This window comes from Pseudophryne corroboree, chromosome 1 (genome assembly GCF_028390025.1).
Source record: "Pseudophryne corroboree isolate aPseCor3 chromosome 1, aPseCor3.hap2, whole genome shotgun sequence".
NCBI lineage: Eukaryota > Metazoa > Chordata > Amphibia > Anura > Myobatrachidae > Pseudophryne > Pseudophryne corroboree.
The window spans coordinates 504,476,983-504,729,973 of record NC_086444.1 but is presented as its reverse complement, the minus strand read 5'-3'; the positions used below and the strand labels follow the sequence as shown (position 1 = coordinate 504,729,973).

Genomic DNA, 252,991 nt, shown 5'->3' with positions numbered 1-252,991 from the left:
CAATGCACAGTTATATTTAAAAAATCATAGGAAATTCCTTAATAGTATATCAGCATGTCATTCATTCTCTGGGGAAAAAAATTAAATAGTTATAGATGGAACGTTTTTATCTAAACATATTTTCTTTGAAGAAAGAATTGCATTGGATGACGTAGATAAGTCAGCTAAGCAGGAGAAAACACAATAAATCTGTAATCAACAGTAAACATTTTCAGTAATAGTATTGCTTCTGGCCATTACGGTCCAATGAAAAAAGATACATGAAAAAAAAATTCAACTGTTTGTATATCAGCTTAGCTGGTTAGAAATATAATATATCCATATGTTCATATCTTCAAAATACAAAACACCAAGATGGGTTACACTTACTTCCAACCTCACAATAGTCCAGTCATATGTTCATATTATAACTGGCATTGGCAAAAATTGCAGTATCCAGGAGATAGTGTAAAGGAGCCATGCCATGCACAGTCGTCCGTACCGCAGGGTGATGCTGCTGTACATGGAGGGGGATTGTGGTGTGTCCCCTTATCTGGGGGGGGGGGTTAGTATTGTTCCCATTGATGACCATCTCCCAAAGACCCTCTCTACCATGGTCACCCTACTCTCCCCTGTGATCCCCCTCAAGCACAGCGGGAGCGTGCAACATGCTATACCATAAATTGTGTGATACAATGCATTTGTATCGCAGCCACAACAGAGAAGGACACATCTATATCTGACATGGCCATCTCTGGGTACATTTATTTTGTTTTATTTTCTTGCTTCAGGAGCTTGCACTCACATTCAACCCTCTAACACTGAGCACAGATCACCTCAGTAATACTTGAACCATATTATCTAACATCTACAATGTTAAGCATTTCATTTCTTTCTTGGTAATCTGAATTAGCGAATTAGCCTTGAATGCCAGAATATATATATATGTGTGTGTGTGTGTGTGTGTGTGTGTGTGTGTGTGTGTGTGTGTGTGTGTGTATCACATCTGTCCCGGCATCTGTTCATAATGCAGGGAGAGCTTTAAGCTGGGTACACACTAGAAGATATTTTGAATGACTTGCCCAGTTCCAGCAGATTGGAAAGACATATCATTCAAATTGTCCAGTGTGTAGACACTATGTGCGCTCCTGTGTCGTTGCCCGTCGCATCTCCAGGTGGACCCTACATGCTGCACAATCTGAAAATGTGGCTGATGACCCCATGCTTTCAGATGCAGTGGGAAGCGGTGGGGGAATGATACATTATGCGGCCTTAACCAGATAGTGCAGTGTGTACGGACCGATATTGTTGCATCGCATTGCTGTTGGCTGGGTACACAGGTCATCTAATGTGTACCAAGCTATAGCGCTGACCAGCATCTTCATGAGGGAACACCCCCTTTTGAGTGGCCATGCTCCCTTTTGTGGCATGGATGCGCCGATAGTACACACTGGGGTGAACACTAAATCCCTTTCAATCTTCCATACTCCCACTTCAACCACTGGCTATAACTCCATATATATAAACCTCTGCTCTGAGTTATGTCTCTCCTTCTTAGACAGAGGTTTGAAGCTGTAATATTTTAAAATTTTGTCTTCAACTTAATGTATGTAGATCACTAGTAGTGACATGTTCCGCCCCACCTCTCTCTATTTAGTAGTCTCCAGAACGTTTATTAGAGGGGGTTTAGAATGGAGAGCTGTAATCGTCCTGTAAGAATTATTACTGAGGGGACTTTCTTTTCTAAAATCCAGGCACCTAATAATGTATTATAAGGTAACTAGTGACTGCTTCCTTTGCTGCCTGTCAATATCTAAGTCTGATCACTCTCTGCTCCCTGTCCTCCTGTGAATGAGGTATTTTACTGTTACCTACAGAGTCCCACTTCTCCAGCAGGCTCACTATCGCCAATCCCCATGACTGCAAGTCATCCACCCCCTCCTGCTGTGACACTCTGGGTGGTGTTTCTCTCCTTCAGGACTGGCCCCCCTCTGCTTAGTAGATCTGCAGACACACTCTGACAACATTCAGGGGCGGACCGGAATATGGAGTCCTGCTGTAGGATCCACCCACTTGGCTGCACTTGTCACCTTCCATCAGCGGAAATTCCTCTCACAAGGGGCGGGATGTACTAATGTACATCGCCGCCCATCGCCACCCTGCGCCACGATGTTGATTGCATATGTACTAACATATGCGATCAGCATTGCGGAGGACAGCTCTTCCGATAAGAGCTGTCCTCCGCGATGCACAGCGGCAGCCTGACTTCCGGGATTCGGCCCCAGGAGACAGTCTGCGCATGCGCGGGGTGACGGGTGCGGCCGCAGGGCATGCTGGGAGGGGCGGGATGTACTAAGCGGAAAATGCGGTAAACCCCCTGTTTACCGCATTTTCCTGATGTACTAACCCACGTCCGGCAGTTCAGCGCCGCGGCGGGGTTCGCCAGCTTTAGCTGGCGATAGTCCATAGAAGCCTATGGGCTTCTTTCCGCGGCGCTGGGTGAGGGATCCGATCGGATCCCTCCCAGCATGCCCTGCGACTGCCCCCGTCACCCCGCGCATGCACAGACTGACTCCTGGGGCCGAATCCCGGAAGTCAGGCTGCCGCTGTGCATCGCGGAGGACAGCTCTTATCGGAAGAGCTGTCCTGCGCAATGCTGATCGCATATGTTAGTACATATGCGATCAGCATCGTGGCGCAGGGTGGTGATGGGCGGCGATGTACATTAGTACATCCCGCCCAAGATGCTGCATGGAAACACCGCCCAGCCATGATGCAAGGCATAGCATCAGCATTCTCCTCAGAGGTTTCTACTACTGACCTGTTACTGCTCCCTACACATGTCTCCTCACACTGGAGACCGAACTGGCACAACACCTCACTCCTGAGCCTCAAATGTGTTCTACTCTAAACTCACACTCCCCCTTCCACACAGTAATCCCCTCTCATATGACACTCCATTGCATTATTATACTGTACACAAATAAATGAAGACAACTTTCAAATTAAGGGGCACATTTACTAAGCAGTGATAAGAGTGGAGAAGTGAGCCAGTGGAGAAATTTCCACATCAACCAATCAGCAGCTCTGTATCATTTTATAGTATGCAAATTATAGATGTTTCTTCAGTGCTGATTGGTTGATGGGGAAATTTCTCCACTGGCTCACTTCTCCACTCTTATCACTGCTTAGTAAATGTACCCCTTAGTACTAACACTGCCAAGCCTACACTACAGTATATCAGTGATATCCCTACTCTGTCAGATGCTTTCTCTATGCTATTGTAGGATATAAATATGCACACTTGTTCCTCCTCACATAAACCTGGTGATTATGGGGTCTGTTTACTAAACCTTGGATGGAGATAAAGTGGACGAAGATAAATGACCATCCAGTCAGCTCCTAACTGCCATGCCACAGGCTGGGCTTGAAAAATGACAGTTAGGAGCCGATTGGCTGCATTGGCGTTTCTATAATGGGTGCAATGGGTGCGGTGCACACGGGCCCCTGGGTCCAGTGGGGCCCACACCGCACCCATTGCACCCATTTTAATACTTACCCTTCCGGAGTCCAGCGGCAGGAGCTGCAATCGTGGTGGAAATCGCCAAGAAAATGGCCGCCGCGCATGCGCGGTAGCCAAATTGGTCTCCGGATCATGGTAGACTCCGGCACATTACCGGAGTCTAAAGCGCCATGCAGAGGAGGGGGCCCACCCGGAGGTGCACACGGGCCCCCTCCTCTGTAGAAATGCCCCTGATTGGCTGGTACTTTATCTTCATCCACTTTATCTCCATCCATGGCTTAGTAAATAGACCCCTATGTTACTAAACATATACATGTTAATGCATTTTGTATGTGTGTCTTAGGCATAGGAATAAAAAAAATAGCATCTTCTGATGGAAGGAGCTACAGTAGATGGATCATGGACCATTGCTTGCTGAGTGTGGGATGGGTGCATGAATGCACATACTGTAGTTATGTGCTTATATGCAAGAGTACAATTTAATTTTGTCAGATGAGACTATTTAAATATAATTTTGTGGGCATTCCCCGTTTAGAGCTTTTTTGTCTTGCAAAATAACTTTTTTCCATCACCATTTGTCTTGACCTTTTCTTTCAATGAAATATGTTTTGCTCATTCTAAGCAAACATTATAAGCACAATACCTCAAGCATTTTAATCAAAGTATTACAAACATTCAAATACACAAAAGTGACAAGTAATAAAAGTCCTGATGTCTGTTCACTGTCTTGAAAGGCTGAAGGGATCCTCCTACATGGCTGTAAGTTTTACTTTGAATTGATGAATATGGATCTTAATGATAAATCGTTTGTCAAAGTGCAAATCGTTCAGTGTTCCGGAACGATAACGATCCGATGCGCAGTGCCACTCCTGCAGGGAAGATACTGTATGGTGTATGGTGTCATATCGATCTTTTTTGACAAAATCGTTTGTGGTTTTTCAAATCTGATGCATCTAACTATACATAGTCCGATCAGCATATGATCGGGTGTACTATGTTATACCGATGCTCGGGATCCTGGCGCCCAGCATACCGGTGCCGGTATTCAGACCACCGGAATACCGGCAGCGGGGCGAGTGCAAGAGACCTTGCGATGCAGAAAGCCAGGATCCCAACAGCCGGTATACCAATTGCCCCCCATCAGATTAGTTACCGATAAGTTTTTCTAGTGTGTGGGCACCTTTAGGCATACCTCCCAAATGTCCCGATTTCAATGGGACAGTCCTACTATTTGGACACTGTCCCGCTGTCCTAACCACAGACAGCAGTGTCCGCAGGTGGGGGGAGGGGGGCAGTTGGGGGAGGCTTTGATCACCCGCTGCTCTGCGGGTGATCAGTGAATAGATTCTGTGTGTACGTACATAGCATCTATTCAGTGCTTGGAAGGGAGCAGAGGGTTACTCAGCTGCTCGCCCCCAAAATGCCGAAAACCAGGTCTTTGTCATGCGGCCATGACCACCCGGCCGAGGCTACGCCCCTGCTACCAGAGGCATGCCTCCTTTTCGGGTTGCGTCCCATGCCTGCTAAATTAAAAGTTGGGAGGTATGCTTTAGGGTTCATGAAGAGCTTATAAAGGTGCTGTTTCCTGTTGGAGGAGCAATCGATGTTGGATAAGTTGGCCAAACTAATAGAGAGGAACACCCTCCTAGGGATAGGGATCCCCAAAAAGAAGGAAGACAGAAGGCATTTAAACTACTAGGCTGAGACAGAATACATTAAGGAGAAAGGGATAAAAAAAATTCTGGTCTGATTTGTGTAGTTCTATAATAGTTAAGGGGTGAAGTTTTGGAGCCGCTTTGCTGGTTTATAATAGCATACCTCCCAACTGTCCCAAATACAGCAGGACAGTCCCGCTAATGGGACACTTTCCCGCTGCCCCACCTGTGGGCCACAGTGTCCAGCGGGTGGGGTGGGACAGTTGGGAGAGCCAGTGATCACTGCTGCTCTGCTCTGCAAAGCAGCCGGTGATCACTTAATAGGTGCCGTACACATGCACGGCATCTATCAGTGCAGGGAGTGGAGCCGGTGCTACCCAGCTGCTCAAGGAGGCACGCTCCACAAATGACGAAAATGGGGGTCATGGTGCTAGGCATCGCCCTTCCACTTGAGGCCATGCCCCCTTTCCAGCCACGCCTCCGGCGTCACTTGTCCCGACCCCCAACATTAAAACCTTGGGAGGTATGTATTATCATTATCCTTTATTTATATGGCGCCACAAGGGTCCTGCAGCGCCCAATTACCGAGTACATAAATTATCAAACAGGAAAACAGCAACTTACAGTTGACAATATAGGACAAGTACAGAGTAAATAAATATACCTACATCAGCAGGTGACCCTGAAATAAGTATCAGGTGGCAGAAGACTGCTGGATTTGGTGCAGTTGAAGATTATTAAAGTAAGAAAAAGGATAAGCACATGAGGGAAGAGGGCCCTGCTTGTGAGAGCTTACATTCTAAAGGGGAGGGGTAGACAGTCAGTGGTGACACAGATGGGGTACATAGAGAGCGTGGAACAGAGGGTTAGGATGAGATTTGGCTGGGTTTGGTGAAGAAGTGGGTCTTGAGAGCCCGTTTGAAGTTTTGTAGAGAGGTGGAGAGTCTGAGGGGGAGAAGTAGGGAATTTTAGAGAAGTGGTGCAGCACGTGAAAAATCTTGGAGGTAGGAGTGGGAGGAAGTAATCCGTAGGCAGGGTAGTCGGCGTGCACATGCCGAGCGAAGGGGACGGGTGCGAATGTAAAGGGAGATAAGGTCAGAGATGTAGATGGGAGAGGAGTGGGTGAGTGCTTTGTAAGTGAGTGTGAGAAGCTTGAAATGGATTCTGAAAGGGAAGGGAAGCCAGTGAAGGTCTTGTAGGAGGGGAGAGGTGGACGTAGTGCGTTTGGTGAGGAAAATGAGCCGGGCAGCAACATTGAGAATAGACTGGAGTGGAGAGAGGTATTTGTCAGGAATGCCAGTCAGGAGGAGATTACAGTAGTCCAGTCTGGAGATGCCCAGTGAGTGGATAAGGGTCTTAGTAGCGTCCTGAGTCAGAAAGGGTCTGATCCTGGAAATATTTTTTAGATGAAAACGGCAGGTTTGTGAGAGGTGCTGAATGTGTGGTTTGAAGGAGAGGGAGGAGTCAAGGATTACTCCAAGACAGCGCACTTGGGGGCTAGAGGAGATAGTAGTGCCATCAATAGATAATGAGATTGTAGGAGGTAAGGTTATGCGGGAGGGAGGGAAGATGATCAGCTCGGTCTTAGACATGTTAAGTTTAAGAAAGCGCTGGGACATCCAAACAGAGATAGCAGAGAGACAGTTGGAGATACGAGTGAGGAGAGGTCTTTAGAGGAAAGATAGATTTGAGTGTCATCAGCATAGAGATGATATTGGAAACCAAAAGAACTAAGGAGCTTACCTAGTGAGGACGTATAAAGAGAGAAAAGAAGAGGACCAAGGACAGAACCTTGGGGTACACCTACAGTTAGTGGAAGTGAGGGTGAGGTGGAGGAGACAGAGAATGAGAGGAGCCAGAGAATGAGCGGTCAGAGAGGTAGGAAGACAGCCAAGAGAGGGCAGTATCACGCAGACCAATGGAGTGAAGGATTTGCAGTAGGAGAGGATGGTCCACAGTGTCAAAAGCAGCAGAAAGATCAAGAAGAATAAGTAGTGAGTAGTGGCCCTTAAATTTGGCAGCATGGAGGTCATTGCATACTTTTGTAAGGGCAGTTTCAGTGGAGTGGAGAGGACGGAAGACAGACTGGAATGGGTCAAGCAGTGAGTGTGAGGAAAGAAAGGATGTAAGGCGGTTGTAGACAATACGCTCAAGGAGTTTGGAGGCAAAAGGGAGGAGAGAGATGGGTCGGTAGTTTGAGAGAGTGTTTGGATCAAGGGTAGGTTTTTTAAGAATAGGAGAGATGAGTGCATGCTTGAAGGCAGAGGGGACAGTGCCTGATGAGAGGGAGAGATTGAGAAGGTGTGCAAGATGGGAACAGGCAGAAGGAGAGAGGTAGCGGAGGAGGTGGGAGGGGACAGGGTCAAGTGGGGAGGTGGTGAGGGGACAGGAACGAATGAGGGCCATGACTTCCTCTCCAGATGCATGGGAGAAAGATGTCAGAGTTGGTGGGAGGGGTGGTAAGGGATGGGAGGAGGCTGGTTACTGATGGTCTGGTGTGATGTGATATCCTGACGTATGGAGTCAATTTTGGATGTGAAGTAAGTGGCAAAGTCAAGAGCAGAGAGTGAGGAGGGGAGACGAGGTGGAGGTGGGCAATAATGATTTCCTGGTTTGGGAAGTCCATTGCCTCTTCCCACCGCCAACCTGCTTATTGTGATTATTGTTTTTATGTTTTTGCATGAAAGAATGGTAACAGTGGCTTTCATCCTGTAGGGGCCACTATATAGTGTAGGGGTGAACCGCTTAGCACATATATACATACATGTTATCATGTATGTAAAATATGTGCTGGCTAGTTCCCCAGCACCGGGGATTAGCATAAGGTTTCACACAGAGCTGGCCCTAGCCAATTTTATCAAACTTACTTTTGCTTGCTGGTGTGCTTGTAGTCAGTGTGTGCGCCCATGCAGCTCCCTAGATCCGTGACTGCGTTTTGTGAGATAGGGGTGGCAGGATGGGTGAGTGCTTGCTCTCGCATGCGTTTAAGGGGCACCTGTACAAGGGATGTGACCTCACATGGTATGCCGTCCTTTTGAAAGCCTCATCCTTTATTTTAGCTTGCTGGTTGGACACATTTGGCAGTAAAGTCCAGATACTGCCAAACTTGCTGGTTATACAAAAAGACCAGTATCAAACATGTAGCAACTGTCCATTCTCTTCACTGTTCAGTGTGCTTGCTGGTGTCTGTTACTCCCGGCAACTGCATACCCTTTATTTTATACTGCGGGAGTAATTTGCTCTGCTGTCCAGTCTGACGTGTCTTAAAGTCAGGCTGCACTGACGTTTCATTTAGAAATAGCGTAACGCAACTTACTGACCATGTTACAGTGCTGGATGGCAGGGGAATTTTACGGCATGGACTGACTGAGAAATAAAGTGTGTGGAGAACACTGCCCATGTTATATCCCTGCAGACACCAGGGATTTGCACAGGGATAAGGGACACAGGATAGCAGGGTCCCCCTCCCCCCATGTGCACAAGCAGTATAGGTGATGTCAGATTTATGTGGAGCGTTCTTCCAAAATACACATGTGGTATCATAAGGAGCCATCCAGTAATAACCTTATATAGTCAGTGAAAATGTCGCAGGGACATGCTTGGATGCTCATAGACATGCTTGGATGCCCTAGGCAAATGCCTAGCCTGCCTATAGCTAAGACCGGCTCTGGTTTCACACACTCCTAAACTAGCCCCCAGACTCCTGTGATACTAGCCAATTGGAGTCTGGGGGCAGGCTTAGTATAAGTGGGTGAAGCTTAATGCTGACTCCCGGGTGCCGCACAACACTCAGTACATCCAATCCCCGGGGGGAGCCAGCCAGTGCATATATTACATACACAATAACATGTATGTTTATTAGAGATGAGCGCCTGAAATTTTTCGGGTTTTGTGTTTTGGTTTTGGGTTCGGTTCCGCGGCCGTGTTTTGGGTTCGACCACGTTTTGGCAAAACCTCACCGAATTTTTTTTGTCGGATTCGGGTGTGTTTTGGATTCGGGTGTTTTTTTCAAAAAACCCTAAAAAACAGCTTAAATCATAGAATTTGGGGGTCATTTTGATCCCATATTATTATTAACCTCAAAAACCATAATTTCCACTCATTTTCAGTCTATTCTGAATACCTCACACCTCACAATATTATTTTTAGTCCTAAAATTTGCACCGAGGTCGCTGGATGACTAAGCTAAGCGACCCTAGTGGCCGACACAAACACCTGGCCCATCTAGGAGTGGCACTGCAGTGTCACGCAGGATGTCCCTTCCAAAAAACCCTCCCCAATCAGCACATGACGCAAAGAAAAAAAGAGGCGCAATGAGGTAGCTGTGTGAGTAAGATTAGCGACCCTAGTGGCCGACACAAACACCGGGCCCATTTAGGAGTGGCACTGCAGTGTCACGCAGGATGTCCCTTCCAAAAAACCCTCCCCAATCAGCACATGACGCAAAGAAAAAAAGAGGCGCAATGAGGTAGCTGTGTGAGTAAGATTAGCGACCCTAGTGGCCGACACAAACACCGGGCCCATTTAGGAGTGGCACTGCAGTGTCACGCAGGATGTCCCTTCCAAAAAACCCTCCCCAATCAGCACATATAGACATATAGCTAATATAGACTGGTTGATAAAGAGATGTCGTAGTATGTATGTATAAAGAAGAAAGAAAAAAAAACCACGGTTAGGTGGTATACAATTATGGACGGACTGCCGAGTGCCGACACAGAGGTAGCCACAGCCGTGAACTACCGTACTGTACTGTGTCTGCTGCTAATATAGACTGGTTGATAAAGAGATGTCGTAGTATGTACGTATAAAGAAGAAAGAAAAAAAAAAACACGGGTAGGTGGTATACAATTATGGACGGACTGCCGAGTGCCGACACAGAGGTAGCCACAGCCGTGAACTACCGTACTGTACTGTGTCTGCTGCTAATATAGACTGGTTGATAAAGAGATGTCGTAGTATGTACGTATAAAGAAGAAAGAAAAAAAAACCACGGTTAGGTGGTATACAATTATGGACGGACTGCCGAGTGCCGACACAGAGGTAGCCACAGCTGTGAACTACCGTACTGTACTGTGTCTGCTGCTAATATAGACTGGTTGATAAAGAGATGTCGTAGTATGTACGTATAAAGAAGAAAGAAAAAAAAACCACGGTTAGGTGGTATACAATTATGGACGGACTGCCGAGTGCCGACACAGAGGTAGCCACAGCCGTGAACTACCGTACTGTACTGTGTCTGCTGCTAATATAGACTGGTTGATAAAGAGATGTCGTAGTATGTACGTATAAAGAAGAAAGAAAAAAAAACCACGGTTAGGTGGTATACAATTATGGACGGACTGCCGAGTGCCGACACAGAGGTAGCCACAGCCGTGAACTACCGTACTGTACTGTGTCTGCTGCTAATATAGACTGGTTGATAAAGAGATGTCGTAGTATGTATGTATAAAGAAGAAAGAAAAAAAAACCACGGTTAGGTGGTATACAATTATGGACGGACTGCCGAGTGCCGACACAGAGGTAGCCACAGCCGTGAACTACCGTACTGTACTGTGTCTGCTGCTAATATAGACTGGTTGATAAAGAGATGTCGTAGTATGTATGTATAAAGAAGAAAGAAAAAAAAACCACGGTTAGGTGGTATACAATTATGGACGGACTGCCGAGTGCCGACACAGAGGTAGCCACAGCCGTGAACTACCGTACTGTACTGTGTCTGCTGCTAATATAGACTGGTTGATAAAGAGATGTCGTAGTATGTATGTATAAAGAGGAAAGAAAAAAAAACCACGGTTAGGTGGTATACAATTATGGACGGACTGCCGAGTGCCGACACAGAGGTAGCTACAGCCGTGAACTACCGTACTGTGTCTGCTGCGACTGGATGATAAATAATGATATAAAAAATATATATATATCACTACTGCAGCCGGACAGGTATATATATTATATAATGACGGACCTGCTGGACACTGTCTGTCAGCAGAATTAGTTTTTTATAGAATAAAAAAAAAAACACCACACAAGTGAAGTCACACGACGAGTGTTTAACTTTTTCAGGCAATCACAATATAGTATACTACTAACTATACTGGTGGTCAGTGTGGTAAGGTCACTGGTCAGTCACACTGGCAGTGGCACTCCTGCAGCAAAAGTGTGCACTGTTTAATTAATTTTTTATATAATATGTACTCCTGGCTCCTGCTATAACCTATAACTGGCACTGCAGTGCTCCCCAGTCTCCCCCACAATTATAAGCTGTGTGAGCTGAGCACAGTCAGATATATAATATATACATAGATGATGCAGCACACTGGGCTGAGCAGTGCACACAGATATGGTATGTGACTGAGTCACTGTGTGTATCGTTTTTTTCAGGCAGAGAACGGATATATTAAATAAAACTGCACTGTCTGGTGGTCACTGTGGTCAGTCACTAGTAAACTCTGCACTCTCTTCTACAGTACTCCTAAGCTCCAGTAAATCAGGTCAATCTCTCTCTCTCTCTCTCTCCTAATCTAAATCACTGTACTCCCTAACAGCTGCTCCCCGTCCCCAATCCTCCCCACAATTATAACTAAGTCACTCAGTCTTTACTCTTTTCTACTATAACGGAGAGGACGCCAGCCACGTCCTCTCCCTATCAATCTCAATGCACGTGTGAAAATGGCGGCGACGCGCGGCTCCTTATATAGAATCCGAGTCTCGCGAGAATCCGACAGCGTCATGATGACGTTCGGGCGCGCTCGGGTTAACCGAGCAAGGCGGGAAGATCCGAGTCGCTCGGACCCGTGAAAAAAAACATGAAGTTCGTGCGGGTTCGGATTCAGAGAAACCGAACCCGCTCATCTCTAATGTTTATATGTGCTAAGCGCAGGGGCGGATTGGCCCACCAGGACACCATGACAGATTCCGATGGGCCGGTCCCATATCCTCCTCAGCCAGGCTTATTCACACTCAGGCTGGGCTGGCTCACACTGCTTCCAGTACTAGCGGTTCATTGGAATGCAATCCAGAAGTTAGACTAGCGGCACTTCCAGGTGCCGCTAGCCATGAAAAGTGGCGAAGCTGTTCTACCAACAGGGGACCTGGAGAAAGGTAACCAGCCCAGTAGCCCTCTCTCTGGCCCTGGCCAAAGGTCTCTTCAATGAGCCCGGCCTGGGAGCAGCAGCATAGCGATGGTCGGAGCCGGATTCACTACACCCACTGCCACCCGAGCTCCCGCACTCTCCCTGAACTGGCCAGAGCAGCAACTGAGCACTGAAGGGGACCCGGCAGAGAGGTTATTTTTAATTACATTATTTGCATTATCATGTTGGTGTAAGTGTTAGGGTGTCCCCAGTCACAGTGTGTGGGTTGGGGACTGGACAGGAGCACGGTGTACCTTGTTCTCAGGATGCCAGCTGATCAGGCTGCACTCACAGCCAGCCCTGGCCCAATCTTTAATGCAAAGTCCTTCAGCCATATAGCTGCCCAATGTCTGTCCATGATGATGGGCCTATTTATGTAATGCGGTGGCTAAGTATATAGGCCTTCATTCTGAGTTGTTCGCTCGCTAGCTGTTTTTAGCAGCATTGCACACGCTAGGCCGCCGCCCTCTGGGAGTGTATCTTAGCTTAGCAGAAAAGTGAACGAAAGATTAGCAGAGCTGCTACTAAATATTTTCTTGCAGTTTCTGAGTAGCTCCAGACCTACTCCTAGATTGCGATCAGCTCAGTCCATTTAGTTCCTGGTTTGACGTCACAAACACGCCCTGCGTTCGGCCAGCCACTCCCCCGTTTCTCCAGACACTCCCACGGGTTTCCCTGACACGCCTACGTTTTTTAGCACACTCCCGGAAAACGCTCAGTTACCACCCAGAAACGCCCCTTTCCTGTCAATCATTTACCGATCAGCAGTGCGACTGAAAAGCGTCGCACGAACACCAGCAAATCTACTAAGTTTTGTGTTAAATACCTTAGCGCATGCGCTCTGTGTACCATGCGCATGCGCATTTAGCAACAAATCGCAGCATAGCGAAAATCGGCACCGAGCGAACAACTCGGAATGACGACCATAATGCGGTGGCTATGTATGTAATGTGGTGCTATGTGTTATGTGGTGCTATTTGTGTAATGCAGTGATATATGTGTAATGTGGTGCTATTCATGTAATAATGTGGTGGCAATGTATGTAATCAGGGGTGAATTGACCACTGGGACAGATTCCGATGCGCTGGTCCTGTGTCTATGTTTCACTATTTGTGTGTGCACCCTCCCTGTACTGCGCTGTATGTAGTGTGTGCTCCCTCCCTGTACTGTGCTGTATGTAGTGTGTGCTCCGCCTTCCTGTACTGTGCTGTATGTAGTGTGTGCTCCCTCCCTGTACTGTGCTGTATGTAGTGTGTGCTCCCTCCCTGTACTGTGCTGTATGTAGTGTGTGCTCCCTCCCTGTACTGTGCTGTATGCAGTGTGTGCTCCCTCCCTGTACTGTGCTGTATGTAGTGTGTGCTCCCTCCCTGTACTGTGCTGTATGCAGTGTGTGCACCCCTTCCCTGTACTGTGCTGTATGTAGTGTGTGCTCCCTCCCTGTACTGTACTGTATGTAGTGTGTGCTCCCTCCCTGTACTGTGCTGTATGTAGTGTGTGCTCCCCCTCCCTGTACTGTGCTGTATGTAGTGCGTGCTCCCTCCCTGTACTGTATGTAGTGTGTGCTCCCTCCCTGTTCTGTGCTGTATGTAGTGTGTGCTCCCTCCCTGTACTGTGCTGTATGTAGTGTGTGCTCCCCCTCCCTCCTTGTACTGTGCTGTATGTAGTGTGTGCTCCCTCCCTGTACTGTGTTGTATGTAGTGTGTGCTCCCCCTCCCTCCCTGTACTGTGCTGTATGTAGTGTGTGTCCCTCCCTGTACTGTGCTGTATGTAGTGTGTGCTACCCCTCCCTGTACTGTGCTGTATGTAGTGTGTGCTTCCCCTACCTGTACTGTGCTGTATGTATTGTGTGCTCCCTCCCTGTACTGTGCTGTATGTAGTATGTGCTCCCTCCCTGTACTGTGCTGTATGTAGTATGTAGTGATGAGCGGGTTTGGTTCGTCGGAATCCGAACCCCCCCCGAACTTCACCCATTTTAAACGGGTCCGAGGTAGACTCGGATCCTCCCTCCTTGCTCGGTTGACCCGAGCGCGCCCGAACATCATCATCCCGCTGTCGGATTCTCGCGAGATTCGGATTCTATATAAGGAGCCACGCGTCGCCGCCATTTTTCACTCGTGCATTGGAAATGATCGTGAGAGGACGTGGCTGGCGTCCTCTCAGTTTCTATGTTCAGGGTGCTGCAAATATTTGTGCTCAGTGTGCTGCAAATATCTACGTTCTCTGCCTGAAAAACGCTCCATATCTGTGCTCAGTGTGCTGCAAATATCTGTGCTCACACTGCTTTATTGTGGGGACTGGGGACCACCAGTATTATATAGGAGGAGTACAGTGCAGAGTTTTGCTGACCAGTGACCACCAGTATTATACGTTCTCTGCCTGAAAAATGCTCCATATCTGTGCTGAGTGTGCTGCAAATATCTGTGCTCACACTGCTTTATTGTGGGGACTGGGGACCAGCAGTATTATATAGGAGGAGTACAGTGCAGAGTTTTGCTGACCAGTGACCACCAGTATTATACGTTCTCTGCATGAAAAACGCTCCATATCTGTGCTCAGTGTGCTGCAAATATCTGTGCTCACACTGTTTTATTGTGGGGACTGGGGACCACCAATATTATATAGAAGGAGTACAGTGCAGAGTTTTGGTGACCAGTGACCACCAGTATTATACGTTCTCTGCATGAAAAACGCTCCATATCTGTGCTCAGTGTGCTGCAAATATCTGTGCTCACACTGCTTTATTGTGGGGACTGGGGACCACCAGTATTATATAGGAGGTGTACAGTGCAGAGTTTTGGTGACCAGTGACCACCAGTATTATACGTTCTCTGCCTGAAAAACGCTCCATATCTGTGCTGCATTGTAGTATATAGTAGGAGTACAGTGCATAATTTTTCTGACCACCAGTATATAATATATAGCAGTACGGTACAGTAGACCACTGCTCTACCTACCTCTGTGTCGTCAAGTATACTACCCATCCATACCTGTGGTGCATTTTAGTTTTGCACAGTTTGCTGACCACCAGTATATAATATATAGCATTACGGTACAGAAGGCCACTGCTCTACCTACCTCTGTGTCGTCAAGTATACTATCCATCCATACCTGTGGTGCATTTCAGTTTTGCACAGTTTGCTGACCACCAGTATATAATATATAGCAGTACGGTACAGTAGACCACTGCTCTACCTACCTCTGTGTCGTCAAGTATACTACCCATCCATACCTGTGGTGCATTTTAGTTTTGCACAGTTTGCTGACCACCAGTATATAATATATAGCAGTACGGTACAGAAGGCCACTGCTCTACCTACCTCTGTGTCGTCAAGTATACTATCCATCCATACCTGTGGTGCATTTCAGTTGTGCACAGTATATATAGTAATAGGCCATTGCTAATGATACTGGCATATAATTCCACACATTAAAAAATGGAGAAAAAAAATGTGGAGGGTAAAATAGGGAAAGAACAAGATCCACTTCCACCTCGTGCTGAAGCTGCTGCCACTAGTCATGGCAGAGACGATGAAATGCCATCAACGTAGTCTGCCAAGGCCGATGCACAATGTCATAGTAGAGAGCATGTAAAATCCAAAAAACAAAAGTTCAGTAAAATGACCCAAAAATCAAAATTAAAAGCGTCTGAGGAGAAGCGTAAACTTGCCAATATGCCATTTACGACACGGAGTGGCAAAGAGCGGCTGAGGCCCTGGCCTATGTTCATGGCTAGTGGTTCAGCTTCACATGAGGATGGAAGCACTCATCCTCTCGCTAGAAAAATGAAAAGACTTAAGCTGGCAAAAGCACAGCAAAGAACTGTGCGTTCTTCTAAATCACAAATCCCCAAGGAGAGTACAATTGTGTCGGCTGCGATGCCTGACCTTCCCAACACTGGACGGGAAGAAGTGGCGCCTTCCACAATTTGCACGCCCCCTGCAAGTGCTGGAAGGAGCACCCGCAGTCCTGTTCCTGATAGTCAAATTGAAGATGTCACTGTTGAAGTACACCAGGATGAGGATATGGGTGTTGCTGGCGCTGAGGAGGAAATTGACAAGGAGGATTCTGATGGTGAGGTGGTTTGTTTAAGTCAGGCACCCGGGGAGACACCTGTTGTTCGTGGGACGAATATGGCCATTGACACGCCTGGTCAAATTACAAAAAAAAATCACCTCTTCGGTGTGGAATTATTTTAACACAAATGCGGACAACAGGTGTCAAGCCCTGTGTCGCCTTTGTCAAGCTGTAATAAGTAGGGTTAAGGACGTTAACCACCTCGGAACATCCTCCCTTATACGTCACCTGGAGCGCATTCATCAGAAGTCATTGACAAGTTCAAAAACTTTAGGTGACAGCGGAAGCAGTCCACTGACAACTAAATCCCTTCTTCTTGTAACCAAGCTCCTGCAAACCACACCACCAACTCCCTCAGTGTCAATTTCCTCCTTACACAGGAAAGCCAATAGTCCTGCAGGCCATGTCACTGTCAAGTCTGACGAGTCCTCTCTTGCCTGGGATTCCTCCGATGCATCCTTGAGTGTAACGCCTACTGCTGCTGGCGCTGCTGGGAGTCGATCGTCATCCCAGAGGGGAAGTCGGAAGACCACTTGTACTACTTCCAGTAAGCAATTGACTGTCCAACAGTCCTTTGCGAGGAAGATGAAATATCACAGCAGTCATCCTACTGCAAAGCGGATAACTCAGGCCTTGGCAGCCTGGGTGGTGTCAACCGTGTTTCCGGTATCCACCATTAATTCACAGGAAACTAGAGACTTGCTTGAGGTACTGTGTCCCCGGTACCAAATACCATCTAGGTTCCATTTCTCTAGGCAGGCGATACCGAGAATGTACACAGACCTCAGAAAAAGAGTCACCAGTGTCCTAAAAAATGCAGTTGTACCCAATGTCCACTTAACCACGGACATGTGGACAAGTGGAGCAGGGCAGACTCAGGACTATATGACTGTGACAGCCCACTGGGTAGATGTATTGCCTCCCGCAGCAAGAACAGCAGCGGCGGCACCAGAAGCAGCATATTGCAAACGCCAACTCGTTCCTAGGCAGGCTACGCTTTGTATCACCACTTTCCAGAAGAGGCACACAGCTGACAACCTCTTACGGAAACTGAGGAACATCATCGCAGAAAGGCTTACCCCAATTGGACTCTCCTGGGGATTTGTGACATCAAACAACGCCACCAATATTGTGCGTGCATTACATGTGGGCAAATTCCAGCACGTCCCATGTTTTGCACATACATTGAATTTGGTGGTGCAGAATTTTTTTAAAAACGACAGGGGCGTGCAAGAGATGCTGTCGGTGTCCCGAAGAATTGTGGGCCACTTTCGGCATTCAGCCACCGCGTGCCGAAGACTGGAGCACCAGCAAACACTCCTGAACCTGCCCTGTCATCATCTGAAGCAAGAGGTGGTAACGAGGTGGAATTCAACCCTCTATATGCTTCAGAGGATGGAGGAGCAGCAAAAGGCCATTCAAGCCTATACAGCTACCTACGATATAGGCAAAGGAGGGGGAATGCACCTGACTCAAGCGCAGTGGAGAATGATTTCAATGTTGAGCAAGGTTCTGCAACCCTTTGAACTTGCCACACGTGAAGTCAGTTCAGACACTGCCAGCCTGAGTCAGGTCATTCCCCTCATCAGGATTTTGCTGAAGAAGGTGGAGAGATTGAAGGAGGAGCTAAAACAGAGCGATTCTGCTAGGCATGTGGGACTTGTGGATGGAGCCCTTAATTCACTTAACCAGGATTCACGGGTGGTCAATCTGTTGAAATCAGAGCACTACATTTTGGCCACCGTGCTCGATCCTAGATTTAAAACCTACGTTGTATCTCTCTTTCCGGCAGACACAAGTCTGCAGAGGTTCAAAGACCTGCTGGTGAGAAAATTGTCAAGTCAAGCGGAACGTGACCAGTCAACAGCTCCTCCTTCACATTCTCCCGCAACTCTGGCTGCGAGGAAAAGGCTAAGAATTCCGAGGCCACACGCTGGCGGTGATGCAGGGCAGTCTGGAGCGAGTGCTGACATCTGGTCCGGACTGAAGGACCTTAGAGATGTGCACTTGAAATTTTTCGGGTTTTGGTTTTGGGTTCGGTTCCGCGGCCGTGTTTTGGGTTCGACCGCGTTTTGGCAAAACCTCACCGAATTTTTTTTGTCGGATTCGGGTGTGTTTTGGATTCAGGTGTTTTTTTCAAAAAACACTAAAAAACAGCTTAAATCATAGAATTTGGGGGTCATTTTGATCCCAAAGTATTATTAACCTCAAAAGCCATAATTTCCACTCATTTTCAGTCTATTCTGAACACCTCACACCTCACAATATTATTTTTAGTCCTAAAATTTGCACCGAGGTCGCTGGATGACTAAGCTAAGCGACCCTAGTGGCCGACACAAACACCTGGCCCATCTAGGAGTGGCACTGCAGTGTCACGCAGGATGGCCCTTCCAAAAAACACTCCCCAAACAGCACATGACGCAAAGAAAAAAAGAGGCGCAATGAGGTAGCTGTGTGAGTAAGATAAGCGACCCTAGTGGCCGACACAAACACCTGGCCCATCTAGGAGTGGCACTGCAGTGTCACGCAGGATGGTCCTTCCAAAAAACACTCCCCAAACAGCACATGACGCAAAGAAAAAAAGAGGCGCAATGTGGTAGCTGTGTGAGTAAGATAAGCGACCCTAGTGGCCGACACAAACACCTGGCCCATCTAGGAGTGGCACTGCAGTGTCACGCAGGATGGCCCTTCCAAAAAACACTCCCCAAACAGCACATGACGCAAAGAAAAAAAGAGGCGCAATGAGGTAGCTGTGTGAGTAAGCTAAGCGACCCTAGTGGCCGACACAAACACCTGGCCCATCTAGGAGTGGCACTGCAGTGTCACGCAGGATGGCCCTTCCAAAAAACACTCCCCAAACAGCACATGACGCAAAGAAAAAAAGAGGCGCAATGAGGTAGCTGTGTGAGTAAGCTAAGCGACCCTAGTGGCCGACACAAACACCTGGCCCATCTAGGAGTGGCACTGCAGTGTCACGCAGGATGGCCCTTCCAAAAAACACTCCCCAAACAGCACATGACGCAAAGAAAAAAAGAGGCGCAATGAGGTAGCTGTGTGAGTAAGCTAAGCGACCCTAGTGGCCGACACAAACACCTGGCCCATCTAGGAGTGGCACTGCAGTGTCACGCAGGATGGCCCTTCCAAAAAACACTCCCCAAACAGCACATGACGCAAAGAAAAAAAGAGGCGCAATGAGGTAGCTGTGTGAGTAAGCTAAGCGACCCTAGTGGCCGACACAAACACCTGGCCCATCTAGGAGTGGCACTGCAGTGTCACGCAGGATGGCTCTTCCAAAAAACACTCCCCAAACAGCACATGACGCAAAGAAAAATGAAAGAAAAAAGAGGTGCAAGATGGAATTGTCCTTGGGCCCTCCCACCCACCCTTATGTTGTATAAACAGGACATGCACACTTTAACCAACCCATCATTTCAGTGACAGGGTCTGCCACACGACTGTGACTGAAATGACGGGTTGGTTTGGACCCCCACCGAAAAAGAAGCAATTAATCTCTCCTTGCACAAACTGACTCTACAGAGGCAAGATGTCCACCTCATCATCATCCTCCGATATATCACCGTGTACATCCCGCTCCTCACAGATTATCAATTCGTCCCCACTGGAATCCACCATCTCAGCTCCCTGTGTACTTTGTGGAGGCAATTGCTGCTGGTCAATGTCTACACGGAGGAATTGATTATAATTCATTTTAATGAACATCATCTTCTCCACATTTTCTGGAAGTAACCTCGTACACCGATTGCTGACAAGGTGAGCGGCGGCACTAAACACTCTTTCGGAGTACACACTTGTGGGAGGGCAACTTAGGTAGAATAAAGCCAGTTTGTGCAAGGGCCTCCAAATTGCCTCTTTTTCCTGCCAGTATAAGTACGGACTGTCTGACGTGCCTACTTGGATGCGGTCACTCATATAATCCTCCACCATTCTTTCAATGGGGAAAGAATCATATGCAGTGCCAGTAGACGACATGTCCGTATCCGTAATCGTTGGCAGGTCCTTCAGTCCGGACCAGATGTCAGCATCAGCAGTCGCTCCAGACTGCCCTGCATCACCGCCAGCGGGTGGGCTCGGAATTCTGAGCCTTTTCCTCGCACCCCCAGTTGCGGGAGAATGTGAAGGAGGAGATGTTGACAGGTCGCGTTCCGCTTGACTTGACAATTTTCTCACCAGCAGGTCTTTGAACCCCAGCAGACTTGTGTCTGCCGGAAAGAGAGATCCAAGGTAGGTTTTAAATCTAGGATCGAGCACGGTGGCCAAAATGTAGTGCTCTGATTTCAACAGATTGACCACCCGTGAATCCTTGTTAAGCGAATTAAGGGCTCCATCCACAAGTCCCACATGCCTAGCGGAATCGCTCTGTGTTAGCTCCTCCTTCAATGTCTCCAGCTTCTTCTGCAAAAGCCTGATGAGGGGAATGACCTGACTCAGGCTGGCAGTGTCTGAACTGACTTCACGTGTGGCAAGTTCAAAGGGCAGCAGAACCTTGCACAACGTTGAAATCATTCTCCACTGCGCTTGAGACAGGTGCATTCCACCTCCTATATCGTGCTCAATTGTATAGGCTTGAATGGCCTTTTGCTGCTCCTCCAACCTCTGAAGCATATATAGGGTTGAATTCCACCTCGTTACCACTTCTTGCTTCAGATGATTGCAGGGCAGGTTCAGGCGTTTTTGGTGGTGCTCCAGTCTTCTGTACGTGGTGCCTGTACGCCGAAAGTGTCCCACAATTCTTCTGGCCACCGACAGCATCTCTTGCACGCCCCTCTCGTTTTTTAAATAATTCTGCACCACCAAATTCAAGGTATGTGCAAAACATGGGACGTGCTGGAATTTGCCCATATTTAATGCACACACAATATTGCTGGCATTGTCCGATGCCACAAATCCACAGGAGAGTCCAATTGGGGTAAGCCATTCCGCGATGATCTTCCTCAGTTGCCGTAAGAGGTTTTCAGCTGTGTGCGTATTCTGGAAACCGGTGATACAAAGCGTAGCCTGCCTAGGAAAGAGTTGGCGTTTGCGAGATGCTGCTACTGGTGCCGCCGCTGCTGTTCTTGCGGCGGGAGTCCATACATCTACCCAGTGGGCTGTCACAGTCATATAGTCCTGACCCTGCCCTGCTCCACTTGTCCACATGTCCGTGGTTAAGTGGACATTGGGTACAACTGCATTTTTTAGGACACTGGTGACTCTTTTTCTGAGGTCTGTGTACATTCTCGGTATCGCCTGCCTAGAGAAATGGAACCTAGATGGTATTTGGTACCGGGGACACAGTACCTCAAGCAAGTCTCTAGTTTCCTGTGAATTAATGGTGGATACCGGAAACACGGTTGACACCACCCAGGCTGCCAAGGCCTGAGTTATCCGCTTTGCAGTAGGATGACTGCTGTGATATTTCATCTTCCTCGCAAAGGACTGTTGGACAGTCAATTGCTTACTGGAAGTAGTACAAGTGGTCTTCCGACTTCCCCTCTGGGATGACGATCGACTCCCAGCAGCGCCAGCAGCAGTAGGCGTTACACTCAAGGATGCATCGGAGGAATCCCAGGCAAGAGAGGACTCGTCAGACTTGACAGTGACATGGCCTGCAGGACTATTGGCTTTCCTGTGTAAGGAGGAAATTGACACTGAGGGAGTTGGTGGTGTGGTTTGCAGGAGCTTGGTTACAAGAAGAAGGGATTTAGTTGTCAGTGGACTGCTTCCGCTGTCACCTAAAGTTTTTGAACTTGTCAATGACTTCTGATGAATGCGCTCCAGGTGACGTATAAGGGAGGATGTTCCGAGGTGGTTAACGTCCTTAACCCTACTTATTACAGCTTGACAAAGGCGACACAGGGCTTGACACCTGTTGTCCGCATTTGTGTTAAAATAATTCCACACCGAAGAGGTGATTTTTTTTGTAATTTGACCAGGCGTGTCAATGGCCATATTCGTCCCACGAACAACAGGTGTCTCCCCGGGTGCCTGACTTAAACAAACCACCTCACCATCAGAATCCTCCTTGTCAATTTCCTCCTCAGCGCCAGCAACACCCATATCCTCATCCTGGTGTACTTCAACAGTGACATCTTCAATTTGACTATCAGGAACAGGACTGCGGGTGCTCCTTCCAGCACTTGCAGGGGGCGTGCAAATGGTGGAAGGCGCATGCTCTTCACGTCCAGTGTTGGGAAGGTCAGGCATCGCAACCGACACAATTGGACTCTCCTTGTGGATTTGGGATTTCGAAGAACGCACAGTTCTTTGCTGTGCTTTTGCCAGCTTGAGTCTTTTCATTTTTCTAGCGAGAGGCTGAGTGCTTCCATCCTCATGTGAAGCTGAACCACTAGCCATGAACATAGGCCAGGGCCTCAGCCGTTCCTTGCCACTCCGTGTGGTAAATGGCATATTGGCAAGTTTACGCTTCTCCTCCGACGATTTTATTTTAGATTTTTGAGTCCTTTTTTTACTGATATTTGGTGTTTTGGATTTTACATGCTCTGTACTATGACATTGGGCATCGGCCTTGGCAGACGACGTTGCTGGCATTTCATCGTCTCGGCCATGACTAGTGGCAGCAGCTTCAGCACGAGGTGGAAGTCGATCTTGATCTTTCCCTATTTTTGGAACCTCAACATTTTTGTTCTCCATATTTTAATAGGCACAACTAAAAGGCACCTCAGGTAAACAATGGAGATGGATGGATACTAGTATACTTATGGATGACGAGCGACTGCCGACACAGAGGTAGCTACAGCCGTGGACTACCGTACTGTGTCTGCTGCTAATATAGACTGGATGATAATGAGATAAAATTAAAATATATATATATATCACACTAGTACTGCAGCCGGACAGGTATATATTATGTAATGACGGACCTGCTGGACACTGTCTGTCAGCACTGCAGACTCCTAAAGTAAGCTACTAGTATCAAGAAGATAGGAAAAAAAAAAAACCACGGGTAGGTGGTATACAATTATGGATGGACGAGCGACTGCCGACACAGAGGTAGCTACAGCCGTGGACTACCGTACTGTGTCTGCTGCTAATATAGACTGGATGATAATGAGATAAAATTAATATATATATATATATCACACTAGTACTGCAGCCGGACAGGTATATATTATGTAATGACGGACCTGCTGGACACTGTCTGTCAGCACTGCAGACTCCTAAAGTAAGCTACTAGTATCAAGAAGATAAGAAAAAAAAAAACCACGGGTAGGTGGTATACAATTATGGATGGACGAGCGACTGCCGACACAGAGGTACCTACAGCCGTGGACTACCGTACTGTGTCTGCTGCTAATATAGACTGGATGATAATGAGATAAAATTAAAATATATGTATATATCACACTAGTACTGCAGCTGGACAGGTATATATTATGTAATGACGGACCTGCTGGACACTGTCTGTCAGCACTGCAGACTCCTAAAGTAAGCTACTAGTATCAAGAAGATAGAAAAAAAAAAAAAACCACGGGTAGGTGGTATACAATTATGGATGGACGAGCGACTGCCGACACAGAGGTAGCTACAGCCGCGGACTACCGTACTGTGTCTGCTGCTAATATAGACTGGATGATAATGAGATAAAATTAAAATATATATATATATCACACTAGTACTGCAGCCGGACAGGTATATATTATGTAATGACGGACCTGCTGGACACTGTCTGTCAGCACTGCAGACTCCTAAAGTAAGCTACTAGTATCAAGAAGATAGGGAAAAAAAAACCACGGGTAGGTGGTATACAATTATGGATGGACGAGCGACTGCCGACACAGAGGTAGCTACAGCCGTGGACTACCGTACTGTGTCTGCTGCTAATATAGACTGGATGATAATGAGATAAAATTAAAATATATATATATATCACACTAGTACTGCAGCCGGACAGGTATATATTATGTAATGACGGACCTGCTGGACACTGTCTGCAGAATGCGTTTATAAAAACACCACACGACGAGTGTTTAACTTTTTCAGGCAGACAATCACAATTATACTGGTGGTCAGCAGACAATCACAATACTGGTGGTCAGTGGTCACTGGTCAGTCACACTGGCAGTGGCACTCTGGCAGCAAAAGTGTGCACTGTACTTAAAATATGTACTCCTGCTATAACTGCTCCCCAGTCTCCCCCACAATTAAGCTGTGTGAGCAGTGAGCACTCAGCACAGTCAGATAATGATATACAGTATTACATAAGATGCAGCACACTGGGCTGAGCACAGATATGGTATGTGACTGTGTCACACTGTGTATCGTTTTTTATCAGGCAGAGAACGGATTAATTAAACTGGTGGTCAGTCACTGGTCACACTATCAGCAGCAAGTAGTACTCCTCCTAATATGCTCCCCAAAATTTGTGTCTCTCTCTAGTACTCTAAACGGAGAGGACGCCAGCCACGTCCTCTCCCTATCAATCTCAATGCACGTGTGAAAATGGCGGCGACGCGCGGCTCCTTATATAGAATCCGAGTCTCGCGATAGAATCCGAGCCTCGCGAGAATCCGACAGCGGGATGATGACGTTCGGGCGCGCTCGGGTTAACCGAGCAAGGCGGGAAGATCCGAGCCGCTCGGCCCCGTGTAAAAAAACCTGAAGTTCGGGCGGGTTCGGATTCCGAGGAACCGAACCCGCTCATCTCTAAAGGACCTGCCAACGATTACTGACATGTCGTCTACTGTCACTGCATATGATTCTGTCACCATTGAAAGAATGGTGGAGGATTATATGAGTGACTGCATCCAAGTAGGCACGTCAGATAGTCCGTACGTATACTGGCAGGAAAAAGAGGCAATTTGTTTTGTTTTATGTAAATTGTCTTCTATACTGATAAATTACAGAGGCTTTAGTTTTAAGAGCTTTACTTTGCGAAGATCTGGTGTAATTCAGACCGGATTACTGCTGTGCTTTTTCGCACAGCAGGCGATCAGATCTGAACTGCGCATGAGTAAGCATCACAATGCGCCAGCGCGTCACACAACTGCATCGAGCATCGATGCCTAGCAATGGGATGGTGCGAAAAAAAAGGGCAATCGCAAGGTGATTGACAGGAAGTGGCAATTTGTGGGTGGCAACTGACCATTTTGCAGGAGTGTCCAGAAAAACACAGGCGGGCTCAGGTGTTTGAAGGGAGGGTGTTTGACGTCAGCTGCGGCCCCAATCATCAGGAATACATTGCAGCGGCTGAGTAAGTCCTGGGCTGCGCAGAGTCTGCACAAACTGATGTTGTGCAGCTCTTCTAAAGTAGCAATCGCACACTTGCACAGGCTTTACCCCTCCCCCTGTAGGCGGCGACTATCTGATCGCAGGGCTGCAAAAAATGCACCCTAGTGATCAGGGCCGTTTCTAGCCAATTTGGCTCCCAGTGTGATGCACCACTCCCCCCCCCCCATTCACATTAAAAAATGCGCCCCCCATAAATATAAAGAGTAAAAGCATGCGCGCGCCAAAGGCGCGCGCGCTCCCGGCAAGGGTGTGTGGCCTTCTTAAGATGGGCGTGACTTTGTTAAGGTGGGCGTGGCCTCATCTGATCTCATCATCACGGCCACTACAGGATGAAAACAAAAAGTCCTCATTTTACACATTACAGCAGGCACGCGACCCCATTTTACACAGCACGGCAGGCAAGTGTCCCCATTTTACACAGCACGGTAGGCAAGTGTCCCCATTTTACACATTGTGGCAGGAAAGTGTCCCCATTTTACACATTGCGGCAGGCACGTGTCCCCATTTTACACACTGCGACAGGCACGTGCTCCATTTTACACAGTACAACAGGCAAGTGTCCCCATTTTACACATTGCGGCAGGCACGTGCCTCCATTTTACACAGCACGACAGGCAAGTGTCCCCATTTTACACAGCACGGCAGGCAAGTGTCCCCATTTTACACAGCACGGCAGGCAAGTGTCCCCATTTTACACAGCATGGTAGGCAAGTGTCCCCATTTTACACATTGCGGCAGGAAAGTGTCCCCATTTTACACATTGCGGCAGGAACGTGCCCCCATTTTACACATTGCAGCTGGAAAGTGTCCCAATTTTACACATTGCGGCAGGCACGTGCCTCCATTTTACACAGTACAACAGGCAAGTGTCCCCATTTTACACATTGCGGCAGGCACATGCCCCCATTTTACACATTGCGGCAGGAAAGTGTCCCCATTTTACACATTGCGGCAGGCACGTGCCCCCATTTTACACAGTACGGCAGGAAAGTGTCCCCATTTTCTACATTGCGGCAGGCACGTGCCCCCATTTTACACATTGTGGCAGGAAAGTGTCCCCATTTTACACAGTACGGCAGGCACGTGCCCCCATTTTACACAGTACGGCAGGCACGTGCCCCCATTTTACACAGTACAGCAGGCAAGTGTCCCCATTTTCCACATTACGGCAGGCAAGTGTCCCCATTTTCCACATTCCGGCAGGCAAGTGTCCCCATTTTACTCATTCCGGCAGACAGGTTTCCCTATTTTACACAGCACGGCAGGCAAGAGTCCCCATTTTACACATTCCAGCAGACTGCCTCCACATTTTACACATTCCGGCAGGCAAGAGTCCCCATTTTACACATTCCGGCAGACAGGTGTCCCCATTTTACACATTCCGGCAGGCAAGTGTCCCCATTGTACACATTCCGGCAGACAGGTGTCCCTATTTTACACATTAAGTCAGGCAAGAGTCCCCATTTTACACATTCCGGCAGACTGCGTCCCCATTTTACACATTCCGGCAGGCAAGAGTCCCCATTTTACACATTCCGGCAGACAGGTGTCACCATTTTACACAGTACGGCAGGTGGTGGTGGTGGTGGGGGAGGGAGAAAGAGAGAGGGAGAGTGGCTGACTTACATTTGAAGCGGTTCTTCCTGCTCTTCAGCTGCCTCTCCCTCGTCTGCGCGGCGCCGCCGCCGGCCGGCTTGGCTCCCCCTTCTCCTTCCTCCCGAGTGCCCAGCTCGGGGGGCGGGGTTTTACGGAATGACGCGATTGCGCCCCGAGCTGGGCACTCGGGAGGAGAGGGGAGGGTCCTCAAGAAGTGCAAGGCTTGCCCGCCGCAAGAAACGGCACTGCTAGCGATCAGGTCTGTATTAACCCCATCATCCTGAAGTTGTCAGTGTAACAGGATTTATCAATAGGCATACCTCCCAACTGTCCCGATTCCAGCGGGACAGTCCCGCTATTCGGAAACTGTCCCGTTGTCCCACCAGTGGGTTGAAGTGTCCCACGGGTGGGGGGGCAGTTGGAAGATCCTGTGATCACCGCTGCTCTGCAAAGCAGCCGGTGATCACTGAATTAGATGCCGTGCGCATGCGCACGGCATCGAAACAGTGCAGGGAGAGAGGCGGGGGCTGCCCAGCTGCTCAGGGAGCGCTGGGCACGCCCCCAAAATGACGTAAAATGGGGGTCGTGCAGCGAGGTCCTGCCCCTTCCATTGAATCCCCTTCCAGTGAAGCCCTTCCCCCTTTTTGAGCGTGGCCGCGCCTTTGGCGCAGCATGTCCCTTCTCACCTGATTCCAAGGTTGGGAGGTATGCAATAGGCGTTACCCATCTAGAGGTATATTCGGTTGAAGTTTAAAGCTGCCGTCTGTCGAAAAGACGGCAGTTTTCGACTTTTCTAGGTCAGAAGGGGTACCGACCTATTCAATCTAACCCCAAATTTTTCGACAAGTCGAGGCATTCAACGTGTCGAAAAGCACGTGGAATAGCTGCCGATCCGCGTGCTTGTGTCGAAAAACGACAGGTTTTGGCCCCCTTTTCGACCATCTCAATTAGACTTTAAAAAAAGTCGAAGTGAGATGCGAGAGCAGAGACGGGGAGAGCCGCGGGCAGACGGAGAGCAGTGCCAGAGGATGTCACAGCCGCTGCTCACAGCAGCGTCCACCCGGCTTCAGCAAGCGAGACCTCGCTTGCTGGAGCCGGGTGGACGCTGCCGTGAGTGGCGGCAGTGATGTGGGGACGACAGGGAGAGGTAGATGCGGGGATGGGGAGAGGCAGAGACGGGGGTGGGGAGGGAGAGCTGTGGGCAGACAGGGGAGAGCAGCACTACAGCAGCGGCTATATAGCCATTGCTGTAGCGCTGCTCTCCCCCGTCTGCCCGCGGCTCTCCCCTGTCTCAGCCCTGCATCTCAATTCGACTTTTTTTAAAGTCGAATTGAGATTGCATTGAATAGCCCAGGTCGGATCCATTCCGACAAATGAATGTCGGAATGGATCCGACTTCAATTGAATATACCCCCTAGTGCGATAGAGGGCCCTCGATAATGCCAGCCCCTTAAAGAAAAAGTGTAACAAGTTTTTCTTGGTCATTAGGATTTCTTTGTTACAGTTCGTTACTCCTTCTTATGGTGCCCATACACTTGTGCGATTCCCAGCGACGCAACATCGCGGGGCATCGCACCGGCAGTTCAGGTGCGATTATGCGATAGATCGCATGGTAATCACGTGAAGGGCACGTCACCGCCGAGTGGGAGCGGCCTCTACCCGCTCCCAGCGGGTGCCCATCGCACATCGCAGTGAGATATATAGCATGTGTTTTTAAAAACACATGTGATCGCACTGCGATTCGATAAATATTAAGTGCAGCACATACTATCTTGAGACATAGCGTCAAAAGGTACCTAAAATGTGCATACAATCCTTTGATTTCTCTCACAGGTGCGATCGAAATCAAAGGTTAGCACCGATTAGCTCACAAGTGTATGGGCACCATTACAGTGATGGTGAGAATGTGAGACTTAAGGGCCCTACACACTGGCAGACGATACTGCACGATATGAACGTTCTCGTTCATTAATGAACGAGAACTCGTTCATATCGTGCAGTGTGGAGGCACCAGCGATGAACGATGCGCGGCCTCGCGCTCGTTCATTGCTGGTGCCCCGTCGCTTGTGCGTGCAGGCCAATATGGATGAGATTGTCCATATTTGCCTGCACTGCTATGGAGCCAGGTGACGGGGGGAGGGAAGAAACTTCCCCCCCGATGCCGGGTCGCCCGTCAGCCGTATCTGCCGTCGGGCAGCTCGGCGGCGGATCTATCAGTGTGTAGGGCCCATTACTAAATAAAAAAAAACCCTGACATATGCAAATATGAATGAGTGTAAACTCTAATGGTTACACCTGTAAGTGCTGTAGAGATCAACAGATTTCAAATCACACACAGATTTTATAATAGAGAAATGTACGTTGTGAATGTGTTGTTGCAGAACTTGTAACAGTCAAAGGGCAGAGTCACATGGTGTGAAAAGGAGATAGCTGATATTGTTGTAACTACAGTACACTGCAAGGAAAGGGTGGGACAAGAATGCTTTCTCACACAGGAAGGCTTACCAAGCTGTGCAAAACACCACATATTGAATAAAGAAGAGGGGGGTGGAACATAACCTGGAAAATTACTTGCTTCAGTGACTACAGTGTAATGTGAGCTTTTAAGGAAACAAGTCAAGCAAGTCTGGGAGAAGGAATCCTGAACACAAAGCTGGTATCTGCATTCCACTTAGTACAGTATTTGCTGATTTGTTTGACTATGGCATCAGGTAAATGATACAGTACATTGATTTATATTTTGCTTTCAAGACAAAAATGCCTTGTCCCTGTTTTTGCAGGTAGTGTTTTTTGCTCACTGAGTAAAACTGGTTTCTGAACAGAAGCATAACTAGCATGGTTCTTCTGATTGATGTTTTCTTCCCATATTATGTGACCGTAATGTTACTTATTAATATCAGATGATCTTTGTGCAATGTGAGTCACTGCCGTTACTGTAAGATGGTCTGGACTGGGCTTGATTTGGTGTACAACCGTGTGTCCGAAGTGAAATGGCAGAGATGCCCACTTGGAGAGTCTGCAGTCGCAGCCAACCCACTTTGTATGCCTTTAGTTGCAACCATCGGATGACCATCAGAACTTGGACCAGCCCCATGCTACTGTACAGTAGGTGAAGATTCTTCATTCTAGTATGACCTCCAATGTGAGAGATTTAGCATCTCAGCGCCTGATTCATTACCATTTGCAAATGTGAGTTTGCATGCAGAGAGCGATTATCGGCATACTGCACATGCGCTGTGAACACATTGGGGTAAATTTACTAAGATGGAAGTTCTATTTAAGATGGGATTTTGCCCATAGCAACCAATCAGATTCCAGGTATTATCTTCTACAAGGTGCTAGATAAATGAGAAGTAGAATCTGATTGGTTGCTATGGGCAACATCCCATCTTAAATAGAACTCCCATCTTAGTAAATTTACCCCATTGTGCGTGTGCAAAGGGTAACATGCGATCGCACTCTGTATGCAGCCTAATTGTAAAGAGAACGCATTTTGATTGACAAGAAGTGACCATTTGTGGCTGGTAACATGGCGTTTGTGGGGAGTGGTTGGGAAAACACAGGCGTGTCATGGCCGTTTGTAGGGCGTGTATCTGATATCATCTGTGAATGCTGCTTTCAAAAACATGTCGCCCGGTGCGACTGCATTCTAATTGATTTAAGTATGCTAGGGTCAGCCGCAACTGTCTATGGTGCTCATTTTATGCGTATGCATTGCAATTCCGCTAATGCCTACGCAGATATGCAGATGCATCGGTGGGGGTCTTTTATTCTTTCTGAGCGGCTCTTCGCATGCCAATTTTAGCAATAGCAGATTTGTGAACATCACTATCTCAGGCTCAATATTGATACATTAAAAAAAGGCATTTGGTTCCCCCAGCACCCTGAATGATAACAGTAACCAGATATAAATCCCACATAATAATAGAATTCAGAGATCTTCGTTACACATATTTGCGCAAATGTGTGGTTAAGCCCCAAAGCCGCATCAAGGCGTCTCTGTATATTTGGGGTCCCTAGCGCTATATCTAGGTGCAGGGTGTGGCACCCCAAAACACCAGCATAAGCCAGAAAGCCCAGCGTTGCATACCAGTGAAAAAACTATAGTGTTAATAAATTAGTATTTAGGAAGCCGAAGCTATAGAGCAGAGGTTCTCAAACTCGATCCTCGGCGGCCCACACAGTGCATGTTTTGCAGGTAACCCAGCAGGTGCACAGGTGTATTAATTACTCACTGACACATTTTAAAAGGTCCACAGGTGGAGCTAATTATTTAACTTACGATTCTGTGAGGAGACCTGCAAAACATGCACTGTGTGGGCCCCCGAGGACCGAGTTTGAGAACCTCTGCTATAGAGAGAGTGATACAAACATGAAATGTAATTAAAATAGAGAAAGTGTTAAAAAATTAATAAGGGAAAAGTGTTAATAGAATGTAAAGGTATACCACACTAAAGCCATCCAGCTCAGCCAGTCCAGAGGCACCACACCTCACACCTCCATTACCCCAATCTGGGTCTAATATTAACCAGCAAGGAGCCACATGATAATGGCTCCTTACTACAATATGGCCCTCATTCTGAGTTGTTTGCTCGTTCTTTTTCATCGCATCGCAGCGATTTTCCGCAAACTGCGCATGCGCAATGTTCGCACTGCGACTGCGCCAAGTAAATTTGCTAAGAAGTTTGGTATTTTACTCACGGCATTACGAGGTTTTTTCTTCGTTCTGGTGATCGTAGTGTGATTGACAGGAAGTGGGTGTTTCTGGGCGGAAACTGGCCGTTTTATGGGAGTGTGTGAAAAAACGCTGCCGTTTCTGGGAAAAACGTGGGAGTGGCTGGAGAAACGGGGGAGTGTCTGGGCGAACGCTGGGTGTGTTTGTGACGTCAAACCAGGAACGAAACTGACTGAACTGATCGCAGTGGCAGAGTAAGTGTCGAGCTACTCAGAAACTGCTTAGAAATTTCTATTCGCAATTTTGAGAATCTTTCGTTCGCAATTTTGCTAAGCTAAGATTCACTCCCAGTAGGCGGCGGCTTAGCGTGTGCAATGCTGCTAAAAGCAGCTTGCGAGCGAACAACTCGGAATGAGGGCCTATGTCTAAGCTAAGAGCTACCTACCTTGAAGCAACCCCATAACATACCTCCCAACTGTCCTGATTTTCGCGGGACAGTCCCGTTTTTTGGGGACTGTCCCGCTGGCCCACCCGCGGGCCGCAGTGTCCCGCGGTGGGGGGGGGGCAGTTGGGAGCCTGTGTCTCGCTGCCCTGCTTAGCAGGGCAGCGGTGAATAGACGCTGTGCGCATGCGCACAGCGTCTGTTCACTGGATTCAGAGGGAGAGGGGGCATGCCAGCGGCTCACAGAGCGCCAGGCATGCCCCCTCAGTGATGAAAACGGGGGCGTGGCTCGCGATCGCGGGTCCCCCACGAAGCCACGCCCCCTTTTCTTAGGTCACACCCCTTTTTGGGAGCACGCGCGCGTGTGTCCCTCTTTAGGTAACTGTAAAGTTGGGAGGTATGCCATAATGCTCCATGTGGCATGTCGGGGCCTGCACCTCCTCCTAATGCAGGAACCTCTCTGACTCTCACAACAGACATATATATTGGTAGATGCTCAATTAGTTTAGTGATATCATTCAGGTGCTCGAAAGGGAGGGGTATTTCTGAGCAAGAAAAAAGGCATTTGGTTTCCCCCAGCACCCTGAATGATAACAGTAACCAGATATAAATCCCACATAATAATAGAATTCAGAGATCTTCGTTACACATATTTGCGCAAATGTGTGTTAGTCAGGCTCTCAGTTTGCAACCACTTCAGCAAACACACCCACGACACTCCCAGAACATGCCCTAATGAAGGTACATCTCCATGAGTCTGAATAGCAGCCTTCCAGTCACTGTCCAATACGCTGGACACTGTGGCCTCAATTTGTTCTGCTCCATGGAATGCAAGCGTCTTGTGAGTTTTTAGTGATCTTTGCTCAGCAAAAAATAATTTACGGGAATATAGGCATTGCATGTGACGGTACCTTATGTCATGTGTCACATTTGCATATTTAAATGTTTTTATTATATTGCTCTCTGTGCACAAATAAATGTGCTTCTCTATATAAAATGTATCTAGATAGCAGAATTAAAGGAATTCCATTACAATTTTTTGCTTGTCACCTGCTAATCGGTGTATTCCTTTCTTAATGCAGTTTCAGCTGCATAAAGTTTAATGGTTAGCATTACTGCCTCACAGCACTGAGGTCATGGGTTCGATTCCTACCATGGCGCTAACTGTGTGAAGTTTGTATATTCTCCCCGAACTTGCTTGGGTTTCCTCCGGGTTCTCCGGTTTCCTCCCACAATCCAAAAATATACTGGAAGGTTAATTGGCTCCCAACAAAATTAACCCTAATGTGTTTGTGTGTACATGTGGTAGGGAATCTAGATTGTACACTCCACTGGGGCAGGGACTGATGTTAATGGGCAAATATTCTCTGTAAAGCGCTGCGGAATATGTGTGCGCTATGTAAATAACTGGAAATAAATAAATAAAGTTTCTGTAAATGCAATATTACCTTTTACCACACAAATTCTTTTTTTCACTTGTACATACAGTAGAACTTGCCCTTTGCTGGGCGTCCCCCCGCATGTCAAAGTTTTTGGACGTAGATGTGTGTTTTTTCACACATCTACGATCGGGTCTGAATTAGGCCCGTAGACACTGCTATTTTCATATACCATCCCATATCTAGTGCAATACTGCAAACATGTCCTAATTTTACTTCAGGGAAAAGGAAAGATCTGTACTTGGAGCCGCAATAGGTCATTTGTTAAGGCCCATATTCACGGGCAGATCTGGGGAGAGATGTGTGTTGAGAATGTTTTGACTCCAACAATAAAAGGTAAAAGTTTGGCAACTACCGCCATGTGAGCATCATCTGAGAGCTGCCTGTGTCACACGTGGTATCAAAGATTCCAGCTGCTACAAGTCCTAGTAAAGTCAGTCTCACACCAGTGTTAATTAGCTTCTAAAGGGTGTAGTTCAGTGGTGGGATTCAAATAAATTAACAACAAGTTCTATGTCCTAATGACCATTTTAAGTATACCGAAAGGTAGTTTAATAATTCATGCATTTAATACTCAAATAACACCCAGAGATGTACTAAGCCTGAAAAGTGATAAATATCACTGTGATAAAGCACCAGCCAATCGGCTCCTAACTGCCATGTTACAGGCTGTGTTTGAAAAATGACAGTTAGGAGCCGATTGGCTGGTGCTTTATCACAGTGATATTTATCACTTTTCAGGCTTAGTACATCTGGCCCACTATGCCACACACTGTAACGCCAATTACATATTATGATACACACAGTTATGGCCTGACACCATTTTATGCCCACACACAATAATGCCACTAACATTGCTAGGGGTCTCCTGTGCGTTGCCATGGGTTACATGTGCGTTGCTAGGGGTCTCCTGTGCATTGCCAGGGGTTTCATGCGCGATGCTAGGGGTCTCCTGTGCGTTGCCAGGGGTTTCATACGTGTTGCTAGGGGGTCTCCTGTGCGTTGCCAGGGCTTTCCTGTGTATTGCCAGGTATCTCCTGGCCGCTGCATCAGTAAAGTTAGGGAGGGTGGGTGCGGGCATCAGTGGTTACTGCTAGCGCCCTAAGCCCCCGCAGTAGATTAAGACGCGCTGAGGGCTGTGGAAGCGCTTCTGTACCATAGTAGTGTAAAAAAAACCACCCTCTTAAAATGCCCGCCGCCGAGGAGACAGGCACTAGAGGTCAAATGTGACCTCTAGCGTCTGTCTCCTCCTTGGCATTGGCCATTTTTTGTTGTTTTTTTTATTCATTGCTATGGTACAGAAGCGCTTCTGCAGCCCCCAGCGCATCTCAATCTACTGCGGTAACGGAATCGGCGCCTATGCTGGTGGTGCTCATTAGCAAACGGTTCTCAGAACCATACCTAAGATTAGGTATCGGTTCTGAAGAACTGGTGCGAACCGGCTAAATCCCACCACTGGTGTAGTTACATTATTCAGCGTCACCAATAATTTTTTCCTTTTTCAGCCTAAAGTCCTAGATAATGTCATGCAACAGCAAGGTGTTGCAACTCTGAGGCAAGGAGCAGAACACTAGGCTGTTATGTGAAGACCTAGCCTGTGTAAGAAGCGACAAGGAGAAAACTGACATAGAGGAGTTGCAGGCAGTAAAGTATGCATTTTGCCCTCATTGGCAATACTGGCTGCTGCAGAGCCCTGGGGTTTCATGACTGACAGTTTGTGAAGGAATAACTGACCCGCTAATCGTTATCAGACATAGTAAAATATTTTAAAAAATGATTGCAGCCACAGGTAAACTCTCCTGTCGGAGATCTTGACAATAGGACCACTGTGTCCAAATTCGTAATCAGATTTGGCAGAGATGGGCAGAGTCATGGTAGCTAACTCCTCAGACCTGTGAGGAGTTAGCTACCATGACTGATACTGTAGGTTCGTAGTACTACAATGAATGTGCAATGGTGAATCCAAGACAGCTTCCAAGACAAAAGCCCAGTGTGATATTCCATAGCACAGAGTCAACCATTTGATCCCAAGTTTTTTAAAAGCAGAAAGCCAGGGAACTTCCAGGCTGAGTGCCCATCATTGTAGGAGCCCATAAATTGTTTAGTTATTTTTGTCAGTCTGACTTATCCAAGTTACTGTACAATAAGTCCTTCTGGTGGAAATCTGTGTATATTTCGGGTGACTACTTGAGCAGAATGTATTTCTGGTCTAAGTGGACTACCATGTGGCATAACGTGATTAAGAGGCACTACAGTGTATCATAATGTGAATAAGGGGCACCACTGTATAGCATAATGTGAATTTTGGGTATTACTGTGTGACATATTTTTGCACCTGGGCCCACACTCGCTAGTTCCACCACTGTCAAGTTGCTAAACATACAGTAGATAATTTAGTTTTGGCTGGACTGAGGGCAGAGAATTACTGTAAATCACTGAATTAAATGAATATTCAGACTGCTAAGGCTTCCTGTGTATATGTAAACAAGATTAGTCTGATGATTACACAATTAAATGCAGCCCTATAACGAATTTAACTATGCTGTTTTCCCTTTCAGCAAGGCCGGGAACCACTGGACCATGGGGATTGTAGGTTGGGGCAGGAGCTGGCACCTAAAGGAAACTGTAGCTTTAAAAGTACTTCTTTAAATAGTTAGGAAAGGAGAAGCAGTTACCCAGTGAAACAAGTACAGCACAGGGGCAGCAAGTGTCAGGGCAGCACACTGTTGACAGCTCATACAGCAGGAAGCCTTTCCATGTGGAAAAAAAGTATTAACAAGTAATACCTATGGCGCTATCAATGGGTTGCTTTTCTTATAGCAGCTAAATATAAGGGGTTAGTTAGGCCCCACAACTAAATCGACAACAAACAAATTATTAGCGCTTGGAAACTGGATTAGAGATTTTATAATCACAAATTTAATAAATTGATTAAAAATAATAATATTGTTGCAATAATCAATTAAAACACAGTGTGTAGTATTAAATTTTTGGCATAGATTAGCACTGCAAGACCTTAAAAAGTTCCATATATTAGGATATGGTTTGTTTGCCGGTACTCAAATAAGCCAGTTTAGCCTCAATCGCAATTGCCACAGTCCAGGAACAGTTTGCAAGCAAATGGAAATGATCAACTGCTGTTGGAACAAAACTTTGTAAAATCTTTCATATAATGGTTGCTTCAACCAGTCAATATTATACTAGTGAAATAAACATTTTACTACGTGTTCATTATCCCATATTTAGTCACATGTATAATTAATCCAGTCACGTGACCGGACTATATCCCTCTGTATAGTACGTCTCCTGGCAACAGGATGCTAGAGTAAACGATGTTATTGGCTAGTTCTGGTCACGTGACCGGTTACCAAACAACGAGGACGGAGCAGTATCTCCATTATAGAATGTTCATCTTGCAAGTATGTTTTTGGCTAGTCCGACCAATCACTTCATAAAAGTTCCTCAAGAAATTCACTGTGATTTATTCTACTCTGTTTTGATTCCGGTCACGTGGCCGGAGCGGGTCTCTCTCTTCAGGCCGTCGCCTGGCAACAGTGCGCCGGGCTGATGGGAGATCTGACGTGTTTCCGGTCATGAGACTAATCATCATCCAATCAGTGGAGGGTTGCGTTCCATTCACAGGAAGCCGGCCCCGTAACCATGTGATCAGGAACAGGTGTTCCTGAACAATGTGATAAATAAAATAGGTTTCTAATAATCGAAATCCAAAAGTTTGTTATTATATAAGTCTATATGTCTGTCACTATATAGGGAAACTGGTTAGATTTTTATTCTAATGTTTATTTTTTCTTTAGTAATTTGTTACACCTGTTTTACATGGGCTATTAGCACTGCTATATAAAGGGCAATCAGTCACTGCAAACACATCACCTTGAAAAAGCTGTGCTAAACAGCGAAACGCGTCGTGGGACAGCTGGACTCTATTTCCTCAATTCCTTATAACAGCCTAGAAGTCGGATATAGGAACTACCATCATCAGCAAATTGGATATCTGCAGTATTGGACCCGAGCAAACCAATTGGACCAAGTATCATCTTGAACCAGCTATGTAAGGTCTATTCCAACAGCAGTTGATCATTTCCATTTGCTTGCAAACTGTTCCTGGACTGTGGCAATTGCGATTGAGGCTAAATTGGCTTATTTGAGTACCGGCAAACAAACCATATCCTAATATATGGAACTTTTTAAGGTCTTGCAGTGCTAATCTATGCCCAAAATTTAATACTACACACTGTGTTTTAATTGATTGTTGCAACATTATTATTATTTTTAATCAATTTATTAAATTTGTGATTATAAAATCTCTAATCCAGTTTCCAAGCGCTAATAATTTGTTTGTTGTCGAGGAAGCCTTTCCAGTTTACTGGCGCTGGCCTTGCGTATTTATTTTCCTACTACTTGTGGTGCTATGGCATAGTCTAAACTACCTAGGTCTAGTCAGGCTACTACCTGTCTCTTTGCAAGTCATTGTTCACCCTGACAATGCACACTCACTGTCACTGGCCGTGCTGTTGAAGGCCACGCTATGGCGGCCTGTGTCTACAGCAGCGTCCGGTTGGCAGACGACCGGGACAATTGCGTACTTCCGTCCCTGGCCGTTGGCCCCATGGAGAGGATGCCCTGCTGCCAGTGGCCGGTGAGAACTTCCGACTGGCGCTCAGAGGACCTGCTATTGTTTATTATAATAAGGTGAGAATGGTTCTTACTCTGCTTGCTGACTGGTCCATCTTTCTGGTCTGCCTCTCACTTGGTGCTGGTCATAGTTCGGGCTGCAGCGGGAGCCTTTGTTTCTTTGAACAATCTCAGCTTGTGATTCTTGCCTGATTTTCTGCTAAAGCCTGTTGCAGCAATTCTGTGTCCAGTTCCATGTCAGCTGGGCTGTCTGTTATGAGTAGTGATGAGCGGGTTCGGTTCGTCGGAATCCGAACCCACCCGAACTTCACCTTTTTTTGCACGGGTCTGAGCGACTCGGATCCTCCCGCCTTGCTCGGTTAACCCGAGCGCGCCCGACCGTCATCATCCCGCGGTCGGATTCTCGCGAGATTCGGATTCTATATAAAGCCACGCGTCGCCGCCATTTTTCACTCGTGCATTAGAGATGATCGTGAGAGGACGTGGCTGGCGTCCTCTCAATTTCTATGTTCAGTGGGCTGCAAATTGTGCTGCAAATATCTGTGCTCAGTGTGCTGCAAATATCTGTGCTCAGTGTGCTGCAAGTGCAAATATCTACGTTTTCTGCCTGAAAAACGCTCCATATCTGACTGTGCTCAGTGTGCTGCAAATATCTGTGCTCAGTGTGCTAATTGCTTTATTGTGGGGACTGGGGACCAGCAGTATTATATAGGAGGAGGACAGTGCAGAGTTTTGCTGACCAGTGACCAGTGACCACCAGTATTATACGTTCTCTGCCTGAAAAATGCTCCATATCTGTGCTGAGTGTGCTGCAAATATCTGTGCTCACACTGCTTTATTGTGGGGACTAGGGACCACCAGTATTATATAGGAGGAGTACAGTGCAGAATTTTGCTGACCAGTGACCAGTGACCACCAGTATTATACGTTCTCTGCCTGAAAAACGCTCCATATCTGTGCTCTGTGTGCTGCAAATATCTGTGCTCACACTGCTTTATTGTGGGGACTGGGGACCACCAGTATTATATAGGAGGAGTACAGTGCAGAGTTTTGCTGACCAGTGACCACCAGTATTATACGTTCTCTGCCTGAAAAACCCTCCATATCTGTGCTCAGTGTGCTGCAAATATCTGTGCTCACACTGCTTTATTGTGGGGACTGGGGACCAGCAGTATTATATAGGAGGAGTACAGTGCAGAGTTTTGCTGACCAGTGACCACCAGTATTATACGTTCTCTGCATGAAAAACGCTCCATATCTGTGCTCAGTGTGCTGCAAATATCTGTGCTCACAGATTGTGGGGACTAGGGACCACCAGTATTATATAGAAGGAGTACAGTGCAGAGTTTTGCTGACCAGTGACCACCAGTATTATACGTTCTCTGCCTGAAAAACGCTCCATATCTGTGCTGCATTGTAGTATATATAGTAGGAGTACAGTGCATAATTTTGCTGACCACCAGTATATAATATATAGCAGTACGGTACAGTAGGCCACTGCTCTACCTACCTCTGTGTCGTCAAGTATACTATCCATCCATACCTGTGGTGCATTTCAGTTGTGCGCAGTATATATAGTAGTAGGCCATTGCTATTGATATATTACTGGCATATAATTCCACACATTAAAAAATGGAGAACAAAAATGTGGAGGGTAAAATAGAGAAAGATCAAGATCCACTTCCACTTCGTGCTGAAGCTGCTGCCACTAGTCATGGCCGAGACGATGAAATGCCATCAACGTCGTCTGCCAAGGCCGATGCACAATGTCATAGTAGAGAGCATGTAAACTCCAAAAAAATAAAGCTCAGTAAAATGACCCAAAAATCTAAATCAAAATCGTCTGAGGAGAAGCGTAAACTTGCCAATGTGCCATTTACGACACGGAGTGGCAAGGAACGGCTGAGGCCCTGGCCTATGTTCAAGGCTAGTGGTTCAGCTTCACCTGAGGATGGAAGCACTCATCCTCCTGCTAGAACACTTAAGAGTTAAGACTGCAAAAGCACAGCAAAGAACTGTGTGTTCTTCTAAATCACAAATCCCCAAGGTGAGTCCAATTGTGTCGGTTGCGATGCCTGACCTTTCCAACACTGGACGGGAAGAGGTTGCGCCTTCCACCATTTGCACGCCCCCTGCAATTGCTGGAAGGAGCACCCGCAGTCCAGTTCCTGATAGTCAAATTGAAGTTGTCACTGTTGAAGTACACCAGGATGAGGATATGGGTGTTGCTGGCGCTGGGGAGGAAATTGACAAGGAGGATTGTGATGGTGAGGTGGTTTGTTTAAGTCAGGCACCCGGGGAGACATCTGTTGTCCGTGGGACAAATATGGCCATTGACATGCCTGGTCAAAATACAAAAAAAATCACCTCTTCGGTGTGGAATTATTTCAACAGAACTGCGGACAACTGGTGTCAAGCCGTGTGTTGCCTTTGTCAAGCTGTAATAAGTAGGGGTAAGGACGTTAACCACCTAGGAACATCCTCCCTTATACGTCACCTGGACCGCATTCATCAGAAGTCAGTGACAAGTTCAAAAACTTTGGATGACAGCGGAAGCAGTCCACTGACCACTAAATCCCTTCCTCTTGTAACCAAGCTCCTGCAAACCACACCACCAACTCCCTCAGTGTCAATTTCCTCCTTACACAGGAAAGCCAATAGTCCTGCAGGCCAAGTCACTGTCAAGTCTGACGAGTCCTCTCCTGCCTGGGATTCCTCTGATGCATCCTTGAGTGTAACGCCTACTGCTGCTGGCGCTGCTGTTGTTGCTGCTGGGAGTCGATCGTCATCCCAGAGGGGAAGTCGGAAGACCACTTGTATTACTTCCAGTAAGCAATTGACTGTCCAACAGTCCTTTGCGAGGAAGATGAAATATCACAGCAGTCATCCTGCTGCAAAGCAGATAACTCAGTCCTTGGCAGCCTGGGTGGTGAAAATTGTGTTTCCGGTATCCATCGTTAATTCACAGGGAACTAGAGAATTTCTTGAGGTACTGTGTCCCCGGTACCAAATACCATCTAGGTTCCATTTCTCTAGGCAGGCGATACCGAAAATGTACACAGACGTCAGAAAAAGAGTCACCAGTGTCCTAAAAAATGCAGTTGTACCCAATGTCCACTTAACCACGGACATGTGGACAAGTGGAGCAGGGCAGACTCAGGACTATATGACTGTGACAGCCCACTGGGTAGATGTATTGCCTCCCGCAGCAAGAACAGCAGCGGTGGCACCAGTAGCAGCATCTCGCAAACGACAACTCGTTCCTAGGCAGGCTATGCTTTGTATCACCGCTTTCCATAAGAGGCACACAGCTGACAACCTCTTACGGAAACTGAGGAACATCATCGCAGAATGGCTTACCCCAATTGGACTCTCCTGGGGATTTGTGACATCGGACAACGCCACCAATATTTGGTGGTGCAGAATTATTTAAAAAACGACAGGGGCGTGCAAGAGATGCTGTCGGTGGCCCGAAGAATTGCGGGCCACTTTCGGCATTCAGCCACTGCGTGCCGAAGACTGGAGCACCAGCAAACAGTCCTGAACCTGCCCTGCCATCATCTGAAGCAAGAGGTGGTAACGAGGTGGAATTCAACCCTCTATATGCTTCAGAGGATGGAGGAGCAGCAAAAGGCCATTCAAGCCTATACATCTGCCGACGATATAGGCAAAGGAGGGGGAATGCACCTGACTCAAGCGCAGTGGAGAATGATTTCAACGTTGTGCAAGGTTCTGCAACCCTTTGAACTTGCCACACGTGAAGTCAATTCAGACACTGCCAGCCTTAGTCAGGTCATTCCCCTCATCAGGCTTTTGCAGAAGAAACTGGAGACATTGAAGGAGGAGCTAAAACAGAGCGATTCCGCTAGGCATGTGGGACTTGTGATTGGAGCCCTTCGCTTAACCAGGATTCACGGGTGGTCAATCTGTTGAAATCAGAGCACTACATTTTGCCCACCGTGCTCGATCCTAGATTTAAAACCTACGTTGTATCTCTCTTTCCGGCAGACACAAGTCTGCAGAGGTTCAAAGACCTGCTGGTGAGAAAATTGTCAAGTCAAGCGGAACGTGACCCGTCAACAGCTCCTCCTTCACATTCTCCCGCAACTGGGGGTGCGAGGAAAAGGCTAAGAATTCCGAGCCCACACGCTGGCGGTGATGCAGGGCAGTCTGGATTGAGTGCTGACATCTGGTCCGGACTGGAGGACCTGCCAACGATTACTAACATGTCGTCTACTGTCACTGAATATGATTCTGTCACCATTGAAAGAATGGTGGAGGATTATATGAGTGACCGCATCCAAGTAGGCACGTCAGACAGTCCGTACGTATACTGGCAGGAAAAAGAGGCAATTTGGAGGCCCTTGCAGAAACTGGCTTTATTTTACCTAAGTTGCCCTCCCTCCAGTGTGTACTCCGAAAGAGTGATTAGTGCAGCCGCTCACCTTGTCAGCAATCTGCGTACGAGGTTACTTCCAGAAAATGTGGAGAAGATGATGTTCATCAAAATGAATTATAATCAATTCCTCCGTGGAGACATTCACCAGCAATTGCCTCCAGAAAGTACACAGGGACCTGAGATGGTGGATTCCAGTGGGGACGAATTAATAATCTGTGAGGAGAGGGATGTACACAGTGAAAGGGGTGAGGAATCGGACGATGAAGAGGAGGTGGACATCTTGCCTCTGTAGAGCCAGTTTGTGCAAGGAGAGATGATTGCTTCTTTTTTTGTGGGGGCCCAAACCAACCAGTCATTTCAGTCACAGTCGTGTGGCAGACCCTGTCGCTGAAATGATTGGTTCGTTAAAGTGTGCATGTCCTGTTTATACAACATAAGGGTGGGTGGGAGGGCCCAAGGACAATTCCATCTTGCACCTCTTTTTTCTTTTATTTTTCTTTGCATCATGTGCTGTTTGGGGACTATTTTTTTGAAGTGCCATCCTGCCTGACACTGCAGTGCCACTCCTAGATGGGCCAGGTGTTTGTGTCGGCCACTTGTGTCGCTTAGCTTAGCCATCCAGCGACCTTGGTGCACCTCTTTTTTTCTTTGCATCATGTGCTGTTTGGGGACTATTTTTTTGAAGTGCCATCCTGTCTGACACTGCAGTGCCACTCCTAGATGGGCCAGGTGTTTGTGTCAGCCACTTGGGTCGCTTAGCTTAGCCATCCAGCGACCTCGGTGCAAATGTTAGGACTAAAAATAATATTGTGAGGTGTTCAGAATAGACTGAAAATGAGTGAAAATTATGGTTATTGAGGTTAATAATACTATGGGATCAAAATGACCCCCAAATTCTATGATTTAAGCTGTTTTTGAGGGTTTTTGTAAAAAAACACCCGAATCCAAAACACACCCGAATCCGACAAAAAATTTTCAGGGAGGTTTTGCCAAAATGCGTCCGAATCCAAAACACGGCCGCGGAACCGAATCCAAAACCAAAACACAAAACCTGAAAGATTTCCGGTGCACATCACTAGTTATGAGTATTGTTTTTACTTTTGTTAATTTTTTGTCCGTCAGTCTGTTGTGTTGTTATGTTTCTCCTCTGTGTATTTGCCCTCCTGAAATCCTTCTGTACCTCTCTAATCTATAGCTCCATCAGTAGATTTAGAGTCCCCTGTGTTTGCTTGCTCCCTGTCTTCCTAAACTCTCAAGCTCTAGTCTTCACTTGCCTTGTCCTTGCCTGGGACCTACTGGTGTTACTTCTTTGGCTCCTTCTTTAATCTTTTGCATCATAGTGTTCTTCTATATCTTTTCCTGGTGCCTTCTCTTGCTCCTTTTCGGGTACACCTCCAGGTTGAGCTCGTACTACCACCAGTGGCGTAAGTCCTGGTGGCATCCCAGTACCAGTAGACACATCACGCCTTAAGGGAAAAGCTGCTATTATAGGCTAGAAGATCTGCTGGTGAGTTCTACGAGTCTCAACTCGTGGTGTACAGGGATCATTGCCCAGAAGACCATCAGAGAACTCAGACTCTTAAGAAGAAGAACCTTCAGTTATAACACTCACCTACTGTATATTGGTGTCACTCTCACTTATGAGTATTTATGTATGCCATATAGTATGGCTGTGTCTCACATTCACCTATGGGTGTTCATCAGTATATATTGCTGTGTCATGCTCACTGATGCTTACCTAGGTGCACTATATATTACTGTGTCTCACACTCACTTATGTGTATTCATCAGTATATATTGCTGTGTCACTGTCACTTAGCTGTATCTATGTATGCTATATATTGTTGTGTCTCACTCTTACCTATGTGTCATTATCAGTATATATTGCTGTGTCACTCTCACCTATGATTATCTACACTATATACTGCACTAGTTATGGCCGAACAGGGCACGGTGTGTGTTTTTCTTTCATAAGTACAATATTTTTAACAGGTATAGCCCGCTACTAGGGCTTAGTCTGCAGTCATACTGTTTCATGGGTAGTACAGGGGAGGTGTGGTCAGCATTACTGCCTCACAGCACATTAGTTGTGGGTTTGGTTACCATTGTGGTCCTGTCTGTGTAAATTTCTTACCGTACTTGCAAAGGGGTACTCTGGTTTACTATATATGGCCGGTTACCTTACTGGGGGTACTCTAATTACAATGTGTAGGGGTTCTCGTTCTGCAGAACTGTCACATTAGTATATGCCATCTAACCGTGATCTTCTGCCTGATATTCAATTGCCTACTATAACATGGTATCAAGGGTCCTTTGGTAATCCTTACTGTTAAGGTTGATATTATTTTTTATGACCCCTGTTAGACAGGGTTTTTCTCAGGGCATGGCAGACCTCATAAACATGGATAACCTAGTTGATGGTTGTTGGTCCATTCAGTCAGCGCAGTCTGTGGAACTATTCCATCTTGTTCCTCGTTTGAAAGGCTGGCCAGTTTGTTATATCCAAACTTAACTATTCGCCAGGTGAAACCAAGTAATAGGGAGTTCATTTCAAATGGAATCTCTGATTGGTGATCCATGACATGGGGGCCACCAATGTATGGCATGAGGATGGGATGTGATAAAATCGACCCAATCCGCACTGCGATAATTGATTACATCACATGGATGTATCAATTATCGCATGCAGGGACGGAGATTGTGAGCAAGCTCTGTCCCTGCGATGCCACTCCGCAGCATTATCGGGGTATTTTTCATCAAAAATACCCAGATGTCCTGCTGTGCATATGCTGCCACCTCTGATATCACAAACTTAGGTGCCATCAAACTACGTTTTCAGCTTCAGGACCTTTAGGACATCGTTGCTGATGGCGTTACACATAAATGTGCTCAAGCACCATGCCAGTTTTCTAGCTCCCTTACGAGCCCAGTTGGTCTGGCTGGACAGCCTGTCCTCTTTTCATCAGAATCCAATGGTTAGTTTACATCATGGTGGTGTCATATGTAAGTTATTGCGAAAGCACAATGGGGGTCATTCCGAGTTGATCATAGCTGTGCTAAATTTAGCACAGCTACGATCATTCACACTGCGGCGATGCCTTTGCACTTCAAGAGTAGCTCCCGACCAGCGCAGCTTTAGCGTGCTGTCCGGAAGCTACTCGTCGCTCCCTGGGCCGCAGCGGCTGCATGTGATGTCACGCAGCCGCCGCGGCCCGCCCCCCGCAATGGTCCGGCCATGCCTGCGTTGACCGGACCACGCCCCTAAATGGCGGCTTAAGGCTGCCGTCCAGCCCCTTCCCGCCCAGCGACAGCCTCTGCCTCAGAGGCGATCGCTAGGCAAGGGCGGCTGCCATGCGCCAGCGCACTGTGGCGCCGGCACATGCAATGTTCCGACCCAATCGCTGCACTGTGACAACCTGCAGCGAGCGATCGGGTCGGAATGACCCCCAATGAGCGCAGCTACAATGGCAAAGGAAACCAGTATCTTTTCCTAAGTACAACCCCAAAAAACAAAACAAAACACATTTCTCCTGGAGGAGGAGTCTCTCTTAATCCAGTGGTCCTCCATCCATTAATTCACAAGTGCAGTCTTCAGCGAGAGGATCCCATAACCTCTCGACACACCTTCAAGGTTCCACAGCTTTGCACGGGATCCAGCTATCACATAGCTTACGCTCTGGATGCCATGCCTAGTCTGTTGAATTTTCATCTAGCGCATCTGTTTTCACTGATCCCAAGGTTACCTCGAGTTTTCATGTGCATCAGGGATTTACAGATGTTTATAATCCTAGTGATTCCAGACTGGCCAGCAGGTCATGATCCGCCTTGATTCCCAGAAGGTCGGTTAGTCCCAAGTGTCGTCTTTCACTTAGACCAGTCCTGCTGCAACAAGAACCGTTTTCTATATGAAGTCCTGCCTCGGTTGGCTTTAAGTAAACAGCTTTGTTTTTGTAACAAGTCTTTGGAAACGGGTCTGCCAATTAGTGCACCGCGTCCCCTCGCATGGCTCGCTTCGCTCGCCATGCTTCGGGCATGGTGCCTTCGCTCCACTACCGCTTCGCTCGGCAAACTTTACCGTTCCAATCGTAGTCCACGTGGATCGTTAAGTATGAAAAGGTTCAAAAAAAGAAAAAAATCGTGAAAAACTCATGTCGACCTTTTCCATGTCGACCTTGTCCCTGTCGACCTTTTGTCCATGTCGACCTTTTGTCCATGTCGACCTAAGGTGTGTCGACCTTTGTGCTGTCGACCTGGAGTCAGGATACCTTTGGAAACTTAAAGTTTTTCACTCTCGGTTATCGGACCTATTGTATGAGGCAAGCATAGACACAGGTTTTCCTATTATTATTATTATTATTATTATTATTATTATCTCAGAGTTTAGATACTCTGTATCTTGAGGTGTGAACAGAAGAGATCATATTTCCAAATTTCGTCTCTCATTTCTTGGACTCCCTTCAAGGGGGTTTGGCATCCCATTTACAGTTTAATTGTATAAGGATACAAATTTTGGCCCTGTCAGTTTATTTTTAGTGCCATTTGGCTTTCTATTCCAAAAGTCCAAACCTTTTTACAGGGTGTAGTAGTTATTCAGTCACCATTTCATCTGCCAATGGCACCGTGAAAGCTACATCTGGTCCTCTCACACAGACTCTACTTCAGCTCTTACATTCAGAGGATCTTCCATTCATTACTTGGAAGCTGATTTTCCTTCTGAACAGTGCCTCGACTCAGCGTGTTTCTAATTTAGGAGTTTTGTATTCCAAACAAGCACATTTTCTAGTATTCTAGCACAACAAAGTGGTTCTCCATACGGTTCCTATGTACCAGACGAAACGTGGTTCGCCCTTACACTTAACCAGGAACTTGTCTTTCCTTTTTTTTCCCATTGTAGACTTCCCAAAACCGAAGTAGTCTGTCTCTGCTGTTTTTAGCCGAGCTCTGCTGATTTACTTGTACAAGAATTCTTTTGTTTACCGCACAGATTCTCTGCTGTTTCTTTGAATGCATAGGATGGTGCTTCAACAGCTACTATGCAGGTCATTGCGTGTTTCTCCACTCAGTTATCACTCGAGCCTATTCTAGTGTTGAGTAATCGACAGCACATCAGAGGTTGGCGTATTCTGCTAGGGTGGTAGCTACATCCTAGACAGCATGACCAGAGGCTCTTCAGCAGAACAAGCCTGTTGTGCAGCCATCTTGTACTCTGTCCATACGTTTCAGGTTTTTGTCTCCAGTGGCACCCACTTTGGGCATACAGTTCTACGGTAAGGCAGTCTGAGCATTTCCTCCCCTGGAAGCAGCTTTTGAATGTCCCATGGTGCAGTGTTCTCCAGCCTGAAGCAGTCTGGGGAACACTGCATTCCTTCCCTCATGCTCAGTCGTGCGAGGTTTGGTTCTTGACCGTCTTTTCCCTTCTGGTTTGTTTGATGGTTAGAACAGTTTCACTGGGTTACTGCTTTTCCTTTCCAAACTATTTTAAAGACATACTGTCATTAAGTGGTTGCAGGAGGGAAGAGCGCAAACTTTTAAAGCTACAGTTTTATTAAGGTACCAGCTCCAGCCCCAACCTGCAATCCCCATGGTCCAGAGTTCCCACGGTCCAGTGTTGCCCAGCCTGCTTCAGAGAAAAAACTGAACAATAAGTGACCAAAAAGCCTCTTTCCTAATACAAATGATACATTTGACATTGTAGCTACATAAACAATATCTGCTCTGCAGAATATGATATTAAAGCATGCACATTGTAAAAAAAGGTTGTTAACATTGTATATCGTAATATCATAGGAATGATACCTGATGACTGAATAACTTTAACTATGGCAAGCAAAATACACATGACATTAATTTAGGCCAGATAGGGGGGTTTGACAGGGGCCCAGTGGTACCACTTCCCAGATGCATTCTGCTAGCACACAGACTGCATGCATGCAGAGCAACTCCGGAGTCCCGTCATCAGCGTCAAGTGACGCATCACCGCCAGCTGCTGATTTGGGGACTCATAAGCCGTTGCTCTGCTCTGTAAGCTTGCTGTGTGGTGACTACTCGGGGGCTAGGGGAGGGGCCACCAGGGGGTGCACTGCGTGGCATTCAGGGGGAGGGACACTGTGGCCATAATATTTGGGGGTTATGGGGCCATTTTGTTGGAGGGGGCACCCACATTTAATTTGCCCTGAGGACCCCCTAGCCTTAATCCGGGCCTGACATTAATAACAATAATGACTAGGGGGAAAAAAACTGCTTCTGAAATGCAATAGCTTATTATTTTATCAGTCAAAATGGCGTTATAAAAGTATCTTCACATTGGGCCTAATTCAAGGTTGATTGCAAAACAACATTTTCCTCTAATGGGCAAAACCTTGGGCCTAATTCAGACCTAATCGCAGCAGCAAATTTGTTAGCTAATGGGCAAAACCATGGGGGTCATTCCGAGTTGTTCGCTCGCAAGCTGCTTTTAGCAGCTTTGCACACGCTAAGCCGCCGCCTACTGGGAGTGAATCTTAGCTTATCAAAATTGCGAATGAAAGATTAGCAGAATTGCGAATAGACACTTCTTAGCAGTTTCTGAGTAGCTCCAGACTTACTCGGCATCTGCGATCAGTTCAGTCAGTTTCGTTCCTGGTTTGACGTCACAAAAACACCCAGCGTTCGCCCAGACACTCCTCCGTTTCTCCAGCCACTCCCGCGTTTTTCCCAGAAACTGTAGCGTGTTTTCACACACTCCCATAAAACGGCAAGTTTCCGCCCAGAAACACCCACTTCCTGTCAATCACATTACGATCACCAGAACGAAGAAAAAACCTCGTAACGCCGTGAGTAAAATACCTAACTGCATAGCAAATTTACTTGGCGCAGTCGCACTGCGGACATTGCGCATGCGCATTAGCGACTAATCGCTCCGTTGCGAGAAAAAAATAACGAGCGAACAACTCGGAATGACCCCCCATGTGCACTGCAAGGGGGGCAGATATATCATGTGCAGAGAGAGTTAGATTTGGGTGGGGTGTGTTCAAACTGAAATCTAAATTGCAGTGTAAAAATAAAGCGGCCAATATTTACCCTGCACAGAAACAATATAACCCTCCCAAATCTAACTCTCTCTGCACCTGTTATATCTGCCCAACCTGCAGTGCACATGGTTTTGCCCATTAGAGGAAAATGTTGTTTTGCAATTAACCTTGAATTAGGCCAATTGGCCCTTAATACTGTGAGACACAAGGTGGAGTGTAACTCCTCATTTGTTTCTAATCTGCATTTGAATATCCATAAGAGTACTATTGTAGTACTTTATATTAGAATATTTCAGTTTTTTACTTCCATTTTAGATTCAAATTTAGATTTATTTATTTTCAGCTCAACTTTAATTGTTACTTTTAACACTGAATTTCATTGACATTCAAAATTTGGCATCTTGCTTTTTTTTCTGTTTTTGAAGTAATGCTATTGATACTTTGGGGGAGATCAATCAAATATTGGAGAGAGATAAAGTGGAGAAAGATAAAGTACCAACCAATCAGCTTCTAACTGTCATTTTTCAAACACAGCCTGTAACATGGAAGTTAGAAGCTCTCTCCATACATCGCCCCTTTTAAGTGAGATGTTTATCCATTGAAATTGTTTTTTGTTTTTTTTCAAGAAAAATGTGTATTGTTTAGCAAGACTACCTTTAATTTAATAATAAAGCTAGAACCTTGTATAATTGTAATGTTATCTTCACTTAGCACAATGTAAGATAAATTATTATACTGTGTGTATTATATTTTGCAGCTCAGAATTCTTTGGGAGATCTTCTTTCATTTGAAGTGACTGCTGTTCTAATTATCATTACCACCATTTTACTTCTGTTGAGATTGCACAGAAGAAGCAGATTTTCCCTGCCAGGTCCTTGGGCTTTGCCTATTGTAGGAAACTTTTTCCAATTTGGAGATCAAGCCCACATATCGCTTACCGACATGAGGAAAACATATGGAGATGTCTTCCTGATCCAGTTAGGAATGCTGCCTGTGGTTGTCGTCAGTGGTTCTGACACAGTGAGAAAGGTTCTAGGTAAACAAGGAGAGCATTTTGCAGACAGGCCATATTTGTATTCATTTTCCCTGTTGGCCAATGGAAATAGTATGACATTTTCAGAAAAGTATGGTGATGCCTGGAAAATTCATAAAAAGATTATGACAAATGCTTTGAGGACTTTTTGCAAAGCAGAAGCAAATTCATCTAACTGCTCATGTCTTCTTGAAGAATACATATCTACCGAAGCATCAGACCTAGTCAATGCAATGCAACAAATGTCAGTGGAGCATGGAAGTTTTAACCCGTTCCCTCTTATAACTCTGACTGTTGCCAATGTTGTGTGTGCCTTGTGTTTTGGAAAGCGTTATAACCATCATGATAAAGAGTTTCTCCGCATCATTGAGGTCAATGAGGACATCGTAAGGCTGTCAGGAGCAGGACTTCTAGCAGATTTTATCCCAATTTTACGATATTTTCCTTCATCAGCTGTGAAAGAAATAAAAAAATTCACAAGATCTTTAAATAATTTTATATCCAAATCAGTACAAGACCATTGTGGCTTACACAGTGAGGTAAGGAGTTACTGTATTAATGATAGACTTATGGACTGTGTATTTGAAATTAATATATTGTTTACAATGATTATTTATGTGATCCTCATATTTAGCTATATCTTCAGTGGTTAGACAAACATGTCACGTGTGAAGTTAGAGACCTTTGCTTGCAAACACATGCCTTAGTTAAAAATTTTGTGGCACTCTTGTGATATGTCCAAGAACTAATGGTTTTCTGTATGAATTAATCCTAGAAAGTTCCTACTAAAAATATTTCAGTGAGGTTACAGATGTGTCCTCATACATCTATCCTTGATATGCCAGGCAGCGGGAGATACATGGGGCGAGTGAACTGACAGGTACCATGCAACTCCGCTATTGTAGGGTGTCTTTTCTGTCGAAAATGCATCTTAGTCATCACTACTCTAGGATGCACCAGGAGACTATGCTGATTCATTTGATATGCTTACTGCTCCATACTAGTCATTTCGGATTGCAACTAAGACATATTTTTGGCAAAAAAGACGCTCGATGCTAACAGTGTCTCATGGGACCTGGCACTCCGAGAGGGTCTGTTTGGTGCGACTGGAGCAATGATGTATCAGGACACATCTTAGGTATCTTAGGTGTTAATAGAATACAGTCAAATTATATTTATTTTATAAAAGAATTAAACAATATATGGGAGATTGTGGAGATAGAGGAAAATATTAGATCTTAATTATTGTACTATTCATGTTGATATTTGTGGGTCTATTTATTAACCTGTATCTGCAGTCGGAACTCCCAGGGACATTTACTATGAGGTGTACCTCTGCTGCGGATTGCAAAAGCAGTTCCCATATCTCTCTAAGGGGGTATCCTATTAGCTGCAGTAAATTACTGTGGCTAGTGGATCCCCCGGGGGCCATCCAATTAGCCTTAAATGGGGATTATACTTAATGTGCTCAAAGCATGCAAAGCAGAATCCCCGATAAGCAGCCCTATCAGCCCCATTTTCCCAGATCCCATGTGTTATCACCCGAAAAATTGGTAATTTACTTTACGGTAAAAATGGGCTATAATGGGAGAGCCCGATAATACCATCGGGATAAAATTGTGATATTAGCCCATTTTTGCTGTGCGGTAAAATATTGCTGGCAATAGGCTACTGCCCTAAGTTCAATGTGATAATGGGCAATTTGCCAAGCTCAGAAAAGCTTATTGTTTAGGAGATGGCAACCCGTTGTAGCTTATTGGTTACAATTCTGCCTTTTATCTTTTTGGAGAGGGATCATTTGGATCCATCCCAGTCAGCCCATACTTCTTGATTAGTCATGCATATTAGCCATGCACAGTCTAAGCTATCACTTTACTTCTTACTCTCCACTGGGATGAATACTATCTTATTGTCACAGTATGTGGTGATAAGCAATGATGATTACAGGGGTAACTTTTATAATATTAATAAATTGGCCTCATAGGGAAATGTATACATTCTTTGGCAGTGTTCACCAATTCACTCTCAGAGCAGACTGCATTAACAGTGTAAACAATTTCACACCCTGGGGGATAGTAATAAGGCACTGCGTTTTCTGCTATGGTCTGATCTATTATATGTAATCATTACTGTATGTCAACAATCACAGTGTTGACAGTACATGTCATTGTAAGGTTTAGGGTAAGGGTTAGGTTGGGGTTAGGGTTGAGTTATTTATTATTAGCACTAAAATAAGAAGCATATTTAATAAACCTCTAATGCAGGAGATATCTGCTGCATTAATAAAAGTATTGGAGCACTCCGATAATATAATGTATGGGGATGTTGCAGCTGAGCTATTTATCATATTTAGCTTTGACTCTGGCAGCTAATTGCATCTTCAGATAACAATGTCTCCTACTTATTAGAAGAAAGTCTGCTGTGCGAAGAGGAATCTTTTTGGATCCCTATGCCTCCTCTGGCCCTTACTGTGCGCATGCGGGATCTAGGATCAGTGCTTAAAGTGGTCCTAGAGAGGTGGTGGAACTCACCCCCCTTCCCACGGCGCCCATGGAATAAAGGTATTTTGCGCACCCTAGGCGCAGCAAAAAGGAGGTGTGGTCTCAAAAAGAAAGGGGCGTGGCCATACAATAGTAATAATGCCAACAGTAGTAGCACCCAAATGGAAATTTTGAAGTGGGGATATGGAAAAGTGAAGGATGTAATTATGTGTGTGCCGAAGGCACGCGCACTCCTGAAAAGGGGGCGTGGCCACTCAAAAGGGGGAATATCATTCAGTGTAGTTTACCACACCATATACCCCTTATACACATTATGCACCACAATAGTAGGACCCGTCACTAGTGCCCCTTTCACATTATACCACACAGTATGAGCCGAAATTCACATTATACCCAACTGTATGAGCCGAAATTCACATTATAGCACACGGTATGAGCCGAAATTCACATTATAGCACACAGAATCAGCCGAAATTCACATTATAGCACACAGAATGAGCCGAAATTCACATTATAGCACATGGTATGAGCCAAAATTCACATTATAGAGTGACAGAGGGACAGGGAGAGTGACAGCAGGGACAGGGAGAGAGTGAAAGCAGGGACAGGGGGAGTAACAGCAGGGACAGGGGGAGTGACAGCAGGGACAGGGGGAGGGACAGCAAGGGCATACAGTAGGGACTAGGGAGAGAGAAAGGCAGCAGGGTAAGATTACCTGTTTAGCAGCGGTGGTGGTCTGCGGTGCAGTGGATGAGTAGGCTGTGGTAGGCGTGGGGTGGAGGAGGCTGTGGGCATGGGAGATAGTGCGGAGGAGGAGGCTGTGGGCATGCAGAGGTCCGAGGGTGGGGCAGCAGAGGAGGCTGAGGGCAGCTGCAGCGGATCTGGGAACAGGCTGGCTCTATTATCCCTGCCGCCGCATCGAGCTCCTGTGACCACGGCGCTAATATTTCAAAACTGCCGCGGACTGGCAGCCAATCAGCAACAGATTTTAACTAGTAGCACCGCGGTCACTAGAGCTCGATGCGGTGTCAGGAATAATAAAGCTGGCCTGGTCCCAGATCCGCTGCAGCTGGGTGTCTGGAACCAGGGCTTCCAGTGCGTCGGCGATGGTAGGGGCGGAGGCATGGAGGGCGGACCGGGAGCTCAGCTTCTTTGTCGGCCTTGCAGTGCTTGAAGAAGTGCCGGTATACCATACCATTGTATACCGGCCCACTTCGAGCACTGGTAAGACGCCGTAATACATATACAGTAATGCCCAAAGCTGCAGCACCCTTTATACAATGCCCACAGTAGTGGTGCCCCTTATGTCCCCAGGAGTGGTGCCTCTTATGAAGTGCCCTCTTTACAATGCCCTCATTAGTAGTGCACCCCATCAGTAATGCCCTTAATGGTAATGCCCCTGTGTAGTATTGCCCCCAGTAGTAATGTTGCCTGTAGTAATGCCCCCAGTCATTTAGCCCCCTGTAGTTTAGCCCCAGTAGTTATGCCCCCACTGGTAGTGCCCCTGCAGTTATGACCCCAGTAGTTTACTCCCCCTTTAGTTTAGCCTCGCAGTGGTAATACCCCAGTAGTTTAGCCCTCGTGCAGTTTTCCCCATGTAGTTTTGCCCCGCCCCCTGTAGTTTAGCCCCCAGTGGGTTGCCCTCAGTAGCTTGCCCCCCAGTAGAAGCGCCGCAAGTACACATATGGGAGGGACACCATACTTACCAAGCCCAACTCCCGATACAGTCCTCTCGGTTTACGCTCCTCGGCACTATGGGAGAGATGTCATGACGTCTCTCCCATAGCGCGCACTGACAGAGCCAAAAGCTGGAGCTCAATAGTGAGCTCATCCCTCTGGCTTCCGCTGCGGAGAGGGAACTGGGCGCCCGCTAGTAACGCAATCTCAGCGGGCGCCCGGCATCTCCCTGCAGCGCCAGGACATCGGGTTAGGTGAGCCGGAGGAGGCGGAACTGCGTTCCGTCTCCAAGAGAAACTGACGGAACGCAGTTCCGCCACGTTCTAGCTCACTTTAACCCCTCTCTAGGATCATGTATGAACAGTAACTCTGCATGAATGGAACCCATCAGTGTAAACCTGCTGCTATTAGTGGCAAAAGTGTAGCCTTTAGGCTTCATGGGGACAGCTTTTAATGATGGGAGCAATTATAAACTGCGTCAAACATATTCTAAAATTGTGACAATAACTAAATGCTTTGGGGCATTTAATACTATTTTGATAAATAGGCCCCACAGTAGTTATGTTTTTAAAATGGTCATTCCCATTTACATCAGTTTCTTCTATCTTGTAAAGTCATTGGGTGCACATCGAGGGTCAATTATGCTAAAAATGCTGGGTTACTGTATGTATATTTCAGCAAGTCCTGGTATTGCACTACAGGATGACAGATAAGGTAAGCATAGTCCCATTCCACAGAGACCATACAGTAACAAAAGAGTACTGGCTGGGAGTATAGTGTGTTTTTTTTAAAAACTAAAAAAAAATCAAATAAAACTTTATCATGTCAAACCTTTAGGGATCTCTGCTAGAGTCTATGAAGAGTAAACCTTCATATTTTTAGTAAACTAGTTTTGCAATCTGTTACTGTGTGTCATTAAGTATCTTCTGTGTACATAATTGCATTGTGACTAGGGAGGCCAATCCCGGGATCGGGATCGGCGGGATCCCGGGATTTGGGCCCCAAAATGCCGGGATTTGAATCCCAGGATCGGAGCCTCCAATCCCGGGATTAGGGTGCGCATGCGCAGTTTTGCCGGGCAGCGCCGAGCACTATAGTACAGCACTGCCCGGCTATGCGGCCCGGCTGTCAGCGAGGTATTACTTACATCTCGGGCAGCCATGAACACACAGTGACCGCGACGGCGGCATTTCAAATGTAGCGCCGGCCGCCAGCCAATCGAAGCTGGCGAACCGGCAGCCAATCAGGACAGCAGTAGCGGCTCCTGATTGGCTGCCGGACTGCCAGTTCTGACTGGCTGGCAGCCGGCGCTACATTTGAAATGCCGCGGCGTGGTCACTGTGTGTCCATGGTTACTGCCAGCGTGAGAGGAGACCGGCAACTGCCCAGCCAGCCGCAGAACTGAGCAGATTTAAGGGACCAGTGGGTGACGTCATCGACATCTGCCGATCGCGGCTAGATGCACCCAAGGACACCGCACTAATGGAAAGCGGAGGAAAAGGTACCAGTTAGGGTAAGATAGGGACATGTAACCTGTCCCATTATCAAACTCCAGCACACCAGTTTTACTTATCACACTAAAAGGGCTGTAAAGTAAACATTTATTGAACAAACCCTTTCTTTTCACAGATGCCACTGACATTATTATTATTATTATTATTATTATTATTTATTTTTAATACTATTTCTTTAGTTCCTTTTTTACTTTTTCACTGGCGCCCATAACAATTGTTATTATTATTTTTATTATTATCCTTTATTTATATGGCGCCACAAGGGTTCCGCAGCGCCCAATTACAGAGTACATAAACAAATAATCAAACAAGAAAACAGCAACTTACAGTTGATGACAGTATAGGACAAGTACAGGGTAAATACACATAGTTACATCAGCAGATGACACTGGAATAAGTATCAGGTGGCAGAAGACTGCTGGATTTGGTGCAGTTGAAGATTATTAAAGTAAGAAAAGGGTAAGCACATGAGGGAAGAGGGCCCTGCTCGTGAGAGCTTACATTCTAACGGGGAGGGGTAGACAGACAGGGGTGAGACAGATGGGGTACATAGAGAGCGTGGGACAGAGGTTTAGGATGAGATTTGGCTGGGTTTGGTGTAGAAGTGGGTCTTGAGAGCCCGTTTGAAGTTTTGTAGAGAGGTGGAGAGTCTGAGGGGGGGAGGTAGGGAATTCCAGAGAAGTGGTGCAGCGCGTGAAAAATCTTGGAGGTAGGAGTGGGAGGAAGTAATCCGTAGGCAGGAGAGTCAGCGAGCATTAGCAGAGCGAAGAGGACGGGTGGGAGTGTAAAGCGAGATAAGATCAGAGATGTAGATGGGAGAGGAGTGGGTGAGGGCTTTGTAAGCAAGTGTGAGAAGCTTGAAATGGATTCTGAAAGGGAAGGGGAGCCAGTGAAGGTCTAGTAAGAGAGGAGAGGTGGACGTAGTGCGTTTGGTGAGGAAAATGAGCCGGGCAGCAGCATTGAGGATAGATTGGAGTGGAGAGAGGTATTTGTCAGGAATGCCAGTCAGGAGGAGATTACAGTAGTCCAGTCTGGAGATGACCAGTGAGTGGATAAGAGTCTTAGTAGCATCCTGGGTCAGAAAGGGTCTGATCCTGGAAATATTTTTTAGATGAAAACGGCAGGTTTGTGAGAGGTGCTGAATGTGAGATTTGAAGGAGAGGGAGAAGTCAAGGATTACTCCAAGACAGCGCACTTGGGGGGTAGAGGAGATAGTAGTGCCATCAATAGATAATGAGATTGTAGGAGGTGAGGTTATGCGGGAGGGAGGGAAGATGATCAGCTCGGTCTTAGACATGTTAAGTTTAAGAAAGCGCTGGGACATCCAGGAAGAGATAGCAGAGAGACAGTTGGAGATACGAGTGAGGAGAGTAGGGGAGAGGTCTGGAGAGGAAAGATAGATTTGAGTGTCATCAGCATAAAGATGATATTGGAAACCAAAAGAACTAATGAGCTTATCTAGTGAGGACGTATAGAGAGAGAAGAGAAGAGGACCAAGGACAGAACCTTGGGGTACCCCTACAGTTAGTGGAAGTGAGGGGGAGGTGGAGTCATGAGAGGAGACAGAGAATGAACGGTTAGAAAGGTAGGACGACAACCAAGAGAGGGCAGTGTCACGCAGACCAATGGAGTGAAGGATTTGCAGTAGGAGAGGATGGTCCACAGTGTCAAAAGCAGCAGAGAGATCAAGTAGAATAAGTAGAGAGTAGTGTCCCTTAGATTTAGCAGCATGGAGGTCATTGCATACTTTTGTAAGGGCAGTTTCAGTGGAGTGGAGAGGACGGAAGCCAGATTGGAATGGGTCAAGCAGTGAGTGTGAGGAAAGAAAGGAAGTAAGGCGGTTGTAAACAATACGCTCAAGGAGTTTGGAGGCAAAAGGGAGGAGAGAGATGGGTCGGTAGTTGGAGAGAGTGTTTGGATCAAGGGTAGGTTTTTTAAGAATAGGAGAGATGAGTGCATGCTTGAAGGCAGAGGGGACAGTGCCTGATGATAGGGAGAGATTGAGAAGGTGGGAAAGATGGGAACAAGCAGAAGAAGAGAGGTAGCGGAGGAGGCGGGAGGGGATAGGGTCAAGTTGGGAGGTGGTGAGGGGACAGGAACGAATGAGGGCCATGACTTCCTCTCCAGATGCATGGGAGAAAGATGACAGAGTTGGTGCGAGGGATGGGGAGGGTTGGTAAGGGATGGGAGAAGGCTGGTTACTGATGGTCTGGTGTGATGTGATGTCCTGACGTATGGAGTCAATTTTGGATGTGAAGTAAGTGGCAAAGTCAAGAGCAGAGAGTGAGGAAGGGAGACGAGGTGGAGGTGGGCAGAGGAGTGAGTTGAGAGTGGCAAAGAGGCGCCGGGGGTTGGAAGACTGGGAGGAGATGAGGTTCTTGAAGTATGACTGTTTAGCAAGAGAAAGGGCAGCACTGAAGGATGAAAGCATAAGTTTGAAATGGAGGAAGTCTGCCTTAGAGCGTGATTTCCTCCAGTGTCGCTCAGCAGTACGTGAGCATTTTTGCAGATATCTGGTGCATTTGGTGTGCCAGGATTGAGGTGATAATTTGCGAGGGTGAATAGTGGTTGGTGGAGCAACAGAGTCAAGAGCAGAAGTAAGGGAAGCATTGTATGTGGAAGTGGCTTGTTCAGGGCATGAGAGAGAGAGAATAGGAGAGAGAAGTGAGTCAAACAGGGAGGAAAGGAATGTGGTGTCAATAGCTTCAATGTTACGCTTAGTGATGGTAGCCTTAGGAGGTAGAGATGGGGAAGTCGAGAGAGATAGGTTAAAGGAGAGCAGGTGGTGGTCAGAGAGGGGAAATGGGGAGTTGGAAAAATCAGAAATATCACAGCGGTGAGTGAAGACCAGATCCAGTGAGCTCCCATTCACATGGGAGGGTGAGGAGGTCCACTGGGAGAGACCAAGTGAAGAGGTGAGGTTAAGGAGTTTAGAGGCAGGGGATTGTGTGGGGATGTCAATAGGGATGTTGAAATTGCCTAGAATAATGGTGGGAATGTCAGAAGAGAGGAAGTGAGGAAGCCAGGAAGCAAAGTTGTCGATGAATTTGGAAGCAGTGCCAGGGGGGCGGTAAATGACAGCTACTCTAAGATGGACTGGTTGGAAGAGGCGTATGGCGTGGACCTCAAATGTAGAGAATATAAGGGATGGTTCTGGTGGTATGAGTTGGTAGGAGTAACTAGAAGGTAAAAGGACCCCAACACCACCCCCATGGCAACCCCCAGGTCGGGGTGTGTGTGTGAATGTGAGGCCCCCAGCAGAGAGAGCAGCAGCAGAAGTAGTGTCAGAGGGTGTAATCCAAGTTTCAGTAATGGCTAGTAGGTGTAGGGAGTTGGAAATGAAGAGGTCATGAGTGGGGACCAGTTTGTTACAAACAGATCTGGCATTCCAGAGTGCACAGGATAGGGGGTATGAGTTTGTGGGAGAGATGTGAATGAGATTTTCAGGGTTGCTGTAGCGATGAGGTGGGATTAACTTTGAGGGCAGGGATGATGAGAGAGTAGTGATGGTACGGGTGCCTGAGCTAGGAGGGGAAACTGCAGGAGGTGGGCAGGGAAGGAGGTCAGTGTGATGTGGATGGGGGTGTGGGCAGGTGACAGGGAAGGGAGAGAGGGAGCAGGGCTGAGTAGTGGGGTAGCAGGACCATCGGGCAGAGGTGAATGAAAGTGGGGTAACAGGAAAGGTGGGGGTAGGAAACAGAGGGATGGAGGGGAGACAGAGGAGGGGAGAGAGGAGGAGGTGTAGGAGACTAGGGGGGAAGGATAAAGATACATTATTAGGTAGACACTGAGTGATGTGGGGAGTATAGGAAAGCCTTGACATAGTGTTAAGTAGGTAAATAGGTTGAGGGAAAGTGGAAGTAGGAGAGGAGACTGCAAGTGAATCCAAGCAGAAGATTTGCTGAAATGCAGGTGAGAAAAGCAGTGTAGGCTCAAGGGGTGTAGATTTAGTATGAAAAGAGTCAAAAGCGTAGATAAAGTGGTTGCAGAAATGTATTTGGAGTGTAAGAAATGAAAGGATTGTGAGAGGTTTAAGAAGCAATGGTAATTATGTTAGTTTTTTTTAAGTGTTTGCAGGTTAAATTGCATTGGTGCAGCTGTGCTTAAAAAACAAAATTACAATGCAGATACAAGCATTTGTAGGTGAAATGGACGGTTTTTGAAATGTCCAAGTAAGGTATTTCCGTGCTATTTAATCAGATGCAACAATCAGGAGGTAAGTGATCTGAGGAGTAAGTGACTCACATTTGTTATTAGTTCTTCAGTTTTTTTTGGTTTTGTTTGATTGCTGTGCTTCTGTGTTCCTTCTTTTTCACTTCGATTGAACGCTGATTGAACGCTGCTGTTATGTGTCAATTTTATCACGCTTTGATAAAATGCACGCTTCGATACTAAATGCACAGCCAAACGGCTTTGCACAGCCTACACCAGTGGACTTAAGTAGAAGACTATTACAAGTGAAACCAATAATTGAAATCTGTAACCACACCCCACCCCCTCAAATGCAAGGCAATAAATTACCTTAAAAACAACAACCAGGCATTCCACAAAGATTAAACTGGGTCTATATCATTCAAAACTTAAAAAAGTACTTCAAAATCACATACTATGCAATAATTTTACAATTGTAATTACCCAGCAGAATTAGCTTTGCATGTATAGATCTAATGCAGCAGAATATGATGGTAGCTGTAGTCAATTGTAATTACCCAGCAGAATTAGCTTTGCATGTATAGATCTAATGCAGCAGAATATGATGGTAGCTGTAGTCAATTGTAATTACCTGTAGGTGACAAGAAAAGAAGAAACGTCAATTCACAATCGATATCAGCTGAGGATAAATTAACGCTGATTGAACGCTGCTATTATGTGTCAATTTTATCACGCTTTGATAAAATGCACGCTTCGATACTAAATGCACAGCCAAACGGCTTTGCACAGCCTACACCAGTGGACTTAAGTAGAAGACTATTACAAGTGAAACCAATAATTGAAATCTGTAACCACACCCCACCCCCTCAAATGCAAGGCAATAAATTACCTTAAAAACAACAACCAGGCATTCCACAAAGATTAAACTGGGTCTATATCATTCAAAACTTAAAAAAGTACTTCAAAATCACATACTATGCAATAATTTTACAATTGTAATTACCCAGCAGAATTAGCTTTGCATGTATAGATCTAATGCAGCAGAATATGATGGTAGCTGTAGTCAATTGTAATTACCCAGCAGAATTAGCTTTGCATGTATAGATCTAATGCAGCAGAATATGATGGTAGCTGTAGTCAATTGTAATTACCCAGCAGAATTAGCTTTGCATGTATAGATCTAATGCAACAGAATATGATGGTAGCTGTAGTCAATTGTAATTACCCAGCAGAATTAGCTTTGCATGTATAGATCTAATGCAGCAGAATATGATGGTAGCTGTAGTCAATTGTAATTACCTGTAGGTGACAAGAAAAGAAGAAACGTCAATTCACAATCGATATCAGCTGAGGATAAATTAACGCTGATTGAACGCTGCTGTTATGTGTCAATTTTATCACGCTTTGATAAAATGCACGCTTCGATACTAAATGCACAGCCAAACGGCTTTGCACAGCCTACACCAGTGGACTTAAGTAGAAGACTATTACAAGTGAAACCAATAATTGAAATCTGTAACCACACCCCACCCCCTCAAATGCAAGGCAATAAATTACCTTAAAAACAACAACCAGGCATTCCACAAAGATTAAACTGGGTCTATATCATTCAAAACTTAAAAAAGTACTTCAAAATCACATACTATGCAATAATTTTACAATTGTAATTACCCAGCGGAATTAGCTTTGCATGTATAGATCTAATGCAGCAGAATATGATGGTAGCTGTAGTCAATTGTAATTACCCAGCAGAATTAGCTTTGCATGTATAGATCTAATGCAGCAGAATATGATGGTAGCTGTAGTCAATTGTAATTACCCAGCAGAATTAGCTTTGCATGTATAGATCTAATGCAGCAGAATATGATGGTAGCTGTAGTCAATTGTAATTACCTGTAGGTGACAAGAAAAGAAGAAACGTCAATTCACAATCGATATCAGCTGAGGATAAATTAACGCTGATTGAACGCTGCTATGTGTCAATTTTATCACGCTTTGATAAAATGCACGCTTCGATACTAAATGCACAGCCAAACGGCTTTGCACAGCCTACACCAGTGGACTTAAGTAGAAGACTATTACAAGTGAAACCAATAATTGAAATCTGTAACCACACCCCACCCCCTCAAATGCAAGGCAATAAATTACCTTAAAAACAACAACCAGGCATTCCACAAAGATTAAACTGGGTCTATATCATTCAAAACTTAAAAAAGTACTTCAAAATCACATACTATGCAATAATTTTACAATTGTAATTACCCAGCAGAATTAGCTTTGCATGTATAGATCTAATGCAGCAGAATATGATGGTAGCTGTAGTCAATTGTAATTACATAGCAGAATTAGCTTTGCATGTATAGATCTAATGCAGCAGAATATGATGGTAGCTGTAGTCAATTGTAATTACCCAGCAGAATTAGCTTTGCATGTATAGATCTAATGCAGCAGAATATGATGGTAGCTGTAGTCAATTGTAATTACCTGTAGGTGACAAGAAAAGAAGAAACGTCAATTCACAATCGATATCAGCTGAGGATAAATTAACGCTGATTGAACGCTGCTGTTATGTGTCAATTTTATCACGCTTTGATAAAATGCACGCTTCGATACTAAATGCACAGCCAAACGGCTTTGCACAGCCTACACCAGTGGACTTAAGTAGAAGACTATTACAAGTGAAACCAATAATTGAAATCTGTAACCACACCCCACCCCCTCAAATGCAAGGCAATAAATTACCTTAAAAACAACAACCAGGCATTCCACAAAGATTAAACTGGGTCTATATCATTCAAAACTTAAAAAAGTACTTCAAAATCACATACTATGCAATAATTTTACAATTGTAATTACCCAGCAGAATTAGCTTTGCATGTATAGATCTAATGCAGCAGAATATGATGGTAGCTGTAGTCAATTGTAATTACCCAGCAGAATTAGCTTTGCATGTATAGATCTAATGCAGCAGAATATGATGGTAGCTGTAGTCAATTGTAATTACCCAGCAGAATTAGCTTTGCATGTATAGATCTAATGCAACAGAATATGATGGTAGCTGTAGTCAATTGTAATTACCCAGCAGAATTAGCTTTGCATGTATAGATCTAATGCAGCAGAATATGATGGTAGCTGTAGTCAATTGTAATTACCTGTAGGTGACAAGAAAAGAAGAAACGTCAATTCACAATCGATATCAGCTGAGGATAAATTAACGCTGATTGAACGCTGCTGTTATGTGTCAATTTTATCACGCTTTGATAAAATGCACGCTTCAATACTAAATGCACAGCCAAACGGCTTTGCACAGCCTACACCAGTGGACTTAAGTAGAAGACTATTACAAGTGAAACCAATAATTGAAATCTGTAACCACACCCCACCCCCTCAAATGCAAGGCAATAAATTACCTAAAAAACAACAACCAGGCATTCCACAAAGATTAAACTGGGTCTATATCATTCAAAACTTAAAAAAGTACTTCAAAATCACATACTATGCAATAATTTTACAATTGTAATTACCCAGCAGAATTAGCTTTGCATGTATAGATCTAATGCAGCAGAATATGATGGTAGCTGTAGTCAATTGTAATTACCCAGCAGAATTAGCTTTGCATGTATAGATCTAATGCAGCAGAATATGATGGTAGCTGTAGTCAATTGTAATTACCCAGCAGAATTAGCTTTGCATGTATAGATCTAATGCAGCAGAATATGATGGTAGCTGTAGTCAATTGTAATTACCTGTAGGTGACAAGAAAAGAAGAAACGTCAATTCACAATCGATATCAGCTGAGGATAAATTAACGCTGATTGAACGCTGCTGTTATGTGTCAATTTTATCACGCTTTGATAAAATGCACGCTTCGATACTAAATGCACAGCCAAACGGCTTTGCACAGCCTACACCAGTGGACTTAAGTAGAAGACTATTACAAGTGAAACCAATAATTGAAATCTGTAACCACACCCCACCCCCTCAAATGCAAGGCAATAAATTACCTTAAAAACAACAACCAGGCATTCCACAAAGATTAAACTGGGTCTATATCATTCAAAACTTAAAAAAGTACTTCAAAATCACATACTATGCAATAATTTTACAATTGTAATTACCCAGCAGAATTAGCTTTGCATGTATAGATCTAATGCAGCAGAATATGATGGTAGCTGTAGTCAATTGTAATTACATAGCAGAATTAGCTTTGCATGTATAGATCTAATGCAGCAGAATATGATGGTAGCTGTAGTCAATTGTAATTACCCAGCAGAATTAGCTTTGCATTTATAGATCTAATGCAGCAGAATATGATGGTAGCTGTAGTCAATTGTAATTACCTGTAGGTGACAAGAAAAGAAGAAACGTCAATTCACAATCGATATCAGCTGAGGATAAATTAACGCTGATTGAACGCTGCTGTTATGTGTCAATTTTATCACGCTTTGATAAAATGCACGCTTCGATACTAAATGCACAGCCAAACGGCTTTGCACAGCCTACACCAGTGGACTTAAGTAGAAGACTATTACAAGTGAAACCAATAATTGAAATCTGTAACCACACCCCACCCCCTCAAATGCAAGGCAATAAATTACCTTAAAAACAACAACCAGGCATTCCACAAAGATTAAACTGGGTCTATATCATTCAAAACTTAAAAAAGTACTTCAAAATCACATACTATGCAATAATTTTACAATTGTAATTACCCAGCAGAATTAGCTTTGCATGTATAGATCTAATGCAGCAGAATATGATGGTAGCTGTAGTCAATTGTAATTACCCAGCAGAATTAGCTTTGCATGTATAGATCTAATGCAGCAGAATATGATGGTAGCTGTAGTCAATTGTAATTACCCAGCAGAATTAGCTTTGCATGTATAGATCTAATGCAGCAGAATATGATGGTAGCTGTAGTCAATTGTAATTACCTGTAGGTGACAAGAAAAGAAGAAACGTCAATTCACAATCGATATCAGCTGAGGATAAATTAACGCTGATTGAACGCTGCTGTTATGTGTCAATTTTATCACGCTTTGATAAAATGCACGCTTCGATACTAAATGCACAGCCAAACGGCTTTGCACAGCCTACACCAGTGGACTTAAGTAGAAGACTATTACAAGTGAAACCAATAATTGAAATCTGTAACCACACCCCACCCCCTCAAATGCAAGGCAATAAATTACCTTAAAAACAACAACCAGGCATTCCACAAAGATTAAACTGGGTCTATATCATTCAAAACTTAAAAAAGTACTTCAAAATCACATACTATGCAATAATTTTACAATTGTAATTACCCAGCAGAATTAGCTTTGCATGTATAGATCTAATGCAGCAGAATATGATGGTAGCTGTAGTCAATTGTAATTACCCAGCAGAATTAGCTTTGCATGTATAGATCTAATGCAGCAGAATATGATGGTAGCTGTAGTCAATTGTAATTACCCAGCAGAATTAGCTTTGCATGTATAGATCTAATGCAGCAGAATATGATGGTAGCTGTAGTCAATTGTAATTACCTGTAGGTGACAAGAAAAGAAGAAACGTCAATTCACAATCGATATCAGCTGAGGATAAATTAACGCTGATTGAACGCTGCTGTTATGTGTCAATTTTATCACGCTTTGATAAAATGCACGCTTCGATACTAAATGCACAGCCAAACGGCTTTGCACAGCCTACACCAGTGGACTTAAGTAGAAGACTATTACAAGTGAAACCAATAATTGAAATCTGTAACCACACCCCACCCCCTCAAATGCGAGGTAATAAATTACCTTAAAAACAACAACCAGGCATTCCACAAAGATTAAACTGGGTCTATATCATTCAAAACTTAAAAAAGTACTTCAAAATCACATACTATGCAATAATTTTACAATTGTAATTACCCAGCAGAATTAGCTTTGCATGTATAGATCTAATGCAGCAGAATATGATGGTAGCTGTAGTCAATTGTAATTACCCAGCAGAATTAGATTTGCATGTATAGATCTAATGCAGCAGAATATGATGGTAGCTGTAGTCAATTGTAATTACCCAGCAGAATTAGCTTTGCATGTATAGATCTAATGCAGCAGAATATGATGGTAGCTGTAGTCGATTGTAATTACCTGTAGGTGACAAGAAAAGAAGAAACGTCAATTCACAATCGATATCAGCTGAGGATAAATTAACGCTGATTGAACGCTGCTGTTATGTGTCAATTTTATCACGCTTTGATAAAATGCACGCTTCGATACTAAATGCACAGCCAAACGGCTTTACACAGCCTACACCAGTGGACTTAAGTAGAAGACTATTACAAGTGAAACCAATAATTGAAATCTGTAACCACACCCCACCCCCTCAAATGCAAGGCAATAAATTACCTTAAAAACAACAACCAGGCATTCCACAAAGATTAAACTGGGTCTATATCAATCAAAACTTAAAAAAGTACTTCAAAATCACATACTATGCAATCATTTTACAATTGTAATTACCCAGCAGAATTAGCTTTGCATGTATAGATCTAATGCAGCAGAATATGATGGTAGCTGTAGTCAATTGTAATTACCCAGCAGAATTAGCTTTGCATGTATAGATCTAATGCAGCAGAATATGATGGTAGCTGTAGTTAATTGTAATTACCCAGCAGAATTAGCTTTGCATGTATAGATCTAATGCAGCAGAATATGATGGTAGCTGTAGTCAATTGTAATTACCTGTAGGTGACAAGAAAAGAAGAAACGTCAATTCACAATCGATATCAGCTGAGGATAAATTAACGCTGATTGAACGCTGCTGTTATGTGTCAATTTTATCACGCTTTGATAAAATGCACGCTTCGATACTAAATGCACAGCCAAACGGCTTTGCACAGCCTACACCAGTGGACTTAAGTAGAAGACTATTACAAGTGAAACCAATAATTGAAATCTGTAACCACACCCCACCCCCTCAAATGCAAGGCAATAAATTACCTTAAAAACAACAACCAGGCATTCCACAAAGATTAAACTGGGTCTATATCATTCAAAACTTAAAAAAGTACTTCAAAATCACATACTATGCAATAATTTTACAATTGTAATTACCCAGCAGAATTAGCTTTGCATGTATAGATCTAATGCAGCAGAATATGATGGTAGCTGTAGTCAATTGTAATTACCCAGCAGAATTAGCTTTGCATGTATAGATCTAATGCAGCAGAATATGATGGTAGCTGTAGTCAATTGTAATTACCCAGCAGAATTAGATTTGCATGTATAGATCTAATGCAGCAGAATATGATGGTAGCTGTAGTCAATTGTAATTACCCAGCAGAATTAGCTTTGCATGTATAGATCTAATGCAGCAGAATATGATGGTAGCTGTAGTCAATTGTAATTACCTGTAGGTGACAAGAAAAGAAGAAACGTCAATTCACAATCGATATCAGCTGAGGATAAATTAACGCTGATTGAACGCTGCTGTTATGTGTCAATTTTATCACGCTTTGATAAAATGCACGCTTCGATACTAAATGCACAGCCAAACGGCTTTGCACAGCCTACACCAGTGGACTTAAGTAGAAGACTATTACAAGTGAAACCAATAATTGAAATCTGTAACCACACCCCACCCCCTCAAATGCAAGGCAATAAATTACCTTAAAAACAACAACCAGGCATTCCACAAAGATTAAACTGGGTCTATATCATTCAAAACTTAAAAAAGTACTTCAAAATCACATACTATGCAATAATTTTACAATTGTAATTACCCAGCAGAATTAGCTTTGCATGTATAGATCTAATGCAGCAGAATATGATGGTAGCTGTAGTCAATTGTAATTACCCAGCAGAATTAGCTTTGCATGTATAGATCTAATGCAGCAGAATATGATGGTAGCTGTAGTCAATTGTAATTACCCAGCAGAATTAGATTTGCATGTATAGATCTAATGCAGCAGAATATGATGGTAGCTGTAGTCAATTGTAATTACCCAGCAGAATTAGCTTTGCATGTATAGATCTAATGCAGCAGAATATGATGGTAGCTGTAGTCAATTGTAATTACCTGTAGGTGACAAGAAAAGAAGAAACGTCAATTCACAATCGATATCAGCTGAGGATAAATTAACGCTGATTGAACGCTGCTGTTATGTGTCAATTTTATCACGCTTTGATAAAATGCACGCTTCGATACTAAATGCACAGCCAAACGGCTCAGCCAAACGGCTTTGCACAGCCTACACCAGTGGACTTAAGTAGAAGACTATTACAAGTGAAACCAATAATTGAAATCTGTAACCACACCCCACCCCCTCAAATGCAAGGCAATAAATTACCTTAAAAACAACAACCAGGCATTCCACAAAGATTAAACTGGGTCTATATCATTCAAAACTTAAAAAAGTACTTCAAAATCACATACTATGCAATAATTTTACAATTGTAATTACCCAGCAGAATTAGCTTTGCATGTATAGATCTAATGCAGCAGAATATGATGGTAGCTGTAGTCAATTGTAATTACCCAGCAGAATTAGCTTTGCATGTATAGATCTAATGCAGCAGAATATGATGGTAGCTGTAGTCAATTGTAATTACCCAGCATAATTAGATTTGCATGTATAGATCTAATGCAGCAGAATATGATGGTAGCTGTAGTCAATTGTAATTACCCAGCAGAATTAGCTTTGCATGTATAGATCTAATGCAGCAGAATATGATGGTAGCTGTAGTCAATTGTAATTACCTGTAGGTGACAAGAAAAGAAGAAACGTCAATTCACAATCGATATCAGCTGAGGATAAATTAACGCTGATTGAACGCTGCTGTTATGTGTCAATTTTATCACGCTTTGATAAAATGCACGCTTCGATACTAAATGCACAGCCAAACGGCTTTGCACAGCCTACACCAGTGGACTTAAGTAGAAGACTATTACAAGTGAAACCAATAATTGAAATCTGTAACCACACCCCACCCCCTCAAATGCAAGGCAATAAATTACCTTAAAAACAACAACCAGGCATTCCACAAAGATTAAACTGGGTCTATATCATTCAAAACTTAAAAAAGTACTTCAAAATCACATACTATGCAATAATTTTACAATTGTAATTACCCAGCAGAATTAGCTTTGCATGTATAGATCTAATGCAGCAGAATATGATGGTAGCTGTAGTCAATTGTAATTACCCAGCAGAATTAGCTTTGCATGTATAGATCTAATGCAGCAGAATATGATGGTAGCTGTAGTCAATTGTAATTACCCAGCAGAATTAGCTTTGCATGTATAGATCTAATGCAGCAGAATATGATGGTAGCTGTAGTCAATTGTAATTACCCAGCAGAATTAGCTTTGCATGTATAGATCTAATGCAGCAGAATATGATGGTAGCTGTAGTCAATTGTAATTACCTGTAGGTGACAAGAAAAGAAGAAACGTCAATTCACAATCGATATCAGCTGAGGATAAATTAACGCTGATTGAACGCTGCTGTTATGTGTCAATTTTATCACGCTTTGATAAAATGCACGCTTCGATACTAAATGCACAGCCAAATGGCTTTGCACAGCCTACACCAGTGGACTTAAGTAGAAGACTATTACAAGTGAAACCAATAATTGAAATCTGTAACCACACCCCACCCCCTCAAATGCAAGGCAATAAATTACCTTAAAAACAACAACCAGGCATTCCACAAAGATTAAACTGGGTCTATACCATTCAAAACTTAAAAAAGTACTTCAAAATCACATACTATGCAATAATTTTACAATTGTAATTACCCAGCAGAATTAGCTTTGCATGTATAGATCTAATGCAGCAGAATATGATGGTAGCTGTAGTCAATTGTAATTACCCAGCAGAATTAGCTTTGCATGTATAGATCTAATGCAGCAGAATATGATGGTAGCTGTAGTCAATTGTAATTACCCAGCATAATTAGATTTGCATGTATAGATCTAATGCAGCAGAATATGATGGTAGCTGTAGTCAATTGTAATTACCCAGCAGAATTAGCTTTGCATGTATAGATCTAATGCAGCAGAATATGATGGTAGCTGTAGTCAATTGTAATTACCTGTAGGTGACAAGAAAAGAAGAAACGTCAATTCACAATCGATATCAGCTGAGGATAAATTAACGCTGATTGAACGCTGCTGTTATGTGTCAATTTTATCACGCTTTGATAAAATGCACGCTTCGATACTAAATGCACAGCCAAACGGCTTTGCACAGCCTACACCAGTGGACTTAAGTAGAAGACTATTACAAGTGAAACCAATAATTGAAATCTGTAACCACACCCCACCCCCTCAAATGCAAGGCAATAAATTACCTTAAAAACAACAACCAGGCATTCCACAAAGATTAAACTGGGTCTATATCATTCAAAACTTAAAAAAGTACTTCAAAATCACATACTATGCAATAATTTTACAATTGTAATTACCCAGCAGAATTAGCTTTGCATGTATAGATCTAATGCAGCAGAATGTGATGGTAGCTGTAGTCAATTGTAATTACCCAGCAGAATTAGCTTTGCATGTATAGATCTAATGCAGCAGAATATGATGGTAGCTGTAGTCAATTGTAATTACCCAGCAGAATTAGATTTGCATGTATAGATCTAATGCAGCAGAATATGATGGTAGCTGTAGTCAATTGTAATTACCCAGCAGAATTAGCTTTGCATGTATAGATCTAATGCAGCAGAATATGATGGTAGCTGTAGTCAATTGTAATTACCTGTAGGTGACAAGAAAAGAAGAAACGTCAATTCACAATCGATATCAGCTGAGGATAAATTAACGCTGATTGAACGCTGCTGTTATGTGTCAATTTTATCACGCTTTGATAAAATGCACGCTTCGATACTAAATGCACAGCCAAACGGCTTTGCACAGCCTACACCAGTGGACTTAAGTAGAAGACTATTACAAGTGAAACCAATAATTGAAATCTGTAACCACACCCCACCCCCTCAAATGCAAGGCAATAAATTACCTTAAAAACAACAACCAGGCATTCCACAAAGATTAAACTGGGTCTATATCATTCAAAACTTAAAAAAGTACTTCAAAATCACATACTATGCAATAATTTTACAATTGTAATTACCCAGCAGAATTAGCTTTGCATGTATAGATCTAATGCAGCAGAATGTGATGGTAGCTGTAGTCAATTGTAATTACCCAGCAGAATTAGCTTTGCATGTATAGATCTAATGCAGCAGAATATGATGGTAGCTGTAGTCAATTGTAATTACCCAGCAGAATTAGCTTTGCATGTATAGATCTAATGCACCAGAATATGATGGTAGCTGTAGTCAATTGTAATTACCCAGCAGAATTAGCTTTGCATGTATAGATCTAATGCAGCAGAATATGATGGTAGCTGTAGTCAATTGTAATTACCTGTAGGTGACAAGAAAAGAAGAAACGTCAATTCACAATCGATATCAGCTGAGGATAAATTAACGCTGATTGAACGCTGCTGTTATGTGTCAATTTTATCACGCTTTGATAAAATGCACGCTTCGATACTAAATGCACAGCCAAATGGCTTTGCACAGCCTACACCAGTGGACTTAAGTAGAAGATTATTACAAGTGAAACCAATAATTGAAATCTGTAACCACACCCCACCCCCTCAAATGCAAGGCAATAAATTACCTTAAAAACAACAACCAGGCATTCCACAAAGATTAAACTGGGTCTATATCATTCAAAACTTAAAAAAGTACTTCAAAATCACATAATATGCAATAATTTTACAATTGTAATTACCCAGCAGAATTAGCTTTGCATGTATAGATCTAATGCAGCAGAATATGATGGTAGCTGTAGTCAATTGTAATTACCCAGCAGAATTAGCTTTGCATGTATAGATCTAATGCAGCAGAATATGATGGTAGCTGTAGTCAATTGTAATTACCCAGCAGAATTAGCTTTGCATGTATAGATCTAATGCAGCAGAATATGATGGTAGCTGTAGTCAATTGTAATTACCCAGCAGAATTAGCTTTGCATGTATAGATCTAATGCAGCAGAATATGATGGTAGCTGTAGTCAATTGTAATTACCTGTAGGTGACAAGAAAAGAAGAAACGTCAATTCACAATCGATATCAGCTGAGGATAAATTAACGCTGATTGAACGCTGCTGTTATGTGTCAATTTTATCACGCTTTGATAAAATGCACGCTTCGATACTAAATGCACAGCCAAACGGCTTTGCACAGCCTACACCAGTGGACTTAAGTAGAAGACTATTACAAGTGAAACCAATAATTGAAATCTGTAACCACACCCCACCCCCTCAAATGCAAGGCAATAAATTACCTTAAAAACAACAACCAGGCATTCCACAAAGATTAAACTGGGTCTATATCATTCAAAACTTAAAAAAGTACTTCAAAATCACATACTATGCAATAATTTTACAATTGTAATTACCCAGCAGAATTAGCTTTGCATGTATAGATCTAATGCAGCAGAATATGATGGTAGCTGTAGTCAATTGTAATTACCCAGCAGAATTAGCTTTGCATGTATAGATCTAATGCAGCAGAATATGATGGTAGCTGTAGTCAATTGTAATTACCCAGCAGAATTAGCTTTGCATGTATAGATCTAATGCAGCAGAATATGATGGTAGCTGTAGTCAATTGTAATTACCTGTAGGTGACAAGAAAAGAAGAAACGTCAATTCACAATCGATATCAGCTGAGGATAAATTAACGCTGATTGAACGCTGCTGTTATGTGTCAATTTTATCACGCTTTGATAAAATGCACGCTTCGATACTAAATGCACAGCCAAACGGCTTTGCACAGCCTACACCAGTGGACTTAAGTAGAAGACTATTACAAGTGAAACCAATAATTGAAATCTGTAACCACACCCCACCCCCTCAAATGCAAGGCAATAAATTACCTTAAAAACAACAACCAGGCATTCCACAAAGATTAAACTGGGTCTATATCATTCAAAACTTAAAAAAGTACTTCAAAATCACATACTATGCAATAATTTTACAATTGTAATTACCCAGCAGAATTAGCTTTGCATGTATAGATCTAATGCAGCAGAATATGATGGTAGCTGTAGTCAATTGTAATTACCCAGCAGAATTAGCTTTGCATGTATAGATCTAATGCAGCAGAATATGATGGTAGCTGTAGTCAATTGTAATTACCCAGCAGAATTAGCTTTGCATGTATAGATCTAATGCAGCAGAATATGATGGTAGCTGTAGTCAATTGTAATTACCTGTAGGTGACAAGAAAAGAAGAAACGTCAATTCACAATCGATATCAGCTGAGGATAAATTAACGCTGATTGAACGCTGCTGTTATGTGTCAATTTTATCACGCTTTGATAAAATGCACGCTTCGATACTAAATGCACAGCCAAACGGCTTTGCACAGCCTACACCAGTGGACTTAAGTAGAAGACTATTACAAGTGAAACCAATAATTGAAATCTGTAACCACACCCCACCCCCTCAAATGCAAGGCAATAAATTACCTTAAAAACAACAACCAGGCATTCCACAAAGATTAAACTGGGTCTATATCATTCAAAACTTAAAAAAGTACTTCAAAATCACATACTATGCAATCATTTTACAATTGTAATTACCCAGCAGAATTAGCTTTGCATGTATAGATCTAATGCAGCAGAATATGATGGTAGCTGTAGTCAATTGTAATTACCCAGCAGAATTAGCTTTGCATGTATAGATCTAATGCAGCAGAATATGATGGTAGCTGTAGTCAATTGTAATTACCCAGCAGAATTAGCTTTGCATGTATAGATCTAATGCAGCAGAATATGATGGTAGCTGTAGTCAATTGTAATTACCTGTAGGTGACAAGAAAAGAAGAAACGTCAATTCACAATCGATATCAGCTGAGGATAAATTAACGCTGATTGAACGCTGCTGTTATGTGTCAATTTTATCACGCTTTGATAAAATGCACGCTTCGATACTAAATGCACAGCCAAACGGCTTTGCACAGCCTACACCAGTGGACTTAAGTAGAAGACTATTACAAGTGAAACCAATAATTGAAATCTGTAACCACACCCCACCCCCTCAAATGCAAGGCAATAAATTACCTTAAAAACAACAACCAGGCATTCCACAAAGATTAAACTGGGTCTATATCATTCAAAACTTAAAAAAGTACTTCAAAATCACATACTATGCAATAATTTTACAATTGTAATTACCCAGCAGAATTAGCTTTGCATGTATAGATCTAATGCAGCAGAATATGATGGTAGCTGTAGTCAATTGTAATTACCCAGCAGAATTAGCTTTGCATGTATAGATCTAATGCAGCAGAATATGATGGTAGCTGTAGTCAATTGTAATTACCCAGCAGAATTAGATTTGCATGTATAGATCTAATGCAGCAGAATATGATGGTAGCTGTAGTCAATTGTAATTACCCAGCAGAATTAGCTTTGCATGTATAGATCTAATGCAGCAGAATATGATGGTAGCTGTAGTCAATTGTAATTACCTGTAGGTGACAAGAAAAGAAGAAACGTCAATTCACAATCGATATCAGCTGAGGATAAATTAACGCTGATTGAACGCTGCTGTTATGTGTCAATTTTATCACGCTTTGATAAAATGCACGCTTCGATACTAAATGCACAGCCAAACGGCTTTGCACAGCCTACACCAGTGGACTTAAGTAGAAGACTATTACAAGTGAAACCAATAATTGAAATCTGTAACCACACCCCACCCCCTCAAATGCAAGGCAATAAATTACCTTAAAAACAACAACCAGGCATTCCACAAAGATTAAACTGGGTCTATATCATTCAAAACTTAAAAAAGTACTTCAAAATCACATACTATGCAATAATTTTACAATTGTAATTACCCAGCAGAATTAGCTTTGCATGTATAGATCTAATGCAGCAGAATATGATGGTAGCTGTAGTCAATTGTAATTACCCAGCAGAATTAGCTTTGCATGTATAGATCTAATGCAGCAGAATATGATGGTAGCTGTAGTCAATTGTAATTACCCAGCAGAATTAGATTTGCATGTATAGATCTAATGCAGCAGAATATGATGGTAGCTGTAGTCAATTGTAATTACCCAGCAGAATTAGCTTTGCATGTATAGATCTAATGCAGCAGAATATGATGGTAGCTGTAGTCAATTGTAATTACCTGTAGGTGACAAGAAAAGAAGAAACGTCAATTCACAATCGATATCAGCTGAGGATAAATTAACGCTGATTGAACGCTGCTGTTATGTGTCAATTTTATCACGCTTTGATAAAATGCACGCTTCGATACTAAATGCACAGCCAAACGGCTTTGCACAGCCTACACCAGTGGACTTAAGTAGAAGACTATTACAAGTGAAACCAATAATTGAAATCTGTAACCACACCCCACCCCCTCAAATGCAAGGCAATAAATTACCTTAAAAACAACAACCAGGCATTCCACAAAGATTAAACTGGGTCTATATCATTCAAAACTTAAAAAAGTACTTCAAAATCACATACTATGCAATCATTTTACAATTGTAATTACCCAGCAGAATTAGCTTTGCATGTATAGATCTAATGCAGCAGAATATGATGGTAGCTGTAGTCAATTGTAATTACCCAGCAGAATTAGCTTTGCATGTATAGATCTAATGCAGCAGAATATGATGGTAGCTGTAGTCAATTGTAATTACCCAGCAGAATTAGCTTTGCATGTATAGATCTAATGCACCAGAATATGATGGTAGCTGTAGTCAATTGTAATTACCCAGCAGAATTAGCTTTGCATGTATAGATCTAATGCAGCAGAATATGATGGTAGCTGTAGTCAATTGTAATTACCTGTAGGTGACAAGAAAAGAAGAAACGTCAATTCACAATCGATATCAGCTGAGGATAAATTAACGCTGATTGAACGCTGCTGTTATGTGTCAATTTTATCACGCTTTGATAAAATGCACGCTTCGATACTAAATGCACAGCCAAACGGCTTTGCACAGCCTACACCAGTGGACTTAAGTAGAAGACTATTACAAGTGAAACCAATAATTGAAATCTGTAACCACACCCCACCCCCTCAAATGCAAGGCAATAAATGACCTTAAAAACAACAACCAGGCATTCCACAAAGATTAAACTGGGTCTATATCATTCAAAACTTAAAAAAGTACTTCAAAATCACATACTATGCAATAATTTTACAATTGTAATTACCCAGCAGAATTAGCTTTGCATGTATAGATCTAATGCAGCAGAATATGATGGTAGCTGTAGTCAATTGTAATTACCCAGCAGAATTAGCTTTGCATGTATAGATCTAATGCAGCAGAATATGATGGTAGCTGTAGTCAATTGTAATTACCCAGCAGAATTAGCTTTGCATGTATAGATCTAATGCAGCAGAATATGATGGTAGCTGTAGTCAATTGTAATTACCCAGCAGAATTAGCTTTGCATGTATAGATCTAATGCAGCAGAATATGATGGTAGCTGTAGTCAATTGTAATTACCTGTAGGTGACAAGAAAAGAAGAAATGTCAATTCACAATCGATATCAGCTGAGGATAAATTAACGCTGATTGAACGCTGCTGTTATGTGTCAATTTTATCACGCTTTGAAAAAATGCACGTTGTTACACACCTAATAGTAATACTTTAGTATCGCTACCTACTACACCCTCCCTCACTGCTCCCTATATCCTCCCTGCTCCCTACACCCACCCTCCCTTCCTACTCCTTGCATCCATTCTACTGTGCTGCTCCCTACATCCTCCCTACACCCACCCTCCCTTGCTACCCTCCAAATCCACTCTCCCTGCTCCTTACACTGATCCCTACTACAATCCCGGGATCCCGGAAATCCCGGGATTGAGCATTTTTCAATCCCGAATCCCGGGATTGAAAAAATGGCCCGGGATTGGCCTCCCTAATTGTGACTTCTGTTTTGGTTTCCAGCATAACATCAGAGATATCACCGATGCCCTCATGCACTTGTGCAATGAAAGAAATGCTGATGATAAAAATCACAAACTAAGCGATGAGCAGATTATATCCACGGTGAATGACATCTTTGGCGCAGGTGAACATTTTATATGCAGAATTGTTTTGCTTTTCTGTTTTTTTTCTGTCTGCTTAACTACAGCATTAACAAAATATTTCTCTTACTGTATACCCCTTTCACAAATAAGACCTGGGAAATACACGGCTACGAACCACATACACACTACACCAAAAACCTGGGAAATTCCCTGGTCAGATGCGTTCACACAGAACCCAGGTGTTCCCTGGAATTTTGTGTGTCATTTGAAGGGGAATCTTTATTTTGGATAACAGTAATGACATCACTGAAAATTTAGCATTTTTAGATTCCTTTTTCTGACCACTGGTGCTTCTGCTGCCCACTGTACCTCCTGCTGCATCAGAGCTTTGGTGCTGCTGCCTCAATGTGTCTCCTGCAATCATGCAGTGGCGCCTTGGGTGCGGATGCCACTCTGCTCTGAGTGCTCCACAGTCATGTGGTCTGGGCACCTGCAGGAAAACCAAACATCCAATGTGATGCTTATCTTACAACCTGGGTCTAAAAACCTGGGTTGGGTGTATTCACATTACAGGCGTCCCAGGTCGCTCCTGGGAAAAACCTTAGGATCGAGTAAGATCTTGGACACGGGACTCTGACCCAGATTATTTCTGTTTACACAAAACAAAAACCAGGGTCAAGTTGTATATTCATAGAGACAAAACAGGGTTTTTGTTGAATTTGTTCGTTCAACTTAAAAGGGGTATTACTCGCATTACTCTGTTTTCTTTCATAGTAGAGTTCAGAGTACTTATTGATAAATGAGCCCATAATGTTCCAATTTTGTTGGTATGTAATCTTCATCTGGGCGTGGACAAATTTATCATAGAACATTGGACAAGTCATCCTCCCCCCTGTCCTCTACACGTTCTCTCTTCTACTCACGTCCCACCACAACATTGGATAAGTCATCCTCCTCCCTATCCTGTACATGATCTCTCTGCTACTCTCGTCCCACCACAACATTGGACAAGTCATCCTCCTCCCTGTCCTCTGCATGTTCTCTCTGTTACTCACGTCCCAGCACAACATTGGATAAGTCATCCTCCTCCCTGTCCTCTACACGTTCTCTCTTCTACTCACGTCCCAGCATAACATTGGACAAGTCATCCTCCTCCCTGTCCTGTACATGTTCTCTCTGCTACTCTCGTCCCACCACAACATTGGACAAGTCATCCTCCTCCCTGTCCTCTGCATGTTCTCTCTGTTACTCACGTCCCAGCACAACATTGGACAAGTCATCCTCCTCCCTGTCCTCTGCATGTTCTCTCTGCTATCTCGTCCCAGCACAACATTGGACAAGTCATCCTCCTCCCTGTCCTCTGCATGTTCTCTCTGCTACTCACGGCCCAGCAAACATTGGACAAGTCATCCTCCTCCCTGTCCTCTGCATGTTCTCTCTGCTACTCTCGTCCCAGCACAACATTGGACAAGTCATCCTCCTCCCTGTCCTCTACACGTTCTCTCTGCTATCTCATCCCAGCACAACATTGGACAAGTCATCCTCCTACCTGTCCTCTACACGTTCTCTCTGCTACTCTCGTCCCAGCACAACATTGGACAAGTCATCCTCCTCCCTGTCCTGTACATGTTCTCTCTGCTACTCTCGTCCCAGCACAACATTGGACAAGTCATCCTCCTCCCTGTCCCCTGCACGTTCTCTCTGCTACTCACGGCCAGCACAACATTGGTCAAGTCATTCTCCTCCCTGTCCTCTGCATGTTCTCTCTGCTACTCTCGTCCCAGCACAACATTGGACAAGTCATCCTCCTCCGTGTCCTCTGCATGTTCTCTCTGCTACTCTCGTCCCACCACAACATTGGACAAATCATCCTCCTCCCTGTCCTCTGCATGTTCTCTCTGTTACTCACGGCCAGCACAACATTGGACAAGTCATCCTCCTCCCTGTCCTCTGCATGTTCTCTCTGTTATTCACGTCCCAGCACAACATTGGACAAGTTATCCTCCTCCCTGTCCTCTGCATGTTCTCTCTGCTATCTCGTCCCAGCACAACCTTGGACAAGTCATCCTCCTCCCTGTCCTCTGCATGTTCTCTCTGCTACTCATGTCCCAGCATAACATTGGACAAGTCATCCTCCTCCCTGTCCTGTACATGTTCTCTCTGCTACTCTCGTCCCACCACAACATTGGACAAGTCATCCTCCTTCCTATCCTCTGCATGTTCTCTCTGTCACTCACGTCCCAGCACAACATTGGACAAGTCATCCTCCTCTCTGTCCTCTGCATGTTCTCTCTGTTACTCACGTCCCAGCACAACATTGGACAAGTCATCCTCCTCCCTGTCCTCTGCATGTTCTCTCTGCTATCTCGTCCCAGCACAACATTGGACAAGTCATCCTCCTCCCTGTCCTCTGCATGTTCTCTCTGCTACTCTCGTCCCAGCACAACATTGGACAAGTCATCCTCCTCCCTGTCCTCTGCATGTTCTCTCTGCTACTCACGGGCCAGCACAACATTGGACAAGTCATCCTCCTCCCTGTCCTCTGCATGTTCTCTCTGCTACTCTCGTCCCAGCACAACATTAGACAAGTCATCCTCCTCCCTGTCCTCTGCATGTTCTCTCTGCTACTCACGGCCCAGCACAACATTGGACAAGTCATCCTCCTCCCTGTCCTCTGCATGTTCTCTCTGCTACTCTCGTCCCAGCACAACATTGGACAAGTCATCCTCATCCCTGTCCTCTGCACGTTCTCACTGCTACTCTCGGCCAGCACAACATTGGTCAAGTCATCCTCCTCCCTGTCCTCTACACGTTCTCTCTGCTACTCACGTCCCAGCATAACATTGGACAAGTCATCCTCCTCCCTGTCCTGTACATGTTCTCTCTGCTACTCTCGTCCCACCACAACATTGGACAAATCATCCTCCTCCCTGTCCTCTGCATGTTCTCTCTGTTACTCACGGCCAGCACAACATTGGACAAGTCATCCTCCTCCCTGTCCTCTGCATGTTCTCTCTGTTACTCACGTCCCAGCACAACATTGGACAAGTCATCCTCCTCCCTGTCCTCTGCATGTTCTCTCTGCTACTCTCGTCCCAGCACAACATTGGACAAGTCATCCTCCTCCCTGTCCTCTGCATGTTCTCTCTGCTACTCACGGGCCAGCACAACATTGGACAAGTCATCCTCCTCCCTGTCCTCTGCATGTTCTCTCTGCTACTCTCGTCCCAGCACAACATTGGACAAGTCATCCTCCTCCCTGTCCTCTACATGTTCTCTCTGCTACTCACGGCCCAGCACAACATTCGACAAGTCATCCTCCTCCCTGTCCTCTGCATGTTCTCTCTGCTACTCTCATCCCAGCACAACATTGGACAAGTCATCCTCCTCCCTGTCCTCTGCACGTTCTCTCTGCTACTCATGGCCAGCACAACATTGGTCAAGTCATCCTCCTCCCTGTCCTCTACACGTTCTCTCTGCTACTCACGTCCCAGCATAACATTGGACAAGTCATCCTCCTCCCTGTAGTGTACATGTTCTCTCTGCTACTCTCGTCCCACCACAACATTGGACAAATCATCCTCCTCCCCGTCCTCTGCATATTCTCTCTGTTACTCACGGCCAGCACAACATTGGACAAGTCATCCTCCTCACTGTCCTGTACATGTTCTATCTGCTACTCTCGTCCCAGCACAACATTGGACAAGTCATCCTCCTCCCTGTCCTCTACACGTTCTCTCTGCTATCTCATCCCAGCACAACATTGGACAAGTCATCCTCCTACCTGTCCTCTACACGTTCTCTCTGCTACTTTCGTCCCAGCACAACATTGGACAAGTCATCCTCCTCCCTGTCCTGTACATGTTCTCTCTGCTACTCACGGCCCAGTAAAACATTGGACAAGTCATCCTCCTCCCTGTCCTCTGCATGTTCTCTCTCTGCTACTCTCGTCCCAGCACAACATTGGACAAGTCATTCTCCTCCCTGTCCTCTGCATGTTCTCTCTGCTACTCACGGCCCAGCACAACATTGGACAAGTCATCCTCCTCCCTGTCCTCTGCATGTTCTCTCTGCTACTCTCGTCCCAGCACAACATTGGACAAGTCATCCTCCTCCCTGTTCTCTGCATCTTCTCTCTGCTACTCTCGTCCCAGCACAACATTGGACAAGTCATCCTCCTCCCTGTCCTGTACATATTCTCTCTGCTACTCACGGCCCAGCAAAACATTGGACAAGTAATCCTCCTCCCTGTCCTCTGCATGTTCTCTCTGCTATCTCGTCCCAGCACAACATTGGACAAGTCATCCTCCTCCCTGTCCTCTGCATGTTCTCTCTGCTACTCACGGCCCAGCACAACATTGGACAAGTCATCCTCCTCCCTGTCCTCTGCATGTTCTCTCTGCTACTCACGGCCCAGCACAACATTGGACAAGTCATTCTCCTCCCTGTCCTCTGCATGTTCTCTCTGCTACTCTCGTCCCAGCACAACATTGGACAAGTCATCCTCCTCCCTGTCCTCTGCATGTTCTCTCTGCTACTCACGGCCCAGCACAACATTGGACAAGTCATCCTCCTCCCTGTCCTCTGCATGTTCTCTCTGCTACTCACGGCCCAGCACAACATTGGACAAGTCATCCTACTCCCTGTCCTGTACATGTTCTCTCTGCTACTCACTGCCCAGCAAAACATTGGACAAGTCATCCTCCTCCCTGTCCTCTGCATGTTCTCTCTGTTACTCACGTCCCAGCACAACATTGGACAAGTCATCCTCCTCCCTGTCCTCTGCATGTTCTCTCTGCTATCTCGTCCCAGCACAACATTGGACAAGTCATCCTCCTCCCTGTCCTCTGCATGTTCTCTCTGCTACTCACGGCCCAGCACAACATTGGACAAGTCATCCTCCTCCCTGTCCTCTGCATGTTCTCTCTGCTACTCTCTTCCCAGCACAACATTGGACAAGTCATCCTCCTCCCTGTCCTCTGCATGTTCTCTTTGCTACTCACGGCCCAGCACAACATTTGACAAGTCATCCTCCTCCCTGTCCTCTGCATGTTCTCTCTGCTACTCTCGTCCCAGCACAACATTGGACAAGTCATCCTCCTCCCTGTCCTCTGCATGTTCTCTCTGCTACTCTCGTCCCAGCACAACATTGGACAAGTCATCCTCCTCCCTGTCCTCTGCACGTTCTCTCTGCTACTCACGGCCAGCACAACATTGGTCAAGTCATCCTCCTCCCTGTCCTCTACACGTTCTCTCTGCTACTCACGTCCCAGCATAACATTGGACAAGTCATCCTCCTCCCTGTCCTGTCATTGTTCTCTCTGCTACTCTCGTCCCACCAGAACACTGGACAAATCATCCTCCTCCCTGTCCTCTGCACGTTCTCTCTGCTACTCACGGCCAGCACAACATTGGACAAGTCATCCTCCTCCCTGTCCTCTGCATGTTCTCTCTGCTACTCTCGTCCCAGCACAACATTGGACAAGTCATCCTCCTCCCTGTCCTCTGCATGTTCTCTCTGCTACTCTCGTCCCATCACAACATTGGACAAGTCATCCTCCTCCCTGTCCTCTGCACGTTCTCTCTGCTATCTCTTCCCAGCACAACATTGGACAAGTCATCCTCCTCCCTGTCCTCTGCATGTTCTCTCTGCTACTCATGGCCCAGCACAACATTGCATAAGTCATCCTCCTCCCTGTCCTCTGCATGTTCTTTCTGCTACTTTCGTCCCAGCACAACATTGGACAAGTCATCCTCCTCCCTGTCCCCTGCATATTCTCTCTGCTACTCATGGCACAGCACAACATTGCATAAGTCATCCTCCTCCCTGTCCTCTGCATGTTCTCTCTGCTACTCTCGTCCCAGCACAACATTGGACAAGTCATCCTCCTCCCTGTCCTGTACATGTTCTCTCTGCTACTCACGGCCCAGCAAAACATTGGACAAGTCATCCTCCTCCCTGTCCTTTGCATGTTCTCTCTGCTACTCACGTCCCAGTACAACATTGGACAAGTCATCCTCCTCCCTTTCCTCTGCATGTTCTCTCCGCTACTCTCGTCCCAGCACAACATTGGACAAGTCATCCTCTTCCCTGTCCTCTGCATGTACTCTCTGCTACTCATGGCTCAGCAAAACATTGGACAAGTCATCCTCCTCCCTGTCCTCTGCATGTTCTCTCTGTTACTCACGTCCCAGCACAACATTGGACAAGTCATCCTCCTCCCTGTCCTGTACGGGTGTGGTTCATCAAATCGACAGTGTCTAGTTCGACAATGTTTATGTCGACCACTATAGGTCGACAGTCACTAGGTCGACATGGATGGAAGGTCGACAGGGTTTCTAGGTCGACATGTGCTAGGTTGACAGGTCTAAAGGTCGACATGAGGATTTTTAAAAAGTTTTGTGTCGTTTTCTTCGTAAAGTGACCGGGATCCCAAATTAGTGCACCGCGTCCCCTCGCATGGCTCGCTTCACTCGCCATGCTTCGGGCATGGTGCCTTCGCTCCGCTACCGCTTCGCTCGGCACACTTTACCGTTCCAATCGTAGTCCACGTGGATCGTTAAGTATGAAAAAATTCAAAAAAAGAAAAAAAATTTGAAAAACTCATGTCGACCTTTAGACCTGTTGACCTAGCACATGTCGTCCTAGAAACCCTGTCGACCTTCCATCCAAGTCGACCTAGAGACTGTCGACCTATAGTGGTTGACCTAAACATTGTCGACATAAACACTGTCGATCTTCAGACCGGATCCCTGTCCTCTACACGTTCTCTCTGCTACTCAAGGCCCAGCAAAACATTGGACAAGTAATCCTCCTCCCTGTCCTCTGCATGTTCTCTCTGTTACTCACGCCCCAGCACAACATTGGACAAGTCATCCTCCTCCCTGTCCTGTACATGTTCTCTCTGCTACTCACCGCCCAGCAAAACATTGGACAAGTCATCCTCCTCCCTGTCCTCTGCATGTTCTCTCTGCTACTCACGTCCCAGCACAACATTGGACAAGTCATCCTCCTCCCTGTCCTCTGCATGTTCTCTCTGCTACTCTCGTCCCAGCACAACATTGGACAAGTCATCCTCCTCCCTGTCCTCTGCATGTTCTCTCTGCTACTCATGGCCCAGCAAAACATTGGACAAGTCATCCTCCTCCCTGTCCTCTGCATGTTCTCTCTGTTACTCACGTCCCAGCACAACATTGGACAAGTCATCCTCCTCCCTGTCCTGTACATGTTCTCTCTGCTACTCACGGCCCAGCAAAACATTGGACAAGTCATCCTCCTCCCTGTCCTCTGCATGTTCTCTCTGCTATCTCGTCCCAGCACAACATTGGACAAGTCATCCTCCTCCCTGTCCTCTGCATGTTCTCTCTGCTACTCACGGCCCAGCACAACATTGGACAAGTCATCCTCCTCCCTGTCCTCTGCATGTTCTCTCTGTTACTCACGGCCAGCACAACATTGGACAAGTCATCCTCCTCCCTGTCCTCTACACGTTTTCTCTGCTATCTCGTCCCAGCACAACATTGGACAAGTCATCCTCCTCCCTGTCCTCTACACGTTCTCTCTGCTACTCACGGCCAGCACAACATTGCAAAAGTGATCCTCCTCCCTGTCCTCTGCATGTTCTCTCTGCTACTCTCGTCCCAGCACAACATTGGACAAGTCATCCTCCTCCCTGTCCTGTACATGTTCTCTCTGCTACTCACGGCCCAGCAAAACATTGGACAAGTCATCCTCCTCCCTGTCCTCTGCATGTTCTCTCTGCTACTCACGTCCCAGCACAACATAGGACAAGTCATCCTCCTCCCTGAACTCTGCATGTTCTCTCTGCTACTCTCATCCCAGCACAACATTGGACAAGTCATCCTCCTCCCTGTCCTCTGCATGTTCTCTCTGCTACTCTCGTCCCAGCACAACATTGGACAAGTCATCCTCCTCCCTGTCCTCTGCATGTTCTCTCTGCTACTCTCGTCCCAGCACAACAATGGACAAGTCATCCTCCTCCCTGTCCTCTGCATGTTCTCTCTGCTACTCACAGCCAGCACAACATTGGACAAGTCATCCTCCTCACTGTCCTTTACATGTTCTCTCTGCTACTCACGTCCCAGCACAACATTGGACAAGTCATCCTCCTCCCTGTCCTCTGCATGCATGTTCTCTCTGCTACTCACGGCCCAGCAAAACAATGGACAAGTCATCCTCCTCCCTGTCCTCTGCATGTTCTCTCTGCTACTCATGGCCCAGCACAACATTGGACAAGTCATCCTCCTCCCTGTCCTCTGCATGTTCTCTCTGCTACTCTCGTCCCAGCACAACATTGGGCAAGTCATCCTCCTCCCTGTCCTCTGCATGTTCTCTCTGCTATCTCGTCCCAGCACAACATTGGACAAGTCATCCTCCTCCCTGTCCTTTGCATGTTCTCTCTGCTACTCACGGCCTAGCACAACATTGGACAAGTCATCCTCCTCCCTGTCCTCTGCATGTTCTCTCTGTTACTCACGGCCAGCACAACATTGGACAAGTCATCCTCCTCCCTGTCCTCTGCATGTTCTCTCTGCTACTCTCGTCCCAGCACAACATTGGACAAGTCATCCTCCTCCCTGTCCTCTACACGTTCTCTCTGCTATCTCGTCCCAGCACAACATTGGACAAGTCATCCTCCTCCCTGTCCTCTACACGTTCTCTCTGCTACTCACGGCCAGCACAACATTGCAAAAGTGATCCTCCTCCCTGTCCTCTGCATGTTCTCTCTGCTACTCTCGTCCCAGCACAACATTGGACAAGTCATCCTCCTCCGTGTCCTGTACATGTTCTCTCTGCTACTCACGGCCCAGCAAAACATTGGACAAGTCATCCTCCTCCCTGTCCTCTACATGTTCTCTCTGCTACTCACGTCCCAGCACAACATTGGACAAGTCATCCTCCTCCCTGTCCTCTGCATGTTCTCTCTGCTACTCTCGTCCCAGCACAACATTGGACAAGTCATCCTCCTCCCTGTCCTCTGCATGTTCTCTCTGCTACTCATGGCCCAGCAAAACATTGGACAAGTCATCCTCCTCCCTGTCCTCTGCATGTTCTCTCTGTTACTCACGTCCCAGCACAACATTGGACAAGTCATCCTCCTCCCTGTCCTGTACATGTTCTCTCTGCTACTCACGGCCCAGCAAAACATTGGACAAGTCATCCTCCTCCCTGTCCTCTGCATGTTCTCTCTGCTATCTCGTCCCAGCACAACATTGGACAAGTCATCCTCCTCCCTGTCCTCTGCATGTTCTCTCTGCTACTCACGGCCCAGCACAACATTAGACAAGTCATCCTCCTCCCTGTCCTCTGCATGTTCTCTGTGTTACTCACGGCCAGCACAACATTGGACAAGTCATCCTCCTCCCTGTCCTCTACACGTTTTCTCTGCTATCTCGTCCCAGCACAACATTGGACAAGTCATCCTCCTCCCTGTCCTCTACACGTTCTCTCTGCTACTCACGGCCAGCACAACATTGCAAAAGTGATCCTCCTCCCTGTCCTCTGCATGTTCTCTCTGCTACTCTCGTCCCAGCACAACATTGGACAAGTCATCCTCCTCCCTGTCCTGTACATGTTCTCTCTGCTACTCACGGCCCAGCAAAACATTGGACAAGTCATCCTCCTCCCTGTCCTCTGCATGTTCTCTCTGCTACTCACGTCCCAGCACAACATTGGACAAGTCATCCTCCTCCCTGAACTCTGCATGTTCTCTCTGCTACTCTCATCCCAGCACAACATTGGACAAGTCATCCTCCTCCCTGTCCTCTGCATGTTCTCTCTGCTACTCTCGTCCCAGCACAACATTGGACAAGTCATCCTCCTCCCTGTCCTCTGCATGTTCTCTCTGCTACTATCGTCCCAGCACAACAATGGACAAGTCATCCTCCTCACTGTCCTCTGCATGTTCTCTCTGCTACTCACGGCCAGCACAACATTGGACAAGTCATCCTCCTCACTGTCCTTTACATGTTCTCTCTGCTACTCACGTCCCAGCACAACATTGGACAAGTCATCCTCCTCCCTGTCCTCTGCATGCATGTTCTCTCTGCTACTCACGGCCCAGCAAAACAATGGACAAGTCATCCTCCTCCCTGTCCTCTGCATGTTCTCTCTGCTACTCATGGCCCAGCACAACATTGGACAAGTCATCCTCCTCCCTGTCCTCTGCATGTTCTCTCTGCTACTCTCGTCCCAGCACAACATTGGGCAAGTCATCCTCCTCCCTGTCCTCTGCATGTTCTCTCTGCTATCTCGTCCCAGCACAACATTGGACAAGTCATCCTCCTCCCTGTCCTTTGCATGTTCTCTCTGCTACTCACGGCCTAGCACAACATTGGACAAGTCATCCTCCTCCCTGTCCTCTGCATGTTCTCTCTGTTACTCACGGCCAGCACAACATTGGACAAGTCATCCTCCTCCCTGTCCTCTGCATGTTCACTCTGCTACTCACGGCCAGCACAACATTGGACAAGTCATCCTCCTCACTGTCCTGTACATTTTCTCTCTGCTACTCTCGTCCCAGCACAACATTGGACAAGTCATCCTCCTCCCTGTCCTCTACACGTTCTCTCTGCTATCTCGTCCCAGCACAACATTGGACAAGTCATCCTCCTCCCTGTCCTCTACACGTTCTCTCTGCTACTCACGGCCAGCACAACATTGCAAAAGTGATCCTCCTCCCTGTCCTCTGCATGTTCTCTCTGCTACTCTCGTCCCAGCACAACATTGGACAAGTCATCCTCCTCCCTGTCCTGTACATGTTCTCTCTGCTACTCACGGCCCAGCAAAACATTGGACAAGTCATCCTCCTCCCTGTCCTCTGCATGTTCTCTCTGCTACTCACGTCCCAGCACAACATTGGACAAGTCATCCTCCTCCCTGTCCTCTGCATGTTCTCTCTGCTACTCTCGTCCCAGCACAACATTGGACAAGTCATCCTCCTCCCTGTCCTCTGCATGTTCTCTCTGCTACTCATGGCCCAGCAAAACATTGGACAAGTCATCCTCCTCCCTGTCCTCTGCATGTTCTCTCTGTTACTCACGTCCCAGCACAACATTGGACAAGTCATCCTCCTCCCTGTCCTGTACATGTTCTCTCTGCTACTCACGGCCCAGCAAAACATTGGACAAGTCATCCTCCTCCCTGTCCTCTGCATGTTCTCTCTGCTATCTCGTCCCAGCACAACATTGGACAAGTCATCCTCCTCCCTGTCCTCTGCATGTTCTCTCTGCTACTCACGGCCCAGCACAACATTGGACAAGTCATCCTCCTCCCTGTCCTCTGCATGTTCTCTCTGTTACTCACGGCCAGCACAACATTGGACAAGTCATCCTCCTCCCTGTCCTCTACACTTTTTCTCTGCTATCTCGTCCCAGCACAACATTGGACAAGTCATCCTCCTCCCTGTCCTCTACACGTTCTCTCTGCTACTCACGGCCAGCACAACATTGCAAAAGTGATCCTCCTCCCTGTCCTCTGCATGTTCTCTCTGCTACTCTCGTCCCAGCACAACATTGGACAAGTCATCCTCCTCCCTGTCCTGTACATGTTCTCTCTGCTACTCACGGCCCAGCAAAACATTGGACAAGTCATCCTCCTCCCTGTCCTCTGCATGTTCTCTCTGCTACTCACGTCCCAGCACAACATTGGACAAGTCATCCTCCTCCCTGAACTCTGCATGTTCTCTCTGCTACTCTCATCCCAGCACAACATTGGACAAGTCATCCTCCTCCCTGTCCTCTGCATGTTCTCTCTGCTACTCTCGTCCCAGCACAACATTGGACAAGTCATCCTCCTCCCTGTCCTCTGCATGTTCTCTCTGCTACTCTCGTCCCAGCACAACAATGGACAAGTCATCCTCCTCCCTGTCCTCTGCATGTTCTCTCTGCTACTCACGGCCAGCACAACATTGGACAAGTCATCCTCCTCACTGTCCTTTACATGTTCTCTCTGCTACTCACGTCCCAGCACAACATTGGACAAGTCATCCTCCTCCCTGTCCTCTGCATGCATGTTCTCTCTGCTACTCACGGCCCAGCAAAACAATGGACAAGTCATCCTCCTCCCTGTCCTCTGCATGTTCTCTCTGCTACTCATGGCCCAGCACAACACTGGACAAGACATCCTCCTCCCTGTCCTCTGCATGTTCTCTCTGCTACTCTCGTCCCAGCACAACATTGGGCAAGTCATCCTCCTCCCTGTCCTCTGCATGTTCTCTCTGCTATCTCGTCCCAGCACAACATTGGACAAGTCATCCTCCTCCCTGTCCTTTGCATGTTCTCTCTGCTACTCACGGCCTAGCACAACATTGGACAAGTCATCCTCCTCCCTGTCCTCTGCATGTTCTCTCTGTTACTCACGGCCAGCACAACATTGGACAAGTCATCCTCCTCCCTGTCCTCTGCATGTTCACTCTGCTACTCACGGCAAGCACAACATTGGACAAGTCATCCTCCTCACTGTCCTGTACATGTTCTCTCTGCTACTCTCGTCCCAGCACAACATTGGACAAGTAATCCTCCTCCCTGTCCTCTACACGTTCTCTCTGCTATCTCGTCCCAGCACAACATTGGACAAGTCATCCTCCTCCCTGTCCTCTACACGTTCTCTCTGCTACTCACGGCCAGCACAACATTGCAAAAGTGATCCTCCTCCCTGTCCTCTGCATGTTCTCTCTGCTACTCTCGTCCCAGCACAACATTGGACAAGTCATCCTCCTCCCTGTCCTGTACATGTTCTCTCTGCTACTCACGGCCCAGCAAAACATTGGACAAGTCATCCTCCTCCCTGTCCTCTGCATGTTCTCTCTGCTACTCTCGTCCCACCACAACATTGGACAAATCATCCTCCTCCCTGTCCTCTGCACGTTCTCTCTGCTACTCACGGCCAGCACAACATTGGACAAGTCATCCTCCTCCCTGTCCTCTGCATGTTCTCTCTGCTACTCTCGTCCCAGCACAACATTGGACAAGTCATCCTCCTCCCTGTCCTCTGCATGTTCTGTCTGCTACTCTCGTCCCATCACAACATTGGACAAGTCATCCTCCTCCCTGTCCTCTGCACGTTCTCTCTGCTATCTCTTCCCAGCACAACATTGGACAAGTCATCCTCCTCCCTGTCCTCTGCATGTTCTCTCTGCTACTCATGGCCCAGCACAACATTGCATAAGTCATCCTCCTCCCTGTCCTCTGCATGTTCTTTCTGCTACTCTCGTCCCAGCACAACATTGGACAAGTCATCCTCCTCCCTGTCCCCTGCATATTCTCTCTGCTACTCATGGCACAGCACAACATTGCAAAAGTGATCCTCCTCCCTGTCCTCTGCATGTTCTCTCTGCTACTCTCGTCCCAGCACAACATTGGACAAGTCATCCTCCTCCCTGTCCTCTGCATGTTCTCTCTGCTACTCTCGTCCCATCACAACATTGGACAAGTCATCCTCCTCCCTGTCCTCTGCACGTTCTCTCTGCTATCTCTTCCCAGCACAACATTGGACAAGTCATCCTCCTCCCTGTCCTCTACACGTTCTCTCTGCTACTCACGGCCAGCACAACATTGCAAAAGTGATCCTCCTCCCTGTCCTCTGCATGTTCTCTCTGCTACTCTCGTCCCAGCACAACATTGGACAAGTCATCCTCCTCCCTGTCCTGTACATGTTCTCTCTGCTACTCACGGCCCAGCAAAACATTGGACAAGTCATCCTCCTCCCTGTCCTCTGCATGTTCTCTCTGCTACTCTCGTTCCACCACAACATTGGACAAATCATCCTCCTCCCTGTCCTCTGCACATTCTCTCTGCTACTCACGGCCAGCACAACATTGGACAAGTCATCCTCCTCCCTGTCCTCTGCATGTTCTCTCTGCTACTCTCGTCCCAGCACAACATTGGACAAGTCGTCCTCCTCCCTGTCCTGTACATGTTCTCTCTGCTACTCACGGCCCAGCAAAACATTGGACAAGTCATCCTCCTCCCTGTCCTTTGCATGTTCTCTCTGCTACTCACGTCCCAGCACAACATTGGACAAGTCATCCTCCTCCCTTTCCTCTGCATGTTCTCTCCGCTACTCTCGTCCCAGCACAACATTGGACAAGTCATCCTCTTCCCTGTCCTCTGCATGTACTCTCTGCTACTCATGGCTCAGCAAAACATTGGACAAGTCATCCTCCTCCCTGTCCTCTGCATGTTCTCTCTGTTACTCACGTCCCAGCACAACATTGGACAAGTCATCCTCCTCCCTGTCCTGTACGGGTGTGGTTCATCAAATCGACAGTGTCTAGTTCGACAATGTTTATGTCGACCACTATAGGTCGACAGTCACTAGGTCGACATGGATGGAAGGTCGACAGGGTTTCTATGTCGACATGTGCTAGGTCGACAGGTCTAAAGGTCGACATGAGGATTTTTAAAAAGTTTTGTGTCGTTTTCTTCGTAAAGTGACCGGGATCCCAAATTAGTGCACCGCGTCCCCTCGCATGGCTCGCTTCACTCGCCATGCTTCGGGCATGGTGCCTTCGCTCCGCTACCGCTTCGCTCGGCACACTTTACCGTTCCAATCGTAGTCCACGTGGATCGTTAAGTATGAAAAAATGCAAAAAAAGAAAAAAAATGTGAAAAACTCATGTCGACCTTTAGACCTGTTGACCTAGCACATGTCGTCCTAGAAACCCTGTCGACCTTCCATCCAAGTCGACCTAGTGACTGTCGACCTATAGTGGTTGACCTAAACATTGTCGACATAAACACTGTCGATCTTCAGACCGGATCCCTGTCCTCTACACGTTCTCTCTGCTACTCAAGGCCCAGCAAAACATTGGACAAGTAATCCTCCTCCCTGTCCTCTGCATGTTCTCTCTGTTACTCACGCCCCAGCACAACATTGGACAAGTCATCCTCCTCCCTGTCCTGTACATGTTCTCTCTGCTACTCACCGCCCAGCAAAACATTGGACAAGTCATCCTCCTCCCTGTCCTCTGCATGTTCTCTCTGCTACTCACGTCCCAGCACAACATTGGACAAGTCATCCTCCTCCCTGTCCTCTGCATGTTCTCTCTGCTACTCTCGTCCCAGCACAACATTGGACAAGTCATCCTCCTCCCTGTCCTCTGCATGTTCTCTCTGCTACTCATGGCCCAGCAAAACATTGGACAAGTCATCCTCCTCCCTGTCCTCTGCATGTTCTCTCTGCTACTCACGGCCCAGCACAACATTGGACAAGTCATCCTCCTCCCTGTCCTCTGCATGTTCTCTCTGTTACTCACGGCCAGCACAACATTGGACAAGTCATCCTCCTCCCTGTCCTCTACACGTTTTCTCTGCTATCTCGTCCCAGCACAACATTGGACAAGTCATCCTCCTCCCTGTCCTCTACACGTTCTCTCTGCTACTCACGGCCAGCACAACATTGCAAAAGTGATCCTCCTCCCTGTCCTCTGCATGTTCTCTCTGCTACTCTCGTCCCAGCACAACATTGGACAAGTCATCCTCCTCCCTGTCCTGTACATGTTCTCTCTGCTACTCACGGCCCAGCAAAACATTGGACAAGTCATCCTCCTCCCTGTCCTCTGCATGTTCTCTCTGCTACTCACGTCCCAGCACAACATTGGACAAGTCATCCTCCTCCCTGAACTCTGCATGTTCTCTCTGCTACTCTCATCCCAGCACAACATTGGACAAGTCATCCTCCTCCCTGTCCTCTGCATGTTCTCTCTGCTACTCTCGTCCCAGCACAACATTAGACAAGTCATCCTCCTCCCTGTCCTCTGCATGTTCTCTCTGCTACTCTCGTCCCAGCACAACAATGGACAAGTCATCCTCCTCCCTGTCCTCTGCATGTTCTCTCTGCTACTCACGGCCAGCACAACATTGGACAAGTCATCCTCCTCACTGTCCTTTACATGTTCTCTCTGCTACTCACGTCACAGCACAACATTGGACAAGTCATCCTCCTCCCTGTCCTCTGCATGCATGTTCTCTCTGCTACTCACGGCCCAGCAAAACAATGGACAAGTCATCCTCCTCCCTGTCCTCTGCATGTTCTCTCTGCTACTCATGGCCCAGCACAACATTGGACAAGTCTTCCTCCTCCCTGTCCTCTGCATGTTCTCTCTGCTACTCTCGTCCCAGCACAACATTGGGCAAGTCATCCTCCTCCCTGTCCTCTGCATGTTCTCTCTGCTATCTCGTCCCAGCACAACATTGGACAAGTCATCCTCCTCCCTGTCCTTTGCATGTTCTCTCTGCTACTCACGGCCTAGCACAACATTGGACAAGTCATCCTCCTCCCTGTCCTCTGCATGTTCTCTCTGTTACTCACGGCCAGCACAACATTGGACAAGTCATCCTCCTCCCTGTCCTCTGCATGTTCACTCTGCTACTCACGGCCAGCACAACATTGGACAAGTCATCCTCCTCACTGTCCTGTACATGTTCTCTCTGCTACTCTCGTCCCAGCACAACATTGGACAAGTCATCCTCCTCCCTGTCCTCTACACGTTCTCTCTGCTATCTCGTCCCAGCACAACATTGGACAAGTCATCCTCCTCCCTGTCCTCTACACGTTCTCTCTGCTACTCACGGCCAGCACAACATTGCAAAAGTGATCCTCCTCCCTGTCCTCTGCATGTTCTCTCTGCTACTCTCGTCCCAGCACAACATTGGACAAGTCATCCTCCTCCCTGTCCTGTACATGTTCTCTCTGCTACTCACGGCCCAGCAAAACATTGGACAAGTCATCCTCCTCCCTGTCCTCTGCATGTTCTCTCTGCTACTCACGTCCCAGCACAACATTGGACAAGTCATCCTCCTCCCTGTCCTCTGCATGTTCTCTCTGCTACTCTCGTCCCAGCACAACATTGGACAAGTCATCCTCCTCCCTGTCCTCTGCATGTTCTCTCTGCTACTCTCGTCCCAGCACAACATTGGACAAGTCATCCTCCTCCCTGTCCTCTGCATGTTCTCTCTGCGACTCTCGTCCCAGCACAACAATGGACAAGTCATCCTCCTCCCTGTCCTCTGCATGTTCTCTCTGCTACTCACGGCCAGCACAACATTGGACAAGTCATCCTCCTCACTGTCCTTTACATGTTCTCTCTGCTACTCATGTCCCAGCACAACATTGGACAAGTCATCCTCCTCCCTGTCCTCTGCATGTTCTCTCTGCTACTCACGTTTCAGCACAACATTGGACAAGTCATCCTCCTCCCTGTCCTCTGCATGTTCTCTCTGCTACTCATGGCCCAGCACAACATTGGACAAGTCATCCTCCTCCATGTCCTCTGCATGTTCTCTCTGCTACTCTCGTCTCAGCACAACATTGGGCAAGTCATCCTCCTCCCTGTCCTCTGCATGTTCTCTCTGCTACTCTCGTCCCAGCACAACATTGGATAAGTCATCCTCCTCCCTGTCCTCTGCATGTTCTCTCTGCTACTCTCGTCCCAGCACAACATTGGACAAGTCATCCTCCTCCCTGTCCTCTGCATGTTCTCTCTGCTACTCATGGCCCAGCAAAACATTGGACAAGTCATCCTCCTCCCTGTCCTCTGCATGTTCTCTCTGCTACTCTCGTCCCAGCACAACATTGGACAAGTCATCCTCCTCCCTGTCCTGTACATGTTCTCTCTGCTACTCACGGCCCAGCAAAACATTGGACAAGTCATCCTCCTCCCTGTTCTCTGCATGTTCTCTCTGCTACTCTCGTCCCAGCACAACATTGGACAAGTCATCCTCCTCCCTGTCCTCTGCATGTTCTCTCTGCTACTCTCGTCCCAGCAAAACATTGGACAAGTCATCCTCCTCCCTGTCCTCTGCATGTTCTCTCTGCTACTCATGGCCCAGCACAACATTGCATAAGTCATCCTCCTCCCTGTCCTCTGCATGTTCTTTCTGCTACTCTCGTCCCAGCACAACATTGGACAAGTCATCCTCCTCCCTGTCCTCTGCATGCATGTTCTCTCTGCTACTCACGGCCCAGCAAAACAAAGGACAAGTCAGCCTCCTCCCTGTCCTCTGCATGTTCTCTCTGCTACTCATGGCCCAGCACAACATTGGACAAGTCATCCTCCTCCCTTTCCTCTGCATGTTCTCTCTGCTACTCTCGTCCCAGCACAACATTGGGCAAGTCATCCTCCTCCCTGTCCTCTGCATGTTCTCTCTGCTACTCTCGTCCCAGCACAACATTGGACAAGTCATCCTCCTCCCTGTCCTCTGCATGTTCTCTCTGCTACTCTCGTCCTAGCACAACATTGGACAAGTCATCCTCCTCCCTGTCCTCTGCATGTTCTCTCTGCTACTCTCGTCCCAGCACAACATTGGACAAGTCATCCTCCTCCCTGTCCTGTACATGTTCTCTCTGCTACTCACGGCCCATTAAAACATTGGACAAGTCATCCTCCTCCCTGTTCTCTGCATGTTCTCTCTGCTACTCTCGTCCCAGCACAACATTGGACAAGTCATCCTCCTCCCTGTCCTCTGCATGTTCTCTCTGCTACTCTCGTCCCAGCACAACATTGGACAAGTCATCCTCCTCCCTGTCCTCTGCATGTTCTCTCTGCTACTCATGGCCCAGCAAAACATTGGACAAGTCATCCTCCTTCCTGTCCTCTGCATGTTCTTTATGTTTCTCACGTCCCAGCACAACATTGGACAAGTCATCCTCCTCCCTGTCCTCTGCATGTTCTTTCTGCTATCTCGTCCCATCACAACATTGGACAAGTCATCCTCCTCCCTGTCCTCTGCATGTTCTCTTTGCTACTCATGGCCCAGCACAACATTGCATAAGTCATCCTCCTCCCTGTCCTCTGCATGTTCTCTCTGCTACTCTCGTCCCAGCACAACATTGGACAATTCATCCTCCTCCCTGTCCTGTACATGTTCTCTGCTACTCACGTCCCACCACAACATTGGACAAGTCATCCTCCTCCCTGTCCTCTGCATGTTCTCTCTGCTACTCACGTCCCAGCACAACATTGGACAAGTCATCCTCCTCCCTGTCCTCTGCATGTTCTCTCTGCTACACTCGTCCCAGCACAACATTGGACAAGTCATCCTCCTCCCTGTCCCCTGCATGTTCTCTCTGCTACTCATGGCCCAGCAAAACATTGGACAAGTCATCCTCCTTCCTGTCCTCTGCATGTTCTCTATGTTTCTCACGTCCCAGCACAACATTGGACAAGTCATCCTCCTCCCTGTCCTGTACATGTTCTCTCTGCTACTCACGGCCCAGCAAAACATTGGACAAGTCATCCTCCTCCCTGTCCTCTGCATGTTCTCTCTGTTACTCACGTCCCAGCACTACATTGGACAAGTCATCCTCCTCCCTGTCCTGTACATGTTCTCTCTGCTACTCACGGCCCAGCAAAACATTGGACAAGTCATCCTCCTCCCTGTCCTCTGCATGTTCTCTCTGCTATCTCGTCCCAGCACAACATTGGACAAGTCATCCTCCTCCCTGTCCTCTGCATGTTCTCTCTGCTACTCATGGCCCAGCACAACATTGGACAAGTCATCCTCCTCCCTGTCCTCTGCATGTTCTCTCTGCTACTCACGGCCAGCACAACATTGGACAAGTCATCCTCCTCCCTGTCCTCTGCATGTTCACTCTGCTACTCACGGCCAGCACAACATTGGACAAGTCATCCTCCTCACTGTCCTGTACATGTTCTCTCTGCTACTCTCGTCCCAGCACAACATTGGACAAGTCATCCTCCTGCCTGTCCTCTACACGTTCTCTCTGCTATCTCGTCCCAGCACAACATTGGACAAGTCATCCTCCTCCCTGTCCTCTACACGTTCTCTCTGCTACTCACGGCCAGCACAACATTGCAAAAGTCATCCTCCTCCCTGTCCTCTGCATGTTCTCTCTGCTACTCTCGTCCCAGCACAACATTGGACAAGTCATCCTCCTCCCTGTCCTGTACATGTTCTCTCTGCTACTCACGGCCCAGCAAAACATTGGACAAGTCATCCTCCTCCCTGTCCTCTGCATGTTCTCTCTGCTACTCACGTCCCAGCACAACATTGGACAAGTCATCCTCCTCCCTGTCCTCTGCATGTTCTCTCTGCTACTCTCGTCCCAGCACAACATTGGACAAGTCATCCTCCTCCCTGTCCTCTGCATGTTCTCTCTGCTACTCTCGTCCCAGCACAACATTGGACAAGTCATCCTCCTCCCTGTCCTCTGCATGTTCTCTCTGCTACTCTCGTCCCAGCACAACAATGGACAAGTTATCCTCCTCCCTGTCCTGTACATGTTCTCTCTGCTACTCACCGCCCAGCAAAACATTGGACAAGTCATCCTCCTCCCTGTCCTCTGCATGTTCTCTCTGCTACTCACGTCCCAGCACAACATTGGACAAGTCATCCTCCTCCCGGTCCTCTGCATGTTCTCTCTGCTACTCTCGTCCCAGCACAACATTGGACAAGTCATCCTCCACCCTGTCCTCTGCATGTTCTCTCTGCTACTCATGGCCCAGCAAAACATTGGACAAGTCATCCTCCTTCCTGTCCTCTGCATGTTCTCTCTGTTTCTCACGTCCCAGCACAACATTGGACAAGTCATCCTCCTCCCTGTCCTGTACATGTTCTCTCTGCTACTCACGGCCCAGCAAAACATTGGACAAGTCATCCTCCTCCCTGTCCTCTGCATGTTTTCTCTGTTACTCACGTCCCAGCACAACATTGGACAAGTCATCCTCCTCCCTGTCCTGTACATGTTCTCTCTGCTACTCACGGCCCAGCAAAACATTGGACAAGTCATCCTCCTCCCTGTCCTCTGCATGTTCTCTCTGCTATCTCGTCCCAGCACAACATTGGACAAGTCATCCTCCTCCCTGTCCTCTGCATGTTCTCTCTGCTACTCACGGCCCAGCACAACATTGGACAAGTCATCCTCCTCCCTGTCCTCTGCATGTTCTCTCTGTTACTCACGGCCAGCACAACATTGGACAAGTCATCCTCCTCCCTGTCCTCTGCATGTTCACTCTGCTACTCACGGCCAGCACAACATTGGACAAGTCATCCTCCTCCCTGTCCTGTACATGTTCTCTCTGTTACTCTCGTCCCAGCACAACATTGGACAAGTCATCCTCCTCCCTGTCCTCTATACGTTCTCTCTGCTATCTCGACCCAGCACAACATTGGACAAGTCATCCTCCTCCCTGTCCTCTACACGTTCTCTCTGCTACTCACGGCCAGCACAACATTGCAAAAGTCATCCTCCTCCCTGTCCTCTGCATGTTCTCTCTGCTACTCTCGTCCCAGCACAACATTGGACAAGTCATCCTCCTCCCTGTCCTGTTCATGTTCTCTCTGCTACTCACGGCCCATCAAAACATTGGACAAGTCATCCTCCTCCCTGTCCTCTGCATGTTCTCTCTGCTACTCACGTCCCAGCACAACATTGGACAAGTCATCCTCCTGCCTGTCCTCTACACGTTCTCTCTGCTATCTCGTCCCAGCACAACATTGGACAAGTCATCCTCCTCCCTGTCCTCTACACGTTCTCTCTGCTATCTCGTCCCAGCACAACATTGGACAAGTCATCCTCCTCCCTGTCCTCTGCATGTTCTCTCTGCTATCTCGTCCCAGCACAACATTGGACAAGTCATCCTCCTCCCTGTCCTCTGCATGTTCTCTCTGCTACTCATGGCCCAGCACAACATTGGACAAGTCATCCTCCTCCCTGAACTCTGCATGTTCTCTCTGCTACTCTCATCCCAGCACAACATTGGACAAGTCATCCTCCTCCCTGTCCTCTGCATGTTCTCTCTGCTACTCTCGTCCCAGCACAACATTGGACAAGTCATCCTCCTCCCTGTCCTCTGCATGTTCTCTCTGCTACTCTCGTCCCAGCACAACAATGGACAAGTCATCCTCCTCCCTGTCCTCTGCATGTTCTCTCTGCTACTCACGGCCAGCACAACATTGGACAAGTCATCCTCCTCACTGTCCTTTACATGTTCTCTCTGCTACTCACGTCCCAGCACAACATTGGACAAGTCATCCTCCTCCCTGTCCTCTGCATGCATTTTCTCTCTGCTACTCACGGCCCAGCAAAACAATGGACAAGTCATCCTCCTCCCTTTCCTCTACATGTTCTCTCTGCTACTCATGGCCCAGCACAACATTGGACAAGTCATCCTCCTCCCTGTCCTCTGCATGCTCTCTCTGCTACTCTCGTCTCAGCACAACATTGGGCAAGTCATCCTCCTCCCTGTCCTCTGCATGTTCTCTCTGCTACTCTCGTCCCAGCACAACATTGGACAAGTCATCCTCCTCCCTGTCCTCTGCATGTTCTCTCTGCTACTCTCGTCCCAGCACAACATTGGACAAGTCAACCTCCTCCCTGTCCTCTGCATGTTCTCTCTGCTACTCTCGTCCCAGCACAACATTGGACAAGTCATCCTCCTCCCTGTCCTCTGCATGTTCTCTCTGTTACTCGCGTCCCAGCACTACATTGGACAAGTCATCCTCCTCCCTGTCCTGTACATGTTCTCTCTGCTATTCACGGCCCAGCAAAACATTGGACAAGTCATCCTCCTCCCTGTCCTCTGCATGTTCTCTCTGCTATCTCGTCCCAGCACAACATTGGACAAGTCATCCTCCTCCCTGTCCTCTGCATGTTCTCTCTGCTACTCATGGCCCAGCACAACATTGGACAAGTCATCCTCCTCCCTGTCCTCTGCATGTTCTCTCTGCTACTCACGGCCAGCACAACATTGGACAAGTCATCCTCCTCCCTGTCCTCTGCATGTTCACTCTGCTACTCACGGCCAGCACTACATTGGACAAGTCATCCTCCTCACTGTCCTGTACATGTTCTCTCTGCTACTCTCGTCCCAGCACAACATTGGACAAGTCATCCTCCTGCCTGTCCTCTACACGTTCTCTCTGCTATCTCGTCCCAGCACAACATTGGACAAGTCATCCTCCTCCCTGTCCTCTACACGTTCTCTCTGCTACTCACGGCCAGCACAACATTGCAAAAGTCATCCTCCTCCCTGTCCTCTGCATGTTCTCTCTGCTACTCTCGTCCCAGCACAACATTGGACAAGTCATCCTCCTCCCTGTCCTGTACATGTTCTCTCTGCTACTCACGGCCCAGCAAAACATTGGACAAGTCATCCTCCTCCCTGTCCTCTGCATGTTCTCTCTGCTACTCACGTCCCAGCACAACATTGGACAAGTCATCCTCCTCCCTGTCCTCTGCATGTTCTCTCTGCTACTCTCATCCCAGCACAACATTGGACAAGTCATCCTCCTCCCTGTCCTCTGCATGTTCTCTCTGCTACTCTCGTCCCAGCACAACATTGGACAAGTCATCCTCCTCCCTGTCCTCTGCATGTTCTCTCTGCTTCTCTCGTCCCAGCACAACAATGGACAAGTCATCCTCCTCCCTGTCCTGTACATGTTCTCTCTGCTACTCACCGCCCAGCAAAACATTGAACAAGTCATCCTCCTCCCTGTCCTCTGCATGTTCTCTCTGCTACTCACGTCCCAGCACAACATTGGACATGTCATCCTCCTCCCGGTCCTCTGCATGTTCTCTCTGCTACTCTCGTCCCAGCACAACATTGGACAAGTCATCCTCCTCCCTGTCCTCTGCATGTTCTCTCTGCTACTCATGGCCCAGCAAAACATTGGACAAGTCATCCTCCTTCCTGTCCTCTGCATGTTCTCTCTGTTTCTCACGTCCCAGCACAACATTGGACAAGTCATCCTCCTCCCTGTCCTGTACATGTTCTCTCTGCTACTCACGGCCCAGCAAAACATTGGACAAGTCATCCTCCTCCCTGTCCTCTGCATGTTCTCTCTGTTACTCACGTCCCAGCACAACATTGGACAAGTCATCCTCCTCCCTGTCCTGTACATGTTCTCTCTGCTACTCACGGCCCAGCAAAACATTGGACAAGTCATCCTCCTCCCTGTCCTCTGCATGTTCTCTCTGCTATCTCGTCCCAGCACAACATTGGACAAGTCATTCTCCTCCCTGTCCTCTGCTTGTTCTCTGTGCTACTCACGGCCCAGCACAACATTGGACAAGTCATCCTCCTCCCTGTCCTCTGCATGTTCTCTCTGTTACTCACGGCCAGCACAACATTGGACAAGTCATCCTCCTCCCTGTCCTCTGCATGTTCACTCTGCTACTCACGGCCAGCACAACATTGCAAAAGTCATCCTCCTCCCTGTCCTCTGCATGTTCTCTCTGCTACTCTCGTCCCAGCACAACATTGGACAAGTCATCCTCCTCCCTGTCCTCTACACGTTCTCTCTGCTACTCACGGCCAGCACAACATTGCAAAAGTCATCCTCCTCCCTGTCCTCTGCATGTTCTCTCTGCTACTCTCGTCCCAGCACAACATTGGACAAGTCATCCTCCTCCCTGTCCTGTACATGTTCTCTCTGCTACTCACGGCCCAGCAAAACATTGGACAAGTCATCCTCCTCCCTGTCCTCTGCATGTTCTCTCTGCTACTCACGTCCCAGCACAACATTGGACAAGTCATCCTCCTCCCTGAACTCTGCATGTTCTCTCTGCTACTCTCATCCCAGCACAACATTGGACAAGTCATCCTCCTCCCTGTCCTCTGCATGTTCTCTCTGCTACTCTCGTCCCAGCACAACATTGGACAAGTCATCCTCCTCCCTGTCCTCTGCATGTTCTCTCTGCTACTCTCGTCCCAGCACAACAATGGACAAGTCATCCTCCTCCCTGTCCTCTGCATGTTCTCTCTGCTACTCACGGCCAGCACAACATTGGACAAGTCATCCTCCTCACTGTCCTTTACATGTTCTCTCTGCTACTCACGTCCCAGCACAACATTGGGCAAGTCATCCTCCTCCCTGTCCTCTGCATGCATGTTCTCTCTGCTACTCACGGCCCAGCAAAACAATGGACAAGTCATCCTCCTCCCTTTCCTCTGCATGTTCTCTCTGCTACTCATGGCCCAGCACAACATTGGACAAGTCATCCTCCTCCCTGTCCTCTGCATGTTCTCTCTGCTACTCACGGCCAGCACAACATTGGACAAGTCATCCTCCTCCCTGTCCTCTGCATGTTCACTCTGCTACTCACGGCCAGCACAACATTGGACAAGTCATCCTCCTCACTGTCCTGTACATGTTCTCTCTGCTACTCTCGTCCCAGCACAACATTGGACAAGTCATCCTCCTGCCTGTCCTCTACACGTTCTCTCTGCTATCTCGTCCCAGCACAACATTGGACAAGTCATCCTCCTCCCTGTCCTCTACACGTTCTCTCTGCTACTCACGGCCAGCACAACATTGCAAAAGTCATCCTCCTCCCTGTCCTCTGCATGTTCTCTCTGCTACTCTCGTCCCAGCACAACATTGGACAAGTCATCCTCCTCCCTGTCCTGTACATGTTCTCTCTGCTACTCACGGCCCAGCAAAACATTGGACAAGTCATCCTCCTCCCTGTCCTCTGCATGTTCTCTCTGCTACTCACGTCCCAGCACAACATTGGACAAGTCATCCTCCTCCCTGTCCTCTGCATGTTCTCTCTGCTACTCTCGTCCCAGCACAACATTGGACAAGTCATCCTCCTCCCTGTCCTCTGCATGTTCTCTCTGCTACTCTCGTCCCAGCACAACATTGGACAAGTCATCCTCCTCCCTGTCCTCTGCATGTTCTCTCTGCTTCTCTCGTCCCAGCACAACAATGGACAAGTCATCCTCCTCCCTGTCCTGTACATGTTCTCTCTGCTACTCACCGCCCAGCAAAACATTGAACAAGTCATCCTCCTCCCTGTCCTCTGCATGTTCTCTCTGCTACTCACGTCCCAGCACAACATTGGACATGTCATCCTCCTCCCGGTCCTCTGCATGTTCTCTCTGCTACTCTCGTCCCAGCACAACATTGGACAAGTCATCCTCCTCCCTGTCCTCTGCATGTTCTCTCTGCTACTCATGGCCCAGCAAAACATTGGACAAGTCATCCTCCTTCCTGTCCTCTGCATGTTCTCTCTGTTTCTCACGTCCCAGCACAACATTGGACAAGTCATCCTCCTCCCTGTCCTGTACATGTTCTCTCTGCTACTCACGGCCCAGCAAAACATTGGACAAGTCATCCTCCTCCCTGTCCTCTGCATGTTCTCTCTGTTACTCACGTCCCAGCACAACATTGGACAAGTCATCCTCCTACCTGTCCTGTACATGTTCTTTCTGCTACTCACGGCCCAGCAAAACATTGGACAAGTCATCCTCCTCCCTGTCCTCTGCATGTTCTCTCTGCTATCTCGTCCCAGCACAACATTGGACAAGTCATCCTCCTCCCTGTCCTCTGCTTGTTCTCTGTGCTACTCACGACCCAGCACAACATTGGACAAGTCATCCTCCTCCCTGTCCTCTGCATGTTCTCTCTGTTACTCACGGCCAGCACAACATTGGACAAGTCATCCTCCTCCCTGTCCTCTGCATGTTCACTCTGCTACTCACGGCCAGCACAACATTGCAAAAGTCATCCTCCTCCCTGTCCTCTGCATGTTCTCTCTGCTTCTCTCGTCCCAGCACAACAATGGACAAGTCATCCTCCTCCCTGTCCTGTACATGTTCTCTCTGCTACTCACCGCCCAGCAAAACATTGAACAAGTCATCCTCCTCCCTGTCCTCTGCATGTTCTCTCTGCTACTCACGTCCCAGCACAACATTGGACATGTCATCCTCCTCCCGGTCCTCTGCATGTTCTCTCTGCTACTCTCGTCCCAGCACAACATTGGACAAGTCATCCTCCTCCCTGTCCTCTGCATGTTCTCTCTGCTACTCATGGCCCAGCAAAACATTGGACAAGTCATCCTCCTTCCTGTCCTCTGCATGTTCTCTCTGTTTCTCACGTCCCAGCACAACATTGGACAAGTCATCCTCCTCCCTGTCCTGTACATGTTCTCTCTGCTACTCACGGCCCAGCAAAACATTGGACAAGTCATCCTCCTCCCTGTCCTCTGCATGTTCTCTCTGTTACTCACGTCCCAGCACAACATTGGACAAGTCATCCTCCTCCCTGTCCTGTACATGTTCTCTCTGCTACTCACGGCCCAGCAAAACATTGGACAAGTCATCCTCCTCCCTGTCCTCTGCATGTTCTCTCTGCTATCTCGTCCCAGCACAACATTGGACAAGTCATCCTCCTCCCTGTCCTCTGCTTGTTCTCTGTGCTACTCACGGCCCAGCACAACATTGGACAAGTCATCCTCCTCCCTGTCCTCTGCATGTTCTCTCTGTTACTCACGGCCAGCACAACATTGGACAAGTCATCCTCCTCCCTGTCCTCTGCATGTTCACTCTGCTACTCACGGCCAGCACAACATTGCAAAAGTCATCCTCCTCCCTGTCCTCTGCATGTTCTCTCTGCTACTCTCGTCCCAGCACAACATTGGACAAGTCATCCTCCTCCCTGTCCTCTACACGTTCTCTCTGCTACTCACGGCCAGCACAACATTGCAAAAGTCATCCTCCTCCCTGTCCTCTGCATGTTCTCTCTGCTACTCTTGTCCCAGCACAACATTGGACAAGTCATCCTCCTCCCTGTCCTGTACATGTTCTCTCTGCTACTCACGGCCCAGCAAAACATTGGACAAGTCATCCTCCTCCCTGTCCTCTGCATGTTCTCTCTGCTACTCACGTCCCAGCACAACATTGGACAAGTCATCCTCCTCCCTGAACTCTGCATGTTCTCTCTGCTACTCTCATCCCAGCACAACATTGGACAAGTCATCCTCCTCCCTGTCCTCTGCATGTTCTCTCTGCTACTCTCGTCCCAGCACAACATTGGACAAGTCATCCTCCTCCCTGTCCTCTGCATGTTCTCTCTGCTACTCTCGTCCCAGCACAACAATGGACAAGTCATCCTCCTCCCTGTCCTCTGCATGTTCTCTCTGCTACTCACGGCCAGCACAACATTGGACAAGTCATCCTCCTCACTGTCCTTTACATGTTCTCTCTGCTACTCACGTCCCAGCACAACATTGGGCAAGTCATCCTCCTCCCTGTCCTCTGCATGCATGTTCTCTCTGCTACTCACGGCCCAGCAAAACAATGGACAAGTCATCCTCCTCCCTTTCCTCTGCATGTTCTCTCTGCTACTCATGGCCCAGCACAACATTGGACAAGTCATCCTCCTCCCTGTCCTCTGCATGTTCTCTCTGCTACTCTCGTCTCAGCACAACATTGGGCAAGTCATCCTCCTCCCTGTCCTCTGCATGTTCTCTCTGCTACTCTCGTCCCAGCACAACATTGGACAAGTCATCTTCCTCCCTGTCCTCTGCATGTTCTCTCTGCTACTCTCGTCCCAGCACAACATTGGACAAGTCATCCTCCTCCCTGTCCTCTGCATGTTCTCTCTGCTACTCTCGTCCCAGCACAACATTGGACAAGTCATCCTCCTCCCTGTCCTCTGCACGTTCTCTCTGCTACTCATGGCCCAGCACAACATTGCATAAGTTATCCTCCTCCCTGTCCTCTGCATGTTCTTTCTGCTACTCTCGTCCCAGCACAACATTGGACAAGTCATCCTCCTCCCTGTCCTCTGCATGTTCTCTCTGCTACTCACGGCCCAGCAAAACAATGGACAAGTCATCCTCCTCCCTGTCCTCTGCATGTTCTCTCTGCTACTCATGGCCCAGCACAACATTGGACAAGTCATCCTCTTCCCTGTCCTCTGCATGTTCTCTCTGCTACTCATGGCCCAGCACAACATTGCATAAGTCATCCTCCTCCCTGTCCTCTGCATGTTCTTTCTGCTACTATCGTCCCAGCACAACATTGGACAAGTCATCCTCCTCCCTGTCCTCTGCATGCATGTTCTCTCTGCTACTCACGGCCCAGCAAAACAATGGACAAGTCAGCCTCCTCCCTGTCCTCTGCATGTTCTCTCTGCTACTCATGGCCCAGCACAACATTGGACAAGTCATCCTCCTCCCTGTCCTCTGCATGTTCTCTCTGCTACTCTCGTCCCAGCACAACATTGGGCAAGTCATCCTCCTCCCTGTCCTCTGCATGTTCTCTCTGCTACTCTTGTCCCAGCACAACATTGGACAAGTCATCCTCCTCCCTGTCCTCTGCATGTTCTCTCTGCTACTCACGGCCAGCACAACATTGGACAAGTCATCCTCCTCCCTGTCCTCTGCATGTTCACTCTGCTACTCACGACCAGCACAACATTGGACAAGTCATCCTCCTCACTGTTCTGTACATGTTCTCTCTGCTACTCTCGTCCCAGCACAACATTGGACAAGTCATCCTCCTGCCTGTCCTCTACACGTTCTCTCTGCTATCTTGTCCCAGCACAACATTGGACAAGTCATCCTCCTCCCTGTCCTCTACACGTTCTCTCTGCTACTCACGGCCAGCACAACATTGCAAAAGTCATCCTCCTCCCTGTCCTCTGCATGTTCTCTCTGCTACTCTCGTCCCAGCACAACATTGGACAAGTCATCCTCCTCCCTGTCCTGTACATGTTCTCTCTGCTACTCACGGCCCAGCAAAACATTGGACAAGTCATCCTCCTCCCTGTCCTCTGCATGTTCTCTCTGCTACTTACGTCCCAGCACAACATTGGACAAGTCATCCTCCTCCCTGTCCTCTGCATGTTCTCTCTGCAACTCTCGTCCCAGCACAACATTGGACAAGTCATCTTCCTCCCTGTCCTCTGCATGTTCTCTCTGCTACTCTCGTCCTAGCACAACATTGGACAAGTCATCCTCCTCCCTGTCCTCTGCATGTTGTCTCTGCTACTCACCGCCCAGCAAAACATTGGACAAGTCATCCTCCTCCCTGTCCTCTGCATGTTCTCTCTGCTACTCACGTCCCAGCACAACATTGGACAAGTCATCCTCCTCCCGGTCTTCTACATGTTCTCTCTGCTACTCTCGTCCCAGCACAACATTGGACAAGTCATCCTCCTCCCTGTCCTCTGCATGTTCTCTCTGCTATTCATGGCCCAGCAAAACATTGGACAAGTCATCCTCCTTCCTGTCCTCTGCATGTTCTCTCTGTTTCTCACGTCCCAGCACAACATTGGACAAGTCATCCTCCTCCCTGTCCTGTAAATGTTCTCTCTGCTACTCACGGCCCAGCAAAACATTGGACAAGTCATCCTCCTCCCTGTCCTCTGCATGTTCTCTCTGTTACTCACGTCCCAGCACAACATTGGACAAGTCATCCTCCTCCCTGTCCTGTACATGTTCTCTCTGCTACTCACGGCCCAGCAAAACATTGGACAAGTCATCCTCCTCCCTGTCCTCTGCATGTTCTCTCTGCTATCTCGTCCCAGCACAACATTGGACAAGTCATCCTCCTCCCTGTCCTCTGCATGTTCTCTCTGCTACTCACGGCCCAGCACAACATTGGACAAGTCGTCCTCCTCCCTGTCCTCTGCATGTTCTCTCTGTTACTCACGGCCAGCACAACATTGGACAAGTCATCCTCCTCCCTGTCCTCTGCATGTTCACTCTGCTACTCATGGCCAGCACAACATTGGACAAGTCATCCTCCTCACTGTCCTGTACATGTTCTCTCTGCTACTCTCGTCCCAACACAACATTGGACAAGTCATCCTCCTCCCTGTCCTCTACACGTTCTCTCTGCTATCTCGTCCCAGCACAACATTGGACAAGTCATCCTCCTCCCTGTCCTCAACACGTTCTCTCTGCTACTCACGGCCAGCACAACATTGCAAAAGTCATCCTCCTCCCTGTCCTCTGCATGTTCTCTCTGCTACTCTCGTCCCAGCACAACATTGGACAAGTCATCCTCCTCCCTGTCCTGTACATGTTCTCTCTGCTACTCACGGCCCAGCAAAACATTGGACAAGTCATCCTCCTCCCTGTCCTCTGCATGTTCTCTCTGCTACTCACGTCCCTGCACAACATTGGACAAGTCATCCTCCTCCCTGAACTCTGCATGTTCTCTCTGCTACTCTCATCCCAGCACAACATTGGACAAGTCATCCTCCTCCCTGTCCTCTGCATGTTCTCTCTGCTACTCTTGTCCCAGCACAACATTGGACAAGTCATCCTCCTCCCTGTCCTCTGCATGTTCTCTCTGCTACTCTCGTCCTAGCACAACAATGGACAAGTCATCCTCCTCCCTGTCCTCTGCATGTTCTCTCTGCTACTCACGGCCAGCACAACATTGGACAAGTCATCCTCCTCACTGTCCTTTACATGTTCTCTCTGCTACTCACGTCCCAGCACAACATTGGACAAGTCATCCTCCTCCCTGTCCTGTACATGTTCTCTCTGCTACTCACGGCCCAGCAAAACATTGGACAAGTCATCCTCCTCCCTGTTCTCTGCATGTTCTCTCTGCTACTCTCGTCCCAGCACAACATTGGACAAGTCATCCTCCTCCCTGTCCTCTGCATGTTCTCTCTGCTACTCTCGTCCCAGCAAAACATTGGACAAGTCATCCTCCTCCCTGTCCTCTGCACGTTCTCTCTGCTACTCACGTCCCAGCACAACATTGCATAAGTCATCCTCCTCCCTGTCCTCTGCATGTTCTTTCTGCTACTCTCGTCCCAGCACAACATTGGACAAGTCATCCTCCTCCCTGTCCTCTGCATGTTCTCTCTGCTACTCACGGCCCAGCAAAACATTGGACAAGTCATCCTCCTCCCTGTCCTCTGCATGTTCTCTCTGCTACTCATGGCCCAGCACAACATTGGACAAGTCATCCTCTTCCCTGTCCTCTGCATGTTCTCTCTGCTACTCATGGCCCAGCACAACATTGCATAAGTCATCCTCCTCCCTGTCCTCTGCATGTTCTTTCTGCTACTATCGTCCCAGCACAACATTGGACAAGTCATCCTCCTCCCTGTCCTCTGCATGCATGTTCTCTCTGCTACTCACGGCCAGCACAACATTGGACAAGTCATCCTCCTCACTGTCCTCTGCATGTTCTCTCTGCTTCTCATGGCCCAGCACAACATTGGACAAGTCATCCTCCTCCCTGTCCTCTGCATGTTCTCTCTGCTACTCTCGTCCCAGCACAACAGTGGGCAAGTCATCCTCCTCCCTGTCCTCTGCATGTTCTCTCTGCTACTCTCGTCCCAGCACAACATTGGACAAGTCATCCTCCTCCCTGTCCTCTGCATGTTCTCTCTGCTACTTTCGTCCCAGCACAACATTTGACAAGTCATCCTCCTCCCTGTCCTCTGCATGTTCTCTCTGCTACTCTCGTCCCAGCACAACATTGGACAAGTCATCCTCCTCCCTGTCCTCTGCACGTTCTCTCTGCTACTCATGGCCCAGCACAACATTGCATAAGTCATCCTCCTCCCTTTCCTCTGCATGTTCTTTCTGCTACTCTCGTCCCAGCACAACATTGGACAAGTCATCCTCCTCCCTGTCCTCTGCATGCATGTTCTCTCTGCTACTCACGGCCCAGCAAAACAATGGACAAGTCAGCCTCCTCCCTGTCCTCTGCATGTTCTCTCTGCTACTCATGGCCCAGCACAACATTGGACAAGTCATCCTCCTCCCTGTCCTCTGCATGTTCTCTCTGCTACTCTCGTCCCAGCACAACAATGGACAAGTCATCCTCCTCCCTGTCCTCTGCATGTTCTCTCTGCTACTCACGGCCAGCACAACATTGGACAAGTCATCCTCCTCACTGTCCTTTACATGTTCTCTCTGCTACTCACGTCCCAGCACAACATTGGGCAAGTCATCCTCCTCCCTGTCCTCTGCATGCATGTTCTCTCTGCTACTCACGGCCCAGCAAAACAATGGACAAGTCATCCTCCTCCCTTTCCTCTGCATGTTCTCTCTGCTACTCATGGCCCAGCACAACATTGGACAAGTCATCCTCCTCCCTGTCCTCTGCATGTTCTCTCTGCTACTCACGGCCAGCACAACATTGGACAAGTCATCCTCCTCCCTGTCCTCTGCATGTTCACTCTGCTACTCACGGCCCTGCACAACATTGGACAAGTCATCCTCCTCCCTGAACTCTGCATGTTCTCTCTGCTACTCTCATCCCAGCACAACATTGGACAAGTCATCCTCCTCCCTGTCCTCTGCATGTTCTCTCTGCTACTCTTGTCCCAGCACAACATTGGACAAGTCATCCTCCTCCCTGTCCTCTGCATGTTCTCTCTGCTACTCTCGTCCTAGCACAACAATGGACAAGTCATCCTCCTCCCTGTCCTCTGCATGTTCTCTCTGCTACTCACGGCCAGCACAACATTGGACAAGTCATCCTCCTCACTGTCCTTTACATGTTCTCTCTGCTACTCACGTCCCAGCACAACATTGGACAAGTCATCCTCCTCCCTGTCCTGTACATGTTCTCTCTGCTACTCACGGCCCAGCAAAACATTGGACAAGTCATCCTCCTCCCTGTTCTCTGCATGTTCTCTCTGCTACTCTCGTCCCAGCACAACATTGGACAAGTCATCCTCCTCCCTGTCCTCTGCATGTTCTCTCTGCTACTCTCGTCCCAGCAAAACATTGGACAAGTCATCCTCCTCCCTGTCCTCTGCACGTTCTCTCTGCTACTCACGTCCCAGCACAACATTGCATAAGTCATCCTCCTCCCTGTCCTCTGCATGTTCTTTCTGCTACTCTCGTCCCAGCACAACATTGGACAAGTCATCCTCCTCCCTGTCCTCTGCATGTTCTCTCTGCTACTCACGGCCCAGCAAAACATTGGACAAGTCATCCTCCTCCCTGTCCTCTGCATGTTCTCTCTGCTACTCATGGCCCAGCACAACATTGGACAAGTCATCCTCTTCCCTGTCCTCTGCATGTTCTCTCTGCTACTCATGGCCCAGCACAACATTGCATAAGTCATCCTCCTCCCTGTCCTCTGCATGTTCTTTCTGCTACTATCGTCCCAGCACAACATTGGACAAGTCATCCTCCTCCCTGTCCTCTGCATGCATGTTCTCTCTGCTACTCACGGCCAGCACAACATTGGACAAGTCATCCTCCTCACTGTCCTCTGCATGTTCTCTCTGCTTCTCATGGCCCAGCACAACATTGGACAAGTCATCCTCCTCCCTGTCCTCTGCATGTTCTCTCTGCTACTCTCGTCCCAGCACAACAGTGGGCAAGTCATCCTCCTCCCTGTCCTCTGCATGTTCTCTCTGCTACTCTCGTCCCAGCACAACATTGGACAAGTCATCCTCCTCCCTGTCCTCTGCATGTTCTCTCTGCTACTTTCGTCCCAGCACAACATTTGACAAGTCATCCTCCTCCCTGTCCTCTGCATGTTCTCTCTGCTACTCTCGTCCCAGCACAACATTGGACAAGTCATCCTCCTCCCTGTCCTCTGCACGTTCTCTCTGCTACTCATGGCCCAGCACAACATTGCATAAGTCATCCTCCTCCCTTTCCTCTGCATGTTCTTTCTGCTACTCTCGTCCCAGCACAACATTGGACAAGTCATCCTCCTCCCTGTCCTCTGCATGCATGTTCTCTCTGCTACTCACGGCCCAGCAAAACAATGGACAAGTCAGCCTCCTCCCTGTCCTCTGCATGTTCTCTCTGCTACTCATGGCCCAGCACAACATTGGACAAGTCATCCTCCTCCCTGTCCTCTGCATGTTCTCTCTGCTACTCTCGTCCCAGCACAACAATGGACAAGTCATCCTCCTCCCTGTCCTCTGCATGTTCTCTCTGCTACTCACGGCCAGCACAACATTGGACAAGTCATCCTCCTCACTGTCCTTTACATGTTCTCTCTGCTACTCACGTCCCAGCACAACATTGGGCAAGTCATCCTCCTCCCTGTCCTCTGCATGCATGTTCTCTCTGCTACTCACGGCCCAGCAAAACAATGGACAAGTCATCCTCCTCCCTTTCCTCTGCATGTTCTCTCTGCTACTCATGGCCCAGCACAACATTGGACAAGTCATCCTCCTCCCTGTCCTCTGCATGTTCTCTCTGCTACTCACGGCCAGCACAACATTGGACAAGTCATCCTCCTCCCTGTCCTCTGCATGTTCACTCTGCTACTCACGGCCAGCACAACATTGGACAAGTCATCCTCCTCACTGTCCTGTACATGTTCTCTCTGCTACTCTCGTCCCAGCACAACATTGGACAAGTCATCCTCCTGCCTGTCCTCTACACGTTCTCTCTGCTATCTCGTCCCAGCACAACATTGGACAAGTCATCCTCCTCCCTGTCCTCTACACGTTCTCTCTGCTACTCACGGCCAGCACAACATTGCAAAAGTCATCCTCCTCCCTGTCCTCTGCATGTTCTCTCTGCTACTCTCGTCCCAGCACAACATTGGACAAGTCATCCTCCTCCCTGTCCTGTACATGTTCTCTCTGCTACTCACGGCCCAGCAAAACATTGGACAAGTCATCCTCCTCCCTGTCCTCTGCATGTTCTCTCTGCTACTCACGTCCCAGCACAACATTGGACAAGTCATCCTCCTCCCTGTCCTCTGCATGTTCTCTCTGCTACTCTCGTCCCAGCACAACATTGGACAAGTCATCCTCCTCCCTGTCCTCTGCATGTTCTCTCTGCTACTCTCGTCCCAGCACAACATTGGACAAGTCATCCTCCTCCCTGTCCTCTGCATGTTCTCTCTGCTTCTCTCGTCCCAGCACAACAATGGACAAGTCATCCTCCTCCCTGTCCTGTACATGTTCTCTCTGCTACTCACCGCCCAGCAAAACATTGAACAAGTCATCCTCCTCCCTGTCCTCTGCATGTTCTCTCTGCTACTCACGTCCCAGCACAACATTGGACATGTCATCCTCCTCCCGGTCCTCTGCATGTTCTCTCTGCTACTCTCGTCCCAGCACAACATTGGACAAGTCATCCTCCTCCCTGTCCTCTGCATGTTCTCTCTGCTACTCATGGCCCAGCAAAACATTGGACAAGTCATCCTCCTTCCTGTCCTCTGCATGTTCTCTCTGTTTCTCACGTCCCAGCACAACATTGGACAAGTCATCCTCCTCCCTGTCCTGTACATGTTCTCTCTGCTACTCACGGCCCAGCAAAACATTGGACAAGTCATCCTCCTCCCTGTCCTCTGCATGTTCTCTCTGTTACTCACGTCCCAGCACAACATTGGACAAGTCATCCTCCTCCCTGTCCTGTACATGTTCTTTCTGCTACTCACGGCCCAGCAAAACATTGGACAAGTCATCCTCCTCCCTGTCCTCTGCATGTTCTCTCTGCTATCTCGTCCCAGCACAACATTGGACAAGTCATCCTCCTCCCTGTCCTCTGCTTGTTCTCTGTGCTACTCACGACCCAGCACAACATTGGACAAGTCATCCTCCTCCCTGTCCTCTGCATGTTCTCTCTGTTACTCACGGCCAGCACAACATTGGACAAGTCATCCTCCTCCCTGTCCTCTGCATGTTCACTCTGCTACTCACGGCCAGCACAACATTGCAAAAGTCATCCTCCTCCCTGTCCTCTGCATGTTCTCTCTGCTTCTCTCGTCCCAGCACAACAATGGACAAGTCATCCTCCTCCCTGTCCTGTACATGTTCTCTCTGCTACTCACCGCCCAGCAAAACATTGAACAAGTCATCCTCCTCCCTGTCCTCTGCATGTTCTCTCTGCTACTCACGTCCCAGCACAACATTGGACATGTCATCCTCCTCCCGGTCCTCTGCATGTTCTCTCTGCTACTCTCGTCCCAGCACAACATTGGACAAGTCATCCTCCTCCCTGTCCTCTGCATGTTCTCTCTGCTACTCATGGCCCAGCAAAACATTGGACAAGTCATCCTCCTTCCTGTCCTCTGCATGTTCTCTCTGTTTCTCACGTCCCAGCACAACATTGGACAAGTCATCCTCCTCCCTGTCCTGTACATGTTCTCTCTGCTACTCTTGTCCCAGCACAACATTGGACAAGTCATCCTCCTTCCTGTCCTGTACATGTTCTCTCTGCTACTCACCGCCCAGCAAAACATTGAACAAGTCATCCTCCTCCCTGTCCTCTGCATGTTCTCTCTGCTACTCACGTCCCAGCACAACATTGGACATGTCATCCTCCTCCCGGTCCTCTGCATGTTCTCTCTGCTACTCTCGTCCCAGCACAACATTGGACAAGTCATCCTCCTCCCTGTCCTCTGCATGTTCTCTCTGCTACTCATGGCCCAGCAAAACATTGGACAAGTCATCCTCCTTCCTGTCCTCTGCATGTTCTCTCTGTTTCTCACGTCCCAGCACAACATTGCAAAAGTCATCCTCCTCCCTGTCCTCTGCATGTTCTCTCTGCTACTCTTGTCCCAGCACAACATTGGACAAGTCATCCTCCTCCCTGTCCTGTACATGTTCTCTCTGCTACTCACGGCCCAGCAAAACATTGGACAAGTCATCCTCCTCCCTGTCCTCTGCATGTTCTCTCTGCTACTCACGTCCCAGCACAACATTGGACAAGTCATCCTCCTCCCTGAACTCTGCATGTTCTCTCTGCTACTCTCATCCCAGCACAACATTGGACAAGTCATCCTCCTCCCTGTCCTCTGCATGTTCTCTCTGCTACTCTCGTCCCAGCACAACATTGGACAAGTCATCCTCCTCCCTGTCCTCTGCATGTTCTCTCTGCTACTCTCGTCCCAGCACAACAATGGACAAGTCATCCTCCTCCCTGTCCTCTGCATGTTCTCTCTGCTACTCACGGCCAGCACAACATTGGACAAGTCATCCTCCTCACTGTCCTTTACATGTTCTCTCTGCTACTCACGTCCCAGCACAACATTGGGCAAGTCATCCTCCTCCCTGTCCTCTGCATGCATGTTCTCTCTGCTACTCACGGCCCAGCAAAACAATGGACAAGTCATCCTCCTCCCTTTCCTCTGCATGTTCTCTCTGCTACTCATGGCCCAGCACAACATTGGACAAGTCATCCTCCTCCCTGTCCTCTGCATGTTCTCTCTGCTACTCTCGTCTCAGCACAACATTGGGCAAGTCATCCTCCTCCCTGTCCTCTGCATGTTCTCTCTGCTACTCTCGTCCCAGCACAACATTGGACAAGTCATCTTCCTCCCTGTCCTCTGCATGTTCTCTCTGCTACTCTCGTCCCAGCACAACATTGGACAAGTCATCCTCCTCCCTGTCCTCTGCATGTTCTCTCTGCTACTCTCGTCCCAGCACAACATTGGACAAGTCATCCTCCTCCCTGTCCTCTGCACGTTCTCTCTGCTACTCATGGCCCAGCACAACATTGCATAAGTTATCCTCCTCCCTGTCCTCTGCATGTTCTTTCTGCTACTCTCGTCCCAGCACAACATTGGACAAGTCATCCTCCTCCCTGTCCTCTGCATGTTCTCTCTGCTACTCACGGCCCAGCAAAACAATGGACAAGTCATCCTCCTCCCTGTCCTCTGCATGTTCTCTCTGCTACTCATGGCCCAGCACAACATTGGACAAGTCATCCTCTTCCCTGTCCTCTGCATGTTCTCTCTGCTACTCATGGCCCAGCACAACATTGCATAAGTCATCCTCCTCCCTGTCCTCTGCATGTTCTTTCTGCTACTATCGTCCCAGCACAACATTGGACAAGTCATCCTCCTCCCTGTCCTCTGCATGCATGTTCTCTCTGCTACTCACGGCCCAGCAAAACAATGGACAAGTCAGCCTCCTCCCTGTCCTCTGCATGTTCTCTCTGCTACTCATGGCCCAGCACAACATTGGACAAGTCATCCTCCTCCCTGTCCTCTGCATGTTCTCTCTGCTACTCTCGTCCCAGCACAACATTGGGCAAGTCATCCTCCTCCCTGTCCTCTGCATGTTCTCTCTGCTACTCTTGTCCCAGCACAACATTGGACAAGTCATCCTCCTCCCTGTCCTCTGCATGTTCTCTCTGCTACTCACGGCCAGCACAACATTGGACAAGTCATCCTCCTCCCTGTCCTCTGCATGTTCACTCTGCTACTCACGACCAGCACAACATTGGACAAGTCATCCTCCTCACTGTTCTGTACATGTTCTCTCTGCTACTCTCGTCCCAGCACAACATTGGACAAGTCATCCTCCTGCCTGTCCTCTACACGTTCTCTCTGCTATCTTGTCCCAGCACAACATTGGACAAGTCATCCTCCTCCCTGTCCTCTACACGTTCTCTCTGCTACTCACGGCCAGCACAACATTGCAAAAGTCATCCTCCTCCCTGTCCTCTGCATGTTCTCTCTGCTACTCTCGTCCCAGCACAACATTGGACAAGTCATCCTCCTCCCTGTCCTGTACATGTTCTCTCTGCTACTCACGGCCCAGCAAAACATTGGACAAGTCATCCTCCTCCCTGTCCTCTGCATGTTCTCTCTGCTACTTACGTCCCAGCACAACATTGGACAAGTCATCCTCCTCCCTGTCCTCTGCATGTTCTCTCTGCAACTCTCGTCCCAGCACAACATTGGACAAGTCATCTTCCTCCCTGTCCTCTGCATGTTCTCTCTGCTACTCTCGTCCTAGCACAACATTGGACAAGTCATCCTCCTCCCTGTCCTCTGCATGTTGTCTCTGCTACTCACCGCCCAGCAAAACATTGGACAAGTCATCCTCCTCCCTGTCCTCTGCATGTTCTCTCTGCTACTCACGTCCCAGCACAACATTGGACAAGTCATCCTCCTCCCGGTCTTCTACATGTTCTCTCTGCTACTCTCGTCCCAGCACAACATTGGACAAGTCATCCTCCTCCCTGTCCTCTGCATGTTCTCTCTGCTATTCATGGCCCAGCAAAACATTGGACAAGTCATCCTCCTTCCTGTCCTCTGCATGTTCTCTCTGTTTCTCACGTCACAGCACAACATTGGACAAGTCATCCTCCTCCCTGTCCTGTAAATGTTCTCTCTGCTACTCACGGCCCAGCAAAACATTGGACAAGTCATCCTCCTCCCTGTCCTCTGCATGTTCTCTCTGTTACTCACGTCCCAGCACAACATTGGACAAGTCATCCTCCTCCCTGTCCTGTACATGTTCTCTCTGCTACTCACGGCCCAGCAAAACATTGGACAAGTCATCCTCCTCCCTGTCCTCTGCATGTTCTCTCTGCTATCTCGTCCCAGCACAACATTGGACAAGTCATCCTCCTCCCTGTCCTCTGCATGTTCTCTCTGCTACTCACGGCCCAGCACAACATTGGACAAGTCGTCCTCCTCCCTGTCCTCTGCATGTTCTCTCTGTTACTCACGGCCAGCACAACATTGGACAAGTCATCCTCCTCCCTGTCCTCTGCATGTTCACTCTGCTACTCATGGCCAGCACAACATTGGACAAGTCATCCTCCTCACTGTCCTGTACATGTTCTCTCTGCTACTCTCGTCCCAACACAACATTGGACAAGTCATCCTCCTCCCTGTCCTCTACACGTTCTCTCTGCTATCTCGTCCCAGCACAACATTGGACAAGTCATCCTCCTCCCTGTCCTCAACACGTTCTCTCTGCTACTCACGGCCAGCACAACATTGCAAAAGTCATCCTCCTCCCTGTCCTCTGCATGTTCTCTCTGCTACTCTCGTCCCAGCACAACATTGGACAAGTCATCCTCCTCCCTGTCCTGTACATGTTCTCTCTGCTACTCACGGCCCAGCAAAACATTGGACAAGTCATCCTCCTCCCTGTCCTCTGCATGTTCTCTCTGCTACTCACGTCCCTGCACAACATTGGACAAGTCATCCTCCTCCCTGAACTCTGCATGTTCTCTCTGCTACTCTCATCCCAGCACAACATTGGACAAGTCATCCTCCTCCCTGTCCTCTGCATGTTCTCTCTGCTACTCTTGTCCCAGCACAACATTGGACAAGTCATCCTCCTCCCTGTCCTCTGCATGTTCTCTCTGCTACTCTCGTCCTAGCACAACAATGGACAAGTCATCCTCCTCCCTGTCCTCTGCATGTTCTCTCTGCTACTCACGGCCAGCACAACATTGGACAAGTCATCCTCCTCACTGTCCTTTACATGTTCTCTCTGCTACTCACGTCCCAGCACAACATTGGACAAGTCATCCTCCTCCCTGTCCTGTACATGTTCTCTCTGCTACTCACGGCCCAGCAAAACATTGGACAAGTCATCCTCCTCCCTGTTCTCTGCATGTTCTCTCTGCTACTCTCGTCCCAGCACAACATTGGACAAGTCATCCTCCTCCCTGTCCTCTGCATGTTCTCTCTGCTACTCTCGTCCCAGCAAAACATTGGACAAGTCATCCTCCTCCCTGTCCTCTGCATGTTCTCTCTGCTACTCACGTCCCAGCACAACATTGCATAAGTCATCCTCCTCCCTGTCCTCTGCATGTTCTTTCTGCTACTCTCGTCCCAGCACAACATTGGACAAGTCATCCTCCTCCCTGTCCTCTGCATGTTCTCTCTGCTACTCACGGCCCAGCAAAACATTGGACAAGTCATCCTCCTCCCTGTCCTCTGCATGTTCTCTCTGCTACTCATGGCCCAGCACAACATTGGACAAGTCATCCTCTTCCCTGTCCTCTGCATGTTCTCTCTGCTACTCATGGCCCAGCACAACATTGCATAAGTCATCCTCCTCCCTGTCCTCTGCATGTTCTTTCTGCTACTATCGTCCCAGCACAACATTGGACAAGTCATCCTCCTCCCTGTCCTCTGCATGCATGTTCTCTCTGCTACTCACGGCCAGCACAACATTGGACAAGTCATCCTCCTCACTGTCCTCTGCATGTTCTCTCTGCTTCTCATGGCCCAGCACAACATTGGACAAGTCATCCTCCTCCCTGTCCTCTGCATGTTCTCTCTGCTACTCTCGTCCCAGCACAACAGTGGGCAAGTCATCCTCCTCCCTGTCCTCTGCATGTTCTCTCTGCTACTCTCGTCCCAGCACAACATTGGACAAGTCATCCTCCTCCCTGTCCTCTGCATGTTCTCTCTGCTACTTTCGTCCCAGCACAACATTTGACAAGTCATCCTCCTCCCTGTCCTCTGCATGTTCTCTCTGCTACTCTCGTCCCAGCACAACATTGGACAAGTCATCCTCCTCCCTGTCCTCTGCACGTTCTCTCTGCTACTCATGGCCCAGCACAACATTGCATAAGTCATCCTCCTCCCTTTCCTCTGCATGTTCTTTCTGCTACTCTCGTCCCAGCACAACATTGGACAAGTCATCCTCCTCCCTGTCCTCTGCATGCATGTTCTCTCTGCTACTCACGGCCCAGCAAAACAATGGACAAGTCAGCCTCCTCCCTGTCCTCTGCATGTTCTCTCTGCTACTCATGGCCCAGCACAACATTGGACAAGTCATCCTCCTCCCTGTCCTCTGCATGTTCTCTCTGCTACTCTCGTCCCAGCACAACATTGGGCAAGTCATCCTCCTCCCTGTCCTCTGCATGTTCTCTCTGCTACTCTCGTCCCAGCACAACATTGGACAAGTCATCCTCCTCCCTGTCCTCTGCATGTTCTTTCTGCTACTTTCGTCCCAGCACAACATTGGACAAGTCATCCTCCTCCCTGTCCTCTGCATGTTCTCTCTGCTACTCTCGTCCCAGCACAACATTGGACAAGTCATCCTCCTCCCTGTCCTCTGCACGTTCTCTCTGCTATCTCGTCCCAGCACAACATTGGACAAGTCATCCTCCTCCCTGTCCTCTGCATGTTCTCTCTGCTACTCATGGCCCAGCACAACATTGCATAAGTCATCCTCCTCCCTGTCCTCTGCATGTTCTTTCTGCTACTCTCGTCCCAGCACAACATTGGACAAGTCATCCTCTTCCCTGTCCCCTGCATATTCTCTCTGCTACTCATGGCACAGCACAACATTGCATAAGTCATCCTCCTCCCTGTCCTCTGCATGTTCTCTCTGCTACTCTCATCCTACCACAACATTGGACAAATCATCCTTCTCCCTGTTCTGTACATGTTCTCTGCTACTCACGTCCCACCACAACATTGGACAAGTCATCCTCCTCCCTGTCCTCTACACGTTCTCTCTGCTACTCATGGCCCAGCACAACATTGGACAAGTCATCCTCCTCCCTCTCCTCTACACATTCTCTCTGCTACTCACGGCAAGCACAACATTGGACAAGTCATCCACCTCCCTGTCCTCTGCATGTTCTCTCTGCTATCTCGTCCCATCACAACATTGGACAAGTCATCCTCCTCCCTGTCCTCTGCACGTTCTCTCTGCTATCTCGTCCCAGCACAACATTGGACAAGTCATCCTCCTCCCTGTCCTCTGCACGTTCTCTCTGCTATCTCGTCCCAGCACAACATTGGACAAGTCATCCTCCTCCCTGTCCTCTGCATGTTCTCTCTGCTACTCATGGCCCAGCACAACATTGCATAAGTCATCCTCCTCCCTGTCCTCTGCATGTTCTTTCTGCTACTCTCGTCCCAGCACAACATTGGACAAGTCATCCTCCTCCCTGTCCCCTGCATATTCTCTCTGCTACTCATGGCACAGCACAACATTGCATAAGTCATCCTCCTCCCTGTCCTCTGCATGTTCTCTCTGCTACTCTCGTCCCAGTACAACATTGGACAAATCATCCTCCTCCCTGTCCTGTACATGTTCTCTGCTACTCACGTCCCACCACAACATTGGACAAGTAATCCTCCTCCCTGTCCTCTACACGTTCTCTCTGCTCCTCACGGCCCAGCACAACATTGGACAAGTCATCCTCCTCCCTGTCATCTACACGTTCTCTCTGCTACTCACGGCCAGCACAACATTCGACAAGTCATCCACCTCCCTGTCCTCTGCATGTTCTCTCTGCTATCTCGTCCCAGCACAACATTGGACAAGTCATCCTCCTCCCTGTCCTCTGCATGTTCTTTCTGCTACTTTCGTCCCAGCACAACATTGGACAAGTCATCCTCCTCCCTGTCCTCTGCATGTTCTCTCTGCTACTCTCGTCCCAGCACAACATTGGACAAGTCATCCTCCTCCCTGTCCTGTACATGTTCTCTCTGCTACTCACGGCCCAGCAAAACATTGGACAAGTCATCCTCCTCCCTGTTCTCTGCATGTTCTCTCTGCTAGTCTCGTCCCAGCACAACATTGGACAAGTCATCCTCCTCCCTGTCCTCTGCATGTTCTCTCTGCTACTCTCGTCCCAGCACAACATTGGACAAGTCATCCTCCTCCCTGTCCTCTGCACGTTCTCTCTGCTATCTCGTCCCAGCACAACATTGGACAAGTCATCCTCCTCCCTGTCCTCTGCATGTTCTCTCTGCTACTCATGGCCCAGCACAACATTGCATAAGTCATCCTCCTCCCTGTCCTCTGCATGTTCTCTCTGCTACTCTCGTCCCAGCACAACATTGGACTATTCATCCTCCTCCCTGTCCTGTACATGTTCTCTGCTACTCACGTCCCACCACAACATTGGACAAGTCATCCTCCTCCCTGTCCTCTGCATGTTCTCTCTGCTACTCACGTCCCAGCACAACATTGGACAAGTCATCCTCCTCCCTGTCCTCTGCATGTTCTCTCTGCTACACTCGTCCCAGCACAACATTGGACAAGTCATCCTCCTCCCTGTCCCCTGCATGTTCTCTCTGCTACTCATAGCCCAGCAAAACATTGGACAAGTCATCCTCCTTCCTGTCCTCTGCATGTTCTCTCTGTTTCTCACGTCCCAGCACAACATTGGACAAGTCATCCTCCTCCCTGTCCTGTACATGTTCTCTCTGCTACTCACGGCCCAGCAAAACATTGGACAAGTCATCCTCCTCCCTGTCCTCTGCATGTTCTCTCTGTTACTCACGTCCCAGCACTACATTGGACAAGTCATCCTCCTCCCTGTCCTGTACATGTTCTCTCTGCTACTCACGCCCCAGCAAAACATTGGACAAGTCATCCTCCTCCCTGTCCTCTGCATGTTCTCTCTGCTATCTCGTCCCAGCACAACATTGGACAAGTCATCCTCCTCCCTGTCCTCTGCATGTTCTCTCTGCTACTCACGGGCCAGCACAACATTGAACAAGTCATCCTCCTCCCTGTCCTCTGCATGTTCTCTCTGCTACTCACGGCCAGCACAACATTGGACAAGTCATCCTCCTCCCTGTCCTCTGCATTTTCACTCTGCTACTCACGGCCAGCACAACATTGGACAAGTCATCCTCCTCACTGTCCTGTGCATGTTCTCTCTGCTACTCTCGTCCCAGCACAACATTGGACAAGTCATCCTCCTCCCTGTCCTCTACACGTTCTCTCTGCTATCTCGTCCCAGCACAACATTGGACAAGTCATCCTCCTCCCTGTCCTCTACACGTTCTCTCTGCTACTCACGGCCAGCACAACATTGCAAAAGTCATCCTCCTCCCTGTTTTCTGCATGTTCTCTCTGCTACTCTTGTCCCAGCACAACATTGGACAAGTCATCCTCCTCCCTGTCCTGTACATGTTCTCTCTGCTACTCACGGCCCAGCAAAACATTGGACAAGTCATCCTCCTCCCTGTCCTCTGCATGTTCTCTCTGCTACTCACGTCCGAGCACAACATTGGACAAGTCATCCTCCTCCCTGTCCTCTGCATGTTCTCTCTACTACTCTCGTCCCAGCACAACATTGGACAAGTCATCCTCCTCCCTGTCCTCTGCATGTTCTCTCTGCTACTCTCGTCCCAGCACAACATTGGACAAGTCATCCTCCTCCCTGTCCTCTGCATGTTCTCTCTGCTACTCTCGTCCCAGCACAACAATGGACAAGTCATCCTCCTCCCTGTCCTCTGCATGTTCTCTCTGCTATTCACGGCCAGCACAACATTGGACAAGTCATCCTCCTCCCTGTCCTCTACACGTTCTCTCTGCTCCTTATGGCCCAGCACAACATTGGACAAGTCATCCTCCTCCCTGTCCTCTACACGTTCTCTTTGCTACTCACGGCTAGCACAACATTCGACAAGTCATCCACCTTCCTATCCTCTGCATGTTCTCTCTGCTATCTCGTCCCAGCACAACATTGGACAAGTCATCCTCCTCCCTGTCCTCTGCATGTTCTCTCTGCTACTCATGGCCCAGCACAACATTGCATAAGTCATCCTCCTCCCTGTCCTCTGCATGTTCTCTCTGCTACTCACGTCCCAGCACAACATTGGACAAGTCATCCTCCTCCCTGTCCTCTGCATGTTCTCTCTGCTACTCATGGCCCAGCAAAACATTGGACAAGTCATCCTCCTTCCTGTCCTCTGCATGTTCTCTCTGCTACTCACGGCCCAGCAAAACATTGGACAAGTCATCCTCCTCCCTCTCCTCTGCATGTTCTCTCTGTTACTCACGTCCCAGCACTACATTGGACAAGTCATCCTCCTCCCTGTCCTGTACATGTTCTCTCTGCTACTCACGCCCCAGCAAAACATTGGACAAGTCATCCTCCTCCCTGTCCTGTACATGTTCTCTCTGCTACTCACGGCCCAGCAAAACATTGGACAAGTCATCCTCCTCCATGTCCTCTGCATGTTCTCTCTGTTACTCACGTCCCAGCACTACATTGGACAAGTCATCCTCCTCCCTGTCCTGTACATGTTCTCTCTGCTACTCACGCCCCAGCAAAACATTGGACAAGTCATCCTCCTCCCTGTCCTCTGCATGTTCTCTCTGCTATCTCGTCCCAGCACAACATTGGACAAGTCATCCTCCTCCCTGTCCTCTGCATGTTCTCTCTGCTACTCACGGCCCAGCACAACATTGAACAAGTCATCCTCCTCCCTATCCTCTGCATGTTCTCTCTGCTATTCACGGCCAGCACAACATTGGACAAGTCATCCTCCTCCCTGTCCTCTGCATGTTCACTCTGCTACTCACGGCCAGCACAACATTGGACAAGTCATCCTCCTCATTGTCCTGTGCATGTTCTCTCTGCTACTCTTGTCCCAGCACAACATTGGACAAGTCATCCTCCTCCCTGTCCTCTACACGTTCTCTCTGCTATCTCGTCCCAGCACAACATTGGACAAGTCATCCTCCTCCCTGTCCTCTACACGTTCTCTCTGCTACTCACGGCCAGCACAACATTGCAAAAGTCATCCTCCTCCCTGTCCTCTGCATGTTCTCTCTGCTACTCTCGTTCAGCACAACATTGGACAAGTCATCCTCCTCCCTGTCCTGTACATGTTCTCTCTGCTACTCACGGCCCAGCAAAACATTGGACAAGTCATCCTCCTCCCTGTCCTCTGCATGTTCTCTCTGCTACTCACGTCCCAGCACAACATTGGACAAGTCATCCTCCTCCCTGTCCTCTGCATGTTCTCTCTGCTACTCTCGTCCCCGCACAACATTGGACAAGTCATCCTCCTCCCTGTCCTCTGCATGTTCTCTCTGCTACTCTCGTCCCAGCACAACATTGGACAAGTCATCCTCCTCCCTGTCCTCTGCATGTTCTCTCTGCTACTCTCGTCCCAGCACAACAATGGACAAGTCATCCTCCTCCCTGTCCTCTGCATGTTCTCTCTGCTATTCACGGCCAGCACAACATTGGACAAGTCATCCTCCTCACTGTCCTTTACATGTTCTCTCTGCTACTCACGTCCCAGCACAACATTGGACAAGTCATCCTCCTCACTGTCCTGTACATGTTCTCTCTGCTACTCACCGCCCAGCAAAACATTGGACAAGTCATCCTCCTCCCTGTCCTCTGCATGTTCTCTCTGCTACTCACGTCCCAGCACAACATTGGACAAGTCATCCTCCTCCCGGTCCTCTGCATGTTCTCTCTGCTACTCTCGTCCCAGCACAACATTGGACAAGTCATCCTCCTCCCTGTCCTCTGCATGTTCTCTCTGCTACTCATGGCCCAGCAAAACATTGGACAAGTCATCCTCCTTCCTGTCCTCTGCATGTTCTCTCTGTTTCTCACGTCCCAGCACAACATTGGACAAGTCATCCTCCTCCCTGTCCTGTACATGTTCTCTCTGCTACTCACGGCCCAGCAAAACATTGGACAAGTCATCCTCCTCCCTGTCCTCTGCATGTTTTCTCTGTTACTCACGTCCCAGCACAACATTGGACAAGTCATCCTCCTCCCTGTCCTGTACATGTTCTCTCTGCTACTCACGGCCCAGCAAAACATTGGACAAGTCATCCTCCTCCCTGTCCTCTGCATGTTCTCTCTGCTATCTCGTCCCAGCACAACATTGGACAAGTCATCCTCCTCCCTGTCCTCTGCATGTTCTCTCTGCTACTCACGGCCCAGCACAACATTGGACAAGTCATCCTCCTCCCTGTCCTCTGCATGTTCTCTCTGTTACTCACGGCCAGCACAACATTGGACAAGTCATCCTCCTCCCTGTCCTCTGCATGTTCACTCTGCAACTCACGGCCAGCACAACATTGGACAAGTCAACCTCCTCACTGTCCTGTACATGTTCTCTCTGTTACTCTCGTCCCAGCACAACATTGGACAAGTCATCCTCCTCCCTGTCCTCTATACGTTCTCTCTGCTATCTCGTCCCAGCACAACATTGGACAAGTCATCCTCCTCCCTGTCCTCTACACGTTCTCTCTGCTACTCACGGCCAGCACAACATTGCAAAAGTCATCCTCCTCCCTGTCCTCTGCATGTTCTCTCTGCTACTCTCGTCCCAGCACAACATTGGACAAGTCATCCTCCTCCCTGTCCTGTTCATGTTCTCTCTGCTACTCACGGCCCATCAAAACATTGGACAAGTCATCCTCCTCCCTGTCCTCTGCATGTTCTCTCTGCTACTCACGTCCCAGCACAACATTGGACAAGTCATGCTCCTGCCTGTCCTCTACACGTTCTCTCTGCTATCTCGTCCCAGCACAACATTGGACAAGTCATCCTCCTCCCTGTCCTCTACATGTTCTCTCTGCTATCTCGTCCCAGCACAACATTGGACAAGTCATCCTCCTCCCTGTCCTCTGCATGTTCTCTCTGCTATCTCGTCCCAGCACAACATTGGACAAGTCATCCTCCTCCCTGTCCTCTGCATGTTCTCTCTGCTACTCATGGCCCAGCACAACATTGGACAAGTCATCCTCCTCCCTGAACTCTGCATGTTCTCTCTGCTACTCTCATCCCAGCACAACATTGGACAAGTCATCCTCCTCCCTGTCCTCTGCATGTTCTCTCTGCTACTCTCGTCCCAGCACAACATTGGACAAGTCATCCTCCTCCCTGTCCTCTGCATGTTCTCTCTGCTACTCTCGTCCCAGCACAACAATGGACAAGTCATCCTCCTCCCTGTCCTCTGCATGTTCTCTCTGCTACTCACGGCCAGCACAACATTGGACAAGTCATCCTCCTCACTGTCCTTTACATGTTCTCTCTGCTACTCACGTCCCAGCACAACATTGGACAAGTCATCCTCCTCCCTGTCCTCTGCATGCATGTTCTCTCTGCTACTCACGGCCCAGCAAAACAATGGACAAGTCATCCTCCTCCCTTTCCTCTACATGTTCTCTCTGCTACTCATGGCCCAGCACAACATTGGACAAGTCATCCTCCTCCCTGTCCTCTGCATGTTCTCTCTGCTACTCTCGTCTCAGCACAACATTGGGCAAGTCATCCTCCTCCCTGTCCTCTGCATGTTCTCTCTGCTACTCTCGTCCCAGCACAACATTGGACAAGTCATCCTCCTCCCTGTCCTCTGCATGTTCTCTCTGCTACTCTCATCCCAGCACAACATTGGACAAGTCAACCTCCTCCCTGTCCTCTGCATGTTCTCTCTGCTACTCTCGTCCCAGCACAACATTGGACAAGTCATCCTCCTCCCTGTCCTCTGCATGTTCTCTCTGTTACTCGCGTCCCAGCACTACATTGGACAAGTCATCCTCCTCCCTGTCCTGTACATGTTCTCTCTGCTATCTCGTCCCAGCACAACATTGGACAAGTCATCCTCCTCCCTGTCCTCTGCATGTTCTCTCTGCTACTCACGGCCAGCACAACATTGGACAAGTCATCCTCCTCCCTGTCCTCTGCATGTTCACTCTGCTACTCACGGCCAGCACAACACTGGACAAGTCATCCTCCTCACTGTCCTGTACATGTTCTCTCTGCTACTCTCGTCCCAGCACAACATTGGACAAGTCATCCTCCTGCCTGTCCTCTACACGTTCTCTCTGCTATCTCGTCCCAGCACAACATTGGACAAGTCATTCTCCTCCCTGTCCTCTACACGTTCTCTCTGCTACTCACGGCCAGCACAACATTGCAAAAGTCATCCTCCTCCCTGTCCTCTGCATGTTCTCTCTGCTACTCTCGTCCCAGCACAACATTGGACAAGTCATCCTCCTCCCTGTCCTGTACATGTTCTCTCTGCTACTCACGGCCCAGCAAAACATTGGACAAGTCATCCTCCTCCCTGTCCTCTGCATGTTCTCTCTGCTACTCACGTCCCAGCACAACATTGGACAAGTCATCCTCCTCCCTGTCCTCTGCATGTTCTCTCTGCTACTCTCGTCCCAGCACAACATTGGACAAGTCATCCTCCTCCCTGTCCTCTGCATGTTCTCTCTGCTACTCTCGTCCCAGCACAACATTGGACAAGTCATCCTCCTCCCTGTCCTCTGCATGTTCTCTCTGCTTCTCTCGTCCCCGCACAACAATGGACAAGTCATCCTCCTCCCTGTCCTGTACATGTTCTCTCTGCTACTCACCGCCCAGCAAAACATTGAACAAGTCATCCTCCTCCCTGTCCTCTGCATGTTCTCTCTGCTACTCACGTCCCAGCACAACATTGGACATGTCATCCTCCTCCCGGTCCTCTGCATGTTCTCTCTGCTACTCTCGTCCCAGCACAACATTGGACAAGTCATCCTCCTCCCTGTCCTCTGCATGTTCTCTCTGCTACTCATGGCCCAGCAAAACATTGGACAAGTCATCCTCCTTCCTGTCCTCTGCATGTTCTCTCTGTTTCTCACGTCCCAGCACAACATTGGACAAGTCATCCTCCTCCCTGTCCTGTACATGTTCTCTCTGCTACTCACGGCCCAGCAAAACATTGGACAAGTCATCCTCCTCCCTGTCCTCTGCATGTTCTCTCTGTTACTCATGTCCCAGCACAACATTGGACAAGTCATCCTCCTCCCTGTCCTGTACATGTTCTCTCTGCTACTCACGGCCCAGCAAAACATTGGACAAGTCATCCTCCTCCCTGTCCTCTGCATGTTCTCTCTGCTATCTCGTCCCAGCACAACATTGGACAAGTCATCCTCCTCCCTGTCCTCTGCTTGTTCTCTGTGCTACTCACGGCCCAGCACAACATTGGACAAGTCATCCTCCTCCCTGTCCTCTGCATGTTCTCTCTGTTACTCACGGCCAGCACAACATTGGACAAGTCATCCTCCTCCCTGTCCTCTGCATGTTCACTCTGCTACTCACGGCCAGCACAACATTGCAAAAGTCATCCTCCTCCCTGTCCTCTGCATGTTCTCTCTGCTACTCTCGTCCCAGCACAACATTGGACAAGTCATCCTCCTCCCTGTCCTGTACATGTTCTCTCTGCTACTCACGGCCCAGCAAAACATTGGACAAGTCATCCTCCTCCCTGTCCTCTGCATGTTCTCTCTGCTACTCACGTCCCAGCACAACATTGGACAAGTCATCCTCCTCCCTGAACTCTGCATATTCTCTCTGCTACTCTCATCCCAGCACAACATTGGACAAGTCATCCTCCTCCCTGTCCTCTGCATGTTCTCTCTGCTACTCTCGTCCCAGCACAACATTGGACAAGTCATCCTCCTCCCTGTCCTCTGCATGTTCTCTCTGCTACTCTCGTCCCAGCACAACAATGGACAAGTCATCCTCCTCCCTGTCCTCTGCATGTTCTCTCTGCTACTCACGGCCAGCACAACATTGGACAAGTCATCCTCCTCACTGTCCTTTACATGTTCTCTCTGCTACTCACGTCCCAGCACAACATTGGACAAGTCATCCTCCTCCCTGTCCTCTGCATGCATGTTCTCTCTGCTACTCACGGCCCAGCAAAACAATGGACAAGTCATCCTCCTCCCTTTCCTCTGCATGTTCACTGCTACTCATGGCCCAGCACAACATTGGACAAGTCATCCTCCTCCCTGTCCTCTGCATGTTCTCTCTGCTACTCTCGTCTCAGCACAACATTGGGCAAGTCATCCTCCTCCCTGTCCTCTGCATGTTCTCTCTGCTACTCTCGTCCCAGCACAACATTGGACAAGTCATCTTCCTCCCTGTCCTCTGCATGTTCTCTCTGCTACTCTCGTCCCAGCAAAACATTGGACAAGTCATCCTCCTCCCTGTCCTCTGCATGTTCTCTCTGCTACTCTCGTCCCAGCACAACATTGGACAAGTCATCCTCCTCCCTGTCCTGCACATGTTCTCTCTGCTACTCACGGCCCAGCAAAACATTGGACAAGTCATCCTCCTCCCTGTTCTCTGCATGTTCTCTCTGCTACTCTCGTCCCAGCACAACATTGGACAAGTCATCCTCCTCCCTGTCCTCTGCATGTTCTCTCTGCTACTCTCTTCCCAGCAAAACATTGGACAAGTCATCCTCCTCCCTGTCCTCTGCACGTTCTCTCTGCTACTCATGGCCCAGCACAACATTGCATAAGTCATCCTCCTCCCTGTCCTCTGCATGTTCTTTCTGCTACTCTCGTCCCAGCACAACATTGGACAAGTCATCCTCCTCCCTGTCCTCTGCATGTTCTCTCTGCTACTCACGGCCCAGCAAAACAATGGACAAGTCATCCTCCTCCCTGTCCTCTGCATGTTCTCTCTGCTACTCATGGCCCAGCACAACATTGGACAAGTCATCCTCTTCCCTGTCCTCTGCATGTTCTCTCTGCTACTCATGGCCCAGCACAACATTGCATAAGTCATCCTCCTCCCTGTCCTCTGCATGTTCTTTCTGCTACTATCGTCCCAGCACAACATTGGACAAGTCATCCTCCTCCCTGTCCTCTGCATGCATGTTCTCTCTGCTACTCACGGCCCAGCAAAACAATGGACAAGTCAGCCTCCTCCCTGTCCTCTGCATGTTCTCTCTGCTACTCATGGCCCAGCACAACATTGGACAAGTCATCCTCCTCCCTGTCCTCTGCATGTTCTCTCTGCTACTCTCGTCCCAGCACAACATTGGGCAAGTCATCCTCCTCCCTATCCTCTGCATGTTCTCTCTGCTACTCTTGTCCCAGCACAACATTGGACAAGTCATCCTCCTCCCTGTCCTCTGCATGTTCTCTCTGCTACTCACGGCCAGCACAACATTGGACAAGTCATCCTCCTCCCTGTCCTCTGCATGTTCACTCTGCTACTCACGGCCAGCACAACATTGGACAAGTCATCCTCCTCACTGTCCTGTACATGTTCTCTCTGCTACTCTCGTCCCAGCACAACATTGGACAAGTCATCCTCCTGCCTGTCCTCTACACGTTCTCTCTGCTATCTTGTCCCAGCACAACATTGGACAAGTCATCCTCCTCCCTGTCCTCTACACGTTCTCTCTGCTACTCACGGCCAGCACAACATTGCAAAAGTCATCCTCCTCCCTGTCCTCTGCATGTTCTCTCTGCTACTCTCGTCCCAGCACAACATTGGACAAGTCATCCTCCTCCCTGTCCTGTACATGTTCTCTCTGCTACTCACGGCCCAGCAAAACATTGGACAAGTCATCCTCCTCCCTGTCCTCTGCATGTTCTCTTTGCTACTCACGTCCCAGCACAACATTGGACAAGTCATCCTCCTCCCTGTCCTCTGCATGTTCTCTCTGCAACTCTCGTCCCAGCACAACATTGGACAAGTCATCTTCCTCCCTGTCCTCTGCGTGTTCTCTCTGCTACTCTCGTCCTAGCACAACATTGGACAAGTCATCCTCCTCCCTGTCCTCTGCATGTTGTCTCTGCTACTCACCGCCCAGCAAAACATTGGACAAGTCATCCTCCTCCCTTTCCTCTGCATGTTCTCTCTGCTACTCACGTCCCAGCACAACATTGGACAAGTCATCCTCCTCCCGGTCTTCTGCATGTTCTCTCTGCTACTCTCGTCCCAGCACAACATTGGACAAGTCATCCTCCTCCCTGTCCTCTGCATGTTCTCTCTGCTACTCATGGCCCAGCAAAACATTGGACAAGTCATCCTCCTTCCTGTCCTCTGCATGTTCTCTCTGTTTCTCACGTCCCAGCACAACATTGGACAAGTCATCCTCCTCCCTGTCCTGTAAATGTTCTCTCTGCTACTCACGGCCCAGCAAAACATTGGACAAGTCATCCTCCTCCCTGTCCTCTGCATGTTCCCTCTGTTACTCACGTCCCAGCACAACATTGGACAAGTCATCCTCCTCCCTGTCCTGTACATGTTCTCTCTGCTACTCACGGCCCAGCAAAACATTGGACAAGTCATCCTCCTCCCTGTCCTCTGCATGTTCTCTCTGCTATCTCGTCCCAGCACAACATTGGACAAGTCATCCTCCTCCCTGTCCTCTGCATGTTCTCTCTGCTACTCACGGCCCAGCACAACATTGGACAAGTCGTCCTCCTCCCTATCCTCTGCATGTTCTCTCTGTTACTCACGGCCAGCACAACATTGGACAAGTCATCCTCCTCCCTGTCCTCTGCATGTTCACTCTGCTACTCACGGCCAGCACAACATTGGACAAGTCATCCTCCTCACTGTCCTGTACATGTTCTCTCTGCTACTCTCGTCCCAACACAACATTGGACAAGTCATCCTCCTCCCTGTCCTCTACACGTTCTCTCTGCTATCTCGTCCCAGCACAACATTGGACAAGTCATCCTCCTCCCTGTCCTCAACACGTTCTCTCTGCTACTCACGGCCAGCACAACATTGCAAAAGTCATCCTCCTCCCTGTCCTCTGCATGTTCTCTCTGCTACTCTCGTCCCAGCACAACATTGGACAAGTCATCCTCCTCCCTGTCCTGTACATGTTCTCTCTGCTACTCACGGCCCAGCAAAACATTAGACAAGTCATCCTCCTCCCTGTCCTCTGCATGTTCTCTCTGCTACTCACGTCCCAGCACAACATTGGACAAGTCATCCTCCTCCCTGAACTCTGCATGTTCTCTCTGCTACTCTCATCCCAGCACAACATTGGACAAGTCATCCTCCTCCCTGTCCTCTGCATGTTCTCACTGCTACTCTTGTCCCAGCACAACATTGGACAAGTCATCCTCCTCCCTGTCCTCTGCATGTTCTCTCTGCTACTCTCGTCCTAGCACAACAATGGACAAGTCATCCTCCTCCCTGTCCTCTGCATGTTCTCTCTGCTACTCACGGCCAGCACAACATTGGACAAGTCATCCTCCTCACTGTCCTTTACATGTTCTCTCTGCTACTCACGTCCCAGCACAACATTGGACAAGTCATCCTCCTCCCTGTCCTGTACATGTTCTCTCTGCTACTCACGGCCCAGCAAAACATTGGACAAGTCATCCTCCTCCCTGTTCTCTGCATGTTCTCTCTGCTACTCTCGTCCCAGCACAACATTGGACAAGTCATCCTCCTCCCTGTCCTCTGCATGTTCTCTCTGCTACTCTCGTCCCAGCAAAACATTGGACAAGTCATCCTCCTCCCTGTCCTCTGCACGTTCTCTCTGCTACTCATGGCCCAGCACAACATTGCATAAGTCATCCTCCTCCCTGTCCTCTGCATGTTCTTTCTGCTACTCTCGTCCCAGCACAACATTGGACAAGTCATCCTCCTCCCTGTCCTCTGCATGTTCTCTCTGCTACTCACGGCCCAGCAAAACATTGGACAAGTCATCCTCCTCCCTGTCCTCTGCATGTTCTCTCTGCTACTCATGGCCCAGCACAACATTGGACAAGTCATCCTCTTCCCTGTCCTCTGCATGTTCTCTCTGCTACTCATGGCCCAGCACAACATTGCATAAGTCATCCTCCTCCCTGTCCTCTGCATGTTCTTTCTGCTACTATCGTCCCAGCACAACATTGGACAAGTCATCCTCCTCCCTGTCCTCTGCATGCATGTTCTCTCTGCTACTCACGGCCAGCACAACATTGGACAAGTCATCCTCCTCACTGTCCTCTGCATGTTCTCTCTGCTTCTCATGGCCCAGCACAACATTGGACAAGTCATCCTCCTCCCTGTCCTCTGCATGTTCTCTCTGCTACTCTCGTCCCAGCACAACAGTGGGCAAGTCATCCTCCTCCCTGTCCTCTGCATGTTCTCTCTGCTACTCTCGTCCCAGCACAACATTTGACAAGTCATCCTCCTCCCTGTCCTCTGCATGTTCTCTCTGCTACTTTCGTCCCAGCACAACATTGGACAAGTCATCCTCCTCCCTGTCCTCTGCATGTTCTCTCTGCTACTCTCGTCCCAGCACAACATTGGACTAGTCATCCTCCTCCCTGTCCTCTGCACGTTCTCTCTGCTACTCATGGCCCAGCACAACATTGCATAAGTCATCCTCCTCCCTGTCCTCTGCATGTTCTTTCTGCTACTCTCGTCCCAGCACAACATTGGACAAGTCATCCTCCTCCCTGTCCTCTGCATGCATGTTCTCTCTGCTACTCACGGCCCAGCAAAACAATGGACAAGTCAGCCTCCTCCCTGTCCTCTGCATGTTCTCTCTGCTACTCATGGCCCAGCACAACATTGGACAAGTCATCCTCCTCCCTGTCCTCTGCATGTTCTCTCTGCTACTCTCGTCCCAGCACAACATTGGGCAAGTCATCCTCCTCCCTGTCCTCTGCATGTTCTCTCTGCTACTCTCGTCCCAGCACAACATTGGACAAGTCATCCTCCTCCCTGTCCTCTGCATGTTCTTTCTGCTACTTTCGTCCCAGCACAACATTGGACAAGTCATCCTCCTCCCTGTCCTCTGCATGTTCTCTCTGCTACTCTCATCCTAGCACAACATTGGACAAGTCATCCTCCTCCCTGTCCTGTACATGTTCTCTCTGCTACTCACGGCCCAGCAAAACATTGGACAAGTCATCCTCCTCCCTGTTCTCTGCATGTTCTCTCTGCTAGTCTCGTCCCAGCACAACATTGGACAAGTCATCCTCCTCCCTGTCCTCTGCATGTTCTCTCTGCTACTCTCGTCCCAGCACAACATTTTACAAGTCATCCTCCTCCCTGTCCTCTGCACGTTCTCTCTGCTATCTCGTCCCAGCACAACATTGGACAAGTCATCCTCCTCCCTGTCCTCTGCATGTTCTCTCTGCTACTCATGGCCCAGCACAACATTGCATAAGTCATCCTCCTCCCTGTCCTCTGCATGTTCTCTCTGCTACTCACGTCCCAGCACAACATTGGACAAGTCATCCTCCTCCCTGAACTCTGCATGTTCTCTCTGCTACTCTCATCCCAGCACAACATTGGACAAGTCATCCTCCTCCCTGTCCTCTGCATGTTCTCACTGCTACTCTTGTCCCAGCACAACATTGGACAAGTCATCCTCCTCCCTGTCCTCTGCATGTTCTCTCTGCTACTCTCGTCCCAGCACAACAATGGACAAGTCATCCTCCTCCTTGTCCTCTGCATGTTCTCTCTGCTACTCACGGCCAGCACAACATTGGACAAGTCATCCTCCTCACTGTCCTTTACATGTTCTCTCTGCTACTCACGTCCCAGCACAACATTGGACAAGTCATCCTCCTCCCTGTCCTGTACATGTTCTCTCTGCTACTCACGGCCCAGCAAAACATTGGACAAGTCATCCTCCTCCCTGTTCTCTGCATGTTCTCTCTGCTACTCTCGTCCCAGCACAACATTGGACAAGTCATCCTCCTCCCTGTCCTCTGCATGTTCTCTCTGCTACTCTCGTCCCAGCAAAACATTGGACAAGTCATCCTCCTCCCTGTCCTCTGCACGTTCTCTCTGCTACTCATGGCCCAGCACAACATTGCATAAGTCATCCTCCTCCCTGTCCTCTGCATGTTCTTTCTGCTACTCTCGTCCCAGCACAACATTGGACAAGTCATCCTCCTCCCTGTCCTCTGCATGTTCTCTCTGCTACTCACGGCCCAGCAAAACATTGGACAAGTCATCCTCCTCCCTGTCCTCTGCATGTTCTCTCTGCTACTCATGGCCCAGCACAACATTGGACAAGTCATCCTCTTCCCTGTCCTCTGCATGTTCTCTCTGCTACTCATGGCCCAGCACAACATTGCATAAGTCATCCTCCTCCCTGTCCTCTGCATGTTCTTTCTGCTACTATCGTCCCAGCACAACATTGGACAAGTCATCCTCCTCCCTGTCCTCTGCATGCATGTTCTCTCTGCTACTCACGGCCAGCACAACATTGGACAAGTCATCCTCCTCACTGTCCTCTGCATGTTCTCTCTGCTTCTCATGGCCCAGCACAACATTGGACAAGTCATCCTCCTCCCTGTCCTCTGCATGTTCTCTCTGCTACTCTCGTCCCAGCACAACAGTGGGCAAGTCATCCTCCTCCCTGTCCTCTGCATGTTCTCTCTGCTACTCTCGTCCCAGCACAACATTTGACAAGTCATCCTCCTCCCTGTCCTCTGCATGTTCTCTCTGCTACTTTCGTCCCAGCACAACATTGGACAAGTCATCCTCCTCCCTGTCCTCTGCATGTTCTCTCTGCTACTCTCGTCCCAGCACAACATTGGACTAGTCATCCTCCTCCCTGTCCTCTGCACGTTCTCTCTGCTACTCATGGCCCAGCACAACATTGCATAAGTCATCCTCCTCCCTGTCCTCTGCATGTTCTTTCTGCTACTCTCGTCCCAGCACAACATTGGACAAGTCATCCTCCTCCCTGTCCTCTGCATGCATGTTCTCTCTGCTACTCACGGCCCAGCAAAACAATGGACAAGTCAGCCTCCTCCCTGTCCTCTGCATGTTCTCTCTGCTACTCATGGCCCAGCACAACATTGGACAAGTCATCCTCCTCCCTGTCCTCTGCATGTTCTCTCTGCTACTCTCGTCCCAGCACAACATTGGGCAAGTCATCCTCCTCCCTGTCCTCTGCATGTTCTCTCTGCTACTCTCGTCCCAGCACAACATTGGACAAGTCATCCTCCTCCCTGTCCTCTGCATGTTCTTTCTGCTACTTTCGTCCCAGCACAACATTGGACAAGTCATCCTCCTCCCTGTCCTCTGCATGTTCTCTCTGCTACTCTCATCCTAGCACAACATTGGACAAGTCATCCTCCTCCCTGTCCTGTACATGTTCTCTCTGCTACTCACGGCCCAGCAAAACATTGGACAAGTCATCCTCCTCCCTGTTCTCTGCATGTTCTCTCTGCTAGTCTCGTCCCAGCACAACATTGGACAAGTCATCCTCCTCCCTGTCCTCTGCATGTTCTCTCTGCTACTCTCGTCCCAGCACAACATTTTACAAGTCATCCTCCTCCCTGTCCTCTGCACGTTCTCTCTGCTATCTCGTCCCAGCACAACATTGGACAAGTCATCCTCCTCCCTGTCCTCTGCATGTTCTCTCTGCTACTCATGGCCCAGCACAACATTGCATAAGTCATCCTCCTCCCTGTCCTCTGCATGTTCTCTCTGCTACTCACGTCCCAGCACAACATTGGACAAGTCATCCTCCTCCCTGAACTCTGCATGTTCTCTCTGCTACTCTCATCCCAGCACAACATTGGACAAGTCATCCTCCTCCCTGTCCTCTGCATGTTCTCACTGCTACTCTTGTCCCAGCACAACATTGGACAAGTCATCCTCCTCCCTGTCCTCTGCATGTTCTCTCTGCTACTCTCGTCCCAGCACAACAATGGACAAGTCATCCTCCTCCTTGTCCTCTGCATGTTCTCTCTGCTACTCACGGCCAGCACAACATTGGACAAGTCATCCTCCTCACTGTCCTTTACATGTTCTCTCTGCTACTCACGTCCCAGCACAACATTGGACAAGTCATCCTCCTCCCTGTCCTGTACATGTTCTCTCTGCTACTCACGGCCCAGCAAAACATTGGACAAGTCATCCTCCTCCCTGTTCTCTGCATGTTCTCTCTGCTACTCTCGTCCCAGCACAACATTGGACAAGTCATCCTCCTCCCTGTCCTCTGCATGTTCTCTCTGCTACTCTCGTCCCAGCAAAACATTGGACAAGTCATCCTCCTCCCTGTCCTCTGCACGTTCTCTCTGCTACTCATGGCCCAGCACAACATTGCATAAGTCATCCTCCTCCCTGTCCTCTGCATGTTCTTTCTGCTACTCTCGTCCCAGCACAACATTGGACAAGTCATCCTCCTCCCTGTCCTCTGCATGTTCTCTCTGCTACTCACGGCCCAGCAAAACATTGGACAAGTCATCCTCCTCCCTGTCCTCTGCATGTTCTCTCTGCTACTCATGGCCCAGCACAACATTGGACAAGTCATCCTCTTCCCTGTCCTCTGCATGTTCTCTCTGCTACTCATGGCCCAGCACAACATTGCATAAGTCATCCTCCTCCCTGTCCTCTGCATGTTCTTTCTGCTACTATCGTCCCAGCACAACATTGGACAAGTCATCCTCCTCCCTGTCCTCTGCATGCATGTTCTCTCTGCTACTCACGGCCAGCACAACATTGGACAAGTCATCCTCCTCACTGTCCTCTGCATGTTCTCTCTGCTTCTCATGGCCCAGCACAACATTGGACAAGTCATCCTCCTCCCTGTCCTCTGCATGTTCTCTCTGCTACTCTCGTCCCAGCACAACAGTGGGCAAGTCATCCTCCTCCCTGTCCTCTGCATGTTCTCTCTGCTACTCTCGTCCCAGCACAACATTTGACAAGTCATCCTCCTCCCTGTCCTCTGCATGTTCTCTCTGCTACTTTCGTCCCAGCACAACATTGGACAAGTCATCCTCCTCCCTGTCCTCTGCATGTTCTCTCTGCTACTCTCGTCCCAGCACAACATTGGACTAGTCATCCTCCTCCCTGTCCTCTGCACGTTCTCTCTGCTACTCATGGCCCAGCACAACATTGCATAAGTCATCCTCCTCCCTGTCCTCTGCATGTTCTTTCTGCTACTCTCGTCCCAGCACAACATTTGACAAGTCATCCTCCTCCCTGTCCTCTGCATGTTCTCTCTGCTACTTTCGTCCCAGCACAACATTGGACAAGTCATCCTCCTCCCTGTCCTCTGCATGTTCTCTCTGCTACTCTCGTCCCAGCACAACATTGGACTAGTCATCCTCCTCCCTGTCCTCTGCACGTTCTCTCTGCTACTCATGGCCCAGCACAACATTGCATAAGTCATCCTCCTCCCTGTCCTCTGCATGTTCTTTCTGCTACTCTCGTCCCAGCACAACATTGGACAAGTCATCCTCCTCCCTGTCCTCTGCATGCATGTTCTATCTGCTACTCACGGCCCAGCAAAACAATGGACAAGTCAGCCTCCTCCCTGTCCTCTGCATGTTCTCTCTGCTACTCATGGCCCAGCACAACATTGGACAAGTCATCCTCCTCCCTGTCCTCTGCATGTTCTCTCTGCTACTCTCGTCCCAGCACAACATTGGGCAAGTCATCCTCCTCCCTGTCCTCTGCATGTTCTCTCTGCTACTCTCGTCCCAGCACAACATTGGACAAGTCATCCTCCTCCCTGTCCTCTGCATGTTCTTTCTGCTACTTTCGTCCCAGCACAACATTGGACAAGTCATCCTCCTCCCTGTCCTCTGCATGTTCTCTCTGCTACTCTCATCCTAGCACAACATTGGACAAGTCATCCTCCTCCCTGTCCTGTACATGTTCTCTCTGCTACTCACGGCCCAGCAAAACATTGGACAAGTCATCCTCCTCCCTGTTCTCTGCATGTTCTCTCTGCTAGTCTCGTCCCAGCACAACATTGGACAAGTCATCCTCCTCCCTGTCCTCTGCATGTTCTCTCTGCTACTCTCGTCCCAGCACAACATTTTACAAGTCATCCTCCTCCCTGTCCTCTGCACGTTCTCTCTGCTATCTCGTCCCAGCACAACATTGGACAAGTCATCCTCCTCCCTGTCCTCTGCATGTTCTCTCTGCTACTCATGGCCCAGCACAACATTGCATAAGTCATCCTCCTCCCTGTCCTCTGCATGTTCTCTCTGCTACTCACGTCCCAGCACAACATTGGACAAGTCATCCTCCTCCCTGAACTCTGCATGTTCTCTCTGCTACTCTCATCCCAGCACAACATTGGACAAGTCATCCTCCTCCCTGTCCTCTGCATGTTCTCACTGCTACTCTTGTCCCAGCACAACATTGGACAAGTCATCCTCCTCCCTGTCCTCTGCATGTTCTCTCTGCTACTCTCGTCCCAGCACAACATTTGACAAGTCATCCTCCTCCCTGTCCTCTGCATGTTCTCTCTGCTACTTTCGTCCCAGCACAACATTGGACAAGTCATCCTCCTCCCTGTCCTCTGCATGTTCTCTCTGCTACTCTCGTCCCAGCACAACATTGGACTAGTCATCCTCCTCCCTGTCCTCTGCACGTTCTCTCTGCTACTCATGGCCCAGCACAACATTGCATAAGTCATCCTCCTCCCTGTCCTCTGCATGTTCTTTCTGCTACTCTCGTCCCAGCACAACATTTGACAAGTCATCCTCCTCCCTGTCCTCTGCATGTTCTCTCTGCTACTTTCGTCCCAGCACAACATTGGACAAGTCATCCTCCTCCCTGTCCTCTGCATGTTCTCTCTGCTACTCTCGTCCCAGCACAACATTGGACTAGTCATCCTCCTCCCTGTCCTCTGCACGTTCTCTCTGCTACTCATGGCCCAGCACAACATTGCATAAGTCATCCTCCTCCCTGTCCTCTGCATGTTCTTTCTGCTACTCTCGTCCCAGCACAACATTGGACAAGTCATCCTCCTCCCTGTCCTCTGCATGCATGTTCTATCTGCTACTCACGGCCCAGCAAAACAATGGACAAGTCAGCCTCCTCCCTGTCCTCTGCATGTTCTCTCTGCTACTCATGGCCCAGCACAACATTGGACAAGTCATCCTCCTCCCTGTCCTCTGCATGTTCTCTCTGCTACTCTCGTCCCAGCACAACATTGGGCAAGTCATCCTCCTCCCTGTCCTCTGCATGTTCTCTCTGCTACTCTCGTCCCAGCACAACATTGGACAAGTCATCCTCCTCCCTGTCCTCTGCATGTTCTTTCTGCTACTTTCGTCCCAGCACAACATTGGACAAGTCATCCTCCTCCCTGTCCTCTGCATGTTCTCTCTGCTACTCTCATCCTAGCACAACATTGGACAAGTCATCCTCCTCCCTGTCCTGTACATGTTCTCTCTGCTACTCACGGCCCAGCAAAACATTGGACAAGTCATCCTCCTCCCTGTTCTCTGCATGTTCTCTCTGCTAGTCTCGTCCCAGCACAACATTGGACAAGTCATCCTCCTCCCTGTCCTCTGCATGTTCTCTCTGCTACTCTCGTCCCAGCACAACATTTTACAAGTCATCCTCCTCCCTGTCCTCTGCACGTTCTCTCTGCTATCTCGTCCCAGCACAACATTGGACAAGTCATCCTCCTCCCTGTCCTCTGCATGTTCTCTCTGCTACTCATGGCCCAGCACAACATTGCATAAGTCATCCTCCTCCCTGTCCTCTGCATGTTCTCTCTGCTACTCACGTCCCAGCACAACATTGGACAAGTCATCCTCCTCCCTGAACTCTGCATGTTCTCTCTGCTACTCTCATCCCAGCACAACATTGGACAAGTCATCCTCCTCCCTGTCCTCTGCATGTTCTCACTGCTACTCTTGTCCCAGCACAACATTGGACAAGTCATCCTCCTCCCTGTCCTCTGCATGTTCTCTCTGCTACTCTCGTCCCAGCACAACAATGGACAAGTCATCCTCCTCCTTGTCCTCTGCATGTTCTCTCTGCTACTCACGGCCAGCACAACATTGGACAAGTCATCCTCCTCACTGTCCTTTACATGTTCTCTCTGCTACTCACGTCCCAGCACAACATTGGACAAGTCATCCTCCTCCCTGTCCTGTACATGTTCTCTCTGCTACTCACGGCCCAGCAAAACATTGGACAAGTCATCCTCCTCCCTGTTCTCTGCATGTTCTCTCTGCTACTCTCGTCCCAGCACAACATTGGACAAGTCATCCTCCTCCCTGTCCTCTGCATGTTCTCTCTGCTACACTCGTCCCAGCAAAACATTGGACAAGTCATCCTCCTCCCTGTCCTCTGCACGTTCTCTCTGCTACTCATGGCCCAGCACAACATTGCATAAGTCATCCTCCTCCCTGTCCTCTGCATGTTCTTTCTGCTACTCTCGTCCCAGCACAACATTGGACAAGTCATCCTCCTCCCTGTCCTCTGCATGTTCTCTCTGCTACTCACGGCCCAGCAAAACATTGGACAAGTCATCCTCCTCCCTGTCCTCTGCATGTTCTCTCTGCTACTCATGGCCCAGCACAACATTGGACAAGTCATCCTCTTCCCTGTCCTCTGCATGTTCTCTCTGCTACTCATGGCCCAGCACAACATTGCATAAGTCATCCTCCTCCCTGTCCTCTGCATGTTCTTTCTGCTACTATCGTCCCAGCACAACATTGGACAAGTCATCCTCCTCCCTGTCCTCTGCATGCATGTTCTCTCTGCTACTCACGGCCAGCACAACATTGGACAAGTCATCCTCCTCACTGTCCTCTGCATGTTCTCTCTGCTTCTCATGGCCCAGCACAACATTGGACAAGTCATCCTCCTCCCTGTCCTCTGCATGTTCTCTCTGCTACTCTCGTCCCAGCACAACAGTGGGCAAGTCATCCTCCTCCCTGTCCTCTGCATGTTCTCTCTGCTACTCTCGTCCCAGCACAACATTGGACAAGTCATCCTCCTCCCTGTCCTCTGCATGTTCTCTCTGCTACTTTCGTTCCAGCACAACATTGGACAAGTCATCCTCCTCCCTGTCCTCTGCATGTTCTTTCTGCTACTCTCGTCCCAGCACAACATTGGACAAGTCATCCTCCTCCCTGTCCTCTGCATGCATGTTCTCTCTGCTACTCACGGCCCAGCAAAACAATGGACAAGTCAGCCTCCTCCCTGTCCTCTGCATGTTCTCTCTGCTACTCATGGCCCAGCACAACATTGGACAAGTCATCCTCCTCCCTGTCCTCTGCATGTTCTCTCTGCTACTCTCGTCCCAGCACAACATTGGGCAAGTCATCCTCCTCCCTGTCCTCTGCATGTTCTCTCTGCTACTCTCGTCCCAGCACAACATTGGACAAGTCATCCTCCTCCCTGTCCTCTGCATGTTCTTTCTGCTACTTTCGTCCCAGCACAACATTGGACAAGTCATCCTCCTCCCTGTCCTCTGCATGTTCTCTCTGCTACTCTCATCCCAGCACAACATTGGACAAGTCATCCTCCTCCCTGTCCTGTACATGTTCTCTCTGCTACTCACGGCCCAGCAAAACATTGGACAAGTCATCCTCCTCCCTGTTCTCTGCATGTTCTCTCTGCTAGTCTCGTCCCAGCACAACATTGGACAAGTCATCCTCCTCCCTGTCCTCTGCATGTTCTCTCTGCTACTCTCGTCCCAGCACAACATTGGACAAGTCATCCTCCTTCCTGTCCTCTGCACGTTCTCTCTGCTATCTCGTCCCAGCACAACATTGGACAAGTCATCCTCCTCCCTGTCCTCTGCATGTTCTCTCTGCTACTCATGGCCCAGCACAACATTGCATAAGTCATCCTCCTCCCTGTCCTCTGCATGTTCTTTCTGCTACTCTCGTCCCAGCACAACATTGGACAAGTCATCCTCTTCCCAGTCCCCTGCATATTCTCTCTGCTACTCATGGCACAGCACAACATTGCATAAGTCATCCTCCTCCCTGTCCTCTGCATGTTCTCTCTGCTACTCTCGTCCCAGCACAACAATGGACAAGTCATCCTCCTCCTTGTCCTCTGCATGTTCTCTCTGCTACTCACGGCCAGCACAACATTGGACAAGTCATCCTCCTCACTGTCCTTTACATGTTCTCTCTGCTACTCACGTCCCAGCACAACATTGGACAAGTCATCCTCCTCCCTGTCCTGTACATGTTCTCTCTGCTACTCACGGCCCAGCAAAACATTGGACAAGTCATCCTCCTCCCTGTTCTCTGCATGTTCTCTCTGCTACTCTCGTCCCAGCACAACATTGGACAAGTCATCCTCCTCCCTGTCCTCTGCATGTTCTCTCTGCTACTCTCGTCCCAGCAAAACATTGGACAAGTCATCCTCCTCCCTGTCCTCTGCACGTTCTCTCTGCTACTCATTGCCCAGCACAACATTGCATAAGTCATCCTCCTCCCTGTCCTCTGCATGTTCTTTCTGCTACTCTCGTCCCAGCACAACATTGGACAAGTCATCCTCCTCCCTGTCCTCTGCATGTTCTCTCTGCTACTCACGGCCCAGCAAAACATTGGACAAGTCATCCTCCTCCCTGTCCTCTGCATGTTCTCTCTGCTACTCATGGCCCAGCACAACATTGGACAAGTCATCCTCTTCCCTGTCCTCTGCATGTTCTCTCTGCTACTCTCATCCTACCACAACATTGGACAAGTCATCCTCCTCCCTGTCCTCTACACGTTCTCTCTGCTACTCTCGTCCCAGCACAACATTGGACAAATCATCCTTCTCCCTGTTCTGTACATGTTCTCTGCTACTCACGTCCCACCACAACATTGGACAAGTCATCCTCCTCCCTGTCCTCTACACGTTCTCTCTGCTACTCATGGCCCAGCACAACATTGGACAAGTCATCCTCCTCCCTGTCCTCTACACATTCTCTCTGCTACTCACGGCAAGCACAACATTGGACAAGTCATCCACCTCCCTGTCCTCTGCATGTTCTCTCTGCTATCTCGTCCCATCACAACATTGGACAAGTCATCCTCCTCCCTGTCCTCTGCACGTTCTCTCTGCTATCTCGTCCCAGCACAACATTGGACAAATCATCCTCCTCCCTGTCCTCTGCACGTTCTCTCTGTTACTCTCGTCCCAGCACAACATTGGACAAGTCATCCTCCTCCCTGTCCTCTGCATGTTCTCTCTGCTACTCATGGCCCAGCACAACATTGCATAAGTCATCCTCCTCCCTGTCCTCTGCATGTTCTTTCTGCTACTCTCGTCCCAGCACAACATTGGACAAGTCATCCTCCTCCCTGTCCCCTGCATATTCTCTCTGCTACTCATGGCACAGCACAACATTGCATAAGTCATCCTCCTCCCTGTCCTCTGCATGTTCTCTCTGCTACTCTCGTCCCAGTACAACATTGGACAAATCATCCTCCTCCCTGTCCTGTACATGTTCTCTGCTACTCACGTCCCACCACAACATTGGACAAGTCATCCTCCTCCCTGTCCTCTACACGTTCTCTCTGCTCCTCACGGCCCAGCACAACATTGGACAAGTCATCCTCCTCCCTGTCCTCTACACGTTCTCTCTGCTACTCACGGCCAGCACAACATTCGACAAGTCATCCACCTCCCTGTCCTCTGCATGGTCTCTCTGCTATCTCGTCCCAGCACAACATTGGACAAGTTATCCTCCTCCCTGTCCTCTGCTTGTTCTTTCTGCTACTTTCGTCCCAGCACAACATTGGACAAGTCATCCTCCTCCCTGTCCTCTGCATGTTCTCTCTGCTACTCTCGTCCCAGCACAACATTGGACAAGTCATCCTCCTCCCTGTCCTCTGCATGTTCTCTCTGCTACTCTCGTCCCAGCACAACATTGGACAAGTCATCCTCCTCCCTGTCCTCTGCACGTTCTCTCTGCTATCTCGTCCCAGCACAACATTGGACAAGTCATCCTCCTCCCTGTCCTCTGCATGTTCTCTCTGCTACTCATGGCCCAGCACAACATTGCATAAGTCATCCTCCTCCCTGTCCTCTGCATGTTCTCTCTGCTACTCTCGTCCCAGCACAACATTGGACTATTCATCCTCCTCCCTGTCCTGTACATGTTCTCTGCTACTCACGTCCCACCACAACATTGGACAAGTCATCCTCCTCCCTGTCCTCTGCATGTTCTCTCTGCTACTCACGTCCCAGCACAACATTGGACAAGTCATCCTCCTCCCTGTCCTCTGCATGTTCTCTCTGCTACACTCGTCCCAGCACAACATTGGACAAGTCATCCTCCTCCCTGTCCCCTGCATGTTCTCTCTGCTACTCATAGCCCAGCAAAACATTGGACAAGTCATCCTCCTTCCTGTCCTCTGCATGTTCTCTCTGTTTCTCACGTCCCAGCACAACATTGGACAAGTCATCCTCCTCCCTGTCCTGTACATGTTCTCTCTGCTACTCACGGCCAAGCAAAACATTGGACAAGTCATCCTCCTCCCTGTCCTCTGCATGTTCTCTCTGTTACTCACGTCCCAGCACTACATTGGACAAATCATCCTCCTCCCTGTCCTGTACATGTTCTCTCTGCTACTCACGCCCCAGCAAAACATTGGACAAGTCATCCTCCTCCCTGTCCTCTGCATGTTCTCTCTGCTATCTCGTCCCAGCACAACATTGGACAAGTCATCCTCCTCCCTGTCCTCTGCATGTTCTCTCTGCTACTCACGGGCCAGCACAACATTGAACAAGTCATCCTCCTCCCTGTCCTCTGCATGTTCTCTCTGCTACTCACGGCCAGCACAACATTGGACAAGTCATCCTCCTCCCTGTCCTCTGCATTTTCACTCTGCTACTCACGGCCAGCACAACATTGGACAAGTCATCCTCCTCACTGTCCTGTGCATGTTCTCTCTGCTACTCTCGTCCCAGCACAACATTGGACAAGTCATCCTCCTCCCTGTCCTCTACACGTTCTCTCTGCTATCTCGTCCCAGCACAACATTGGAAAAGTCATCCTCCTCCCTGTCCTCTACACGTTCTCTCTGCTACTCACGGCCAGCACAACATTGCAAAAGTCATCCTCCTCCCTGTCCTCTGCATGTTTTCTCTGCTACTCTCGTCCCAGCACAACATTGGACAAGTCATCCTCCTCCCTGTCCTGTACATGTTCTCTCTGCTACTCACGGCCCAGCAAAACATTGGACAAGTCATCCTCCTCCCTGTCCTCTGCATGTTCTCTCTGCTACTCACGTCCCAGCACAACATTGGACAAGTCATCCTCCTCCCTGTCCTCTGCATGTTCTCTCTGCTACTCTCGTCCAAGCACAACATTGGACAAGTCATCCTCCTCCCTGTCCTCTGCATGTTCTCTCTGCTACTCTCGTCCCAGCACAACATTGGACAAGTCATCCTCCTCCCTGTCCTCTGCTTGTTCTCTCTGCTACTCTCGTCCCAGCACAACAATGGACAAGTCATCCTCCTCCCTGTCCTGTACATGTTCTCTCTGCTATTCACGGCCAGAACAACATTGGACAAGTCATCCTCCTCCCTGTCCTCTACACGTTCTCTCTGCTCCTTATGGCCCAGCACAACATTGGACAAGTCATCCTCCTCCCTGTCCTCTACACGTTCTCTCTGCTACTCACGGCCAGCACAACATTCGACAAGTCATCCACCTCCCTATCCTCTGCATGTTCTCTCTGCTATCTCGTCCCAGCACAACATTGGACAAGTCATCCTCCTCCCTGTCCTCTGCATGTTCTCTCTGCTACTCATGGCCCAGCACAACATTGCATAAGTCATCCTCCTCCCTGTCCTCTGCATGTTCTCTCTGCTACTCTCGTCCCAGCACAACATTGGACAATTCATCCTCCACCCTGTCCTGTACATGTTCTCTGCTACTCACGTCCCACCACAACATTGGACAAGTCATCCTCCTCCCTGTCCTCTGCATGTTCTCTCTGCTACTCACGTCCCAGCACAACATTGGACAAGTCATCCTCCTCCCTGTCCTCTGCATGTTCTCTCTGCTATACTCGTCCCAGCACAACATTGGACAAGTCATCCTCCTCCCTGTCCCCTGCATGTTCTCTCTGCTACTCATGGCCCAGCAAAACATTGGACAAGTCATCCTCCTTTCTGTCCTCTGCATGTTCTCTCTGCTACTCACGGCCCAGCAAAACATTGGACAAGTCATCCTCCTCCCTCTCCTCTGCATGTTCTCTCTGTTACTCACGTCCCAGCACTACATTGGACAAGTCATCCTCCTCCCTGTCCTGTACATGTTCTCTCTGCTACTCACGCCCCAGCAAAACATTGGACAAGTCATCCTCCTCCCTGTCCTGTACATGATCTCTCTGCTACTCACGGCCCAGCAAAACATTGGACAAGTCATCCTCCTCCCTGTCCTCTGCATGTTCTCTCTGTTACTCACGTCCCAGCACTACATTGGACAAGTCATCCTCCTCCCTGTCCTGTACATGTTCTCTCTGCTACTCACGCCCCAGCAAAACATTGGACAAGTCATCCTCCTCCCTGTCCTCTGCATGTTCTCTCTGCTATCTCGTCCCAGCACAACATTGGACAAGTCATCCTCCTCCCTGTCCTCTGCATGTTCTCTCTGCTACTCACGGCCCAGCACAACATTGAACAAGTCATCCTCCTCCCTATCCTCTGCATGTTCTCTCTGCTATTCACGGCCAGCACAACATTGGACAAGTCATCCTCCTCCCTGTCCTCTGCATGTTCACTCTGCTACTCACGGCCAGCACAACATTGGACAAGTCATCCTCCTCATTGTCCTGTGCATGTTCTCTCTGCTACTCTCGTCCCAGCACAACATTGGACAAGTCATCCTCCTCCCTGTCCTCTACACGTTCTCTCTGCTATCTCGTCCCAGCACAACATTGGACAAGTCATCCTCCTCCCTGTCCTCTACACGTTCTCTCTGCTACTCACGGCCAGCACAACATTGCAAAAGTCATCCTCCTCCCTGTCCTCTGCATGTTCTCTCTGCTACTCTCGTCCCAGCACAACATTGGACAAGTCATCCTCCTCCCTGTCCTGTACATGTTCTCTCTGCTACTCACGGCCCAGCAAAACATTGGACAAGTCATCCTCCTCCCTGTCCTCTGCATGTTCTCTCTGCTACTCACGTCCCAGCACAACATTGGACAAGTCATTCTCCTCCCTGTCCTCTGCATGTTCTCTCTGCTACTCTCGTCCCCGCACAACATTGGACAAGTCATCCTCCTCCCTGTCCTCTGCATGTTCTCTCTGCTACTCTCGTCCCAGCACAACATTGGACAAGTCATCCTCCTCCCTGTCCTCTGCATGTTCTCTCTGCTACTCTCGTCCCAGCACAACAATGGACAAGTCATCCTCCTCCCTGTCCTCTGCATGTTCTCTCTGCTATTCACGGCCAGCACAACATTGGACAAGTCATCCTCCTCACTGTCCTTTACATGTTCTCTCTGCTACTCACGTCCCAGCACAACATTGGACAAGTCATCCTCCTCCCTGTCCTCTGCATGCATGTTCTCTCTGTTACTCACGGCCCAGCAAAACAATGGATTAGTCATCCTCCTCCCTGTCCTCTGCATGTTCTCTCTGCTACTCATGGCCCAGCACAACATTGGACAAGTCATCCTCCTCCCTGTCCTCTGCATGTTCTTTCTGCTACTATCGTCCCAGCACAACATTGGACAAGTCATCCTCCTCCCTGTCCTCTGCATGCATGTTCTCTCTGCTACTCACGGCCCAGCAAAACAATGGACAAATCAGCCTCCTCCCTGTCCTCTGCATGATCTCTCTGCTACTCATGGCCCAGCACAACATTGGACAAGTCATCCTCCTCCCTGTCCTCTGTATATTCTCTCTGCTACTCTCGTCCCAGCACAACATTGGGCAAGTCATCCTCCTCCCTGTCCTCTGCATGTTATCTCTGCTACTCTCGTCCCAGCACAACATTGGACAAGTCATCCTCCTCCCTGTCCTCTGCATGTTCTCTCTGCTACTTTCGTCCCAGCACAACATTGGACAAGTCATCCTCCTCCCTGTCCTCTGCATGTTCTCTCTGCTACTCACGGCCAGCACAACATTGGACAAGTCATCCTCCTCCCTGTCCTCTGCATTTTCACTCTGCTACTCACGGCCAGCACAACATTGGACAAGTCATCCTCCTCACTGTCCTGTGCATGTTCTCTCTGCTACTCTCGTCCCAGCACAACATTGGACAAGTCATCCTCCTCCCTGTCCTCTACACGTTCTCTCTGCTATCTCGTCCCAGCACAACATTGGACAAGTCATCCTCCTCCCTGTCCTCTACACGTTCTCTCTGCTACTCACGGCCAGCACAACATTGCAAAAGTCATCCTCCTCCCTGTCCTCTGCATGTTTTCTCTGCTACTCTCGTCCCAGCACAACATTGGACAAGTCATCCTCCTCCCTGTCCTGTACATGTTCTCTCTGCTACTCACGGCCCAGCAAAACATTGGACAAGTCATCCTCCTCCCTGTCCTCTGCATGTTCTCTCTGCTACTCACGTCCCAGCACAACATTGGACAAGTCATCCTCCTCCCTGTCCTCTGCATGTTCTCTCTGCTACTCTCGTCCAAGCACAACATTGGACAAGTCATCCTCCTCCCTGTCCTCTGCATGTTCTCTCTGCTACTCTCGTCCCAGCACAACATTGGACAAGTCATCCTCCTCCCTGTCCTCTGCATGTTCTCTCTGCTACTCTCGTCCCAGCACAACAATGGACAAGTCATCCTCCTCCCTGTCCTGTACATGTTCTCTCTGCTATTCACGGCCAGCACAACATTGGACAAGTCATCCTCCTCCCTGTCCTCTGCATGTTCTTTCTGCTACTCTCGTCCCAGCACAACATTGGACAAGTCATCCTCCTCCCTGTCCTCTGCATGTTCTCTCTGCTACTCACGGCCCAGCAAAACAATGGACAAGTCATCCTCCTCCCTGTCCTCTGCATGTTCTCTCTGCTACTCATGGCCCAGCACAACATTGCATAAGTCATCCTCCTCCCTGTCCTCTGCATGTTCTTTCTGCTACTATCGTCCCAGCACAACATTGGACAAGTCATCCTCCTCCCTGTCCTCTGCTTGCATGTTCTCTCTGCTACTCACGGCCCAGCAAAACAATGGACAAGTCAGCCTCCTCCCTGTCCTCTGCATGTTCTCTCTGCTACTTATGGCCCAGCACAACATTGGACAAGTCATCCTCCTCCCTGTCCTCTGCATGTTCTCTCTGCTACTCTCGTCCCAGCACAACATTGGGCAAGTCATCCTCCTCCCTGTCCTCTGCATGTTCTCTCTGCTACTCTCGTCCCAGCACAACATTGGACAAGTCATCCTCCTCCCTGTCCTCTGCATGTTCTCTCTGCTACTTTCGTCCCAGCACAACATTGGACAAGTCATCCTCCTCCCTGTCCTCTGCATGTTCTCTCTGCTACTCTCGTCCCAGCACAACATTGGACAAGTCATCCTCCTCCCTGTCCTGTACATGTTCTCTCTGCTACTCACGGCCCAGCAAAACATTGGACAAGTCATCCTCCTCCCTGTTCTCTGCATGTTCTCTCTGCTACTCTCGTCCCAGCACAACATTGGACAAGTCATCCTCCTCCCTGTCCTCTGCATGTTCTCTCTGCTACTCTCGTCCCAGCACAACATTGGACAAGTCATCCTCCTCCCTGTCCTCTGCATGTTCTCTCTGCTACTCATGGCCCAGCACAACATTGCATAAGTCATCCTCCTCCCTGTCCTCTGCATGTTCTTTCTGCTATCTCATCCCATCACAACATTGGACAAGGCATCCTCCTCCCTGTCCTCTGCACGTTCTCTCTGCTATCTCATCCCAGCACAACATTGGACAAGTCATCCTCCTCCCTGTCCTCTGCATGTTCTCTCTGCTACTCATGGCCCAGCACAACATTGCATAAGTCATCCTCCTCCCTGTCCTCTGCATGTTCTTTCTGCTACTCTCGTCCCAGCACAACATTGGACAAGTCATCCTCTTCCCTGTCCCCTGCATATTCTCTCTGCTACTCATGGCACAGCACAACATTGCATAAGTCATCCTCCTCCCTGTCCTCTGCATGTTCTCTCTGCTACTCTCGTCCCACCACAACATTGGACAAGTCATCCTCCTCCCTGTCCTCTACACGTTCTCTCTGCTGCTCTCGTCCCAGCACAACATTGGACAAATCATCCTTCTCCCTGTCCTGTACATGTTCTCTGCTACTCACGTCCCACCACAACATTGGACAAGTCATCCTCCTCCCTGTCCTCTACACGTTCTCTCTGCTACTCACGGCCCAGCACAACATTGGACAAGTCATCCTCCTCCCTGTCCTCTACACATTCTCTCTGCTACTCACGGCCAGCACAACATTGGACAAGTCATCCACCTCCCTGTCCTCTGCATGTTCTCTCTGCTATCTCGTCCCATCACAACATTGGACAAGTCATCCTCCTCCCTGTCCTCTGCACGTACTCTCTGCTATCTCGTCCCAGCACAACATTGGACAAGTCATCCTCCTCCCTGTCCTCTGCACGTTCTCTCTGCTATCTCGTCCCAGCACAACATTGGACAAGTCATCCTCCTCCCTGTCCTCTGCATGTTCTCTCTGCTACACATGGCCCAGCACAACATTGCATAAGTCATCCTCCTCCCTGTCCTCTGCATGTTCTTTCTGCTACTCTCGTCCCAGCACAACATTGGACAAGTCATCCTCCTCCCTGTCCCCTGCATATTCTCTCTGCTACTCATGGCACAGCACAACATTGCATAAGTCATCCTCCTCCCTGTCCTCTGCATGTTCTCTCTGCTACTCTCATCCCAGTACAACATTGGACAAATCATCCTCCTCCCTGTCCTGTACATGTTCTCTGCTACTCACGTCCCACCACAACATTGGACAAGTCATCCTCCTCCCTGTCCTCTACACGTTCTCTCTGCTCCTCACGGCCCAGCACAACATTGGACAAGTCATCCTCCTCCCTGTCCTTTACACGTTCTCTCTGCTACTCACGGCCAGCACAACATTCGACAAGTCATCCACCTCCCTGTCCTCTGCATGTTCTCTCTGCTATCTCGTCCCAGCACAACATTGGACAAGTCATCCTCCTCCCTGTCCTCTGCATGTTCTCTCTGCTACTCATGGCCCAGCACAACATTGCATAAGTCATCCTCCTCCCTGTCCTCTGCATGTTCTCTCTGCTACTCTCGTCCCAGCACAACATTGGACTATTCATCCTCCTCCCTGTCCTGTACATGTTCTCTCTGCTACTCATGTCCCAGCACAACATTGGACAAGTCATCCTCCTCCCTGTCCTCTGCATGTTCTCTCTGCTACACTCGTCCCAGCACAACATTGGACAAGTCATCCTCCTCCCTGTCCCCTGCATGTTCTCTCTGCTACTCATGGCCCAGCAAAACATTGGACAAGTCATCCTCCTTCCTGTCCTCTGCATGTTCTCTCTGTTTCTCACGTCCCAGCACAACATTGGACAAGTCATCCTCCTCCCTGTCCTGTACATGTTCTCTCTGCTACTCACGGCCCAGCAAAACATTGGACAAGTCATCCTCCTCCCTGTCCTCTGCATGTTCTCTCTGTTACTCACGTCCCAGCACTACATTGGACAAGTCATCCTCCTCCCTGTCCTGTACATGTTCTCTCTGCTACTCACGCCCCAGCAAAACATTGGACAAGTCATCCTCCTCCCTGTCCTCTGCATGTTCTCTCTGCTATCTCGTCCCAGCACAACATTGGACAAGTCATCCTCCTCCCTGTCCTCTGAATGTTCTCTCTGCTACTCACGGCCCAGCACAACATTGAACAAGTCATCCTCCTCCCTGTCCTCTGCATGTTCTCTCTGCTACTCACGGCCAGCACAACATTGGACAAGTCATCCTCCTCCCTGTCCTCTGCATGTTCACTCTGCTACTCACGGCCAGCACAACATTGGACAAGTCATCCTCCTCACTGTCCTGTGCATGTTCTCTCTGCTACTCTCGTCCCAGCACAACATTGGACAAGTCATCCTCCTCCCTGTCCTCTACACGTTCTCTCTGCTATCTCGTCCCAGCACAACATTGGACAAGTCATCCTCCTCCCTGTCCTCTACACGTTCTCTCTGCTACTCACGGCCAGCACAACATTGCAAAAGTCATCCTCCTCCCTGTCCTCTGCATGTTCTCTCTGCTACTCTCGTCCCAGCACAACATTGGACAAGTCATCCTCCTCCCTGTCCTGTACATGTTCTCTCTGCTACTCACGGCCCAGCAAAACATTGGACAAGTCATCCTCCTCCCTGTCCTCTGCATGTTCTCTCTGCTACTCACGTCCCAGCACAACATTGGACAAGTCATCCTCCTCCCTGTCCTCTGCATGTTCTCTCTGCTACTCTCGTCCCAGCACAACATTGGACAAGTCATCCTCCTCCCTGTCCTCTGCATGTTCTCTCTGCTACTCTCGTCCCAGCACAACATTGGACAAGTCATCCTCCTCCCTGTCCTCTGCATGTTCTCTCTGCTACTCTCGTCCCAGCACAACAATGGACAAGTCATCCTCCTCCCTGTCCTCTGCATGTTCTCTCTGCTATTCACGGCCAGCACAACATTGGACAAGTCATCCTCCTCACTGTCCTTTACATGTTCTCTCTGCTACTCACGTCCCAGCACAACATTGGACAAGTCATCCTCCTCCCTGTCCTCTGCATGCATGTTCTCTCTGTTACTCACGGCCCAGCAAAACATTGCATAAGTCATCCTCCTCCCTGTCCTCTGCATGTTCTCTCTGCTACTCTCGTCCCAGCACAACATTGGACTATTCATCCTCCTCCCTGTCCTGTACATGTTCTCTGCTACTCACGTCCCACCACAACATTGGACAAGTCATCCTCCTCCCTGTCCTCTGCATGTTCTCTCTGCTACTCACGTCCCAGCACAACATTGGACAAGTCATCCTCCTCCCTGTCCTCTGCATGTTCTCTCTGCTACACTCGTCCCAGCACAACATTGGACAAGTCATCCTCCTCCCTGTCCCCTGCATGTTCTCTCTGCTACTCATGGCCCAGCAAAACATTGGACAAGTCATCCTCCTTCCTGTCCTCTGCATGTTCTCTCTGTTTCTCACGTCCCAGCACAACATTGGACAAGTCATCCTCCTCCCTGTCCTGTACATGTTCTCTCTGCTACTCACGGCCCAGCAAAACATTGGACAAGTCATCCTCCTCCCTGTCCTCTGCATGTTCTCTCTGTTACTCACGTCCCAGCACTACATTGGACAAGTCATCCTCCTCCCTGTCCCCTGCATGTTCTCTCTGCTACTCATGGCCCAGCAAAACATTGGACAAGTCATCCTCCTCCCTGTCCTCTGCATGTTCTCTCTGCTATCTCGTCCCAGCACAACATTGGACAAGTCATCCTCCACCCTGTCCTCTGCATGTTCTCTCTGCTACTCACGGCCCAGCACAACATTGAACAAGTCATCCTCCTCCCTGTCCTCTGCATGTTCTCTCTGCTACTCAAGGCCAGCACAACATTGGACAAGTCATCCTCCTCCCTGTCCTCTGCATGTTCACTCTGCTACTCACGGCCAGCACAACATTGGACAAGTCATCCTCCTCACTGTCCTGTGCATGTTCTCTCTGCTACTCTCGTCCCAGCACAACATTGGACAAGTCATCCTCCTCCCTGTCCTCTACACGTTCTCTCTGCTATCTCGTCCCAGCACAACATTGGACAAGTTATCCTCCTCCCTGTCCTCTACACGTTCTCTCTGCTACTCACGGCCAGCACAACATTGCAAAAGTCATCCTCCTCCCTGTCCTCTGCATGTTCTCTCTGCTACTCTCGTCCCAGCACAACATTGGACAAGTCATCCTCCTCCCTGTCCTGTACATGTTCTCTCTGCTACTCACGGCCCAGCAAAACATTGGACAAGTCATCCTCCTCCCTGTCCTCTGCATGTTCTCTCTGCTACTCACGTCCCAGCACAACATTGGACAAGTCATCCTCCTCCCTGTCCTCTGCATGTTCTCTCTGCTACTCTCGTCCCAGCACAACATTGGACAAGTCATCCTCCTCCCTGTCCTCTGCATGTTCTCTCTGCTACTCTCGTCCCAGCACAACATTGGACAAGTCATCCTCCTCCCTGTCCTCTGCATGTTCTCTCTGCTACTCTCGTCCCAGCACAACAATGGACAAGTCATCCTCCTCCCTGTCCTCTGCATGTTCTCTCTGCTATTCACGGCCAGCACAGCATTGGACAAGTCATCCTCCTCACTGTCCTTTACATGTTCTCTCTGCTACTCACGTCCCAGCACAACATTGGACAAGTCATCCTCCTCCCTGTCCTCTGCATGCATGTTCTCTCTGTTACTCACGGCCCAGCAAAACAATGGATTAGTCATCCTCCTCCCTGTCCTCTGCATGTTCTCTCTGCTACTCATGGCCCAGCACAACATTGGACAAGTCATCCTCCTCCCTTTCCTCTGCATGTTCTCTCTGCTACTCATGGCCCAGCACAACATTGGACAAGTCATCCTCCTCCCTGTCCTCTGTTTGTTCTCTCTGCTACTCTCGTCCCAGCACAACATTGGACAAGTCATCCTCCTCCCTGTCCTCTGCATGTTCTCTCTGCTACTCTCGTCCCAGCACAACATTGGACAAGTCATCCTCCTCCCTGTCCTCTGCATGTTCTCTCTGCTACTCTCGTCCCAGCACAACATTGGACAAGTCATCCTCCTCCCTGTCCTGTACATGTTCTCTCTGCTACTCACGGCCCAGCAAAACACTGGACAAGTCATCCTCCTCCCTGTTCTCTGCATGTTCTCTCTGCTACTCTCGTCCCAGCACAACATTGGACAAGTCATCCTCCTCCCTGTCCTCTGCATTTTCTCTCTGCTACTCTCATCCCAGCAAAACATTGGACAAGTCATCCTCCTCCCTGTCCTCTGCATGTTCTCTCTGCTACCCATGGCCCAGCACAACATTGCATAAGTCATCCTCCTCCCTGTCCTCTGCATGTTCTTTCTGCTACTCTCGTCCCAGCACAACATTGGACAAGTCATCCTCCTCCCTGTCCTCTGCATGTTCTCTCTGCTACTCATGGCACAGCACAACATTGCATAAGTCATCCTCCTCCCTGTCCTCTACATGTTCTCTCTGCTACTCACGGCCCAGCACAACATTGGACAAATCATCCCCCTCCCTGTCCTCTACACGTTCTCTCTGCTACTCACGGCCAGCACAACATTGGACAAGTCATCCACCTCCCTGTCCTCTGCATGTTCTCTCTGCTACTCACGTCCCAGCACAACATTGGACAAGTCATCCTCCTCCCTGTCCTCTGCATGTTCTCTCTGCTACTCATGGCCCAGCACAACATTGCATAAGTCATCCTCCTCCCTGTCCTTTGCATGTTCTTTCTGCTACTCTCGTCCCAGCACAACATTGGACAAGTCATCCTCTCCCTGTCCCCTGCATGTTCTCTCTGCTACTCATGGCACAGCACAACATTGCATAAGTCATCCTCCTCCCTGTCCTCTGCATGTTCTTTCTGCTACTCTCGTCCCAGCACAACATTGGACAAATCATCCTCCTCCCTGTCCTCTGCATGTTCTCTCTGCTACTCTCGTCCCAGCACAACATTGGACAAAACATCCTCCTCCCTGTCCTGTACATGTTCTCTGCTACTCACGTCCCACCACAACATTGGACAAGTCATCCTCCTCCCTGTCCTCTACACGTTCTCTCAGCTACTCACGGCCCAGCACAACATTGGACAAGTCATCCTCCTCCCTGTCCTCTACACGTTCTCTCTGCTTTTCACGGCCAGCACAACATTGGACAAGTCATCCACCTCCCTGTCCGCTGCATGTTCTCTCTGCTATCTCGTCCCAGCACAACATTGGACAAGTCATCCTCCTCCCTGTCCTCTGCATGTTCTCTCTGCTACTCTCGTCCCAGCACAACATTGGACAAATCATCCTCCTCCCTGTCCTGTACATGTTCTCTGCTACTCACGTCCCACCACAACATTGGACAAGTCATCCTCCTCCCTGTCCTCTACACATTCTCTCTGCTACTCACGGCCACCACAACATTGGACAAGTCATCCACCTCCCTGTCCTCTGCACGTTCTCTCTGCTATCTCGTCCCAGCACAACATTGGACAAGTCATCCTCCTCCCTGTCCTCTGCACGTTCTCTCTGCTATCTCGTCCCAGCACAACATTGGACAAGTCATCCTCCTCCCTGTCCTCTGCACGTTCTCTCTGCTATCTCGTCCCAGCACAACATTGGACAAGTCATCCTCCTCCCTGTCCTCTGCATGTTCTCTCTGCTACTCATGGCCCAGCACAACATTGCATAAGTCATCCTCCTCCCTGTCCTCTGCATGTTCTTTCTGCTACTCTCGTCCCAGCACAACATTGGACAAGTCATCCTCCTCCCTGTCCCCTGCATATTCTCTCTGCTACTCATGGCACAGCACAACATTGCATAAGTCATCCTCCTCCCTGTCCTCTGCATGTTCTCTCTGCTACTCTCGTCCCAGTACAACTTTGGACAAATCATCCTCCTCCCTGTCCTGTACATGTTCTCTGCTACTCACGTCCCACCACAACATTGGACAAGTCATCCTCCTCCCTGTCCTCTACACGTTCTCTCTGCTCCTCACGGCCCAGCACAACATTGGACAAGTCATCCTCCTCCCTGTCCTCTACACGTTCTCTCTGCTACTCACGGCCAGCACAACATTCGACAAGTCATCCACCTCCCTGTCCTCTGCATGTTCTCTCTGCTATCTCGTCCCAGCACAACATTGGACAAGTCATCCTCCTCCCTGTCCTCTGCATGTTCTCTATGCTACTCATGGCCCAGCACAACATTGCATAAGTCATCCTCCTCCCTGTCCTCTGCATGTTCTCTCTGCTACTCTCGTCCCAGCACAACATTGGACAAGTCATCCTCCTCCCTGTCCTCTGCATGTTCTCTCTGCTACTCTCGTCCCAGCACAACATTGGACAAGTCATCCTCCTCCATGTCCTCTGCATGTTCTCTCTGCTACTCTCGTCCCAGCACAACATTGGACAAGTCATCCTCCTCCCTGTCCTCTGCATGTTCTCTCTGCTACTCTCGTCCCAGCACAACAATGGACAAGTCATCCTCCTCCCTGTCCTCTGCATGTTCTCTCTGCTATTCACGGCCAGCACAGCATTGGACAAGTCATCCTCCTCACTGTCCTTTACATGTTCTCTCTGCTACTCACGTCCCAGCACAACATTGGACAAGTCATCCTCCTCCCTGTCCTCTGCATGCATGTTCTCTCTGTTACTCACGGCCCAGCAAAACAATGGATTAGTCATCCTCCTCCCTGTCCTCTGCATGTTCTCTCTGCTACTCATGGCCCAGCACAACATTGGACAAGTCATCCTCCTCCCTTTCCTCTGCATGTTCTCTCTGCTACTCATGGCCCAGCACAACATTGGACAAGTCATCCTCCTCCCTGTCCTCTGCATGTTCTCTCTGCTACTCTCGTCCCAGCACAACATTGGACAAGTCATCCTCCTCCCTGTCCTCTGCATGTTCTCTCTGCTACTCTCGTCCCAGCACAACATTGGACAAGTCATCCTCCTCCCTGTCCTCTGCATGTTCTCTCTGCTACTCTCGTCCCAGCACAACATTGGACAAGTCATCCTCCTCCCTGTCCTGTACATGTTCTCTCTGCTACTCACGGCCCAGCAAAACATTGGACAAGTCATCCTCCTCCCTTTTCTCTGCATGTTCTCTCTGCTACTCTCGTCCCAGCACAACATTGGACAAGTCATCCTCCTCCCTGTCCTCTGCATTTTCTCTCTGCTACTCTCATCCCAGCAAAACATTGGACAAGTCATCCTCCTCCCTGTCCTCTGCATGTTCTCTCTGCTACCCATGGCCCAGCACAACATTGCATAAGTCATCCTCCTCCCTGTCCTCTGCATGTTCTTTCTGCTACTCTCGTCCCAGCACAACATTGGACAAGTCATCCTCCTCCCTGTCCTCTGCATGTTCTCTCTGCTACTCATGGCACAGCACAACATTGCATAAGTCATCCTCCTCCCTGTCCTCTGCATGTTCTCTCTGCTACTCTCGTCCCAGCACAACATTGGACAAATCATCCTCCTCCCTGTCCTGTACATGTTCTCTGCTACTCACGTCCCACCACAACATTGGACAAGTCATCCTCCTCCCTGTCCTCTACATGTTCTCTCTGCTTCTCACGGCCCAGCACAACATTGGACAAATCATCCCCCTCCCTGTCCTCTACACGTTCTCTCTGCTACTCACGGCCAGCACAACATTGGACAAGTCATCCACCTCCCTGTCCTCTGCATGTTCTCTCTGCTACTCACGTCCCAGCACAACATTGGACAAGTCATCCTCCTCCCTGTCCTCTGCATGTTCTCTCTGCTACTCATGGCCCAGCACAACATTGCATAAGTCATCCTCCTCCCTGTCCTTTGCATGTTCTCTCTGCTACTCTCGTCCCAGCACAACATTGGACAAGTCATCCTCTCCCTGTCCCCTGCATGTTCTCTCTGCTACTCATGGCACAGCACAACATTGCATAAGTCATCCTCCTCCCTGTCCTCTGCATGTTCTTTCTGCTACTCTCGTCCCAGCACAACATTGGACAAATCATCCTCCTCCCTGTCCTCTGCATGTTCTCTCTGCTACTCTCGTCACAGCACAACATTGGACAAATCATCCTCCTCCCTGTCCTGTACATGTTCTCTGCTACTCACGTCCCACCACAACATTGGACAAGTCATCCTCCTCCCTGTCCTCTACACGTTCTCTCTGCTACTCACGGCCCAGCACAACATTGGACAAGTCATCCTCCTCCCTGTCCTCTACACGTTCTCTCTGCTATTCACGGCCAGCACAACATTGGACAAGTCATCCACCTCCCTGTCCGCTGCATGTTCTCTCTGCTATCTCGTCCCAGCACAACATTGGACAAGTCATCCTCCTCCCTGTCCTCTGCATGTTCTCTCTGCTACTCTCGTCCCAGCACAACATTGGACAAATCATCCTCCTCCCTGTCCTGTACATGTTCTCTGCTACTCACGTCCCACCACAACATTGGACAAGTCATCCTCCTCCCTGTCCTCTACACATTCTCTCTGCTACTCACGGCCAGCACAACATTGGACAAGTCATCCACCTCCCTGTCCTCTGCATGTTCTCTCTGCCATCTCGTCCCATCACAACATTGGACAAGTCATCCTCCTCCCTGTCCTCTGCACGTTCTCTCTGCTATCTCGTCCCAGCACAACATTGGACAAGTCATCCTCCTCCCTGTCCTCTGCACATTCTCTCTGCTATCTCGTCCCAGCACAACATTGGACAAGTCATCCTCCTCCCTGTCCTCTGCATGTTCTCTCTGCTACTCATGGCCCAGCACAACATTGGACAAGTCATCCTCCTCCCTGTCCCCTGCATATTCTCTCTGCTACTCATGGCACAGCACAACATTGCATAAGTCATCCTCCTCCCTGTCCTCTGCATGTTCTCTCTGCTACTCTCGTCCCAGTACAACTTTGGACAAATCATCCTCCTCCCTGTCCTGTACATGTTCTCTGCTACTCACGTCCCACCACAACATTGGACAAGTCATCCTCCTCCCTGTCCTCTACACGTTCTCTCTGCTCCTCACGGCCCAGCACAACATTGGACAAGTCATCCTCCTCCCTGTCCTCTACACGTTCTCTCTGCTACTCACGGCCAGCACAACATTCGACAAGTCATCCACCTCCCTGTCCTCTGCATGTTCTCTCTGCTATCTCGTCCCAGCACAACATTGGACAAGTCATCCTCCTCCCTGTCCTCTGCATGTTCTCTATGCTACTCATGGCCCAGCACAACATTGCATAAGTCATCCTCCTCCCTGTCCTCTGCATGTTCTCTCTGCTACTCTCGTCCCAGCACAACATTGGACAAGTCATCCTCCTCCCTGTCCTCTGCATGTTCTCTCTGCTACTCTCGTCCCAGCACAACATTGGACAAGTCATCCTCCTCCCTGTCCTCTGCATGTTCTCTCTGCTACTCTCGTCCCAGCACAACATTGGACAAGTCATCCTCCTCCCTGTCCTCTGCATGTTCTCTCTGCTACTCTCGTCCCAGCACAACAATGGACAAGTCATCCTCCTCCCTGTCCTCTGCATGTTCTCTCTGCTATTCACGGCCAGCACAGCATTGGACAAGTCATCCTCCTCACTGTCCTTTACATGTTCTCTCTGCTACTCACGTCCCAGCACAACATTGGACAAGTCATCCTCCTCCCTGTCCTCTGCATGCATGTTCTCTCTGTTACTCACGGCCCAGCAAAACAATGGATTAGTCATCCTCCTCCCTGTCCTCTGCATGTTCTCTCTGCTACTCATGGCCCAGCACAACATTGGACAAGTCATCCTCCTCCCTTTCCTCTGCATGTTCTCTCTGCTACTCATGGCCCAGCACAACATTGGACAAGTCATCCTCCTCCCTGTCCTCTGCATGTTCTCTCTGCTACTCTCGTCCCAGCACAACATTGGACAAGTCATCCTCCTCCCTGTCCTCTGCATGTTCTCTCTGCTACTCTCGTCCCAGCACAACATTGGACAAGTCATCCTCCTCCCTGTCCTCTGCATGTTCTCTCTGCTACTCTCGTCCCAGCACAACATTGGACAAGTCATCCTCCTCCCTGTCCTGTACATGTTCTCTCTGCTACTCACGGCCCAGCAAAACATTGGACAAGTCATCCTCCTCCCTTTTCTCTGCATGTTCTCTCTGCTACTCTCGTCCCAGCACAACATTGGACAAGTCATCCTCCTCCCTGTCCTCTGCATTTTCTCTCTGCTACTCTCATCCCAGCAAAACATTGGACAAGTCATCCTCCTCCCTGTCCTCTGCATGTTCTCTCTGCTACCCATGGCCCAGCACAACATTGCATAAGTCATCCTCCTCCCTGTCCTCTGCATGTTCTTTCTGCTACTCTCGTCCCAGCACAACATTGGACAAGTCATCCTCCTCCCTGTCCTCTGCATGTTCTCTCTGCTACTCATGGCACAGCACAACATTGCATAAGTCATCCTCCTCCCTGTCCTCTGCATGTTCTCTCTGCTACTCTCGTCCCAGCACAACATTGGACAAATCATCCTCCTCCCTGTCCTGTACATGTTCTCTGCTACTCACGTCCCACCACAACATTGGACAAGTCATCCTCCTCCCTGTCCTCTACATGTTCTCTCTGCTTCTCACGGCCCAGCACAACATTGGACAAATCATCCCCCTCCCTGTCCTCTACACGTTCTCTCTGCTACTCACGGCCAGCACAACATTGGACAAGTCATCCACCTCCCTGTCCTCTGCATGTTCTCTCTGCTACTCACGTCCCAGCACAACATTGGACAAGTCATCCTCCTCCCTGTCCTCTGCATGTTCTCTCTGCTACTCATGGCCCAGCACAACATTGCATAAGTCATCCTCCTCCCTGTCCTTTGCATGTTCTCTCTGCTACTCTCGTCCCAGCACAACATTGGACAAGTCATCCTCTCCCTGTCCCCTGCATGTTCTCTCTGCTACTCATGGCACAGCACAACATTGCATAAGTCATCCTCCTCCCTGTCCTCTGCATGTTCTTTCTGCTACTCTCGTCCCAGCACAACATTGGACAAATCATCCTCCTCCCTGTCCTCTGCATGTTCTCTCTGCTACTCTCGTCACAGCACAACATTGGACAAATCATCCTCCTCCCTGTCCTGTACATGTTCTCTGCTACTCACGTCCCACCACAACATTGGACAAGTCATCCTCCTCCCTGTCCTCTACACGTTCTCTCTGCTACTCACGGCCCAGCACAACATTGGACAAGTCATCCTCCTCCCTGTCCTCTACACGTTCTCTCTGCTATTCACGGCCAGCACAACATTGGACAAGTCATCCACCTCCCTGTCCGCTGCATGTTCTCTCTGCTATCTCGTCCCAGCACAACATTGGACAAGTCATCCTCCTCCCTGTCCTCTGCATGTTCTCTCTGCTACTCTCGTCCCAGCACAACATTGGACAAATCATCCTCCTCCCTGTCCTGTACATGTTCTCTGCTACTCACGTCCCACCACAACATTGGACAAGTCATCCTCCTCCCTGTCCTCTACACATTCTCTCTGCTACTCACGGCCAGCACAACATTGGACAAGTCATCCACCTCCCTGTCCTCTGCATGTTCTCTCTGCCATCTCGTCCCATCACAACATTGGACAAGTCATCCTCCTCCCTGTCCTCTGCACGTTCTCTCTGCTATCTCGTCCCAGCACAACATTGGACAAGTCATCCTCCTCCCTGTCCTCTGCACATTCTCTCTGCTATCTCGTCCCAGCACAACATTGGACAAGTCATCCTCCTCCCTGTCCTCTGCATGTTCTCTCTGCTACTCATGGCCCAGCACAACATTGGACAAGTCATCCTCCTCCCTGTCCTCTGCATGTTCTCTCTGCTACTCACGGCCCAGCACAACATTGAACAAGTCATCCTCCTCCCTGTCCTCTGCATGTTCTCTCTGCTACTCACGGCCAGCACAACATTGGACAAGTCATCCTCCTCCCTGTCCTCTGCATGTTCACTCTGCTACTCACGGCCAGCACAACATTGGACAAGTCATCCTCCTCACTGTCCTGTGCATGTTCTCTCTGCTACTCTCGTCCCAGCACAACATTGGACAAGTCATCCTCCTCCCTGTCCTCTACACGTTCTCTCTGCTATCTCGTCCCAGCACAACATTGGACAAGTCATCCTCCTCCCTGTCCTCTACACGTTCTCTCTGCTACTCACGGCCAGCACAACATTGCAAAAGTCATCCTCCTCCCTGTCCTCTGCATGTTCTATCTACTACTCTCGTCCCAGCACAACATTGGACAAGTCATCCTCCTCCCTGTCCTGTACATGTTCTCTCTGCTACTCACGGCCCAGCAAAACATTGGACAAGTCATCCTCCTACCTGTCCTCTGCATGTTCTCTCTGCTACTCACGTCCCAGCACAACATTGGACAAGTCATCCTCCTCCCTGTCCTCTGCATGTTCTCTCTGCTACTCTCGTCCCAGCACAACATTGGACAAGTCATCCTCCTCCCTGTCCTCTGCATGTTCTCTCTGCTACTCTCGTCCCAGCACAACATTGGACAAGTCATCCTCCTCCCTGTCCTCTGCATGTTCTCTCTGCTACTCTCGTCCCAGCACAACATTGGACAAGTCATCCTCCTCCCTGTCCTCTACACGTTCTCTCTGCTACTCACGGCCCAGCACAACATTGGACAAGTCATCCTCCTCCCTGTCCTCTACACGTTCTCTCTGCTATTCACGGCCAGCACAACATTGGACAAGTCATCCACCTCCCTGTCCGCTGCATGTTCTCTCTGCTATCTCGTCCCAGCACAACATTGGACAAGTCATCCTCCTCCCTGTCCTCTGCATGTTCTCTCTGCTACTCTCGTCCCAGCACAACATTGGACAAATCATCCTCCTCCCTGTCCTGTACATGTTCTCTGCTACTCACGTCCCACCACAACATTGGACAAGTCATCCTCCTCCCTGTCCTCTACACATTCTCTCTGCTACTCACGGCCAGCACAACATTGGACAAGTCATCCACCTCCCTGTCCTCTGCATGTTCTCTCTGCCATCTCGTCCCATCACAACATTGGACAAGTCATCCTCCTCCCTGTCCTCTGCACGTTCTCTCTGCTATCTCGTCCCAGCACAACATTGGACAAGTCATCCTCCTCCCTGTCCTCTGCACGTTCTCTCTGCTATCTCGTCCCAGCACAACATTGGACAAGTCATCCTCCTCCCTGTCCTCTGCATGTTCTCTCTGCTACTCATGGCCCAGCACAACATTGGACAAGTCATCCTCCTCCCTGTCCTCTGCATGTTCTCTCTGCTACTCACGGCCCAGCACAACATTGAACAAGTCATCCTCCTCCCTGTCCTCTGCATGTTCTCTCTGCTACTCACGGCCAGCACAACATTGGACAAGTCATCCTCCTCCCTGTCCTCTGCATGTTCACTCTGCTACTCACGGCCAGCACAACATTGGACAAGTCATCCTCCTCACTGTCCTGTGCATGTTCTCTCTGCTACTCTCGTCCCAGCACAACATTGGACAAGTCATCCTCCTCCCTGTCCTCTACACGTTCTCTCTGCTATCTCGTCCCAGCACAACATTGGACAAGTCATCCTCCTCCCTGTCCTCTACACGTTCTCTCTGCTACTCACGGCCAGCACAACATTGCAAAAGTCATCCTCCTCCCTGTCCTCTGCATGTTCTATCTACTACTCTCGTCCCAGCACAACATTGGACAAGTCATCCTCCTCCCTGTCCTGTACATGTTCTCTCTGCTACTCACGGCCCAGCAAAACATTGGACAAGTCATCCTCCTACCTGTCCTCTGCATGTTCTCTCTGCTACTCACGTCCCAGCACAACATTGGACAAGTCATCCTCCTCCCTGTCCTCTGCATGTTCTCTCTGCTACTCTCGTCCCAGCACAACATTGGACAAGTCATCCTCCTCCCTGTCCTCTGCATGTTCTCTCTGCTACTCTCGTCCCAGCACAACATTGGACAAGTCATCCTCCTCCCTGTCCTCTGCATGTTCTCTCTGCTACTCTCGTCCCAGCACAACAATGGACAAGTCATCCTCCTCCCTGTCCTCTGCATGTTCTCTCTGCTATTCACGGCCAGCACAACATTGGACAAGTCATCCTCCTCACTGTCCTTTACATGTTCTCTCTGCTACTCACGTCCCAGCACAACATTGGACAAGTCATCCTCCTCCCTGTCCTCTGCATGCATGTTCTCTCTGTTACTCACGGCCCAGCAAAACATTGCATAAGTCATCCTCCTCCCTGTCCTCTGCATGTTCTCTCTGCTACTCTCGTCCCTGCACAACATTGGACTATTCATCCTCCTCCCTGTCCTGTACATGTTCTCTGCTACTCACGTCCCACCACAACATTGGACAAGTCATCCTCCTCCCTGTCCTCTGCATGTTCTCTCTGCTACTCACGTCCCAGCACAACATTGGACAAGTCATCGTCCTCCCTGTCCTCTGCATGTTCTCTCTGCTACACTCGTCCCAGCACAACATTGGACAAGTCATCCTCCTCCCTGTCCCCTGCATGTTCTCTCTGCTACTCATGGCCCAGCAAAACATTGGACAAGTCATCCTCCTTCCTGTCCTCTGCATGTTCTCTCTGTTTCTCACGTCCCAGCACAACATTGGACAAGTCATCCTCCTCCCTGTCCTGTACATGTTCTCTCTGCTACTCACGGCCCAGCAAAACATTGGACAAGTCATCCTCCTCCCTGTCCTCTGCATGTTCTCTCTGTTACTCACGTCCCAGCACTACATTGGACAAGTCATCCTCCTCCCTGTCCTGTACATGTTCTCTCTGCTACTCACGCCCCAGCAAAACATTGGACAAGTCATCCTCCTCCCTGTCCTCTGCATGTTCTCTCTGCTATCTCGTCCCAGCACAACATTGGACAAGTCATCCTCCTCCCTGTCCTCTGCATGTTCTCTCTGCTACTCACGGCCCAGCACAACATTGAACAAGTCATCCTCCTCCCTGTCCTCTGCATGTTCTCTCTGCTACTGACGGCCAGCACAACATTGGACAAGTCATCCTCCTCCCTGTCCTCTGCATGTTCACTCTGCTACTCACGGCCAGCACAACATTGGACAAGTCATCCTCCTCACTGTCCTGTGCATGTTCTCTCTGCTACTCTCGTCCCAGCACAACATTGGACAAGTCATCCTCCTCCCTGTCCTCTACACGTTCTCTCTGCTATCTCGTCCCAGCACAACATTGGACAAGTCATCCTCCTCCCTGTCCTCTACACGTTCTCTCTGCTACTCACGGCCAGCACAACATTGCAAAAGTCATCCTTCTCCCTGTCCTCTGCATGTTCTCTCTGCTACTCTCGTCCCAGCACAACATTGGACAAGTCATCCTCCTCCCTGTCCTGTACATGTTCTCTCTGCTACTCACGGCCCAGCAAAACATTGGACAAGTCATCCTCCTCCCTGTCCTCTGCATGTTCTCTCTGCTACTCACGTCCCAGCACAACATTGGACAAGTCATCCTCCTCCCTGTCCTCTGCATGTTCTCTCTGCTACTCTCGTCCCAGCACAACATTGGACAAGTCATCCTCCTCCCTGTCCTCTGCATGTTCTCCCTGCTACTCTCGTCCCAGCACAACATTGGACAAGTCATCCTCCTCCCTGTCCTCTGCATGTTCTCTCTGCTACTCTCGTCCCAGCACAACAATGGACAAGTCATCCTCCTTCCTGTCCTCTGCATGTTCTCTCTGCTATTCACGGCCAGCACAACATTGGACAAATCATCCTCCTCACTGTCCTTTACATGTTCTCTCTGCTACTCACGTCCCAGCACAACTTTGGACAAGTCATCCTCCTCCCTGTCCTCTGCATGCATGTTCTCTCTGTTACTCACGGCCCAGCAAAACAATGGATTAGTCATCCTCCTCCCTGTCCTCTGCATGTTCTCTCTGCTACTCATGGCCCAGCACAACATTGGACAAGTCATCCTCCTCCCTTTCCTCTGCATGTTCTCTCTGCTACTCATGGCCCAGCACAACATTGGACAAGTCATCCTCCTCCCTGTCCTCTGCATGTTCTCTCTGCTACTCTCGTCCCAGCACAACATTGGACAAGTCATCCTCCTCCCTGTCCTCTGCATGTTCTCTCTGCTACTCTCGTCCCAGCACAACATTGGACAAGTCATCCTCCTCCCTGTCCTCTGCATGTTCTCTCTGCTACTCTCGTCCCAGCACAACATTGGACAAGTCATCCTCCTCCCTGTCCTGTACATGTTCTCTCTGCTACTCTCGTCCCAGCACAACATTGGACAAGTCATCCTCCTCCCTGTCCTCTGCATTTTCTCTCTGCTACTCTCGTCCCAGCAAAACATTGGACAAGTCATCCTCCTCCCTGTCCTCTGCATGTTCTCTCTGCTACCCATGGCCCAGCACAACATTGCATAAGTCATCCTCCTCCCTGTCCTCTGCATGTTCTTTCTGCTACTCTCGTCCCAGCACAACATTGGACAAGTCATCCTCCTCCCTGTCCTCTGCATGTTCTCTCTGCTACTCATGGCACAGCACAACATTGCATAAGTCATCCTCCTCCCTGTCCTCTGCATGTTCTCTCTGCTACTCTCGTCCCAGCACAACATTGGACAAATCATCCTCCTCCCTGTCCTGTACATGTTATCTGCTACTCACGTCCCACCACAACATTGGACAAGTCATCCTCCTCCCTGTCCTCTACATGTTCTCTCTGCTACTCACGGCCCAGCACAACATTGGACAAATCATCCCCCTCCCTGTCCTCTACACGTTCTCTCTGCTACTCACGGCCAGCACAACATTGGACAAGTCATCCACCTCCCTGTCCTCTGCATGTTCTCTCTGCTACTCACGTCCCAGCACAACATTGGACAAGTCATCCTCCTCCCTGTCCTCTGCATGTTCTCTCTGCTACTCATGGCCCAGCACAACATTGCATAAGTCATCCTCCTCCCTGTCCTCTGCATGTTCTTTCTGCTACTCTCGTCCCAGCACAACATTGGACAAGTCATCCTCTCCCTGTCCCCTGCATGTTCTCTCTGCTACTCATGGCACAGCACAACATTGCATAAGTCATCCTCCTCCCTGTCCTCTGCATGTTCTTTCTGCTACTCTCGTCCCAGCACAACATTGGACAAATCATCCTCCTCCCTGTCCTCTGCATGTTCTCTCTGCTTCTCTCGTCCCAGCACAACATTGGACAAATCATCCTCCTCCCTGTCCTGTACATGTTCTCTGCTACTCACGTCCCACCACAACATTGGACAAGTCAGCCTCCTCCCTGTCCTCTACACGTTCTCTCTGCTACTCACGGCCCAGCACAACATTGGACAAGTCATCCTCCTCCCTGTCCTCTACACGTTCTCTCTGCTATTCACGGCCAGCACAACATTGGACAAGTCATCCACCTCCCTGTCCGCTGCATGTTCTCTCTGCTATCTCGTCCCAGCACAACATTGGACAAGTCATCCTCCTCCCTGTCCTCTGCATGTTCTCTCTGCTACTCTCGCCCCAGCACAATATTGGACAAATCATCCTCCTCCCTGTCCTGTACATGTTCTCTGCTACTCAAGTCCCACCACAACATTGGACAAGTCATCCTCCTCCCTGTCCTCTGCACGTTCTCTCTGCTATCTCGTCCCAGCACAACATTGGACAAGTCATCCTCCTCCCTGTCCTCTGCACGTTCTCTCTGCTATCTCGTCCCAGCACAACATTGGACAAGTTATCCTCCTCCCTGTCCTCTGCATGTTCTCTCTGCTACTCATGGCCCAGCACAACATTGCATAAGTCATCCTCCTCCCTGTCCTCTGCATGTTCTTTCTGCTACTCTCGTCCCAGCACAACATTGGACAAGTCATCCTCCTCCCTGTCCCCTGCATATTCTCTCTGCTACTCATGGCACAGCACAACATTGCATAAGTCATCCTCCTCCCTGTCCTCTGCATGTTCTCTCTGCTACTCTCGTCCCAGCACAACATTGGACTATTCATCCTCCTCCCTGTCCTGTACATGTTCTCTGCTACTCACGTCCCACCACAACATTGGACAAGTCATCCTCCTCCCTGTCCTCTGCATGTTCTCTCTGCTACTCACGTCCCAGCACAACATTGGACAAGTCATCCTCCTCCCTGTCCTCTGCATGTTCTCTCTGCTACTCATGGCACAGCACAACATTGCATAAGTCATCCTCCTCCCTGTCCTCTGCATGTTCTTTCTGCTACTCTCGTCCCAGCACAACATTGGACAAATCATCCTCCTCCCTGTCCCCTGCATGTTCTCTCTGCTACTCATGGCCCAGCAAAACATTGGACAAGTCATCCTCCTTCCTGTCCTCTGCATGTTCTCTCTGTTTCTCACGTCCCAGCACAACATTGGACAAGTCATCCTCCTCCCTGTCCTGTACATGTTCTCTCTGCTACTCACGGCCCAGCAAAACATTGGACAAGTCATCCTCCTCCCTGTCCTCTGCATGTTCTCTCTGTTACTCACGTCCCAGCACTACATTGGACAAGTCATCCTCCTCCCTGTCCTGTACATGTTCTCTCTGCTACTCACGCCCCAGCAAAACATTGGACAAGTCATCCTCCTCCCTGTCCTCTGCATGTTCTCTCTGCTATCTCGTCCCAGCACAACATTGGACAAGTCATCCTCCTCCCTGTCCTCTGCATGTTCTCTCTGCTACTCACGGCCCAGCACAACATTGAACAAGTCATCCTCCTCCCTGTCCTCTGCATGTTCTCTCTGCTACTCACGGCCAGCACAACATTGGACAAGTCATCCTCCTCCCTGTCCTCTGCATGTTCACTCTGCTACTCACGGCCAGCACAACATTGGACAAGTCATCCTCCTCACTGTCCTGTGCATGTTCTCTCTGCTACTCTCGTCCCAGCACAACATTGGACAAGTCATCCTCCTCCCTGTCCTCTACACGTTCTCTCTGCTATCTCGTCCCAGCACAACATTGGACAAGTCATCCTCCTCCCTGTCCTCTACACGTTCTCTCTGCTACTCACGGCCAGCACAACATTGCAAAAGTCATCCTCCTCCCTGTCCTCTGCATGTTCTCTCTGCTACTCTCGTCCCAGCACAACATTGGACAAGTCATCCTCCTCCCTGTCCTGTACATGTTCTCTCTGCTACTCACGGCCCAGCAAAACATTGGACAAGTCATCCTCCTCCCTGTCCTCTGCATGTTCTCTCTGCTACTCACGTCCCAGCACAACATTGGACAAGTCATCCTCCTCCCTGTCCTCTGCATGTTCTCTCTGCTACTCTCGTCCCAGCACAACATTGGACAAGTCATCCTCCTCCCTGTCCTCTGCATGTTCTCTCTGCTACTCTCGTCCCAGCACAACATTGGACAAGTCATCCTCCTCCCTGTCCTCTGCATGTTCTCTCTGCTACTCTCGTCCCAGCACAACAATGGACAAGTCATCCTCCTCCCTGTCCTCTGCATGTTCTTTCTGCTATTCACGGCCAGCACAACATTGGACAAGTCATCCTCCTCACTGTCCTTTACATGTTCTTTCTGCTACTCACGTCCCAGCACAACATTGGACAAGTCATCCTCCTCCCTGTCCTCTGCATGCATGTTCTCTCTGTTACTCACGGCCCAGCAAAACATTGCATAAGTCATCCTCCTCCCTGTCCTCTGCATGTTCTCTCTGCTACTCTCGTCCCAGCACAACATTGGACTATTCATCCTCCTCCCTGTCCTGTACATGTTCTCTGCTACTCACGTCCCACCACAACATTGGACAAGTCATCCTCCTCCCTGTCCTCTGCATGTTCTCTCTGCTACTCACGTCCCAGCACAACATTGGACAAGTCATCCTCCTCCCTGTCCTCTGCATGTTCTCTCTGCTACACTCGTCCCAGCACAACATTGGACAAGTCATCCTCCTCCCTGTCCCCTGCATGTTCTCTCTGCTACTCATGGCCCAGCAAAACATTGGACAAGACATCCTCCTTCCTGTCCTCTGCATGTTCTCTCTGTTTCTCACGTCCCAGCACAACATTGGACAAGTCATCCTCCTCCCTGTCCTGTACATGTTCTCTCTGCTACTCACGGCCCAGCAAAACATTGGACAAGTCATCCTCCTCCCTGTCCTCTGCATGTTCTCTCTGCTATCTCGTCCCAGCACAACATTGGACAAGTCATCCTCCTCCCTGTCCTCTGCATGTTCTCTCTGCTACTCACGGCCCAGCACAACATTGAACAAGTCATCCTCCTCCCAGTCCTCTGCATGTTCTCTCTGCTACTCACGGCCAGCACAACATTGGACAAGTCATCCTCCTCCCTGTCCTCTGCATGTTCACTCTGCTACTCACGGCCAGCACAACATTGGACAAGTCATCCTCCTCACTGTCCTGTGCATGTTCTCTCTGCTACTCTCGTCCCAGCACAACATTGGACAAGTCATCCTCCTCCCTGTCCTCTACACGTTCTCTCTGCTATCTCGTCCCAGCACAACATTGCATAAGTCATCCTCCTCCCTGTCCTTTGCATGTTCTTTCTGCTACTCTCGTCCCAGCACAACATTGGACAAGTCATCCTCTCCCTGTCCCCTGCATGTTCTCTCTGCTACTCATGGCACAGCACAACATTGCATAAGTCATCCTCCTCCCTGTCCTCTGCATGTTCTTTCTGCTACTCTCGTCCCAGCACAACATTGGACAAATCATCCTCCTCCCTGTCCTCTGCATGTTCTCTCTGCTACTCTCGTCCCAGCACAACATTGGACAAATCCTCCTCCTCCCTGTCCTGTACATGTTCTCTGCTACTCACGTCCCACCACAACATTGGACAAGTCAGCCTCCTCCCTGTCCTCTACACGTTCTCTCTGCTACTCACGGCCCAGCACAACATTGGACAAGTCATCCTCCTCCCTGTCCTCTACACGTTCTCTCTGCTATTCACGGCCAGCACAACAATGGACAAGTCATCCACCTCCCTGTCCGCTGCATGTTCTCTCTGCTATCTCGTCCCAGCACAACATTGGACAAGTCATCTTCCTCCCTGTCCTCTGCATGTTCTCTCTGCTACTCTCGTCCCAGCACAACATTGGACAAATCATCCTCCTCCCTGTCCTGTACATGTTCTCTGCTACTCACGTCCCACCACAACATTGGACAAGTCATCCTCCTCCCTGTCCTCTACACATTCTCTCTGCTACTCATGGCCAGCACAACATTGGACAAGTCATCCACCTCCCTGTCCTCTGCATGTTCTCTCTGCTATCTCGTCCCATCACAACATTGGACAAGTCATCCTCCTCCCTGTCCTCTGCACGTTCTCTCTGCTATCTCGTCCCAGCACAACATTGGACAAGTCATCCTCCTCCCTGTCCTCTGCACGTTCTCTCTGCTATCTCGTCCCAGCACAACATTGGACAAGTCATCCTCCTCCCTGTCCTCTGCATGTTCTCTCTGCTACTCATGGCCCAGCACAACATTGCATAAGTCATCCTCCTCCCTGTCCTCTGCATGTTCTTTCTGCTACTCTCGTCCCAGCACAACATTGGACAAGTCATCCTCCTCCCTGTCCCCTGCATATTCTCTCTGCTACTCATGGCACAGCACAACATTGCATAAGTCATCCTCCTCCCTGTCCTCTGCATGTTCTCTCTGCTACTCTCGTCCCAGTACAACATTGGACAAATCATCCTCCTCCCTGTCCTGTACATGTTCTCTGCTACTCACGTCCCACCACAACATTGGACAAGTCATCCTCCTCCCTGTCCTCTACACGTTCTCTCTGCTCCTTACGGCCCAGCACAACATTGGACAAGTCATCCTCCTCCCTGTCCTCTACACGTTCTCTCTGCTACTCACGGCCAGCACAACATTCGACAAGTCATCCACCTCCCTGTCCTCTGCATGTTCTCTCTGCTATCTCGTCCCAGCACAACATTGGACAAGTCATCCTCCTCCCTGTCCTCTGCATGTTCTCTCTGCTACTCATGGCCCAGCACAACATTGCATAAGTCATCCTCCTCCCTGTCCTCTGCATGTTCTCTCTGCTACTCTCGTCCCAGCACAACATTGGACTATTCATCCTCCTCCCTGTCCTGTACATGTTCTCTGCTACTCACGTCCCACCACAACATTGGACAAGTCATCCTCCTCCCTGTCCTCTGCATGTTCTCTCTGCTACTCACGTCCCAGCACAACATTGGACAAGTCATCCTCCTCCCTGTCCTCTGCATGTTCTCTCTGCTACACTCGTCCCAGCACAACATTGGACAAGTCATCCTCCTCCCTGTCCCCTGCATGTTCTCTCTGCTACTCATGGCCCAGCAAAACATTGGACAAGTCATCCTCCTTCCTGTCCTCTGCATGTTCTCTCTGTTTCTCACGTCCCAGCACAACATTGGACAAGTCATCCTCCTCCCTGTCCTGTACATGTTCTCTCTGCTACTCACGGCCCAGCAAAACATTGGACAAGTCATCCTCCTCCCTGTCCTCTGCATGTTCTCACTGTTACTCACGTCCCAGCACTACATTGGACAAGTCATCCTCCTCCCTGTCCTGTACATGTTCTCTCTGCTACTCACGCCCCAGCAAAACATTGGACAAGTCATCCTCCTCCCTGTCCTCTGCATGTTCTCTCTGCTATCTCGTCCCAGCACAACATTGGACAAGTCATCCTCCTCCCTGTCCTCTGCATGTTCTCTCTGCTACTCACGGCCCAGCACAACATTGAACAAGTCATCCTCCTCCCTGTCCTCTGCATGTTCTCTCTGCTACTCACGGCCAGCACAACATTGGACAAGTCATCCTCCTCCCTGTCCTCTGCATGTTCACTCTGCTACTCACGGCCAGCACAACATTGCAAAAGTCATCCTCCTCCCTGTCCTCTGCATGTTCTCTCTGCTACTCTCGTCCCAGCACAACATTGGACAAGTCATCCTCCTCCCTGTCCTGTACATGTTCTCTCTGCTACTCACGGCCCAGCAAAACATTGGACAAGTCATCCTCCTCCCTGTCCTCTGCATGTTCTCTCTGCTACTCATGTCCCAGCACAACATTGGACAAGTCATCCTCCTCCCTGTCCTCTGCATGTTCTCTCTGCAACTCTCGTCCCAGCACAACATTGGACAAGTCATCCTCCTCCCTGTCCTCTGCATGTTCTCTCTGCTACTCTCGTCCCAGCACAACAATGGACAAGTCATCCTCCTCCCTGTCCTCTGCATGTTCTTTCTGCTATTCACGGCCAGCACAACATTGGACAAGTCATCCTCCTCACTGTCCTTTACATGTTCTCTCTGCTACTCACGTCCCAGCACAACATTGGACAAGTCATCCTCCTCCCTGTCCTCTGCATGCATGTTCTCTCTGTTACTCACGGCCCAGCAAAACATTGCATAAGTCATCCTCCTCCCTGTCCTCTGCATGTTCTCTCTGCTACTCTCGTCCCAGCACAACATTGGACTATTCATCCTCCTCCCTGTCCTGTACATGTTCTCTGCTACTCACGTCCCACCACAACATTGGACAAGTCATCCTCCTCCCTGTCCTCTGCATGTTCTCTCTGCTACTCACGTCCCAGCACAACATTGGACAAGTCATCCTCCTCCCTGTCCTCTGCATGTTCTCTCTGCTACACTCGTCCCAGCACAACATTGGACAAGTCATCCTTCTCCCTGTCCCCTGCATGTTCTCTCTGCTACTCATGGCCTAGCAAAACATTGGACAAGTCATCCTCCTTCCTGTCCTCTGCATGTTCTCTCTGTTTCTCACGTCCCAGCACAACATTGGACAAGTCATCCTCCTCCCTGTCCTGTACATGTTCTCTCTGCTACTCACGGCCCAGCAAAACATTGGACAAGTCATCCTCCTCCCTGTCCTCTGCATGTTCTCTCTGTTACTCACGTCCCAGCACTACATTGGACAAGTCATCCTCCTCCCTGTCCTGTACATGTTCTCTCTGCTACTCATGCCCCAGCAAAACATTGGACAAGTCATCCTCCTCCCTGTCCTCTGCATGTTCTCTCTGCTATCTCGTCCCAGCACAACATTGGACAAGTCATCCTCCTCCCTGTCCTCTGCATGTTCTCTCTGCTACTCACGGCCCAGCACAACATTGAACAAGTCATCCTCCTCCCTGTCCTCTGCATGTTCTCTCTGCTACTCACGGCAAGCACAACATTGGACAAGTCATCCTCCTCCCTGTCCTCTGCATGTTCACTCTGCTACTCACGGCCAGCACAACATTGGACAAGTCATCCTCCTCACTGTCCTGTGCATGTTCTCTCTGCTACTCTCGTCCCAGCACAACATTGGACAAGTCATCCTCCTCCCTGTCCTCTACACGTTCTCTCTGCTATCTCGTCCCAGCACAACATTGCATAAGTCATCCTCCTCCCTGTCCTTTGCATGTTCTTTCTGCTACTCTCGTCCCAGCACAACATTGGACAAGTCATCCTCTCCCTGTCCCCTGCATGTTCTCTCTGCTACTCATGGCACAGCACAACATTGCATAAGTCATCCTCATCCCTGTCCTCTGCATGTTCTTTCTGCTACTCTCGTCCCAGCACAACATTGGACAAATCATCCTCCTCCCTGTCCTCTGCATGTTCTCTCTGCTACTCTCGTCCCAGCACAACATTGGACAAATCATCCTCCTCCCTGTCCTGTACATGTTCTCTGCTACTCACGTCCCACCACAACATTGGACAAGTCAGCCTCCTCCCTGTCCTCTACACGTTCTCTCTGCTACTCACGGCCCAGCACAACATTGGACAAGTCATCCTCCTCCCTGTCCTCTACACGTTCTCTCTGCTATTCACGGCCAGCACAACATTGGACAAGTCATCCACATCCCTGTCCGCTGCATGTTCTCTCTGCTATCTCGTCCCAGCACAACATTGGACAAGTCATCCTCCTCCCTGTCCTCTGCATGTTCTCTCTGCTACTCTCGTCCCAGCACAACATTGGACAAATCATCCTCCTCCCTGTCCTGTACATGTTCTCTGCTACTCACGTCCCACCACAACATTGGACAAGTCATCCTCCTCCCTGTCCTCTACACATTCTCTCTGCTACTCACGGCCAGCACAACATTGGACAAGTCATCCACCTCCCTCTCCTCTGCATGTTCTCTCTGCTATCTCGTCCCATCACAACATTGGACAAGTCATCCTCCTCCCTGTCCTCTGCACGTTCTCTCTGCTATCTCGTCCCAGCACAACATTGGACAAGTCATCCTCCTCCCTGTCCTCTGCATGTTCTCTCTGCTACTCATGGCCCAGCACAACATTGCATAAGTCATCCTCCTCCCTGTCCTCTGCATGTTCTTTCTGCTACTCTCGTCCCAGCACAACATTGGACAAGTCATCCTCCTCCCTGTCCCCTGCATATTCTCTCTGCTACTCATGGCACAGCACAACATTGCATAAGTCATCCTCCTCCCTGTCCTCTGCATGTTCTCTCTGCTACTCTCGTCCCAGTACAACATTGGACAAATCATCCTCCTCCCTGTCCTGTACATGTTCTCTGCTACTCACGTCCCACCACAACATTGGACAAGTCATCCTCCTCCCTGTCCTCTACACGTTCTCTCTGCTCCTCACGGCCCAGCACAACATTGGACAAGTCATCCTCCTCCCTGTCCTCTACACGTTCTCTCTGCTACTCACGGCCAGCACAACATTCGACAAGTCATCCACCTCCCTGTCCTCTGCATGTTCTCTCTGCTATCTCGTCCCAGCACAACATTGGACAAGTCATCCTCCTCCCTGTCCTCTGCATGTTCTCTCTGCTACTCATGGCCCAGCACAACATTGCATAAGTCATCCTCCTCCCTGTCCTCTGCATGTTCTCTCTGCTACTCTCGTCCCAGCACAACATTGGACTATTCATCCTCCTCCCTGTCCTGTACATGTTCTCTGCTACTCACGTCCCACCACAACATTGGACAAGTCATCCTCCTCCCTGTCCTCTGCATGTTCTCTCTGCTACTCACGTCCCAGCACAACATTGGACAAGTCATCCTCCTCCCTGTCCTCTGCATGTTCTCTCTGCTACACTCGTCCCAGCACAACATTGGACAAGTCATCCTCCTCCCTGTCCCCTGCATGTTCTCTCTGCTACTCATGGCCCAGCAAAACATTGGACAAGTCATCCTCCTTCCTGTCCTCTGCATGTTCTCTCTGTTTCTCACGTCCCAGCACAACATTGGACAAGTCATCCTCCTCCCTGTCCTGTACATGTTCTCTCTGCTACTCACGGCCCAGCAAAACATTGGACAAGTCATCCTCCTCCCTGTCCTCTGCATGTTCTCTCTGTTACTCACGTCCCAGCACTACATTGGACAAGTCATCCTCCTCCCTGTCCTGTACATGTTCTCTCTGCTACTCATGCCCCAGCAAAACATTGGACAAGTCATCCTCCTCCCTGTCCTCTGCATGTTCTCTCTGCTATCTCGTCCCAGCACAACATTGGACAAGTCATCCTCCTCCCTGTCCTCTGCATGTTCTCTCTGCTACTCACGGCCCAGCACAACATTGAACAAGTCATCCTCCTCCCTGTCCTCTGCATGTTCTCTCTGCTACTCACGGCCAGCACAACATTGGACAAGTCATCCTCCTCCCTGTCCTCTGCATGTTCACTCTGCTACTCACGGCCAGCACAACATTGGACAAGTCATCCTCCTCACTGTCCTGTGCATGTTCTCTCTGCTACTCTCGTCCCAGCACAACATTGGACAAGTCATCCTCCTCCCTGTCCTCTACACGTTCTCTCTGCTATCTCGTCCCAGCACAACATTGCATAAGTCATCCTCCTCCCTGTCCTTTGCATGTTCTTTCTGCTACTCTCGTCCCAGCACAACATTGGACAAGTCATCCTCTCCCTGTCCCCTGCATGTTCTCTCTGCTACTCATGGCACAGCACAACATTGCATAAGTCATCCTCATCCCTGTCCTCTGCATGTTCTTTCTGCTACTCTCGTCCCAGCACAACATTGGACAAATCATCCTCCTCCCTGTCCTCTGCATGTTCTCTCTGCTACTCTCGTCCCAGCACAACATTGGACAAATCATCCTCCTCCCTGTCCTGTACATGTTCTCTGCTACTCACGTTCCACCACAACATTGGACAAGTCAGCCTCCTCCCTGTCCTCTACACGTTCTCTCTGCTACTCACGGCCCAGCACAACATTGGACAAGTCATCCTCCTCCCTGTCCTCTACACGTTCTCTCTGCTATTCACGGCCAGCACAACATTGGACAAGTCATCCACCTCCCTGTCCGCTGCATGTTCTCTCTGCTATCTCGTCCCAGCACAACATTGGACAAGTCATCCTCCTCCCTGTCCTCTGCATGTTCTCTCTGCTACTCTCGTCCCAGCACAACATTGGACAAATCATCCTCCTCCCTGTCCTGTACATGTTCTCTGCTACTCACGTCCCACCACAACATTGGACAAGTCATCCTCCTCCCTGTCCTCTACACATTCTCTCTGCTACTCACGGCCAGCACAACATTGGACAAGTCATCCACCTCCCTGTCCTCTGCATGTTCTCTCTGCTATCTCGTCCCATCACAACATTGGACAAGTCATCCTCCTCCCTGTCCTCTGCACGTTCTCTCTGCTATCTCGTCCCAGCACAACATTGGACAAGTCATCCTCCTCCCTGTCCTCTGCATGTTCTCTCTGCTACTCATGGCCCAGCACAACATTGCATAAGTCATCCTCCTCCCTGTCCTCTGCATGTTCTTTCTGCTACTCTCGTCCCAGCACAACATTGGACAAGTCATCCTCCTCCCTGTCCCCTGCATATTCTCTCTGCTACTCATGGCACAGCACAACATTGCATAAGTCATCCTCCTCCCTGTCCTCTGCATGTTCTCTCTGCTACTCTCGTCCCAGTACAACATTGGACAAATCATCCTCCTCCCTGTCCTGTACATGTTCTCTGCTACTCACGTCCCACCACAACATTGGACAAGTCATCCTCCTCCCTGTCCTCTACACGTTCTCTCTGCTCCTCACGGCCCAGCACAACATTGGACAAGTCATCCTCCTCCCTGTCCTCTACACGTTCTCTCTGCTACTCACGGCCAGCACAACATTCGACAAGTCATCCACCTCCCTGTCCTCTGCATGTTCTCTCTGCTATCTCGTCCCAGCACAACATTGGACAAGTCATCCTCCTCCCTGTCCTCTGCATGTTCTCTCTGCTACTCATGGCCCAGCACAACATTGCATTAGTCATCCTCCTCCCTGTCCTCTGCATGTTCTCTCTGCTACTCTCGTCCCAGCACAACATTGGACTATTCATCCTCCTCCCTGTCCTGTACATGTTCTCTGCTACTCACGTCCCACCACAACATTGGACAAGTCATCCTCCTCCCTGTCCTCTGCATGTTCTCTCTGCTACTCACGTCCCAGCACAACATAGGACAAGTCATCCTCCTCCCTGTCCTCTGCATGTTCTCTCTGCTACACTCGTCCCAGCACAACATTGGACAAGTCATCCTCCTCCCTGTCCCCTGCATGTTCTCTCTGCTACTCATGGCCCAGCAAAACATTGGACAAGTCATCCTCCTTCCTGTCCTCTGCATGTTCTCTCTGTTTCTCACGTCCCAGCACAACATTGGACAAGTCATCCTCCTCCCTGTCCTGTACATGTTCTCTCTGCTACTCACGGCCCAGCAAAACATTGGACAAATTCATCCTCCTCCCTGTCCTCTGCATGTTCTCTCTGTTACTCACGTCCCAGCACTACATTGGACAAGTCATCCTCCTCCCTGTCCTGTACATGTTCTCTCTGCTACTCATGCCCCAGCAAAACATTGGACAAGTCATCCTCCTCCCTGTCCTCTGCATGTTCTCTCTGCTATCTCGTCCCAGCACAACATTGGACAAGTCATCCTCCTCCCTGTCCTCTACATGTTCTCTCTGCTACTCACGGCCAGCACAACATTGGACAAGTCATCCTCCTCCCTGTCCTCTGCATGTTCACTCTGCTACTCACGGCCAGCACAACATTGGACAAGTCATCCTCCTCACTGTCCTGTGCATGTTCTCTCTGCTACTCTCGTCCCAGCACAACATTGGACAAGTCATCCTCCTCCCTGTCCTCTACACGTTCTCTCTGCTATCTCGTCCCAGCACAACATTGCATAAGTCATCCTCCTCCCTGTCCTTTGCATGTTCTTTCTGCTACTCTCGTCCCAGCACAACATTGGACAAGTCATCCTCTCCCTGTCCCCTGCATGTTCTCTCTGCTACTCATGGCACAGCACAACATTGCATAAGTCATCCTCATCCCTGTCCTCTGCATGTTCTTTCTGCTACTCTCGTCCCAGCACAACATTGGACAAATCATCCTCCTCCCTGTCCTCTGCATGTTCTCTCTGCTACTCTCGTCCCAGCACAACATTGGACAAATCATCCTCCTCCCTGTCCTGTACATGTTCTCTGCTACTCACGTCCCACCACAACATTGGACAAGTCAGCCTCCTCCCTGTCCTCTACACGTTCTCTCTGCTACTCACGGCCCAGCACAACATTGGACAAGTCATCCTCCTCCCTGTCCTCTACACGTTCTCTCTGCTATTCACGGCCAGCACAACATTGGACAAGTCATCCACCTCCCTGTCCGCTGCATGTTCTCTCTGCTATCTCGTCCCAGCACAACATTGGACAAGTCATCCTCCTCCCTGTCCTCTGCATGTTCTCTCTGCTACTCTCGTCCCAGCACAACATTGGACAAATCATCCTCCTCCCTGTCCTGTACATGTTCTCTGCTACTCACGTCCCACCACAACATTGGACAAGTCATCCTCCTCCCTGTCCTCTACACATTCTCTCTGCTACTCACGGCCAGCACAACATTGGACAAGTCATCCACCTCCCTGTCCTCTGCATGTTCTCTCTGCTATCTCGTCCCATCACAACATTGGACAAGTCATCCTCCTCCCTGTCCTCTGCACGTTCTCTCTGCTATCTCGTCCCAGCACAACATTGGACAAGTCATCCTCCTCCCTGTCCTCTGCATGTTCTCTCTGCTACTCATGGCCCAGCACAACATTGCATAAGTCATCCTCCTCCCTGTCCTCTGCATGTTCTTTCTGCTACTCTCGTCCCAGCACAACATTGGACAAGTCATCCTCCTCCCTGTCCCCTGCATATTCTCTCTGCTACTCATGGCACAGCACAACATTGCATAAGTCATCCTCCTCCCTGTCCTCTGCATGTTCTCTCTGCTACTCTCGTCCCAGTACAACATTGGACAAATCATCCTCCTCCCTGTCCTGTACATGTTCTCTGCTACTCACGTCCCACCACAACATTGGACAAGTCATCCTCCTCCCTGTCCTCTACACGTTCTCTCTGCTCCTCACGGCCCAGCACAACATTGGACAAGTCATCCTCCTCCCTGTCCTCTACACGTTCTCTCTGCTACTCACGGCCAGCACAACATTCGACAAGTCATCCACCTCCCTGTCCTCTGCATGTTCTCTCTGCTATCTCGTCCCAGCACAACATTGGACAAGTCATCCTCCTCCCTGTCCTCTGCATGTTCTCTCTGCTACTCATGGCCCAGCACAACATTGCATAAGTCATCCTCCTCCCTGTCCTCTGCATGTTCTCTCTGCTACTCTCGTCCCAGCACAACATTGGACTATTCATCCTCCTCCCTGTCCTGTACATGTTCTCTGCTACTCACGTCCCACCACAACATTGGACAAGTCATCCTCCTCCCTGTCCTCTGCATGTTCTCTCTGCTACTCACGTCCCAGCACAACATTGGACAAGTCATCCTCCTCCCTGTCCTCTGCATGTTCTCTCTGCTATCTCGTCCCATCACAACATTGGACAAGTCATCCTCCTCCCTGTCCTCTACACATTCTCTCTGCTACTCACGGCCAGCACAACATTGGACAAGTCATCCACCTCCCTGTCCTCTGCATGTTCTCTCTGCTATCTCGTCCCATCACAACATTGGACAAGTCATCCTCCTCCCTGTCCTCTGCACGTTCTCTCTGTTATCTCGTCCCAGCACAACATTGGACAAGTCATCCTCCTCCCTGTCCTCTGCATGTTCTCTCTGCTACTCATGGCCCAGCACAACATTGCATAAGTCATCCTCCTCCCTGTCCTCTGCATGTTCTTTCTGCTACTCTCGTCCCAGCACAACATTGGACAAGTCATCCTCCTCCCTGTCCCCTGCATATTCTCTCTGCTACTCATGGCACAGCACAACATTGCATAAGTCATCCTCCTCCCTGTCCTCTGCATGTTCTCTCTGCTACTCTCGTCCCAGTACAACATTGGACAAATCATCCTCCTCCCTGTCCTGTACATGTTCTCTGCTACTCACGTCCCACCACAACATTGGACAAGTCATCCTCCTCCCTGTCCTCTACACGTTCTCTCTGCTCCTCACGGCCCAGCACAACATTGGACAAGTCATCCTCCTCCCTGTCCTCTACACGTTCTCTCTGCTACTCACGGCCAGCACAACATTCGACAAGTCATCCACCTCCCTGTCCTCTGCATGTTCTCTCTGCTATCTCGTCCCAGCACAACATTGGACAAGTCATCCTCCTCCCTGTCCTCTGCATGTTCTCTCTGCTACTCATGGCCCAGCACAACATTGCATAAGTCATCCTCCTCCCTGTCCTCTGCATGTTCTCTCTGCTACTCTCGTCCCAGCACAACATTGGACTATTCATCCTCCTCCCTGTCCTGTACATGTTCTCTGCTACTCACGTCCCACCACAACATTGGACAAGTCATCCTCCTCCCTGTCCTCTGCATGTTCTCTCTGCTACTCACGTCCCAGCACAACATTGGACAAGTCATCCTCCTCCCTGTCCTCTGCATGTTCTCTCTGCTACACTCGTCCCAGCACAACATTGGACAAGTCATCCTCCTCCCTGTCCCCTGCATGTTCTCTCTGCTACTCATGGCCCAGCAAAACATTGGACAAGTCATCCTCCTTCCTGTCCTCTGCATGTTCTCTCTGTTTCTCACGTCCCAGCACAACATTGGACAAGTCATCCTCCTCCCTGTCCTGTACATGTTCTCTCTGCTACTCACGGCCCAGCAAAACATTGGACAAGTCATCCTCCTCCCTGTCCTCTGCATGTTCTCTCTGTTACTCACGTCCCAGCACTACATTGGACAAGGCATCCTCCTCCCTGTCCTGTACATGTTCTCTCTGCTACTCACGCCCCAGCAAAACATTGGACAAGTCATCCTCCTCCCTGTCCTCTGCATGTTCTCTCTGCTATCTCGTCCCAGCACAACATTGGACAAGTTATCCTCCTCCCTGTCCTCTGCATGGTCTCTCTGCTACTCACGGCCCAGCACAACATTGAACAAGTCATCCTCCTCCCTGTCCTCTGCATGTTCTCTCTGCTACTCACGGCCAGCACAACATTGGACAAGTCATCCTCCTCCCTGTCCTCTGCATGTTCACTCTGCTACTCACGGCCAGCACAACATTGGACAAGTCATCCTCCTCACTGTCCTGTGCATGTTCTCTCTGCTACTCTCGTCCCAGCACAACATTGGACAAGTCATCCTCCTCCCTGTCCTCTACACGTTCTCTCTGCTATCTCGTCCCAGCACAACATTGGACAAGTCATCCTGCTCCCTGTCCTCTACACGTTCTCTCTGCTACTCACGGCCAGCACAACATTGCAAAAGTCATCCTCCTCCCTGTCCTCTGCATGTTCTCTCTGCTACTCTCATCCGAGCACAACATTGGACAAGTCATCCTCCTCCCTGTCCTGTACATGTTCTCTCTGCTACTCACGGCCCAGCAAAACATTGGACAAGTCATCCTCCTCCCTGTCCTCTGCATGTTCTCTCTGCTACTCACGTCCCAGCACAACATTGGACAAGTCATCCTCCTCCCTGTCCTCTGCATGTTCTCTCTGCTACTCTCGTCCCAGCACAACATTGGACAAGTCATCCTCCTCCCTGTCCTCTGCATGTTCTCTCTGCTACTCTCGTCCCAGCACAACATTGGACAAGTCATCCTCCTCCCTGTCCTCTGCATGTTCTCTCTGCTACTCTCGTCCCAGCACAACAATGGACAAGTCATCCTCCTCCCTGTCCTCTGCATGTTCTTTCTGCTATTCACGGCCAGCACAACATTGGACAAGTCATCCTCCTCACTGTCCTTTACATGTTCTCTCTGCTACTCACGTCCCAGCACAACATTGGACAAGTCATCCTCCTCCCTGTCCTCTGCATGCATGTTCTCTCTGTTACTCACGGCCCAGCAAAACATTGCATAAGTCATCCTCCTCCCTGTCCTCTGCATGTTCTCTCTGCTACTCTCGTCCCAGCACAACATTGGACTATTCATCCTCCTCCCTGTCCTGTACATGTTCTCTGCTACTCACGTCCCACCACAACATTGGACAAGTCATCCTCCTTCCTGTCCTCTGCATGTTCTCTCTGCTACTCACGTCCCACCACAACATTGGACAAGTCATCCTCCTCCCTGTCCTCTGCATGTTCTCTCTGCTACACTCGTCCCAGCACAACATTGGACAAGTCATCCTCCTCCCTGTCCCCTGCATGTTCTCTCTGCTACTCATGGCCCAGCAAAACATTGGACAAGTCATCCTCCTTCCTGTCCTCTGCATGTTCTCTCTGTTTCTCACGTCCCAGCACAACATTGGACAAGTTATCCTCCTCCCTGTCCTGTACATGTTCTCTCTGCTACTCACGGCCCAGCAAAACATTGGACAAGTCATCCTCCTCCCTGTCCTCTGCATGTTCTCTCTGTTACTCACGTCCCAGCACTACATTGGACAAGTCATCCTCCTCCCTGTCCTGTACATGTTCTCTCTGCTACTCATGCCCCAGCAAAACATTGGACAAGTCATCCTCCTCCCTGTCCTCTGCATGTTCTCTCTGCTATCTCGTCCCAGCACAACATTGGACAAGTCATCCTCCTCCCTGTCCTCTGCATGTTCTCTCTGCTACTCACGGCCCAGCACAACATTGAACAAGTCATCCTCCTCCCTGTCCTCTGCATGTTCTCTCTGCTACTCACGGCCAGCACAACATTGGACAAGTCATCCTCCTCACTGTCCTGTGCATGTTCTCTCTTCTACTCTCGTCCCAGCACAACATTGGACAATTCATCCTCCTCCCTGTCCTCTACACGTTCTCTCTGCTATCTCGTCCCAGCACAACATTGGACAAGTCATCCTCCTCCCTATCCTCTACACGTTCTCTCTGCTACTCACGGCCAGCACAACATTGCAAAAGTCATCCTCCTCCCTGTCCTCTGCATGTTCTCTCTGCTACTCTCGTCCCAGCACAACATTGGACAAGTCATCCTCCTCCCTTTCCTGTACATGTTCTCTCTGCTACTCACGGCCCAGCAAAACATTGGACAAGTCATCCTCCTCCCTGTCCTCTGCATGTTCTCTCTGCTACTCACGTCCCAGCACAACATTGGACAAGTCATCCTCCTCCCTGTCCTCTGCATGTTCTCTCTGCTACTCTCGTCCCAGCACAACATTGGACAAGTCATCCTCCTCCCTGTCCTCTGCATGTTCTCTCTGCTACTCTCGTCCCAGCACAACATTGGACAAGTCATCCTCCTCCCTGTCCTCTGCATGTTCTCTCTGCTACTCTCGTCCCAGCACAACATTGGACAAGTCATCCTCCTCCCTGTCCTCTGCATGTTCTCTCTGCTACTCTCGTCCCAGCACAACATTGGACAAGTCATCCTCCTCCCTGTCCTGTACATGTTCTCTCTGCTACTCACGGCCCAGCAAAACATTGGACAAGTCATCCTCCTCCCTGTTCTCTGCATGTTCTCTCTGCTACTCTCGTCCCAGCACAACATTGGACAAGTCATCCTCCTCCCTGTCCTCTGCATGTTCTCTCTGCTACTCTCGTCCCAGCAAAACATTGGACAAGTCATCCTCCTCCCTGTCCTCTGCATGTTCTCTCTGCTACCCATGGCCCAGCACAACATTGCATAAGTCATCCTCCTCCCTGTCCTCTGCATGTTCTTTCTGCTACTCTCGTCCCAGCACAACATTGGACAAGTCATCCTCCTCCCTGTCCTCTGCATGTTCTCTCTGCTACTCATGGCACAGCACAACATTGCATAAGTCATCCTCCTCCCTGTCCTCTGCATGTTCTCTCTGCTACTCTCGTCCCAGCACAACATTGGACAAATCATCCTCCTCCCTGTCCTGTACATGTTCTCTGCTACTCACGTCCCACCACAACATTGGACAAGTCATCCTTCTCCCTGTCCTCTACATGTTCTCTCTGCTACTCACGGCCCAGCACAACATTGGACAAATCATCCCCCTCCCTGTCCTCTACACGTTCTCTCTGCTACTCACGGCCAGCACAACATTGGACAAGTCATCCACCTCCCTGTCCTCTGCATGTTCTCTCTGCTACTCACGTCCCAGCACAACATTGGACAAGTCATCCTCCTCCCTGTCCTCTGCATGTTCTCTCTGCTACTCATGGCCCAGCACAACATTGCATAAGTCATCCTCCTCCCTGTCCTTTGCATGTTCTTTCTGCTACTCTCGTCCCAGCACAACATTGGACAAGTCATCCTCCTCCCTGTCCCCTGCATGTTCTCTCTGCTACTCATGGCACAGCACAACATTGCATAAGTCATCCTCCTCCCTGTCCTCTGCATGTTCTTTCTGCTACTCTCGTCCCAGCACAACATTGGTCAAATCATCCTCCTCCCTGTCCTCTGCATGTTCTCTCTGCTACTCTCGTCCCAGCACAACATTGGACAAATCATCCTCCTCCCTGTCCTGTACATGTTCTCTGCTACTCACGTCCCACCACAACATTGGACAAGTCATCCTCCTCCCTGTCCTCTACACGTTCTCTCTGCTACTCACGGCCCAGCACAACATTGGACAAGTCATCCTCCTCCCTGTCCTCTTCACGTTCTCTCTGCTATTCACGGCCAGCACAACATTGGACAAGTCATCCACCTCCCTGTCCGCTGCATGTTCTCTCTGCTATCTCGTCCCAGCACAACATTGGACAAGTCATCCTCCTCCCTGTCCTCTGCATGTTCTCTCTGCTACTCTCGTCCCAGCACAACATTGGACAAATCATCCTCCTCCCTGTCCTGTACATGTTCTCTGCTACTCACGTCCCACCACAACATTGGACAAGTCATCCTCCTCCCTGTCCTCTACACGTTCTCTCTGCTACTCTTGTCCCAGCACAACATTGGACAAATCATCCTCCTCCCTGTCCTGTACATGTTCTCTGCTACTCACGTCCCACCACAACATTGGACAAGTCATCCTCCTCCCTGTCCTCTACACGTTCTCTCTGCTACTCACGGCCCAGCACAGCATTGGACAAGTCATCCTCCTCCCTGTCCTCTACACGTTCTCTCTGCTACTCTCGTCCCAGCACAACATTGGACAAGTCATCCTCCTCCCTGTCCTCTGCATGTTCTCTCTGCTACTCACGGCCCAGCACAACATTGGACAAGTCATCCTCCTCCCTGTCCTCTGCATGTTCTCTCTGCTACTCACGGCGCAGCACAACATTGGACAAGTCATCCTCCTCCCTGTCCTCTGCATGTTCTCTCTGCTACTCTCGTCCCAGCACAACATTGGACAAGTCATCCTCCTCCCTGTCCTCTGCATGTTCTCTCTGCTATCTCGTCCCAGCACAACATTGGACATGTCATCCTCCTCCCTGTCCTCTGCATGTTCTCTCTGCTACTCACGTCCCAGCACAACATTGGACAAGTCATCCTCCTCCCTGTCCTCTGCATATTCTCTCTGCTACTCTCGTCCCAGCACAACATTGGACAAGTCATCCTCCTCCCTGTCCTGTACATGTTCTCTCTGCTACTCACTGCCCAGCAAAACATTGGACAAGTCATCCTCCTCCCTGTTCTCTGCATGTTCTCTCTGCTACTCACGTCCCAGCACAACATTGGACAAGTCATCCTCCTCCCTGTCCTCTGCATGTTCTCTCTGCTACTCACGTCCCAGCACAACATTGGACAAGTCATCCTCCTCCCTGTTCTCTGCATGTTCTCTCTGCTACTCATGGCCCACAAAATTATTATTTTATATATATATATATACACATGGAAAGGGGTGTAAGAAAAAAATATTACACATTAGAGAGTGATCTATGTGTATGTAACATATAAATTATTTATACACTGATACCAGTGGCGTAAGTTCGTCCCAGTTGCCCGGAGGCAATATAAATATTTGTGCCCCCCTATTTCCTATATTAAGATTAATATATGTATGTATGGTATGTATGTGTGCGTGTGTTCTGAAAAAAAATTATATACTGTATTTATACATTTAATTGTCTTTTATTTTAAATCACACATTTCTTACCAGTCATACCCAGGATTAGAACTCATGACTTGTTACACTAACAGCAGACACTTTACTGATGGAGTTATGAGAATTCTAACTATATGAAGTAGAAGTTACGTGTTATAGTTAAAATTCTCATATTTCCTATACAGGAGCAAACAGCTTCATCAGTAAAGTGACTGATTCCAGTGTAATAGATTGTGGTTTCTAATCCTGGGTGTGACACTTGTAAATTGTGTATATTCAGTATAATAAAGAGGGTGTGATGTGTATGTAAGGTGCAGGGACCAGTGAGGAAGTCGGACACTGAAAAGACAGCGGCAGCTATTAATTAACTTAATTCAATGGTGTCACAGAATGGGAGGAGAGGTGCCCCCTTCAGAGCAGGAGCCCGGCGGCAGATGACTCCGTTGCCTCCCAGAGTTCTGCCTCTGACTGATACACTGTATATACAATTGTATACAATGTGACATATACAGTATTACACCACTATGTTCTACTTTCTAAATTATCCACACACATTGATATAAAATAGCAGCACACTGTCTATTATTAAATGATAGATGTGGAAAGATTAGAAAGTGCATTCACCTTACAGTGTCTCTAGACTAATAATCTACTATATGTCCTTTTCGGTTTTTTGCATCCCCTATTAATATAATCATAAATAGAATGTCTCTTTAAGAACAATTAATACATGTAAACTGTGCCACCTAAATCTATTCTATTAATAGTGTCACCTTTAAAACTAAAATTATTTCCCCAAGATTTTCTGTAGTGTAGTAATCCCAACTCACCCACAGACCCCCCCCCCCCTTCCCCCTCCATCCCATCCCGTTCTCTTGATCCCTTATAGTACTTACTTACCTGACCACATTCGGTTCACAGCGATTCCTTTCTGTACTCTGCTCCTCCTGCTCACGGCTCGCCTTTCTGCTGATGGCTCCATCTCTGCACGCTGAAAGTTCCTGGCAGATTCCAGCCCTATAGGAGGATGTTCACTGATGATGACGTCTGCCATTGGATACCCATCTGAGGCACTACATCGACCCAACATCTCTACAAACAGTCTGCAGCCTGAGCCTCCTTAGCTCTGGGGTGACTGGGTTTCCTGTCCTGTAGGGACTGCGCTGTTTCAGTAACATGCACTCCTGTATCACCAGTGACTAGTACTACCCTAAGGAGAAAGGAAGATGCTGGCGGTGTCCTTCTTTTATATGGGCCCCTTCTCTGTCCGGGCCCAGGACTGCAGTTCCCGCAGTCTCCCCCTGATGGCGGCCCTGCCCCTCCTTTATAGAGGCATCCCTGCTGCTGAACAGCCTGGGGATGCTTTTGTCATAGTGTAGTTCAGCCCTGACCCTCCAGCTGTCGGGTTGGTTGAGGATTTGGGGAATGAGCAAGCTTCCTGTTTGTTTATTACTTTAAACAGCTCCAACACAAATCTATTTTTCAAATATCAATAATCTTACTCATTTCAACTAGATTTCTGCATGTAATTCACACAGTTGAAACAACTTTGTTATGAATGTGGCATTGAAGAAAATGATGGGGCATATGTAATAGGGTCTGAGTACCGGAGGTGCGGGATGCCGGCCGATCTATGACTATGTTTTAAAGAGGCAATTACTTACAAGCAAAACCATACCTTGTATATGATTGCACGTAAAAAAAAATGTCATACAGTAGATCGGTCGGCATCCCGCACCTCCGGCAAACTCAGACCCTATTACATATGCCCTCTATGAATTTTAGAATTATACAAGATAAATTGCATGCATATGAAAGAAAATGATTATTGAAAGATGAGAGCTGTGAAATAAACACCTGCTGTATGGCAATTTATAATGCGTCATGTTATATTGTAAACTCACTTGTACAGGGCCATCTATAAAGTTTGTTTCATGTTACTGTACATAAATATGTGCCATGATCCATGCAATGTACTGCACTTCATGTTATAGTGTAGGATTGGAAGAACATGCACTATCTAGATAATGATGGGGTACATCAGTGACTGCAAACCTAGTAGAGAGGTCCTACTCTGTTAATTGGAAAATAGGAATGCGCCCTGCCCATATACCATAAATGTGTGTGTAAAGCAGGGGAAATGAAGACCAGGCGCAGCCACTGGAGAAAACACAGCAGTTCTGTACCGTATTTCACAGTCTCCACAGCTGATTAGACCACTGAGGTGCCTACACACAGTTCCGGTACCAAGGTGTTATTCACTCTTCAAGTCATTTTAAGGAGGAAAGAACAAAAACACCGGCAAGTTAACACCTTAGAGGATTCTGGAATCAATACCTGTACTGCACTAGTGCAGACAGGAAGGGTTTCCGAGTCTCTGGAAACCCCCCCTGTCCACTGATCCATCGCGCAGCTGGCGATATATGGTGTATATATTAGAGATGAGCGGGTAGATTGAGCGGAGAGGACGTGGCTACGTTCTCTGCCTGAAAAGCTCAATATCTGTGCTCAGTGTGCTGCATTGTGGTGACCACCAGTATATAGTAGTACAGTACAGTAGGCCATTGCTGTATCTTGCAGTTCCGTGTCAGACTCAGTTCTAGTATCCTGATCAGTGCTCAATCTGTGCTGCATTGTTGTGACCAGTATATAGTAGTACAGTGCTGCATTGTGGTGACCACCAGTATATAGTAGTACAGTACAGTAGGTCATTGCTGTATCTTGCAGCTCTGTGTCACTTCTAGTATCCTGATCAGTGCTCAATATCTGTGCTGCATTGTGGTGACCAGTATATAGTAGTACAGTGCTGCATTGTGGTGACCACCAGTATATAGTAGTACAGTACAGTAGGCCATAGCGTTATTATGCTGCACCATGTCACTTCTAGTATCCTGATCACTGCTTAATATCTGTGCTCAGTGTCAGTGCTGCATTGTGGTGACCAGTATACTACAGTACAATAGTCCAGTTCTGTTCTCGCTGCTCAGTGTCAGTTCTCCGTAGTATCATCAGTGATCAGTATAATCAGTGATCAGTAAAATCAGTGCTCAGTAAAATCAGTGATCAGTATAATCAGTGCTCAGTATAATCAGTGCTCAGTAAAATCAGTGCTCAGTATAATCAGTGATCAGTATAATCAGTTCTCAGTATATTCAGTGCGCTGTTAGACGTGCACCCGTTTTCCGCCATTAGTGCATTGGGATTTAGACAATCGATGAAGTTATTGTGTCCCCGGTACAAAATTTCATCTAGATTCCACTTCACTAGGCAGGCGATAGCGAGATTTGACCAATTAATATCAGTGATTTATACTTATTAATTATAGTGATCTTGCCAAATAATTCCAGTGATTTTGTAATTTTCTTCCAGTAATTTGGACCAATAATACCATTGATTAGAACGAATAATGCCAGCGACCACAGTGCACCTCTTTTTCTCTTTTCTTTGCATCATGTGCTGTTTGTGGACTATTTTTTTAAGTGCCATCCTGTCTGACACTGCAGTGCGACTCCTAGATGGGCCAGGTGTTTGTGTCGGCCACTTGGGTCGCATAGCTTAGTCATCCAGCGACCTTGGTGCAAATTTTAGGACTAAAAATAATATTGGGGGTAATTCCAAGTTGATCGCAGCAGGAATTCTGTTAGCAATTGGGCAAAACCATGTGCACTGCAGGGGAGGCAGATTTAACATTTGCAGAGAGAGTTAGATTTGGGTGGGGTGTGTTCAATCTGCAATCTAATTTGCAGTGTAAAAATAAAGCTGCCAGTATTTACCCTGCACAGAAACAAAATAACCCACCCAAATCTAACTCTCTCTGCACATGTTATATCTGCCTCCCCTGCAGTGCACATGGTTTTGCCCAACTGCTAAAAAATTTCCTGCTGCGATCAACTTGGAATGACCACCATTGTGAGGTGTGAGGTGTTCAGAATAGACTGGAAATGAGTGGAAATTATGGTTATTGAGGTTAATAATACTATAGGATCAAAATTACCCCCAAATTCTATGATTTAAGCTGTTTTTGAGGGTTTTTTTTTTTAAAAACACCCGAATCCAAAACTCACCCGAATCCGACAAAAAATTTTAAGGGAGGTTTTGCCAAAACGCATCCGAATCCAAAACACGGCCGTGGAACCGAATCCAAAACCAAAACACAAAACCCGAAAAATGTCCGGTGCACATCTCTAGTATATATATATATTTTTTTTTTTTTTTTTTATTAGATGGGGCTCAGGTACCTGCGCCGCCGAGCAAAGTCCGTGGTGCTCGGCGGTGTTACAGCAGCAGCAGATCCTAGCCTCCACTTTGCTAGGGTTGCTGCCGGGAGCGTGACCACGCCGCTTCCGTTCAGCCTGCTGCCTGGCCTCACTGTCCGCGCCGGCTCCCGGCTAGAGGTGAGGCGTGGTGCACTCTGTCTATGGAGGGGAGTGGGGTGCTCTCTGTCTATGGAGGTGAGGTGGGGGTGCTCTCTGTCTATGGAGGGGAGGGGGGTGCTGTTTGTGGAGGTAAGGGGGATGCTGTCTGTCTCTGATGGGGAGGGGGGGACTGTCTGTCTGGGGAGGAGGAGGGGGTGCTGTTTGTGGAGGTAAGGGAGAGGGGGTGGGGAGGGGGGGCTGTCTGTCTATGGAGGGGAGGGGGGTGCTGTTTGTGGAGGTAAGGGGGTGCTGTCTGTCTGTGGTGGGGAGGGGGGTGCTGTCTGTGGAGGGTGCTGTCTGTCTATGGAGGGTGTTGGTTGCTGGGCACTCTGCAGTCCCAGTGTGTGTGTGTGTAGGGGGGGGGATGGGGATGGGTACGACAACAGTCTGCAGTCCTAGTGTGTGTCCCCATTTTGGTAATAGACATACTGTAGGTGGTAGTTTTATTTATATATATATATATATATATATTCCCTCTTGAAAAACAGCGGCACTCTGGAGACTTGTTTAAAGGTAATAAAAGTGCAAAATTTAATCCATTTCAAACATCAGGTGACCTGATGTTTGAAATGGATTAAATTTTGCACTTTTATTACCTTTAAACAAGTCTCCAGAGTGCCGCTGTTTTTCAAGAGGGAATGTGTATGCTGTCAGAGGGCACCGGAGCAATATTACTTATGTAAGAGGAGTGCCAGGTCGACAGATCAATATATATATATATATATATATTTATTTATATTGCACACATGCCGAAACCCCCCATCCCAAATCCTGCATTTGCCCCTGTACTGGACAACTATTGATTACAGTACTGTCACATTGTTCCATGCAGCAGAAGGACTAACAGTCACTACTTTCAATTTAGACACTCCCAGGCAATGGCAGTTGCCAAAAGAAGAACTCCAGTGACTGACATTCACTTTGAGAAAAAGAAGCAAACTTTAGGTGTGCCAGACATTACCGCAGAAATTGGCGAGTATATATGCGGGATGTTGTAACTACTTATTACCCCCAAAATTACATCCCTTACTGTAGGTGTGCATAGCAAACCACCAGCACTGGGGGAACATATAGTTAATGACAAGATCAATACCATACAGAAAGACAGTTCATCAAAGACTTACCCCCCCACGGTGAGAAGGTGATTGATTTCACATTTTTAAACATTGTTTTTTCAAACATGAGCCAGTTAAATATTTAATTACATCTGGTTATAGGATAACAAGTTAATAATTCTGTTTAAAAAGTAAACATAATTATGTTTAACAAATTAATTTGTCCATAAAGAGGTTAAAAAATGAAAACTTGACACTGATTTACAATAGACATACTGTATATAGTGGCAGATGCTCAATTAGCTTATACCCCCTTCACACAGACCAAAATTTCCAGGGTTATTGCACATGAACGCGCACCAACCCGGGAAAATTTCTCAGTGTGAAAGGGTACAGGGTCAAAATCCCGGGATTCCTGTCCCGGCATTTCAGCCCTGCAATCGACCAGGGTTGGTCCCGGGATCTTCCCGGGAACCTGGTCAGTGTGAACGGGAGCTGGGTCAATGTTCCCCGGCTCCCGTTCACTCTCTATGTAGCAGGCGGCGCTTGGAGATCATGTGATCTCTTGCGCAGCCCCCGCAGCGTCACCGCTGACGTCAGCATCCTGGCAATATGCCGGGTTGCTGACTGCGGTATGCAAGGGGTCTTACCCGGGAATGTCCCTGCATGCTCCAGGGACCGTATTCCCGGGTAAGACCCCTGCATTTCTGGTGTGAAAGCGGTATAAGTGATATCATTCAGGTGCTTGAAAGGGAGGGGTATTTCTAAGCAAGAAAAAAATACATTTTGTTTCCCCCAGCACCCTGAATGATAACAGTAACCAGATTTAAATCCCACACAATATTGGAATTCAGAGATCTCAGTTACATATATTTGCACAAATGTATGAATGTTACTGATTTACAGTAGGTTGTTACAGTTAAAAGGGGACATTTTTTATTTACTCACCAGGGCAAGGCGTGTACGCTGAATGGTCCATGTCCACTAAATGCACTCCTGGAAGCACCACCGGAGGAATTACCTGCTTCAACTAGTGATGTGCACCGGAAATTTTCGGGTTTTGTGTTTTGGTTTTGGATTCGGTTCCGCGGCCGTGTTTTGGATTCGGACGCGTTTTGGCAAAGCCTCCCTGAAATTTTTTTGTCGGATTCGGGTGTGTTTTGGTTTTGGGTGTTTTTTTAACAAAAAACCCTCAAAAACAGCTTAAATCATAGAATTTGGGGGTCATTTTTATCCCATAGTATTATTAACCTCAATAACCATAATTTCCACTCATTTTCAGTCTATTCTGAACACCTCACACCTCACAATGGAGGTCATTCCGAGTTGTTCGCTCGCAAGGCGATTTTAGCAGAGTTGCTCACGCTAAGCCGCCGCCTACTGGGAGTGAATCTTAGCATCTTAAAATTGCGAACGAAGTATTCGCAATATTGCGATTACACACCTCGTAGCAGTTTCTGAGTAGCTTCAGACTTACTCGGCATCTGCGATCAGTTCAGTGCTTGTCGTTCCTGGTTTGACGTCACAAACACTCCCAGCGTTCGCCCAGACACTCCTCCGTTTCTCCGGCCACTCCTGCGTTTTTTCCGGAAACGGTAGCGTTTTTCCCCACACGCCCATAAAACGGCCTGTTTCCGCCCAGTAACACCCATTTCCTGTCAATCACATTACGATCGCCAGACCGATGAAAAAGCCGTGAGTAAAATTACTAAGTGCATAGCAAATTTACTTGGCGCAGTCGCAGTGTGGACATTGCGCATGCGCATTAAGCGGAAAATCGCTGCGATGCGAAGATTTTTACCGAGCGAACAACTCGGAATGAGGGCCAATATTGGCCCTCATTCCGAGTTGATCGGTCGCAAGGCGAATTTAGCAGAGTTACACACGCTAAGCCGCCGCCTACTGGGAGTGTATCTTAGCATCTTAAAATTGCGACCGATGTATTCGCAATATTGCGAGCACAAACTACTTAGCAGTTTTAGAGTAGCTCCAGACTTACTCTGCCTGTGCGATCAGTTCAGTGCTTGTCGTTCCTGGTTTGACGTCACAAACACACCCAGCATTCGCCCAACCACTCCCCCGTTTCTCCGGCCACTCCTGCGTTTTTTCCGGAAACGGTAGCGTTTTCAGCCACACGCCCATAAAACGCCGTGTTTCCGCCCAGTAACACCCATTTCCTGTCAATCACATTACGTTCGCCGGAGCGATGAGAAAGCCGTGAGTAAAAATACTTTCTTCATAGCAAAGATACTTGGCGCAGTCGCAGTGTGAATATTGCGCATGCGCACTAAGCGGAATTTCACTGCGATGCGATGAAAAATACCGAGCGAACGACTCGGAATGAGGGCCATTATTTTTAGTCCTAAAATTTGCACCGAGGTCGCTGGATGGCTAAGCTAAGCGACCCAAGTGGCCGACACAAACACCTGGCCCATCTAGGAGTGGCACTGCAGTGTCAGACAGGATGGCACTTCAAAAAAATAGTCCCCAAACAGCACATGATGCAAAGAAAAAAAGAGGTGCACCAAGGTCGCTGGATGGCTAAGCTAAGCGACCCAAGTGGCCGACACAAACACCTGGCCCATCTAGGAGTGGCACTGCAGTGTCAGACAGGATGGCACTTCAAAAAAATAGTCCCCAAACAGCACATGATGCAAAGAAAAAAAGAGGTGCACCAAGGTCGCTGGATGGCTAAGCTAAGCGACCCAAGTGGCCGACACAAACACCTGGCCCATCTAGGAGTGGCACTGCAGTGTCAGACAGGATGGCACTTCAAAAAAATAGTCCCCAAACAGCACATGATGCAAAGAAAAAAAGAGGTGCACCAAGGTCGCTGGATGGCTAAGCGACACAAGTGGCCGACACAAACACCTGGCCCATCTAGGAGTGGCACTGCAGTGTCAGGCAGGATGGCACTTCAAAAAAATAGTCCCCAAGCAGCACATGATGCAAAGAAAAAAAGAGGCGCACTAAGGTGGCTGTGTAACTAAGCTAAGCGACACAAGTGGCCGACACAAACACCTGGCCCATCTAGGAGTGGCACTGCAGTGTCAGGCAGGATGGCACTTCAAAAAAATAGTCCCCAAACAGCACATGATGCAAATAAAAAAAGAGGTGCACCAAGGTCGCTGGATGGCTAAGCTAAGCGACCCAAGTGGCCGACACAAACACCTGGCCCATCTAGGAGTGGCACTGCAGTGTCAGACAGGATGGCACTTAAAAAAAATAGTCCCCAAACAGCACATGATGCAAAGAAAAAAAGAGGTGCACCAAGGTCGCTGGATGGCTAAGCTAAGCGACCCAAGTGGCCGACACAAACACCTGGCCCATCTAGGAGTGGCACTGCAGTGTCAGACAGGATGGCACTTCAAAAAAATAGTCCCCAAACAGCACATGATGCAAAGAAAAAAAGAGGTGCACCAAGGTCGCTGGATGGCTAAGCGACACAAGTGGCCGACACAAACACCTGGCCCATCTAGGAGTGGCACTGCAGTGTCAGGCAGGATGGCACTTCAAACAAATTGTCCCCAAACAGCACATGATGCAAAGAAAAATGAAAGAAAAAAGAGGTGCAAGATGGAATTGTCCTTGGGCCCTCCCACCCACCCTTATGTTGTATAAACAGGACATGCACACTTTAACGAACCTATCATTTCAGCGACAGGGTCTGCCACACGACTGTGACAGAAATGACTGGTTGGTTTGGGCCCCCACCAAAAAAGAAGCAATCAATCTCTCCTTGCACAAACTGGCTCTACAGAGGCAAGATGTCCACCTCATCATCATCCTCCGATTCCTCACCCCTTTCACTGTGTACATCCCCCTCCTCACAGATTATTAATTCGTCCCCACTGGAATCCACCATTTCTCAGAAGCCTGTGTACTTTATGGAGGCAATTGCTGCTGATGAATGTCTCCACGGAGGAATTGATTATAATTCATTTTGATGAACATCATCTTCTCCACATTTTCTGGAAGTAACCTCGTACACCGATTGCTGACAAGGTGAGCGGCTGCACTAAACACTCTTTCGGAGTACACACTGGGGGGGAGGGCAACTTAGGTAGAATAAAGACAGTTTGTGCGAGGGCCTCCAAATTGCCTCTTTTTCCTGCCAGTATACGTACGGACTGTCTGACATGCCTACTTGGATGCGGTCACTCATATAATCCTCCACCATTCTTTCAATGGTGAGAGAATCATATGCAGTGACAGTAGACGACATGTCAGTAATCGTTGGCAGGTCCTTCAGTCCGGACCAGATGTCAGCACTCGCTCCAGACTGTCCTGCATCACCGCCAGTGGGTGGGCCCGGAATTCTTAGCCTTTTCCTCGCACCTCCAGTAGCGGGAGAATGTGAAGGAGGAGATGTTGACGGTTCACGTTTCGCTTGACTTGACAATTTTCTCACCAGCAGGTCTTTCAACCTCTGCAGACTTGTGTCTGCCGGAAAGAGAGATACAACGTAGGTTTTAAATCTAGGATCGAGCACGGTGGCCAAAATGTAGTGCTCTGATTTCAACAGATTGACCACCCGTGAATCCTGGTTAAGCGAATTAAGGGCTCCATCCACAAGTCCCACATGCCTAGCGGAATCGCTCTGTTTTAGCTCCTCCTTCAATGTCTCCAGCTTCTTCTGCAAAAGCCTGATGAGGGGAATGACCTGACTCAGGCTGGCAGTGTCTGAACTGACTTCACGTGTGGCAAGTTCAAAGGGTTACAGAACCTTGCACAACGTTGAAATCATTCTCATGCTCTTGAGTCAGGTGCATTCCCCCTCCTTTGCCTATATCGTGGGCAGATGTATAGGCTTGAATGGCCTTTTGCTGCTCCTCCATCCTCTGAAGCATACAGAGGGTTGAATTCCACCTCGTTACCACCTCTTGCTTCAGATGGTGGCAGGGCAGATTCAGGAATGTTTGGTGGTGCTCCAGTCTTCGGCACGCGGTGGCTGAATGCCGAAAGTGGCCCGCAATTCTTCGGGACACCGACAGCATCTCTTGCACGCCCTTGTCGTTTCTTAAATAATTCTGCACCACCAAATTCAATGTATGTGCAAAACATGGGACGTGCTGGAATTTGCCCAGATGTAATGCACGCACAATATTGGTGGCGTTGTCCGATGTCACAAATCCCCAGGAGAGTCCAATTGGGGTAAGCCATTCTGCGATGATGTTCCTCAGTTTCCGTAAGAGGTTGTCAGCAGTGTGCCTCTTATGGAAAGCGGTGATACAAAGCGTAGCCTGCCTAGGAACGAGTTGGTGTTTGCGAGATGCTGCTACTGGTGCCGCCGCTGCTGTTCTTGCTGCGGGAGGCAATACATCTACCCAGTGGGCTATCACAGTCATATAGTCCTGAGTCTGCCCTGCTCCACTTGTCCACATGTCCGTGGTTAAGTGGACATTGGGTACAACTGCATTTTTTAGGACACTGGTGACTCTTTTTCTGACGTCTGTGTACATTTTCGGTATCGCCTGCCTAGAGAAATGGAACTTAGATGGTATTTGGTACCGGGGATATAGTACCTCAATCAAGTCTCTAGTTGCCTCTGAATTAACGGTGGATACCGGAACCACGTTTCTCACCGCCCAGGCTGCCAAGGCCTGAGTTATCCGCTTTGCAGCAGGATGACTGCTGTGATATTTCATCTTCCTCGCAAAGGACTGTTGGACAGTCAATTGCTTACTGGAAGTAGTACAAGTGGTCTTCCGACTTCCCCTCTGGGATGACGATCGACTCCCAGCAGCAACAACAGCAGCAGTAGGTGTTACACTCAAGGATGCATCGGAGGAATCCCAGGCAGGAGAGGACTTATCAGACTTGCCAGTGACATGGCCTGCAGGACTATTAGCTTTCCTGTGTAAGGTGGAAATTGACACTGAGGGAGCTGGTGGTGTGGTTTGCAGGAGCTTGGTTACAAGAGGAAGGAATTTAGTGGTCAGTGGACTGCTTCCACTGTCATCCAAAGTTTTTGAACTTGACACTGACTTATGATGAATGCGCTGCAGGTGATGTATAAGGGAGGATGTTCCGAGGTGGTTAACGTCCTTACCCCTACTTATTACAGCTTGACAAAAGCAACACATGGCTTAACACCTGTTGTCCGCATTTGTGTTGAAATAATTCCACACCGAAGAGTTGATTTTTTTTGTATTTTGACCAGGCATGTCAATGGCCATATTCGTCCCACGGACAACAGGTGTCTCCCCGGGTGCCTGACTTAAACAAACCACCTCACCATCAGAATCCTTCTTGTCCATTTCCTCCCCAGCGCCAGCAACACCCATATCCTCATCCTGGTGTACTTCAACAGTGACATCTTCAATTTGACTATCAGGAACTGGACTGCGGGTGCTCCATCAGGCACTTACAGGGGGCGTGCAAATGGTGGAAGGCGCAAGCTCTTCCCGTCCAGTGTTGGGAAGGTCAGGCATCGCAACCGACACAATTGGACTCTCCTTGGGGATTTGTGATTTAGAAGAACGCACAGTTCTTTGCTGTGCTTTTGCCAGCTTAAGTCTTTTCATTTTTCTAGCGAGAGGATGAGTGCTTCCATCCTCATGTGAATCTGAACCACTAGCCATGAACATAGGCCAGGGCCTCAGCCGTTCCTTGCCACTCCGTGTCGTAAATGGCATATTGGCAAGTTTACGCTTCTCATCAGACGCTTTCAATTTTGATTTTTGGGTCATTTTACTGAACTTTTGTTTTTTGGATTTTACATGCTCTCTACTATGACATTGGGCATCGGCCTTGGCAGACGACGTTGATGGCATTTCATCGTCTCGGCCATGACTAGTGGCAGCAGCTTCAGCACGAGGTGGAAGTGGATCTTGATCTTTCCCTATTTTAACCTCCACATTTTTGTTCTCCATTTTTTAATGTGTGGAATTATATGCCAGTATCAATAGCAATGGCCTACTACTATATATACTGCGCACAACTGAAATGCACCACAGGTATGGATGGATAGTATACTTGACGACACAGAGGTAGATACAGCAGTGGCCTACTGTACCGTAATGCTATATATTATATACTGGTGGTCAGCAAACTGTGCAAAACTGAAATGCACCACAGATATGGATGGATAGTATACTTGACGACACAGAGGTAGGTACAGCAGTGGCCTACTGTACCGTAATGCTATATATTATATACTGGTGGTCAGCAAACTGTGCAAAACTGAAATGCACCACAGGTATGGATGGATAGTATACTTGACGACACAGAGGTAGGTACAGCAGTGGCCTACTGTACCGTAATGCTATATATTATATATTGGTGGTCAGCAAACTGTGCAAAACTGAAATGCACCACAGGTATGGATGGATAATATACTTGACGACACAGAGGTAGGTACAGCAGTGGCCTACTGTACCGTAATGCTATATATTATATACTGGCGGCCAGCAAACTGTGCAAAACTGAAATGCACCACAGGTATGGATGGATAGTATACTTGACGACACAGAGGTAGGTACAGCAGTGGCCTACTGTACCGTAATGCTATATATTATATACTGGTGGTCAGCAAACTGTGCAAAACTGAAATGCACCACAGGTATGGATGGATAGTATACTTGACGACACAGAGGTAGGTACAGCAGTGGCCTTCTGTACCGTACTCCTATATATTATATACTGGTGGTCAGCAAAATTATGCACTGTACTCCTACTATATACTACAATGCAGCACAGATATGGAGTGTTTTTCAGGCAGACAACGTATACTGGTGGTCACTGGTCAGCAAAACTCTGCACTGTACTCCTCCTATATAATACTGCTGGTCCCCAGTCCCCACAATAAAGCAGTGTGAGCACAGATATATGCAGCACACTGAGCACAGATATGGAGTGTTTTTCAGGCAGACAACGTATACTGGTGGTCACTGTCAGCAAAACTCTGCACTGTACTCCTCCTATATAATACAGCTGCTCCCCAGTCCCCACAATTAAGCAGTGTGAGCACAGATATATGCAGCACACTGAGCACAGATATGGAGTGTTTTTCAGGCAGACAACGTATACTGGTGGTCACTGTCAGCAAAACTCTGCACTGTACTCCTCCTATATAATACAGCAGCTCCCCAGTCCCCACAATTAAGCAGTGTGAGCACAGATATATGCAGCACACTGAGCACAGATAAGGAGTGTTTTTTTCAGGCAGAGAACGGATAAAACTGGTGGTCACTGAACAGCAAAACTCTGCACTGTACTCCTCCTATATTAATAATACTGCTGCTCCCCAGTCCCCACAATTAAGATATAAGCAAGCACAAATATTTGTATCAACAATGAATAAACGGAGAGGACGCCAGCCACGTCCTCTCCCTAACATTTCCAATGCACGAGTGAAAATGGCGGCGACGCGCGGCTGCTTATATAGAATCCGAATCTCGCGAGAATCCGACAGCGGGATGATGACGTTCGGGCGCGCTCGGGTTAACCGAGCCATACGTGAGAATCCGAGTATGCCTCGGACCCGTGTAAAATGGGTGAAGTTCGGGGGGGTTCGGTTTCCGAGGAACCGAACCCGCTCATCACTAGCTTCAACCCCTCCTTAAAGGTGTGGTAGTGGACCAATGCTGTCCTCCCCCAGTCCTGCGACTCTCGCACCACTCCTCTGCCATCTTGCCTTTGAGGACCATCTTGATGTCCCTAAAGCGCTTTTTGAAATTTTTTATGTCCCGCCGGAAGGAGCTCACCACGTTCGCTGCATCCCGGATTGACCTCCACATAGCTTTCTTACTGGACGCAGTGGTCTTGAGCTCTTGGGCACCCAGCAGGCCTGGAAGTACCTGCACCATGGCATGGGCCAGTGCACAGTTGTCATCATATGAGAATCGGACATTGCGCCAGTCCTTGTCTTGCTGGATACAGGTCATACAGCCTCTACTTCCTCATCCTCGCTCTCCTCCTCTAGCAGCTCCTGTTCCTCACTCTCCTCCTCCACACTGTCAGGCTCAGGCTCCCGCTAAAGCATCACCTCCTCCTTCATCATCTGCTCTCTCGCAACTCTCCTTGAAGTCTTGCTTCTCAAAATATCACAAAATCAACTCTCTCTCTCTCTCTCTCTCTCTCTCTCTCTCTCTATTTCTCTTGCTCTCTCTCTCTGAAAATCTCCTCTTCTTCCCAAAACGCCTCTCTACCTATCAAAGGACAAAATGGAGAATCAGGAATTTATATAGGGCGTGTGATGCATAAATCAGGAAATTTTTGGGGCCCAATGGGTGACTTTCTACTAAACTGTGCAACTCACAATAGTGGAACTCGGATTTCAGTTTGTCTAAAAAAAACTGTGTATTCTCACAAGAAATCACATGAAAGTTACATTTGTGCCAAAAACTCAGACCCTATTAAATTGACAGTTTCAAGAAAAAGTCACAAATTTTAATCTCCGAGATTTTGCGACTTTTTCTCACACACCAAACTCACACCCTATTACTGTTGGCCCCATTGTGTGTGATATACTGTAGAGTCCATAGTTCATTATTTTTACAGATGTAGGTGTTCTACTACTGGAAGCACAAGTTTACATTTTCCAGGTCACCTGTGACTTTTTAAAATGTGACAGTTGGTGATACACAGTGCACCTGTCGCGTGACCTGGAAAACGTGAACTGTGTGGGGTCCTGAGGACCAAGTTTGCTACACTAGAAGATGGAAATTGGAACTTTTATTCAAAGATGGTGTAATTGTAATAGCCTGCGAAGTGCAAGCATCGGCGCATTCTGTCAGAGTCTGCCTGATGTTTTAAAGTAGCAATCATGGACACCTATGAGTGGGAATAGTCCTGGGCAACCTGTCGGCATTCTGGCGGCCTGGATCCCAGCGTTGGTATGTTGACCAGCAGGATTCCGACATCCCATTTATACAGGGATTTTCTCCCAATGTGGTAAAACGCTTCCTTAATTGCTATGCTGCTGAATTCTCAATTTATTTACCTATTTGACCTGGAATTTGTTTTTTAGGATTTGACACTATATCATCTGGACTACTATGGTGTATGTTGTACTTAATGAAGTATCCACAGATACAAGAAAAAATTCAAAAGGAAATTGGTAAGATGTGTGTTTCTTTATCAACCAAGTACTGTACGTGTTTTTACAAGTTACAGTATTGTAAAAGTATGCACTTATTTCTCAAATGAAGACAGCAGAACTATCAGCTTTATCAGAATATCATATTGACAAGGAAGTTTTATGATTTCAAAATATTTTCTTGCTGAGTTCTTTCCACAAAAGGGATATATAAATAATTTAAATATCAGCAAACTGCTACAGTGAAGAGTGGGGGTGAAGGGTTAATGTAGGGTTAATACAACTGATCTTGTGTTTATAAATAAATAATAAATAGGATATGCAATGCAAAGCATATATTCAGAAACAATATGAGAATAATCAGTGATAGGGCATAAAAATGCAAAAGACAATTTTCATCTTTTTTTTTTTTTTTTATCACGCTCCCTTGATGTATACCAGGTGGCTGCAGTCTTTTAGTGGTTTGATTGGCAGTCAGATGGAGAGAATCTGTGGGCAGTAGAGAAAGATATGACAGCGCAGTATTATAGTATATACACTGCTCAAAAAAAATAAAGGGAACACTTAAACAACACAATGTAACTCCAAGTCAATCACACTTCTGTGAAATCAAACTGTCCACTTAGGAAGCAACACTGATTGACAATCAATTTCACATGCTGTTGTGCAAATGGAATAGACAACAGGTGGAAATTATAGGCAATTAGCAAGACACCCCCAATAAAGGAATTGTTCTGCAGGTGGTGACCACAGACCACTTCTCCGCTCCCATGCTTTCTGGCTGATGTTTTGGTCACTTTTGAAAGCTGGCGGTGCTTTCACCTTAGTGGTAGCATGAGACGGAGTTTACAACCCACATAAGTGGCTCAGGTAGTGCAGCTCATCCAGGATGGCACATCAATGCGAGCTGTGGCAAGAAGTTTTGCTGTGTCTGTCAGCATAGTGTCCAGAGCATGGAGGCGTTACCAGGAGACAGGCCAGTACATCAGGAGACGTGGAGGAGGCCGTAGGAGGGCAACAACCCAGCAGCAGGACCGTTACCTCCGTTACCTTTGTGCAAGGAGGAACAGGAAGAGCACTGCCAGAGCCCTGAAAAATTACCTCCAGCAAGCCACAAATGTGCATGTGTCTACTCAAATGATCAGAAACAGACTCCATGAGGGTGGTATGAGGGCCCGACGTCCACAGTGGGGGTTGTGCTTACAGCCCAACACCGTGCAGGACGTTTGGCATTTGCCAGAGAACACCAAGATTGGCAAATTCGCCACTGGCGCCCTGTGCTCTTCACAGATGAAAGCAGGTTCTCACTGAGCACATGTGACAGACGTGACAGAGTCTGGAGACGCCAAGGAGAACGTTCCACTGCCTGCAACATCCTCCAGCATGACCGGTTTGGCAGTGGGTCAGTAATGGTGTGGGGTGGCATTTCTTTGGGGGGCCGCACAGCCCTCCATGTGCTCGCCAGAGGTAGCCTGACTGCCATTAGGTACCGAGATGAGATCCTCAGACCCCTTGTGAGACCATATGCTGGTGCGGTTGACCCTGGGTTCCTCCTAAATGCAAGACAATGCTAGACCTCATGTAGCTGGAGTGTGTCAGCAGTTCCTGCAAGACAAAGGCATTGATGCTATGGACTGGCCCGCCCGTTCCCCAGACCTGAATCCAATTGAGCACATCTGGGGCATCATGTCTCGCTCCATCCACCAACGCCACGTTGCACCTCAGACTGTCCAGGAATTGGCGGATGCTTTAATCCAGGTCTGGGAGGAGATCCCTCAGGAGACCATCCACCACCTCATCAGGAGCATGCCCAGACATTGTAGGGAGGTCATACATGCACGTGTAGGCCACACACACTACTGAGCCTCATTTTGACTTGTTTTAAGAACATTACATCAAAGTTGGATCAGCCTGTAGTGTGTTTTTCCACTTTAATTTTGAGTGTGACTCCAAATCCAGACCTCCATGGGTTAATAAATTTGATTTCCATTGATAATTTTTGTGTGATTTTGTTGTCAGCACATTCAACTATGTAAAGAACAAAATATTTAATAAGAATATTTCATTCATTCAGATCTAGGAGGTTTTGTTTAAGTGTTCCCTTTATTTTTTTGAGCAGTGTACATTTTAAGGTAACAATGCTTACATAACCAAAGTCATAATAAAATTAGCTTATCCGTTGAGGTATAGGTGTGAAGGAACAAAACTTCAGGAGTGTCTCAGGAGTACATCAGGTAGATGTACAGAGATTATGTGCTAATAGGCTTATCGTTGTGTCTTTTGGAAATCTTTCTTGAGTATTTTAGGAGTCTCTTTACCAATTACATGGATCTAATAAGGAAAGAAATAATGGTTCCATAGTGTGTTATCACAATAAATGCTTTCTTATTTACACATATTTTCAAACAATAGGTACATACTGTAAAGCACAGAATTAATATGAGGGCAGCTATTTCTCCAGTTAGAGTATGATTACATCCAGTCGTATAGGACATTTTAGTAAAGTTACAGCAAATAGACCAAGTCGTATTGTCAGTTCTTATAGGTGAGTTAAAACAAAGTTGCAGGAATAGGAGGACCCCTACATGTTTCATCCATATACAATGACCACTGAGTCATGCAAACCCCACTAACCACTGACAAATGTAAATTACAGTACCCATATACCACTATCATATGCAGCCCTTAATGACCACCCTGTCATAAAGCCCTAAATTATAGATATTTTCTCCTGCCTCCCATCCCTAGTATCCTGCAACCGGAATCCGGTCAGCATACCGGCGTCCAGGATGCCGGCAGTCAGAATCCTGACACTGGTCAGAAAACTGACGCTGGGATCCTGACATGGATCACAATGCCGGCACCGGAATCCTGACTGCCGGCATTCCAATAGTAAGTATGCCATGGCGTGTTAGAGTCAAGCACCAGAGGGGGAAGGGTTAGGCTGCAGGTGGAGGGTTAAGTTTAGGCTGCGGAGGGGGTAAGGTTAAGGTTAAGCTGCAGGGAGGGAGGGTTAGGTTTAGGCACTCAGAAGGGGGGTTAGGCACTAAGTGGGGAGGGTTATGATTAGGCTGCGGGGAGGGAGGGTTAGAGAGGCACCATCAGGGAGAGTTAGGTTTAGGCTGTGTGTGTGTGGGGAGGGGGGTAGGTTAGGGTTAGGCTGTGGTGAGGGGGTGTTAGAGTTAGGCACCATCAGGGAGAGTTAGGTTTAGGCTGTGTGTGTGTGTGTGTGTGTGTGTGTGTGGGGGGGGGGGGTTAGGGTTAGGCTTAGGCTGCGGGGAGGGAGGGTTAGAGTAAGGCACCATCAGGGAGATTTAGGTTTAGACTGTGTATGTGTGTGTGGGTGGGGGGGGGGGTAGGTTAGGGTTAGGCTGTGGTGAGGGGGTGTTAGAGTTAGTCACCATCAGGGAGAGTTAGGTTTAGACTGTGTATGTGTGTGTGTGTGGGGGGGGTAGGTTAGGGTTAGGCTGTGGTGAGGGGGTGTTAGAGTAAGGCACCGTTTAGGGTGTGTGTGTGTGTGTGTGGGGGGGGGGGAGGTTAGGGTTAGGCTGCGGGGAGGGAGGGTTAGAGTTAGACACCATCAGGGAGAGTTAGGTTTAGACTGTGTATGTGTGTGTGGGGGTGGGGAAGGGGGGGTTAGGGACAAGCTCTAGAAAGGGACGGTTAGGTTTACGGGGGTAGGAGGTTAGGATTAGAATACTTACCTACTAGTTATCAAGATCCTGTGCTTCGGGATGCCGCTGTCGGTATTCTGACCAGCGGCATCCGAAGTACCGGGATCCCGATACCATCCAGCTGCTACCACCTGTTACTCAATTTTCCTCCCCTGCAGTTGGAATGGCTTCTCTCCTTCATGTACCAATGCCACTCTCCTTCAGTGCCTTGCTACTCTTTACTGATGCCTTCAAGCACCCTTAACCACAACTGTGTTTTATCATGAAACACAGATGAGTGGGACTAATCATAATATGACAGTTTCCCTCTGAATGAATTATTTATCCCAAGCTGATGAGTATTACCTGAGTAGTGTTTGAGTACATCTGGATAGAACATCATTTTATGTCTCTCAACCCAGCGTCCATATGTCCCCATCGTAACATTACCTCCTACCACCCAGTAGCAATAGATCACATAGTGGTAACAGATACCCAGTAGCATTTCCCTTGTAACTACTGTACATAGTAAATAAATCCACAGTGAAATACCCCTCACGCACAAGTGTCCATAAGTCCTCATTATGGCACTACCATCCACACCATACCCCTAAGCATGTGTCAAGTTGGACTGATCAACTGAAGTTCGCCCCTTTGCAATTTTGTTATCACACATATGCATGGCATTCTGGGTGCAAAATTGTCAGTGATGCTGAGGTCACAGACCATTACATCACTGCCAAGTCATCAGACAAGGTGGGTGAAATGCTTTCTGCTCATGTGCAGAATTGAGAGAGTACGACGTCCCGGTCACATGTCAGAGAAGAAAATGTGGCTGCAGTCCCTTGACATGCAATAATGCATGGAAGGATCTGATACACTTGAAAATGCATAGACTAAATTATTGTGATTTCATTGGGCCTGCTTTGTGCATGAACGGTGAACCAACTAATCAACACTGTGCACTTCTGCAAAGAAAGTGGTAATTTGCTGTATACCTGTTTAGCTTTCTCCTAACAAGGAATGAATGAAAGAGAGCAAGGTGGGCATATTTAGTTAAGTATAAAAAACACTTATTTTAAGTATATTATCCACTTTAGCAATATGGGGTATATTCAATTAAAGTCGGATCCATTCCGACATGCATTTGTCGGAATGGATCCGACAAGCCCTATTCAATGAGCTGCCAAATCCGACTGTGGGATTTGAGCCACAACCGTCTGTCGGATTTGAACGTTCACGATGTCCCGTCCTGCTGCCGCTAGTGGCTGCTGGGTGTAGCTGTCAGTGGGGAAGGGTGGAACTATCAGCAGCGAAGGGAGGACCTGTCAGGCGGCTGGGGGACCTGTCAGCGGCAGCCGGGGGGAGTTATCTGCGGCGGCCATGGGGAGCTATCAGCGTCGGCCGGGAGGAGGTATCAGTGGCGGCCGGTGGGAGGTATCTGCGGTGGCCAGATGCAGCTGTCAGTGGCTGCTGGGGGGACATGTCAGGCGGCAGGGGGAACCTGTCAGCGATGGCCGGGGGGAGTTATCAGCGGCGGCCAGGTGTAGCTGTCAGCGGATGCTGGGGGGGACATGTCAGCGGCGGGATCTATCAGCGGCGGCCAGGGGGAGGTATCTGCGTGGGCCGGAGGGAGCTATCAGCAGCGGCTGGGGGGACCTGTCAAGCGGCTGGGGGTAGCTGTCAGGTGGCTGGGGGGTGCTGTCAGCGGCGGCTGGGGTGCTCTGCCGGGAATGAAGAGCCTGTCCGGGGGGATGACCTGTCGAATTTGGTCCTGTTTCTGACAGAAGCAAGCGGATTGGCAGCTATTCCACCGATCCACATGCTTTCAGACAAGTCGAATTCCCCGACTTGTCGGAACAAAAAGCCGGGGATTGAATAGGTCGGAACCCCTTCTGCCCTGAAAAAGTAGAAAACTGCAGTCTTTCCATCAAGACAGCAATTTCAACAGCAATTGCATATACCCCTATATGTCAATGACAAATAGAGCATTTACAAGTCACAATGTCTACTATTGCAAACTGTCCAGCATGCGAATACTGGAACACAGTCTAAGGGGGTAATTCCAAGTTGATCGCAGCAGGATTTTTGATAGCAATTGGGCAAAACCATGTGCACTGCAGGGGAGGCAGATATAACATGCGCAGAGAGAGTTAGATTTGCGTGGGGTGTATTCAAACTGAAATTTAAATTGCAGTGTAAAAATAAAGCAGCCAGTATTTACCCTGCACAGAAACAAAATAACCCACCCAAATCTAACTCTCTCTGCAAATGTTGGGGGTCATTTCGAGTTGTTCGCTCGGTAAAAATCTTCGCATCGCAGCGATTTTCCGCTGAATGCGCATGCGCAATGTCCGCACTGCGACTGCGCCAAGTAAATTTGCTATGCAGTTAGGAATTTTACTCACGGCTTTTTCATCGTTCTGGCGATCGTAATGTGATTGACAGGAAAAGGGTGTTACTGGGCGGAAACAGGCCGTTTTATGGGCGTGTGGAAAAAAACGCTACCGTTTCCGGAAAAAACGCAGGAGTGGCCGGAGAAACGGGGGAGTGTCTGGGCGAACGCTAGGTGTGTTTGTGACGTCAAACCAGGAACGACAAGCACTGAAATGATCGCAGATGCCGAGTAAGTCTGGAGCTACTCAGAAACTGCTACGAGGTGTGTAATCGCAATATTGCGAATACATCGTTCGCAATTTTAAGATGCTAAGATTCACTCCCAGTAGGCGGCGGCTTAGCATGAGCAAATCTGCTAAAATCCGCTTGCGAGCGAACAACTCGGAATGACCCCCGTTATATCTGCCACACCTGCAGGGCACATGGTTTTGCCCAATTGCTAACAAACTTGCTGCTGCGATCAACTCAGAATTACCCCCAAAATGTTAACCCTCAAAATGTGACATGTCAAATGTTTTCAAATATTTATCTAATTATAAATAAATTACAAAGTTCAAATAAAGTTCATTAATAGAACGAACTGCTACGATCCCGCTCGCAATGAGGATTTCATGGGGAAGTGACTGACAGGAAGTGACTGTTTGGAGGTATTAACGGGAAGTGGATGGCAAAATGAGGGCATTTTATGGCTGTTTCCTGTCGTGTATCGGCTGTGAGCTTGTACGTGCTATAACATGGCACCTGCATCGCTACTGTTGTGTCCAGTCTGTATAGCCATAGGCCAACCCTTAACCTTGATGTTCCTCATTTTTGCGTAGAGGCAGCGAATGTGTATGCAGTTGCGAATCAGTTTGCGATGGCTCCAGTGGGCGGTCTTTTCATTTCTGGGCTGCAGCTTCAATTGCTAACATTAGCAGTTCCAAAATCGCAATTGCATTTGTGTACATACATGAATTAGGTTAAGAGTGTATTGCAGTTATGTTTAAAAGATACTGTACCTGACGTATACATTGTCTATGATTTGAAATTGTGCTATGCATATTATCATTTCTCTTACGTCCTAGAGGATGCTTGGGTCCACATTAGTACCATGGGGTATAGACGGGTCCACCAGGAGCCATTGGCACTTTAAGAGTTTGAGAGTGTGGGCTGGCTCCTCCCTCTATGCCGCTCCTACCAGACTCAGTTTAGAAATTGTGCCCGGAGGAGCCGGTCACAGCTAGGGGAGCTCTCCAGAGCTTTTCTAGAAAAAATGTATTTTAGAGTTTTTTATTTTACAGGGAGGCTGCTGGCAACAGCCTCCCTGCAACGTGGGACTAAGGAGAGGAGTAGTGTCCGCACTGCGGGGTCTGAGCCACTTACTCCGCTGACAGGACACTGAGCTCCTGAGGGGATAGATCGTTCCCCACCACAGGGGATCGCTCACCCCAGCAGCATGCCGCCAACCCCTTACAAAGCTGAAGATTGTGGTGAGTAAGTCACGAGTCGACCCCCCTAGCCAGCGGGGGGCGGTGTGAAGATGGCTGCAGCAGGGTAGGAGCGCAGTATTAACTGCACTCCGGGATGGCTCAGCGGTACATAGTGCGGCGCGCTGAGGGGTGCCCTGGGCCAGCGCTTACACCCTACACTGGTCACAAAGCCTGTCGGGGTCCCAAAATCTCAGCCAGCATCAATCCTCAGGCCAGTATAATCTGATGAAGAGCGGGAAGACAGTGCCATTTTGGAGGCGGAGCTTCTCCTCAGAGCGGACCCAGCATCGTTCAGCGCCATTTTCCTGCCTGCACAGGAGAAAGAAGGTCCCTCCACAGCAACTCCAACTATCTCTCACGGTACCAGGGGGTTGTAGAAGGGGGGGGGGGGGGGAGGCTGCAATACGACTGTGTATCCTATTAAGGTGTACAGTCAGCGCTGACAAGGGGTCTCCCTTTGGTTATAAGCGCTGTGTGGGGGTTGGCTCCAATCTCTGTGTCTCTCTTGCCATTCTTAGGGGGGAAACTCTGTCTGCCCTCCCGTGTGTGTGTGTGTGTGTGTGTGTGTGTGTGTGTGTGTGTGTGTGTGTGTGTGTGTGTGTGTGTGTGTGTGTGTGTGGAGTGTTTTGTGGTCTCCTTTAGCTATGTCCAGGGACACTGTATCATATGCTGCGGAGGATATGTCCTACCAGGATGATCCCATTCCATGTAATCAGGATAGCACTGGTTTAGCACAGATTCCAGCAAGGGAACCTGAGTGGTTTTCCTCTATCAAATCTTGGATTTCTCAGATTTCAGACAGGGTTGCAAGTAATGAATTCGCAACCCAGGTATTACAGAACTTTGTGGCAGTATGGCCCGATTCTGGCACCTCAGGATGAACCGCTATATACCCCCACAAACGTGCGCTTGTTCATGTCATGCAAGATGACACGGATACCGATTCTGATACCACAGACGGTAATGGGGATGTGTTGCGGGGGTCTGCCTCTCTTGCAAATGGGGTGCAATTGATGATAGAGGCTATCAGGGATGTGTTGAATGTTAATGATACCACACCTGAGCAGGTTGAGGTTTTTTTCACTGAAAATAAGAAAGCATCGCTAACCTTCCCTGCGTCAAAGGAATTGAATACTATATTTGAGAAAGCATGGGAACCCTGAGAATAAATTCCAGATCCCTAAAAGGGTCAAGGTGCATTTCCTTTCCCTGAGGAGTATAGAAAAAATGGGAAAGCCCACCAATTGTTGACGCATCTGTGTCCAGACTCTCAAAAAGGTGGTTTTACCTGTTCCGGGATCTACCGCCTTAAAGGAGCCGGCTGATCGAAAGATTGATAATACGCTTACATCAATGTACACAGCTTCGGGGGCCATATTACGTCCCACTATTGCTAGTGCATGGATTGCAAAAGCTATAGTAAAATGGCCAGGCACCTTACTTGAGGATTTGGATACAATGGATAAGGGTGATGTTGAATTGTTTTTGCGTAACATTCACGATTCAGCAGGTTTTATGGTAGAATCCATGAAAGACCTGGGTTCCATGACTGCGGGAATATCTTCCATGTCTGTTTCAGCTCGTCGGGGACTGTGGCTGCGCCAGTGGTCGGCCGACGAAGAATCCAGGAAAAGTGTGGAGTCCCTACCCTACACAGGTCAGGCTCTCTTTGGGGAAGCTTTGGATGCGTTGATATCCATGGCTACGGTGGGTAAGTCTCCGTTCCTTCCCTCAGCTGCACCTGATCCGAAGAAATCCTTCTCTTCATCAGCATCGCAGTCCTTTCAGCCCAACAAGCCTAGAAAGGCCAAGCCGTCCAATACCTTCTTTAGGGGAGGTCGAGCTAAATCCAAGAAACCTGCTGTGGCAGGTTCCCAGGAAACTAAACCTGCTTCAAGTACACCGAAGTCCTCCGCATGACGGTGGACTGCGCGGCATGGAGGTGGGGCCAATAGGAGCGGGGCTCAGACAGTTCAGTCACGTCAGGGTATCGCCCGGCCTGGATCCCTGGGTGATAGATATTGTGTCCCAGAGATACAGGTTGGAATTTAAAAATCTCCCTCCTCACCGATTTTTCAAATCAGGCTTGCCAGCTCTGCTGGCGGACAGGACTGTCTTACTATCAGTGGTTCAGAAGTTGGTGGAGGCACAGGTCATAGTGCCAGTGCCTCCTCATTCGCAAGCCATGGGTTACTATTCGAACCTTTTCGTGGTACCGAAACCGGATGGTTTGGTCAGACCCATTCTCTACAGCACCAAGGGTGTTCACCAAGGTGATGGCGGATATGATGGTTCTACTCTGAAAACAGGGGGTGAACATCTTTCTGTATCTAGACGATCTACTGATAAAAAGCATTGTCCAAGGAGGAGCTGTTGCAGTCCATTTTACTCACAACCCGCCTACTCAGAGTCCACGGTTGGATTCTGAACCTTCCAAAATCTCATTTGGAACCAACCCGTACAAAGGCCAGGATTTCACTCCTCTGGTGGCTCCAATTGCCTCACCTTCTGGAGGGCTGCAGGTTCGGGATTCAGGACAGGGTCCTTCTAACCACAGTTGCTAACCTTCGGGGCTGGGGCGCAGTCACTCAAGGGGAAACCTTCCAAGGAAGGTGGTCAAGTCTGGAAGCCGGCCTGACGATCAACATCCTGGAATCAAGAACCATCTACAATGGTCTTCTTCCGGTGGCCCATCTTCTAAGAAATTGGGCCATTCAAGTACAGTCGGACAATGTAACGACAGTGGCTTACATAAACCGACAGGGCGGAACGAAAAGCAGAGCTGCAATGTCAGAGGTGACAAGAATCATCCTGTGGGCAGAAAAACACGCGTTGGCGCTCTCTGCAATCTTCATTCTGGGAGTGGACAACTGGGAAGCAGACTTCCTCAGCAGACACGATCTCCATCCAGGGGAGTGGGGTCTCCATCCGGAGGTGTTCAAGGAAATAACAGACCTTTGGGGATTACCCCAAATAGACATGATAGCCTCTCGTCTCAACAAGAAGCTTAGACACTATTGTTCCAGGTCGAGGGACCCACAAGCAGTGGCAGTGGACGCCCTGGTGTCTCCATGGGTGTTCCAGTTGGTGTACGTGTTTCCACCACTCCCACTCATTCCAAGAGTTCTAAAGCTCATAAGGAGAACAAGAGTTCAAGCGATCCTCATTGCTCTAGACTGGCCAAGGAGGGCTTGGTACGCGGACCTTCTGAATCTCTTGCAGGAAGAGCCGAGGCCTCTTCCTCTTCGGGAGGACCTGCTGCAGCAGGGGCCATTCACCTATCAAGACTTACCGTGGCTACATTTGATGGCATGGAGGTTAAATGCCTGATACTAGCTCGGAAGGGCATTCCAAAGAAGGTCACTCCTACCCTGATACAGGCTAGGAAAGGGGTAACTTCTAAACATTCCCATCGTATTTGGAAGAAATATGTCTCTTGGTGTGAGTCCAAGAAGTTTTGTGCGGTGGAGTTTCAACTGGGACGTTTTCTCCTCTTCCTGCAAGCAGGTGTGCATATGGGCCTGAGGTTGGGATCTGTGGAGGTCCAGATTTCGTCCCTGTCCATTTTCTTCCAGAAACAATTGGCTGCCCTCCCTGTGGTTCAGACCTTTTTGAAGGGAGTTATGCACATCCAACCACCCTTTGTACCGCCTACGGCACCTTGGGACCTTAACATGGTGCTGCAGTTTCTCCAGTCAGACTGGTTTGAGCCTCTACAGGAGGTTGAGGTCAAATTTCTTACATGGAAGACTGTCACGTTGTTGGCCTTAGCTTCTGTTAGACGTGTGTCAGAATTGGGGGCTTTGTCCTGTAAAAGCCCTTACTTGATTTTCCACGAAGATAGAGCTGAGCTCCGGACACGTCAGCAGTTTCTTCCAAAGGTTGTGTTGGCATTTCATATCAACCATCCTGTTGTGGAGCCAGTGGCTACTGACTCCTCAGTTTCGTCAAAGTCCTTGGATGTTGTGAGGGCTTTGAAAATCTATGTGAAGAGGACTGCTCGTCACAGGAAATCGGACTCTGTTTGTCCTGTATGATCCCAAGAAAATTGGGTGTCCTGCTTCAAAGCAGACAATATCTCCCTGGATTAGGTTCACTATCCAGCATGTGTGTTCTACGGCAGGATTGCCGTGTCCTAAATCTGTTAAGGCCCACTCTACTCATAAAGTGGGGTCTTCCTGGGCGGCTGCCCGGGGTGTCTCGGCGTTACAACTTTGCCGAGCGGCAACTTGGTCTGGGTCGAACACGTTTGCTAAGTTCTACAAGTTCGATACTTTGGCCTCTGATTATCTGAAATTCAGTCAATCAGTTCTGCAGGAGCCTCCGCGCTCTCCCTCCTGTTTTGGGAGCTTTGGTACATCCCCATGCTACTAATGTGGACCCCAGCATCCTCTAGGACATAAGAGAAAATAGTATTTTGGTTACCTACCGGTAAATCCTTTTCTCGTAGTGCGTAGATGATGCTGGGCGCCCGCGCAGTGCTTTGTTTTCCTGCAACCGTTATCTGGTGGTTGCTCCCTGACGAAGCTGCCATAGCGCAGTGAAACACGCGTGTTGGGCATAGCGTGTCCACACGTGTGTGTGTGTGTGTGTGTGTGTGTGTGTGTGTGTGTGTGTGTGTGTGTGTGTGTGTGTGTGTGTGCAATGTTATGATATATATGACTGTTAAAACATTGTAATTCCCCACTTATGAGAGAGGCTCAGCTGCACTATACAATACAATAGATGAGAGGATATACAGTGACATATTGGTTATATGAATATGCAGTATATACCAATGGTGTCTGCAGATAGCTGAGAAATACTCTATGCGATGTGCATCCATATACACAAGAAGATGGGCTATTCACATTAGCATACTTAAACCATCTGTATTTGGAAGAGCCAGATTAGATTCTATGCTTAAATATTAGGGATAAAAATAAGTGTGCTGTGTACTTCACAATATTATATTGGGAAATAATTGAATATCATTCAGGTATCAGCAAAGTGCTATATAAGTTATAATACACTGGAATAGTATCAGCTATTTAAGTGGCTGTGAAAGTCAAAGCATTTAGTCACAGAATTGTTACATATCCAGTGAGACTTAAGGCCCGTACACACTGGTCGATATATCGGCCGTTCTCTTGAACGGCCGATATATCGCGGGACCGTCGGCCAGTGTGTACGGCCGATACGTCTGTGAACTCCGTCGTTCACAGACGTATCGTGTCGGCCGCGCAGCACAGCCGACGGCCAATATATCTACCGATATATTGGCGCGTCGCTGTGTGTGTACGGGGCGGTCGGCCGCCCGCCCGTACACATGCTGCGGCGGCCGGCGGTGATTGACAGGTGAACTGGGCGGGCGTGTGTACACGCCCGCCCAGTTCATGACGTCAGTCCCCGACGGATCGAGCAGTGTGTATGCTGAACACACTGCTCGATCCGTCCATAGATATATCTGCAGATCAATTGATCTGCAGATATATCTGTTAGTGTGTACCCACCTTTAAGCAGCTCTATGCCCCAGTAGAATATCAATAGTTACACATTGTAACAAATATAACAGGCAACAGCTGGGAGCTGAGAAGCAGCAGCATACTTTGCTGACATATGTAACCTAATACACTGTAGCAAATCCACTGGCAACATTCAGTAGTTGAAGTGTTTACAATGATAAAAGCCACCAGTGAGACAGCAAATTGAAATACATTTGCTACATAAATAACTTCACACTATAGATTTATCCCTATATGACTGTTCCTTATTCTATATGCACATTTTTTGACTTGTCTGGCCTTATCCTCTCTCATATATACCAGTGGGATGATATATTGCCATAAAGTAAAATAATTCTATCTATATTGCCAGCCACTGAATCTAGATCACTAAGATATTATTACTGTATATATAGAAAATAGGATTACTATAGTTAAACCACACTGTAAGACAAATAAGGATTTTTTCCTTTAACGGTGTGAGTTATGAACGTGATTCTCTGATATGTCAATTTATTATTCAGTGAAACTGATTTGAATTATTTAAATAAGAATTAAGCTGTGGTAATAGGCAGCTCGCCTTCTGGTAAAATTGGGGCTGCTACACCCCTAACGAAGGCCAGATCTCCTGCATTTTTAGCCAGACCAAATATGGTCAAGACATTAATATAAATGTAGGTTGCTAAATACTAAAATTGGAACTGCTATATTCCTTAAAAGCAACTTCACCCATCAGCTAAACCAGCATAAATATCATTTCAGTTTCAGGATCACTATTCCCATTCCAGGAATATTCTATAACTTTGAGATATCTCCGATATATGGAGACTTCTGTCCCAGCGGACCGTGGTCTGGGAATCTGCATATAGGGAATATACAGAAATAAGTGATCGAAAAGAATCACATTATTTATTATCCAACTAATATCCTTATATTTACCTACACTCTGTTATGATTCCTGTACTCCAGACCGGAGGAGATCTTATGGCAGGGATCTGAGTACAGGAAAACAAGCTGGTTGTGGGAGCTGGATAGCCTAGTAACCCCTGGCGCCCTAACTCCGTTGTCTCGCCCGTGTAATCAGAAATCCCCTGCGAGACTATGGTTGCTTGAGCCCATGGCAGCCGCGTTCGAAGGGCGGATTATGTCTGCCCAACCCCGATGCCCCCGCAGGTCCTAAAGGGAGACAAGGGGAAGTCCGAGACAGGGTGATAACAAGGGGCCCTCTGACTAAGCAACCAGGCCAGGGGTTACAAGCTAACTAACTAAATCAAAAGGTATGTGCGGACTAGCCGCCAGGAAAAAGGACAACCAAAGATCCACTGATCCGACACTCCTATCCGGCACCGCCGGACACCAGAGTGGATCTGTGGAAGCGGAATCCTCCGCAAAGCTCCAGAACACAATTAAACAAAATAATAAACAGAAGCGGACAAGCCGCAACACACGGCTGCGCCGCGACTCACGACACCACCAGATGTTAAAGGTGCTCGGTCAGACTCCAGGAACGGATGGTAACTTCCGAGTACAGGATCTCTGAGGACAGGAACAACCAAAAGGACCGGGACTGGGAACTCTCTGCAGCAGACACAAGCAAACAGGAAGCTATCACCGGCGTCTGTAAGAAGTCCTGAGGGTGCCTTTATTCAGGCACCCTCCAATCAAGATCCAGACAGGACAATCAAATAGAAATGCCGTGCAGCTTGCATGCTGCACGGCCAGCACATAATCAGGGTAATGAGAATAGACCCAGCAACGGGGAACGCGGCTGAACGTGGCGTCCCCGTTGCTAAGGTCAGAGCGGCTCCGTGCGCCCGGCGTCTTAGCGTTGCCAGGGAGCCGGCGGCTGAACGCGCACGGCGTCCCTGGTTGCTAGGCGCCGAGCCGCACGGCCGAGCGGACCCCGGCGCCTAACAGTACCCCCCCTTGAGGAGGGGTCAAGGAACCCCTAAAGCCCGGTTTCCGAGGAAATTCACGAAAAAATGCTTTTTTGAGCTTTGGGGCATGAAGGTCTTCATCCAGGACCCACGACCTTTCCTCTGGCCCATAACCTCTCCAATGCACCAAAAAATAAAGCCGACCCCAGGACAACTTGGAATCGAGAACCTTCTCAACCAAGAACTCTTGCTGACCCTGTACATTAACTGGTGATCTCCCCTGAGATTTTTTACGAGGAAATCTGCTGGACGAAACATATGGTTTAAGCAATGAGCAATGGAAGGTATTTCCGATCCGTAAAGTTTTTGGTAAACGTAACCGGAAAGCAACTGGATTGACTTTTTTGATAATGAGAAATGGTCCAATAAATCTAGGACCCAATCTGGCTGAGGTTTGTCGAAGTTTGATGTTGCGAGTCGACAACCACACCCTGTCTCCTACTTTAAAAGTGCACGGCCGCCGGAGCCTGTCAGAAAATTTTTTTTCCCGGAAAGCTGCTTTTCTGAGAGCCAGGTGCACTTTTTTCCAAATAAGTTTAAGATGAGAGGTCAGGGCCAGAGAGGAGATAGAGGAATGTTGAAAAAATGAATTAGCTCTGGGGTGGAAACCAAAAACTGCAAAAAATGGAGACACATTGGTGGAGGAATGACAGGCATTATTATAAGCAAACTCCGCCAATGGAAGAAACTCAGACCAGTCATTTTGGAGTTTGGCCGAGTACAAACGCAAATATTGTTTTAGAGATTGGTTAACTCGCTCAGTCTGTCCATTGGATTGTGGATGATAGCCGGAGGTTAAAGATAATTTCATTTTTAACGAAGCACAAAAAGACCTCCAAAATTGCGCAATGAATTGTGGACCCCTGTCAGAAACAATATTAGTGGGTAACCCATGGAGTCTGAAAACATGACGGAGGAACAAGACTGCCAATCCCTGGGCAGATGGCAATCGGGGAAGAGCAATAAAATGGGCCATCTTGCTAAAACGGTCCACTACCACCCATATGACTCGGCATCCGGCTGACAGAGGGAGATCCACCACAAAATCCATGGAGATATGCGACCATGGCCTAAGAGGAACTTTCAAGGGCATAAGTTGACCAATAGGCAAAGAACGGGGAACTTTATGCTGTGCACAGACCTGACACGAAAAAACAAACTCTTTAATGTCTTTGGAAAGACCAGGCCACCATACTGAGCGGGATACTAATTCCAAAGTCTTAGCGATTCCCGGATGCCCTGCAACTTTGCTATCATGAAATTCCGCCAAAACAGTTGCTCTCAAAAACTCAGGAACAAAAAGACGACTAGCAGGAGTATTTCCTGGAGCTTGATGTTGAAGCAGTTTTAATTGGGAAAATACATCCTGTGTGAGACCTGCCTGAATGACTGAAGGCGGAAGTATGGGAGTAACAGGACTGTTGTCTTGAACCGGAAGGAAACTGCGTGACAGGGCATCTGCCTTGGTATTCTTGGAACCTGGTCTGAAGGTGATAATGAATTTGAAACGAGTAAAAAATAAAGCCCAACGAGCCTGTCGGGCATTCAGTCGTTTAGCCGATTCAATGTATTGAAGATTTTTGTGATCAGTCAAAACTGAAATGGTGTGGGTAGCTCCTTCAAGCCAATGTCTCCACTCCTCGAAAGCCCATTTAATAGCCAGCAATTCCCGGTTACCAACATCGTAGTTGGATTCTGCAGATGAGAATTTCCTGGACATAAAGGCACAAGGATGTAACTCAAGGGAATCTGGATCCTTCTGAGAAAGGATAGCCCCTACTCCAACCTCCGAGGCATCTACCTCAACAATGAAAGGTAATTCTGGGTTGGGATGTCTAAGGACAGGGGCTGAGACAAAGGCTTGTTTCAAGGCCTGAAAAGATAACTCCGCTTCACATGACCAATTGGTAGGATCTGCTCCCTTCTTAGTAAGTGCCACAATGGGAGCAACTAGGTCAGAGAAAGAGTGAATAAATCTTCTATAGTAGTTTGCAAACCCTAAAAAGCGCTGAATTGCTTTTAAATTGGTGGGTTGCGCCCAACTAAGGATGGCTTGGAGCTTTTTTGGTTCCATTCGGAATCCCCGAGGGGAAATAATGTACCCTAAAAAGGATACTTCCGTGACATGAAATTCACACTTCTCCAGCTTGGCATATAAGTGATTTTCACGTAATCTCTTTAGCACCTGACGCACCTGGGTAACATGTTGTTCCACGGAGTCAGAATATATCAAAATATCGTCTAAATAGACCACGACGAATCTTCCCAGAAACTCACGGAGCACATCATTAATGAGATCCTGGAAAACTGCCGGAGCGTTAGATAGGCCGAATGGCATGACCAGATACTCATAGTGGCCCGACTGAGTACTAAATGCCGTTTTCCACTCATCCCCTGACCTGATTCTGATGAGGTTATATGCTCCTCTAAGATCAATCTTAGAAAAAATAACAGCCGAACGTAGCTGATCAAAGAGGACAGAGATCAGCGGCAGAGGGTAAGTATTCTTTACTGAGATCTTATTCAAAGCTCTAAAGTCAATGCAGGGTCTGAGTGAACCATCCTTCTTCTCTACGAAGAAGAAACCTGCACTTAAAGGGGATTTAGATGGCCTGATAAACCCTTTCCCAAGGCTTTCTTTCACATACTCATTCATGGCCACCGTTTCAGGACCAGACAATGCATATAACCTTCCTTTAGGCAACGTGGCACCAGGAATTAACTCAATGGCACAATCATAAGGCCTATGGGGAGGCAAAATATCCGCATTGCCCTTGGAAAACACATCAACAAAATCCTGGTATTCCCCAGGAATATGTGCGGAACTGGCGGCAGCTACTCGGATAGGAAGCGTAATACATTCTTTATCACAGATGGTACCCCATTGTAGGATCTCCCCAGACTGCCAATTAATGATGGGATTATGAAAGGCCAGCCAAGGATGACCCAGAACCACAGGAACTGCTGGACAATGGGTAAGGAAAAACTCAATTTTTTCAGAATGCAGAGCTCCCACCGAGAGCAAAACAGGAGGTGTACATAGAGAAATAACCCCATTGGATAAAGGACTCCCATCTAAACCATGCATGGTGATACACCTACCCAAGGTTAGCTGAGGAATACCTAAGGCCTTGGCCCATGTTAAATCCATAAAGTTTCCTGCAGCTCCACTGTCCACAAAAGCAGAGACCGAGGAACAGAGGCTGCCATAGGAAACTTTAGCAGGAACCAACAGTGAATTATTTGAGGAGATGAGCTGCAGACCAAAGTGAACCCCCTCACAACTCACTTGGTCAGGAAGTTTCCCAACTTGTTTGGACAACTACGGGCAAAATGTCCCTTACCTCCGCAGTATAAACACAGACCATAATTTTGCCTCCTGGTTCTTTCTTCCGGAGACAATTTGGAGAGACCAATCTGCATAGGCTCCTCTATGTCTACAGGAATGGAAGGAACCCAGGGAGAGGACCCGACAGATGCCCCTTTTTCAGCCCTCCGCTCTCTGAGCCGACGATCTATTTTAATAGATAGCTCCATGAGGTTATCGAGGGTCTCAGGAGCGGGATACTGGAGGAGACTGTCTTTTATAGATTCAGATAAGCCGAGGCGAAACTGACTGCGCAGGGCTGGGTCATTCCAGCCACAGTCGTTCGACCAACGGCGAAACTCCGTACAATAATTCTCTGCGGGATTCCTACCCTGTCTAAGAGCACGCAACTGACTTTCTGCGGACGCCTCTCTATCAGGGTCGTCATACAATAGCCCTAAAGATTTTAAAAAGGCGTCTACAGACGATAAGGCCGGATCGTCTGTCTTTAAACCAAAAGCCCAGGTCTGAGGATCCCCCTGAAGTAGAGAAATAATAATCCCAACCCGCTGAGCCTCTGTACCTGAGGTAACTGGTCTTAAACGAAAATACAGTTTGCAAGATTCTTTAAAATTAAAAAACTGTTTTCTATCCCCAGAAAAACGGTCAGGCAGATGCATTTTTGGTTCAGGGATGACCCTCGGGGAAGTCCGTAACAGATCTTCCTGTGACCTCACCCGGAGGGACAGATCCTGAACCATCTGAGTAAGTTCCTGAATCTGACTAACAAGAAGCTGGCCAGGGTTTGGCCCAACACCGGTGGGATTCATAAGGCCGACAAAAAATCTCCCAACTAAAAAGTGAAAAAATTTACTGTAAGTTTAATCTTTTCTTTTGTGGGCCGGTGATAATGTTATGATTCCTGTACTCCAGACCGGAGGAGATCTTATGGCAGGGATCTGAGTACAGGAAAACAAGCTGGTTGTGGGAGCTGGATAGCCTAGTAACCCCTGGCGCCCTAACTCCGTTGTCTCGCCCGTGTAATCAGAAATCCCCTGCGAGACTATGGTTGCTTGAGCCCATGGCAGCCGCGTTCGAAGGGCGGATTATGTCTGCCCAACCCCGATGCCCCCGCAGGTCTTAAAGGGAGACAAGGGGAAGTCCGAGACAGGGTGATAACAAGGGGCCCTCTGACTAAGCAACCAGGCCAGGGGTTACAAGCTAACTAACTAAATCAAAAGGTATGTGCGGACTAGCCGCCAGGAAAAAGGACAACCAAAGATCCACTGATCCGACACTCCTATCCGGCACCGCCGGACACCAGAGTGGATCTGTGGAAGCGGAATCCTCCGCAAAGCTCCAGAACACAATTAAACAAAATAATAAACAGAAGCGGACAAGCCGCAACACACGGCTGCGCCGCGACTCACGACACCACCAGATGTTAAAGGTGCTCGGTCAGACTCCAGGAACGGATGGTAACTTCCGAGTACAGGATCTCTGAGGACAGGAACAACCAAAAGGACCGGGACTGGGAACTCTCTGCAGCAGACACAAGCAAACAGGAAGCTATCACCGGCGTCTGTAAGAAGTCCTGAGGGTGCCTTTATTCAGGCACCCTCCAATCAAGATCCAGACAGGACAATCAAATAGAAATGCCGTGCAGCTTGCATGCTGCACGGCCAGCACATAATCAGGGTAATGAGAATAGACCCAGCAACGGGGAACGCGGCTGAACGTGGCGTCCCCGTTGCTAAGGTCAGAGCGGCTCCGTGCGCCCGGCGTCTTAGCGTTGCCAGGGAGCCGGCGGCTGAACGCGCACGGCGTCCCTGGTTGCTAGGCGCCGGGCCGCACGGCCGAGCGGACCCCGGCGCCTAACACACTCACAGTCCTCGTTATTAGGGATTATTCCCACGAGGCATCTATTGCTGAGGAAAAAGGCAGATATATAATAGAATTCAGTGGGGTATAGGATAGAGATAGTTGTTTGAAATATTATAATAAAAACTACTAATTATTGGCAATATACTGTATATACTTACACAACAATTCTGAGGAGATTTATATTGAAACAACACACGTGGACACGCTTTTTAAATCTTTATTCACATCTGTTTATTTTCTACAATTCACATACATGTTAGTCTTTCATTTTTTAACTTCTATGTTTCACTGTAGTCTGGATCAATTGTATACAATAAAATTTTTCATTTTTAATGAATATCTAATAAAGGTTATATTTTAAGAATAATCCATCCTGATCTAATGCGTCAACACTACAGTTTCTTTCTGTCCCCCCCCCCCCAAACCTTAGTTTATGCATACTGTAGTTGACGGCACCCCCTGAATATACAGAATATTATTCACTATCTGAAAATAGGGGCCCTTATAAAGTGGATGTGGGGTGATGAATCTCATACATCCACAATATTTCCACATTATACCGAGTGTGCAGATACCAAGTTCGTGCTTAAATCCTTCTCTCGAAGATGTCCGTCTCCTCAGGCACAGTTTCTAGACTGAGTCTGGTAGGAGGGGCATAGAGGGAGGAGCCAGGCCACACTCTCAAACTCTTAAAGTGCCAATGGATCCTGGTGGACCCGTCCATACCCAATGGTACTAATGTTGACCCCAGCATCCTCTACGGACTACGAGAAAAGGATTTACCGGCAGGTAACCAAAATCCTATTTTTTCCATCATAGATGAGAATATTGGAATTAGCAGGATGCCCAGATTTGATGATAGAAAAAATATGCATTACACAGAGGCATTTATCAATGAAGTACTGAGACATTCATCTTTTGTACCATTTACAATTCCACACTGGTATGTATATAATATATTCTATAATATCAAATTTTATAAAAAGAAGACAATTGCACACTAAAGAAATGTAATTACATACATGCATAAATATTAGACTATGTATTCTATATTTATCGGGATAATAAAAAAGATCTAATTTATGCGCAGTACGAAGTGGTCATATCCTACTACATTCAGTGAGGCGCGTCAAGCTCCACACTTGAGCATATCCTATGCTGTTTAGGGGCACTGCGTTTAGAAACCTATAGCTATGTGTGCAGCATGCTGACAGGGGAGGGGTTAGTATGAGAGGGATGCACAGATCTAAACATATCTGAGATTTTGTAAATATTGAATTAACGTAAATCCCTAAATCAAGCCCATAGATTTCCATTGCATGCGATCACTCTTGTAGAATGGCATAAAGCAAGCCATCAAACAGTATGAGCTTCATTGAAACCTTACTGGATCCAGGTGTATGTACGAGAATTATAACAAAACTATTTGTTGGAGCATACTGATCCTTCACTGGTAGAGGAAAGGGGCGGGGTACAAAATTCCATCAGTTGGGATCCCGACGGTCAGAATGTCAACAGAAGCATCCTGACCGACAGAATCCGAAATGATCGGAGTAAGTATTGTGACCCTAACCCACCCCTCCCACAGCCTAAACCTAATTGTCCCTCCCAACATCTCTAACCCACCCTACCCCCACAGTCTAACCCTCCCCCACTCCCTCAGTTTAACCCTAACCCTTGCCTTACCTAGTGCCTAACCCCAACCCTAGTACTTACCTTTGGGATCAGACTGGATTTCGACCATCAGGATTCCGCTGTCTGTATTCTGACTGTTGTGGTCTGCCGTGATTCTGACTGCATCCAAAGGACAGAATAGATACTACACCTTTAAAGACATGCTTCCTCTGGGTTACTAGTCACTGTTCTCCATTGATCTGTTCCCATATAGTGAGTAGTAGAGGTTTGTCTTGAGGTTTGTGTCCACTGCAACATCTGGTATTTTTAGGTAAACAGATAAAATCTTCCTTTCTTACTTACATGTAGAGTTTTTTCACTTTCTAAGTTAATTTAATAAGTGATCATGATTATACATTTAGGTTGTCATTCCGAGTTGTTCGCTCGTTGCTGATTTTCGCTATACTGCGATTAGTCGCTTACGCAAGGTTCGCAGTGCGCATGCCCTTGTTATTTTACACAAAAACTAGGTATTTTACTCACGGCATAACGAAGCTTTTTCATCGCTGTGCTGATCGTAGTGTGATTGACAGGAAGTGGGTGTTTCTGGGCGGAAACTGGACATTTTATGGGAGTGTGCGGAAAAACGCAGGCGTTCGAGTTGCAAAACGCAGGAGTGGCTGGAGAAACGGGGGAGTGGTTGGGCAAACGCTGGGTGTGTTTGTGACGTCAAACCAGGAACGAAAAGGACTGAGCTGGTCGCAATGGCTGAGTAAGTCTGGAGCTACTCAGAAACTGCTAAGAATTATTTATTCGCAATTCTGCTAATCTTTCGTTCGCAATTCTGCTAAGCTAAGATACACTCCCAGAGGGCGGCGGCTAAGCGTGTGCAATGCTGCTAAAAGCAGCTAGCGAGCGAACAACTCGGAATCACCCCCTTAGGTCATTATCACTGATTACTAGGCCCAGATTTCCCACAAGGCAACCTAGGCGCCCACCTAGGGCCCTGCTGTTTCCAAGGGGCCTGTGCCTGAGTCTCATGAAATCCGGCTAATACATGAACCATCACAAAGGCTGGTTTTAGTAAAATGTTTTATAGAGGCTCAGTAACGGGGCTTAGACCAGTATTAATATCCCTAATACTGGCACTGAGTTCCGTTACTGTGCCCCCGCAAAACATTCCCAGAGCAGCACTGCGTGATCACTATGTAATGTCATGACATCACATGGACCCGCCATGCACTCCTTAGAGTCCCACAGTCTGCAGTGTACTGGAGAACCTGCCATGAGCCACAGCACAACAGCAGCTGCCACTGCCAGCACCGTGGTCGGATTGGGCCGCTAGAAATATGGGGCATTTCCTGCGGGGTCGACCTCTGAGACCACACACCTCACAATGAGAGATAATGCAGCTGTACATCATCAGGTAAATAAACTCTCTGCACAACTGCCATTTGATGAGTTTCTGGGATGTGTTTTACCTCATATGCTGTATAGTAAACGACCTCTTGTCCGCTTGCCTGCGAGCTCAGTCTCTGGCTCTGCCAGAATGAGCTTTGTGTCTGCTTTCCCACATTACCCTAGAAGCTGTCAAAATGAATCACACATGTTATTGGGATCTCTACCAATATACAGCACTGTAATGTGTTGGTTATCTCTGGTATAATGTGATCCAAATCTATATGATATACTGTAACATGATAAGTATCCTTCATGATTCATCTTTATCAGGAACCATGTTGGTGTAAAATAATAGGCATCTTTGCTGCTATATTGCAAGTGGCATCACTACTGGTGTAATGTGAAGGGATACACAGCCAATATAAAATTATATGCTCCCCTGGCAATGTAATGTGATGGACACCTGTACTGGTATTGTATGTAGGTAATCACAGCAGCTTGTATAATATACTATATAGTGTGTTTGTGTTCTCCAGTTGGAGGACAGTGTTTCTTTTATCATGTTGGCGACAAATGTATTGATGTTTTCCTGTGGGGGCCAATGTGGTCAAAGTGTTTTATTTTTCCTATCGAGGGGACCATTGTGTTTTATTTTTATCCAGTTGAGGGTAATGTGTTTTTTTGTTTTCTGTAAAATAAAGCAGTCCTGTCCATTCCTCGCCTACCACAAATAATAAATCCTATAGTTTATTTTTAAAAAAAGTGTGGGGGGGGGGTAAACCAGTATCTTTCCTAGAGCCCCGTAAGGTCTAAAACTGGCTCTGCTAATTACTGTGTGCAATGTGCCTCCAGAACTGCCAGCTTGTGCATGTAGCTGTTTGGTTGCAATGTGTTAATTAAATGTCACTAATCGACATGTGTGTTGGGCTTGTGTGGAAACATTGGGTTACAAAAAGAAAAACCAGCCACCTGTCACAGAACAGGACCATATGCAGTCTCATTTTATCTCCTAGTGCTGCTTTATATTATATAGTGGAGGTGAGTGGGGTTTTTTCAGGAAAACCAAACTCAACCGAATTTAGGGAATCCAAGTTGAACCAAATCCTGATTCGGAGCTTTCCTCATGTCGGTACTCGAATTTAAGATTGCATGTAAGTCCCTCCTTGCTGATTGCAGATATCATTACACACAGAGCAGTGTGGTCAAAATTGACTGGAAATGACTGGTGTCACACTCCAGGGCTCCAAGCTGGGTTACTTGCCATTGTGCTGCCTCTCTCAGCTGGCGCTAAGGTCCTCTCCTGTTGTCACTTCATGTCACCCCCTGCAGTGTGCCTTGCCACCATCCTAACTCCATTGGCCAATTGGCTTACAGCAGTCCCTTTAAAGGTGTTTACTGTGCACCAGCTCATTGGCAGTGCAATGTCGCTTCCCAAGATGCCATCATGGTTCCAGTCCAGTTTCTCTGATTCCAGTGAGGTTACCTCTCTGGTTCCAGTCTGGTTACCTCTCTGGTCCCAGTGCGGCTACCTCTTTAGTTCCAGTCCTGTTGCCTCGCTGGTTTCAGTCTAGTTACTCAGCTATATCATTGGATCTGTTCCAGTTGATTAAAGATTCTAAACCAGGGCTGGCCAAACCGGTCCTCGAGATCTACCAACAGTTCATGTTTTCCAGACCTCCTGGAGATCTGTAGAATTGTCAGTTAGGAATGAATGCAGCACATCTTAATTAGTAATGACTACACCTGTGCAGCACTAGGTGGTCTGGAAAATGTGAACTGTTGGTAGATCTCGAGGACTGGTTTGGCCAGCTCTGTAATAAACTATAACTGCTCCAGTCAGATCACGCCAGTGGTTCAAGTCCCATTAAGGTACATCCAGCTCTAGCTTGCATGTCCTAAAAATAAATTGCATCTCTAATTCCTGGACTCCAGTCTCATAGTTCTATACCTCTACATCACTATTATTCCATAAATAGGAACTAGCTTGCAGCCTCAATCCGGGTTACTAGACACCTGCTGGCTGCTGCCGTTGCCAGACTTCATGGGGAGTCCACAATTGATTTGCCCCGCCGGTCCGTAGCACTTCTCCGTCTGAGGAGACAGACGCTAGAGGTCATACTTGACCTCTAGCATCTGACAGGGAGCACAGCACTACAGCTACCCAGAAGTGTCAGGAATACACAGCGCTAGCACCAACTGGAGAGGATGCAGCTTTCTACACAGCTGCATCTTCTTCCACGACACCCCTGGCAATGAGTATGAAACCCCTGGAAACAAGCATGACACCCAGAGCTGAAACCCCTGGCAACAAGCATGGAACCACTGGCAATGAGCATGAAATAACTGTCAATGAACATGTAACCCCAGGCAACGAGCATGCAACCCATGGCATTGAGTATGGAACCCCTGTCCATGAGCAGGTAATTTAAAAGTAATTAGTAGCCTTACTGTGTTGCATAATGTGTAATGGGCATTATGGTTTGTGGCATAATGTGTAATGGGCATTACAGTGTGTGGAATAATGTGTCAGGGGCATTAGTGTGTGGAATAATGTGTCATGGGCAGGGGCGTATAAAGAGAGGAGGAGACCCGCGTGCAGCCTCCATCGTGGGCCCCCTCCTCTCCGGCAGCAGTAGACTGTGCCATAATGCCAGGGTCTACTGTGCATGCGCAGGTCTCTGGGAACTTGGCTCCCGTGCATTCTGCCTGGGGACATCTCCAGTGCGCATGCTCAAATCACTCAGAAATGGACACGGCAGCCATTTTCCGAATGCTTTGTGTCCACAGTTCAGGGCCAACACCATGGGACTCCGGAGGGATAAGTAACAACATATGGGTGCAGTGTGTGCCATGTGGGCCCCACTAGACCCAGGGGCCAGTGTGCACTGCACCCATTATAGAAACGCCTATGGTCATGGGCATTATAGTGTGTGAAATAATGCGTCTGGGGCATTGCAGTGTGTGACATAATGTGTAACGGCCATTAGGGTGTGTGGTATATTGAGTAAGAGGCATTATGGTGTGTGGTATAATGTGTAAGGAGCTTTACTATAAGGAGGAAAAATGACAAGTAATGTAAAGGCCAATGTCTAGGCGTGCATGATGCAAAACTGGGGTATAAGGAAGTAATTTCCTACAATGCCACGCCCCTTGCAGTGAGTCCACACTCAGGTGCACACTACTTCACTTTTTATATATCAATGGGAAGGGGTGCCAGAAACTTTTTTGCCAGGGGGAGCAAAATTTATAGCTACGCCACTTCCCCACAAGTCCAGTCTCATCACTGAGAGAGTGCCACCAACCATTCAAGTACAGCATTTAAAAAAAAAAAAACTTTAGTAGTTCTTCAGAAGGTTTCATTTTTCTTGAGTAGCTCACACCCCAATTAAGGTTGGAGACCACTGAACTAGATCACACTTTTCCCAACCAAACCAAACCCTCACACATGACAACTTGAAATATTCCTGTTAAGAATATTGTTGGAACATCAAAAAATTGGTTCAAATTACATGATTTTAGCTGTTTTTATCAATTTTCAAGAAATTCAAAACCAGATCCGAATCCACACCAAAACACTTGAGGGTGGTTTGGCCAAAACTGAAAGACAAAAACAAACACTAAGGGCACGTGCACATCTCTATTATATGCTGCTTGTTATAAAATTACCTATGCAAAGTGCTATTGAAACTAAAAGAGGGAAATTCTAATGTAACATATACGTTTTGAATCATGTACACATATAATGAAATACTGATACAGTATATCCAAAAACTGGAAAAGCCAGAAGTGCCTATTAGGTAAGTGTAAAATAAAATAACTCATACTTATTAGTCTACGACATAACTGTTCATGTTGTATGTATAATTTGTTTCTAGTAATTGTGATCTGTATACGGTATAGTAATGTACATACGTTAAAGCCTGATTGCAGCAATATTGCTTATTATATGGGATCAAAGGTTTAGCTGATGACAGTGGTTCTCAATCTCGGTCCTACCAGGTGCACAGGTATAGTCATTACTCACTGACACATTTTAAAAGATCCACAGGTGGAGCTGATTATTTCTCCTGTGATTCTGTGAGGAGACCTGGAAACGTGGACAGTTTGTGGTCCTGAGGACCAATTTGAGAACCTGTGGCTTATGACAATGATGTTACAGTATATTGGGTACGGCGATAAAGTAAACACACACACACAAAAAAAACATATGGGAGGAAGCACTTAAGGAAACATTTATTTAATGGTTACAACATTATTAACATTGTCCAGTGTTTGTGTTTTTATTTAGCACTACAATGGAAACCACACTGAATGAATATTTTCTTCCAAAAGACACTGCAGTATTTGTAAACATGTACCAAGTAAATCATGATCCGTAAGTACTGTTTTATTTACAAGTCAATTAAATTTGCCAACATTTTAGGTGTTTATGTTCATCTTATGTCATATGTAGACTGTAAGTTACTGTACTACTGCACATCTAGCTGTAATAAAAAGTAGATCCATTCCGAACATATGTGGCCATATTTACCAAGCCAATAGCAATTTCACTCATGTGCATTCTGTTTTAGCCACATGGTAGCTTTTGTGCTCTCATTCAGAAGATGGTGGTGGTGGAATGAAAAAATGGTTGAATGTTCCTGGCTGTTATTAATCTATGAAGTATAATGTAGCAACTATCATATATCTACGCACCCTGCTGTCATGGCAGGGATTGTCCATTTGTGTAGACTAAAATGGTGCCACAGTGCCAGTACAACTCCCCCCCCCCCCCCCCCCAAACCAACCCCCCCCCCAACCCCAACCCCACCCCCCCAAAAAAAAACAACAACAATTAAGAGGAGATGAACTAAGCAGTGAAAAGTGAAAAATTAAAAGAGTGGAGAAGTGAGCCAGTGGAAAAGTTGCCCATGGTAACTAATCAGCGCTGAAGTGACACTTATAATTTGCATACTATAAAATTATACAGAGCAGCTGATTGGTTGCCATATGCAGCTTCTCCACTGGCTCACTTCTCCACTATTTTCTCTGCTTAGTACATCCCCCCTTAATGACAATCATGTAACTTCACAAATGCCTTTCCTTCACTAATAAAGAAACAGTTTAACAAGTTGTCATTAAACTCAATAATATTATTAAACAACTGACATAGTAATGCTGATTCATTTTATCATGCTTAGTAAATTAGTATATTCAGGGGTGGATTAAGAGAGAAGAGGGTCTGTCTGCAGGCTTCGTGCAGGCCCTCTCCTCTCTGGCATTGGCTGCAGTGCTTTGCAGACTTTGTACTAGAGTCTACTACTCATATGCAGATCTCCAGGAAAATGGCACCAGTGCCTTGTTCCTGGGGACATATTCCTGGAGGAGTCTGAGATGCACCGCTTGTGTACAAAGACAACCATCAGACGCACATCAGTCAGTAATCAAACTTCTGAGTAACCTTATAAATGCGCAGCATGGGTGCAGGAAATAAGATGCTGGAGGCATAACTGCATATGGGATTGCAGACACAGGCTTACACATGCCATGGAAATGGTTGTACCATGCCTGTGTGAGTCACCACTCCCCCGTTACTGTCCATAAACGCTGCCTGTCTGCCACTCACTTAAGGTATAAGAGTCATTGAAGTAAACAGACTTTCCTAATACACATCTCTGAATTTGACAATACTAACACATAGGGGGTTATTCAGATTTGTTTACAAACAATAAAAGAACACTAATAGGCAAAATCATGTCACACTGCAGCAGTGGCGTCACAAGCGGGGTGCAGGCCCCACCCGGGTGTCACCCGCCGAGCGGTGACCCCAAAATGCCAGGAATCGAGTGCTGCACTGTAACATTACATGCAGCACCCAGCTCCTGTCACAGCGTAGGAGCAGTAAAGTGCAGGCACACAGTCTACGGGGCCACCTGGCATTTTCAGGGACCCCATATTGACAAAAACAGGGGTTGGGATTCAAAGTCACACCCCCTCTGCTAAGCCACACCTCCTCACTATGCCACACACCCTTTTCGTGGCACACCCTGCAAGGGAATTTCAACAGAGATGTGGGCCCACGTGCAGGCTCCAGGTGGGCTCCCTCATCTTAGCAGCGCAGTAGATGCTGGCATTATGCTAGAAACATAGAATGTGAAAGCAGATTCTTCTTCTTATCATTATTATTATTACTATACTTTATTTATATGGCGCCACAAGGGTTCCGCAGCTCCCAATTACAGAGTACATGAATAATCAAAACAGCAACTTACAGTTGAAGACAATATAGGACAAGCACAGGGTAAATAATCATAGCTACATCAGCAGATGACACTGGAATAAGTATCAGGTGGCAGAAGACTGCTGGATTTGGTGCAGTTGAAGATTATTAAAGTAAGAAAAAGGATAAGCAACCACATGAGGGAAGGGGGCCCTACTCGTGAGAGCTTACATTCTAAAGGGGAGGGGTAGACAGACAGGGGTGACACAGACGGGGTACATAGAGAGCTTGGATCAGAGGGTTAGGATGAGATTTGGCTGGGTTTGGTGAAGAAATGTATCAAGATAAGAACTACTTGGCCCATCTAGTCTGCCCCTTTTTTTTTACCATATTTTTACCTCAAACCTTATTTGATCCTTATTTCTTTGTAAGGATATCCTTATGTGTATCCCATATATATGTAAATTGCCCTACTGTCTTAGCCTCTACCACCTCTGATGGGAGGCTATTCCACTTGTCAACTACCCTTTCTGCGAAGTAATTTTTTTAAAATTTCCCCTGACCCTTCCTCCCTCCAGTCTCAGTGCATGTCCTCGTGTTCTACTTCTCATCATTTGAAGAGTGTTTCCCTGTTGGACTTTGTTAAAGCCCGTGATATACAGTATTTGAAAGGTTCTATAATGTCTCCCCTTTCCCTTCTCTGCTCCAAACTTTACATACAGTATTGAGATTTTTGTTGTCTTTCTGGGTAAGTTTTGTGATGTAGGCCATAGACCATTTTAGTTGCCATTCTTTGTACAGTCTCTAATGTATTAATAATATCCTTCTGAAGATATGACCTCCAGAATTTAACACAGTATTCTAGATGAGGCCGTACCAATGTCCTATACAGTGGCATTATTACTTCTTTATGCTGATGATTCCTCTCCCTATGCAACCAAGCATCTGACTAGCCTTCCTCATTGCTTTGTTACACTGCTTACCTGCCTTTAAGTCACCTGAAATAGTGACTCCTCGATTCCTTTCCTACTCAGTAGTTTCTAGTATAGTGCCATTAGTACTATAGAGTATTTAGCTTTTGGATTTTTGAGACCCAAGTGCATGATTTAGCATTTTTTGGCATTAAACTTTAATTGCCATGCTCTTGACTAGAGATGTGCGGCGGACACTTTTCGGGTTTTGTTGTTTGGTTTTGGATCTGGATTGGTTTTGCCAAAACCACCCTTTCGGGTTTTGGTTTAGAATCTGGATTAAAAAAAAAAAAAACACATAAACAGCTAAAATTACAGAATGTGGGGATATTTTTGATCCTACAGTATTATTAACCTCAATAACATTCATTTCCACTCTTTTGCAGTCTATTCTGAACACCTCACACCTCACCAGTGATCGCGCTGATCCAAAAAAAAAGTGGGTCCCAGGGACCCCTCACTTTCAAAAATTGGGGTCCTACCGGTCTTTTTCTGGGTCCCATCGGAATGAAGGTTCTTATTAATCTTAATCTTGTTTGGACACTACAAAAGTGTTGCAAAGTGGGGGGATGGGGTGACAGTGCTGCTGGGCTGTGTAGCATGCAGGACACCCTGCACCAGAGCTGTAACTAGACATTTTGGTGCCCTTAGGCAGAAAGTGAATTGGTGTTCCACCTTACCAGACCGTAAAGTAAAGGCAGTGCGCGCCGAAAGCGCGCCACAAAATCTGAGGGGCGTGGCTTTATGGGGAAGGGGCGTGACCACATATTGGTGCCAATTGACATTACACCACACAGTAGTGCCGCTTATACAGATTGCACCAGGTAGAACCTCCTATACACACTACGCCAGGTAGAGCATGTTATACATATTGCACCAGGTAGAGCACATTATACATATTGCACCAGGTACAGCTCGCTATACACTTTGCTCCAAGTAGAGCACATTATACACATTGCGCCAGGTAGAACACGTTATACACATTGCACCAGGTAGAGCACTTTATACACATTGCGCCAGGCAGAGCACGTTATACACATTATGCCAGGTAGAGCACTTTATACACATTGCGCCAGTTAGAGCGCATTATTATACACATTGCGCCCAGTAGAGCTCATTATACACAATGCGCCCGGTAGAGCACGTTATATACATTGCACCAGGTAGAGCTCGTTATATACATTGCACCAGGTAAAGCAAATATAAACATTGCACAAGGTAGAGCACGTTATACACAATGCGCCCGGTAGAGCACGTTATACACAATGCGCCCGGTAGAGCACGTTATACAGAATGCACCCGGTAGAGCACATTACACACAATGCGCCCGGTAGAGCATGTTACACACAATGCGCCCGGTAGAGCACGTTACACACGTTGCGCCAGGCAGAGCACGTTACACACGCTGCGCCAGGCAGAGCACGTTACACACGTTGCACCAGGCAGAGCACGTTACACACGTTGCGCCAGGCAGAGCACGTTACACACGTTGCGCCAGGCAGAGCACGTTACACACTATAGCCACCATCTCGGACCCCCAGTTGTCGTCCCCAGACACAGTGATCACGGGAACACGTTGTGGGGAGTGCGTATGATTGGCACTGTGTGAGTGTGTAATGGGCAATGTGTGGGTATTGGGGGTGTGTGTAATGGGCACTGTGTGGTTGGTGGGGTGCATGTGATGGCACTGTGTGGCTTTGGAGGGTGTGGGTATATGGGGGTGGGGTAACTATGCTGGTCAATGTGCGAATTTGTGTTTGTGTATGCTGGGTACTGCTCTCACCCCCCAGTCTTTTAATCGTTAGCTGTTGCTATCCCTCTCAAACCCCTCCAATAGCCGGGCTTCCAGGAGGACTAGTAGACGGGAAGGAGGAGCTGTTGGTGCCTTTCACTCCCGTATGCAGCTGCGGCACCCGGCGTACTCAGAAGGCGGACCGAACTGCAGCGTTAACAGGCTTTCTCTGCGGCCACCTGTCTCCTCCCCATCCCGGCGCTGCTATGCACTTCTCCCCCTCACCGCCGCGGCCACTCAGGATGCGGGGGCATGCGCCGGTAAATTCCAAGGCTCGGCGTGGCATCCGCAACGCCGAGTTCTGAGTAGCCGCGGCGGTGAGGGGGAGAAGTGAATAGCAGCGCCGGGATGGGGAGGAGACAGGTGGCCGCCGAGAAAGCCTGTTAACGCTGCAGTTCGGTCTGCCTTCTGAGTACGCCGGGTGCCGCAGCTGCATACGGGAGTGAAAGGCAGCAACAGCTCCTCCTCCCCGTCTAACAAACAGTCCTCCCGGAAGCCCAGCTATTGGAGGGGTTTGAGCGGGAGACTATTGTGATTGGCCGCTGGACCTGGCACCACAGGATTGGCCGCTGGACCCAGAGACTTCAAAGAAGCCACAAGATTGGCAGCGGGACCCGGCGGAGAGATCAAAGGAGCTACAGGACTGCCTACAACGGAGCGCGTCCCTAGGGACGCACTCATTTTGTAAAAGCGAGTTCCCGATTCTCATTATGGGGTAAAATACGCGCTAGCGCGTTTTTGCTATCACTGCCTCACAATATTGTTTTTAGGATAAAAGGTTGCACCAAGGTAGCTGGATGACTAAGCTAAGTGACACAAGTGGGCAGGACACAAACACCTGGCTCATCTAGGAGTGGCACTGCAGTGGCAGACATGATGGCAGATTTAAAAACTAGGCCCCAAAGAGCACATACTGTAATGCAAATAAATAAAAGAGGTGCAAGATGGAATTGTACTTGGGCCCTCCCACCTAAACTTATGTTGTTGAAACAAGACATGCACAGTTTAATAAACCCATCATTTCAGCGACAGGTGGTCCCCCTCAGTGGCAAACGCAGGATTTCTAGAGGGGGGTTTCCAAATGTCAATCTCCCACTCTGCAGAACGTTTGAGCAAGTGCGGGAGTCTGGGGGAGGCGGGAGTCTGGGGGAGCGGCAGAAGAAACTAGTACTCACCCTGGACATTAATATAAACATTGGTCTAGTTTTTATACTCTGGATACTGTATGGAGTACAGTATTAATATTTATCACTATAGATGGTCTCTAGTATAGGCTGTATCAAACAAAGTGGTCAGGAAAAGCATAAACATACTGTACCATAATAAACAAATGAATTAATTAATACACAAATATAATAGAACCAGTACTGCACACATTTTCCCACCTCGTGGTAAGGTTCCTGTCTCTTTTTCCTGATAGCTACTGTCTGGTCCAGTGCAGTGATTGAGGACTCAGATCCGCACACACAGCAAACTTGGTAGAAGAAGCTGCTGCCACTGGGCATGTGCAGCAACTCTGCTCTGTCCCTTTGCATGATTTGCCAGCAGTTTTAGTAATAATCATATGATATACCATTGCTATTGTTGTCATGATGTGAGCCACTTGCCAAGAGGAGGGGGGTTTCTGTGCAACCGGAAACCCCCCCTGCGTTTGCCTATGCCCCTAGAAAAAGCTTGCTAAGTTCTCGAAATCATAGCTAGCTACAAACATACCACCTCCTTCTTTGATGACTTTTCACATTATGAGAAGAGGCAAGAGGTCATTCCGAGTTGTTCGCTGTTTTTAGCAGCCGTGCAAACTCTATGCCGCCGCCCACTGGGAGTGTATTTTAGCTTAGCAGAACTGCGAACGAAAGGATCGCAGAGCGGCTACAAAGTTTTTTTGTGCAGTTTCTGAGTAGCTCGAAACCTACTCAGCGCTTGCGATCACTTCAGACTATTCAGTTCCTGTTTTGACGTCACAAACACACCCTGCGTTCACCCAGCCATGTCTGTGTTTTTCCTGGCACGTCTGCGTTTTTACGAACACTCCCTGAAAGCGGTCAGTTGACACCCAGAAACGCCCACTTCATGTCAATCACTCTGCGGTCAGCAGTGCGACTGAAAAGCTTCGCTAGACCCTGTGTGAAGCTACATCGGCCGTTGTAATAGTACATCGCGTGTGCGCATTGCGCCGCATACGCATGCGCAGAAGTGCCATTTTTTTGCGAACGAATGCTGCTAGCGATCATCTCGGAATGACCCCCAGTGTCAAGAAGGTGATTAAAAATTAGAAAGGCAGACACAATCAGGAACAACACAGGCTTTCACCTCCACTCCTGTATTGGTGTGGAACAGAAAGGACTTTAACCAAGTAAATATATAATTACCACATTACTGGACAAACTGAAAAACTAGGGGCAAAAGCCTCCGAAATTGTACCCCTTCTACATTTTCAGGGATTAAGATAATCTCAGATTTAAGGTGGGATGCTAATAAACTGGTGTATACCACAGGATCAAGATTGGATATTTTCCTCTCCACGGAGTCTGGAGATTATTTTGTGAAAATCTTGTGGGTTTCTTATTTTCCATTTTTTTATTGCATTTTTATTTACATATTTTGTGGCAGATGCCTTATTTTCATTTTTCACAGCTCCCAGTTACACGCATGTGAGCATACCTGTGTGTTGCAGTTACATGCATGTGAGCATACCTGTGTGTCTCAGTTACATGCATGTGAGCATACCTTTGGTTCTTGTTTATTTTATTCATATTTTATTTTTAAATAAAGCAGCCCGTCCCGAGTCCCCACAGCAGCCCCGGAAGGGGTAAATTGAGTTCAGGAGGGTTTGGTAAAGTACTAAGCAGGACTGTGCAGTGGGGTCAGTGTCTGGTGAGGCACTGGATGATTCACACCCCCTCACCCCCAATGGAGAAAAAATAAAACAATTGGGGTTCCCCATACCTAAACAAAACCAGCACCAGGCTGAGCCAGCTATGGGGAATAATGCCATAGCAGGGGGGACACTTGATGTGGGGTCCCCCCTGCCATCTCATTAAATGTCCCCAAACCATTCAGCCAAGGGCTGGAATTCCTCGGAAAGCGGGGACCCCAGAAAAAAAATGGGGTCCCCCCTCCCGAGCAACAACCAGCCAGCCCAGTGCTATGCCCCGCATCCCTGGTGGTGGTGGGTGCGGGGTTCATGATATAGTAATAGTGTTCTTTACAGGTGGCCTACAGGTCCCAGCAAGCCTGCCCAAGCATGCCAGCACTTGGAGAACCACAAGTGCCAGCGCACCCAGACATTAAGGGCACGCTGGCACCTGTAGTCCGCCTGTAAAGAAAATATTAAAATAAATACAAGACAATTTATTTAAAAAAGTTTTATGTGCAGCATCTTCATCTGGGGGGGCAGCGACTTTTGGGCAGCTCTTTTGCATGGCCACCACCTTCCAGGACTTCCAGGCGTCTTCTGTCTTCACCTGGGGGGGCGGCAGCGGCCTTTAAGCAGCTCTTTTGCATGGCCGCCTCCTCCCAGGACTTCCAGGCGTCTTCTAACTTCACCTAGGGAGCGGCGGCCTTTGGGCATCTCTTTTGTATGGCCGCCTCCCATAACTTCCAGGCATCTTCGGGAGCTCTTGCACACTCCCTCTCCGCCGGCAGACTGACAGCCGCTGCCTCACGCTGGCTTTTATAAGCCAGCCCCAAGGGGCAGAGCAATGATGCTGAGAGTCGTGATCGGCTCGCGGCGGTAATCTTAGATTTAAAAAAATTACGCCAACGGCGTATCCAGGCCTGCCATCTTACCAACCGGGTCCCGCTAACGCTGCACATCCTGCTGCCCAACAAGTGATGACAGCGGATCCATCACTGGACAGCTGTATCCAGTGACAGGTCCACTGTCCAATCACATCTGGATGATTGACAGGGGCGTGCTTTCATGTAAAGTGAAAGCACGCCCCTGTCACCGAGGCACTTTTACAAGTGCCGCTTCTCATTCTACTTCCAATGGGCTTTTAATTCCCGTGGCTTGGACCTGCCCCCGCCCGCCTCCCCCCCCCCTCCCCCCCCCCCCCTTGCTCCAGCAGCTTTCCTATTATGAACGGGAGGCACCACTATCGGTGCCTCCCAAACCTATTTTTAATGGAAAATTTGTTGTTATAATACAAAGCAGATTCTTATGACACACAATCTGTGTCATCATAAGTAGCTTCTTTGTATTATTTCAACCACTAATGACAAGGGAGGCAGTGCCTCCCCTGACTGTACGTCTCTGCTATGCAGGGAATTCAATTCCCACAAAAAATTGGCACTTATCGCAGCTTTTGTTCCTCCTGTCTCCAGACAGGTGAAACAAAATCCCTGATATTGCCGGCTATGGGGATCATTGAATTATTCTCCTCAGATCAATTCCACTGTAATTTACAGTACCACAGCTAATTGAAATCCCCCTATGTGTAAATTTCACAATAAAATACCTTTACAGTTGCTTTGATGCTTAGAAATTATATATTTTCAGTAGTTAATTCTTAAATCTTTACTTTACAGGACAGTATGGAGAGATGCTGCCATGTTCATCCCGGAAAGGTTCCTTGATGAGAACGAACATATTGATAAAAGGTTGATTGACAAAGTGATGATCTTTGGCATGGGAGTAAGAAAATGTGTGGGAGAGGATGTGGCACGGAATGAAATGTTTATTTTTCTCACATCTATACTGCAACGTTTTAGTTTAGCCAAGGAACCTGGACACACTATTGATGTAACACCAGTTTTTGGATTGACTATGAAACCAAAACCTTATAATATCAAAATTGAAATTAGAATGTAGACCTTTTGTCTTGTTATTAAAAAAAAAAACTAATAAAAGGAAGCTAATTAAGCAGTTTTTAATGAAAGTGATAACTGAGTTTTGCCTTCTTTCACTATTTCCACCACTCTCCTCGGAAATGCATCCCTATAACATGTACCATTATTAGATAGCAGCTGTCTGATTTTGGGTTTCACAGCAGGAAAAGTGGAAGCTGCCATTGTTAGTGGTCTGATTTCACCCTAGTGATTCAGGACATCATTCAGAGGTGGATGCTATGCCCATGTTTGCGCAGTTGAGCAATTAAACTCCCTAAAGCCTGATGAATGCCTACCCTTCCGGTGCAAGGTAAACACATAACACCGTAACTATAAAGAAATAACGACACTGAGACTTCAATACAGGGAATGGAGGGTCAGCTTTATTTATTTATTAAATTATCCAACTAATATAGAAGCAAAAAAGACAGATAAAGTATGGTGGCACTATGATAATGGTGGAACAGCCCCACAATGCAAGATCACCAACTGCATACTCACATCGATCATCTATTGAGAGGCAAACATCCAGCCCAGTAACCACACTCAAGGTATCCACCTCCCACCCCAATGACCCAATGCCACTGACCCTTGTAGGGTAGATTCAGTCTAAGACATGTACTGAAGGGGAGAGCACCGCCAGCTCGCAAAACAGATGGCGACTGCAACTGTTCTTTCCCGCCACAATAAAGCCAACACCAAACCACCAACAAAATTTTGAACAAGGGAGGGAGGTCAGGTAACAAGTGACAGGAAAATCTCTAAAATGGCTGCCAACAATAACCCTAGAAATGGCCCTGAAATCCCATCCAACAGCCCCTTCCTCATAGGCTAACCTCACCTCACCCCCCTACAAGCCATCCTCATTCAAAACTTTAACCCTTTGCTGCCTGGAGGAATGCAATCCCAGGCTCGGGTGTATAATTTACTCTGTGCGTATGAAATGCACTCCACCTTTCTTTTTCTTGTACTGTGTATGCATCTAAGATGCACTGGCATGTGTCGCGATTGCATACCTCCCAACATGACCCTCTCCAGGAGTGGCACTGCAGTGGCAGACAGGATGGCACTTAAAAAAATTGGCCCCAAACAGCACATGATGCAAAGAAAAGAGAAAAAGAGGTGCACTGTGGTCGCTGGATGGCTAAGCTAAGCGACACAAAAACCTCAATATCACAGGAATTATTTGTTCTAATCAATGGTATTATTGGTCCAAATCACTGGAAGAAAATGACAAAATCACAGGAATTATTCATTCTAATCAATGATATTATTGGTCCAAATCAATGGAAGAAAATGACAAAATCACTGGAATTATTCGTTCTAATCAATGGTATTATTGGTCCAAATCACTGGAAGAAAATGACAAAATCACTGGAATTATTTGGCAAGATCACTGTAATTAATAATTATAAATCACTGATATTAATTGGTAAAATATCGCTATCGCCTGCCTAGTGAAGTGGAATCTAGATGGGATTTTGTACGGGGGGAAACAATAACTTCATCAATTGTCTAAATCCCACTGCACTAAATGGCTGAAAATGGGCACACGTCTAACAGCGCACTGATTATACTGAGAACTGATTATACTGATCACTGATGATACTACGGAGAACTGACACTGAGCAGCGAGAACAGCACTGGACTATTGTACTGTAGTATACTGGTCACCACAATGCAGCACTGACACTGAGCACAGATATTAAGCACTGATCAGGATACTAGAAGTGACACAGAGCTGCAAGATACAGCAAGTATAGGCCTACTGTACTGTACTACTATATACTGGTGGTCACCACAATGCTGCACTGTACTACTATATACTGGTCACATCAATGCAGCAGATATTGAGCACTGATCAGGATACTAGAACTGAGTCTGACACGGAGCTGCAAGATACAGCAATGGCCTACTGTACTGTACTACTATAATATACTGGTGGTCACCACAGTGTAGCACACTGAGCACAGATATTACCAGGTGTATCTCACACATCGCTCAGTACAGATTACAGGATGCATAATCACCAGGTGTATAACACACGTCGCACAGTACAGTATACAGGGTGTATAATTAATTACCAGGTGTATCACACACATCGCACAGTACAGTATATACTGTAGGGTGTATAATCCCCAGGTGTATCTCACACATCACACAGTACAGTATATAGGGTGTATAATCCCCAGGTGTATCTCACACATCGCTCAGTACAGATTACAGGATGTATAATCACCAGGTGTATAACACACGTCGCACAGTACAGTATACAGGGTGTATAATTAATTACCAGGTGGATCACAGACATCGCACAGTACAGTATATAGGGTGTATAATCCCCAGGTGTATCTCACACATCACATAGTACAGTATATAGGGTGTATAATCCCCAGGTGTATCTCACACATCACACAGTACAGTATATAGGGTGTATAATCCCCAGGTGTATCTCACACATCTCTCAGTACAGTATATAGGGTGTATTATCCCCAGGTGTAACTCACACATTGCTCAGTACAGATTACAGGATGTATAATCACCAGGTGTATATCACACATCGCTCAGTACAGTATATAGGGTGTATAATCCCCAGGTGTACCTCACACATCACACAGTACAGTATATAGGGTGTATAATCCCCAGGTGTATCTCACACATCTCTCAGTACAGTATATAGGGTGTATTATCCCCAGGTGTAACTCACACATTGCTCAGTACAGATTACAGGATGTATAATCACCAGGTGTATATCACACATCGCTCAGTACAGTATATAGGGTGTATAATCCCCAGGTGTACCTCACACATCACACAGTACAGTATATAGGGTGTATAATCCCCAGGTGTATCTCACACATCACACAGTACAGTATATAGGGTGTATAATCCCCAGGTGTATTTTACACATCGCTCAGTACAGATTACAGGATGTATAATCACCAGGTGTATAACACACGTTGCACAGTACAGTATACAGGGTGTATAATTAATTACCAGGTGTATCACACACATCGCACAGTACAGTATATAGGGTATATAGGGGTACATTTACTAAGCAGAGATAAGAGCGGAGAAGTGAGCCAGTGGAGAAGTTGCCCATGGCAACCAATCAGCACTGAAGTAACATCTATAATTTGCATACCATAAAATGATACAGAGCTGCTGATTGGTTGATGGGGAAATTTCTCCAATGGCTCACTTCTCCGCTCTTATCACTGCTTAGTAAATGTACCCCATAATCCCCAGGTGTATCTCACACATCACACAGTACAGTATATAGGTTGTATAATCCCCAGGCGTATCTCACACATCGCTCAGTACAGTATACAGGATGTATAAAATCACCAGGTGTATAAGACACGTCGCACAGTACAGTATACATACTGGTCACTACAATGCAGCAGATATTGAGCACTGATCAGGATACTAGAAGTGACACAGAGCTGCAAGATACAGCAATGGTCTACTGTACTGTACTATATGTATACTGCTGGTCACCAAAATGCTGCACTGTCCTACTATATACTGATCACAACAATGCAGCACAGATATGGATAGTATACTTGACACAGCTGCAAGATACAGCAATGGCCTACTGTACTGTACTACTGTATATGTATACTGCTGGTCTGAGCACAGATATGGAGCGTTTTCAGGCAGAGAACGTAGATATTTTCAGCACACTGAGCACAGATATTTGCAGCACACTGAGCACAGATCCGGAGCTTTTCAGGGAGAGAACGCAGCCACGTCCTCTCCGTTCAATCTCCAATTCAGAGTTGATCGCAGAAGCAAATTTGTTAGCAGTTGGGCAAAACCATGTGCACTGCAGGAGGGGGCAGATGTAACATGTGCAGAGAGAGTTAGATTTGGGTGGGGTGTATTCAAACTGAAATCTAAATTGCAGTGTAAAAATAAAGCAGCCAGTATTTACCCTGCACAGAAACAATATAACCCACCCAAATCTAACTCTCTCTGCAAATGTTATATCTGCCCCATCCTGCAGTGCACATGGTTTTGACCAACTGCTAACAAATTTGCTTCTGCGATCAACTCTGAATTACCCCCTAAATCACAATTCCCGCAATTTTGGCAATGCTTCACCTTTTTTTCCCATTTCAGGCCAGAAGAACCAGTTTATATGAGCTTATGGGGTCTATTCATGAAGCAGTGAAAAGGGGGGAGAAGTGAGCCAGTGGAGAAGTTGTCCATGGCAACTAATCAGCTGCTCTGTTTGATTTTATAGTATGCAAATTATACATTTTACTTCAATGCTGATTGGTTCTTCTCCACTGGCTCACTTCTCCACAGTTTTCACTGCTTCATGAATAGACCCCTTAGCGTCTTATCGTATTCCAAATGATCATGTTTATCTTGCAATGCACACATTAACAGAATATGGTATTTTTTTGGTAACACCAATTGACACCTTCTCCTTCCATCCCTTCTTTTACTAACATGGAATAACAATTCCTTTTTCATAATCAAATTTTTACATTGTATCTCTAATAGTTTGGCCCTTCAGTTATAGGCAATAAAGGTAAAGTTATTTTTTTTTATATCTACTAGCAATCACGTATCCTATATCCGGGTCTTGATGTTGTTGTTCTCTTTGCAGTTGGCTGTGTTTAAGCTATAGTAATCCTTCCATCTCCAACTGACTTATTTAGCAATAAGATAAAGGCAAAGCTTCAGGGGTAGCTCCTGATGCACTTATTAATTCTCTTTGAGAAGCACATCTGATTTGTATATTGCAGTATAATTCCTTCACTTCTCCTGATGGCACTTCAATCCTTTCATTAACAGTCCCACCAACAATTTGATTTGGGATTCTAGATAATGAATCAGCATCAATATTTTTAGTGCTTGGTCAATATTTTAAAGAGGACTCATATAGTGCCAATGCTGCTAACCAATGGTGTATTGTCACATCCAACCTTGCTGTAGTTTGCACATAAATTAATGGGCTATTATCGGTGTGAACCTCAAAAGCAACCGCGTATAAATAATCATGGAATTTCACCATGATGCACCATTTCATAGCTAAGAACTCCAATTTGTGAGTGGGATACTTATTTTCACTCCCAGTTAATCCCCTGCTGGTAAAAGATACAAGCCTCAATTCCTCCTGGTGTCTTTGGTATAATACACCTCCAACACATTCTTGGGATTCATCGATATGAAGAATGTATTGAAGTTCTGGATTGGTGTATGCCAATACAGGAGCATTTGTCAATTTCTCTTTTAAAATCTGAAAAGTTGACTCTTATTTATCATCCCATTTTTCCCCAAAAGGCTAACTAGGTTTAAACAAGTGTGTTAGTTTTCCTTGTGTTTGTTTACTTTTATTTATCGGTGGATACTCTTTAGTTAAATCTGTTAAAGGCTTCGAATTCTTGGAGTAATTTGGGACAAAGCCCTATCAATTTAGTGGGACGTGGGCAATTTTCCCCGCTTGATCTTTTGCTGATTTGGTGGCCACACCGCCCCTACTAATTATGTCTTCCAAATACTTCACAGAAGATTTGCACAACTTACACTTGTCTATATATACTTTTACAACCCTTCCAGCAGCCTGTCAAGGACTTCTAGAAGGTGATCGTGTTACCTAGTGTGTTTCCAAAAACTATAATCTCATCTAAAGCTGGTCGTACACTATACAATTATCTTGCAGATCATTTGCCAGACGTGGCTGGTTGGAATGAAAATCTGGTAATGGATGAACAAATGACAATCAACCATTTGCTTTCAAACACTGGAAAATGGAAAAAAACTGTTGTTCAACAAACTGGTTAAATCCATGATTTAACCAACTTGTCTGAACAACGGTTTACCGGATTTTCATTCCAACCAGCCACATCTGGCAGATATATATTGTATGCCGAGCTTAAGTAAACAATTACTTCCCTATAGTAATAATAATAGTAATGGTTATTTGTACATATCCCAGATAAGGATATTTTTCCACACTTAGCCCTCATATTACAAGTCCATTCAGTGGTTGTACAATATTTGCACATCTGGGATATTCTCATTATACCAAGTCTCAAAAATGATTGACACATGGGAGCCACTGTGTAACACTTTACACTTACTGTATGCCCATAAATGACTGCAGATGACACAGGTGTAGTCCACATTAAACCATCAGGTATTTTTTCCATTCCACCATGAATTCCCCATAGCATAATAGCTAACCTCTAGAGAGATTGAGAGGGGTCCACAGTCCTCCCCAACTTGTTTCCCTGTCCTGAGCTCTCTCTATAAGATCTATTGCAAGTAATTCACACTTGTGGGGAATTGTGGTTTACACTGCACTCGTAAGCGCTATAACCCATTCTACCGCACTTGAAACATTCTCTCATTGCAGTGTTATTTCCTTTCCTCATTCCTCTTAAACTTTAGAGGTTGCCCTCTGAGATGAATTGCCAGAATTGTTGCTACTCTGCATAGCAATAAACTTCCAGTTTTTATTCTGCTCCTCCATTTTGACTATCTTTTCTTCAAGTGGGTTTACCTCTACAGAAGGTTGCACCACCTTAACTTTGCTGTATGTTCCCTCATTTCAATTACTGCTTCCTCCTGTTTCACTTCCTTCAATAATTAATTGAAAGTGAGGCGAGGTTCCCATACTCCTGTGTATATCAACCCATGTGTTACTGAATCTGTCATTAGAGCCCCTGTTAATAGTTAATTCATTCTACTTTTGTCTACTTCCTCTCTAGATTTACCACCCTAGTCCACTTTCTTATGTAGGAGCTTGTCTAATCTAATCAAATATGTGCTTAACTTCTCTCCCGGCTCCTGGAAAGTGTGCTGCAGCATAGAAGTCAAATCCCCTATGTCTTCTAAAGTGCCATAAGCACAGTCTAATGTTTCAAAATAAATCTCTAGCATAGCCTGTGTGTTGCTTCGCCTAGCTGCTTGTAGAATTCCCATGGCAGGCCCCCTTAAACTCTTTACTACCCTTTGTCTCTTGATCTGATCTGGGCCCTGCCACTCCTCTGCCTGCTGTGTAGCAGCTTCTTTCCAGGCTTCATATGTTTATTCTTGTAATGGCACATGCAATATCCCAGAGAATATTCAAAGGCTTCTATAACTCCATAGTCCATACATAAGACTTGATTCAGTAAGGATTGCAGATTCTGCTAACTAGCAGAATTTGTAATCCTTTGGATGGCATTCTGGGGGCTGCCCATCGCAGGACAAGGCCACCCATCATGCTAACAGCCACCCCCTTGACCACGCAAAAATTGCGGTGCGACTGCAATTTCAGTGTGATCGCTAAAAATGAGGTAGCCTCCTGCCGACGCAGCTTGGTTGTGCCAGCTCCATTTTAGTGATCGCAGCGGCTGCATGTGACTTCATGCAGCCGCACCGATAATGCCCCCATCATGCCCACCATTCCCACCGCCATGCCCCCCCCCCCTCCCCTCCCCGACCATGCACGAATGCCTCTGCCTGATTGATAGGCAGAGGAGAAAGCATTTTCTGTGGGGCTCCACAGAAAATGCAGGCACATACGCAAAACAGACTCTGCGCATGTGCCCGCATCCTCTTAGCAGATTTTGTGGTTGGATCGCGTATTGCAATCCAACCTGAATCAGGCCCATAGTACCATCTTTCTAGCTGAGTAACTACTCTATCAATTATTGTCTCACACTGACCACCATTTACATTTGTATACTCTCGTTGGGTTGTACTATCACAGGGGTGGGCAATTGTTTCAGCTAGGGGGCCACCTAACACTTTCCATTGAATTTTTGTGGGCCACACCCCTTCCCCTGGTATCTGTCCCACCCCCTTCATTTCCCCAATATACATTATATATTTAATTATTATTTACATATTAATAATGGGGACAGGTAAAAATAAATTCAAATGTCAAAAAAATAAAAAAATAAACATTCAGGTACAGAAACCACTATAGGTCATTAATCAAAAAACAAATAAATAAACAAACAGTGCTGAAAACAAAAAACAACATTCAGTATACTGGTGTTATTAATAATAGTAACAGTTACTAACTCCCCCACCACCACCACCACCATCCCCTGGGCACAGTTATCAGTTCCCCTTCCTCTCACTATGCACAGTTGCTATTTCCCCTCTGTCCCTCCATTGACACAGTTACCAGCCCCCTTATCACTGGGCACAGGTACCAGTTTCCCTCCCTCCCTCCATTGTAACAGTTGCCGGCTCCCTCCCCACCCCCATACTATGCACCCTCACCAGGCAGGTCCTGCTGCCACCTGCCAGCCAATCATTGACACCCGGCAGATGCAATACCTTAGGCGCTTTTTTCCAGTCACACTGTCACCACAGCAGTGTTCACTCATTCAATTTTCCTGCCGCCCGCATCCATATACTGGCCATTGGCTCCATTCCCAACACTGCCCATCAGTGACTGATGTCACAAGGTAATTCCAGCAGACTGCAACTGTGACCAAGCTTTTCTCACCTCAGCGCAATGTCAAGCAGTTGATCCGGCCATTTGTCATTACGCACTGGTGTGAGACACCGGGCTGGGCAGGATCGGGTCGCAGGCCACATCCGGCCTGTGGGCTGTATTTGCCCACCTTCATACTATGAGCATCACCCCTTTCTGAAGTGTTAGAAGAAGATAAAGACACACCAAGGGACTTATTCAGCTTACATCGGTTATGCAATGCAATCATATCTGGACATTGTTTTGCCCAGTGTGCATGTGCAGGGTCCGTTCTGCGCATGTGAGGGCTGGTCAATGCGGTCGCATCGCATCATGCGAACTCCTCTGCCTGACTGACAGGCAGAGGCATTGACAGGGCCCGTCGAGGGTGACTGCAGCATTGTGGGGCTGGCGATACGGCATTGTGGGGGTGTGGTGTCGAAAATGGGGGCGGGTCCGGGTTGGCTGCATGACATCACATGCAGATGCTGTGATGGGGAAAGTGGCAGCAGCCCGATGGCCTCCTCAGCTAGGGGAGCTTCACTTATTCAGCTATGCGATTGCAATATAATTGCATGCTGAAAGCCATTACCATGCTGGGCAGCCTTGCCCAATGTTGGGCGCCCCCCAGCATACGATCGTAAGCAGTTGCAGTTTTACTAATTTTGCAAAATTGCAACTGAAGCTGAATCAAGTCCCAAATTCTTACCTGGGAATTTCCAAGGTTTTTAGTGTAGTTTGAATGGGGTACTCAGATTGAAACCCAGGAAATTCCCATGTAGATAGCCCTGGGTTATACCCATGTGTTTCCTGGGTCTTATGTCTGAAAAGGGAATAATATTAATTTTCAGTGTAGAGCAATGAAGTTATATGCTGCATTTCTTTCAGCAAGATAATAAGTCATGTGACCATATATGTTAATGCCTTAATGAGCAGTCTTCCATCAATACATACAATAATGTCCTACCCATCCTGTTTATAAAGCTTTCCTCAAATGTATACTTATTCTAATATAGGAAGCATTTAGTAATCCCCCTTCTGTGGCATAGAAAATCCCAATCTGCCTCTTGCTTATATTGCTACCTCTGTCCCTATTGCATCTGCAGCATAGAATATTCCAAACTGTCTCTTGCTTACATTACTACCTCAGTCTCTGCTGTAAGTAACAGCTACAGCTATGCATGTAAACAATTTGCCTGCTGCTGGGAGCTGTGCTGCATGTATGTCGGCTGTGTCTTAAGTGCAGTGGTGGTGCTGTGGATAAGTGTAAATCATTAGCTAACTTACACTCCTGATAGCAGATTCTACTTCACTGGTTACACTACCTTACTGTAAGGTTTTCCCTTGACTCTGTTATGAACTAAGGGATAAACCTGGGCTGAATGATGCAGAGAACTGAAAGAGTGATGGTGAACTTGACACTTAGTCGATCTTCTTGCAGGTACACCTGGGGTTGAGACTCATAGAATGCAATCAGCAGGTCTTCTTGCCTATAAGAGTTGCTTTTTCCATAAGGCTGTATGCGCCTACCGGTACTCGGATGCCCACTAGGACTTACGCCACTGGTGGTAATATGAGCTCAACCCTCGAGTGACCTGCATCAATGCCGGTAGGAAAGACAACAAGGACAAGACCAAGAATACCAAAAGACAAGAACAAGACAAGAGAATATTGAATTAATAACACGGTATGGTAATAGGGTAAAAGTACTAATGAGACATCTGGGTATTGAGAGACACAGAAGGAGTGGTGCACCAATGGTAATAGCAACTGGGAAGTAGTCTGGAGAGAAGGCAATAACAGCCAAACAGGCTGGGTAATCTAAGTAAAGAGACAGAAAATAAACATAAATCAACTGGTACATAAATAGCAAGGAATGCTCTGAACCCACAGTATTTGCTACTGGCAACAATGGAAGTACTTGACAATAGAATACAGAGAGGGAAAGCATAACAGACATACAAACAGAATGCTCCAGGCCAGTGGATGATACTCCTGGCAACCGCAGTACCAACACAAAGGAGCAGTACTACTGTAGGAGAAAATTAGACAAGGACAGACAGAGAAGACTAAAGGGGCTGAGGCTATGTACGTGGTAAGAGGGGCCTGAGAGAGACTGTAGTGGAATCGGACTCACAGTCTCTCACATGAAGCAGGAACTCACACAAACAACATATAAAACAGGGACATAAACGATGGATAGATTGCAAGGACAAACAAACAAGGATTCTGCAGAACTATAACAAAGAAAGAATGGAAGCAGTGTTCCAACAGGACTGGAACTTGGCACAGAGGGACAAAGGCTTCCGCGGCAACCCAATTCTATGACCAGCAAGCAGTGCAAGCCATAATCAGAATATATAGGGAACAAGAGCCAATCATCAGCCTCCAGCAGCCAAGCCCCCAAAGATTACTAATTCCATGCAGCTGCTACAGCAATTAAGCAGACAGTGCTGCAAGCAGCATATGTAACAGACTCCTCCTATGCGTGACTGGCTGGCTCTCTATTCTACAGCTAATAGCTGCAGCGGCTCCGCGTTCCAAGGGAAGTAAGTATACCAGGCTGGGTCTCTATAGAGCCGCCACTACAGGAGCCTTCTTTGCTGCCGCTGTTACCAGCTTACCTCAGGACAGCCTTACAGGTAATGGTGCTGTGCTGCCCCCTGAAATCTCTATGAGAATTGTTACCCAGCTCGCTATGGATTGGTAACACCACATTAAGCTAAAACTTACAGC

The 252,991-nt window shown here is 48.0% G+C and overlaps 1 protein-coding gene across 1 annotated transcript; it reads left to right on the top strand.

The window, feature by feature from the left end:
- The first annotated feature begins 29,671 nt into the window (after positions 1-29,671).
- LOC134895862 (cytochrome P450 1A1-like) lies at positions 29,672-241,874 on the top strand. The gene is made up of 7 exons (XM_063913870.1): positions 29,672-29,917; positions 50,582-51,396; positions 77,674-77,797; positions 204,819-204,908; positions 225,837-225,960; positions 232,321-232,407; positions 241,525-241,874. Exons 1-7 carry the CDS (start codon positions 29,908-29,910, stop codon positions 241,805-241,807), a joined length of 1,533 nt encoding a protein of 510 aa, XP_063769940.1. The 5' UTR covers positions 29,672-29,907; the 3' UTR covers positions 241,808-241,874.
- Positions 241,875-252,991: the final 11,117 nt, after the last annotated feature.

Coding starts and splice junctions, on each gene's coding strand:
- LOC134895862 (XM_063913870.1), top strand. Junction 77,798..204,818: donor GAATGACATCTTTGGCGCAG/GTGAACATTTTA, acceptor TTTGTTTTTTAG/GATTTGACACTATATCATCT. Junction 204,909..225,836: donor AAAAATTCAAAAGGAAATTG/GTAAGATGTGTG, acceptor TTTCCATCATAG/ATGAGAATATTGGAATTAGC.